The 288,358-nt window shown below is 37.3% G+C and overlaps 4 protein-coding genes and 4 non-coding genes across 9 annotated transcripts; 5 read left to right on the forward strand and 3 right to left on the reverse strand.

Annotated features, from left to right (window-relative positions):
* Nucleotides 1–2,662: 2,662 nt before the first annotated feature.
* On the reverse strand, nt 2,663–81,736 carry MRC1 (mannose receptor C-type 1). Its single transcript, XM_045857981.1, has 30 exons — nt 81,453–81,736; nt 69,846–70,247; nt 66,502–66,675; nt 62,312–62,476; nt 57,309–57,422; nt 54,452–54,598; nt 50,166–50,351; nt 46,950–47,107; nt 45,904–46,014; nt 39,163–39,278; nt 37,031–37,179; nt 34,344–34,543; nt 31,776–31,903; nt 31,082–31,169; nt 29,769–29,913; nt 28,399–28,440; nt 26,781–26,944; nt 25,696–25,763; nt 24,285–24,385; nt 23,468–23,610; nt 22,986–23,100; nt 19,926–20,092; nt 17,558–17,660; nt 14,563–14,795; nt 11,572–11,737; nt 10,610–10,759; nt 6,456–6,569; nt 5,767–5,931; nt 4,513–4,554; nt 2,663–3,616 (listed from the first exon to the last, which is right to left on the reverse strand). Exons 1-30 carry the CDS (start codon nt 81,511–81,513, stop codon nt 3,366–3,368), a joined length of 4,368 nt encoding a protein of 1,455 aa, XP_045713937.1. The 5' UTR covers nt 81,514–81,736; the 3' UTR covers nt 2,663–3,365.
* On the forward strand, nt 31,599–31,701 carry LOC123831397. Its single transcript, XR_006787918.1, has one exon. It is a non-coding gene; the product is annotated as a small nucleolar RNA U13 (small nucleolar RNA).
* An 11,359-nt stretch (nt 81,737–93,095) lies between the features above and the next one.
* TMEM236 (transmembrane protein 236) lies at nt 93,096–135,346 on the reverse strand. The gene is made up of 4 exons (XM_045858050.1): nt 135,014–135,346; nt 113,757–113,829; nt 110,518–110,659; nt 93,096–93,821 (listed from the first exon to the last, which is right to left on the reverse strand). The coding sequence occupies exons 1-4, from the start codon at nt 135,268–135,270 to the stop codon at nt 93,238–93,240; spliced, it is 1,056 nt and encodes a 351-aa protein (XP_045714006.1). The 5' UTR covers nt 135,271–135,346; the 3' UTR covers nt 93,096–93,237.
* Nucleotides 135,347–165,801: 30,455 nt separating this feature from the next.
* Nucleotides 165,802–224,063, reverse strand: STAM (signal transducing adaptor molecule). Of its 2 annotated transcripts, none has more exons than XM_045857889.1 (14): nt 223,834–224,063; nt 208,687–208,771; nt 193,874–193,949; nt 193,697–193,792; nt 191,230–191,376; nt 186,865–186,955; nt 184,645–184,837; nt 183,363–183,457; nt 179,958–180,046; nt 178,121–178,208; nt 177,614–177,668; nt 176,583–176,736; nt 174,524–174,699; nt 165,802–167,123 (listed from the first exon to the last, which is right to left on the reverse strand). In XM_045857889.1, exons 1-14 carry the CDS (start codon nt 223,871–223,873, stop codon nt 166,895–166,897), a joined length of 1,614 nt encoding a protein of 537 aa, XP_045713845.1. In that variant the 5' UTR covers nt 223,874–224,063; the 3' UTR covers nt 165,802–166,894. The 2 variants fall into 2 exon arrangements, with proteins under 2 accessions (XP_045713845.1, XP_045713843.1); XM_045857887.1 differs by having other exon boundaries at nt 191,227–191,376.
* Nucleotides 209,029–209,135, forward strand: LOC123831370. The gene has a single exon (XR_006787893.1). It is a non-coding gene; the product is annotated as a U6 spliceosomal RNA (small nuclear RNA).
* Nucleotides 224,064–229,482: 5,419 nt separating the features above from the next.
* On the forward strand, nt 229,483–229,608 carry LOC123831386. The gene has a single exon (XR_006787907.1). It is a non-coding gene; the product is annotated as a small nucleolar RNA SNORA28 (small nucleolar RNA).
* A 1,347-nt stretch (nt 229,609–230,955) lies between these two features.
* LOC123831392 lies at nt 230,956–231,090 on the forward strand. Its single transcript, XR_006787913.1, has one exon. It is a non-coding gene; the product is annotated as a small nucleolar RNA SNORA48 (small nucleolar RNA).
* Nucleotides 231,091–251,690: 20,600 nt separating this feature from the next.
* On the forward strand, nt 251,691–277,833 carry HACD1 (3-hydroxyacyl-CoA dehydratase 1). Its single transcript, XM_045857947.1, has 7 exons — nt 251,691–252,010; nt 264,695–264,812; nt 264,995–265,013; nt 265,090–265,178; nt 270,629–270,750; nt 274,812–274,990; nt 277,657–277,833. The coding sequence occupies exons 1-7, from the start codon at nt 251,754–251,756 to the stop codon at nt 277,737–277,739; spliced, it is 867 nt and encodes a 288-aa protein (XP_045713903.1). The 5' UTR covers nt 251,691–251,753; the 3' UTR covers nt 277,740–277,833.
* Nucleotides 277,834–288,358: the final 10,525 nt, after the last annotated feature.

Consider the following 288,358-nt stretch of genomic DNA (forward strand, 5'->3'; position numbering starts at 1 on the left):
AGATGAGCCAACTCTGACCCAGGGTGACTGACATTTTTATGAGATGGGAGTCTCCATGGGACATATAATTTTCTGTTATTGCTCACAGCACGGAGAAATGGTTCTTTTCACAAAGATCTAGCATTCTTCCCAGGATCATGTAATCTCTGACCTTTTCCCTCCTGGAGTAAATTTATATTCTAGGATTCTGTAAGAGAAGCAAATCCTCAACTCATACATACTTATTAACGGTGATTATAAAGGCAATATAAGAACAGTACGGCATTGGGAAAATGTCTTAGTCCATCACGCTGCTGGAACAAAATACCACAGACCTTACAAACAATAGAACTTTATTTGTCACAGCTCTGGAGTCCGGAAAGTCCAAATTAAGGAATCAGCAGACTCAATGCCCGCTGAGGCCCTGTTTCCTGGTTCACAGACAGCCATCTTCTCCCTGTGTCTTCACATGAAGGAAGGGCTGAGGGAGCTGCGTGGGGAGTTTTTCTTTTATAAGAACTCTCATCCCATTCATGAGGTTCCATTGCCATGACCTGGTCACCCCCCAAAGGGCCCACCTGCTAACCCCACCACACTAGGGGTTAGGTCTCAACATATACATTTTGGGGGGTCACAAGCACTCAGTTTATAGCAGAACATAAGGGTGATTAGGAAAAGAAGCACAGGAGTGGATTTCAGCATCTACAGTTCTTGGTTAATTAACAGACAGAATGGAAAATCCACAGCTTTTGTTAATCCCAATGCTATTTGGCTACATTGCCTTTACCCCATGGATTATGGAAGATTTCTAAGAGCTCGGGGAAATGTTTTCTCAATGCAAAATGATTCCAAAGTGAGTGCTCATCAGGGTCGACTCTCCTGGGCTGCTTGTTGAAATGCAGATTCCAGGACTCTGACCCAGCTCTACTTAATCAGAATCAGAAGCATTCACCCAAAAGACTCTGTATTTTAAATAAGCTCTCCATGTGGCTCTTATTCCCCATCACAGTTTGAGAATCTATGCCAAAACCCCAAATCAGGAGCATGCCCAGAGAGTCTTGAACTTTCTTGCCCTTAAACAAAACAAAACGAAAAAACTAAGTCAACAGAAAAGAGAGTCTGGTCGCTTTGGTATGGTCTTTAAATCTCCTCGAGAACTCTGTGTACATGAGCTGTAATCAGACCCATAAGGAGAAAGCCGTGATAGGGCTGGTTTACACTCAACCCGCAGAGCTGGTTGAATGAGATCAATAATCTTTGCCAAAACCGAATTGTGCAGACCTGCCATGAATAAATTTAATATTTTAAAGCCCCCATAGTACAGCCAGGATCTCCAGCCAATTCAGGGAGCCCTTCCAATGTCAGCATCAATTGATTTGAAGTAGTGAAGAGACTTTTAGGTTATATTATAACTCAGTTAATGAGAATGAAGAAAAATGAATCCTATGAACATACTAGAAAAAAAGATATAAAATTTTAGCTGATTTGACACAAAATACTAACCTCAAAAAATTGTACTAACAATACAAAAAATTGTTACTATTTCATTATAAAAATAAAGTCAACAAACTGATTAGTGAATACCACCAAATTAAATGGTATTTAAGATGACTCATTGCACATACAAAAAAATCCTCAGTATGAGTGCCCTGAAATATTAGTACTTGTATACAAATGAAATTCAAGAGAATGAAAATTCCATATGGAATTTCATTCCATATTTCACTATAGTCCTAAAATTTATACCATATTATGAATAACAAGTTGTATGGGTGAAAGGACCTTCTCTACACTATCAAAGATGTTTAAAAATTGTGATAAATCAGGCTAAAGACTGAATTATCCTATTCCCTTTATAAAAAATAATGACAAAACCATGGCCATATAAAGGAGTGTGACATGATTTTATATGTCAAGAATTATTCTGGATGTTTTTGTGAAGGTTTTTTTTTGGGGGGGGATGAGATTAACATTTAAATCAGTGGACTTTGAGTAAAGCTGATCACTGTTGAGAGTATGGGTGAGCACACCTAATCAGTTGAAGGCCTAAGTGCCAGACTTCTGCAAGCAGCCTTTGGACCCAAACTGCATCCCTTCTCGAGTCTTCAGCCTGCTCGCCCATCCTGTATATTTTGGACCTACCAAGCCTCCACAGTAGTATGAGCCAATTTTTTTAAAATAAATCAATTGATAGATGACACAGATGATAGACAGACAGATAGACAGACAGATGGATAGATAGAACAATGCTTTGGGAAAGGAGTCCAGGATGAGCTGGCAGTGTGGTACATGTGTAAGATGTGATGCCTCCAATGTACTTCATTCGCAATGTACATAAAACTTTAAGGCAAAATTGTTAAGCAAAACGAATTTGTTAAGTTCGTCTTAACAATATCTGAGTAAGATGTTCAGAGATCTACCTCCCAATAACATTGACTTTGTTGAATTCTGAGCTAGGTCAATGTTATCAGGGAAGATCTGGGAGAACTATGGCAGTCATTACGGTAAAATTCATTTTACACTTAGTGTTTTAGCAACCTATTTGTTTTAAAGATATGAAAAGTTTAATTTAAAGAATCCTTCTATTAACAAGATTATTTAAGAGTAAAGTTAAGGTAAAGTAAATGGATAAATAATTCTCACTTTAAAAAACATACACTTAGCAAAACCACCAAAATACAGATCTGTTAAAAATAGACCTTGTCTTTGATGTTTATTTCACATTATCTAAGTACATCCAGATATGCAAATTTACATTTTTATTTCACATCTTGGTATTCCTGATATACATATAACAGGACAAAGAATACCTTTACAATATTCAGCCTCAAAACCCTGCTTGGGGAAAACAAGATTCTCAGCGGCCTTATTCTTTCTGCTCATGTACAAATACAATTCTAAATAATTGGAGTGAAAATTAAAATTGCTAAAAAGACAAAATGACTAAATTTTTATGCCACCTGAGATTACCTGGACTTAATTTTTTAAAATGGCCCTCTAATTACTGAATTATTATTCAATAGGTAACATTTCTTTGGGAGCTCCTTAAACTATTTCAGGAAGCTTAGTTGGTTGCTTCTGGGACTCAGATAATCTGCATTCGGTTCACAATAGTGACACACCAATGGTGCTTAAGTGTTGACATTATCATCCTATGTATTCACCTAAGACATTTTTTAAAGTGGCAGTCAATATCATCTCTCTTTTGTGAAAATATCTTGCCAGGCTAGAAAATGAGCAATTATTTCCTCCATTAGGCAAAGAAAAGGCACAGACGAGTGCAACACAGTCCTAATTTTAAACAAAACAATCAGATTGAATGAAAGACCTTAACATTTCAGTTGCAATCTTATGAAATTCAAATATATCTAAATCACACTGCAGTACTAGATGACTGCATGTTCATTCTGTTCAATGTTACCCACAAGATCTTTTGTATCACTAATTCCTGCATTTGTTCTACTGTTAAAATAGAGGGTGTTTTCAAACGTGTTCTCTTGAGGTAAATGCACACGTCTCTTCTTATAAAACCAATATGCAGTGAGGCCAGCACCCATTACAATCAGGAGGACCACAATTACGACTACCCCTGCCACACTGGAAGGCTGTTTAGAAGGGCTCATCTTCCTCGGGTCAGCTAGAAATAAATAAAACCATTAGTAAAAAAGTGAAGGGAGGTAGATGGTAGAATGCTATGGAGAACAATATAACTTCCTTTTTTGAAAAACAAAAATGCATAAACATTCTTTCCAATGACATTTGTCAAACAGAAAGGCAGGCATGAAAACAGAATAGAGGATTATTTTAGATGTTATGATTATTATTCAGTAGCAAGACTATTTCATTTATCTATGTAGCTCCATGCTACATAGCTCCATGCTACATATTCAGTTGCAAGACTATTCAGTTGCAATGTTTTAAAATAGCCTGCTTCAAAATAATATAAGGCTGCTTACAAATATATTATATGAAAAGAAATAGGATAGTAATGATGATGCTGATGACAATAAAAAAGCAAGTGCAACTATTAGGAAAAAGAGAAAATAAGAGTAGTACAAATGTGGGCTCATGAATATGATTGGTTAATGAAGAGGAGTCCTGAGGTTAACAAGAAGGCTACAGCAAGCCATAAATCTCTCTGTTTTATAGCAGCCAACCAAATGAGTGAAATAGGATGTTACCTAATGCAAGTTATGTATAAAATTAAAAATGAAAACCACTGCTTAAAAAAGAAAAAAACCTCATGGATTACTGGGAGAAATTTCTCCTATGGGTTCTTATAAGGTGACTCTCTGTAGCAGAGTAATCAATGCCTTTAAAAGCATCAATGGTAAAACCACCAACCTGTCCCCAAAGCCTGATTTTCTAGAGTGACAGTCAAGGGAGGCTGATGACATAGTGACAAAGGCTGGTGCAGCGCAAGCAAGTCTAATGAGAGTACAGGGGATGTAGGGAGGGATTATTATGGTTTGTTTAGACAAACTATATTAATACATTATGAATAAGGAACTTGAAATTTCCAAATGGTCTTACCTTTTGTTGTCATTAATGTGTGGGTAGGTTCAGGATCAACAACTGTTTGTAAAATAAGAAAATTATTAAATATTTGTAAAACCCATATATAGATAGTATTATTTGGTTCACAGATATATTAAATCCTCCATGTTTGGATTATGGTGACATGACATGATACGATACAGATAAATCAGATCTGTCTATTCCATAGCAGCATCCTGCAGCTGTATGGTGAGTCTGAATATATTGGAAGATCTAAAAATTCTGAGAGGGGTAAAAGTGGGTACACTTGTAATACAAATAAATACTATAATAATTAATAAATAATAATACAGGAATAAACTGTGTTTTGTGTACTCACAACTGTAAGCCTACTTTTGCCCACCCCATACAGCCCTCAGATTTGTATTTGAACCACTGATACTCATTCTCAAAAACCTACCCAGTCTACCCATAAACAATGTATTCTGGGCTAGCAGTTTTGAAATGGGCCCATGGAAGCATTAAGTATTACAAACATTTGAATGAAAGTGAAATAAGATCCCAATACTGCACCAAAGGGTATGTGGTATCTTTAGAACAGACTTTTAAAAGCCTGAATAACTATACCATTCTAAGATAATAAAAATCTATGGGAGATGGAGTATTTATTTATCTAATTAATTTATTTATATATTATTTAATTAATAACTTCATATGTTGGGAAGGCTACTGTATGAAGTGGAATGGCATAAAAATATTATTAAAGGCCAGATAGTATCATATCATGGGCAAATAACATGGTTAATTTGCCCAATCCCTGTCATTCCATGGTCTGCCACTGAAATCTCAGAAGGAGGCTTAATTTGTCTTACAAGATTTATTCCTTAAACCTTATGTGATTTATTGTAATAATTCTGATTCCTTCCAAAACCCTGCTCCTTCCAGTTTGCCAAGGTGACTCTTTCACCTTTTCTTCTCATGCCATAAGTCTTTGCGGCCTGGCTCTCCAAAACTGCTTGCAATTTTGCAGACCCATATGCATGGATATCCCATTATAAGGGGATTGATAAATCAAAACCATTATGTCAGCTAAGCAGATGGGGAGTGTTTTATGCTCACTCAGAGCTGCAGACAGCAACTGATCACCATGGTAGGCTGTATTTTTCACTTACACAGGGGAGGGCTTGCAAGAAACCTGTAATCACATTATAATCCCATGCCTGACGTCTTAATATCAGAAAGTGATGGTGGCCTGTCAACATATGTATCAGAGAGCAAATTCCTACTTACTTTTTGGTCTTTTACAAATATATCCTTTGTAGGAAGAACAGTGAATATTAGTCCACAATCCAGAAGATGCAATTAAAGCTACACAATCATTTCGGTCACCAGAGGGGTCTCCTGTGTTCCAGTTGACATAGGAGACTGGATTGTTGTTCATCCATATCCACTTTCCTGGTGATCAGATAGAGCCAATAAAAATATAAGTTAAAAATTCCATCTTAAAATAAGTTCAACTTATCCATGTAAAACTTCTAAGCATATTATTTTATATTGCAATCAATATTTGTTTACAGTTAGACTTTTAATGGATGATATTATAATAGCTAATTATCACAGGAAAGGGTAGTGAGACTATGTTTCTTATACAGTTTTAGCTGAAAATTTATTCCTAATTAATACAAACTTGTATATTTATCTTGTTCTATGTATTTTTTCTGGTAAAAGACAGGAAATATTTTTAAAGCTTCTTAAACTAACAACTACAGAAAATATTATTTTAACTAGCAACTTTCAAGATAGAAAAACATATGTGTCATTGAAAATTTCAGTTCTTATCTCAAATGAAAATGTTTTTAATTTTAAAACTCTCTACAAATTAACCATTATTTAAGGCAAGAGTTTCTGAAACTGAAACCTTGTTTAACATACATTAGTTTGAAATATTTGTAACTAAATAATCATCCTGCAAAAATTACCTTCAACATTTCTGTACAACCCTATCCAAAAGTTGGTTTTGCCTTGAAGTGGCTCAACTCGGTATGATAGGAAACTTGATTCAGCAGCACTTTCAATGGAAACCAAAGAGGCATCTGCAAAATGTAGAAGAACAAATATGATGGGAATACACTTAAGTAGCTGAAAATATTTTTATAATGACAGTATTTATGCTAAGAGCAATATAAATCATTCGAACATATCCACTTAAGAGGGAGAATTTTAAGGGGTAGACATTTATCCTTTCAGAATTTTGTTTTCTATTCTGAAAATACATTTTAAAGCATCATCTGTGTACAAGCACTAAATGAGCTGCTGCAGAACATGCAAAGAGAAAGAGGACATAGAAGGTCTTAATAGGGTTATAATAATGTAGGTAGTTGTGAATCAAGAATGAAAGGATGTGTTAGAAAATAAAATAAGTACAACATGCTTTTGATTTTGTTTTAGGCGAAGCAACTGAAAGAGAGCATAGAGGAAATAGAACTTAAGATATCAAGAAACATAAGATTTCAAGCAGAAAGGATAGAAAATAATTTCAGAAAGAGGAAGAATAAGAGAAAAGACAAGAAAAAAAGGGAAGTATAGAGCTTCTTCAGGAACAGAGATGACTCACAGATGCATGGAGTCCTCTATATTGGTTTATGGTAATATGATATAGATAGACGGTAGATAGGCAGATAGATCTATTGGGAAGAATTAATAGTGTTAATAGATAATGCAGTTTGGCTGGACTAATACAGTCAATGGGTAAAAAAAGACTTGGGTTAGGCCTTACTACAAATGGCAGTAAATTGGTATTTAGAGGAAAGAACACTTAGTTTTTTCAGGCAACAGAACGATGCAGTGCACTGCAGGAGTATGAATTCAGCTGTTAAGTATAAGACTGTACAAAGTAGGGAGACAGCTACTGAGAGGCTGGTTCAATGACTATGACATTGACAACGCACATCAGATTAAGACTGATTAAATGTCAGCCTTAGATTTTAGAGTAAATAGCTATCGCTTTATAATGGTAACAATGAATATACTTTAAGCACTTTATGCCAGGCAGTTTGCTTTGGGCTTTATAAGCATGACCTTACTAAATTTTTACAACAGCTTTATCAAGTGGGTACTATTGGTACCTCATTTTGTACTTAAGTAAAATATAAAATACAGAAGATATTTTAAACTTGCTAAGATTTTAATGATAGTAGAGGGCAAAGTCATGACCATCAGTGATCAGACAAGAAGAAGAAATAAAAAACATCCAAAATGGAAGAAGGAAGTAAAACTGTCATTATTTGAAGAAGACATGATAGGGTACATAGAAAACCCTATAGAATCCACAAAAAAACTATTTGACCTAATAAGTGAATTCAGCAATGTAGTGGTTACAAAGTCACTATTCAGAAATCAATAGTATTCTTGTACATCAACAATAAATTATCAAAAAGAGAAGCTAAGAAAAACCCCATTTACCATAGCAACAAGAAAAATAAAGTATCTTGAAATAAATTTAACCAAGGATGTAAACGACCTATACTCAGAAAATATAGAACACTGAAGAAAGAAACTAAGGAAGATACAAATAAATGGACCATACATCATGTTCATGAGTTAGAAGAATTAACATCATTGAAATGTCCATACTACCCAAAGCAATCTATAGATTCAATGCAATTCATCTTAAAATACCAATGGCATATTTCACAGACCTAGAAAAAATATTTTAAAAAATAATATGGAACCAAAAAAGACCCCAAATTGCCTCAACAATCCTGAGAAAGAAGCACAAAGTAGGAGGGATCACAATACCTGATATCAAACTATACTACAAAGCTACTATAATCAAGACAGCTTGCTACTGGCATAAGAACAGACACATAGATCAATGGAACAGAATAGAAACAATCATCCAAATGAAAAGGTAACCAACTGTATAGGAGAACATATTTGCCAATCATAAATCAGACAATGGTTTGATCTCCAAAATATGTAAAGAACTCATGTGACTCAGCACCAGGAAGACAAACAATCCAATTTAAAAACCGGCAAAGGACCTGAATAGACACTTCTCCAAGGAGGACATACAGATGGCCCATAGACATATGAAAAAATGCTCAACATCACTACCCATTAGAGAGATGCAAGTTAAAACCACAGTGAGATATCACTTCACACCTCTCAGAATGGCCATCATTAATAAATCAACAAACAGCAAGTGCTGTCAAGGAAGAGGAGAAAGTAGAACCCTAGTGTGCTGTTGGTGGGAATGCAAACTGGTGCAGCCACTGTGGAAAACAGTAGGGAATTTCCTCAAAAAATTTAAAATGGAACTGCCTTATGACCCAGCAATTCCACTTCTGGGAATATACCCTAAGAATCCTGAAACACCAATTCAGAAGAACCTACCTATTCCTATGTTCATAGCAGTGCTAATTATAATACCATATGACCTCACTTATAACAGGAATCTAATTAACAAAATCAACTAACAAGAAAAATAAAACCAGGGACATGGAGACATGGAACAGACTGATAGCTGTAGGAAGGGAGGAGTGAAGGGAGAAATGGTGGAAGGGGAAGGGATTAGTCAAAGAATGTGTATGGACAATGGTGTGGGGATTGACTGTGGGAAAGGGCAGTGGGCTGGGTGGAGGGGGACAAAGGGGAAAAATTGGGACAATTGTAATAGAATAAACAATAAAAAAACAAATAACAAAATAAGAAGCCACAGGTATTTAAAAAAATGGACATTCTTCTTAAGCATACGTGAAACATTCTCAGATTGACCATGTGTTAGGCCACAAAAAAATCTCAGTAAATTTAAGATTGAAATCATATCAAGCATATTTTCTGCCCATGATGGTATAAAACTAGAAATAAATTGCAAGAAGAAAACAAAAATTCACACATATATGGAGATTAAACAAGATGCTACTGAACAATTAATGGGAGATAAATATATATATATAATCTCAGCCTTTAAACAGACAGAAAACCTTCCATTTCCACATTGATTAACGAGGAGGGCCTTATGCTAAGTGAAGTAAGCCAGACAGAGGTAGACAAATACTACATCATATCAGCTTTACATGTGGAACTTAAAAAAAATGGACTCACAGAAACTGAAAGTTGAATGGCGGTTGGCAGGGGCTAAGGAGTACAGGGGAAATAGGAAGAGCCTTGTAGAAGGGTACAAACTTTCAATTATAGGATGAATAAGGTCTGAGGATCTAACATATAACATGGTAGCTGCAGTTGATAACACTGTATTGTGTAACTGAAATTTGGTAAAAGAGAACTTTAGTGTTCTCACCAAAAGAAGAAAAAATGTAAATATGTGAGGTGATGGATGCATTAATAAACTTGATGGGGGAAGTCTTCTCATGATGTATGTGTAATAAATTACCATGTTAGGCACTTTACATGCCCTAAAGTTTTATATCAATTTTACCTCAGTAAAGCTGAAAAAATACAAACCTTAAAGTAGAAAGTAAAAACTCAAGGTTAACTTTTGAATGAACCTGCAGGATATGAGGCTACAGCTCTTGCACGCCACTGTTGGATGAAGAACCCTGATTTAGGGCATAATCAAAATTTAGTAAAACAAATAGTAAAATATTCAGTGAAATTTAACTAAGTGAATTTTTTAATGTACCCTAAAAATTAACTTTATTTGGCATTTTTATTTCAGGGGAAAATTATCCACTTATGTCATGTCTGAGTTTTCTTATGTTTTTCTTCACAAATAAAATAACCAGATATAAATTCTTGTCTATTTAAGGTAAAGCAAAGTTGTTCCTGAACACTTGTAAACCTGAGCTTATTGGTGACAAGATGTGAATACAATACTCTGAATAGCTGAGAATGAGAATCCTAACAATTTAGTGTATTAGGGCCAAAAGTAAGAAAGTATTGCACAGTAGATGACTATTTTCTAACAAATTTGTTAAGATTTTTGAGGCTACAATATTAGAAATTACATTTGGGAGACATGATGTTGACTATTTTGTTACAATATAAATTATTCAGGAAAATAAACAGGTATTTTTACATTCCTTCTGTTTTTAATGTGCCGTGTTATTAGTATCATGGCAACCTGGAATAGATGACTGTGGGGCTTTCTTACAGTAAATGTGGCACCTACCCATTCGGAGACATTCCAGAGAGGCTTGGCCCCAGTGCCTTGTGTATGAAGACTCAATATAGTAGCAGTGGCCATGGAAAGGAATCCACGCTGAGTGCTCTGACTCCGGGCATCTGCCAGGCAGCTGGGGAGGTTCAGTGGCAGGGACTTCTGTTAATTAAAAAAAAATTTAAAAATAAAGTAAAATATGAAGTTTCTACAGTGTGCAGAAAAATATAATAATAGCTGTGGAAAATTTCATCGCTTATCATTTTTTTAAGTTCTAATCATTTGTATCTATCATTTTCATTATTGGGCTTTCTATTTACTTCATCTTTTTTCATTTTAAATATAATTCAGTAGAATGTATTTAGAGTTCACTAAAGAATGGTGGCAATCAATTGCACTCATAATTAAGAATGTAGCCCAACAGGTACCCAGAAATACATTAAATACCAAAAACAAAGTGACCCAAAAATAATTTGCAAAGATAGTCCCCCTTCAAGACACTCTTTTTGGGGGGTGTGGGGGTGGACCTTAAACCCTATAACCCTTCTCAGCTATGGACGTCCAATTTTAAGACTGCATGCTAAGTAGGACACTATCACCATAATATCACCAACTGATGAATCTACATGCATTCTGATAAAATTATTTTGATATATTTATGCTATTGACATCAAAAGCAATAATAATTTCCTAGAGAATCCTACACAGATTCAAATAATCTCAATTATGAAAACTCAGAAATTTATAAAGAGCAAATATACTCATACAATGAAGAAAAATTTCTATCTCCATTATTTTGATTTATGTATATTTATTTATTACCAAGTCAATCTTTTGTTAGGTGAAGGAATATGTTTTATTTTATTCTTAAGCTCCCCAAGACATGTTATATAGTTTAACAATATTGACAGTGGTATGTATTAGCTTATTGAGAAAATTTCAAATGGCTAGATTGCTTTTGTATATTCAATTACCATCTGATCTTTTGCAGAGAAAATGAAAGCTTTCATTGCAATGTGCTGTCTTCCAGGTGCCGTCCAGATCCAGATAAACACAGGCTGATTTTAGTTTGGGCTCATCAGCAGCCCAATTAGTGTATCTCATCCTCCATCTATCAGTCCAAACATAGTCACCCCCCGTCTGCAAAAACAAAACACCATTAACATGGGTCGTGCTTCATTTAGAAAATGCCAGAAGAGCCAAGTGAAGATTTAAAAATATATTTAAGACCATGACTTCACAAAGAACCTTCAACATTTAGGAATTTTTAAAAACATCATGGGTTGTTTCTACCAACTCAACTTCAGTAAATACAGCCTTTCTTGAAAAGAAGACAACAATAAATACATCCTTGGAAGACAATTTGAAAAACTGACATAAAGCCCTATGTTGTCTCTATGAAACTCTTCTTATTTGTAAGCTTTCAGTGACAAACAAAGGTCTTACCTTCCAAATAAAATATTTATTACATCACCATTGAAATAATAATAAAATTTAAATAATTTTCATTGAACTCATGGACTCTGGACAGAAACCCATTGCTTCTAAGCTTATTGTTTGGCTGTTGAAACAGGCCAGTGGTCAATGACTTAGGTAAGGTACTGTGGGTAAGGAATAGAGGGGTGTAGGTCTTGCCTTCCACTTACAAGGCCTTTCAACCATAACTGACCATGATGACATTGTTTAAAAAGCTGATTGCTTTATTCAGTTTACACACTTGATGTCTCATTAAATTTAGTCAAACAAATTCACGGTCACAAAAAAATTAATTGATAACATCAAAAATATTACTTATTAAGCCCTGGCTGGTGTGGCTCAATGGATTGAGCACCAGTCTGCAAATCAAAAAGTCACTAATTCAGTTCCTGGTTAGGGCACATGCCTGGGTTGCAGTCCAGGTTTCATGCAAAAGGCAACTGATGGATGTTTCTCTCCTTCCTTTCCCCTCTTTTTAAAGATAAATTAAGTAAAATATTTGTTTAAAATATTACTTATCAATATATCTTTTCAACAGTCCAGAAGAGATTTTATAGGTAATGCCTAAGACCACATGATACATAAAATTAATTGAAATTTTTGAACAATCTAAACAATTGTCCCATTTTAACAGCATTATTTAATTTACCAAGTCAATTACCATAGATTTAGTGACAAGATCAAAAGTATGTTATTTAGAATTTTGTAGAATTTTGTATTCTACCATGTTTAATTAAATAGTGCTTATAAAATCATTAACTCCATAGATGTAAAGAAAATAATAGTACTCTATTAGTTATAAAGGTCTGTATAGTAGAAAGCCATTTAATCATTCTTAAAATAAATAAAAGCCTATTTTAAACTCAAAAGAATTGGGACCACATCTGAGAGAAAAAAATGAATGAATTATCAAGCAAATTAATTACTAAAAATTGAGTCAACACAGACATAAAATTGTCTTGCCTAAGTTTAATCACAGAAATCATGGAACTATTTATTTTTAAATATTCACTTCCCTACTTAGGAAATACTCATTGCATGAAGTGTAAATTTCAATCCCTGCCTCATGGCATTAGAAACTTTATAAAATCTGGCACCCATCTACTTGTGAGTTTTATCCCTTTCTATCCTTTTCTCTCTTTTTGGTATTCCTTCCTTATGTTTCACCATCCCAGGCAACATCTATAAAATTTGACCTTCCCTGAGAATCTCTCCTGTGGCAGAATTGATCCCTTTCTCTCCTCTTGTAGACCTTGCTGTCACTTCTCTTTGATACTTCTTGTATAGTCTTTTAATTATACTACTTGTTGACACCTCTGGTTCTTCTAGAAGTTTGCTAGTTCACTAGTTGATGAATAGATGTATGCATGGAGGGTAGGTGGATCACAGGGCATCAGAGAGACTCATTTGGGGAATGCTTCAGTAACTCCATTATCACTCAGTTCTGTGACTCATCTCTCCCTCCACCCCATTCTCTGCCAACATGGAGTATAGGGAATTGACTGCATGAAACTTCTTACACAGAGATGGAAGCTCTCAGAATTTCAGGACTGAAAACAACTTTGCAATGGCTTGCCACAAGAAATAAAAAGTATCCTCATCACCCAGGAACTATGCCCCTGGCCTGCTTCCCTAAATCCCATGGCACAGTTGTAATCATGACACTAGAAAGAAACAAGTTAATAAATAAAACTGTTTAGATGCAGAATTAATTTTAATGTTCAAAAGCAATATGAGAGTTGTGCACCAAAAGGTGAATGAATAAAGAAGTGCATAAACAGAATATTACTCAGTCATTAAAAAAAAGAATGAAGTCTCACCATTTGCAACAATATGGATGGATATAGGGGGTATTATGGTGAGTGAAATAAGTGAGTCAGAGAAAGGTAAATACCAAATGATATGTGATTTTACTCACTTATATGTGTAATCTTACAAACAATACAAACAAAGAAAAAAACAAAGAAACTGATAGGTAGAGACAAAACTGGCATCTGCCAGAGGGAAGAGAGTGCAGGAAAGGAAATTAAGAAGTAACGACTTCCAGTCATAAAATAAGCCACAGGAATAAAATGCACAGCATAGGGAAGAGAGTCAATATCACAACAACTTTGGACAGTGACAGATGGTTACTAGACTTATTATGATCACTCTGCAAGGTATATAAAGGTTGAATCATTATGTTGTACACCTGAAACTAACATAATATGGTATGTCAGCTCTAAGTAAAAACATTTTTAAAAAGCAATATGAGAGTTAACATAAGTTAGGTAAGTCTTTATTTGATTTCTGTCATATATCACTAGCTTGCTAGATCCTTGAAAGCACTGGATACTTGAAAGACTGGGTCTTGTTCATGTTGGTATCATCCTTATACCCCAGCACACTTTCCTACGTATAACAAGTGTTCAACAGGATGAATAGAGAGAGAATCATATTCAATCACAATTTATCAACCATGTCAAGTCAGACACATGTCTACATCTTACCAAGTTACTATTCAGGCCGATCCACACAGGTTCATTTAATGTTTGTATCTGCATCCATGCAAATGCATTACTATAGGGATCTAGGATGCTAGCCATAGAAGAAGTCTGATGCTTGCAATAGTCTTCTGCGTCATACCATTTTAAACTAAGTTTTACGAGTGAGTAGCTACTTTTACCATATCTAATAAAGCCATCTGTTGGAACTGTTGCTGGAGAATTAGGCAAGGAAGGATCTGGAATACAAAGATTATTTTCATTAGCATTTTCAATGAACATTACCTTAGGGTCATCAGTATATGACTACTATGTTTCACACATCATAAAAATAATCAGAATAGCACAAATCCAAACCATCAGTGTTAAAAATATTTTTATAAGCCACTTAACACTTAAAAATAAAGCTCTATTTTTAATCAGTATGCCTGATTGAATTAAACAATTTTCAAACTGTATTTAGAATATCAAGGTAGTTATATGATCAAGTTTCCAAACTTTTTAAAAAATAAGCTTGCAAATTCAATGAGATCTAGTATCTGAATGGAAAAAAAAAAGACACAGTTTAATCCCATAAATTAAAGAATATCTATCATCCTATCATTCCTAATCTTTATTTTTCTACCTTGATCAAACTTCAAGGTCAACAACAGTCTTCCTCTCCCTCCCCCCATCTGTTCACTCTATCCATGAATTTATATCTCGTTTTATCTATTTGGGCCCTCCTGTGTGTAACACACCTCAAGAGATGGGTTTAAGTTCTGGAGTAAAGCCGTACATGAGTTCCTAGTTCATTTACCCTGATCTCAGGGTGTGGGTGTTCTCTTATTTGTGATTGCCTGTGTCCTTCACGGGGGTTCTAGATATCCTTCCCTACCGATTTTGTCTTGGCTACCTCTCTGCCTGTCCCACTCTGCACCAGCCCAATCCACCATCCGCCTTGTTCCCTTGCTACACAAATGCCAAACTTTCTTATGATTATGCTGGGAAGGGAACCACTAGATTCCAGCAAGTGGGAGCAGCCTCCCCTTTTTTCTGCTGTTGCTGCCACCTTGTGTTGGAAAAGTATCATTAGACCATGAGATGCAGACCAGGGTCTTTAAAATGTTCAATTTCGCAGCTTGGGTTTGTCTAAAACATCTTTGGGAGTTTTTTTGATCACTAAAAGTGGCGAATGATGCTTGAGGTAGAGCTAAAAAAAAAAAAAGACTAGGAAACCTGGCTCATCTGACCAGTTTGCTTGTTTATGAAATAGTCATAGAAAAACTGATAAGGAAAAACTAAAATATTGAGAGTTTAGGTTGTGGGTAGTATTTTGTCTTCTTTACATTTTTTCTATATTTTTTAAATTTTCAACAAAGAAAAGATGTATTTTAAAATATTTTAAAATTTACATATGTTTTATATAATTTTATTCATATATTTGTATATGTTAATATAGATTTTGAAAAATGCAGAAAAATATAGTAATAAATGAAGGCATGAAAAATCACCCTTAATCCCACTATCCAAATTAGACCACTATTCTTATTTTGATGCATTTCATTGTCTTTTTTTGGTCTTATTTTCAAGAGGATTCATAGTGGGGTTTGGTTTTGGGTTTTTGTTGGGTTTTTGTTTTTTTTGCATAATTGACAGTATAAAATTTTACAGTGTTTCTTTTTTACTCTAACACTTTAACACCTTTCCTCAAACCTAAAGTCATTAAACATCTTCAAAATATTTTCATTGGTGGCAAATACTCTATCACTTACATTTATAATCATAAGAAAAAGATTTTAAATAAGCTTCTGAATCATCATTTACTCCTCAAAGGAGCCTCCCCACTTTGCCCAAAGAACAGAAGGGCAGAGGCATTTCTGGGCCTGAGACTCTGGTCCTCGGGCGCAGCACAGGGCAGCGATTTTCAACCTACGTGCCTCAAGAAGTTTTAAAACATGCGATGCCTGACTATTTAGTCAGGGGCACTGACCTCTTTTCCCTTAGCTATGTCAAACACAACAATAGCTATTGGGGGAGTGAATCAAAACTATATCTATTGTTTTGGTCAGGTTGGCAAAAAATATAATACACATATCATCTGGTGTGTCGCAGAATTTTAGTAATTAGTTCACATGTGCCTTGGGATGAAGAAGGTTGAACATTGCTCATGTGGAGAAGTGACAGAGCCTGCACTAGCTTTCAGATTAATAAAAGTTTGGAATGCCTGCAGTTCCTTTCATTCATCTGCAAGCATCTTAAGTGATTTCCAGTCATCGCTGGCATTAGTCATCAGCTGACATTAGTTCCCTGATTCCCCAGAAGGTAGAAAATTCTTTTAGCTCTGGAAGGAGAAGTACCTTTTAACTCAAACTGATCCTCCAAGAGCTGCACTCAGGATGACAGCAAACCCACCCCACCCTCCCACCTCACGTCTAGTTGATTTTCTTGGGTTCTGACAGTCATTGTGTGTAGCTAAACATTTTTATGGTAGTTTCAGCAAAAACTGAAATGTGTACAACCATAACCTCGACTCTCTGTAAAAATCCGCACATTCTGTTTTAGTTTCATGTCACTGTAGTTGGGATTCCTCAGCTGGAAAAAGGAAGTGAGTCACAGAGCTGTGTTTTGAAAGACATACAACAAAGAATGAGGTAGGTGTGACGTTTTATACCAATGGCTCTCAAACTATGCAAGCTCAACTGAGCTATTCTTACTCTGACATCTTTGTTAAAGTAAGACTTTCAACTTTAAGTTTAATCTGCACAAAATTTTCTGGTAATGGATGAGAAGGCACACTCATGAATAAATTAGAGAAAACTTCACCCATTTTGTCTGTCATATGGATACATGGATTAAAGTGAGAATCAAACCTGTTGGTGTTCCAGGGAATCATTTCTTAAAATAAGGCTATATTTTTAGAGCAGTTTAAGGTTTACAGAAAAAACTGAGGAGGTCATTTCCTTAAACACTACTGCCAAGCTTCGGCTCTCGCCGGCAGGTGAAGTTCGGTGGGACTTACCAGGGTGTGTCTGGCACACGTAGCCTCGCTTACTTTCACAGGTGTCATCCATCCATTTCCCGGCCTCCTTTGACTTATCTCCCATAATGACAACACAGTCGGCCTGTATATTTGGGGGTGGGAGGAATTAACAATTATTTAAGTCAATTCATTAATAAGCCAAATACATCGCCCCCCCTAACCTCCCCATTTTAAGATTGTCCTCATCCATTTACATGCAGTATACTCAATTCATCCTTACTTTCCACACACTGCACCAGCTTCCCATGTGGGTCCCTCACACTGAACTCTTGCTGTTTAACAGAAAACCAAACAGAGTTGGATACATTTTGGAGACAGATCTGAGAAACTTTGCCATCAGAAATTCTATCAATTCCCTGATCCACAGCTAACACTGCTACAGCTGCCTTTTCCACCTCCCTGCCCCCAACCTCATTATCCCTTGAGCCTCAGCTATTAGGAACCCCCAATCCTACACTTCAAAGGTTCTTTACCCATCCCCATCTCCCTCTCTAGTTATGTTTATCTTCCACTGACTGTCCTGGCTCGGAGTCTCTGCTGTAGTCCCCAAAACCTGTCCACAGTAAGAATGTTTCCACCACAAAATGCCTATGAAAAGTTCTCGTCCATTCTCTTTATCAAATTGTGTTTTATCTTTCCACTTTCCAAGTCCTGAGATTGTAACAACACTGTATATGTGTTTCAATTTCATATTTTTTGAAATATAAACTTTGTATTTTTACATACACTAAGAAGTCTAGGAATAAAATCAACAAAAAATGAGCAGTGTTTTTTTCTTGAAGGGTGAGATTACAAATTTTGCTTATTTCTGTTGTTTCTGCTTTTCTTTATATTCTAAAAACAAAGCACTTGTGCAATAATAATTTTTTGTGCTTTACCTCAAACTCACCTCTTATGCCTGAGATCTTTCTAAGAAAAACCTATCTCACTCCATTCTACTTTAACTTCTTCAGTAAGTTTTCATCTTTCATTGACATAAAGAGGGTCAAAGAATTTCCCCACTAAAAATCACTCATCACCAGAATGTATGTGCTCTGCATATAGCTACCAAATTAATTATTATAAAGATGTCAGACTCATAGATGGAGATCAGGATGACAGCTAGTGGCAGGGGCAGTGGGAGTGGGTAGGTTAGGGGGTGGAGGGATTGGGCAAAAAGGAAAAAGGACTCATGGACATAGACAACAGGGTAGGGATTGCAAGGAAAGGATTAAAAGAGGGGTAAAGGTAATGCAAATAAATAAATAAATAAATAAATAAATAAATATTAAATTTACCAAAACACGATGTCATTTTGATCAGATCCTGATCAGACCTTTTTGCACTGCCTCTCTGACAAGGTCCAAACTCTTTCATAGAGCATCTAAATTTCTCTGAATTCTGCTTTCTGCCTTTCATAGTCCACCCCTACTTCTTTCCTGTACAAAACCCCTGCTACATCCAAAGCTATTTATTCCTGACCAAACCTACCATATGCCTTTTTATGGAAGACTTTTTCACCTTGCTCACCTAACAAGGCCTTACCCATCCTCTTGCCAAGTTCCCCTGACCACTTTAAACTTCTTGAGAAAAAGGCCCCTTGTGATTCTCTCACACCCTCCTTCCCTCCACCCAGAGCAAGGCTCTGCAGGTATGTGCTGACTGATTAGATCACTGCACCCCACAGTAAGTTTTTTTCTTCCTAACTATTGTACTTTATAGCTAATGCTAATCATGCACTTTTATTTCTTTACTGTCTTCTTTCTTGCACAATACTGTGGTCTAGCTTAAGTGTGAGCTTCTTTAAGGTCAAAACAAAGTCTCACACTTTTCATAATGCTTAGTACAGTGTTTAACACTGATTAGCTGACTATTCAATGATGTGAGATTAAAAGTAGTAACATAAAGAAACAATTATCTGTCTCTTAGGTTACTGTACTAAAGCACTTAGTAAACATTCTACAAATGTTAGCTCAGTAATGACGAGGAGGAGGATGACAACATCTTTAGAAGTAGTATTACCTTCCAGATCTACACCCTAAACACTACACAGCCTCAAGGGTTTAGGGGCAGCTGATGCAAAGAAAGTTGCATTCCAGTGTACGTCCTGGCTACGGCACAGGCCCACGGTGGAGCTGGCTTTCCCTGTCCCTCACTGCAGCCACCACCCACCTCCAAGTGGAAGAGTTCTTGACTAAATTTGTACCCTTGCCTTCAGGGCTGGCTCAGTCTGAAATAGTTAAAATCTACAAGAATGAATCAGACCACGAAATACTCTGATTGATTTTTCATGGAAGATTAATTGCTAATAAGGTGACTTTAAGCAAACTGATAGTGTATAGAGAGGTGACATGAAAGTGAGATTTACATCTTCATAAGAAAGACTGCTCCTTCTTCCGCCAGGGTAACCTTTCCCCCAGTTGGTATAGTGAACTCCTTGCCCATCTGTCCAAAGGAACGTGTGCTCTGAATTGATATCGTTCAAGCCAATCCAGGCATGAAAAGTAGAGTCCTTCATGTGATAGGTGAGAAATGCTGGAAGAAATTATCACAAGGTAAATTTTAACTTTGGGGGAAAATACTGAAAATATTCAAAATACATTAACTTAAAATATCTAGCATGTGATTAGTGCCTTTATTATTATTTAAAAGCACTCACCATGAAAACACACACATTTAACCTTGCATTGTGTTGTTGACTGAGCTTTGGATTTTGAAAAGTTTCATACAATAAAAGTCCAGGTTTTATCTGGGCCTCTACACCTGGTGTGCCCTGCCCAAGGGCACTGAAGTACTGAGACAAGGGAGCCTCCAGGCCGCCCCTGCTCTGATCTAAGTTGTGGCTGCCTAAAATGCGTGGAGGACGTACAAGGTTCTAATTCACACACAGTCATCCTATGAGTTAGTGGGCATCCTGATTCTGTAAATAAAATAATCTGATTAGAAGTCCTGAGGGGCAGAGATGGCTTGCTCTTCATCCAGAAAAGTTTTTAAAATAAACACTATCCAACAAGATGCTTTAGGCTGCCAAATTATCTCAACCGTGGTTTGTCAAACCAAGAGAGCTGCCCATCTGGGACTCCTCCTGGCAGCCGACTCCTAGGGGTCAGCAGCTACCGAGTGTGCTCGGACCCAGGGGGCACCCTGAGGCTAAGGGCCCCACATCATTAGGAGAGACGATCTAGAAAAATTCAGAGGATATAGAACAAATGTGGCCTCTTATTTCCTTATCATTTCCATGGCAGTTGAGAGGGTGGAACATATCCAGAAGCAGGAAAATATCCAAAGGCTGAAAAGTGCACGTGCCCTTCCCCCTGTGTCAGCCCTTCCTCGCAGCTCCCACTGCAGCTGTCTTCAGCGCCCACGACAGCACCTGCTGGCACCTGTGGGCTCCTAGGCAGAGGAGCACCGATTCTACAGAACAATTTCTAAACATTTGTGCTTAAACACAACTCCTGAATGCAAATAGAAAACCAAATGACTATGCACTTAGGTTGCTAATGGAAAATGCAAAATACTAAGAAGCCTGTAGGGACACAATTCTCTGTTTATTCAAAAACAAACAATTTCATGGAAAAGCCACTGCTCCCTGCTTACTCTTTTTCAGAGTAGTAGATGTCTCAATCACCCTGCTCAATGATTTATTTCTCAATTAATTAAAGGTACAACAATTTTTTGTCTTCTTTTTCAGAAAGAGACAAGAGCATGGGTAGGTGTTTATTTTAGTTTTATATCCTAAAGAAAATCATAACTTTTGCCCTATCGCCAACTTGAAATTCAATGAGGGAAAGCTATACCTGCCAATATGTCAGCATGGATTTTTTCTGCCAAAAACCACAATAAGAATTCAACAACGTGTGCCTGTTTTGCCAGGAATAATGTTATTTTATGTGAAAATTGTTTCCTTCTGCACATCTCTATTACCCAGGCTCTAATTTTGTTATGCCAGGAATCAGCCCTTTGTGGTGAAGAGAGGGATCAATTATTGTGTTTCTGTGCTGGGTAGCAAAGCCCAAAATGTGGTAGGCTAGTTAGAGAAATGTGAATATTATATTCTTAAAATATTATTATTGTGTGCTATGGTTTGACCCCCTTCTCTCAGTGTCTGGCAAGTTGCTGAACCTGTCAAAGGCCCCTGGTGAAATCAGCTTGATAGATTTATCTTCCATGCATTCCAAGAGAGCGCAGAGCAGCACTGATGGAGTAAAATAAACATCTGGGACAGTGCCGTACAGGGGTCTAGTGTCTCTTTTTTCTTATATATTTTGAGACATACCATTTTTTCTAGTAAATGATGTCAAAGATTCTTGGAACCAAATAGGAACTTAGAAATTATCCAGACCACATCTCTTAGTAACAACTTTCGCGTCACTTCATATGTATGACAAACACTCACTGAGCATCTTCCTGAGTGTATGGGCCTCTACAGCGTCCATTTGAGTGTCTTCCAGTTTGAGTGTTTTCACAGCCCTTTGGAAAACTCACGAAGCAGCCCATCCAATCAATTCTAATTGCTAAAATGACCTCCTAAGTTTAAGCCTAAATCTGTTTCCCTATAACTGCCACTCATTGGTTCTGAGTCTTCCCTCTGGAACTAACCAGGTTGGTCCTTGAAAATCCACATCATCTCTTTCCCAGGCTGTGAAACCTGAAGGGCCTTTCCAACATTCCTTACTTGCCACTTGCTGCGGTTTCCAAACCCTTCCTCAGTTTAGTGACTTTCATCTGCATGGTGTAGAGCTGGTCAACATCCTCCTTAAAGTGACAGGTCACAGATTTAACCTAATGTCTGTTTCAGATGAGGTGGCCCAGAAAAGTCCATGCAAAAGCGGTCAGGCACCTTCTGCCTGATAGCAACCTAATGGATTCTACAATCTTCTATATGGCAACGGCAAGGTTTTCCCTGCAGTGCTCTTCTGCAGAGCTCTGGCTTGTGCCTACATTTTATCAAAATGCTTCTCTCAATTTGTTCAAAGTTTATATTGAAAATCAGTTCTACTGCACTATGAGTTATATGGTAACATGACTAGAAGAGCCATAAATGGGCAATCAGTAATTTCTCATTTTATTGCCAGAACAACTCTATTTCTTTGCCTCTGTGGGAAGAAAAATGGTTTGGTGGAAACAATGGGAGGCAAAGCGGGAAGACCCAGCCCTGGTGTTCACCCAGCGAGCTCCTTGACTCGAGGCTCTGTGAACACCACTTTCCCGTTCACAAGGGGGCGATGGTACCTGCTTCATGGCGTTGAGCCAACAATGAAAAGGGACTTTATACACAAAATGATGCCTGCAACTGAATAAAATAGTTCTCAGTATGTGCTTGATTTTCCCCTTTCTAAAAATATCATTTACTATCACACTATTCCATTATTTTATGAAGGAAATTACATGTTCCAGTGCATAATGGACCGTACAGTGTCCTGCATACCTTGTTCTCTTTCATTGCGTATGGAAACCAGACTTCCTCCAAGCCCTCTGCAATCATTTCTTGCCTCTTGCCATGCTTTTCTTTCTTCTTGAACAAATCCAAAGATTTTGAAACACTTGGATGAAAGAAAAAAACCCATAGTGAAAAGACTACTGAAAGACATCAAAATTATTTATGAAGATTATAGCTAAATATAAATCTCCTGAAAACCAAATAGAGATCTAAAAATTAAGTTAGTTTTATTACAAACTTTCTTGGCAAAGCTCTTTTCTCTTCTGGGACAAAGTGTACAACTATTGGATAGTATCTTCACATATACTCTTAATTTCCATAGAGAATTGGACATGGTAATCTTGACCTACTCTTGCCTAAAATTTTCTAAAATGATGAGGGAAGCGAAAGTTAACTTTAAGCTGGAAGATGTACATTGTCACTCTCCATATGAGGATTGATATCAAGACTGCAACTCATTTTTTCCGTACCTTGTTGTTATAGAAACTCCAGCCTTCCTTACATCCTCCTGGGGGCACTTGCGTGGCAGGAATAGCTGTGGCGTTGATGCTGCTGTTATGTCGCTGGCAGATGAAAGGATTTGGATAACCACAATTAATGTCATTCCAAAACCCTGGCAAAAAACCAAAATAGTGATATTAGATTTGCATGTTTATTATTAAAAACACTCTTTTTAAAAGTATATTTATATATTATAAGGGTTCTCAAAAATGATTTAGAGTACAATCAAATTATAATTTATACAAGTGACTCAAAAAATCAGTGCAATAAATTATCACTTACACTAATAATAGTTCAACTTTATAGAAAGCTTCCTATGAGTCATGTACATACTTGGTATTGTATATGTGTTATCTAAGTAGCCAGTTACAACAAACAATAATAATCTTATAATTAATTTATGTGTAGCAAGCATTTATTTAGTGTTATAGATGTATAATCTTGTTTAATTTTCTCAACATATAGGTTCTGTCATTATTCCCATATTGAAGATAAGATGGAAGAGAGAGATAAAGGAGATAAACATCCTGGATATTTTCCTCAAATCAGAACATTAAAAAATTCACAAAATGAAAAATGAGAAGGTTGTGTCATTTATTTGAGGAAATGTTAAGCATCTGTTCTTAAAAATTCAATAATTATGCTGCTACAGTTAGAATTGTCCTTAATTCTCTCTTCTTTTTCTCTCCTGATTTAAGTGCACAAGTTACTACTTTCAGCCTAGGGAGATAGCAAATGACACATCATACCACAAGCCAAATTCAAGAAGATCTGCATAGTGACTACCTGAATTTGAGTACATGACTACACAGTTCTCGTCGTCATTTGCAAAATTGGGTTCACCTGTGGCCCAAGCCACATAATTCACCTTGCTTCCATCCATCCAGCTGGAAAAGAAAATTCAGGCATTTAGCAACAATCCAGTCATTAGAATAACTGGTTATACAGTCTAGTGGTGGGAACGGGCAAGTCAACCAAGACGAAGGGACCACAGGATCCTAGGCTAACAGAAGAGAGGGTACTAGAAAGCAGTTCTAGAGAGAGGGTTCTAGACATGGTCTCGAGAGAGAAGTTTTAGAGAGACTAGCAGGAAAACCACAAAGGTGCTTCTGGCACACTGTGGTCCTCTGTAGCAACCTGACACTGTGGCTACTCTGTCTTCTTTACCCTCCCTGAAAGGAGCTGCCTTTAGTCTTGAAGTGGGAGAAGAAATGGAGATGCCAATTACTCCGGAAGTGGGCCTGAGCAAAAATCTTTCTGCAGTACTTCTTAGGAACCATTCTCACAAAATGCAACCAACCACAGAGAGGCTGAGAATATGGAGTTTCTCGTGAGGCCCATTCTCTACATTTCATGTTTATTCTGGTTTTTCTAATGTACACCAATAAATATTTTAATATTCATTATAGAAATTCAGAGACATTTAGCTAGAAAATGACCTAGAGATCATTGAAGAGATGTCTTAATTTAGAGATGATTAAAATGGGTGTTTGCCCAAAGGAGCATCAGACATTTCTGATCTTTAAAAATAATGAGTGTAAGGTTAAGTCTCATTTCACAAAGAAAAGAAGCAATGGTCACAGGGAACATATGCAGCTACAACATCTGTGCATGAGCCAGGAAGACACATCTGCTTTTCAAATGTAGGAGAATGTGCATATTAATGAGGAAGGAAAGAAACCCCAAATTTACTAATTTCTTCCTCCCACAGCTTTTCCTGGCCCCTGTTTCCCATGGGAAACAGTAGTCATTCCTCTGAAGGTAAAGCCTCTCATGTAGTTAAAACAGTTTTTCAACATTGTGATGTTAAAGCAGCGAGTGAAGCAACATAAAAGACCTTTTGGTTCCATGCACCTAGCAGTCCAAGTGGGAATCGTAACTTTAAAAAGAAATTCATTGTTCATGTGCATATAGTACATCTTAGTAGATGATTTACTAACAGGTGATGGCATTCCAAAAAAAAGATGGCTGAAGTTTTACAAGATTAAATCTGGTTTTGACTTACATGAGAATTAGAATACTGAAATATTTAACAGAATTACTTTAAATTCTTTTTGGTTTTCTTAAAATGCTTTTTAGTTGGAGAACTGTGGAGGACTTTTTAAAAATACATTCAGCAAAATAAAATCCTCAAAATAACTTACGTGTTTATCAGAACACTACCTTAAGTAAAGTTATTTTATTTTTATTTACTTACGCAAACTTTTTATCCAAGCTGATTGATAGACCAATAAAATATGCTGGCTGTGCCTCATTCTTGTTTACCTAAAACACAGACATTTACATATAGTTCAACCTATACTTACATAATAAGCAAATTCTTAAATAAAGCCTTCATACTAATAAGGTAACCTATTTGAGACTCTTTCTAAGAAGGGATTTATGTAGAAATTTCATAGTATATTTAACATTATGTTTTTCACAGAAGTAAAAAGGAAGATATGCATATTATAGAACAACCTGCATTTATAAAGCCAATATCTAAAGTCACTCTTTATAATATTGAATGCCTACAGTAATTAGGCTGTTGAAGGCCATCTTTAAAACAAACTCACCATTTGGAATTACGCCTCTAAGGAAAGACTTCTTCACCTACATACATATTTGTGCAACATTATGAAATATCCTGAGAATTTCAAACATCCTACTACCTTTGTAATCAAATAAATTTTTATTTCTTTACTACTGTTCAACTATTTTTCTGCTCTCTCTCTCTCTCTCACCTCTTTTCTGGCAAAAAACAAGGATGCCATGAAGATTTTTAAAGAGAAAAATTAGGCCAAGCACTCTTGGAGAACAACAAATTACACCTTCACTCTTAGCTGACAAGTTTGGTACAACCAACAAAGATTTTTATATGAATAATCAAGCTGTCCTATCTATTAACCAACAATTTGGTCAACTAACAGATTTTTTAATTAATAACCAATCTGTAGTATACACAAAGGCTTGGCATGAACAACTACTTAGGAATTACAATCTTTGAAAGTCAAATTAGTAAACTCAAGGCTGTGAAGTCTGGTTCCCCACAAAGCCCAGACCACAAACTGGCTCTGGCTTCTGTGATTCTGCACTGAATATTCAGGCAATCAGGTCACTCCCTTTTGTTATGGCCAACACCCACCCCTCGCCCCTCTGGGATTTACATCTTTACCCTTGACCTTTGAAGGTGCAAATTTAGCATATGAATAATATGAAATTGCACCACAGGGTACCAATTGTAGACATTATCTTTGCTTATCCCATGTCACTGGTCCAGTCTTAAATTAATCATTGTCTTACATATTTCCATAGAAACTTCTTTTCACTTTCACTTTGAATAGAAACAAGATCACCAAAATTCTTCTTGCAATATTCTCGTGCATTGTCCATGGTTTCCTTCTCTTTGCTAAAATAGTACTGGTAGTCTTTGTAAATGACCCACCCATCTTCAGTGACTGGTGGATCTGAAAAATTCATGAAAAACAGTGATAAATTTCACTTTGGTGAATTCAACAATCTGGAATGAATGCTCAAGAAAACTGAAAAGGACAGAGTAGCTGCATCAGAGGCATCTGCAGCTTTGAGAGGTCAGAATAAGTTGGATGCTTATGCAGATACAGACTGAATTACCTGAGGCCAAAATGCCACTTGCCATGAACTCTGTAAAAACTCACAAATTCTCTTTCCAAGTTCCATGTATCTCTATTGGGTAAAAGAACTTGCAGTGTTATTTCATCAATAGGATCACATAGCTGGAAGGATTTACATCCATGCAATGTGATGTTCCAAGTTTAAGGAGTGGAGGCTGTGAGAAAGCAGCCTTCATCTTAATATAACAAGAAACTTGTAACACATGGACTAAGGGGTTTCAGTATATCATGGAAAAGAACCAAAAGAATTCACAAGCCAGGAGGGCTCCTAAGGCTTCTTCCAAGCCATAGGACTCTATGGTTCTGTGTTGTCATAGGCTAAATAAGAGCCCCCAGAGATATCTAGATCCCAATTTCTGGAATCTGTGAATGCTATCTTATACAGAAGAGGGCACTTGGTCAATGGGATTAAATTAAGGATTTTAGCTCTGGCTGGTGTAGCTCAGTGGAATGAGCACGGGCTGGGAACCAAAGTGTCCCAGGTTCGATTCCCAGCCAGGGTACATTCCTGGGTTGCAGGCCATAACCCCCAGCAACCGCACACTGATGTTTCTCTCTCTCTCTCTATCTCCCTCCCTTCCCTGTCTAAAATAAATAAATAAATAAATAAAAATCTTTTTTAAAAAAAGGATCTTGATATGGACAGACTATCTTAGATGATGTGGGTGGGTCTTAAATGTAGTCACAAGCATCCTGATAGAGGGAGGCAGGAGAGATGTGACTACAGGAGAAGAAAGTGATGTGACAATGAAGCAAGATGCCCCATTTCTTGTTCTGAAACTGGAGAAAGGGCCATGAAACAACAAATGCAAGGAATGCAGCTTTAGAAGCTGGTAGAGGCAAGGAAATTGATTCTCCCTTTGAGCCTCTGGAGGGAGCATGGTCCTGCTGATGCCTTGATTTCAGCTCAGTGAGACTGAGTTTATGTTTTTGAGCTCCAGAACTGTAAGCGAATAAATGGCTGTTCCTTTAAGCCACCAAGTTTGTGGGAAATTGTTACAGCAGCCACTGGAAACTAATACACGAGCTGAAGAAAAAACATATGCTCTTTGATTTGAGTCATTAACCCTGAGATGTGCTGACAATTGTCTGTTGTTTGTGCTCAGGAGCCTCTGTCTGGAAAAATCCAAACTTCCGTGGGATTCTCAAAGCTTTTAAGAACTTCTGCTATCCACCCTCTTAGGGCACGTGTTTTCTTCATTGGAAGAGAAAAGAGGTAAAAAGGACTATGAATATAGAGATCAGAAAATTAAAAAAAATACACCTACTGTCTTCAGGAGCTGGTGTAGGCTCAGGTTTTGGTGTTTGTCCTGGAAAAAAAAAAATGTAAAGTATGCTGCACTTCTGCCATTACATTTTCTTCTATTTTCACCATTTTCATGGATCAATATAGCTAAAAACTTGATTGTTCTCTTTTTTTTCCCCCTCTCTCCCATTTACTCTCCAATTCTGCCATCAGGCTATGGAGGAGGAGAATGAAGAAAAACAGAAGTAGGAGTCAAGAGATAAACAAACTGGGTACAATGATAGTCACCAGAAATCCAAAACAGAGTTATCAGGCACAGTAAGCAGTGTCAACGGGGAGAAAAAGTCATGGGTTTTGGAGTCAGAATGCCCAGGTTCAAATCCCAGACCTGGGTTTAAAATGCTACCCTTAATTTGGTCCACTGCTCTAAGCAGGAGAAGTAAGGAATGTAATCAGACAGCAACACAGTGTCTCTAGCAGTGGAATGGAGACAGTGGCAAGGTTTTCCAACAGCAGAGGGCAATGTGGTTCCATTTATCTGTTTGCAAAGACAAGTTGATGTACATTTTTGGTTCAATGGTGGGTCTATTTGCTTGTTTTCATTTGTTTGTTTAATATAAGAATCTGGTCCTGGCCAGTGTGGCTCAGCTGATTGGGCATCGTCCTGTAAACCAAGAGGCTGTGGGTTCAATTCCCAGTCAGGGCACATGCTTAGGTTGTGGGTTTGGTCCTCAGTTGTGGCACATATAGGAGGCAACCAATAGATGTTTCTCTCCCACATCAATGTTTCTCTCCCTCCCTTTCTCTAAAATCAATAAACGTGTCCTTGGGTAAAGATAAAAACAAAAAAACAGAATTTGAATCCTCTGACCTCCATATCTGAATTAGATATGTGGACCATTCTGAGCCAAGATCATGACTGATGGCACTGCTACTTTTTGACCATCGGTAACATGGTATTTGTTCTGGGTGTTGAACACTTCCTTGAATATCAATACTTAGAATATTCAGACTTAGGGAACTTTTCACCTTTTGGGTGTCTGATGTAGGTCAAAAGGCGGCAATTCCAAAAAGAAATGGCATACTCATTGCTCCACTCACAGAGTAGAGCACTCACTCCTACCACTGCAGAAACTGAGCCAAAATCATAGTTCATGGGAACTATTTCGGAGTACGTGACTCTAGTCTAGGATTCCCGGGTGGCCTTTTGATCTTCTGTTCCTTCGGAACATTTGTGTTCAGCAACTTCATTCTCATCCTTTGAAATGACAGCTCCTGCTAGTTCCTTTATTTTTAATTTTGTTTGTTTGGTTCCACCAATAAAGGGAAGATATTGGGATGTCGTGAGTTAGTTCTTCAAGTTAAGATAAAGGGAAAAACGGGTCATCATACCTTTATGTATCTGGCAAATCCAGTTCTTAAGATGTTCACAGTTAATGTCATTCCAGGACATACTGGGGTCACCTTTCAACTCTCCACAGTATTCAGTATTTCCATAATTATTAGGCTCTCCATAAGCCCAATTTTCATAGGAAACCTATGTTAGAAACATTACATAGCAGCCATTTATATTAGGTCAGTGCCAATCTTTTACCCAAATAGGTAAAGAAAGATATATTTACAATTTTAAATCCATTTCTTTTTTTTTTTTTACCATAGCTTTGCTTTGAAAGCAAGACCAATAAACATGGGTCACAAAGAGTTTTAATACATGGGAACTTGAAGTTGAGTAGAGTATGCTATTGATTCTTACAAAATTTTCTTTATTCTCATTGAATAGAATGGCTCTAGGGTCACCAAAGGGGAGTTCATATTGTACACAGTAGGAAGAACTTGGCAAAGAGCTCCACTTATCAGGACTGGGAGTCCCTACATTTCTAACACATTCTTAAGAGAAAATATTTCAGTGGGACGTTGGAAACTTTATTAGATGGGTATCATTAAAGTTGCGTTAGTTTCTTTGCAAAAGAAACACACCTGTGACATGTTACTAACAAAGCTACCAGATTTTACCAAAATGAACAATGGAAGTAAATGAGGGCTGGGTTTAGGTTCCCCAGGAGTTTTCAGTGTAGAATCATAGTCTACAAAGTTTTGGATTAAGTGTTATGACGTATTTTCCAGGGATATAATATATAATATTCAAAAATCAATGGGTCATCAAATATACCATCTTATCCAAGGTCTTTGAAAAGTTGCTAGTGGGTTGTAAGAGGAGGTAGAATTGAAATCACACAAAATCACCTCCTATGAGGACTAATGAGCGAGTTAGCCAGTGCCTGAGCCTCTCACTTCTCCATTCTTGAGACTGGAGAAGTCTGACCAATGGTAGTTAATGAAATATCTAAAGTTGTTTCCAGATCTCCTGACCTAAAAATTGAGAACACTCAATTTTTAAGAAGTTTAACTATGTGCATGCCAATTACGTGTGACAGAATGCAGATATTATTTTATATAAATGAGTAGAGTGAGTTTTCTAATTTTTTTTATCTGGTCGAGATGGGCACACCTAGGGTGACCCAGAGAGCTACACTGGGGCAGGGACAAGATAATAACCCTAACATAACATTTATTTTTCATAGAAAAATGTCTCTAGCTATCATAATAACCAGTCTTACAAAAAATATGGATTAAGCCAAAGAATAACATTAAAATAAATACTACATGAAAAGGAAGAAAATGATACAGTAAATCAAATCACTCACAGGAGAACCATCACTCCAAGTAAAGCCCTCTGAAGGACTTCCGTATGTCAGCCCCAACCAAAAGAGCTCGTGGTAGGTTGCACTAGCCCTGCAACATATAAGACATAAAGAAAGCTTATGCGTGAAACAACTTTGGTGACCTATGAGGATCAATCAGACTTGAAAGTTATCTCCAAATCAAGAACTAGTTAGTACACAGGTAAAGAGATTCAATGATTAAATGTAAGCATTATTCAATAGATGTGCATTTTGTTACAACCCATAAATATACTTAAAACGAGCCACCGTTTGAGAATAAATAAGTTTAAAGCATCGAAAGATAGTCATTCAGTTACTCATTTAACAATATGTGTTGAGGGTCTTGTACTTTCCCATTCGTTGTAGCATTTATACTTGTAAAATTAAGGCACTTAGAAGTAAAACTGGATTTAAAAGGGCCCATGGATCTGGAGTATGATATATGAATTCAAAGCAACACCATGAGTCAACACTTTTGAAAATACACAAATTTTCTCTGATCCTTTTGTAGTTCATAAGTGTGATGATTGGGTGTTCATGCTCTTGTGTGACATGTGTCTACCACAAACCTTGTTACGACACCAGCACATTACCATGTGACATAAAAAAAAATTTTCTCAACATCATTAGCACCAAATAGGCCAAAAAAGGAATATTATCTAGAAAAGATACTCACGTTATTAACCGCCATATTGTTTGCTTTTCCTCTTTATTATTGATACTTGCTAGGTCTCCGCCCAGAGCTCTACAGAAATCTCGAGCTTCAAACCATGTTTTCTTCTCATGTATTCCTTTGGTAAACAGCTAAAAATGATGTGGTTTCAGAAGTTATTTCACACTGCATAGCTTATTGACTTGAGAAATAATTACTTACTTTTGATGAGATTTCCTTTTAATAAAAAGAAAGACATTACAATGGCCCAAAATAATGTTAATTCTCTTGGTTAAAAATCAATTTATGAGTGAATATTTGGGTAACAAAATTTAGGGAATAATTTTGTTGGGAACACTTTAAAAATAAAATTATTCAATAGCACAGGAGAAATTAGATTAAAATCTTTTAGGCATAGGGGTTAAGCACACAGTTCATTACAGAAGACAGGATTAATCTGGTTAAGTGTGAAATGTGGCACAGAAATGGAAAAAAAATTGAAGAAACTTCTGATACAGAGAAAGTAAACATGTATAGAGAGTATTTTAAGGAAAATAGCTTCTCTAAGGTTGTGCCACAGATTGGTTTGCTGTTGGGGTTAAACAAGAAATAATCTGGCAGCTTTTCAACACTTCATTGGTCACATCTTTCAAAACTGCTTCGTCTTTTTTCCTTATAGATGCATATTTTCACAACGATTGGAGTACATACTCTGACATTCACCTGTCAGAGTATCTAAAAAGATGGTCATAAGCGAAACTTGATTTAATAGATTAATAACTTAAGGAATATGTCTTATTATCCAGAGGACTGCAGTGAAATGGAATCCACTGACAGTCTGGGCAGCACTTGTCAGTATGCAAAGAATTTAGGAGTTCATTGTCTCCACACACTTTTATAATTTTCATTCATTGTTTTTCATGAGTCATGGCCCTATCATCCAAGGTCTGTGGAAAAGGAATATGCTTCCAACAGATTGTGGCTGCCCAGCTGTCATCACGCCGCCCAAGGTAACCTTCACCTTGACCCTAACTTGAGCTCTCCAGACAACGGTATCTTGAACAAGTTTCCACTTAAGTAGCCCAAAGACTCCTGTGACTACCTCAACTTGCTAGACTGTGATATAAGATTTTATTTTATTGAATCAATTTCCTATTAGCTGAATTTTATTAATAACTCCCATTTCTTAATCTATACAAGGATGGTTGATAGATTTCCAAACAAACCCTGCCCAAGCACCTCTAAAACCACAGATGTTTCAGTGAAGCACATCTGTGGATTTGTTGAACATATACCTGGATAACACCTCCTGGAACCTAGGTTCGCTCCCCAGCTCTGGAGAATTCTGCTGTTTCTCTCTAAATCCTGCAACAAATCTCCATAGCCTATCGCTCTGAGCAAACAACTATGTATAAAATAAACCTGGCCTTTGGGTGGCAGCTCAAAGTTTCCTGGCAGCAACAATACCCAATCTTCTTTGTGTTTGTCCTCAGTTAATTAATATACAAAATCTCTCCTCTTTTTGAGCCTGATACATGCCCTTGTATATAAATTTTGCTTTTAGTCCAGACTGGCTAATCTGGATTGGACAGTTCATCAGTCTTTATTGCTATTAATGGGAGTTGCCTACCCAACTAGCCATACCCTTCAAGTTAGAGAAGATTAAGCTATGTCATTCTGACACACATTGATAATTCAAGTTCTTCATCAACCCTGCCTGTGTTAGAAGGCATGCCATGGCCATATGTCATTCACAGGATTAAATAACAGAGGTCCTGAGAGAGGAACTTTAGAGACTAATATCATTAAGCAGTAGATAAGTACATTTCTGCATCTGGCTAAACCTAACCTTCTCTAGAAAAAATAGGATTACAAGACAAAGAGAAAGAAAGGCTCAAATAAATTCACTGGGGTGTTTGGTTGTATGGGTGAACTTGTTTGCATAAGGAGAAACTGTATGATCTAGCCTGGGTTTGTATAATATAATAGCAGAATATCAAATTGTCATTTAAAAGGCACTGAAGCCTCCTGTGCTCCTTCCTACCCAGCAATGGCTCCATCGTCCAGAGACATCATAACCAGGGGCTACATCAGGACAATGGAGCATTATCTGCAGGATACCCATGTGGCATTTTGCAGATTTATTTATCAATTCAGTTAACTAAAAGCTTGGTCTCTAAGAACAGGTCAAAAAAAAGATGCAATGGGAAAGAATGAGGGGTAGTAAAAAGTTTTCACTGAGATGAAAAGAAATAAAAGCTCAGACTAGGGCCAGAAAGTGTGGAGGAGGAGAGAGAGGCAGAGAAGGGGGTGATGAAGGCAAAGCATGAGAAGAAAGGCTGCTGTGAACTGTGTTTGTGCTGAAGGCAATTTTTGTTGGTCTGTGTGCAATTGGTCATTAGCCTTCATCCAAGGGGAGCTCTTTAAAAATGAGTCATGCCAGGTCCCCCTTCCAGATCAATAAAATCAGAATTCCTACAGGTAAAGCTTGGGCATGGTGAGTTTTGGCTTCATTTTGTTTTAATTTCTTAGCTGGTTCTTTAGGCTGGAACATATTCCAAGTTCTGTATTAGCTTTGCAATTGTGACTTACCTTGAAACACAAGCTCGATTTACTGGTGGTGCCCCAATCCTCTGGACATTTGGGTTCAGGTGTTGTTGTGGGCTCCGGAGGGCGTGTTACTCCCTCTGCCCAGTATTTGCACACAAATTTTGCCTTTTCTTCACATTTCAAAACATCCCACAAGCCCCCTGCAATTCCAGTTTTCATGGCAACACAACCTGGTTTTCTCCCTGTGTTAAACACATAAAGCAGAGTTCACTTAACAGGTGCTGCTGACAGCTAGCCACATGCACAGGAGACAGTTGAAAGCTGAGTGGCAAATCACGTGGTCAGACCTGCATGTGATGCAGAAATGCAAAGGAGAGAGCGTGTGACATTTGGCCATTTATTTGTGCTTTTTTCCATTGTTATTTACCTTTTATTTGTGTAGACCGTGTCCCCAACTGAATTGAAATCTCAAAGATCACGGTTTTGATAACATTTTATATTTCTAACATATGGCAGGATGAGCCCCTTACAGACATTTAATAATACAATAATTTTAGCATAATAAAATGTACTATATTGTAAAAATAGTAGCTTAATATTTCTTTTTTTTAATTATTTAAGATCCCTTTTTTCCTAGGTTTATGTAGGTTTCCCAGAATAGAAATTGTTCATTACAGACTTCAAGATGAGATACACCTGAAGTAGAAATTTAACTTAATTATTCAATCACTCTGAACTTGTTGCTTCATCTTAAAATACAAATATCACTACCTACCTTACAGATTTGTAATGAATTTTTTCATGGGTAAGAAAAGTACATAAAATAAAGTGAAGACTATATCAAACTTAATAGCTTATAATTCTGTTTCACAGTTTTGATTATTCCAGATAGTGATTACTTAAGACAGAGCTTTGAAAAACAGTACAATTCCTTCTGCTGAGATGAGGTCATCTTTTATTATTATTCTTTCTTTTACCCTTTGTAAGAGCATGGATGGACCTGGAGAATATTATGCTAAGTGAAATAAGCCAGTCAGAGAATGACAAATACCATGATTTCACTCACATGTGGAAAATCTAATGAACAAAATGAACTAACAAGCAAAATAAAGACAGGCTCATAAAGAGCAGGCTGACAGCTGTGGGCAGGGGAGGTTGGGGTGAAAGGATGGAGCAAAAGGGAAAAGGAGTCATGGACGCGGGTAGCAGCGTGGTGATTGCTGGGGCAAGGGGGGGCAAAAATACAATAAAAACATAAAGAACATTAAGTGTTTGGAGTAACTCTCAAAGTTCTGGGGAGGTACATCTTTTCCAAAATATTTTCATTAAGATACCTGATTCCCTATGGCTCCAGTTTCATCTATTTTTATTCCCTAAGGACATTCCTGGATTAATTTCCCCATATCCTACAGGTGAATGAACACCACCAGCAATTAAGTACTTTAAAATTAAGTACTTTGTCCTACAGTAATTGTTACCACTCCTACCAATATTTTTTTAAAGTGTGCACTCAGCTCTTAATATATTGGTCAGTTCTTTAAAAATCAACTGAAATCTTACTAGTTTTCAGAATATTCAATAATTAGAAAAGAATCAGACTATTCAAATTACTGATCGGTTTACCTTATTGTGAGCTGAGAATACGAATTAAAAGAACTTCTGAAGATTAGGATTTGTTAGGCTAAGTAGTATATTCATAAACTTTAGCTGTTATTCCTTCTTTAGTTCTTTGCCCTGGGGGTTGTCACACTGAATAAGGTCATATGTTGCAATATCAGTGTATAAAGAAGGCAAAGACTCTTTCAGATTCTATTTCAGAAACTACTTACTAGGGAAGCAAATCAACATTTAGAGGGAGGCAGGTGGTGGTACAAGCAGCACAGATTTGGGAATTACACAGATTAGTCTAAATTCATGGTCGGAAGCTTCCTGGTCACATAAATTTTCTGAGTCCACATCTTTAAAATGAAGACACTTAAAACTTACCTTGAACAGCTGACAGTGTTCAGAGGGGACAGGGGAGGGAATTTCAGGGGAATTTCAGGGGAAAACTGGAAGGGTTTACAGGAACAAGTATAAAGGACACATGGATAAAATCTAGGGGTGGGCCTGGATGGGAGCAAAAGATAGAAAATTGGACTTGAAAAATAGTTAAAATTAAATAAAAAAAGAATTTATTTGAGCTGCTGACAAATGAAAATGTCTTGACTCTAGTTTTAGTCACCAATCTAAATAAGGGAAATAAATGCCTTAAACTCTTTAAAAAAATCTTACCTTGAAAGTTTCTTACAAGTATAAAATACAATCCAACACATATAAAGGATTAAGCAGGGTGGCATATACAAGATGCAAAAATGAGTTCCACGTAACCCCTACCAACCCAAGCACACTAGTATCTCTGTTCATAGTTGCATTAAAATGGTATATATCCCTTTAGCAGAGTTTTAAGCTTTCAGAAATAAGCTAACCATTTGGGACATTTGTAACCATTCAGGATTTCATAAATATTTTTCAAATAGAGCAGTAGTCAATAATCTGGCAGATTTCCTCATTTGCTTAGACCATTGCAAACTAATTGAACATTTTTTAAAAAAAAGAAAAACAGAAGTCGAACAGAATATAAAAATACTGAAAGCATAATTAATTTACATGGTCATTTGGACAGGCACATAAGGAATGACAGGCTTTGCACACTGAATTCAAAGCTCAGGCCGAAGTTCTACATGTACCTGGCATTTCCACGTTCCAGTGAGTGAACTGGACCTGCTCCTCGATGGTCCACTGAAAGGTCCCTTTGTTTTGCACATCAGAAAGTCCTATCCAAAAATATTTTTCAGGCCTCAATCCAACAAAACTAGTTAGAAAGGCTTGCTCATATCTAAAAAGCAATAATAATAAATAATTTTGAAAAACATATTGAGCTAAGTTTTAGAAATATTTATATAAATATTTCTAATTATTAACATGAAATATATCTCATTTTTATGTTCATGCTATGATTTAGTTGGTAACTCAAACATATTTTGTTATATTTATGTTATTTATATTATGTAAACATTCACTAGGGAAATGTGATCTTCTGAAGGTAAGATATCACACAGCTGAGTAAACAAAATCTTTTAAATACACTCAAACCATTTCTCCCCATCCCTCATCAACCCCTCTGCCATTCTCAAAATGTAAGAGAATTCTGAAAATGAAGAAGAAAAAACTATAACATTTTAAAATGCATTGTTTAAAAATCAGTCCATTTTTCAAATATTTCAAATGCTTTGCACAATATTTGGTTAAGTAAATTGAAAGGTCATAGTATTATCAAGAATGATGCAAATGGAAAAATCTGTGTGGATTTTCCCTTCAATTGCCTTCTCATATCTATGCTCAGAAACAGAAAATTATTGAGAAATACAGAGGAGCCAGCATTCAATCTCTAGAAAGAATTAGGAGCAGAATCACAAATTCCAACATTTTCTTTCCCTTTGGATCTCATCTATGTATCTGGCATAATATCATAATAACACAATTTGGTTAGTAAAGGAACCAAAGTTTGTCTTAACTGACAAATACCAGGGAATGAGACAGCAATGTAAGCAAGAATCTCTCTTTGGAGCAAAAGCGAAGTGGTGCCCAAAGTTTCCAGGAACAAAGGAAGGTGGGTGACTCCAGAGAGAGCAGAGAGGGACATGCAGGGAAAGCTTCCATAATAGAACATGTGTTTGACCCTATACTGAATAATTCCATTCCCTAAACTGAACAAGCCAAAAAAAATTTTCAAAGTTCTACACTCAATTTCTCTTAAAAGTCTAAAAAACAAATTTAACCACAGAGTTAGTGAGCTCCTGAATATAAATATCATGGAAAACACAAAGAAAAATAAACCTAAACTATAAAATATAGGGGAACCTCCACTCCAGTAGACCAAGGGGTCAATAACAGTGCAGATCAGATGGGTCCCTACCTTACTTAGAGATGTGCAGCTCATCTGTGTCCTAAGATAAAAAGTACCTGTGTTCTGATTGTCAGATGTTAGTTAGCATAACATCAGGGCACCACCATGTATTAGACATTTAACTGTACGTGAAAGAAGGATGTGGGCTGAACTACAAGGTCTTTCGTAAACACTATGCCAAAGACAGCACACCCTTCATTTTTATCAAAGGGTTTCTAATATCAAGAGCATTCTCTACATTGTATTGAGTCTGCCTTGAAAGGCCAATGGGTATGACTTGTACTACAACTCAGTAATATTTTACTTTTTCACTGAAAATGATATGGACATTTTTAATTTTCTTTAAAGTTTCTCCTGGGATTATTCCAGAGCTTTGCAAAGAGTACGGGAAAATAAATAAACGCTAAAATCTTAATAATGAATGGGACTCCAGAGGTCAAAGTTACATAAAATTCCCTATTTCCATATGATTTTCTTGACTAATAAATCTAGTAAACCTGGCAAAGAAAAGAAAAAGAAAAGGAAGAATGGGAAAAATGAATAAAATATTCAGTAAACCTCTCTGCCCTCTTTTTTGGTAGAAAAAAGTGGTAAAAATAAAGTAGGATTTTTCAGCTGAAACTTTTTATTTTTCCTGCAGAAAATGGACATATCAGAAAAAGTTATGTCCATACTACAGTTTTAGTTAACAATTCTGAATATTGCATTTAGTACTCAAAGTAATAAAATATTTTATAATGTTTACAATTAAGAATTCAAATAAGAATATGACTGTTAATCTTCTGCTTTTACAAATCATGCCTCAAGATCCCATGTAATTTACTCAGAAATATAGAGCACATTGATACCTGGGCTTTTCTGAAAATGTTTCATTATTTGACATCTTAAAATAGAGTTAAGATTATTTCATACCTGTCTTCCACAGTTGTCAGGTAAGCCTTCTCATTCACACAGGTTTGGTTTGCTTCTGCAAATGTTGAAAGGGTGTGCCCAATCATATAGCAGTAGAAGCCATATCTTTTCCAGCCCTGTTAATGTTATCAAGCAGATTATCACACATATGTATTAGATAATATTATTTTAATAATTCCTGTCATGAAACATAAATTGATAGAGAAGAGAACTAACAGAACACAAATGTGAATAATCTGAAATGCAATGAAAATCATTTATATGAAGAAAGGAAATAGTAATGTTTTATTCCTCATAAGACAAATTATGATACAAAATGGGTGGGGGGCTGTCATTCTCTCTCCTCCAACAAAATGATTTGTGAAATGTTTAGCAAAGCAACCAAACATAATGGTGAAGACTTTGGCTTCAGAATAGGGAACCACCAGAAATAGGAGGCAGAATAGCAAGGCTTGTTGCCTACTGAAGCCAGTAGTAGATGCTGAGTATACAGCTAATCATCTGGTCATTGGAGAGTAGCTATAGACCTTCTGGCAACATGATTTGCATGGTCCCTCTCCTACACTTCAAACACAGAGAAATGCTGAATAAGAACATAACAACAAAAAATCCATACTAGAGTTTGAGAGGGAGAAGGGGATCTCTCCAGGCAACAGAAAGTAATAGAAAACTAAAAAACTTTGTCCATAGAATGGGGAAGGCCCTGGCTGGTGTAGCTCAGTGGATTGAGCGCTCAGTGGATTGAGCGCTCACTGGTGTGGCTTTGTGGATTGCATGCCATCCTGTGAACCCGAAGGTCACTAGTTTGATTCCCATCAGAGCGCAGGCCTGGGCTGTGGGCCAGGCCTCCAGTTGGGGGCGTGCGAAAGGTGACCAATCAATATTTCTTTCGCTCATTGATGTTTCCCTCTTTGTCTTTCTCCCTCCCTTCCCCTCTCTCAAAAAATAAGTAAATAAAATCTTTGAAACAAACAAACTAAAGGCTGAATTGGAAAACGCGCCAGCTGAGAGTTGTCTAGAGTGTAACAAACCTAGATTAAGGAACCAGAGTCCAGGGGCTGGGATTTAAATGTCCACACAGATTAGTACCTTAACTGTCAGCTTATCCGAGGCAGGAGATGGAACTGAAATTCTTGCATAAAAATAATCTCCATTAAAGGTAGCACCCCTGTGAAAGGAGAGCAAAAAACTTTGTCCATAGAATGGGGAAGGCCCTGGCTGGCGCAGCTCAGTGGATTGAGCGCGGGCTGCAAACCCAAGTGTCGCAGGTTCAATTCCCACTCAGGGCACATGCCTGGGTTGCAGGCCACAGCCCCCAGCAACCGCACATTAATGTTTCTCTCTCTCTTTCTCTCTCCTTTCCCTCTTTAAAAATAAATAAATAAAATCTAATAAATAAATATATAATTTTTAAAAAATTAATAAAAAAAAAGAATGGGGAAATAATAGAGATATTTGTCACCTGCCTGGGGTTCTGGGAGCAGGGAAAAATAAATCTGAAAATAAATACCAAGTCTGTGCCACAGATGGGTGCTAGCCCCAACTTTACACTCTTCATACTGTATGAGAGTCCACAGGGAGGTGGGCAAAACAAACTTGATCTACAATAAGAGAATTTCCTAAGCACTCAGAGAAGAAAGCGCAAAACTCACAACAGAAATACTTCCTCAATCCAGGTCACATGAGACTGTGGCATTTGAGAGTTGGGGTAGGGACTAACTCATAATCAAAAACTACAAATCCTGTGAGAAAATGTCTCATGTTAAGTGAGAGTTAAAATTTAACATAATAAAACATCTGGAAAAATATATAAATAAATATGCTTAGGATGACTTAAGTGACAAAAGAAGAAATAGAATCAATAATGAAGGATAAAAATGCTATGAACAAAGAATGAGAGGATTTGAAAGCACACAAAAATATAGAATTTCAAGAAAAGAAAAATATAAAGTTAAAAACTAAACTTCAAAATTGAAAACAGCCCCAGCGCACATGGCTGAGGTGGCTGGAGCATCATCCCATGATGCTCCAAAAAGGCTGCAGTCAGGGCAGCGCAGAGGCTGTATGTTGGACCCCAGTTAGGTCATGGGGAGGAGGCAACCGATTGATGTTTCTCTCTTATGTCAGGGTTTCTCTCTCTTTATCTCTCTTCCTTTCTCTCTAAAGTCATTAAAAATATTCACTGGTGAGGATTAAAAGAATTCAAAATAAACCAAATTTCATAAATTGAAACCGAACTAAAACAAAAATAGCCTTTCTTTTCAGATGGTTTTCAAACCGATTATTAAGAAAAAAATTAGATTAACAAAATCAAAATACATTTCAGGTGGACATATTCAAACTTCTTCCATACATTATACAATGCAACTAGAGTAGTATAGTTCACCATGGTCATTCTCCACATAAGAAAGAAGGAGCTCCTACCCTTTGTGACAGCATGGATGGAACTGGAGAGCATTATGCTAAGTGAAATAAGCCAGGTGGTGAGGAACAAGTACCATATGATCTCACCTTTAATTGGAGCATAGTCAACAAAAGAAAAAAGCAAACGAAATATAACCAGAGTCATTGAAAATAAGAACACTCTAACAATAGCCAGAGGGGAGGGAGAAGGGGAAAGAGGGGAGAAGGGTTTTCAGGAACTACTAGAAAGGACACATGGACAAAACCAAGGGGGAGGGTGGAAGCAAGGGAAGGAGGTGGGTTTGGAAGGGATGGGGGAGAGGGGTAGGGAGAAAATACAGACAAAAAAAGCATTAAAACAAAATATTTCTCAAAAACAAATAATGGCTAGATTAAATGTAGAAAATAGGGTTTTGGAATGGTTAGCAAATTGAATAAATGTAGCAGAGAAATTAAAATATGAAAAGAGGTTAGAAAACATGTTGATTGAAAAATAGAATGAGAACATCAATCTAAAGTATATTTCAGAAGCACCAAATAAAATGAACAATCGATAATTTTTAAGAATTAAGACAAATATAAGTCCTCAGAATGAAGGGGCATATTTAGTACCAAACTGAACCAATAAAATCAATCCAAATCTTGACACATTTACTAAGCCGGCAGAACGACAAAGACAATGAGATCTTAAAATAAGAAAATATAGTTAACCCACTTTTTGAAAAGGGAGGATTACTCTCTAACAGGAATTCCAATGGCAAAAATCAAAGTCAGGAGAAAATAAAATAATATATAAAGTACTATCAGACAATAACTGTCAATGTACAGTTCTAAAATGACCTATCTAAATTATTATGTGGGGCAAGGATAAATTCAAGACATTTTCAGACAAAGATAGCAGGTTTTCATCTCCCAGATCACAGTGAGAGAGCTCGAGAAAGGTTTACTTTGGCAAGAAGGAATGTAAAAGAAGGAGGAGCAAGTGAGCCGAAAGTCTGCTCTGGGCAAACAAATAAATGAATGTCTTAGTCAATCCAGGTCTAAGTGCCTGTACAAATGGCAGAAATAGCTAACTGGCTGTGGGAAGTTAAATAATGGAATATGAATGAGATCTGTAGTTTAATCATATTATATTCATGTCAGTTATCTGGTTAAGATAATGTACACTAGTTAGATAAGAAGTTATCATTCAAGAAAGCCGAGTGGGTGACAGAGAGAAATTCTATGTGCTTTTTTGGTCAATTTTGGGTGAGTCTAACATTTTTTCAAAATTAAACTTTTTAAAAATGTTTAAGTAGAATAACAATCTTCAGTTTGTTCAGGAAGCAGAGAAAGATATTGAATAACTTTAACTTCAAGTCAGGAATGCATGTTAAAAACATAAAGTTAACCATCTAAAAAAATAGAAGTTGAATGTATAATCTCCAAATGTGTAGAAGAGAAAAATGGGATAAAGATATTTAATAGAACCAATAGGGAACAGGAAAGGAGAAAAAGAAATAAAATAAGACGTAATGGTCAACAAAATAAAGTACAAAATAAGATTGTAGAAACTAATTCAAATATATGAGTCTGTAAAACAAATCTAAACTCATATGTTTGCCAGTTAAAAGCCAGAGCTCCTCAAATTAGATTAAGAATAAAAATGTAGACATATATTTATAAGAACCATTCTGAAAATACAATGATTAAGAGTAATAAGTTGGTGCCCTGGCAGGCATAGCTCAGTGGATTGAGCGCGGGCTGCAAACCAAAGCATCGCAGGTTCGATTCCCAGCCAGGGCACATGCCTGGGTTGCAGGCCACGGCCCCCAGCAACCACACATTGATGTTTCTCTCTCTCTTTCTCCTTCCCTTCCCTCTCTAAAAATAAATAAATAAAATCTTTTAAAAAAAGTAATAAGCTGGAAAAGAGCTTCTAGGGAAAATACCAAGCAAAAATAGATCTTCTGCAACAGTATTATTTAAAAATAATTTTATGAATAAAGTAATTACATAATTAAAGAACTGACTCATCAGGAACATATAACACAGATCAAAGTATATATAGTGAAAATTGACAGAACTATAAGAATATTTTGTCAAGCAGACAAAATATCAGGAACATAAAATATCTAGATAATATGATTGCTAAATTTTATCTAGTCATCATATATACACTTGTGAATTATCAAAGATCATTCTGTTCAAGCACATATGGAATATTTACAAAAACTAACTACGAGCTACACCATAAAGACAATCTCAACAAATAACAACAAAGAGCTTTATATGTTCACAAGGGAGGGAAATTAAAATCAATAGTACCTCTCAATTATTTAGAAACTAGTAAACAGACAAAACCCCCATCACTGTCAACATACACATGCACACACATGCACACACACACACTTCTAAATCATTCCTGAACCAAAGAAACCAAAAACATTTAGAACTGAATCATAATAAAACACTACATAACAAACTTCATGGCTGTTCCATAGAGTCAATTACACCTTTTATTTCTGTAAACATTTTAAAATGCATTCAGTTTAACATCATATCCATTCATTCCTCCATCTAAACGTCCTGGTGGTATATTTGATATTTCTGAATTTCAAACTTATCCTTGGGATTCCCAGTCAGCCTGGAAAAAGGGACTTCTGTATAAAGAGAATCACATTTGCAACTGTCAGCCACCCTGGAACTTTAGCATATCAGGACCACCTTATGTGAATTTCTTACCCAGCATTTCCCACACAGGTAAGCAATGAATTGAAAGCTGAATCCCAGATCAGTATGGCCATAGGCCTGTCACTTTGAATTCTCAAAAAGACCCCTGCCCCACCCAGTGTCCAGGCCCAAACTCCCACTCAAAAAAAGAAACTGTCTTATATTTCTTCGCTGGTGAGCGGATTTTTTTTCTAGTCTTCCCAGCTCTTTGAGAAAATCATTGCCTAGAACAGGTGTTTTCAAACTGGTCAAATTATTTAATAACTCTGAGCTTCAGTTGCCTCTTCTATATAATTAAGAATATAACATTTATCCTTTAAATCAATGAGAGCATAATAATTGCACTCGACAAACAGTTGCTTTCTATTAAAATATTTTCCTATTTTTCTATTACCATCCTAATGATTAAATCGAATTATATCAGATTACAGATATAACAATTAGTAGACTGTATATATAACTTTGATTGATTGCATAGAAGTAGTAAAATTTAAGGAGTGTTTCTTGTTTATAGAAAATTACAATAATATACAATACAGTCTCCTGTACATGCATATGATTAGGCAAAGAATGTCTAAGTGTAGTGGGAATAAAACCAGTAGTGAAAGTGCAGTGACCTGGTGACAGAAGACAGGAATCTAGTCTTGACCCTGTCAAGACTGAAACTTTCAGAATGCAAAAATTAAAAGTGGAATTTGCACCATCACTAAGATCGTTTATATCTCCAGCAGCCTGTGATTTTTCTGTATCTGCTCCATGTTTCTTTATGGTTTATTTGTGCAGTTCTAAATTATGTTTCACAGATTCTCAGCCTATTGGTATTTGCTATGATTTGATCACAATATGACACTTTTGGAAAGAAAATACATTTCTACTTTGTTTTTGTCCAGGAAAAGTGAGAAAGGAAAAAAAGCGGAAGATGGCCGACTCAGCAATTAAACAGGAAAATGATAACCATACACTCAGGATTTTGTAGTGTCTTTTCACTTTTAGAAATTGTTTTACAGAGATCATATACTTTAACCTCAAAGAAACGTAAGACCCACGGGGAAGTGTTACTAACTGTTGTGCAGGTGAGGTGGACGCAAGGTAGGAGTGCACAGCTGCATTCAGTTTAAAGGAGTCACTGCTGGCTATGACCAGCTAGACTTTAGATCCCCCACCTCTCATTGCAGGGATCTACTGGCAGGAACCCCCACCAGAAGGAGGCTCGTCAGAAACATTATAAATGGAAAAGTGACTAAGGATTGTTTTCTATCTGTGACATAAAGTGATCTACTGGAAATGTCCTTGACAACCCACAGGGTCATAGACCACCAATACCTCGATGACACCTTGTCCCATGACCTGCCTTCATTACCCTCTTCAGGCTCCACTCACTGTCTCATTTTATTCTCTGTTTTCTTTCCTCCAATTCCCATGACAATCTGAAAGGAGCTACTAACAACAAACAATCCACAATAATAGTGGAGAACACCTGAAGAGGTGCTGGGGTGAACAAGGATACAAAACTGTGAAAATGTTGGTTATCTGTGACAGTAATGAAGTACTTTCTCAGACAAAAATAAAACCAAGGGTATCATGTGATATCGCTGATCTGAAATCACTGTGTATGTCTGTACTCACTTGCTTGCAGCCTGCGTCTACTTCCACTATTCCTGGCCCTTGGGCTTGGGACTTCATTTTACAGATGTAGCCAAGAGGCCGCTCGCAGGTCTCATCTGCCCAGTACCCGTCCTGCAGAAAGCAAGGGGAAATACTTAATGCTTACCAGTTGTTGGACTTTGATGCTATTTTCTTATAATTGTGCCTCATAAAAGGAAAACAACGATTTGACGTTGTTAAGGGAAAATGACATCCATGCAAAGGAAAGGTAAATTGATGTTTTACAGGTAAACAGCAAATTGGACTCGCACTACAAAGATGTAAAGTGAGAGTGGAGCCCCTATGCTTTTACATCTTAGCTGTCTGACTCACTGTCTAGCAGCGGTGTCCAACTCATTTTCACTGAGGGCCACGTCAGCCTCACAGTTGCCTACAAAGGGCTGAATGTAATTTTAGGACCGTAGAAATGTAACTACTCCTTAACTAGGGGCAAGGAGCTCGGTGCTGCCACCAGGTAGAAACAAGGTTCTGGGCAGTATAAAACAAGGTGAGGGCTACATTCGGCCCTAAGGCCTTGTGTTTGCCACCTGTGTTTTAGAGGGATCTTTTCATAATTGATACCAGGTAACCAAAAAAACAAAAGCAAAAACACTACACATGAACATAGCTCTCCAAGCACAGATTCCAGGCTTTGGGACCCAGAGTAGATCTAACTAGGTCTACTAAGAGCAGCCAGCTGAGTAGAACCAATGCTCAGAATTGATTCATCGAGCTATGTGTATATACAGCACTATTTAGGACCCAGCACAGGAATAATATATGAGTATTAGGGATTGGTTAATTTCAACCATGACCTAAAAGTTTCTCTTGGTTTCTTTTCTGGGCCTCTTGAAAATATGACTTTGTTAAACAATTGAGAGAGATTCAAGAAATTGAATCTAAATTTTGGTTCAAGCTCGATCTGTGTCGATTAACCTAGACTAGAAACAATCTAAACAACCACATGTAACAAGTGGGAAAAATTCCCTGCAGCTTTTGCTAGATGTCAGTCATTCATGACCCCTCACCTTGCCTTTCATCACGACACAATCGTCCTGCCTGTTGTTTTCGTGGCTCGGTTCTCCGCGAAGCCATTTGGTAAATGTTACTGGGGTCTCATCATTCCATTCAAAGAGCATCTGAATCTTCTTGTCATTTAAGCCAATCCATAGCTCATCGTTTGGCTCTACACAAGAAGACACAGGAGTAACTCACAGAAAGTTTCCATTCCAAAGATCAGGAGGTTATCAAGAAAGGAAGGCCCTTTGCTCTCAATAGCAGTTCTAGTCTATTGACACTGCAACTATCATAAAGGACCATCCTCTTGAGTGTTAGCCTGGCCTACATGCTATAGCCTGAGATGTGAGCTACACTTTATATTGTCTATTTTACTTTAATTGTGTAATGTACTCTTTCCACTGTGAATACGACTATATTCTTTTGCTGTGCTACTGCAAATTATATCTCCTGAGATATGCAAAAATGAAATTGAGATGAGTCTATCATTACCCTCTATCTTATGAAGCTTTTGTTGTTGTTGTTGTTGTAAATAACTTACCATACCAACCTCACTCATCACATTGGAAATACAGCACTTACTTATATGTAAATCTGGTTGACTACTATTAAATATTATCTATGTAACAAAATAATAAATATAAAAAACGACTTTTATTTTACTGATTGTGTTGCCATCGAGTAAAAATGATCTAGCTACACAGTGAAAAGACGCATAAACCGAGAGGCTGGGCTGTGGCCCAACCTTTGGCACCTGTGTATTAGTCTATAAATATAAATGAATCTGGAATTATTTTCACCATTAAACACCGAAAGAACCCAAATAGCAAATAAAGGTTAAAACAAAAACAATCAGATCTATATACAAAGTGTGATTGTTTCATTTTAAAATTCTATAACTTTCATTATTGATTTTATCAGTAGTTATACTTCTGAAATTCTAAATATCCTAACTAAAATGGGACAATGTTGAAGGCCTGGGATTTTATGGCTAAAAACATACAACTCCAAATCGTAAAAAATGAAAGAATACACAGTTCAATATCTATTTAATTGTACTACTGTGAATTCCATCATGAATGCTTGATTTATGTTCTTTAAAATAGAATTACCTGCCAAGGGATTTTAAAGATGATTTTGTGTAGTAGAAAATGAGAAAAATGCCACGCTGCATAGGCATTTCCCTAACAGTTCAGCCTCTTCCTCCTCGAGTTGTCACTCAGCCTTGCTTTTGGAGAAGTCTCTGGCTGGCCCAGTGCCAGCCCCTGCAGATGTTTCCAGCACCCCAGAACGTGACTGACAGTCGCCAGGATGATCCCTTTTCCTGTCACTGAATTTAGCAGATCATAATCTTTTTGGGCAGCCAATACAGGCTTCAGGATGACCTCATGTACCCATCTCCTAGGGGTTTAGTTTCAAGACTGATGAAAACCTAACTCCCCAGTCCCACACTTACAGTAAAGTATTAAGAGTTTTCTATAAACATTTTTCACACTAAACTGTTCTTCTCCTCTAGCATTGGCAATTCCAAAACACAATCTTGATCCCTAAAAATGTATAAGCAGTAACTGTAAAGTTGTTAGGCTGATTTTTATAAATCGGTTACAGAAGCTGCCTTAATTGATGGAGTCATAATTTATGTGTACAGGTCCCCATTCATCTACTACCTTTCCATGGTTGACATAAAAGATATTTCGACTAGCTACAAAAGGTTTCCTAGGCTTTTGATTTAGAAACAATTCTTTTAATTTTTAACTATACTTTTATCAATATTACTTTCATTGTTTTAAAGAAATCTTTTTCAATAGTAAAGGAGAACAGGTTTCCTTGGTGAAAACTTACGAATTCAAATTGGACAAAAGCAAATGTTGTCACCTAACTTCCCAAAATAACTATAGCAATAAACATATAACATTCTCCTAATTTTATATCCTATTGAATAAAATACAGCAAAATTTGCACACTACTGCTGTAGCATCTTTACTTTATTTTTTGCAGAATAAAGAAGACATTTATCTTCCCTCCATATACCCCTGCACAATCTTAACTAAACTGTTTTCCACAGATTCATTTGCAAATTTTATTTCTTGTTATAAGTATCATAACTTATATGTCATGATATTACTCGGGTGCATCAGTTTTGATTACATTATTATCATCCAGGTAAATACAGAATAATGAAAAAATCATTTAGAGGCTGCACAGTCTATTATCACCACTACTAAGCTCAACGAGGAAAGCAGAGGGCAAAGGATTCCATTTGGCACAGGTGCCAGGAGTTAATAGTGTTTGGGGATCTTTTAACTCTTTCTCTGACACTATTCTATTGTTCTACTTGTCAATTGCTTTTCCTGTCCCCTCCCCCAACACCTGTCAATTGTCAGTCAGTGTCAGGAAGCAGCCCCCATCGTCACAACCTTCCGTTTCCTCTTGTTTTGTTTGCTGGAAATGAGCAGCTGCAGCTCTTCAAAAGTCTCATCAGTGGAAGCAGAAAATGATAACCATTTAATCAGCAAGTACCAAGGAGGGCTCATTGTCATCAGCTTCTTCCTCACCTTTCTCTTCATATCAGCATTCCCAACTCATTCTACCCACATTTCTTGCACAAACTTTTTTCAATTTTTGAAAATGTTACATCATTTAAGTTACTCTGTTTTCTATACACTTCTTAAATGACGTATCTAAAATGGACATATAAATTTCTTTAAAAAATTGAGGCCAACATCTAACTATACCAATAAAATATACCATTTCTTTCACCAATCAACATGCTAGAAGGATTAGTTAGCTTAATAAAAAATAAAAATCCCAAGTGTGAAATGCTTCATACTTCTTGTGAAATAAAATATAGCTTTAAAATAACACACACACACACACACACACACACACACACACACACAAATAACCACAAAATAAAATGAAATACTGATGACAAGTTTAAGGTAGCTGCTCTGAATAGACTATATATACAAAAGTAACATTTTAAAAAATATCCAGAATGCATTACATATTAAAAGAAAAATAAATTAGCTTAGTGATAAAGCTTCTTTAAAATATTATACCATTTTTACATTTTAGGAATGATATATATATTTATTAAATTTATTAAATTGATAATTGAATTATTAATTTGAATTTATTACACTTAATGTTGATGATTAAACTTTCTGGACATGAGCAGCAGGTGGGGCAGACTCCAGTCAAGCATGTTACTCATGCATTCTTACCATAACCCAGCTGGGAGATGATGAAGTCCAACTCCTCGATGGTGTGGATACTGGCGAGGTTACCGCCTTCCTTCCTACATGCAACCACGGCATCGGTTTGGATTTTCTTTTCCTCTCTGTGAATCTTGTAACAGTTACCTGCATATGGCCACCACTGATGTGGGCAGTTAGTAGGCACATCACTTTCTAGAAAAAAAAAGAGTTTGGAAATCATTTAAAAGGGAGGTTTTTTGGTTTTTAATTGTAACCGCATTTTCTACTGCTCTATATGAAAAAGAGTTCATCATTATGGGCAAATAAAAGTAAGATTATTTTTTACTTCCTAGCATTCGCAAAAGACTACATTGTGTTTGCTTTTAGACTAGAAAGTATGTGAATGCATCTTTCATTTTAAAATACAGCTAAATGAGAAATCTCTTCTTCAGAAAAACTGTACTTAAAACAGACAACATGAAGATACAGTAGACTGTCTGGTTTTATCTGTGTTTTGTCATCAGCAAACCTGTACTAAACATGTTATGTCAATGCTGGAGGCACAAAAGATTTGACATATAATGCATTGCTTAAAAGATTTTAATTTATCTCCCTTCTATGGTTGTCAGGGATCCAGTCATCCCTCAGAGGAGGGGCAAGACTACTGGGCAGGCATGAGAAAGAGGTGTTGCAACAGGGAATAGAATGGGGTTAGAGCAGAGAAGCTCTTGAAACCTCAGCAGAATGAGGGAGCCCCCTGAGCCTCCAAACCAACCCACTACCAGTGACTTACTGCCAAAAGCTGACATGACATGTGATGTCGTGTTATCACAGGGATGAGGTTCAGAAGTCTTTCAGGCAAAACCTGAAATTGCCACAAGTCGTATTGGGCAAGTCACAGCACATGAACCAAAGTATCCAGATATGCAAGTCATTTCTAATAACAGTAACACAAATACTAATACTAAACTACCTATTCTCACTATGCTCTAAACTAGGAAACATTTGAGATAACATGACTGTAAATTACTAATGCCACATATTGACCATTTAATCAAATTAGGAATAGTGGCCAATATTCTAATTATTGCTACTAATAGTTATCATCAAATTTCATAATCTTCATTATACATTACAACAATATAATGGTAATAAACTGGGGGAGGTAATGACCTCAGAAGGCAGAGACTCACTGTATTCATCCCCATATGCCTAGAACTGGAATAGGGCCTAGCGCATGGTATGAGTGTAGTGAATGTTGGTCAAGAAAGGAACTGAAGTTCTACAGTAATTTATAATTACCATTTTACCGATATTTCAAATAGCAATTTAGCATCATACTTTGCTTAGAGAGGGATTATGTTACCAAACGAATGCTGGCTTATACATTGAAATTTGATATTAAGTGTTTGTAAATGTGCTGCCTTAGTAAATGTTCTAAATAGGGCACCACTGATATGTGTTTAAGATATTAGTCTCATTTTCTCTTAAAGGTTCTGACGACCTGCAACACACTGTTTAATTAAGCCCAGGATTCTGCGCATAGTAGTCATTCCAGTAAATAGGTAGTTCTAATGACCAAACACTGCATTATTGTAATAAAAAATTACAATATTTTCATAATTCTCTCAACGCAATTTACGTTTGCATGCATCCAGTAGTTACCGAAGAATTGTTCATATAGCTCTGGAGCCCTCTGGTGGGATATTTGAGTTTTGCTTCTTGGGAGCTGAAAATAATGTCAGCAGATGCTCAGGACTTCTAAACCTAAGCAGGTGAACTTTTAAAATACTTGAAAACATGAAAAGAAGCCATGAAGGAGAGTGCCAGGGGGCAACACCAAGGACGCCATGTCCCTCTAGAGCAGACCTGCCAATCGGTATGCTATGTGACCACATACACAATTATAAATCCCTAGTGTTAAAAAAAAGTAAAAAGAAACAGGTAAATTTTAGTAATCTATTTTATTTAACCCAATTTATCTAAAATATTCATTTTAGCATGTGATTGATCAAAAAATAAATAATGAGGTATTTTACTTTTTTTTTGCATGCAAAGTCTTGGAAGTCTGGTATGTATTTTACACTTTCAGCAGAACTAGCCACATTCACGTGCTCGGTGGCCATGCAGTTAAGAGGCTATTAAACTGGACAGTGCAGCTCTAGGGACCCAGGAGTTACAGCCAAAGAGGGAAATGCTGCAAAGACCAACAGGGTCCAAGGTGGAATTTTTGCCCAAGGGGTGGTGTCACCAGTCATGTGTGCTGAGTAATTTGACCTCTGATATGCATTTCCAAGATCTGATTTATTTGACTTTATACATAAGATAGAATGACTAATCCAGGAAGAGTATATAGAAGTTCAAAAACCAAAGGGAATGGAAGGTTGGCAAGTGACATAAGATGAGGAATAGCAGAGAGATAAGAATAATTCAGTAAGTGTTTGGGAATATGAACAAATGTCCACAACGGGCATCAATATTCCCATTTCATAGATAAGGAACCTAAAACTGAGAGACTAAGTAACAAGACCAAGTGACAGAATTCTGCTCCCTGTGCCAGGAAAACTATAAAACAACCATTCTCCTCTTTCCCAAAGTGGCAATTCCAAGAATGACACTATTTCTCCCATGGGAACAATAGGGGAGATAAAATACAAGAATGATTGAGGTCTCCCTGAGGCAGGCCACAGGCGTAATGGTGACCCTGTAAAGCATGATCAAACCCAATAACCGGGACCCTCATCTGCATCCATTGGACAGCTTGGCCAGATCTCCACCCACTAAAGTTGCAAACACAGCTACACTTTAATCCAGCAACTTCACTTCTAGGAATTTTCACATGTACAAAACAACATGTGCATAAAGTTATTCACTTTAGGGTTGTTTGTAATAATAAAAATTGGAAGTAAACTAAAGGTCCATTAATAGGGGACTTTTCAAATAAATACATAATGCTCTCTCTCTGGGATGGCTATTGTGCAGTCATAAAAATTTACACAGAAATTATTTATGTGCTATACAGAATGGTGTCCAAAATTATTAAGTGAAAAAAGTCAAGAATACATATATGGTATGCTTCTATTGGTATGAAGCAGATAAAAATAATTGTAAATGTATTTGCTTATACATTCAGAGAATAAATAGGTAGGGATATACATCCAGAAACAGTTATTCAGGGAGGAGATCTGGGAGTGGGAAGAGGTTGAAACAAAATATTATTATCTATCATTTGTGCTTTTTGGCTTTCTAGCCATGTCAGTCATATTTTAAAATAAATGAAATTGCTTTTAAAATTCAGGGAGAAAAAGTTAAGGATGACACATTATCAGATCTCCTGAGCACAATATATAGACATGTGTGTGTGTGTGTGTGTGTGTGTGTGTGTGTGTGTGTATACATACGTACATACATACATAAATTTCTTTTTTTTTTAATTTTTTATTCATTTATTTTCAGAGAGAGGGGATAGCAGGGAGAAAGAGAGGGAGAGAAACACTGATGTGCAAGACAAACATCAATTGGTTCCCTCTCACAAGCCCCCAACCAGGCACCTTGCCTGCAACCCAAGCATTTGCCCTGACTGGGAATCAAAACTGCGACCTTTAGGTTTGCAGGATGACACCCAATGTACTGAGCCACACTAGTCAGGGCCATCAATTTCTTTAAAGTAGTAAGTGTGTCTCCAAAAATATCTGATAGTGAAAATAAATGTAGTTTGTTTGCTTTTTGCTGATTTGTAGAAAGAATGCAGTCTTGCCTAAGTAGATTGATTCTTCTGTAAAATTATAATAGAGAGCATAATTGAATTCTTTTCTTGGGTCTAGCCTACATATAAATTTCAGTTACTACTTTTGGGATGTTTTATTCCATTTCTGTGAAGACTTCAGTGTACAGCATTAGAGCCCAGACAGACCCTAAATAGAGAGGACATACAAACACTCTCTTTCAGATATGTATTTCTTAAGTTTGTCATATAAGTTTGTCAAATATGCAGGTTTTACATAGCCTTTGAACATTTTTGTCTTCATCTAGAATGTGAGAATAATAGTATGTACTTCATAGGGCTACTGTAGGGATAAAATTTTTACTGATGTCCTGTGAAAAGCTTTGCACATGTGTGAACACCACACCACACTCAAGAAATGGCAGTGACCAGGAGCAGTAACCAACAAAAAGAAATTTTGTAGAAATATCATTAAGCTTACTCCATAAATTATGCACCAAGCCTGTCATTTCATACAGTTATGACTGTGCTATAACTTTATCTTTAAATTATCATATCTTATACACTGCAGATCAAATAGATCACTTACCTGAAGGAATAACAAAGTTATTCAAAGTTGTGTTGCCCTTTTTACAAATGTAGCCTAGTCTCTGAGCACATTTCAGATTTTCCCACTTAGCATTCTTCCCAGGATTTAGTGACACACAGCTAGTCCCAGGTTCTGCTGATGGACTTCCTTTGGGGGAAAGAAAAAAATTAAGTGGAACTGTTATAGGTGTTACAAGCAGATAGCCCCCTCAGGCTCACATCTTCATCCTCTGGGTTTAATGGGTCCCCATTCTGTCTTTTGCTACACATTCAGAAGTAAATATTTACTGACTACAGAGCAAAAGCCACGTTGGGTAACTGCTTTATTGTTGTTGGATCATTCCAACACCTACAATTTTGATTATACAGGTCTACTTCTTTGAAATAACTTTTTTTCACAATATCAAATGATAAAGCTAGACCTTAAAATCTGAAAAATCACCACACTGGGTTGTTATGTATAGCAAAGAGGCACCTAACCAAACAGCATGTGATGTTTAACGTTGCCCTATTAAACGTTGTTGATACCTACCAAGAAAACCAAGTCAAGCTAACTGTGAGGGCCAGACCAGGGAGTTTTTGGAGATGGGAAAACGTTCTCCAATTAGAAAGAGACAGGAAAGAAAGACGATGGCAGGAGAACAGGGAAGGGACACTGGAAGCAGCAACGTGGGGAGGGAAGACTGATTAAGTGCACCTGGAACTACGGCTCAAGGTTTTCAACTCAGCCTACGAAAGATGTTTTTGAGAGCTAACCACTCACCCCGTTTTTTATGGGAAATATTAAAAAAACAGATAAAGTCACCTTTGCTAACATATTAGATATACGCTAGTTCCATGTCACACCTGAAGACAGGGGGAATGAGCCACATTGTGTTAATGACTGCTTCGTGACTTTTGATGTGCCTATAGCCTGCACCTGGACCTCACCCTCCCTTCCTGTAAGATGGGAGGCAAGTTACCTGCTCCAGAAAACCTTTGTCAAATGTTTTCGAAAGTTGCTTGAATAGCATACAAAGAAAAAATCTGTTAGTGCAAAGATGCGTATGTTTTTAAAATGTGTTGATATTGTGGCCAAACTCATGATGTAACTGAACTGACGGATAAGGTGTCAGTGTCAATACTAGAAAGAAACTTTCAAGAAACAATAAATTTAATCACTATTGGTTATTAATATATTAACTAATTAATGATGTTATACATTTATTTAACAATACCATATGACTGCCAACTTTAACATATCAACTAGTTGTTTTTCACTGGTTACCAGAGTCACACATATACTTGATTCACACTCCCACATCATTTGTGTCAAATATCCTCACTTCAAATGGGAATATATTTAAATAAATGTGTTACTTGTTAATAAGTACTCAATTGAGTGCTTGATTGAACATTTACACAATAGCAAGTGCTAATATATCTCAGGTTTCTAATTTTAGTTTGAAGACTCTCCTACTATTTTATAAGGTGATTCAAATTGTACTTACTTCTCAGGAATTGGATTTATTAAGGAAGGTCATTTCTTTTTCTTTCTTATTAATATCCCAATTTCATGTCTCACCTTCACTGAAGTTAACTTTCAAATTTTCTCACTGAGCTCTTAGAATGCAAGTGATTAAATATTACAATCATCACTCCCCAAAAGAGTAATAAATAAAGTGACCTGCCTTGCTTAATATTGTACAATAATTAAGCAACAAAAAAGAACAAACTCATCCCCTCATAAATGATTATTGTTGTCTAGGGATCTCATTGACCCCAACGGGTATTCTCCAGTTTAATGTGACTTAGTGAGTAGGCAGATAAACGAAATCCTCACCTGTAAAAAAGGACATCTTACACTCTTTCACAGCGATGTTTATGACCCATGTGCCAGAGAAAAACAGAGCTGATGCAGCGGTAAGACTCCAGTGGCAGTGCTGCAGCCACCACGCACTGAAGGTGATATTGCATAGTAAAATCTCATCAGTGTAAACCAAAAGATAGTCTCTAGAAACCCCCCTCATATTTTGGCATCTATTCTGAATATTATTTTACTGAGGTTTTTCTTTTTTTAACAGCATACATTACTAATGTAAAAAAATGGAGAGCTTGGTTATATAAACCAAATGCAAAAACCATTCAATGGCTTAAAAAACAAATCTCACCATAGGGGAAAACACCACATCGGTGTTTTCCATAACAGAGCTGGTACATGAGGATGTGACTTACAGGCTATTCCTTTCCCATGGACAGGGCAGACATCACTCATTTTCTTTGCACTCTTTCTTAACAAACCCAGATTGGTATGGGGGCGGGGGCGGGGGGTTCAGAGCCTTACTCAGTTGAGTGCCTCAAGTAGTTACTAACACTGGTTGGTAATGGTGAATAAGATGAAAATTTTTTGTCATCATTGGCCTTTTTGTTTTCTCTGAATAATTGCCAAATACGTGGAATAATTATTTAGTCTCCTTTTTTGTTCTGTTACCAGAATGTTATGACGATGTAGAGAATTCTGTCTTCCAGAAAATAACAAAGCTGTGGAAGGCTTGGTTATTCCCAATTGTTTTATACCTAGCAAATCAAGGATATTCTGAAAATCTATACTGTAACAGAGACCTGTATTGATTTGTGTGATAATCCTGCCTGACAAACCCTCATCCTGGGAAGCTGGCATAACCTTATGTTTTAATTTATTCAAATCTGGCTGGCGGATTTCAAATCAAGGTGAGAAATGGACTGTATTTGACAGTGCTCCGACTCTTCTCTTTGAGGTCCACATGTGAGATGATGAAGGTCCCCGTGGTATTGAGAAAAATTACGTTTAGAGGAACTCAGCCCCAGACAAGCTCTGCCCTACCTGGGAGCCAGTTTACCTGGGAGCCAGTTCAGGTATCGGAATGGACTGCCCTCGCTCCACTGCCACCCGCTGTTCACACTCAGACTGTTCAGTCCGATCCACAGTCCTGAAGTCAAGGTACTGGTTAATCCTGCACAGTGAAAGCAAAAACAGAAACAAAAGTCACACTCAGAAAAGAAAGTGAAATTAAATTCAGAATTAAGAGCTCTTTAAGGGAAACAGCTATCTTTTCACATTCCTCATCTGCTGTAGGTACTCCTAGGCTTGTTTTGAAGAATTACATTAATTATCACAATAGGACCTGACACATAGTACGTGCACAACAAATGTAAGCTACTGCCATTATTATTATTATTCTGTGTGGAAGTCAGGTTGGCAAAGATTGGGATTTAGAAAAAAATTCAGACTTTGTGTCAAATGTATTCCTTAAAGCAGAGCATCAGCCACAATTTTTCCTGTGAAGTGCTTTTATAATTTTATGAGATCAAGTTTTTTTACTATAATATTTTTCTATAACATCACTATAGAAAGCATTGATTGTGCATGCCTAACATTGTACTTCTTAATTTTTCTGCATGTATTATTTGAAATGGTTATATACCTACTTTTGAACTTCATTATAACAGAGGATGCATTAATGTCCAATATTACTCTGGTAATTTTTGTTCTCTGTTGAGGTGCAATTTGTTTTCCTACCAGCACCAAAGGAAAGGGGCAAAACAATCAGAGCAACAAGCCAAATTTCACTTCCTATATCTTATTTCAGTTCTGCACATATGTAGTTACAAATCTGATTCAGGAATTGAGAATTAAGTACAGCATGCCAGCAATTTTGAAGCTGGAAACAGAAGTAAGGATGAGAAATGGCAATGGGTGGTAGACAAATGGGCTGCTTGGGCAGAAGCAGCCAGCCCTGCAGATACTGTGAAAGCAGATGGCCGGTTCAGAGTGAATTCCCCAGAGCAAGGAGCTGTGGATTGTCTTTACTAAGGATTCCACTTAGTGCTTTGGGAACCCCCAGGTCCTTGCTTACTTTTTGTTTGTGAGACCAGGCAAAATGACTGAGAAGACAGCACTGAATTCCAATTCAGCTATTTTCTGAACATGCATTAGGCAAGTTTCTAATTTCTTATTCCTAGTCTGTTATCTCACCTATAAAGTGAGGACAATAATGTTATTTAGAAGATGCGTGTGAGCCAAGGTCTCATACATGGCAGCTGTTCAATAAATGACAGGTAATTTGATCTCAGAGTCATAAACCAGGCTTACACATTTTTTAAAAAATGATGTTTACTCCACAATCCTCATATAAAAGAAGCTTTACCTTAAAAGCATGAGTAAGTACTCGTGTATGCTTTTCTTTTTTTCATTTTAGTGTCATGTTTCCCAACATGGAGTAGACCATAATCCCCATTCACACCATGGTTTTCTAGATTTTTTTCCCTGATATATCCCAAGAAATCCCAAATATCATGAACATCTTTCCTCCAAAAAATCAAAATTCTGTTTTATTTTTTAAATTCCTCATTAGACTTTTTCCCCCCTAATACATGACACTGTTGACTTAGAGAAAAGCGGAAATATTAGAAATATGCTGACTAAAATTCTGGAGACTTTGATAAGATTTAAATAAGAATCTGAGGGAAACTCAGCCTCTGAGTCTCTTGGGGATTGTTTGCCCTCCCAAGAGACACAACAATAGCCCTCGGCGATTAGGGAAGCATTTCCTGCCTCCGGAACCTGATAGGGAGCAGGGAACCAGGAAATGAGGCTGGAGCTGGGCAGAGCTGCGGTCCTGCCCTAGTCCCTGCTTTCCTCTGTGTAACTGGGGAAGAGTTAAAAAGTAACCTGAGTTCTGTCCTGGGGATTCCAGAAAGCCAGAAAACAGTAAAACTCCTGAGTCAAGATAACACAACTCAAAAACAAATTCCCCTAAAAAAAAAAAGCCAATTGAAACGCTGTTATCTCTGACAGATTCTTCTCTCATGCGTGTGCACACAGTAATACCAGGACTGTCTTCAATCATCTTTTCTCTTCCTTTACTCATCTACATGAATTTAGTTTCTTCTCCTTCTCTGTTTTCTTCTCCTCCTTATTTTTATACATGGTTGTAAATATTAATCACTGTGACACTTTGTCCCAATATTAGACCCAAAAAACCCACCCAAAAGAGAGCAGAGAGCTATTGAGCAGACTGAGGCATAATCTCATCTCTGAGTTTATGAATACACACAGTGAGATCGGGTTGCTTTTCTATGGTCAGTCTCCTTAATAACCACTATACAAAAGTGGTGAGTTGCTGCCTATGCTGAAAGGAGACAACTAATTGCCCTGGCTGGTGTAGCTCAGTGGATTGAGTGCGGGCTGCAAACCAAAGTGCTACAGGTTCAATTCCCAGTCAGGGCACATGCCTGGGTTGCAGGCCATGACCCCCAGCAACCTCACATTGATGTTTCTCTCTCTATCTCTATCTCCCCCCTCTCTAAAAAGAAATTTTAAAAATAAAATCTTTTTAAAAAAATTTAAAAAAAAAGAACTTTCTCTTTAAAAAAAAAGAAAGGAGACAACTAATAAATGTTAAGCTTGGTGCTAAACTCTTGTAAGAACTATTTCATTACAGTGGAGCAGTTCACAATTCAGTCCTCAAAAATGGACTAGGAATAGAAATATACTTCTTACACAGTTACGTATTTCAAAGGTTGTGCTAAATAAATGTATGTCACATTTTTTCCCACCAAAAATACAATGCAATAAACAACATCAAGTTCAACTGAAAACTAATTTATGGGAGAAATGTGTTCCAGTAGATGAAAGTATCATCTGAAAAGAGTTGGACAAAGTGAAATCCTAGAAAATGAAGTAAGGCTGGGGACGTGCTTGTATTGGTTGACACATATTCTACTTTTTAAGAAATGGAGTCACTGAGGCAATTCTCAGGTGATCCCTACCAAGTTCCCCCAGCCTCACAGTGCTGGAGCCCAGGCGACCTACTCCGATCAGTGCTCTTTACTCTTGCACTCTACTGCAAGGGTCTTGTCAGATGGAATTTGTAGGCATCACTGATAAAGCACATACTAAAGCAGTGTTCTGCCAAGTTTGGTCCCCAATCACTTGCCCTAGAATCATCTGGGAGGTGGATCATATGCAAATTCCTGGGCCCCATGTCATACCTAATGATCTAGAATCTCTAAATTTGCACCTAGGCATCTTCATGGTAACAAAGTTCTCTGGTGATTAAAAAGCTACTTCACATTTGAGAACTACCACTCTTTCTGTCCTCTTGCCATAAGCTGACCACCTATCCAAACATGAGTCTGGACTGCTAAATAATTATTTTGATTATACTGCACCATCATTCGTCAGTCAGCAAAATTCCCTGAGACTCTCCCCGGTGGAAGATTGTATGTGACTCTCTTTGAGGGTGAGGATAAAAATATGCACAAGGAATTCCTCATTTTTATCCATTTGCCTGCGTAATCCATTCACCACATGGTCTTCAGTTTGTGCTCTTCATGGTGCTTACTATAATTTGTGTCTATGTGTTGGTTTGTTTTCTTGTTTGTATGTTTTCCCCCCTTGGACTTCAAGCTCCATGTGGACAGGACATGTCTTGCTTTGATCACTACTGTGTCACTGGGACCTAGCAAAATGCCTTACATATAGATGCTAGCAATCTTGTTGAATGGGTGAATAAAAATAACAAATTAATGTATTTACACCCTTGCAGGGGAAGTGGGACATATATATAAACAATTGTCACTAAAGCAGTAAACAAATAAGGGAAACGCAGATGGAAATGAAGGATAACTGCATTTCAATCGTATACAATTTGTGAAATTCTATGTACAAGAAGGGGCTTGGGAAAGATGTGGAGGCAAGAAAGTATGATACATGGGTGAGGAACTCAAAACTTTTATCAGTGGGCAGATGACAGTTATTGAATGGCAGGCAAAGGTGTTCTGTGAATTTTTTGATAGGAAAGGAGAAGTCACTAAGGGTTTTTCAAACATGGTAGTCACAGTATAAGAGACATATTAATCTAGTAGCAGTGTCTGGGTGAAATGGAGGGAAGGAGGGTGCTCCAGGGCAAGGAATTGGGGATGCTTTTGCTCCACACTCATTTTCTGATCCTAGTCTCTCTGTTCCCCAAGTGTGGATTGCAGAAGCTAAAACAAATACTCTCATTTCAAGCAAACATTAACTCTTTTAATCTTCACAATCCTCTAAGAACAGAAGCTTTAGAAACAAACACCATGCTGTAGAAAGAGTGTCAATAAGACCAGCAAACCATTAGAGTGTCTGCAAATTTTAGAGACAGGAAACAAAAAGAACTGAGTTTCAAAGTGGGTCTTTAAAAAAAAAACCTTATATGAGGACATTTATTTCATTACTTTTAGAAACAAAGGAAGGAAGAGAGAGAAACATCGATGTGAGAGAGAAACATCAATTGCTTGCATCCCATATGCACGCAGACTGGGGATGATACGCACAGGGACCATGCAACAAACCCGCCGTCACCGGGAATCCTTTCGGTCACCAGACAACACTCCAACCAAGTGAGCCACACTGGCCAGGGCCAGAGAAGCTCTTGACTTGTCTCTACTTGTGGTGGCAGCATCTTATTTTATCTTCATGAACTCTGTGATGCGAAGGGAAGATCTTTGGCTTCAGGTTAGACCTTCAGTATTTGACCAGCATGATACCCCTGTTTTATGCCCAAGAATTTCATCACTGATTAATTGTGGCATCTTCTACTCTGAGCTCAGATTAACACTCCGAATCCTTACCGGCAAGGGTCCTAGAGACTGTTACAACTGCTAGAACAAAGTTGGCTCTTGAGACCAGGACTATTTGCCATTCCAATGTCTTTCCAAGATGCAAATTTGTTATAACATCTGCTGAGGTACTGACTCCTATTGTGACGTCTATAGTCAATTGTGCTGTCCGCTTTTAAGCTAAGCTATACAGAAAACAAATAATCATGATCTTACTTACAACTCTTTCTTCTCATGTCATTACCTGTCAGGTATGTTTGCTCATGGATTTCTGTGATGCTCAAGAGTTCGGCACTCTGTTGCTGGCAGCTCTTCCTTGCCTGGTGCCAAGTTAAAGCAGATTTGGAATTTATCTGGTAGAAAATGCCAGTCAGTGGATCTTTTTTCCATAAGCTTTCACTGCCCTCAACTGTAAAAGAAGTCAAATGGAATTGGCTGTTATGTTTAGAAAAGACTTTCAGTGAACAATGTTTTTTAAATAATCCTAGAAGCATTATTGCCTCAACCCTTGTATTTCTTTTCCTTTTTTCTCCTTTTACTTATTTTTAAAGTGCCTATGAGATTTTCTTCACTCCTGAAATGAAAAGGCGAAGTTTTCAAGGGCTCACCCACATCCAATCCCTTCCATGTGCCTAAAGAAAGAAAGGGGGCATCATCTCCCTATTTTTCCATTGGCATGTTTGGGATCAGGTGAGTTGGGAAGTGAGGTAATCACAAGAACTAAGAATAAAGATACCTACCCAATTTCCTTAATCTAGAAAAAAGTAAAGGGAGAAGAAAGAATAAGTATATGTTTTCTCACAGCAAGCGAATGTTTTGCCTGCAAATTCTATTTGGTCATTTTAGACCACAGACACAGGCATTAGAGGGAAGGTCATGGACTCCACAGATTGACCGACCTGGACTTGCACTTGGCCCTGTCATTCACCAGTGGTTTGCACTAAATTAATCTGTTAATTTTTGGAGTCTCACTTTCTCATCTCTAGAATACACTCAATGTAGGTATCTCCTGGCAATAGTAGATGCTAATTGTTTGTTTTTCTTCCTTCAGAATAGAAATTAAATATTTTTGCTTATTTTTCTTATGTTATTTTATGATTCCCAATATATTCAATAGGCTCGATTCTACTCTATGAAAAGCCAATAATACAGGCAGATAAATTTTATTTATAGCACTTTACTTATGTCAAGAGAATCAACAAATGAAATATTATTGTGAGCTTCATGTCATGAGAATTTCTCTTTTGTCTTTTTAATAATATAAAATTCTACTTATAAGTCATATGAATAATAATCTTTTCATTTATTTGCAAGGAAGAGAGTAAGGATTATATAACAGCTTAAGTTTTCTGGGAAGTATTCAATTTGCTAAGAAATTAGATCATTTTCTAAAAGCATGCAGCCTATGCTGCTGGGACTTTTTTAAACCTGACAAGAAAGTGACCTTTGTCATGCATATACTACAGACTGTGATCTGAAACTTGTGGTCTCAGGGCACATCAAAGAGGAAGAAAAGTATATCAAAATTCCATTCAGACAACAGTGCAGAAATTTCTAAATTTCCAAGATGTTTTAAGTATAAAATCAATACATATACTTATATTAAAAAATAAATTTGAGCCCTGGCTGGCGTAGCTCAGTGGATTGAGTGTGGGCTGCGAACCAAAGCATCACAGGTTTGATTCCCAGTCAGGGCACATGCTTGGGTTGCAGGCCATGGCCCCCAGCAACCACATATTGATGTTTCTCTCTCTCTCTCTCTCTTTCTCCCTCCCTTCCCTCTCTAAAAAATAAATAAATAAAAATCTTTAAAATTTTTTTAAAAAATAAATTAGAATTAGTAATATTAAACTTAAGTTAGCATGGTCTGAGACTTTATTAGTTTAAATGTCCAAATAGATTCTTCTCTACAGGAGATCATTCAAATGAGACTATTTGAGGTTTGTTTGAAGATAGAAGGTTTAAAAAATATTTTTAGAAACATAGAGTTTTTGCATATAATATGTCAAAAATATGAGATATTAAAAAGAGGGGATTGTTTTTTATCCAGGAACAGAGGAAAGGAATATAAATGACCAAAAAACGACATGCAATGTGACTCTTCTCTTCATTTAGAGAAAGTGTACACTGCCTTTTAAATCAAGGTATTAAAACCGATTTGTCATTGATTGTCTAGGTGTCCTGACTATGTAGCTCCTCAGCTTGTTCAAATTCTCACAGTAAAACAGCACAACTGATCTTGAAAGCTAAAGTTGCAAGTTATGAAGAATTGAGAGAAAGGAGTCTTTTTCTTTTTTCATTCTTGTCATACTTGAATATAAGTGTCTAAACATAAGGAAAACATTACAATAAGCAATGCAAAGGACATATATCAGGTGTTACAAGGTCAATAGCTGGTACCTCATCCTCCTATATTGAATGTTTGTTTAAGGCTAATATGAAATAAAAATGTTCTTTTGAAAGGAACACAAAGCAAGGAGAATGAAATAGATTGTACAATTGCAAAGCCCTTTAAAAAAAGCATGATATGTATTATAAAATATTCTTTTGATTTAAAAAATGTTCTTTGGAAATAAAACATTTTTTAAAGTTTTCTGCATTACTTTCCTTTTACATTTAATAGGAAAAATACATAATTTGATTTGGAAGATATAAATTACAAGTAACAGGACTTAAAGATTATTCTATAACACAGTCAGGATATGCCTCCAACACATATCCACCCTAAGTGGTGAGGTTACTTTTTGTGATTAGTGACTGGCTATTTGTCCTCCATTTAATGATTGATTAACTCATACCTGCAGCCCACAACCCCTTTATCAATACCACTTAGGTGCAGGATGCTGTGAAATCCATACCCCTAAGAAACTCAATAATAACAAGACTTATAAAATACAATTCCTACTCAGTAAAAGAGAAAGACACTTCCCAATCACTGAAAAATAAGTATTGCTTTATCCTAAGGGAAAAAAATGGCTCAGTTTTGCCTTCTAGTACAGAGATCTGATATCTACAAACTTTTCATGGTAATCAAACCTTTAAGGTTGCTAACAAGAGAGGTGAATATATTTACCTCACCCAGGAATGAGAGAGCAGCATCACTATGAACGGGAAGCCTGTGTGTATTGTTTGGTCTTTGCCCAGAATAGAGACTAAACATAGAAGATAATTACAATACATGGAGCTGACAAATGAAATTCTGAGATGTTTATGGACTATAAATCAAAACAGATAAATAAGCATGATTCTTGAAATTCTGGCTTTCACTTGACAAACTAAAATAGTTTTATAAATTGGGCTGTTTACATGATGTGGATGTGGGTAGATGTATGGTCCCAAAAGTTGAGTTCTAAGTAATGTTGTTTTTAAGCTCAGATGGCCACCATCCCAGACCACATCTGGTGTACTTCCTCTGTACCTTCCCCTTTACAGGACAGCAATGGAGAGAATTCTGGGTAATACCAGAAACCAGGAGCTGCACTGATCCATAAAGTCTGAAGCAGCAAGAGGTCAGGAGATAAGACACTTATGGGGGAAGAACTGGAAAGGGGTATCTGGCAGCAGGAAGAGGATGTGGGGTGACAGGGAAAGTAGAATAATGAACTCTTGTTTTTCCTCTTTCAGCCCCATCAGTGCCTCCCAACACAATGCTCTCCTCCGCCGAATCCCAACCAAACCTGCTGCACTTTTTCTTTATAGATTCTTGAGCATATTGAGAATACCAAGAATTCTTATGCTCTGGCCCCTTCCCATCAATGTAATGCAATACCACTTAGCATTTCTGCAATACTACTTAAATTTTCATTTTAAAAAATGCTTCAAGCATAGAAATAACCCACTTCCATTTGACTCATTGTTGTGTTAAATTAAATACTCTTCTTAATTAAGTTTAAGAAGAATATCATTACTCTCATTATCACAGTGAGGAGCCCCTTTCATTATATTCATACAAAATTCGGAGGTTTTCATATCTCTCTGTCTCTTTCCATCAAACCACATGCTTGTGACATTGTTTAAGTTATTTTTTAATCTATAGTTTAATAAGGGTTCATCATTTGAAGGTTGGGGAATGGCATGCTTACCTCTAGTATTAAGCATATACTGAGTTATATACAGTATAATTTGTTTGCCCTAAAGTCTTAGAAAATAACTGACAGTAAAAGTAGAAGTTGAAGAAAAGAAGTTAGTGAAAATAAAGGAGTTATTTGATATAGTCCAGTGTCAAGAGATTTGTGTTCTAGTCTTCTGCTAGGATGAGTGACTTTCTCCATTATAAACTAGGGACAATGAATCTATAATGGTTTGTGGTGGGCCATGATGCAATAACAAATGTGACATAACTTTGGGAAAAAATGTTCTAGATAAATGCAAGATGTTATCACCACACTGCCATACTAAATGCACCAAACATTTCTTGATGGTAAAGGCACTTACATTTCAGTGGGCAGTACCCATACAGCTTATCCGTGTCATAATTTGCAGTGGTTCCACACCAAAGCCATCCATCCGATGACCCAACACTTGTGCAATCCGCATACCACTTGTTCTCAAACTTGAATGGAAATACACAGCTCGCTCCATTTGCATTGCCCAGTAGTGTGTACATGGCTAAAAGAAGCAGATTGACTTGCACTTAGAATGAAAGTGATGCTTCTGCACACAGATTCTTCAGTAAGAACCCTACCAAAAAGCTGGTCTTACTCTTCTGATCACACTTGACGTCCCCATGCAGGGGATTCCTTTTCATTTTTCTTCTCTCTCTACCCCAGTCTTTGCTAGGTATGTACTTAGGTCTGTACTTAGAAATAACTCTACCACCAACTTAATTTCTGCTGTCTCTTGGAAGAGATTTCCTCTTTCTTCCTGTAGGGCAAATGCAGTTAGCTCAACTGACACCAGCTTTTACTTCTGCATTCCCTTCAAAAGAGAGACAAGGCCATCCTTCCTCATGGTTGGAAGTATAAAATTATGAGCTCTCTAGATTGAACATTATCTTATAGCTGTGTAACCCAAAAACACAATAAATACTTACCTCCCCCCCACGGTTACTTCCTGCTAAGCCAGCCTCCACTTGAGTCCCTAGACAATGGCTGTGGGGAAGGGTAGGAATTTGAGCACAACTCTAATCCACATCATGGAGGGAAATCACTCAAAACCATTAGATATCATTAACAATCAATATTGTTCCCCTTAAAAACTGAATTCAAACAGATTGAAATAAGAAGCTCTGGGTTCATCTAGAAAGGGAAATTGAAAAAACATAAAATAATTGTTCATTATGGTTTGACTTAAGCCAAAAGGATTTGAGAAGCTCCAGTCTTCATGGGCAACCAAACTATTCACCTCATTCTCCAGTATGTTTAAAATTTCTGTCTTTGTAGGGATGTCCCCTCTGGCAGACAATGACACTTCTATAACATTTAGCCTCCTTCTACCAGTTGGTATTTGGTGGAATTGGTCCTGGGTAAGCATACTCTTTCCTTAATAAAGTTTTGCAGATTCTATGACTTTAGAAAGTTCTTAAAATTCATTTACATAATATAAACTATGCCAAACACATAGTACAGCACCTAACACATGTTAAGAGTAAAACAAATGTGAGGGTTTTGTGTTTTTTTTTACTTCCTTTCCGTTTCCTTTATTCATTGTACTTCCCCGGTACTTTTTAAAAACTAAGCTTATCTTAAAATACCTTAAAATTACTTTTTTGTCAATTAGCTGGTTTGATTCTAGCCCTTTTCCCATTAAGTTACAGGCCTAGTTTTTACAAATCACATATCGTATAAGGAATAAGCTGGTTTCAAAAATAATTATGCCACTCTTATGTACGGGTACCTGTTTCTTCAAATGAAGAAAACCTGAGAAGACAACCTCAGGGTTAGTTGTCCTGTTCACTAAATTAGCCAAAGAATTTTCAGTGCTGAGTTTATAGATGTCAGTCAGAGATGACCTTTTCAGGACTAACTCGACCTCACAAAGCACTGACTTGGCCCAGAGAACCAAGCTGCACTCCAGCCCCTCCACTGACAAATCATGGAACTGCAGTCAATGCACTGTTCCTCCTGTGGCCCAGACCTCCCTCTAGACAACCCTCAGATCCTTCTAAACCTACCACTCTGACTCTGTTATCCTAAAATAATCACTGGTCTCAGCCAGTTTTCTTTGGAGACTCAACATGTACTCACTTTGCATTGTTCTCAGGGTTCATAGATATTTCAATGAATGGATTCCAAGATCACTCTGAAGAGCTAGACATTCTACCAGGAAAATCTTAAGTACAGGGAAAGAGTTGGAGAGTATGCAAAGTGTGGCCAATGGACTGTCTACATCTAACCACCCCAGGCCCTTCCTCCAATGTGCAATTTAGAATCTGGGTGGGAAGGGGACCTTGGAATCTGCATTTTAACAAGTTCTCCAGATGATTCTGAAGCATATTGAAGTTTGAAAACCACTATCCTAAACCCTATGCATATTTTTATCAAAGCAAACAGAAGAATAGAAAGGGGAGAGCGCTACAGAACTTCAGTGTTGTATTTTAAAATAAAATAAGAAGTCTGATGTCTTAGCACCAATCTAACTAATCTAACTTGTGTTGCATCCCCCAGTTAGGACTATTGTCCCATCTGTGGAATTCAACTCTGTCAAGTTTAGTTCATCTTTATCCTACTCAGTAATTTTCCATCAAGTTTCTCCTGAAAGATTATACTACATAGGTCATCTTTCATGTAACTTCTAAACCTACATTGTGTTCAATAAATGCCTTAGGATAACTTCTTTCTGAACCATCCTTCTCATTCTTCTTCACTGTCTACTGTCCCTCCTCTTTATATAGAAGAAAAATGGAAAGGTGATATATCATCACCTTACAAAGATCTGAACTTCTTGACTTTACTTATTACATAGCTAGATTCACCTTCGCAGGTAATCTCTTCTCCCAAAAGACAAGCACTCCCTCTGATCTGGAGTCACTCTAGATAACGCTTCACAGTAACCAAGTGTCCACACCTGAAATGTGGTTTAATTCCATGTGACTCATGAAGCCTTTCTAAAGGGCTTCAAGTTCCTTCTTATTTTTGTTTTGTCTTTTTTTTTTCTGTGCAGCCACCAGAGAATGGAATTTGGCCAAGAGAAGCGAAGACTAAATACTCTGATTTTTATTTAACCTTCAAAAGCTTAAGGAAGCAACTATATGTAATATTATGTCCTGCCCCACTGGTGCTACCACTTTATAAAATAGCTGACTAAATATGACACATTAATTCCTCAACTTTTCAAATATACATAAGGTAACTAATCAGGAACATTCTGAAACCAAAATTATCAAGGAATGCCAAGGTTCCATTTGAAGCAATCTGACTTGGTAAAGAACATTGTCCATGGGTCATTTCTCTGGGATAAGTTAAACCAAAGGAAAAGAAACGTTGTTAAATTCATTTATCACTCAAGTACATAATGTCAAATGGGAGGCTTTTAATCAAAGACTACAGTGAAAATTAATTTCTAAAAATTGTAACCCATAGTTTAAAAAAATCTTAGCTAAAGTTTAAAAAAATGTCCTCCCATTAATTACAAGCAGCTAAAGTATCACTGAGGACATTTTACCAAATGTACTCACTGTCATGTTCTCATAGAATACAGAGTAGTTCAAAACACAAAAGTAATCAGTTAATATCTCTAGTAGGGACCAAACAAGAATATGCTTATTTTCTTGAATTAGTTTCCAACTAAGAAAATGAAAAAGAAATTGACATAAAAGTAAAAAAAATCATGCTTATTACCTTCATAACCTCTGGAACATAAATCATCAGTGGTCCCATAGATCCTCCATCTGCTCCACAAACCCGATCCTTTGTAAAGCATAATATTCTTTTCTTGTCTGTTGCCATAGTTAAAAAATAAATCTTCTCCCACAATCCCCAAAAGTGTGTCATTTTTGCATTCCCATTTCTGCAATTCACTCTTTGAGTCACAGTCATACAGAGTGACAGCAACCCAGTCTGTTTTTGATGGCACCCCCAAGCATAATTTAAAGGCAACACTCATGATCTGGGACTCAGACACCCATCGGAATCTCTGCGCTTCAGTGTCCGGGTTGCAAACTGCTGTTTGGACTGCGCTGGAGCTTATTGCTTCCACGCAGCGCTTGTGATCTTCATTATATATTAAAAAGTGTCTAGTGTCTGTCAAAAAAAAAAAAGAAGAAGAAATCAAGAAAGGATGTTTAGGCAGATACATATGACAAAGACAATATTTTGGGTCAAAAGTTCCCAACATTTCCATTTCCCCGAAGACTTATGATGGCAGGAAGAGGGATGAGGTTGGCTCTGCATGAGCCGGTGAAGCTGCCTGCGGGGAATCCCTGAGGCAGGAATAGCAGGCAGGCCTGAGTGGGGCACCGGGCTGCTGGCAATGGCAATGGTTCGCTGTAAGGAGCATTAGGAAGAGGCCTGTCTTAAGTGCACACTAATTGTAATGAAGTAAACATGAACCGTAGCTAACAGGAAAATAAATAATACCCATCAGAGAAAGGAAAATCTGGATATGAATACGGTAAATGATAAAATTAAATACATATATATTCTGGAATAAAATTTTCAAGCCTGACTCACTTCTACCCTCTTTGAGATGGATGAAACTTATACAAAATTATTCTCATTATAACATTAGGGATGTTTTTCATAACTTAAAAAATAATTCTATTTCAGGAAATTTTATTTTTATATTATGTCGAGCAAATCTCTGAACTATGCTTTCTGGGTATTCCAGGTCTGAGCAATAGAGACATTTTTTGCTTTATGGTCCAAGGTAACTTAGAGACCTACCATCTAAGAAAAGTTAGTATCTGTAAATGATTTTAACTTCCATTCATTGACACACTTAATCTTACCTTTGTACAGCAAAGAGATACAACAATGTATTTAAAAGTATAAAAATTTATGAAGTTTGAGGTACAGGTTAAATAAATGTTTTTTTTATATCATCTAAGGTAATATTTATATGGCTAACTTTCTAAGTAATTGTTTTTTTTTTTTTGTGCTTGTGATTTAGGGACAGTGATTTAAATAAATGTGAATAGATGATTTATGCTTATAACACATAGCTGCTGGCTGGCAAAACTCAACTTCCTCTTGCCAAAAAAGAAAAAAAAATGAAAGAAAAATAATCTGCTAAGCATATTTCTTTCCTTAAATCAGAATGGAATTGATGTTAAGGTTCTGCTTTTTTGTTGTTCATTTTTTTAAGAATAGACAAATTAAAGGCACTATTTTAATTTTGTAACATAAATATAAATTAAACACTTCTTGTGAAATTTTGCTAAACTCCTTCTACTTACCTGGTTCTTTCAAAATGAGCTGGTAGTACTGCAGATACTTAAAGGTCTGACTAAATGAACTCATCATTTTAAATCAAATCATCCCAGTGAAATACAACAAAGTGATAACAGTACCACTAGTAGAGTCCTTCACTGTTTACAAAGCACTTTAGCAGCCATATTCTATTCATCATTTTCAATACCCATCTGAGGTTAACACCACTTACACTCTGAGGTCTGTTCTTGGGCCATCAACTCAGACCTTATAATGGATCTTTGTCTAAAAAGATTGTTTTGTCCTGCCAAGCTCTTATATCTGCTCTTGTCCCACAAGAGCAGTCTCTTGTTAGAGACTGCCTGCCTCTGTATGTTTGGGTTCCTAGTTTGGTTCTCCTTCCTGGAATGGGTTCCTCTTTTCTGCTGTTCTGATTTTTGTAGCAAAATATAACCAGAGATATTGAAGTAAAGAACAAACTAACAGTAACCTGAGAGGATCGGGGAGGGCAATAATGGGGGGAAAGAAAGGTAAGGGTCATCAAGGAACATGTATAAAAGACCCTTGGACAAAGCCAAAGGGGGGAAGGATTTAGGGTAGGAGGTGGAGTGGGTGGGGCAGGGGAAAGTGGTGGCAGGAAAACAGAGACAAGTGTACTTGAACAGCACTAAAAATTTAAAAAAAATGAATTCAGAACATCTGCTTCTGTTGGCTTCCTTGGAATTGACATGTGCTGACCCAATATGCAATGCGGGACTGAGTGTCCTCCCATAGAACTGACCTGCTGCCCAGGCTTGATCTGGTTTGGTTGCTGCCCATGTCTAAGCACAGAGATTTTCAACCCTTTTCATCTCCTGGCGCACATAAACTAATCACTAAAATTCTGCAGCACCCCCCAAAATATATTTTTTTGCTGATCTGGCAAGAAAAATAGGTATAATCTTGATTTACAAAAAAAAAAATAGTAATTACCTACCCTTTTTGCTTCAAAGTCATGTTTTAAAAAATAGGTGCCTTTACTTGTATATAAGGATTTCTGGTACCAAGAATTAACCAATGATACAGCTCTATTGTATGACCTTTGTATTTATGGTCTGAGGTAGGGCATTCACATTGGATGGCTCTTGTTGTATTGGCTGTTGTCACTTTTTTATTTGAAAACCTAAGGAAAAGGAGGTCAGTGTGCCTGACTAAATAGTCAGATATTGCATGTTTTCAAAGTTCTTGCAGCATAGCAATTAAAAATCACTCTCCTAGCATGACAAAATTAAATTTAATCTTAAGCAATAATGTTAAATCTTAAATAATATGGTGTTTTGTTCACAATAAAACATAAGAAATCAGAAAATGAAAAGGTTTTAATACAATTACTATAACTTACTACACACAAATGTAAATCTAGACTCCTCTAATCTAAAAAGGTAATTAATTCTGAAAGTTTGTCATATATATACATACACACACACTCAACTATATTACCTTTACATTTAATTTGTGTTTGCTCTTCCACCTGTTGTTTTCCTATCTAGACTTGCCTTCCACTTTTCAGAGAATTTTGTCCAGTAACATCTCAGCATCAATAATAAACATATCTTCCACGTCATACTTCAGTCATTGCATTGTACTGTCGAGCACTCAACACTTATTAACTGCCCAGATTTAATCAACCAACAAATTGGAAACTAGCCAACTTGAAAAAAGGTGCTTGAAAGTTTTTGTGCATAAGTAGTGCTCTTCTTTCAGAAGTTTTTGTACATATTTGACTTTTATTTCACATGCTTAATTTCCACCTGTAGTTTGATTTTAATTTTACTCTAAATATGATGGTATTTCATGAACATTCAGTCTTCTCTTTCTTATTAATGGGACCATCATCCCCCCAGATCCATCCGCCAAAGACCTAGTATCTTTGTTTTTTCTTCAGTTTTTCTTTACTTCTTAGGACAAAAGCAGACTCTTTCCTGTACTCCAAAATATACTGTGTTAATTTTATGTGTCAACTTGGCTAGGTCATAGCACACAAATATTGAATCAAAATCCAGTCTGTATGTTGCCATGAAGTTTCTTTTTATAAAGATAAGATTAACATTTAAATCTGCAGACTTTGAGTGAAGTGCATTATTTTCTATACCATGGGTGGGCCTCATCCATTCGGTTAAAGGCCTTCAGAGAAAACAGACTGAGGTCTTTGATGAAGAGAAAATTCTGCTTCTAGACTGTCTTTGGACTTGGACTGAAATATTAACTATTTCCTGAGTTTCCAGTATGCTAGTCTACATTGGTAGATTTTGGACTTCCCAGCCTTCATGACTGCATGAGCCAATTTCTTAAAATAACTATCTCTTGAAAGATGATGGACAGATGATAGATAGATAGATAGATAGATAGATAGATAGATAGACACATACACACACATCCTATCAGTTCTATTTCTCTGGAGAAGCCTGACTACCAGTAACCATGTAACCTAATTCATTATTTTCCATCCATTTCCACTGGCACCACCCTAGACCAATCCACTGTGGTCTTGCCCTGGTCTCTCTCTCTCTTTGAAATGGCATAATCAAAGAAAGCAATGCACCCAGGAGAAAATAACCAGCCTCACATCACAGCTCACTAAAGAGGGCATGATCCAGCCGGGTCCCTCTACCGTAACCTCCTCCCCCTCTTGCTCTTTTTTACCACCTTCAGCCACAAGACCTCTCTCTTCCTCAAACACCTCAAACTCATTTCCACTTTAGAAGTTTCATATTTCAAGTTCCCTTTTCACAGAATGCTCATTAAAGTCCAAGCTCAAGTATTAATTCCTTAGCAAGCAGATTATCCTACTTTTACTTTTATTTTCCATATAATATTCATAACCATCTTAAAGTATATTCTTTAAAAAATTTTTAGTTATGTTTTGTCTGTATCTCCCTACTGGAATGTAAATTCCATGAGCAGAAAGATTAACTTTCTGGTTCAGTACTGCATTCTCTCCTTTTGGAGCATGATAGCCTCTCAACAGATAATAGTTGAATGAATGAAAGAATTCAGTCTGAAGCATCTTCCCTAGTAAGCCAAGTATATTATTTTCTTTAATAATATTATTAAAGAAATATATTAATGATAATGGTTCTACTTAATATTACTTCCCCCCCAAAAGTTTATTTGTACTAAAGAGCAATTTATAAATGTTTATTCTTATGAAAGGAATGCTTGGAAATGAAAAGCTTCAATTTCAACACAAACTTATCTATTCTTGCTTCCTTTATTTATCTTTAACCCTAGGAAGCAGTGCAAGTGTGATATTGCCTTTGTGAGACAATACAAGGAAATGTAAAATTATCCTCTTATGGTCCTACATTCATACAGTATTCTTCTCCCAACTAGTCGACACGTAGTGTTGCTTTTATCATGTTTCTGTGCAATGTTGCTGATTTAAAATATCATGCCTCTTCCTTTTAAGGTGATTTAAGGACTTGAACAAAAAGCAGCTTGTGGCATTTTTGCCACTATAAACCACACTAATGTTTTATACATATGTATGCATATTCTACTTTTTGGTTTATACTAATTGTTTCGCAATAGAAATATTGCAGAGAAGGTGAACAAACAAGTACAGCTGGGTAGTCACATTCATTTATCTGCAATCTCATTTTTGGGCTCAAATGTGTGTTTCCTTCTTTTTAATACACATCAGAAATCCCTTTACAGAATTGGAAAGATGTTCCTTTCATCTTAACTGCTATCTTAGTAGTCGCACACTTAATTTTCAACAAATGTATTCCAGGTACCACGCTGAAAACAAAACGAGAGGCAAGTCCCCTGCCACACTGAACTCACACTCTGCTGTGTTTCATTAATTAAAGAGCAGAAAATCAAAACTCAAAATACATCGAGGGAAGAAACATGTGTTTCAATCCAATATCTCAGTTAAAAATAACTGATGTCCAATAACATGGGTGTGAATTTTCTTTTAAATGAGTTTTAAATTATTCTATTACACTGAGCAAGTCACTAAATTTCCAAACTTACTACCAAAGAAAACTAGGTTATTAAAGATAACTATTTAGATATAGAACTATTATATGCTACATTCCTTTATACATTTTTAGACTTGACCCACTATCAATAAATAAAATTATGGACATGAAAAAAAGAAAAGAACTCCTGGAAGATAAAGGAGCTACAGAAGAGTAAAGTAAGTGGGTATTTTTTAGCAGATGCTGTCAGACTTCCACTTATTTCTTCTTGCCTTTTGCCATTTCAGTGCATGCCAGCCCTGCTCCCCAGTGGAAGCACCACACCACTGGGCCTGGGGGCATTTTCTGGCCATCAGAGCCCCCAGGCTCTGAATAGAATATTCCCGCACACTGTGGGGACCAGAAGAATCAGAGAACCAATGCCACCTAGGAGTAGAGTAGTCCTTCACCAGTGATCTAAGGGAATTGATGAAGAACACCCTAAGTAGGTCCTTGCATCCAGGGTGGATGACTGAGGCACATACTATAGCATTGCTACCCAGAGCACTCCAGCAGGGCTTAGCTCCCAGTGTTTATAGTAGTAACTGGCTCTATAACACAACCTGTATCAGTGCCTTCCCCTCTGGTCTCACTGCCCTCCTCTTCTTCCAGTGCTATCTGAGACCACCTCCCAGATAATCTACTTCATTCAAATCATTGTCAGAGGTCAGCATCTTAAGCAACACAGAGTAAGAAATCTGTCTATGAGCCTGTCCGTGAATATAAAACCTACACATGTGTCCCCAAAGAATTGAAATTGAGCCCTGGCTGGCGTAGCTCAGTGGATTGAGCGTGGGCTGCGAACCAAAGTGTCGCAGGTTCGATTCCCAGTCAGGGTACATGCCTGGGTTGCAGGCCATGACCCCCAGCAACCACAAATTAATGTTTCTCTCTCTTTCTCTCTCTCTCTCTCTCTTTCTCCCTCCCTTCCCTCTCTAAAAATAAATAAATAAAATCTTAAAAAAATAATTGAAATTAAGTGAAAAACAAATATTTATTGTGTACCAAATATATGCAAAAAAAAGAAAAAGAAGCTATGCCAAGTGCTGGGGGGAGGGGGAAGACAAGGATCACAGTGTTAGGTTTTGCAATACTGAACAAAAGATTATAGGAAAAAATGAGAATTACTTTATTTTTCACTTGGATCCTTTATTCATCAAATATTCAGAGAACCTACTATTTTAAGTCACTGCCTTTCGGCATTTAGGGAGGTACACATATGAATCAATATGGGTGTGACCTTAAGGAGAAAAACAGAAGCCAGGATGAAGAAACTCGGCCAACATCCTGCCTTCCTCCCTAAAGATATGAATATCTACACCCTTCCTGGGTCTGTTCACTCCCATCTCAGAGGATCTCCCTCAGACTGCTGATCCCTTCACCTGGGTCCTGGATTCCATCCCCTCCTGCCTCTGCACTCTCTGTCCTTTCCTTTCTCTCCTATGTCTGTAACTTCGCAATGCCAGCTTCTCCTCCAAGGTTAAGACAAACCAACAATGCCTATAGGTAATAAACTGATGCTACACCCCTCTTTCTTCTTCCATGCATAGCCATGCTAACTAATTAATTAGTCTTTATGGATCATGTCAATCTCATCATGACATAATCAGAGTTTCACTGCTCACTGGCTGTGTGACCTGAGTCGAGTATCTAAACAACTCTGTTCTTCCTTTTCCCCATCTGAAAAATAAAGGTGAAATAACAGGACCTGCTGGTTGAAGTGAGAATCAAATGAGATCATCCAAATAAAGCACTTAGAGCAGTTCTGACACAGAGAAATTGCTCAATATGTGTTCGTTATTATCACTAACTTGAGGAAATCAGTATTGAAGACAGTGTGAAATGGTTCAGGGCCAGTGTGATTAGAGAAAACAGAGAGCTCTTGCAGCAGCCCAGACAGAGGGACAAAAGGACAGACAATGGAAACCCAAAATTTCCATCCTCAGGACATAGGTGATGTAATGGGGAGAAGTATGTTGGAATCAAATTCTGGTTTCACCATTTACTAGCCATGTTGTCTCAGTTAAATTAATCATGCTAGCTTCAATTTCCTCATCTGTAAAATGGGGATCACATGCTTTCTGATATAGTTGCTGTGAACTTCTAAATAAGATCATTTATGTAAGGTGTCCAACATATTATTTGCAGATAGGAAACACTCAAATGTTAATGCCTTCTCTTCCCTTCTCCAAGTGAAAAGTCTAAGCAATTGATACAAATAAAGCGACTAAGGCCTTCTTTGATGTGCTGTAGTTTTGAAGCACATTTATGTCTTTCTTGATCAACACACTCCAGCTAGTAAATTATATCTACTTTTTAGCCTCAGAGCCAGAAGACCACAGTCAAGGATTAGCTTTGGTCTTTACTGGCTTGCTGACTTCTCAGCCTCAGGTTTCTCATGTAGTAAAAGGTGCATGGTAACACTCACCCATCCCACCTCAAGGGGTTGTTGTGAGGATCTGATTAAGGATCTAAAAGTGTTCTGTGACCTTTATTTGCTTTGTAAATTCCTTTTTTCTTTCCATGTCAGTTTCAGTTCTTTTTGAAAGGACCCTGTTTATTTCTTCCTACTCTCCTTTTTGTGCCACCTAATTTTCACTGTTCTCCTCTGGGGACCCACCTAACCATACACTTTTTTTCATCCAACAATGCTTGATAGTAGCCAAGGGGTAAGACGTCACTACCGCTCTGAAGATCCAAGTTGCCATGTTTTTTGTTTCACTCTCACTGGCTAGTGAAAGCAGCTCTTCCCAACTCTGCCCTCAGGGGCGTCACATTGGTTGTCTGGAATCAACCATGGTGGGATTGTTACACCATGGAAATCTGTAAATGCCACAAATTAATGCTTTTTTTCTTCTGAGAACCATTGTTATGTTTACCAACACATCTTGCTAGTGAGCCAAACTAACACATTTCAAGGTAAACTTCCCTGCTGTGGTCCAATCTCTGTGTCTAAGCAACTTTCACTGTGTGTCTTATTTAATTGTATCCCCCCTGAGATCTAAAATTGACACCGAATGCAGTTCTTCCTGCTAAAGGGATAGCAGGGCAAGAAGGAGGGTCCAAAGGGAGAGTGGCTCATCTGTTAAGCTGGGCCTCCTGGGTATGACAGGCATGCTCACGGGAGCAAGGTTCTGAATGGAAAAGGAATAAGGGAGACCTTTCTGTGGTTTTCTCAATGAATAAGGAGGCGGAGGAGAGGGTTCTGAAGATTCATTCATACATCCTAGCATCTATTGCTAACTGAGCAGGTATTCTGCTTTTATTCAGACATCACCACTTATCATGTGCCACTTAAGCTAAGAAAAAGTAAAGTAAGAATTATAGGTTCCCCCCAAAATTACTGAAAGAGGCTCCCTTAACAACATTTTTGTTTTTTATTCTCTAACTAAATAGATCTGCAGCACCTCCCTGTTTCTCGCATATTTGTGTCTATCAAGGGGAAGACATCCATCAGAATAAGGCATCCTGCTGTGTCAAGGAGGGGAAAAATTTTAAGCACACTGAGAAACACTTTTTTCCCTAAAGCATTAAGTCAGTTTAAGGAGAATGAGGGGCTGTATGTGTGCTGCCCAACATGGTAACCACAGCCCCATGGGTCCATAGCATGCTAGAGGTCAGTGTGACTTGCGATGTGCCATAAGTAGAGAATACACCCAGATTTTAAAAGTTTAATTTTTAATGTTGACTAAAATTATGTTGGCTGTATTGGACTAGATAAAATATATTCATAAAACCAATGTCACCTATTTCTTTTTACTTATTTTAATGTGGCCACTAATGTGGCCTAATAGGTTTCCATTGCCCAGAGCTGGATTAGAATCTAGGTCTTAGATGCAGCCCTTGAACAGATCATCCAGCTTGTGTCTGAGGACCTTTTGTGACAGGGACCTTTCTCCTAAGCAGACTACTTCACTGGAGACAGCACACCCTTAGGAGACTTTCACTGCTCCTACTTTTAAGCTGCAGGGCCACAAGGCACATATTAATCCGCCTCACAGAACAGACTTTCTGGATGGGCTTGGGGCCACTGTGCAGCCCCACGCTACAGTCTTCTGGCTCCAGGTGAAGCCGCTCCCCCTTCAGCACCACCAGCTGGTTGAGGTGTAAGTAGCTTTGCAGCCAGGACTAAGGTGCAATATCTACTCAGGCTCCAGAAATCTTACTTCAGCATTGTTTCTTGGGAAGCTTCTCCTTAAATACTTAATATACTACTTTATTGAATAATTACTTACTACTATGGAGGAAAAAAAAGGCACTGCTTTAGCTAACACTGATGAAGTCATTCCCATGGACCATAGTAAGTGCTAAACATTTACTCATTAAATCTCTGCAACAAGGGTTGAGGCAGGTAATATTAAGCTCCCCATGGTGTAGACAGGGAAACCAAAGCCCAAAGAAATAAGTGGCTTGCTTCCTGGCAAGGTGCAAACCATACTGACCTTGCTTGTGTTTTTATAATCACTACTACTCAATGCTTATTACAATTGAACGTTTTCTGTGACCAGATCCTCTCTCCCTGAAAAGCTTCCCGATTGTATGGGAGCTTCCATCTTACCGTGTCCTACCTCCGCCCCACACCGCCTGCCCCACCACCATGGCAGTGTGTGGAGAGTCACTGGCACAGTGCCAGTCGGTGTTTGCAGATTTGAGAGAAATGAAGAGGGATCGGGAACCAAATATTTGAAGTTAAAACCCTTTCTTATTTCATCTCAAAAGAGAACTGGGAGCCTTCCAATTTTTTTTTACCAAACAATCAAGAACTGATGCAATAACAATATAAAGTTAACATTAATTTCAGAAAAAGGGCACATCCAGGCAATGAGTTTAAACAGTTGTTCTTAATCCTTAAAGCCTGTGTTTTCTAAAACAACAGATATCTTCTAAATGTCTATTTATGTTTTATTATAACAATTTTAAATAAAACACTTTTATATCTATTTTTATCAGGTACATAATTCTTTTAAAATATTTTGTTTTGAATTGCAAGAATATGCATTCTTTAATAAAGATCTTTTATGATCAGAACAGGAGAGAAAGGAAAAAGAGAGAGAGAGCAAGCATTGGCAGTAAAACCTCTTGCAGCCACTCTCACTCTGAAGTCTAAGCAGGTTAAGTCTAGATTAGCAATTTCCACCTGATGTGCCACAAGAATTTTTAAAACATGCAGTACCTGACTATTTTAGTCAGGTGTCCTGACCTCTTTTCCCTTAGATTGTCAAATAAAGAAAATGACAAGAGACAACACAAAATAGCCATCAGTGTGAATGAATCAAAATTATACTTGTTTTTTTTATATTAACAAAAAACAGGTTTTTTGGTGTGCTACAATACTTCAGTAGTTGACGTGTGCCATGAGATGAAAAAGGCTGCAAACTGCTGGCCTCAAGAACAGAAAAGAAACGCGATGATGTTTTTGAGAAATTTCGAAAGCTCTGAGTATGTTCCTCATGAGAAGTTACCAGTCTCCGGAAAGAAAGAAACAAAAAAGAAGATAAAAACAGGAATATATCAGTTTGAACAACTTGGGCTGCAGATAAGAAAGAATCTCCTAACAATAAAAACAATGAATAATTAAAATGTTTCCCTTTTTACAAAAGGGGAAAAAAAGGACAAATTGTGAAAATCACATGGAATGACTCCGTGGATCCGTGATCCTGCCCTTAGACTACAACGAGGAGAAACACCAGAGCTGCCCCCTTTCAGCCATGAACACTCAGATGACACTTGCTGGGGGTTAGAGAGAGATACTGAGAAGTGAAAATGAGAATGCACACACCATGCAAGAGCTCCCCCGGAGAGTAAGACAGGGAAGGAACAATGAATGGAAGATGAGAGGAGTCAGAAGGGAGACAGAGGCACAGAGAGGCAGTGTCCCCACCCTGCCCAGCCTCCAGGCCTGGCATCCAGGCAGAGGCAGCAGGTTTCCTGCACAGATAGTGGCGCAGGGGAGTTTTGCTGTCCTCCTCACCGCAGGTATTGAAAGGAATCCACTGACAATGACCCAAAAAAGTAAGGTGTGCCATCAACCCCGAGCCCCAGTCAGAAAGCTTCCAACCCAGAGCCGACTTACCCAACAGCTGCACAGCAACCGGAGTGAGAGACAGGAAAGTCAGGAGCAGAGACAGCCTCATGGCCCAGAGTTTATCCTTCCCCTTCAGTGGTGAAGAGGAGAGGCTACAGAGGTACCCAAACAAGGAGGCCGCTGGATCAACCCTTCCCCTGCTCGACTCTCAGAGCAGCCCTGCTGAAAAGAACGGTGGAGGAAGCCCTCACTTTTAAAGGGCTTCTGAAATTAGGGAAAACCTCCAATAAGGAGATATCCTGTCACATGAGAGAGGCTGGAGAAAACAGGAATTCAAAGTTACAACTTTGCTGGGTAAGCTAACTTCTGAGAGGAGCAGACACAGTGGAAGGGGACAACGGGACTTGTGTGGGAGAGGGGTCACCACAAGAGGAGAGGGGAGAGGGCAAAGGGCGATGGTGAAAGAGGAGGAGCAGGGTGGCCCTGCTGGCAGGGCAGAAGTGAAACAGCTTTGGGTCTCACTGCTTGTGCAGATGGGGCTGTGTGGAGAGCCAGCTGGAGGCCATTACCTGGATCCGACAACTGAGGTTCCCTCTAGGAAGCAGCTGAATCCAGGGTCCCTCCAAGCAGACAACCCCGCTCTCCAGGGACAGAAATGGCAGGCGCTAAACAAGACGGTTTACGGCAAAAACATTTTCTTAATGGCTGGAATCCATCCCCCTCATTTTCCATAATCAGTGCTTTTTAGAGTATCTCTTTTTCTTTGAAAGCTTCAAAAGAAACTGCACATGGAGCTTTGTTCCTCTAGCTGGGAGAATAGTGAAAAAGAGGCCTAGACCTGAGGAAATTACAGCAATGCTGGGAGAAAGTTCCAGAAGTCTTTCTCTTGAAAGTTCTGGAGAAAGCCAGAGAAAACACCAACACAGGATTTGCAGTAAAGCTCTGCTACCCGGCCTCACCCACAGTGATCCTCTTCTAGCTTGAATGAGTCCTCCTGCTAGGGGAAAATCTGCTCTTTTGATCAAAAATAGATATATTCATCACATGGCAGTTGAAATTCTTTCATTAAAAAATGGCAACAAATCTATCATAAACACAATATTAATCCCGAGACATCTATTTTTCTATTTTTCAGAAGGAAAACATGACTTAAGAACATTTTGAATCGGCTATGGTGGCTAGATAGGCCACCCACAACAGAACGTGAGAAATGTTAGCAATTAGAAAGAAGTTGCTGGACATGTATTTTTTTAAATGTTAAGGACTAGTTTATCTTCAGGTGGAAAAGCTCCAAGATTCACTATTTTTACAATAGAGTTATAAACTTTTTTCCTAATAAGAAGTGTGTTATCACCGTCTTGCTGGTTTGTTTTGTTGTTGTTGTTGTTGTTGTTCTTAACACTCTAAATTTAAGATTGTTTTGACAAGATGACAAAAGATGGTGAAAATGTAGGGCACAGGACAAACTGTTTCTTTTCCATTAAACCTATGCTTAACTGACAGAAAGTTTGGTTACAAAACAGAACACATGAAACAAAAACGTTTCTAAAACATTGCTTCACTAATTTATCATGAAAAAAATGGATTTTGAACAAGCCATTTGTGGCTTCTAAAGGTAAATAAGTAACAATAATTCAAAAAGTATGGCCTAATTTGTATTTATATCAATTTCAGAAGCACATAAAATTTAATTGAATTTTCTCTACATTCCCATTCCGGGTTTCTTTGTATTACATGAATGTGTCATACGGCCAAGAAGAATCAATGGTAAAATCCATGGCTTTAAGCAAAAGAAAGCCAACTATTTCCCCAAAATTTTATGCCATGATCTGGACTTCACTGAAATAAAGGTTTATTGCCCTGGCTGGTGTAGCTCAGTGGATTGAGCACGGGCTGAGAACCACAGTGTCGCAGGTTCGATTCCCAGTCAGGGTACATGCTTGTGTTGCAGGCCATGACCCCCAGCAACCACACATTGATGTTTCTCTCTCTCTCTCTTTCCCTCCCTTCCCTCTCTAAAAATAAATAAAATCTTTAAAATAAATAAATAAATAAAATAAAGGTTTATTAGGCTAGAAGAGTGGTGGCCCATTCTTTCCCCCTAAACAGCTATTGAACTGACAGACGGCCTGAAGTAACTACTTTGGACTCTGGACTCCAGTAGAAAACTTGGAGCATCCAGTGGAGAGCCTGATGCAGAGGCTGGTAAATTCCGGTGATGTTCAATCTTTCCCTTGTGCTAGTGGCTACCATCTTCCCTTCCCCAACGTTGTAGCAAATAGCCGTGGGGGTGATAGAGTAAGTTTCTGAGGCAGCTTGCTGGACACAGAGTGGACAATAAAGACCTTGTCCTCCAACTATCAGAGTTGTGTGTTCTAGAAGACCTAAAACTATAAAACTTTTAGAAAAATCATCAGGAAAAAATTTTATGAGATTGGATTTGGTAATGAATTTTTTTGATATGACACCAAAATCACAGGCAACAAAGGAAAAAATAGATAAATTGGGCTTCATCAAAATTGCAATAAAAAACCCTGTGCATCAAAGGCCACTATCAAAAGAATGAAAAAACAACCCACAGAATGAGAGACAATATTTGTAAATCATATATCTGATGAGGAATTAATATCCATAATATATAAAGAAGTTCAACTTAGCAGCAGCAACAGCAAAACAATGCATTGCAACAAAACAACCCTTGCTCGTTGCTGATGGAAATGTAAAACAGTGTAGCTACTATGGAAAACAGTCTGTAACCTCCACAGAAATTTAAAACTAGAATTGCCATATGATCCAGCAATTCCCCTTGAAGGTATATGCCCCAAAGAAGTGAAAACAAAGACTCAAACAGATATTCATGTACCAATGTTCATAGCAGCATTTACCCATAGTAGCCAAAAGATAGAAGCAACCCAAGCATCTATCAGCCCGTGAATGGATAAACAATGTGTACATATGTATGTGAGTGTGTGTATGTATAATGTAATATTGTTTAGCCACAAAAAGGAATTCTGATGCCTGCTTCAAAATGTGCAATCTTAAAAACATAATAATGCTAAATGAAAGAATCCAGACACAAAAGAATAACCATTCTATGATTCCATTTATATGATGTATACAGAATAGGCAAATTCTTCGAGACCGCGAATAGAGGTTACTAGGAACTGGTGGGGGCGGGGGGAATGAACGTTATTGCTTAATAGGTACAGAATTTCTGTTTGGAATACTAAAAAGCTCTGAAAACAGATAGTGGTGATAGTTACACAACATTGTGAAATACTTAAACCCACTGAATTGTACATGTAAACATGTTTAAAATGGTAAGTTTTAGACTATGTTTATTTTGCTACAATAAAAATAAAATTCAACTTTTACCATCTTCTTTATACTCTTTTGCTATGTTTCAGTTCTGACTTTTTCTTAGTCATTAACGATGATGGTTGTGTCTATCTAGTATTTTCTTTAAGCTAAAGAAGTATCTATAAAATAAAGAAAACCTTCATTTTTTTAATTTGCAAGACAATTACTGAACTATTTCATTTCCTCCTAGACATTCTCTTTCGCAAATATCATTACCACACACCCATGCAATTCCATGTTAAGATGAACTTAGTGGATCCTTTGCACTGAAGTAATTCCAAGAAAATCATCTCAACAAATTCTATCATTGAAAACTGGTAAGCTGACGATGGATGCAGAATTGTTTTACTCAAACAAGCCTATTTTTTTATGTGTGAATTTGCACAAATGGCATCAAGATAATTTTGACTCAGACAGAAGAAAGAAGATACAATGAAGCAGCTGAGGAAACATTTAAAAACAGAAAAGATGGAACAAGCCTTTCATGTTCTTATTTCTCACATCTCCCAATCCTTGCCTTAATATACCAAAACACCTATAAGTGTTTGCAGTTTTAATAGAAAACAATTACCTCACAGTAGTCAAAGAACTTTGTGTTTGATTATTTATCTAGAATTTGGCTCTAATTGTAATTCTTTTCAGATAATATATCTAGATTTATTGTAACCTACTGTGCGGTATGCACATGTTTTGAAGAGCCTGTGAGTTTTGCAGTTTTGTGATCAATATTGATTTGTTTGGTGTGGCACACATCTTTATGATATATTTATTTAACTTTACAAAATAATTCAATTAGAATGTTATTTGATGCATTTAATAATTCAAAAAACTTTAAGAATAAAATTAAAAAATATATATTTTATGATCTGAAAACTTCATAGATAGAAATCAAGACACAGAAAAGTCAGGGTCTACAATAAGTATGTAATGTTACCTATAAATTTTAGCAACTTAGAGTATAAATTTTATATTTATCCTCTCAAATGTTCTTCAGAACATGTTCTCTAAGGTAGCTAAATCTTTTTTTAAAAAATACATTGTAGAGAAAAAAGACATTTCTTAAACATCCATTAACATTCCAATTTAATGCAAGAAAAATTGAGCTTTAGTAATGTTAAATGGCTGTGCCTCCCACACTTGGAGCCAGTGAGATGGGCATGGCAGCGGCTTGGAGGCAGTTCCTACATCACAAGGTCATGCTTGCCCAGACTAACATGGCAGCCAAGAAAGGCAGAAGAAACCAGAGCACTGGCAGGTGTAACCCTCTGTGGGAGGAGTCGGAAATGGGGTACAGAGAAGATCCACATCGGGATTTAAACCAAAGTATGGGGCTGCCTTTGCTCACTTAACCATGCATCTTGGAAGTGATCTTGGCCGTGTGGTTTGAAAGGATGCAGGACTCCCCACAGGCCCAGCATGAGGAAGTGCCATGTGGTTTTGGATTAACAGCGTGAGCCTAGCTGAGCAGGGATGACTGAAAGAAGCCAGAATACAGATGGTAATCTGCCCAGCTGAGCTACAGACTTCTACTTCTTTTCCTGAGAGACGATAGCCCTGGCCAACCTGGTTTGGCAAGGGGAGGCAGGACTATGTAATTATGGGTGTTTTTTTTACGTAAAGGGAGTGGGATTTAATGGCAGAATTCCACCATTTTTGAGTCAACAGTTGCTGTTCTTTTCGTAAGACTCTGGCATTGGGGCTCATGGTTTTTCGGTGGCAGGCAATAGAACCCAGAGAACTAGAACCTGGAATGGTTCTGTTTCTACTTTGTTTGTTAGTTTATTTTGTCCATTACATTCCATATATGAGTGAAATCATGTGGTACTTGTCTTTCTTGTGTCACAGGTGGGCACAGGTAACCAGGTTCCTGGTGATTGGGACAAAGAATTGAACCGAGCACCCAGAGTTTACAGCAGAGAACATGGGAGCAGGCCAACTCCAAGCAGAGATTGATCTCATGGGCTGGAGAGACTCTCTTCTTATAAGGCGGATCCTTCCTGGCTAGTTCTGGTGGGCTTTTACTGTGCATGTACAGGTAGTTGTATTACTTTAAAGCTACTGCACATGTGGTCTCCCATGATTTTCCTTGATTCGCCACCAAGGAAGAGGATCCCACAATGCTACTGAATTGACCCCCATTTCTCCTGGGGTCCCTCTGTACTAGGTTCACCTTTCCCTTTGCCAGAGAATTATAGCTCTCCATGTTAGGGATTGGTGATTTAAAGAAAGAAATTATTTATTCAAGTTATACATACTCCAGAGTAATGACTTAATGTCTTCATCAAAATCCTAAAATCCCTTAAAACACTCACAAACACACACAGTCCTTCCTTCCCTACTTTGCCCAGTCTGGGGTACCGTATCTCAGGAAAAGAAATAGAAGTACATGGTTCAGGCAGCCCCCGGTTCTTCCCAGTAATCTGTGCTCAGCTGGGAGGCCTTCCTCGGTTCCCAGCACCATCAGCTGTGTTGCTGGGATCTCCAGCTAAAGCCGCGTGGTGGTTCTCTGCTAAAGCCTCATGGTGATTCTTCTCATGGCTGTGGTGGGGGGTGGGGATGGGGGTCCCCACTCTGCCAAAAGTGCATGGTTCTCCTTACATGGCTGCAGGCTCGTGATCCTCTTTCCACTGCCACAGCCGCGTGGCTCCTTCCAATGGCTGCCGAGCCTGGGTTTAAATATCCTTCCAGCTTTACTGGGCTGCCATCATGAGTCTGCGCAGTGGTGGCCCCATGTCCTGGAGCCAATCATCTCCAAGCTCCCACAAAGGCACTGTAACTAAGGGGAGTTGCCTCCCAGTTACATCTTGCAGGGAAGTTCCTTCCATCTCCCTGACTCAGAGCTTGGCCACAGCTATTTAACATATCTATGCAACCAGTTAAAGGTTGTAGATGTGTTAAATGACCACACCAGAGGTTAGCTGCAAAGCTGTTGCTATGCAAAACAGCTCTCAATGGCCCTGCCCCATGTGTCCCTTCCCCCAATTCACACCTGTGGTGGAGGGTGAGGACATCCTATATATCTTTCTAACATTTCCTGGACACCTTGAGTTCTGGACCCCATTACAAATCCTTCTTTTGGGAGCCCTCTGGCTGCACCCTCTTACACTTGCCCTGGTTTATTTCACTTACCATAATGTTCTCCAGGTCCATTCATGGTATTTCAGAGGGTAAGATCTTGTTTTTTATCATGGAGTAGTTAGTATTCCATTGTGTAAACATACCACTGCTTTTTTATCTACTTATCTACTGGCTTATTTCCAAATCTTGGCTACTGTCAATAACCCTGCAATAAATATAGGGATGCATGTATTCTGTTCAATTAGTGTTTTGGGTTTCTTTGTATAAATTCCCAAAAGTGTAATTGCTGAGTCCTAAGGCAGTTTCATTTTTAATAATGTTTTAAATCCTCAATTGAGGACATGTTTATTGATCTGAGAGAGACACACAGAGAGAGAAACATTAATGTGCAAGACAAATATTGATTGATTCCCTCTCACATGGTCCTTGACCAGGGATTGAACCTGCAACCTTTTGTTGTATGGAATGATACTCCTGCCAACTCAGTCACCCCATCAGAATGAAAAGTAAGCTTTTCAAAAGGACTCAAAACTGATATGGGCCTTAGTATCAACAGACATTGGCAGCTATGAGAATTGCAATATAATTTTAATAATATAACTTTTAATCACACACTGTAGAACTATAAATGTTTCATTAGCATAATTTGCTGCAGTTTCTATTACATACTAAAGACTTTATTATAAACATGTGTATACTCTTAAATTAAATAAAATATTAAATTAGATACTAAATAATTTCCCTCTTACATGTGATCTTTTGTATATGTTTATTATTTGTATAAAATGTTACAACTTTCCAAAATAACACATCCGCATTCAAATATAAGATACAAAATTCAAGTAAATAATACTTTTCAGTATGAGCACTGTTCATATTACATATTCCAATAGAGGTAAATATAAACTTATGCAATATATTTTCATATTTAGGAATATTACAAATCAGCTACTTGGTTTTATATTCTTAATAAAAATATTTCATAATTTAAAAGAAATTATTTATATTAATATTTTTAGAGTTAGGTATTATACATTTTTTAATTGATAAATGAAGACTAAGATATACATTGTTAAACAAAATAACCACAGGCCTTCCTTTGAGGAATTTAAAAATTAATGGATGACTCAGAAAAGTAAACATACAATGAAAGCCTTAATAAAGTACTATAATAGGATTCTACAAGAACTCACAGGGAACACTCAAGTGCCTGATTAGTGAATACTCACATTACTTTAATCTGTACATTCAGTACATTCTCATTTCTGAACATAGTATTACTTGCTAAAAAATTAGTCTCAGATAAACTTTAGATTTTACATATTATTTTTTTACAAATTCATGGTTGAAATTATTATATTTGAGTGTAAGCAGGGACATGAAAGAATACAACAGGACTTATCTGTCCAGTTTTCCCAGACCATTTGTGAATAAACTGTCTTTAACCCATTGTATGTGCTTACTTCCTCTGTCAAATATTAATTGACTATAAAGATGTGGTTTATTTCTGGGCTCTCTAATCTGTTCCACATAGCAATGTACCTGTTTTTATGCCAGCACCAGGCTGTTTTGAGTACTGTGGCCCTGGTTTGATATTAAGTAATGGGATTCTTCCAGCTTTGTTCTTCTTTCTCAGGATTGCTCTGCTATGTGGGGCCTTTTGTGGTTCCATATAAATTTTTGAAATACTTATTCTAGTTCTGTGAAATATGTTGTCAGAATCTGGATAGGAATTTCATTGACTCTCTAGATTATTTTGGGTAGTATGTGTCAGGATGGGCGGGGTAGGACAAAATGGCAGCTGAACTACAACCTGGAAAAGACGGCTGACGTCAAACCAGGGCACGAGGAGAACCACCAATGACATGTTGCTGATCTGTTCAAGGAGGATCAATCCCCAGCTCCCACGAAGAGAGCCAACCAAAATGAAACCCCGCCATATTCCCTGCTCGGGCGTGACTTCTCCAGCCCCACTGTGCAGACCTGGAAACTTCACCTGGTACGCAAACCCCAGTAAAGCTCTATACTGCCTAACTTTGTGGCTGATTAGCATTTACTCCTCGGCAGAACCTAAGAAAACCTTTCAGTATGGATATTTTAATGCTGTTAATTCTTCCAGTCTGTGAACACAGTATGTGCTTCCACTTATTCGTTTCTTCTTCGAATGCTTTTTTCAGTGTCTCATAATTTTCCAAGTACAGATCTTTTACCTTCTTGGTTAGGTTTATTCCTAGGCATTTTATTCTTTTGGAAGCAATTGTAAATAAGACTGTTTTCTTAATTTCCCTTTCTGATAGTTCATTATTGGCATATAAAAATGCAACTGATTTCTGGATAGTAATTTTAGATTCTGCTACTTTGCTGAATTCATTTATCAGTTCTAATAGATTCCACCATTTATTTTGGTGAAGTCTTTGGGGTTCTCTATGTACAGAATTATGTCATCTGCAAATAAAGACAGTTTTACTTCTTTCCTTCCAATTTGGGTGCCTTTCATTTCTTCTTACCTGATCACTGTGGCTAGGACTTCCAGTACTGTGTTGAATAAGAGTGGTGAAAGCGGACATCCCTGTCTTGTTCCTGATCTTAAGGGGAATGCTTGTAGTTTTTGCCCATTGAATATCATGCTGGCACTGGGTTTGTCATATATGGCCTTTATATATATAATGCTCAGGTATATTCCCCCTATTCCCACTGTGCTGAAAGTTTTTATCATAAATGTGTGCAAAATTTTATCAAATGTCTGTATGCACAGAAAAATGAAATCAGTCCACACAAAAGAATAACTTTAAAATGGATCTAAGACTTAAATGTTAGACCCCAAATCATAAAACTCCTAGAAGAAAACACAGGCAGCAAAATCTTGGACATAGCTCATAGTAATATTTTATCAGATATATTTCCAGGCAAGAGAACCAAATGAAAAAAAATAAACCAATGAGACTATGTCAAATTAAAAAGGTTTTGCATAGCAAAGCACAATGTCAACAAAATAAAAAGACAGCTCACAAAATAGGAGAGCATATTCTCTGATACAGCTGATAAGGGGTTAATATCTAAAATTTATAAAGAACTTACAAAACTCAACACCAAAAAAAGAAACCAAAAAACCAACCCAATTAAAAATGGGCAAAGGACCAAAATAGACACTTCTCCAAAGAGGACATACAGATGGTCAACAGACAAATGAAAAAAATGCTCAATGTCACTAGTCATCAGAGAAATGCAAATTAAAATAGCAGTGAGATACCTCATAATTGTGAGAATGGCTATCATCAATAAATTCACAAACAACAACTGCAGGTGAGGATGTGGAGAGGGGGAACTCTAGTGAACTGTTGGTGGGAATGCAGACTGGTGCAGCCACTGTGGACACCAGTGGAATTTCCTCAAAAAATTAAAAAAGATCTAACTTTTGACCCAGTGATCCCACTTCTGGGAATATATCTAAAGAAACCCAAAATTGTAATTTAAAAAAACATAAGCACCCCCGTGTTCATTGCAGCATTATATACAATCAACAAAGCATGGAATCAGCCCAAGTGTCCATCAGTAAATGAGTGGATAAAGCAACTTTGGAATATCTACATGAAAGAATACTACTTGGCCATAAAAAGGAGGAAAGTTTTACCCTTTGCAACAGTATGGATGGACCTGGAGAACCTTGTGCTAAGTGAAATAAACCAGTCTGAGAAAGACAAATACCATATGATTTCACTCCTATGTGGATCTAATGAACGAACTGAACTAGCAAGCAAAATAGAGACAGACTCATAGAGAGCAGGATGAAAACTAAGGTGGGGAGGGTAGTTGGTGGAGGGATTGAGCAAAAAGGAGAAAGGAATCATGGACACAGACAGCACTAGGGTGACTGTGGGGGGAGACAAGAATATAAGGGGACTAAATGGTAATGGAAAAATACAATGAAATTTTTGAAAAATAAATTTTAAAAAAGAATACAATAGGAAAATTAAACAATGCACTTAGCTACTACTCTTTCTTTGATTTGGTACAATTAAAATACTTAGCATTTATTGAGTTACTATTGTTTGTCAGACTATGTGAAGAAACCATTCCCTCCCTCATTTAATGCTCTCAACCTATTAAAGTACTATTTAAGTGTATCAAAGTACTATTATTATCTCATCTTTTAGATGAGGAAACTAGGGCTTACAGCAGTCAAAGAACTTGCCCAAAGTGATAAATCCAGAAGCTAAGGGTTTTTCAGCTGCAAATAGACCTCTGACAGTGTGAGGGAAAACCTTAAAGCAGGAAACAGTGACTAGGAACTTTGGTAGAGAGCAGGGCGGCAGCCAAGTTCAGTTATCCAGTCTTAACCTGCTCATTCTCGAAGATCAGTGAAGAGACTGGCTCTGTGAAACATTACTTTGCATGCAGAAGTCTCTCACAATTCTTTTTTAGCATCTGAAAACTCATATAAAATGAAGAGCCCCTACTATGAATATTCAAGAGTGTTCCAACATAGTGAAGACAAACTACATAGTTATGTATCTCATTATTTACATCAAGATATCCACTATATAAAATCACGTTAGACACAAACTTGTGTATTTGCTGTTACATTTGTAATTTCAACTAATATTAAATAGGACTTGTATGTGATTATTTTTATGATGGTACCAAATTCCAGAAATACTCTTTTACCTTGATATCTATATCTTGAATTATGGCTTCCTATCATAAACTTTTATCTAGGTATTACTTATGTACCTTGACTTTATTAACCATAAGTAATCTTTAGGTTAGTACTTCAGTTCTAATGCAAGAGCTAAGCCTTAAATTGAGCCAAATATCTGTTAAACAGAATTCCTTTTTATGCTTAATTCAAGTAATACATAAAAGTCACTTATCACAGTGGAATGAAGAATATAATTCCTTGTTTGAAGGAGACCCTAAATCTACAATTTAGATTTTTGAAAAGTATAATCTAAAAATTATTGGATAAATCCGTGTACTTTCTAAAAATTAATTTTAACTCTTTAATTCTTGTAATGCTTTTAATTTAATATAATGTAATTAATTTACTATGATTTATAAAATCTCATTCTTGGACTTAGTGGAGAAACATGTTCTAATTTTTTAAGCCCTTATTGAAGAATGTTTTAGAAAATTGCAGTATGCATTATCAACTGAGATTAACTACTTGTATTTTCTACGGATCCAGGGGAGCCAATTTACAAGAATATAAATTTACTTATATTTAGCACCATTCATACACATAAAAAACTGATCTTAGAATTTTAAAAATAGTTTATTTTCTACAACCTATTTTTATTTCTTTATATATTGAAAAAACTTATGCCCCAGAAAATAATAAGAATACAAATGTGTACACATGCATAATAAAGAGATTTGACTATATTACATTTTCTTTTTAAAATGAAGAGAATTCAAAGGTAGAGAACACCCTTAATTTGGTTAAGTGATTGAAGTAAACATAAGAGAGAGTCACCAGTACATTTTTGCAAAGGCCCAATACAGGGGTGATAGTTCCCAAGTCAATGATTAAACTGAGTCTGACAAAAATAAAGGGTAAATCTTGGAGCAGGATGCCCAGGGAATTCAGAAGAGGGTTCTGAGGAGTGAGTATAATTCGCAGAAGTGAAATAAAACTAAATATATAAACTGGGTATAGCCAGGCTGACTTGTACACGGCGTGGTGACCGGCCACACGCATCATTTCTACGGTGTCCGACCACAGCAGAAAGCTCCACAGGAAAATCTCCGCTCGGACGTCCTGTTGGGACAGAGTTCTCAGGATTCCAGATTGGAATGAGGGCTCCTGGGGCCCAGCCTGCTCAGGAGCAGGCCTCTGTGTTGTGGCGACTGATGGCATTGACAGCACTGTCCTCTTGGCTGGCTGGGGATGCGCAGCGTTTTCTTCCCTTTGCCTCACTTGATCCGTCACAGTTTTTATTTGCTGCAAAGTGGAAGTATGGATGTGCCTTTCTTCATCACCTGAAATGAGTTTATCCATTTATTTACTTATTTTATTTTATTAAAAATTTTTAAACTTTATGTAAAGTGAAAGGGTTTTAAATTTTTTTTAATTTTACTTAAATTTAAACTTAAACAATAAAATTCTAAGTGTTCTCTTGTTCGAGGTCTGTTTTACACATGGAACTTCAAGATAATGGGTCGCATACTGAAAAAAAAATAGAGACGGAGAAGGCTCTTTGTGCCTTTGCACGTCCCTGGGTGTGGATCCTGAGTCCTTTTTACCTTTTCATAGTGATAGCCATTACTGGTTACTAAGCCAAGCGTTTTCACACATTATCTCATTACACTCTCAGAGAAATTAAGGGATAGAGATTATTATACTACTTTATAAATCTGGAAACAGGGCCCAACAAGGTAAAATAACACCCAGATTCAAATACACAGTTAGTAAGGGATGAGCAGAGCTGGAATTGACACCCACACCTGTCTGGCTGCTGTTGACAATCTCTTAACTTTATGGCTGCTCTTACCTATCTAGAGGCAATATGTCATGTGCTAATTATAAAACATACACACCTCATAAAGTCAAATGAATCTAGTTCAACAGTCAAATCAAAGTACAATGGTCCAGTCTTGTCATTTAATAAGAGGCCCACAGAAATTACCACAACCAGGTCTTCAGGCTTGGAGTCTGGTGCTGAGAAGGAATCCGTTTTACCACGAGGAAGTCTTAGTGATGGGTGACACTCTGAATCCGAGATTCTAAATCTATATTTTTAAGCTAATACAACCTGATATTGAATGTAAACTGTAATTAAAAGATAAAGTTAAAAAAAAAAGATATTGAACCTGCCCTTTCCCCATAGTCTTTGCACTTTGGTTAGGCTAAAGCGTCTGAAGGAGTAGGGCCTTTCCTCATCGACGACACACGATGTGTGAGTGCGTGCCTCTCTGTGGACACACGGATGTTGAGGTTGGGAGTTATGAAGAGATCCTCAAATCTCAAAACTTACTAACACTATTGGTAGTATGGTTTTTATACATGAAAAACTGTGGCACATTATTTTTCATACATTTATCCACTTCACCATTTTTGTTGCTAAGAAATTATCAGGCCTTGACAAATTTTACTCAGCAAATACGCTGAGCTTCCATGTTACTTGATGAGACAAGATTTAAAGGAATCATTGGATAAAATATATATAAAGGTTAAAGAAACAAAATCAATAAAACTTGGTTGAAATATATTAAGCGGAAGTAAAAACATTTTAAATTATTATGATTAATAAAATGCTTACTACCATTTTATAAGTATTGTTTAAAAGAAAAATAAATCTTGGTTTTCTTTTTAAACAATTAACTATTTGAAAATTCCAAGTGTGATTTGAATATGTTCATAAACTGAAAAAATGTAAATTCTTAATAAAATATTATTTATTGCTGGTATGAATCATTCATAAATAAAGGGTAGGATTCATGACCCTTAAAAACTTCTTTACCAACCTTTGATGTCACCATGGAATGAATAGTACTCAATTAAGAGAGAACATTATATACTAATTATTATTTTAGTGCTCATAAAATCACCTTTTTTTAAATGCAGATGCCCATTAGCACCAGCTCTTGTTTTACAAAGCAACACCAATATAAAAAATATTTCTCAGAGTATGCCACATCCTAGAGAACTCTCCTTCACCTCTCTTAGAAGAGGAAGCTGTTTTAATGAAAATCCAAATTCCTTTTTCAATAAGAAAAACACCATGTATAATTTGCACTTTTGAAGATGATTGCCAATTCAGCATTGTTTCAATGCCAGGAACTGGCAATCTAAGAAGTTATTAACACTATTAAACACTATTAATAGTGTTTAAACACTACATTATTAACACTTTTAAACACTCAGTAAGCATCTTAAACCTGTAGGTAGGAGCTGTTGGGCAGACAATGAATTCTCAGCTAGAGTTTATTTTTAAAGAAATGCTAAGGCCCCAGTCCATGTGTATTCATTGAGATCCTAACCCAGAGCATCCTATCCCTCCACAGCTCAACAGAGGCTAGTGTAAGTTTGGGGATACAGTGACTCTTTCCAAGTGAGAAGCACTAGAAGTCTTAGCTGGAAAGTTTTTCTGGCCTCTCAGAGGGCAAGGTCAAGTTGAACCCATCATCATTTGGTCTTCAGAATGGACAAGAAAATTTATCCCTGGACAATTTAAACTTTCATGTATTGAATACTATTCCCCTTGGTTCCATGATTAGTTTCCCTCTGAATTGTTTGTTTTTAATTTCGACTTATAGTTTGAACTCTTTTTGTTGTGGTTGTTAGCTGTTAGTGTTCTATTTAGGTAAAACAATGTTGGTTTGTGCAAAACTCATAAAGATGTGAGCATGAAAAAAGAGACATGCTCACTTCCTTGGAGGTTCATATTGCCCTTTAAAAACTAAAAATAGCAGCCATTCTCTGTAGTTCCCCACACTGGATGCCGTCTGGCAAAACAACTTTTTGCCTTCACTGTTCAAGCTAAATAATTAAGGAAATGTAATTTTGATGTAACAGATAAATATTTAAGTGGGTATCTCACAGCTATTTTAGTTTATTATTTCCCTATAATGATGCACTTCTATCTCTAACTTGTTTCCCAGAACTTTTAGATGGCTTACAGGGAACACATAAGTACAAGATAACAAATCAGTAGTGAGGAATTTTCTAGGGTGAGCATGTATTCCTCTTACAAAAAAGAAAAATAAAGGAATAAAAGTTATTTAAATAAAAGAGAGAACAAGCAAAGAACCACAAAGAAAGGCACTTAAGAACAGGACAGGATGAAAGCCGATACTAAAAAGGCAGTGTTTAGGCTCCCAGCTGCTTGGAGCAGACAGAGTGCAGAGCGCTACACCAGGCTGAGGCTGGGCATTGAGAATGATATAGAACATACATCCGAAAGACTCCCTGCCTGCATCACTCTGAGGCTTCTGTGACCTTGTGGGTAAACATGGAAGAATAAATTGTGGCAGGACTACAAAAGAAAGGAAAGTTCTGTGATGAGAGACTGTCACAGGGGCCTGAACTAGGGGCTCAGGAGGCTCATCTGAGAAGTGAGAGCTAAGCAGAGACATGAAGAATAAGTGGGAATGAATAAGATGGAGACTGGAAAAGGATGTTTTCAGGCAGCAGGAAGAACTTGTATAAACAACCTTCCCCTAAAGCAACTGAATGAGAGTTCAGAGAGGCGCTGGAGCAGCAGAGAGGGAAGACAAGAGGAGCTGATGTGTATTAAGTTCTTTCTCTATACCAGGCACTGTTCTAAGTCCCTTCTATGCATTCATTCACTTAATCCTTATAAAAAGTCTATGGTGTGATACTATTATTTTCCCATTTTAAAGATTAGTAAACTGAGGCATGGAGAGATTAACAATTGTTTTCAAGGTCATACAACTAGCAAGGAGTGAGACCAGAGTGTGGACCTCAAACCCTTAACCACCAGACCACATTTTCTATCATTGAGTCGATTAAGTAGAACCTTACGGGCTCTGATCAAGTTCAGGGCTTTATTCTAAGTAGCATGGAGAGCCGCTGGAGATGACAAGAATGGAAGTCAGAGAAACCAGCAAGGTCATGAGACACCAGCTGGGAGGCTCTTATGGGCTGTAGATGGAGCTGATGGGAGAGGAAGTTGTTGCTCAATTCATTTTAGAATTATTCAGAAAAATTCTGGCTAGTCTTGGCTGAGAGTCCTCAAAATCAGTTTGTTTGTTTGTTTTTTTCTGAGAGGTAAATGTTCCAAAGAAAGTTAATGATTTAGACATAACATTCTAGGGAAGGAAAATCTGGAAAAGTTGAAAATTAACAGTCTGATTAAAAAATTTTTTTAAACATTAAGCACACAAAAACCTTTTAGTCACAATACTCTTAGAGAATAAGATAAAATGTAATAAGACACCAGATCTGTAGGTGGGGGGAGGGTGGATGGAAAGCTAGGAAAGGGTGGAAGGATTTAGGAAAAAAAGAGAAAATACTCATGGACATAAATAACAGTGGGGATTGCTGGGGGTGGGGGAGGGGGGGTAGTAAGGGGGGAATAAATGGTAATGGAAGGAAATGACTTCGGTGGTGAACACATAGTACAGTGTACAGACAATGTGTTATGGAATTGTGCACCTGAAACCTGTATGATTTTATTAACCAGTGTCACCCCAATAAATTCAATAAGAAGAAAAAATAAAAACAAAAAATAAATTAAAAACTAAAAGACCCCAGGGTAAATGATAAACATTGTTATTTTGACACTATCCATTTGATTAAAACCACTGTGCTTTGTATAGTTTATTTCCTTTGAAGAACATAGCTGAGGTTGGTAAGACAAGCAACATCATTGCCAAGTAATAAAAATCAAACCCAGCACCTACCTTTCAGGGTAGTTATGATGGAGGAACCAGTCAACCTTTGTAAGGTATTTAAAAGCAGCCTGACTCATAGAAACAGCCATCTATTTGTTAAATAAACAATAGATAGCAATCACTAAACAATTTACTGTTTTAAATTAATTAGAATAGAGTGGAAAATATCAGAATGCAGTAAATAGTAAGAGTGATTACAGTGTGTTAAACTTGGCTTATAATTACATTATTACTCGGTATCACCTTTTCCAGGAGGTCAAAAAGTTTGAGAAATAGTGTCATACTAGAGTCTTACTGAGGTCATGAGTTTAATTCTCATATTTGATGGTCCACACCACAAAGAAAAATGCGACCCCACAGATGCTCCCTGTGCAGGTGGGGACAGCACACAGCAGCTGACGAGAGCCTACTGTGCACATCTTGTCCCAATTCCACGATCAGTGCTGAGTGACGTCGCCTTGATAACTTGAAATTGGTCGTGGTGAGAGTATGCACACCAGAAAAACTGACAAATTCTATAAATCAGGGCTATTGTCTGTCTAGAAAGACAGTTGTTTAAACATTGTTGCTTGTGTTCAAAACTAGAGGCAAGTTTTCACCAAGAAATTGTAAATAATAATGCTAATGAATTCAAGACATATATTCAACCCATCCTCAGCTCTAGAAAAGGGCCCACAGGCATATGTTGCCCACTGAGACACAGCAGTGGCATGGACCTGGAGATTCCTAGGCTAAGCAAAATAAGCCAGTCAGGGAATGATAAATACTATATGATCTCACTTACATGTGGAATCCAATGAACAAAATAAACTGATGGACAAAATAGAGGGGCGTGGACACATGGAACAGACTGACAGCTGTCGGCCAGGGTGGGGACGGGGGGTGGTGACAGGGGACTGGACGAAAGAAGGTGAAGGGATTAGCCTGAGTATATGTGTGTATAACCCATAGCCACAGACAACAGTGTGGGGATGGCCAGAGGGAAAGGGGGTGCGGTCTGGGAGGAAGGGGGCAAAGAGAGGGAAAACAGGGACATCTGTGATAGTGTCAATAATAAATATAAAGAGAAAAAAGGAAGAAAGGCATTATTTTGTTATCCAGTAAAAGCAAAAGCCCTAAGATTCAGTTTCAGTTCCCTGCCAGGCATTGCATAAACAAACAAATGTATCATTTCTGGTTTTAGGCCATGTAAAGTTGTAGACTCATCTAACACTGGACAAGAATGGCTAAAAACTGATAATATTATAGATTTTAAAATATTCCATTTTTGGACAGCATGGATGGGACTGGAGAGCATTATGCCAGGCAGCGAAAGGCAAATACCACATAATCTCACCTGTCAGTGGAACCTAATCAATAAAACAAACAAGCAAGCAAAATATAACCAGAGACATGGAAATAAAGAACGAACTGACAGTGACCAGAGAGGAGGCGGGAGGGGATAACAGGAACGAAGGGGAAGGGTTGTCAAGGAACATGTGTAAAGGACCCATGGACAAAGCCAAAGGTGGGTAGGATTGAGGGTAGGAGGTAGGGGTGGGTGGGGCAGGGGAAAGTGGTGGTGGAAAAATGGAGACAACAGTACTTGAACAATACAAAATATATATATTCCATTTTTGAAAATTGCCTGAGAAAATTTTCTAATCTAAATGTTTCAATATTTAGTTTTTCATGTGGGATGTGCTGGCCTTTCTCCTTAGTCAATATGTGTTTACACTAGAGAATGTGATTTGGTTTATAATATAAATTAAATATCATTAAAAATCATAGTTATGTATTCATATTAATATATTACAATGTTATATTTATCATAATTAATAATTATATTAAGTATGTCAGTAAAGATAATAATAGCTAATATGCTATATAATCTGTATTAATATATTGTATATAATATCATACTGAGTTTATTTAAATGACCCAGAATTTGTAAAGTAAAATGTTGTAAAGCATGTAGTTATTTTATTTCCAAATATAATTCTAGACTTTGAAATGGTTTGCAGCACCTCTGCTAGTTAAGTGCTTGGATACAGACCGAAGCTAGGAACCCCAGCAGCAACCCACGCTGGGCAACGATGACAGACACATGGGGCTGAGTTGATACGCTGCCCTTACAGCACTGCCCTTGGTTTTATACATATGTGTTAGTGTAATTTATTGATGTGCTATTCAGCCCACTAGACTGTGAGCTGTTTTCACTCTCCATGGTACCCCTGGCACCTACCAGAGTGCCTGGCATGGAACAGTCTCCCTAAAGACTTGCTGAATAAAAGAGGGGAACAGTTCCTGTCCTGGAGTCTATGGGCAAGAGGGAGCAATGGACATTTGGTGGGGGCTGGGCAGGGGGAGTCTGCATTAAGGCAAGTAAGCTAAAGCATAAAAACCAGTTGTGCAAATGTCTAACCATTATGCTATTTTAAAAAAGATCAATCTTCAACCTGGAAAAGCTGAACTCATGGAAAAAGAAAGCGAAATGGTGGTGACCAGGAACTGGGGGTTGGAGAAACAGGGGATGCTGATCAAAAGGTATAAACTCCTAATTATAAGCTGAATAAGTTTTGGGGATCTATGGTACAATATGGTGACTATAGTTAAGAATATTGTGTTATATACTTGGATCTTGCTAAGAAAGTAGGTCAGAAATGTTTTCAGTACAAAAAAAGAAAACAGAAGTGGTAATTATATGAGGTGATGGGCATTTTAACTAACCCTATTGTGGAAATCATTTCATAACATGGAAGCATACCATATCACATCTTAAACTTATACAATGTTATGTATCAATTATATTTCAATAAATCTGAAAAAACGACAGGCCAAGCAACACCACCTCATGCCCCTACCTTCAACCTGCAAATCAACAGGAGGAAGGACTTGGGAGGCCTGCACGGGGAAGGCCACCCAGACGGTCCTCTGGTCCCGGTCCCGGACAGGGCCCTAGAAGCAAGCCCCTTGGACTGATCTGGAGAACATTAAGAGCCCCTGGCAGGGCAGCCAGCGGACCTGTGTGGCTCGCCAGTGAGAGAAGACGTAACATGGCTTTGGCCCAGCAGAACACACCCACGTGATATGGCACGCACACGGCCCAGGAGCACCTGGGCTGACATGAACGGTAGGTGACACCAAGAGCAGCAGCCGCAGCCATGGGTCAAAAGTGCCAATGTGTGATTCTGAGCAGATAGCATTTGTGAGTTCATAGCAGGCAACTTTCGAAAATTCCATCACTCCCAGAAATAGGAGGACTCAGTATCCTAAAACAGCATGTGGTGCCAGAGTCTCAGCAAAATGATGTTCTTATACATAAGACCCTACTAATAATACATACAACATGTAAACAAACAAACAAACATAGACCAAAAATGTGTGTGCACTGCAAAGGCCATCAGCTCAACAACCTATTTCATGCTCTTAAATCCTAGACAAGAAAATCTAGATTGTGAAAATCAATCACCTATGCCTTTAATTTTAAACTGGGGCCATTATTAGCTTTTGTTGGCTAATAATGACACAAAGAATAAGGCTCCATATTATAAAGTATGCATGTTGTATTCATGTTTCCTTGTTTATATCAGTCTCCCTGAAATATTTATTTTGAAAATACCTTGCAACTCTCAAAAATCTGACTATATACTAAAATTATTCAAAAAGTTTTTCCATGTAGGAAAAATTGACAATTAAACACCAAATCGTTAATCATGTAAAGCTGCCCTAATCAATAAAAGCCCTGGCTCACAGTTTGATAATCCTGAATGTCTTTTGGGATCACTTCAGTGTAGTTTCTGTCCCAGTCTACACTGACCTAATTCTGGCAGTTCTACTTCATTGGAATGTGTAAAACAGAAATTCTATCATTCTCTTATCCCAGTCTAATAAAGGGCTATTTACTTCTCGAGAAGAGGGAAACAAATCCTAGGACTGACATAGATTCCTGAAACTTCTCTCTTCTAAATAATGAAGGAAGGGTATGAAAGGAAATACTCCCCCTCCTTGACATGGCCCCGAACACAGTGTTCCTCATACATGCTCTCTGACCACATTGCAAAACACAGCATGCAAACCCAGCTCACACTCTGGGCTCATATTGTATAATAAGCTTTTTCTGAAAAAGAAGTAAAGGGGAACTCAAAATGCTATCATTTTCTGCAAAGAAAATCAGCACCCCCCTTTTGTGTATGTGTATGTGTGTGTGTGTGCCTTTTACCTCCTGTGGAATCTCTCACATTCTATTTGGAGGTGTGATGAGTTCCATTTCAGGGAAATCTGGAAAGCTGGTTCCTTTAGGAATCAGGATGTGGTCTCTCAGCTTTTAATTCCCTATTTGTCTCAGTTGTCTCAGTTACTACTACTTCTTATAACCACAGTGGACATCAGAATTGCTTGTGAAACTTTAAAAAAATTACAGATGCCAGGACTTAAAATCTTGCATATCCTTGGGGCTAGAAATTGCACCTCTAGGCATTTAACATAAAATAGAATAATCTATGCTGAGGTCCAACAACAGTCCCCTGATGTGTTGTTGATCAGTAGGTAGAGTGCTGCCAATGTGCTTTGAAAAGATTCCTGTGGTGGTTCTGGTGGGTACTGAGGATAAGAGCCACCTGTGTATATTTAACAGGTGGTCAGTGATTCACTAGAAATAGTTTACATTCAATAAAAATCATCCTCGTCATTTGCTTAAGAAATTATGCTTTGGTAAATCAATAACAAGACAAAATAATGCAGAAACAGATCCTTTTCTTTCTTTCCATTACTGCTCTAAAAACTCCCAACTTGGATCAGTCCTGAAGCCAATGCCCAGATTTCTGAGTATCATTGAAAAAAGTCACATAATCTCGACTGCACCCAGGACAAGATCCTGGTGTCTACCTTTTGCTGTTCCCTAAGCATCACTTATCTGTGCAATTCGCTGTCCGTGACCTACTGTTTCCATTCCCCACAGCAATTTCTCCAAATCTTGCCCATCCTATCACAGATTCTCTTCCTTTCATTCTTCACCATTGTTTTCAGCAGATAACCGGTCTTCCTATTTCACAAAGAGATTGAGACACTATCAGGTGTAAATTTTCCCTGCTATCTTTCTACCTAGCCACTCCAACCACATTGCACAAGTGTGAATCACCTAGATGGGTTCAAAAATTACTAGCTCCTGGAAGCCACTGACTTCCAAAAATTACAATCAAAATAGTGTGGTACTGGCATAAAAACAGACATATAGATCAATAGAACAAAATAGAGGGAACAGAAACAAACTCATGTCTTTATGGTAAAAATTATTTGACAAAGGAGGCAAGAACGTACAATGGGTTAAAATCCTTTATTCAATAAATGATGTTGGGAAAATTGGACCAATGCCTGAAAAAAAAAAAAAGAAACTAGACCACCTTTTTTCACCATGTAGAAGAATAAACACAAATTGGATTAAAGACTTAAATTTTAGACTCAAAACCATAAAACTCCTAGAAGAAAACATAGGCAGCAAAATCTTAGACATCCTTCATAGCAATATTTTTTATATATATATCCTCAGGCGGGGATGGGGGGAGAAAAAAATATTTATATATATATATATCTCCTCAGGTGGGGGTGGGGGCAGAAAAAAATAAACAAATGGGACTATATCAAATGTAAAAGTTTTTGCACAGCAATGGAAACCATGAACAAACTGAAGACAACCCACTGAATGGGAGGGAATATTCATCAATGATACATCTGATAAGAACCTAATATCCAAAATTCATAGAGAACTTACACAACCCAACACACACACACACAAACAGTTCAATTGAAAAATGTACAAAAGACCTAAAGAGAGAGTTCTCCAGAGAGGACATACAGATAGCCAATAGACATATGAAAAGATGTTCAATGTCACTAGCCATCAGAGAGATGAAAATTAAAATCACAGGGAGATATCACCTCACACCTGTCAGAATAGCTATCATCAATAAATCAACAAACAAGAAGTGCTTGCAAGGATGTGGAGAAAAGTTCTGCACTATTGGTGGGAAGGCAGGCTGGTACAGCCACTATGGAAACAGTATGGAGTTTCATTAAAAATGTATCTGTTTTTTGATGCAGTGATTTCACTTCTGAGAATATATCAAGAAAACCAAAACACTAATTCAAAAGAACATAAGTACCCCTATGTTCATTGCAGCATTATTTGCCATAACCAAAGTTGGGAAGCATCCCAAACGTCCATCAGTAAATGAATTGATAAAAAACAGTGGTACATTTGTACAATGGAATACTACTCAGCCATAAAAAGAAGGAAAGTTTACCCTTTGCAACAGAATTAATGAACCTGGAGAGCATTATGTTAAGCAAAATAAGCCAGTCTCAGAGAAAGACAAGTACCATATGATTTCACTTATTAGTAGGAACCTAATGAACCAAATAAACTAAAAGAATCAGACTCACAGATTGAGAACATACTAACCAGCTATCAGAAGGGAGAGGCATTGAGGAGGCTGTGTGAAAAAGATGAAACGATTAAGCAAAAAAGAAAAATAAAAAAAAGAAAACACCTCATAGACACAGAGTATGTTGATTACCAGAGGGAAAAGGGGTGGGGGGAGGTAGAAGAGGGTAAAGGAGGTGTAAATGGTGATGGAAGGAGACTTGACTTGCTCTGGTTAACACACAGTACAATGTACAGATGATGTGTTGTATAATTGTATACCTGAAACCTATATACTTTTATTAACCAATGCCGCCCCAATAAATTCATAAAATAATTTTTAAAATATTTTTGAGAAAATAATTGGTAAATATTTACATCACCTTTAAGTAAAAAGAAAAAAAAAACTTGTCAAATATAACCCCAAAGACAGAGTCCCTAAAGAAAATATTGATAGACTGGATTATATCAAAATTAAACATTTCCTATATTAAAAACACCATAGCAAAATTAAAAGGCAAATACCTTTGAAAGACATGAAACATTTATGACAGACAAAGCTCGACATTCTTACTATTTCCATTATTCATGAATCTGTACTTCTAAAGAACACAGCATGAATATGTCAGGAGAAAAACAGATGGAAGACATAAATATATGACTTTTAAAAATATGTAATGGAAATAGCCAATACACCTACAAAAAATGTTCAACACAATTAGTAATTTAAGCAAATTATTTAAACAATAAGACATTATTTTTGCCTATGAGACTGGCAAAGATGAAAAGGAATAAATTATCTAATGTTACAAGTTTGAGAAGAAACAGGTGTTTTCTGACACTGCTGTTGACAGGGTAAACTAGGGCATTCTTTGGAGGAAGCTGCTGATTGGCTGACACATCAAAAAACCTTAAAACCTTGCATGTACTTGAAGTCAGAAATTGTACATCTAGGCAATTAGTCTGAAAAAAACAATCATTATGCTGTTAAGGTCCTATCATCTTGGCCCACATCTCTGGGTATTAAGGAGACTACACAGAAGGAACTGGACTAGGGCCACTGTGAGCAGATTTATTTGAAAACCTAATACTGCCAACATCATATCTGGCACCTCTTACTGATGTGATAGTGGAAACCAACTCCTCTGAAAAGCTCTGATGTTTTCTACTCAAATAGCCTGTTGATCTCACCTCTAGCAAGTTGTCCCTGACTCCACAGATATCTCTAAGATAGCCAGACTATCTTGTCACCCTGTTTGTACAATTACCCACAACCCTCTGCGTATTTGCCTGCGTGTGCAGCCAGCCCATAATAGTCCTTTTCTTCTGGAAAGTACTGCTGCCAAAGAATCAAGCATGTGCAGGTGCCCAGGGTCTTCTGAGGACACTCTGTAGTCATCATGCTGATACCATTCAGCTGTCATCCAGTGGCGTAACTGCTGTTAACATAACTCTCTGTCCCCAGCCTCTGCCCCGCTAGTCACCTCACAGAGTGGCTTGTGACTCCCATAAGCAGCACAGGGTCCCCCTAAACACAGACCACCTGCACTATTCGTATCCAACTATATCATTAGTTAATAAACCATGGCTCATTAATATATTGGAATATTATTCAACCAATAAAAATGACATGGCAGAAAAAGATGTAATAACAAGAATGATAGCCACATCTTGTTAAGGAAAAAAAGGAAGTTAAAAAATAAGTTTTCTTAAATAAAGAATGCTACCATTTATAAATTTCTACCATCATTTCTACCATCATGATGCTATCATTTATAAATCTCTAGTGCCGGGGCATCCAACCCATGACTCATGGGCTGCATGCAGCCCAGGATGGCTATGAATGCAACCCGACTCAAAATCATAACTTTACTTAAAACATTACAAGTTGTTTTTTGTGTGTGTGATCATGTGTTGCAGTGTATTTAATGTGTGGCCCACAACAACTCTTCTTCTTCCAGTGTGGCCCAGGGATGCCAAAGGTTGGACACCCCTGCCTAGTGTGTTAAGAGGATAGTTGATATCCATTTTCCTTTTTACTATGTCTATTTGACAACATTTTAAAAATTAATATGTGTTATTCTGAAAAAAAACCCAGAAAGTATTAGAAATAAGACTATTCAAAATAGAATATTAAAAAAGTTATCTGTTGTGTGTGTGTGTTGGGCCACGAACCTATGTGTGTGCACTCCACTAAGATGGGCCTGCTCCACTGGCAGAGCTGTTGTATTGCGTTTTGTGTTGTGTGTGTGTTGCCTTGTGTTGTAGGACACTGCGTATTGTATTGCACTGTCCTTCATGGTATCTCAGAACAGCAACAGTCACAAGACTTTGGATGGGGCACACTTTGTCTCTACGTGGTGCAGGGTCAGGAGTCCCAGGGAGCCAGTGGCTGGAAAGGCAGAGGACTGACCACCTAAGTTACAGTTCTGTTCCAGAAATGGATATAGCCTATGACTCTAAATGAAGTCCTAGGTGAACGGTTTTCAATCATGAGCAGAACCAGTTTTTCAAATGAAATCAACCTACAATATGAACTTCTAAACAAACGAAAATTGTGCTGTTCTGGTTCTAGCAGGAATCGAGGCATCCAGAAGTTTTCAGAGTAGCCCTTGAATCAGCTTTGTAGTTTTACAAACTGACCATTTGGGAAGAAACAGTGGTTGGTGTTAAGAAGGCAACTGCTCTTCCAGCAAGCTTTGTTTATTTGGGGTGTGAAATCCAACTGAAGTTATTTTTACTACCAAAACATGTACTCCTAAAACCTTTCATAAGATAAAGATTCCCTTCATCTGTGGCCCCAAAGTATTTTAATGATTACACGCTGTGATACCACTTACACCATGGTGCCTGAGCAGGGCTCATGCTATTCAAATGAGTCCTGCAGATAAGACTGAAAATTTGTCCACTGTCCACGGACTTCTTTATGTATCTGTTTGCATTCACTGGTTTACACAGGGGGTGAGGAAAGCAGGTAGGGGCAGGGAAAGAAATGTAAAGGTGACCTTGATTTGGGGTTCAGACAATATAGACAAGCCTGATGTAAGGAGAATCTGAGACCCCACGGGGAAGAAAAGAAGCCACACGGTCTAGTGATAGGAGGGCAATGGTGGTTTCCAGGGGATTCGAATGGCCATCACTTGACATCAAAAGACTTGCAGTAAGTCCTCACTTAATGTCATTGTTCTGTGACTTTAAGCAAAATGACATATAACCAAACCAATTTTATGTCATTGAACTAAATGTTATTCAAGGACTATGTACATCTGTGGCACTGTCTGCCTCAGAGATCTATGTACCCGAAAACCTTCCCATGTGAGGCTCGGGCTAGAAGCAACAAAGCCCTTAGAGGTTATGGCACAGTAATCACTTGATACTCAGGTATTTCAATTGGTTATGGAAATGAGCAGAAAGGATTCCTTGGTCCAGTGAAGATTGCTTTAAGCATAAGCATATGTCTTATGAAGAATAACTTTTATTTTAAAGTTTAGAAAAGGAAAAGCTCTATGATGGTCAAACTTTGGTAGCTTGAAACTGAATACAAGAGCGTCCAATCATTGTAAACTACCTTAGTCTCATCTAGCATAAGGTCAAAACTGCTCCAAGCCCAAGGGAAGCCAAATCCTTCCACACCTGTTTGTCACCCACCCTTCCCTGTCTCTTTGATTTTGAAGTACAAACAAAAATTGTACTTCAGAAACATACAGTGGAACTATATTTACAGCCTACTTGCTTATTAAGATTTATGTATTACAACATACACACTAATGAACTTATACATTAATTGAAGTTCCAGAAGATATATAAAAATTTCCCATGGATTCAAAATTCATGTAATTTATTGTATTAATATGCATGTTAAAATAAGCATTGAAGACTATTTGAATGCAAAGTGTGCATAAAAATTAGATGCACAAAGAATTAATATTTACAAAGGGATTTTGAGTGAATGCTAGTTTTTTAAAGTGTGATTTTTATTAAATGATAGAGGTATTAAAACAGAATTAAACCTCTTAAATCTGGACAGAGAAGAGAGCCAGAAGGAGGCTCTTCAACTAAGAAGAAGCAGTTACACAAGGTGTCTGTAGTCTTCTCCCTAAGACTGACTTCTTCTTTGGGTTATCTTATTTCACTTCTGTGCCATCACAACTTCTGATACAGGAAAAATTCCTCTTTAAAAATCCAATTCATCACTTAAAATATAAAATGTCAATAACTTTCTCCCAAAAATATAAACGTGCATTTTTACATAAGAACTTGCACTAAAAACTTGAACAGGAAAATTCACATTCCCACGGAAAATACAGGATCATTAAAAACAGTGCAATTTCAAAGTATATTTATGTCATTAAGGAGCCTAGAGAAGTAGCAAAGGGTTTGACAGTTTCCAAATTTCAGCTTAAAAAGTACATTTGACTTGAAAGGGCAGATGTGACTTGGGAGTACCATTTCCTCAACAGATGGCCTCTGACTGCCCTCTTATCTAACTTGTCATGTGTGTTGTGTTAAACATAACCATTTATCACCTCCCACCAAAGCACAAAGTACAAGATATGAAGCTAAGAGTCCCAGATTTCCTGGTGGCTTCCAACTCAGTTTTGCTTTTCAATTTGTGGAGCAAGAGTGACTTACTGGAAGGATGGTGGCTCATAGGCCACAAAATGATTCTCTGGTATTTTGCTTGCTGTCTATGATAGTCATGGCTATTACTCAGAAGCATTCTTTTTATTCAGTCAGTTTATCCCATCCAGCCCATCAGGAAGTGACTAGACAAAACCCACTCATATCAAATACAAAATCTTAGCCATACAATAACTATAGCATATAAATAGTGTGAATTAAACACAGATATTATCACATGAAATTAAATGAAAGTTGAGGGAATTTAGTTCTCACCAAACAAAATATTCAATTAACAAAATATTTTTTAAAAACAGGCCAAACCTTACTTAGTTTTGTCTCTTTAGAGGAAAGTGATATATCTTGTTTTTCTAGTGTGATGTTTAGCTTTTTAACAGCCCACCATTAAAAACAGTTCTCTAAGCCCTGGCCGGCGTAGCTCAGTGGATTGAGCACGGGCTGTGAACCAAAGTGTCGCAGGTTCGATTCCCAGTCAGGGTACATGTCTGGGTTGCAGGCCATGACCCCCAGCAACTGCACATTGGTGTTTCTCTCTCTCTATCTATCTATCTATCTCTCTATCTCTATCTCCCTCCCTTCCCTCTCTAAAAACAAACAAATAAATAAATAAATATCTTAAAAAAAAAACAAACAAACAGCTCTCTAGGACATAACTGCAATAGTCATATTAATTCCTGTATCAAAGGTATCTAAACTGAACTCTTTATATTTTCATCTAAACTTAAGGTTTGGTTTTAAGAGAGTTCCTAAAAGTACAAATCCATAATACGTTACTTAGATAATTTTCTTGTTAAATGTTAAATTTTTGGTACTAAATATTTGGTAACTTTATTCATTTATCAGTACTATCAAAGTGCAAATTAGAAATAAGAACAATTGTCGCCTTGGCTGGCGTAGCTCAGTGTATTGAGCATGGGCTGTGAACCAAAGTGTCGCAGGTTTGATTCTCAGCCAGGGTACATGCCTGGGTTGCAAGCCATAACCCCCAGCAACCGCACATTGATGTTTCTCTCTCTCTCTTTCTCTCTCTCTCTCTATCTCTCTCCCTTCCCTCTCTAAAAATAAATAAATAAAATCTTTAAAAAAAAATGAGAACAATTGTCTAGTGATCAAGGTAGGTTTAAAAGTAATTACATTTAGATATCTTAATTTATAATCTCATATCTTTAACATTAGCTTTAAGAAATTATCACTAAACATGTCAATAGATAACAGGGTGGCAGAAAAGTGAAATGTATGTCAAAGTTTTTAAAAAATTATATTTAAAAGATTACTTACTCTTTTGCCTTCCTCTAAGAGGATATGTCCTGAGTTTTTCAATAATGTCAACTATGATCAAGGAAGTCAGAACCAGAGAGACTGGCAGATCAGGCAAGGTGTTAGGTAAGACATCAGCAGAACCATTAATATTCTTTTGAACCTGTTTTGAGAAAACCACTTAGAAATATTAAATTTTTGTACTTTTGTTGTTTAAAATTCTTTTTATCATCTGAAAGCAGTGCTATACACATTTATTAATGGACTAAAAACTTGGTTTTCAGTTCCTCAACTATTCAACCACACAAGGTTTTGAACCATTTCTAAAGACATAATAAAGATTTATATCAATGGAAGAGTTGTCGGTTCAAGATAATATATGTGAAAATATAACAACAGGCTCTTGGTAGTGGTGGAATGGGCAATTCCTTCCAACCCTGCTGCTATGCAGAGCCTCTGAGAGTCCTAGCTCAAAGAGCTACAGGTCAGGTATTGGAGTTAAGGCTTTTCCAAGAACGGAGAGCCCAGATATACCCAGTTAGGCTTTGGGGTATTTTCTTTATCTGATTAAGGTATCTACCAAAGGGGAAAAGAAAAACCCTTTGGCAAGTGTATTAATGGTGCTATGTTGAGAGTTTTTCCTCTGAGATCAGGAACAAAACAAAGGTGCCACCATGACCATTTCTATTCAACATTGCATGAGGGGTTCTAGCTAGTGTGATAAGACACAATAAAGAAATAAACAATATAAGCATTGGCAAAAAAAGAAAAACAAAATATCATTATTTATTAACTATATAATTGCATATGAAGAAAATTCCCCTAAAATGGATGAATCATTCCACAAACCAATAACAAAGAGAAAATGAGATATTAAAAAATTATACCATTCAATGCAACTTCATTCAAAATTACAAGTGTTTGAGGAAAATGACAAGTTGATTATAAAATTTACACAGAAATACAAAGGACAAGACACTAGAAGAAAAAGAAAAAGATATGAAGATTTACTCTTCTGGATATAATGAGCTAGTATAATGCTACAAGAATCAAGCCAGCGTGGTGTTGGCACAAGAATAGAAAAGTAGGTAATGAAACAGAACAGAAAACTTAGAAATAGACCTTGTATATACACATCTGATTTATAACAAAAGTAGCACTGCAGAGAAATATGGGAAAACTGACTTCTTAACAAATGGTGCACAGTCCATTGGTTGTTATTTGGGAAAAAAAATAAATAAAACTTGTCTCCTTACTGCATTATATATACATAAGTTATCTCCAGAAAAATTATAAATCTAAAAGAGAATGGCAAAACAGCATAGAGCCAAAAATATAACATAGGAGAAGATCTTCAGGGCCTCAAGATTCAAATTCACAATATGACAAAATCCTCTCAAACTAGTTACCAAAAGCACTATCTGTGAAGGAACAAAACTGATAAACTGGAATATTTTAAAATTAAGAACATCTCTTTATCAAAATATAGCATTAAGAGTATTAAGTCATAGAATATGAAGACATTTGCAATATATGTAATCAATGAAGAGCTTGGAATCTGAATATATAAATAATTTTTCCAAATCAATTTTAAAAAGAGTAACACAATGGAAAAAATGGGCAAGAAAAAATGCTCAATCTCATTAATTATTGGAAAAATGAAACAACGCTACAATGAGATTCAAGAGTATAATGAGCAGAATGTTCAAATAAAAAGACTTGTAATACAAATGCTGGTAAGGATGTAGAGCAACAGAAATGCTCATTCTGTGCTAGTGGAAGTCTAAATTGCTATAATCTCTTTGGAAAACTGGCTTATCTGTTACAATTGAACATTTGAATATCTTATGACCCAATAATTCTACTCCTGCATATTTAACCAAATGAAATGCTTGCACTTGTGCACCCACAGACAAATGCAAGGATGTTCACAGCAGCATCATTTATAGTTGCCAAAACTGGAAGCAACTGAGCTGGCCATCAGTGGTAGAACTGATAAATGTATTGTGATATATTCATAAAATAACTCTACAAGAATGAAAATGAATGGACTATAGTTATACACAAGAACACGAATGGCCTATATTTTTTAATAAAAAAAGCCAGACACAGATAGATAGAGAGATAGATAGATAGATAGATAGATGATAGACAGATAGGTAGATTTGATTTCCCTTTATATAAGGTTTATAAACAGATGAACTAACCTGTGGTATTAAATGTGAAGGCAGAGCTACCTTTGGGGAGGAGATAGTCATTGCAAGGAACATGGGGTGGCCTTTAGCAGCTGGCAAAGCTTTATTTTTTACCTGAGTAGTGTTTGCACACGGGTTTGCTTTGTGGTATCCCATTCATATTGTACATTTTTGTTTTGTGCACTTTTCTGTTTGTGTGTTTCATTTCAGTGAAAAATAACCCTGGTGCTCACCTCTCTCACAACATTTATATTTAATCTAACTGTCTGTTTGTCTTCTCTACTATCACTAATTACTGCAGATCAGAGACTGTCAAATTTCCTGAGTAGTCTATTCCCAGTACCTCACTTAGTGCCTGGCATGTAATATGCACTTAATGATATCTGCTAAACTTATAAATGAAATATCACAAAGTAATTTAAGTTGTGCACTTTGAGAAAGTGAAAATTCTGTCTTTCACAGCACCTTACCAATAATTAAGACGAATAGGGCATTCTTCTTTGAACTTCTTAGATAATAAATTCTTATAGCCTGAAAGTTTTGCCTATATTCCTGTCCTGCAGATATTCATTTATTAGAGTCCTTTTGAAGTTGCATTTGGTCAAAACCTAAAGTTATTCTCAGATAAGTATCATGTGCAAGTTACTTGTCGATGGATATATTATCAAAGATCTTAGAGTGTGAGTGGTTTTTCATTGGAATATTCCTCCATTCCTTTAGAATTCAGGATGATCATGAGAAGCATCAGGTTAGAAGAAACCAATGTAAATCCTTGCTTTTAAAAATTATTTTGAAATAACATTCCTGCCTCTCACACACAAACACAGAAGTAATCTTTTTAAAAATCCATTGCTAGACATTCCTACATAATCTCAGAGGTAACAACGACCTTGGGGGGGAGGGGTGTACACATGTAATATATTATAATATACGTTACTATTTGGAACACACTATTTGGAAGAACACTGGATAAAATAAACTTTAAGAAATTTGTTGGGCACACCACTCTAACAAGAAATTCTAAAAACTCAAAATCTTTCAGCAACAGAAATAAAAATTCCATACCTCAGTCACTGCTATAGAAAAGCTGAAGCTGGGGAGTGTGGTGCATACCACACACATCATCATAACAGGTCGCCTAGCAAAGGAGAAAAAAAATAAAGAGCAATAATGTACAAGATCAACAGTTCCTGTTACTTTTTGCTAATTTTGCAGTTCCTGTTCCATTCATCTAGTTTTTCTAAGAAGCTACTGCTTCCCTATTTCCATTTCCCAAATGCTTGACTACGGCAAAGAGGAACACATGCAACAACCAGAATGCTTTTCTAGGACAAAGGGGGAGAGGTTTCCAAATAATTAATAAGTCATAGACAATAAAAACAACACGAGGCAAGATCCATGGTATGCAACATTTTCATATTCCATAAATTAGGTTCCGGCCTGAGAGTTCAGGCTCTGGTGACCAACTGGAAAAAAGAACAGCGACTTTTACAAGTTATATTATACCCAATGTTGTAAAATTCAGTTTTTTAAAAAGCATTTAGAGATAATATTTAAATACTAAAGGATGGCTTAAATTGAAAACATTTAGGTATTATTTACTTGAATGAAAAAATGTCATATGTACATAAAAATAACATAATTTTTCATCTGTTTTTGGGTGACCTCTTAAATCTTTCAAAATCAATTAAATACTTATGAGATAGAATATGTACTTAATAATCTATCTTTGAGAGAATATATATATATTCCTTTAGCATCATTAATTTTGGGGAAAACAAAATATATGCAAAGATTGTCTATAATAAAATAGTTACCTTCTCTTCCCTTAGTTAAATAGATATTGTAATAACTACATTTGTGGGATAGTGTGTATCTAAATACAAAAAGTGTTGGAGTCCTTCAGATGACTAAGAATTTCTCCTTGGTCCTGACAGGTATCCCTCTAATTTCATCCCCATCTCAGATGTTCTAAGTTTAGACATAATTTATGGGGTGGGATAGCCACTCTCTTATAACCAGACCTAGCACAACCTGCTAAAACTGTTAAGTATGATCAGATTTTGAATATATAGCTTTGCCCCCTCTGTGAGTCCACATCCAAGTTCCTAGAGCACTCAGCTCTCTAAGGCTGGCTAGAGCATTCATAGAGTCCTCTTCTTGGCTTGACCCCAGGAACTATTCCTGCATCTCCTCTTCATCTGTATTATCTCCCTTGATTAGCTCAGCCAAACCTGTTTCTTTAAATACCACCACTTGCCAAAGACTCCCAAACATACTAAATACATATACAAGTATATATACAAGTATATATATATACAAGTATACTGGGCTCAATCCTGAGCCCTGCACTTATACACTCAACTATTTGGAACCTCCACCTGGATTTCTAGTAGGCTGCTCGGGATTAACATGCCTGAAAAAGAACCCACACCCTTCCCTATACTTGTTCCGATCACCCTCAAATCCTGTCTGATTCACTGCCAAGATACATTTTGAATTTATCCTCTGCTATCATCTCTCATCTGCAGTATTTGCTAACTAGTTTCCTGTTACTACCTCTATTTTTACCTAGCAACATTTTCTCCATGGAGTCAACAGTCATATTTTCAGATTTAAAACATAACTCCCCTACACAAACATCTCCAAAGTTGGTGTATGGGAAGAACACAGAGTTATTGTTTATTGAGAACAGAGTTTCAGTTTGGCAAAATGAAAAATGTTCTGTGGATAGATGGTGGTGCACTTGGCACAATGATCGATTAGAATAAAATTGAAACCTATTACCCTAGCCTACATGCTCTACATGATGTCGTTCCCCTCATTTCCCCTACTCTCATCCTCACTTAGAATGACCCACATCTCTAACACCTACTTAACTCTGACCACATTGGTCTTCTGGTTATTTCATGATCCCACCAAGGTTGCCACACCTCCAAGTCATACCCTGTCTATTTCTTTTGCCAGTGGCTCTCTACTTCTGGACCTTCCATGGATTTTTGTTGTCATAAAAAATTTACATATATGAATATATATGACTACCAGAAATTCTGCTAATTATTTCTGTACTTTCTTATTGTTTATTGTACCTCTCTTTGCCCATATCCAGGGTAAGTTTCTTGGAAGCAGGGACCTTTTCTAATTGTTCACTACTTATTCTTCACCATCTACAACAATGTTTTTCAACTTGTTTGTGCAATAAAGTTTCTGGGACTCTGGTAAGTCCTATGGAGTCTTTTCAGAATAGAATTTTTAAATGCAGACAATAAAATAATACTTACAAAGCAAAGCAATTATATTGAAAAAGTAACCTAAAACCTTACTTTTTTGGATATATTAATATATGTGTCTATCTGTGAATAGAGTGTCTTCTTATGTCCTTTGAAGTAAAAACTGTAATCACTAGTGGAAAGTGTAATCACTCATAATTTCAGGGTAGTGAACATGATAAACCTTATCCTGAAGTATCTGAGACACTTATAGTGGATGCAAAATGGCAGCAGAGTAGTTCAAGTTACATTTCTCTCCTCCCAGGACCAAACTGGAATTACAACTAAAATATAGAGAAATCAATCTGAATAACCAACTGAAGACTAGCTGAAGAGAAGTATTACAACTAAGGATTCACAAAACCCACATCAACACTGGCAGGAAGGGCAGAAAGTAGCAAAAATTTGGTCCCATCCCTAAAGGTGGTGGCTGAGATTCCAAGGGATATCTCAGCATCAAATGTTCCCCGTCAGACAAATGAGGGTCTCAGCCCCACACTGGGCTCCACAGCCAAGAGCACCAGAGCCAGGAGGAGGCACCCACATAAAATCTGGCTGTGAAATCATTGAAAATTTCATCCAGCAGGGAGACTGGTGTTGCTAGATACACAGGTGTGCTGTTAAGGGGCCAATGTACAAAATCTCACTTGCAGCCACTCACACTAGGGCAGAATGGACTAGAGTCATGTGAGGATGGACTGAGGTTTGTGGTTCTAGGGAGAGAGTGAAAGAGACAGCTGCCAGAACCTTGTGCTGAGTCCCTCACCCATACCACAGATGCCATCTTTCTTGGGTGGAACACTTTTCTCCTTATGGCATCACCCTGGGCAAATGCAATAACCCCACCCTGCATACCTTGTGCCCTGCTAAGAAGTCAGCTGCCTGGCTGAGATGTAGAGATCCAGGCAGACTCAGGGGGTGTCAGTAACTAAGTTGTGTGGCTTCAGGGCCAGTGGCCATTACCCCCACTTTCCCATGAAACTAACTGCTGCCTCTCTCTCAGGGGAGATCCACTAGCCATACCCTCCTGACTCCTGGTGACCCTGCCTTGCTGAGCTCAGTCTGCTGGAAGAATCTGGGACAGACTGAGTTGTGTAGCTCTAGGACTGGGGCCATTTTTCCCTCACATGCCCAACCAATGCCAAGTCCTTCCTTCACATGGATACAGTCTTGGTCTGTTTGCACCAGATAAACCCTGGAGGCCTCACCCTGATGATTCTCTGAAACCTAGTCTCAACACAAAGGTCTGTGGGTTACTAGCAAGGGGAAGCTGGACTAGGTATACTCTGGAACTTTTGCTGAAAGCCCTCAGACCTAGTACTGGCAGGGAGTTTGAACCTGTATCAATCTGGTTCCTACCAAGAGACTCACTAAGAGCCTACCCTGTGCAATTCAAATACTACCAGAGGCTGTTTCAGTGATTGAGCCCAACAGGCAGCCAGTAAGTTGAGGCAGGCAGAGGTGGATCTCAGGACACCTTGGGCATTTTGCTGACCAACCCCTGAGTTCAGTGATGCTGGAAGCTAGCATTGGTGTGCAGCTTGGTTCTTTCACTACCTACCAAGGCCCAGCAGAAGCAGCCACAAACTGTGGATCTCTTCATAGCTCAAAACAAGTTGTGCAAGGCCTGTCACAGGCAGCATCTACAACTGATAAGCACCAGAGTACCCCCCAAGAGACCCCAGAACCAGCAAACCTAGTGGCCAGCTTCAGACAACATCAGAAAGATCCAATGAGCTTCAAAAGTGGCATATCCAAAGGGAGGTTTTCACAGGCACCACAGCCTGCTCGGAGGAATTCCACTTCATATGGTCAGCACCTGCACAGCAGCTCATACACTGTAGTCGGGATTGATACTCAGTCAGCCAGCCAGAGGGTCAACCTCATGCACAAATAGGCTGATAGCAAACAACACTCATTTACAACAGGAAGCTGACATAAATCACACAAGGAATATTCCTGGAGGATCCAGCGCAGGTGATCAAGGAGACTGTGGCACCCAGTGGCACCTGCCACATAAGGCCACCCTACCAAGGCTGAGAGATACAGCAAATCTACCTCCTATGTAGAAACAAACACAAAGAGACAGCAAAAATGGGGAGATGAAAAAAGAAGCCCCAAATTAAAGAATATGAAAAATTTCCCAAAGAGATAAATGAAATGGAGGCAAGCAATTCACCTGGTACAGAATTCAAAAATATGGTTCTAAGGATGCTCAAGAAATTTAGGGAGAATTTCAAGGAACTTAGAACTTTAACAGCATGAAGAAAGACATAGAGACCATAAAAAAAGAATCAGTCAGAAATAAAGAATACACTAGAAGGAATAAACAGTAAGTTGAGTAAAGCAGAGGATCAAATGAGAGATTTGGAAGACAAGGTAGCAGTGACCATTCATGACACTAGCAAAAACAAAAAAGAATTTTTAAAAATGAGCATGGTTTAAAAGACCTTGGGGACAACATGAAGCATAACAACATCTGCATCATAGGTATACTAAGAGGTGAAGAGAGAGCAAAGGATTGAAATCCTATTTTCAGAAATAATGGCTGTAAAAACTTCTCTAACCTGGTGAAGGAAAAAGACACACAAGTTTAGGAAGTTCAGAGAGTCTCCAAAAAGATGAACTCAAAGAGGCCCATACCAAGACATGTCATAATTAAAATGACAAAGTTGAAAGACAAAGAGAGAATCTTAAAAGCAGCAAGAAAAAAACAATTAGTTACTTACAAGGGAGCTCCCATAAAACTTTGACAGCTGACTTCTCAACAGAGACATTTTAAGTCAGAATGGATTAGCATGAAATATTCAGTGATGAAAAACAAGGACCTACAATCAAGACAACCTACCCAGTAAGGGTATAATTTAAAACTGAAGGAGAAATAAAGAGCTTCTAATACAAGAAAAAGCTAAAAGAGTTCATTACCACCAAACCAGTATTAAAGGAAAGGTTAAAGGGTTTTCTCTAAGAAGAATAATTTAAAAAAAAAAGAGGAACATATTTATAAAGAATAAAATGGCAATAAATATGCACCTGCTAATACCCTTTTTAAATGTAAGTGATTTAAATACTCCAATCAGAAGACATAGGGTAGCGGAATAAATAAGAAAACAAGACCCACCTACAAGGTCTGTCCAGAAGGTATCCAGCCATGCAATATGAAAAATAGAGACACTTATTATAAAAGATACAAGATACAAGAAACATTGTACATAGGACAATGATGCCTCAGTCCCCTTCAAAGTAGGCACCTTGGGACCTCACACAATTCTCCCAGTCACCATCAGCTTCCCTGTCATATTTTTCTTGAATCTCATCAACAGTCCAAAATTTCTTCCCTTTCAAAAGTGATTTTAGTTTTGAAAAAAGACAGAAGTTGCAGAGCACCAAATCTGGCCTATAGCAAGGTACTGAGTCACCTGAGTGATTTGATGTTTCACCAGAAAACTCTGCATGAGACGTGATGCATGAGTGAGTACATTGTCATGATGAAGCCGCCAATCACCAGTTTCCCATAGTTGTGGCTTCCTGAATCATCCTAATAGTTTCCACAGAAGAATGTTCAAGCTTAACGCAAAATGTGATGCAGATTCATTCCTTTCCTTGTCTCAGTCATTTTGAATGCTACAGATGTGCAGTACACATACTCATTCAATGGCGTCTACCACGCCCACTGACTAGTACAGTGAAGTCATCATTGCTCTCACATGCACATTCCAGTCCACTCTCCTTGGCTGCCAGGTTACATTGATGTCACACAAACCATTTTCATTATATTAACAATGGCTGGACATTTTCCAGAAAGACCTTGTATATGCTGTCTACAAGAGAGCCACCTAAGAACAAAATAGACACACAGACTAAAAGTAAAGGAATAGAAAGAGATATGTCACATGCTGTGGCCACATGGCTCAATTGGTTGGAGTGTCAATCCATGTATCAAAAGGTTGCTCTTTCAATTCCCAGGCATATGTCTAGGTAGGGGGTTCACTCCCTGGTTGGGACACATATGGGAGTCAACTAATTAATGTTTCTCACATCCATGTTTCCCTCTCTCTCTCTCCCTTTCTCTCACTCTAAAAATAAATGAAAACATGTCCTCAGGTAAGAATTAAAAAGAACACGCATTATGCAAAGAGGAATGAAAGAAAAAGCAGGGGTAGCAATACTAATATCTGACAAAATAGAGTTTAAAACAAAGGCTATAAAAAGAGAAAAAGAAGGACACTATATAATGATAAAGGGAGCAATCCAAGAAGAGAATATAACCCTTGTAAACATATATGCACACATCAATGAGCACTTAAATATGTAAAGCAAATCTTGATGGACACAAAGGAAGAGATTGACATTAATACAATCACAGTAGGAGACTTTAACAAACTCATGACATCAATGGATAGATCTTCAAGAAAGAAAATAAACAAAAAAAATAGTGACCTTAAATGATACACTAGATCAGAAGGATTTAATATCTGGATTTGTTATCTTCAGAGCATTTCACCCCCCAAACAGTGGAATATACATTCTTTTCAAGTGCACATGGAATATTTTCTAGGGTAGACCACATGTTAGGACAGGAGAAAAGTTTCAATAAATTTAAGAAGACTGAAATCACATCAAGCATCTTCTCTGAGAATAATAATATGAAATTAAAAGTCAATCACAAGAAAAAACTGAAAAACACACAAAGACATGGAGACTAAATAATACATTCCTAAACAATGAATGGGTTAAAAATTATATCAAGGAAGAACAAAAGTTACCTTGAAACAAATGAAAATGAGAACAAAACAACCTAAAATCTATGGTACACAACAAAAGTAGTCCTAAGAGAGAAACTCATAGCATTATGGCCTTCTTCAAGAAACAAGAAAAACCTCAAATATACAATCTAACATTATACTTAAAGGTACTAGATAAAGAAAACTAAAGCCAACAGTGAGTAAAAAAAAAAAAGGAAATAATAAAGATCAAAGTAGAAATAAGAGTCTTAAAAAATACGAAAGATTAATGAAACCAAGAGCTTGTTCTTTGAAAAAATAAACAAGAGTGACAAACCTTTAACCAGACTCATAAATAAAAAATAGAAAGAACCTAAGTAAACAAAATAAGAAATTAAAGAGGAGAAGTAACAATTGACACCAAAGAAATACAAAGGATTGTAAGGAAATATGAATAGCTATATGCCAACAAATCAGACAATCTGAACAACATTGATAAATTTCATGAAACATATAATCTTCACAACTAAATAAAAAAGAATCAGAAAATCTGAGTAGAGCAGTTATAACTAAGGAAATTGAAACAATAAAACATCTCCCAAAACAAACAAAAGCCCTGGACCAGATGGCTTCTCAGATGAACTTTACCAAACATTCAACAAAGAACTAACACCTATACTCAAACTATTCAAAAAAATTCAAGAGGAGAGAAGACTTCCAGGTTCACTTTACAAGGCCATAATTATCTTAATTCCAAAACCAGATAAAGACATTACAAAAATTATATGCCAATATCTCTGATGAACATAGATGCTAAAATTCTCAACAAAACATTTCCAAACCATGTCTACCAATATAGTAAAAAGATAATATGCGATGATTAAGTGGGATTTATTCCAGGGGTGCAAGGTTCATACAATATTCAAGAATCAATTAATTGATACACCATTAAACAAAATAAAAGGATAAAATTATATGATCATATCAATAGACACAGCAAAAGCATTTGATAAAATCCTAGCACCCATTTATGATAAAAATTCCACAAAGTAGACATAGAGGGAATATACCTCAATGTAATAAAGGCCAAATATGAAAAACACACAGTCAATATCATACTCAATAGACAAAAACTAAGTGTTTCTCCTAAGATCAGAAACAAAACAGTGATGTCTGCTCTCACCACTCTTATTCAACACAGTACTAGAATTACTAGTTACAGCAATCAGACAAGAAAAAGAAAGAAAAGGTATCCAAATTTCAGAGGAAGAAGTAAAACTGTCTTTATTTGCAGGTGACATGATACTGTATACAGAGAACCCTAAAGATTCTACCAAAAAAACTACTAGAAGTGATAAATTAGTTCAGTGAAGCAGCAGGATACAAAATACCCAGAAAACAGTTGCAATTTTATGTACACAATAATGAACTATCAGAAAGAGAAACTAAGAAAAAATCCCATTTACAATTGCATCAAAAAAATAAAATAAAATACCTAGGAATAAATTTAACCATGGAGGTAAAAAGACTTGTATTAGGAAAATTTTAAGACACTGAAGAAAGAAATTGAAGAAGATATAAATAAATGGAAGTGTATACCATGTTAATGGATAGAAAGAATTAACATAATTAAAATGTCCATACTACCCCAAGCAATCTATAGTTTCAACGCAATTCCTATCAAGACACCATTGGCATATTTCAGAAAATGAGAACAAATATTAAAAATAAAATAAATGGAACCACAAAAGACCCCAAGTAGCCACAGAAATCTTGAGAAAAAAGAACAAATTTGGAAAAATCTTGTTACCTGATATCAGACTATACCTCAAGGCCATAGCACTCAAAACAGTATGGTAATGACATAAAAACAGACATGTAGATCAATGGAACATAATAGCCCAGAAATAAACTCATGTCTTTATGGCCAATTAATATTTGACAAAGGAGGCAAGGATATACAAAGGGGTAAAGACAGTCTATTCAATTAATGGTATTGGGAAAATTGGACAGATATGTGCAAAAAATGAAACTAGACTCCCTTCTTACAAAGTACACAAGAATAAACTCAAAATGGATTAAATGTTTAAATGTTAGAGTCAACACCATAAAATTCCTAGAAGAAACCATAGACAGTAAAATCTCAGATATTTCTCCTAGCAGGAGATTTTCTGCTATAGCTCTACAGGCTAGGGAAACAAAGTAAAAATAAACAAATAGAAGTACATCAAACTGAAAAGAAAAGTCATTGAATGGGAGAATATATTCATCAATGAAACCTGATAAGGGGTTTGCATCCAAAATTTATAAAGAACTTATATAATTCAACACAACCCCCCTAAAAAATCCAATTAAAAAATGGGCCAAAGATAAACAGACACTTCTTCAAAGAGAATATACAGATGGCTAATAGAAGTATGAATGGATGTTTAATGTAACTAATCATCAGAGAAATGCTAATTAAAACCAGAAGGAGATATCACCTCATACCTATCAGAATGGCTATCATCAATAAATCAACAAAGAACAAGTGTTGAATGAGGATGTGTAGAAAAGAGAACCCTCATGTACTATTGGTGGGGATGCAGATTGGTGCAGCCATTCTGGAAAACAGTATGGAGTTTTCTCAAAAAATTAAAAATGGAACTGCCTTATGACCCAGCAATTCCACTTCTGGGAAAAAATCCAAAGAAACTTGAAACACTACACCTATGCTCATTACAGCCTTATTTACAATAGCCAAGCTATGGAAGCAGCCAAAGTGCCCATCAATAGAGTAGTGGATAAAAAAGCAGTGATTCATTTATGCAATCAAATACTACTCAGTCATAAAAAGAAGAAAATCTTACCATTTGTGACACCGTAGATGGATCTGGAGAGTATTATGTAAGTAAAATAAGCTATTCAAAGAAAGACAAATACCATATGATTTCACTTTATGTGAAATCTAATGAACAAAATAAACTCACAAACAAAATAGAAACAGACTGATAGATACAGAGAACAGACTGACAGCTGTATGAGGGGACAGGGGTTGGGGGGCTAGGTGAAAAGGTGAGTGATTAAATAAAACAAAACTCACAGGCACAGACAACAGTGATTACCAGAGGGCAAGGGGGATGGGGAGAAGTAGAATAGGGTAAAGTAGGGATAAATGGTGATAGAAGGAGATTTGACTTGGGGTGGTGAACACACAATAGAATATACAGATGATGTGTTATAGAATTGTACACTTGAAAAATTTATAATCTTATGAACTGATGCCTCCCCCAATATATTCAATTTTTAAAACCTAAAACAATTATATCGTAATATGAAATGATCTAAGGAATATGAATAGATCTATATAACAAAATTATAGGTCATGCTAATACCTCTGTAGTTTTACCTACATTCAAATGACAAGAAGTGCTAGCTTTCAATTTGAGATTAGTGAAAATAAAAATGTAACTTGTTTCATAGCCAAGTCCAAGAACATGATGATGCTAGAGAACATCTGGCACATAGTAGAAACTCAATAAATACTAACTGAACAAGTAGAATAATTAATAAACAAATATCAATCCAACTCTTTATTGTATTTAACTATAAATAATAACATATACTTGGAAATTTTGACTTACTGCTACTATGTTTATAATTTATTACACTTGATCTTAGCCAGAAGGCCAAGAAGTGATATGTTTATAATTTATTAATGAATGTTATGAATTGAATTACATCCCCTGAAAAAGACATGTTGGAAATCCCAACCCTTAGTACCTCAGATTGTAACCTTATTAGGAAACAGCATTTTTAAAGAGATAAGAAGTTAAAATGAAGTAATTAGGGTGGGCCCTAATTCAACATGACTGGTGTCCTTATAAAAAGGGGAAATTGGAGAAAGATATGCACAGAGAGAAGACTATTGAAGAAATACAGGAAGATGCCACATAACGATAAAAGCAGAGATCAATCAGAGTGATGCATCTAAAAGCCAAGGGATGTTAAAGAGGGCCAACAAAACAACAGAATCTAGGAGAAAGGTCTAAAACAGATTCTCCTTCACAGCCCTCAGATGGAACCAACTCTGCCCACACCTTGATCTCAGGCTTCCAGCCTCCAGAACTGGAGAACAATACATTTTTGTTGTTTAAGTCACCCAGTGACTTTGTTGGCAGATGCAGGAAACAAATGCAGTCTGCTTTAGGGAATCAGGGTACTTCTGTAACAAATACCTAAAATGTGGAAGTAGTTTTGGAACTAGGTAATGTATAGAGTCTGGAAGAGAAAAAATTAGATTGCCTAGAAGAGACTGTTAGTAGAGATTCTGGTGAGAGTTTGAAAGAAAAAAGAGAACTGTAGAGAAAACCTCTCTCCCCCTACGGAATACATATATTGTCAAGAACATGTGTTGCTGGAAATGTGAATGTTAAAGGTGCTTCTGGTGAGGTATCATATAGAAATGAAAACCATGTTATTGGTAACTGGGGGGAAAGCGATCCTTTTAATAAGTGGGCAGAGACTTTGGCTGAATTGTGTTCTGTGGGGTAGAAAGTAAACCTTGTAAGCAATGAATTCAGGTCTTTAGCTGAGAAGATTTCTAAGCAAAGCATTAAAGGTACTGTCTGCTTTCTCCTTACCGATTATAGTAAAACGCAAAAAGAAAGAGATAAATTGGAGAAGAAATTATTAAACAAAAAGGAGCCAGAACTTGACGATCTGGAAAATTCTCAGTCTATCCATATTGGAAAAAATGAGACAGCATGTTCTGGAGAGAACACTAAGGGTGTGGCTTGTGGGTCTAATTAATTACTTCAGCAGAAACACCCACAGGTTTCACAGAAGGGGGCCAGAGATGGGACAAAATGAAGGAAGGCTGTCAGACCTCTGGGATACAATAGGCAGAAAGTGTGCGGACGGAGCTACTCGGATGTAGATGTCTTATGTTTCAAGAAAAAGGAAGAATGATCTGTGGTGTTACAGAGCCCCTGGATGTGCCAGGACCACCACCAAAGGGGTCCAGATGTTCCCTCCTCAAATCTAAAAGTCAAGGTTGCAGCCCATGGCCAAGGGGCTGAAACCCCACCCTGATGAGTCCATAGGACAGAGCATCCAATTTCAGAGCAGCCTGAAAATTTAATGAAATTTGCCCTACTGGCATTCAGACTTGCTTGGGACCTGTGACTCCCTTCCTCCTTCCAGTTTCTCCCTTTTGGAACGGGAATGTCTATCCTATGGCAGTCCCACCTTGTATCTGAGAAGCAAGTAACTTGTTGCCTGGCTGCACGGCTTTATAGGTAGAAAGGAATTTTTGCCCCAGGAGGAATCATACCCCAAGTCTCACCCATAACTGATTAGGATGGTTTAGATAATGAGTTTTAGAACTCAGAGTTCATGATGTTTACATGGAATTTTGTACTTAGAGTTGATGCTGGAATGATTAAAGCATTTGAAGATGTTGAGATGGAGTGAATGCTATTTTGCACATGGGAAGAATGTGAATTTGCAGGGACAGGGAACAGGGTCACAAAAGGCAGGCTGTTATCAGTTGAATTGTCTCCAAAAAAAAACCCCATATTGAAGTCCCAACCCAAAGTACTTCAGAACATGACTGTATTTGGAAATAGGGTCATTCCAGAAGTAACAAGTTAAAAGGAGGCCATAACAGTAGGCCCTTATCCAACATGACTGGTGTCTTTATAAAAGGAAAGATTTGGAAATAGACATGCTGAAAAGAAGACTATGTGATGAGACACAGGAAGGGGGACATGTGAAGATGAAAGCAGAGGTCAAACAGGTGAGACATCTACAGGCCAAGGAGTGCCAGTGAGGGCCCGCAAAGCGGCAGAAGCTAGGAGACAGCCTGGAACTGATTCTCTGTCTCAGCCCTCAGCAGGAATCAACTTCAATGACACTTTGATCTCAGACTTCCAGCCTCCAGATGAGGGAGACAATAAGTCTCTGTTGTTTAAGCCACCAAGTTTGTGGTACTTCGTAAGAGCAATGTTAAGAAACAAATCCAATGAGTTATAGCATTTATGTTAGAAATATCACAGACACTTCTTTGAAGGTGTACTCCAGCTGAAACTAAAGTCAGACCATAACCACAGGACAGATTGGCTGAAGAGAAGGACCTGTGGGCTTGGTGTAACGTCCAAATGAAAGGCTGAGTTTGGGCGCTATCAGTAGAGCGCTGCACGCATCTGCAGTAAACAGTCAAGAAGATGGATTCTCCCATGATCAGGCCTGTGAAGAAAGATCTGAGCTCAGCCAAGGTGAGTTAAATATTCCTGTTTCTGCAGCAAGAATTCTTGCCCTGAGATTTCTCACACAAGAAGCATGGTGAGTGAAAAGGTCAGGTAACTTGGGAAACCACTCTCTGCTCAGAAACTCACAAAGGTTCTTTCTACCTAAGCTATTAAGACAAAGATTCCTCCTAGTCTTTCAAGGTTTCCAACATAAAACAATAGCACTCTGTCTCTACACTAACCTCAGGGGGCTCCTGCTCTATGCCAAGTTCTGTAGAAAAGCATCTTACAGACTTTACTCAGACCCCACAACTACTGTCTCTGTGGGGGCATCATCCTTATTTTACATATGAACAAAGTAATAATGAAGTCTTAATTAATTTGCGGAAGATCCCATAGCTAGGTGAAAGATGAGTTCTAACCCAGGTATTTCTGACTCCAAAACTCACATTCCTATGCACTCTGCAATCTGTCCAGGCAATTTCTCCCTACTCCTTCCTTTCTCAGCACATTGATCTTCTCCCACCTCTTAAAGAAGCCATGATTATTCCTATATCAGCTCATTACTCAAATTCATCATCCACTCTGAAATGTCTTCCTGCTCCTAGCTTGGCTCAAATCCAGGATTCCTTGTGAGAATTTCTCTTACTACTCAAAAGTACAATGCTTTCTTAATAAGCCACACACATCTATTGAATACCTGCTGAGCAAAGGGCATTGTGTGGTGGAGCTGTTGGAGTGAGATAGAGTGTAGGAAAAGTTAATTAAAAAGATCACCTTCCACCCTGGCTGGGTGGCTCAGTTGGTTGGAACATTGTCCCATACACCAAAAGGTTACAGGTTCGATCCTCGGGTGGGGCACATACCAGAGATAACCAATCAATGTTTCTCTCTCACCTCTCTCACATCAATCACTTCTCTCTCTCTCTCTCTCTCTCTCTCTCTCTCTCTCTCTCTCTCTCTCTCTCAAATAAATAAGCATATCCTTGGGCAAATATTTAAAAAAAAATAGAGCACCTTCCTCACTATTAGTACAAAGTTTTGATGACTCTCTTCTCTGGGCTCATCAAGGACTTGTGGCAGTCACATACTATTTAGTGATTTAGTGTATATTGTTTTATATTACTTTCCAATATCTTCATATGTAACTGTGTAGTCTCCACAGCAGACTCCAAGTTCCCTAAGGAAGGGGACAATACCTAATGTATATTCAAGTATTCCCCAACAGTAGCCTGGGAATGAAGCATCTTTGTAGGGTGGTAGTTTGGAAAATAGATAAAGTCAGAGAATGGACAGTCTTGAATGTCAGGTGGTCAGTGGCTGTTCAGTAAATGTTTATAAAAGAGAGACTGAGTGAATGAGAAATGGGAACTGGAAGGAAGTTCAGATAGGTAATTTCACAGCTATTCTAACAAACCCTGAGGTAAACTAATGGATCACTGTTAACCTGGAGGATTTCTAGTAAAACTGTGCCATTAAATACATTACTAGTAATTCTGGGAGATAAGGAAGATATATATGTTTATCTCATCTGTAGGGGACACAAAATTAAGTGGGACAGCAAGCATTTTGAATGATACTATCAGAATTCAGAAGATTGCAATTAATTAAAAATATGACTAGAATCAATATAATGATATTGAATAGAGATAAGAGTATATTATTGAATTCAGGTTTAATAAATAGTTCAAGTATTTGTCTATTGACCTATTCATGTAAACTTTGTGTGTCCAGTATTCTGTTTTAAGGATATGAAAACTCATAAGACACACTCTGGCTTTAAGACACTTACAGGCTATAGGAGTTGCTGAGAGATGAGATGAGGAAACTGTGCAGAGAAAGCAAGTTTTTCAAGGAATTTTAGTCAATCACACCCTCAGTTATGAAACAAGTGATACAGCTACCACTGAAGTCAATACATTGAATCAAGAGCTGAAGTCATTAGCTGCATCAATAGGACATCAGGAATTATGAGGTCACATCTACACACTAACAAGCCAGCCAGCATCCCAAGGAGACCTCCAAAAGGGAAAAGGTTCAGAAATTACAGGACAAGAATAACTGATGACACCTGGACTCTGGGGAAGAGAAGACTTAGCAGACTGTGATAAGATGTGGTTGAGCTGGCAGAATGATAGACTACTTCAAATATTTGAAAATCTTTAATATATATACAGTGAGCTCAGAGAAGTCATCCCTGGACACACAATTTTGGGAATCATCATCATGCAAGTGGTGGCTTCTATTATCAGAGCCAACAAGGGTGCTTGAAAATCAATGAAAAGAGATAATTAGGGGGCAGTGGGTAGTACTGCTGGCCATGGCCAAATTCACTGGCAAATAGAGGGCCGAGGGCCTGCAGCCTACAAAGAAGATGGGGAGGAAGTTGCATGGTGGTAGATTTTATTTCAACATAGAGAAATAAGACTATGCTCATAGAGACAAAATATGGTAAATTCCCTTGTAAAATCAGAGGTAGACTATCTGTATTGTGAGAAATTGAGTAGCAGAAAAACTAAGGTGTCATCCAGACTTAGGATTCTGTGATCTGTATATTGTCAACACCGAACTGTACAAGTAAAGGAAGAGTAGATTTTTCAGGGGTGGAATTGACATGCAGAAAACATTTTCCAAGAAGATTATTACTCTGTGAACAAAGACTGTGAGGGAACTGGGAGCAGAGAGAAGCAAAGGACAAGGACAACTGCTGATGAAGGTTGTCCAAGCCCCAGCATTAATTAATACAATGCTCTTCGTGCTTCCCTGAACAAATCTCCAGGACAATGATCTGACAATGAATTGGAACGTAAGGAAAGTTGGGGAACCATGCCTGTGTAAGGTGGCTCTGGAAATGAGGGCCTAACCGAGGTGAGGAAAACAGTCATGGAGAACCAAGAGCTGAAGCAAGAAAGATTAAAGAGGAAGAGTTCATGGGATCTGGTGATTTATTGTGTATGCTGGGGAAGAAATGCAAAAGTAAATATACTCTTGCTGATTTACTAGATATGGGAGGGAGGCAAGGAAGAGAAAGCCTTTAGTCAGGTATCATACAATTACTACTACTGAGTATTTAAAAGGATGACAGACCCACTGCAAGAAATGGTAGTGATCTGGGAAGAAGTAACTGCTAAGCACCACTGTTGATTTAGTTCATGATAATTGCTGATGGCGTTCTCAGAGGTGCTGAAGAGAGCGAGCTCTATTTCCTTGAGATTAGCCAGTCTGCCCAGGAGAGCCCAGATGTTACTGGTGCTGTGCACACTACCCATGTGTGCTGCTGTGGAACAGCGAGGTGCTCTGGAGACCGTGCTCTGGAGACCAGGCTCTGAAGATCAGGCTCTGGAGACAGACACCCTGGGGCCAGTAGTGGCTCCAGTACTCACTGGTTCTGTGGTCTTTTCATCTCTGTGCCCTAATTTCCTCATTTGGCAAATGGGCACTATAAGTGTTCTTACATAATAAGGTTATAGAATTAATTAAAGTAACACAGGCAATGTGTTTACAACTATGCTTGGTACATAGTAACTGCTCAATACATATTTGTTCTTATTTTACTATGACTACAACTACTATTACTATTACTGCCACTACCTGAAACAAATCAACAACAAAGTCTCATTGAATATGTTAAGGGCCTCAGCAAGGTTAAATGTAGTCTAAAATGTGGAGTCTTTCAAATTTGACACTGCTCAGGATTCATAACATGTCACTGTCTAAAGTAAATAAACAAGTAAGCAAGACTTGAGAGAATTCCTGAAATATGACCCTGGGTCCCAAGGCAGTGTGGGAATCCCAGTGAGCCTTCCAGCATTATCCTGACTCGAGGGACCCTCTCCTCAGAGGTCTGCTGCAGTTTCTGGCTAGCCTTACTCAATGGTTTCACACATTTACTGTTGTTATAGTAAAGGATTTCTTAGTTATCGAGATATACAATTCAGTCTGTATATAAGTAGCTTTTCTTCATTCCTTCATCTCCCTAGTCTGTTATAAACTATGACAGGTGTCCCTGAAAAGGAACAGTCATTCTACAAGAATGAGGAAATGTTAGACACGAATAAAGGAAAGAGCACTGGGTTAAAGTTCAGACTGTGCTGCGTATCTCCAGCTCTCTGACATTGTTTCCTCCCTCATAAAATTGGAATTACACCTACTTGGGCTACCTCGAAACACTAGCATGCAAGTAAAGTGAAAAAAATGATATATAAAAGCACTGTGGATATGAAGAATACCTCAGAACAGGGATCCCCAACTCCCCTCCCCACTCACCATTAGAAACTAAGGTACACAGCAGGAGGTGAACTTGAATGTAATCCACCGGAATGTAATGCACTTGAATCACCCTGAAACCATCCCTCCCACTGCCCTACCTCACACCCATTCATGGAGAAATTGTCTTCCACAAAACCAGTCCCTGGTGTCAAAAATGTTGGGGACTGCTGCCTTAGAAGATATTTATTATATCACTCTGTTGGCTCAATAACTCTCAAAGAAAAAAAAAGTGTAAGATTCTCCAAACTTGAAGAGTATTACTTAAATAGCATAGAATTTTCTTCCATTTAACCAATTTCATCATCACTTCTACCACTTCTCAGAGTCATTCTGAGGATTAAACAAGATCATGTTTTAAATGGAAACACTAAATTCAACCTGGGGTAATAGCATTAACATCCATTTAGCGCCAGGCACTATGCTTAGAACTTCATGGGCATAATCTTACTCAGTTTCTCAAAACAACATTCCAGTGAAGAAACTAGGTTGCCCTGTCTTGCTCATGAGAAAACTAAAATTCCAAGAATTTCAATAACTCACACAAGGCGTCACAGTCTTTGTCAAAGCTGGGACTTCAGCTCAGGGCTGCACCTCTCAGCTGTACTGCCAGGGCACACCCTTCACAAGCTACTGACTCATTCTTCTCCGAAACCAGCCTCGTAGGCTCTTGAGGCCAACATGGACCCACAGAGAGGTTCCCAAAGAGGCCCATCAACAATATAGCTGTGAATGCTAAGCTATCTGTGAATGAAATTTCACATAAACAACTATTTATTCTTCAAAAGTAATTCATACTTCTAATACCTACTTCCTACAGTAGCAATTACTTTTACATCACCTTCAGCTAGCAATTAAGATACATGGCATACTCTATATTACTACATATATTAAAATATCCAGATTTACACGTTGGGGAGCCATATATAATATCCAAATATACGTCTTTGGGGGAAATGCATCCTAATGACACAAAAGCGTTGAATTTTTCCTGAAACATGCTTGGCATTCAAAGTCAGAAAAAATAAGGAAGTTTCATGAGATAGAGAAAATAGCACAGAACAAACTGATCTGGACTCACAAATCTCAGCTCTACCACTTACGGAGCTTATCACCTGACTGAGTTAATCATTTCTTTGAGTTTCTATTTCTTTGTCTATAAAATGAGAACACTAGCACATAACTAACTCACTAGGTTGTCATAAAGTTCAAATGCAATAGTACAGAATGCATGAAACTCCTAGAATAGTGCTTAGTTGCTATTCTCTTCTGTGCCAGGAAGAGATAATAATATGATAGCACTCATGCCATGAGACCATGAGAAAATAGTTTCACAGTTTCACTGAAATTATAGATAACCTGTCATATATCTAAAACTATTTAGAACATTTATGGCCAGCCACATCCTTTCTACTTTTGGAGACAGCCCAATATACCTTAATACAAGAAGACTACCTGAACCAGATGTACAAAAGGAGACATGTGGCCTGGCTGGTGTAGCTCAGTGGATTGATTGAGTGTGGGCTTGTGAACCAAAGAGTTGCTGGTTCAATTTCCAGTCAGGGTACATGCCTGGGTTGCAGGCCAGGTCTCCAGTAGGGGGGTGCACAAGAAGCAACCACAAATTGATGTTTCTCTAAGGAAAAAAAAGGAAACATGTGCACTGGGGAGTAGAAATGAAACTTATTTTCCTCAAACTTACTCTTCTCCTTACTCTCAATTGTCCCAAGAGCATGGGTCATTCAAAGAGGCAGGTTAGGGTGGTGGTTAGGAGTACCAATTATGGAGTCAGAGGGTCCTAGGTCCAAAGTCTAGCCCTTTCTCTCACTAGTTAACTGACTGGGAAAGTTGCATAACTATCTAATCATCAGTTTCCTCTCTCAAGTAATTATAACAAACTTACGAAAATACCCACTTGCATGAGGTGGTATAGAATGAAATGAAATTAGTAAATCTCTTAGCACATAAGTGAACAGTAAATAAACAATTATAGCTTGATGATGATAATGACAATGATGATGATGATATATGACATGGAAAGATTTGCTGCCTGAATGATATTAAGAACCTAGAGTCCTAGGAATTTGAGTCTGTGTGTGTGTGTGTGTGTGTGTGTGAGAGAGAGAGAGAGAGAGAGAGAAAGAGAGAGAGAGAGAGAGAGAGAGAGAAGCTGCATCCTGGGCTGCCATGGCCAGTTTCCCATGGTTTAGTCCTGTGGTCATTTGAATCTCCCACCATTCCCTCAAAGCTCCCTGGCCCAGCCAAGAGACTTAGACAGCCAAAGTAACTCCCATGGAGTATAAGGAGTAGAGAGCCCAGCTCAGCTCCAAAACCAGTCTTTAGAAAATCTACAGCAGGGGTGTCAAACTCACTTTCATCAGCCTTGAGGTTGCCTTCAGAGGGCTGAAATAATTTTAGGACTACATAAATGCAATTACTCCTTAACTGTTAAGGAGGTGAAATTATACTGGGCCCTTTGAAGGCAACCATGAGGCTGACGTGGCCCCTGGTGAAAATGAGTTTGACACCCTGATCTACAGGCTTTGGGTCAAAGTGTGGAAGACCCCTAAACCCCACTGATAAAAGTAGTGCCAACCGAATGTATTATTTCCCAAAACCCCTCAGGAGCTCTGCCCACAGAGAACTGAAGCTCCCTCGGAAAGTGTGATTCTCGAGACGACATCAGTATCAGCATCTAAAGTGCACTTCATGAACTCCACACTTCAGCAGCCTCCCATCTGCAGCCTCCCAACAGTGTCTCTAGCTATATCCATATTTCTTTTTACATTTCTGCCCTTGGTTATGTTAAAATTTACAGCTCTTTGCTTTTCAAATGCATTCTATGCTGTTCGACTTTTAAATAAAAGATCAAAATGAAAGAACTTTTAAGTTATCAAAGAATACATAGAAATCCCAGATGAGTGAGAATCAGATCTGAAGACCCAAAAAGAAAAATATATTAGTATCTGAGGTTATTTGTTCTTAATATCTTTACATGGTTTGATATAATCATTATCTCATATGTCAGTTAAATCAATATTAAATCTTAATTTATTTAAAATATTTTATATTATTATTGAAGTACTTCCCCCCACAAGGGTAACAGAATTTATCAACATAGTAAATTATTATTTTTCTAAATCTAATTAAAGGACTCAGTTGCCTAAAAGATCAGTTGGTTAATGGCCAACAGATGCCCAAGACCTGCAAGACATGTAACAAAGCATTTAAAAATAGACATTATTCCCTGGCTGGCGTAGCTCAATGGATTGAGCGCGGGCTGGGAACCAAAGTGTCCCAGGTTCGATTCCCAGCCAGGGTACATGCCTGGGTTGCAGGCCATAACCCCCAGCAACCGCACATTCATGTTTCTCTCTCTCTCTCTCTCTCTATCTCTCTATCTCTCTCCCTTCCCTCTCTAAAAATAAATAAATAAAATCTTTTAAAAAAATAGACATTACTTAAGTTTTACACAAAAGGAAAATTCTATATAATCACCTGATTGTGATTTTTATATGTTAACTGTGACAATTTTATGCAGTAAAGTGTACAAAGGAATTAGGTCCAACATTTACTACTCAGGGTATCATGGACTTCTGCTAGCTCCTATTTCCTGAACACCTGCAACTGATTACTTTCAGTCACTAAAAAATGGCCCTAAAAATATGAAAGATATCATAATATCAATACATTTATAGAAACAGTGATTGTTATTTCTCCTTAATCTTACACAACACACATTTCCACTATATTAACACCCTTATACATAGTACATGAGAAAATATCTTTGAAAGCAACTGGGGGATTTTCTGCTAAAGAATTCTTTTACTCACCATCCTTTAATTTTTTTTGTAAGACGATGTTTCTTGTATAAGAGAACTTTTATGGGAACCCAAACCAATAGACTCACTGAAGCCACATAGGCAATTGAACAGGAGACGATCAGCCAATAGTGAGTTTTTTCTGCTCTATTCCTTGTCACTTGATAGGCAGTTGCAAACTGTTCCATAATCACAAGCGTGGGAATGGAGAAAGCAGCATACTCAAGAATCTCAAATACCAGCAGCTTGATTAGACTGCCCGAAGCCATCCTGAGGAAATGTGACTGCAGAGACCAGACGCTCCCCCTCCGATGACGGTCAGCAGCATATGGACACAGATACTGAACTAGAATCAAGTTCCTTGTACTCAGATCAGTAATGAATGATATTTTTATTCTTTTATTGACCCTCATATGGTTCAATGATCTTCTAACTTAACAACCGAGCTCTCTTAAAGAAGCAGAGCAGTTGTGGAAGTGATCACCTAATGTGTTTGCACATCCATTATTAGTGGTCAAATAAACTTCAGACCATGCTTTGAGGCATTGCTGGAAAGAGGACTTTTAGTGTAGGTTTTATTGCTAATTTGAGCACCAAAAAATGTTTATGTAAATTTAACACTTGGTAAGTAGAATCATTGCAAGAATATAATTTTAAAGTTACAGGAGAATCTAATCCCCTATTTTTATATCTAAGCAAATTCAGGCCAAGCAAAATATCCAAAATCTGAGTCTTCATCTTGGCTAGTGACCCCTCACTTTTCTTCAGTGGACTTGAGAAAGCAGTTTGCCAACATTCTTCCTGGCACTTGAGCTGTTTATTTGTTCTTACACATGAATTGCTGTGTAGCACAGATGAACATTTTTATTTTGTTGGTCAGGAAACTAACATGGTGATATTAGAAACCTGTTATCAGGATTAATACTAAATTGAGAGCAATCTACAGCAAGCCCCAAGGCATATCAAAGACTTAAATCACAATTGTTTCCACAAATATCCTTCCTCAACACCTGTGATGAGCACTTTGCCAGGTGTTGGGGCATGAGGATGAAGGAGTGATGATAGAAGGTTCCTGCCATGAAACTGCTCACAGTTCACAGGAGGAGAGAAACTATGAGCAACAAGAATAACTGAGGTCAGAATTATAATGTAAATGCTATGGTAACACAGAAGAAAACTTCCTCTTTGGTCTGTGGGAAAGGGGAGGGAACCATAAGAACCAGGATTATGGATAGCAGGTGTCGACACGTCAGTGACATTTCAGGCAGTAAAAAGAAGCAAGGAGGCTGGAATGGGTTACAGAGTCCAGTGTGCCAAGTGGCAACAGGGGAAGGTGACACTAGAAAAGTCAGCTGGGGCTGGAATGTAAAAGTCCATTTTACATGGACTGTGGTGGGGAGGAGAAGGGAGGGGGAGGGAGAGGAAGATATAGGGGGATGAACTGTGCTGAAAGGAGACTTGACTTTGGATGGTGAACACACAGTACAATATACAGATGATGTGTTATAGAATTGTACCCCTGAAACCTACATGATTTTATTAACCAATATCACCCCAATAAATTCAATAAAAATAAATAAATAAAAATAATTATTGATTAGTTAAGACTTACTAATTCCATTTAATTAATTTTTCCTGGCTGTTTTGTAGTTCCTTTGTTCCTCTCTTGTTATCTTCTTTATGAATAAATAATTTTCTGTAATGTAAAAGAATGTAAATGTCCCATGAAGGATTTGTGGGGTGTATGTGTGTGTGTGCAACTTTTTCTGAACAGAAGAGTCACTTGATCATCTGGAAAGGGGGGTGAGTGCAGGTGTGGAGGAAGGACGGGAGCAACATTAATCTGGAGGCAGGAAGTGAGCTGGGAGCAATAGAGGAGCCTGGGCAAGAGATGAGAGCCTGCCTACTGCAAATGGAGTGGGAGTGATGAGAGCTCTGCACCCACGTGCTTGCTGTGCAGATGGCTTCCCCTGTGCCTGCTGTCACACTGGGGCAAGCCGGTATTTCTGCAGGCTCTTCTCTCACAAGGCCCTTTGCTGGAGGGACTCTGCACTGTCTGGTTCTCCTGGTGGACCCAGGATTCTGGTGATGGCTCTGAGGGTAATTAACCAGCCAGTTACTCAAGCCATCTATCATAGTTTTTTCACTTGAAGTTTGAATTCACTGAAGTTTAGCAGAAGTCCTCTCAAATGAAAGAAGAGTCTTGGAAAAACAGTGACAAGAATATGGATGGATAGGACAGAAAGGCCTCTGAGCAGCGGTTCCATGGCCAAGTATTTCTAATATCATGTAATGACATCAATTCTCTATATCAGGGGTCCCCAACCCCTGGACCACAGACTGCTACTGGTCCATGGCCATTAGGAACCAGGCAGCACAGCAGGAGGTGAGCAGTGGGCGAGCTAGTGAAGCTTCATCTGTATTTACAGTTACTCCTCATCACTGCATTGCCACCTGAGCTCCGCCTCCTTTCAGTTCAGTTGCAGCATTAGGTTCTCATAGGAGCACAAACCATACTGTAAACTGCACACGTGAGGGATCTAGGTTGCATGATTTCTATGAGAATCTAATGCCTGATGATCTGAGGTGGAGCTGAGGCTGCGATGCTGGTGCTGGGGAGCTGCTGCAAATACAGATTATCCTTAGCAAAGAGGTTTGACTGCACAGAGACATAATAAATCAATTGTTTGCAGACTCATATCAAAACTCTATTAGAGGGTGGCAAGTGACAATTAAGCTGCATCTGGTGGCAGGCTCTAAGTTGGAGTCCATCTGATTCTACACTATGGTGAACTATATAATTATTTCACTATATATTACAATCTAATAATTATAGAACAAAATGTACAATAAATGTAATGTGTTTGAGTCATCCTGAAAGCATCCCCTCTCCCCCAGTCCGCGGAAAAATTGTCTTCCCCAAAACTGGTCCTTGGTGCCAAAAATGTTGGAGACCATTGCTATATACCATCCCTAACAAAAATTCCAATTTAAAAGATACTAGATACAAATTATATGTTAACCTCTGAACCCTTTGTCTTGAGTCATCAAATGCTATGTTGTGTTATAATTTCTTATACAAATTTTGTGTAGTAATTGAAATTGTGGCCTGATCATCTGAAGACAGTTGTTGATTAAAGGTATCCTGGCTCCAGAGAAAAGAAACCTCCCCTGGGTCTATAATTACATTTTAAATGCTTATGTTTTAAATTTCCATGCATGGGAATTTAAAACTGACACCCACTTTACATTTTTTACCTATCACATTCCTTTAGTTCCTAACATTACTCTACCTTTACCTTCAGAGACTGTATGCACCAAGGGTGTGCGCACTGCTGTGATGAGGTCTACAGCTCCCTGGCACATGGAGTGCTGTGAAACATAGCTGTGCTTTCTCTAAGCAGGAGGGAGGTTGTCAGTCTCACCCTCTGCCCATGGTGAGCCCAACGCCATGTAAAGGGAAGATTGTGTTAACCTTCTTCCTCAAGCCCTTGTTGTGTGCAGGTCATAGCAGACACACAGCCCATAGAGACTTCCGCTCTGGTTGGGGAGATGGCACAAATGCCCAGGTAAGGCCTGAGAACATTTATGGAGTGATCTGGGCAGATTAGGTGCTCTGTAAAGCCCTGTCCTGCCCACAGTCTTCCATCCCTTTCTCCCCTTCTCCAGGCGGGAAGCTGAAACCCCCGCCTAGCTAAAGCTAAGGGAACGCCCTTGGAACCGTGAGCCAGCAAGGAGACAAAAGCTTATCTCCCTGGCAGGAATGCTGCTTCTGCTGCTTTATTCATGACTGAACCCCCAAAAGCTTGGTCGGTTAGCCAAAGACGGGCAAGATTCCCCACGGGGGGAACGACCTAAGACAGGCACGATCACTTTGGGAGGCCCCCCCAAAAGAAGGACTTGAGGGGCTGCAGCAAAAGGGAGTGATGGACCCTCGCTCCTCGGCTTTGACATAGCCTGAGTTCTCAGCGTCTGGAAGAAAATCTCCTTATCTCTTGGTTGCCTTAGTTCCCTTGCTCCACCTAAGCCTGAAACAATGACAGGGTGGTGCAGCTCGGTACTGAGAAGTGCGGATTTCCCGGGGTGATCAGGCCTAAGAAAGAACATGTAAATTACTGTGAAAACTTCTTTGTTTAGAATGCTCTCAATTGAATGAGAAGGGTCTTAGGAGGAAGTTAGTTTGTTCCTCAGTCTTACAGCTCTTTGACCCCCAACTCAATAGACCGGCAGAGTTCTTTGTTTTTTATAGTTCCTTACTTCCCCTAATGAGTACTGTACTTTACCTGAATTATTATGCAGCATGAGCCCAATAAAAGCAGGTATGGACTGTAAATCAGCGCGCTCCCCACTAGGGGGGGTGGCCATTCTGTCCCTACTTCCCCACAGAAACTGGTCTGTCTCTGTGCATGTGTTGTTTTTTCTCGCGTGTTTATCGTCGAGCCATCCACAGCGTTCCGTGGTCACTGCTGGCCGGTGACCCACGCGCAACAACATCTGGATGAATAGGCTGTGGCCATGGAATGTCCAGGCATCTAAGTACGGCTTGGCAAAAGCTGGGCCAATCACTTTCTCACCCTTAGGAATTTGAACTCAGAAACATGGGGAGAATTTGATAAGTGGAATTAAAAGGAGGCCAGGATTTTAATCAAGTCAGGATTAGAGCAGCCCAAATTGTCCATCCTAGAGCCACTCCTAGCATGTCATTGACACTCAGTAACCACTTGCTGAATGAATGAATGAATAAATGAATGAATGAACAAATGAATGGAAGCCAAATGATGAGGAAATAGGAGCCAGTAAAGTAAGAAGCCAATCCAGACAGAAAGACAACTGGAACAAGCCCACTGGGGATGCCAGCACACTGAGAAAGACCAGTCCCTCAGCTGAACTTTCCAGTTCACGAGTATTCTTACAACATGGGGTCTTTGTTCTTTGCAACAAAAAGGGCTTGAGTTTAAAACAAAAGAATATGTTTATGAGCAAGAGCCAAGTATCATATAGAAATAATATGTAAATCTACTGAATGATTCAGAAGAGAGGACTGACAAAAAAGAAATCAAAGTAGAGTTGATCAGATAAGGCCTCTTGGAGGGGGTGAGTTTTGGCCTGTATTGATTTTTCTATTGACTAAAAGCAATATCTACATATTACTACAGCATCTTCTCTGTATCATACACTGATATATAGTCCTTTGAAATATAGTCCTAAGAATCTTCATGATGCAGTGAGTTGGGGAGAGGGTTGCAAGAGAGAAGCGAGTGGCCGATGTTATGTATAACAGTATGGATGACACAATCTCATCTTTGCTTTAAAATATAATTGTAGATTTAAATACAAATTAAAAATCCAGAAAGACACTCATCAAACTGTTAATAGTCCTGGCCCTGGGGAATGGGCAAGATGGAGTGGAGGCGTTTTCACTTTTATTCATTAGTACCTGTACAGCTGCAATATTTCACAAGCAAAAAATTAGACAATAATTTTAGATTAACATAAATCAATTATATTACAAAGCAATTGCAGCTGAATGAAAATTTAGTGCTCTAATTTTATCTTTCCTCCACTAATTCATTTTCTCTAACCTCTTAGTAGAAACAAAGTAAACAATTCCACTTCCACTTTCTCTCTTTAAGGGCAATACTAAGGAGCAGTGAAATAGCCACGAGGTGAGCAGAAGACGGGAAAACCCTTGAATGATAGTTTCCTGGCTGGGTCTTCGGGGTTGAATTTGATTGCCTTCTCCTAATCTCACAGGGAGAGTGTGAAAAACTAAAGCCTTCATCCTCTGGTCCTCAGTTGAAGCCCTTCGTGAATATTTTCCTTGCTCTTCTCCTTTCAGCAGAAGTGAGTTCCTTCCTTCATGTCCCTTGTTCTTGGGGACACGTTGGTGAAAATATTGCTGCGTGGAATATTTGAGATGTTCCTGCCTATGCTCTCCTCTAGGATTTCTATGGTATTGTGACTTACATATAAGTCCATCTTGAGTTTATTTTTGTGTATGGTGTAAGTTCGTGGTCAAGTTTCATTTTCTTTGCCTGTAGCTGTCCATATCTCCCAATGCCATTTGTTGAAGAGGCTATTTTTACTCCATTTTATGTTGCTTCCCCCTTTGTGAAATATTAATTGACTATAGGGACTTGGGTTTATTTCTGGGCTCTCTGTTCTGTTCCATTGACCCATGTGTCTATTCTTATGCCAGTACCAGACTGTTCTGATTACAGTGGCCTTGCAATACAGTTTAATATCAGATATTCTGATCCTTCCTACTTTGTTCTTTCTCAAGATTGCTGCAGCTATCCAGGGTCATTTAAGGTTCCATATACGTTTTTGAAAAGTTTGTTTAATATCTGTGAAATATGTCATTGGTATTTTAATAGGAATTGCATTAAATCTATAAATTGCTTTGGGTAGTATGGACATTTTGATGATGTTAATTCTTCCAACCCATGAACATGGTATATGCTTCCATTAATTTGTGTCTTCCTTAATTTCTTTCTTCAGTGTTGTGTAGTTTTTTGAATATAGGTCTTTTACCTCCTTGGTTAGTTTTATTCCTAGGTACTTTAGTTTTCTTGTTGCTATAGCAAATGGGATTTTTTTCCTTATTTCAGTTTCTGATATTTTGTTGTTGGTGTACAAAAACGTCTTTGATTTCTGAATATTGACTTTGTATCCTACCATTTTGCGAAGTTCACTTATTTGGTCAAGTAGTTTTTTGATGGAGTCAATAGGATTTTCTATGTACACTATCATGTCATCAAAATAAAAATCTTCTGCAAGGCTAAAGATACTAAAGATAACATTAGCAAAATGAAAAGGGAGCCAACCATATGAGAAAATATGCTTGCCAATGATATCTCAGACAAGGGTTTAATCTCAAAAATATATAAAGAACTTATAGGACTCCACACCAGGAATACAATCTAATTAAAAAATGGGTAAAGGACTTGAACAGACACTTTTCCAAGGAGGACATACAGAGGGTCCAGAGACATATGAAAGGATGCTCAGCATCACTAGCTATCAGAGAAATGCAAATTAAAGCCACAATGGATACCACTTCACACTGGTCATAATGGCCATCATAAACAAATCAGCAAACAACAAGTGCTGGTGAGATTTTGAAGAAAAGAGCACCCTAGTGCACTGTTGGTGGGAACACAGACTGGTGCAGCCACTATGGAAAACAGTATAGAGTTTCCTCAAAAAACTAAAAATGAAACCCAACAAATTGTTGCTTTTTGACCCAACAATTCCACTGCTGGGATTATACCCTAAAAATCCTGAAACATCATTTTGAAAGAACCTATGTATCCCAATGTTCATAGCAGCACAATTTACAATAGCCAAGTGCTGGAAGCAACCTAAGCACCCATCAGTAAATGAGTGGATCAAAAAACTATGGTACATTTACACAATGGAATTCTGCGCAGCAGAGAGAAAGAAGGAGCTCCTATCCTTTGGGACAGCATGGATAGAACTGGAGAGCATTATGCTAAGTGAAATAAGCCAGACAGTGAGGGGCCAATACCATATGATCTCACCTATAAGTGGAACTTAGTCAACAAAGTAACAAGCAAGCAAAATATAACCAGGATACTGAAATAAAGAACAAACTGACAGTAACTAGAGGGGATGGGGAAGGGAGGTAACAGGGTAAAGAAGGGGAAGGGTCATCAAGAAACATGTATAAAGGACCCATGGACAAAGCCAAAGGCAGGTAGGATTGAGGGTGGGAGGTGGGGGGAGGAGGGGGAGAGTGATGTTGAGGGGAAATGGAGACAATTGTAGTTAAACAACAATAATATATATATACATAAATAAATATAAATAAATTATGTAATTTTAAAAAATAGTAAATATGTAGCAAATATATAACTTTTTCTTTTTTTTAATTAACTGAAATGTGGATGGGCAATCCACACTGTATAAGTTAGCTGCTGCTGAATAATAAACCACACTAAAACTTAAAAAAAAAGTGCGTATTCCTTCACTTGTGTGAAAACACCTGTTGAATAGTCTGCATTCATTCAGACTTTGACTGCAGCACATCCCTACCTACGTTGTTTGCACCTGGGTCCCTACAAAACCAAAAGCTCTTCGAAGGCAGAGGACATCTGCTTTCATCTTGGTATTATCATGTCTCAGCACCATGCCTACCACATAATACGTGTCTGTGGAAGGCAGGAATGAACAGGTGAAGGGAAGAAGAAGTGGCGGGCAGCGGGGGGGATGTGCCAGGCTTCGATAATGGCGCACTCATCTTTTATTCTCGAGGAGTGCTGTCCCACATGCTGAGCTTTCGGAAGGAGAAATCCTGCACTACCTGTCCCAGAACAGTCTGTTCTCTCATGGTTTCACTTTTTTTGTGTGGCCCCAGTTACAGCCTCCATTCTCCTTTCTCCATAGCCATGGCTTCTTGGAGTCTCTAGAAAAGAGAGAAAAGGAAAAAGCCCCTGGGGACTGCAGTTTCTTAGTCTCATCACACATGTTAGGAAAGACTATGCCCCTCAGCAAGCACTCACAAAGACTTTATAGGTCCCAGTGATACAGGGTCTTTTCCAACCTTTTCCCACCCATGTGCTCTCAAAAAGGCACACTCAATGATGGATGAAACCATTAACAAAAGAGTCTGGTAAGGACTGTCTGGTATTGGCCTGGTCCAAGGCACAGCCTTGAATTATTTCAGAGTCCTTGGTCCTTCTAACATGTCATTTGTCTACATTTTCTGTAACAGACTGGGAGGCCAGGAAGTTTTCTTCACGAGGGATAAAGGAATTAGCCAGATTGGCAACGAGAAAGAATGCCATTACACCATTGTGCCAACAGTAAGCTACTGGGGGGAACTAACGCCAGACCCCAGACATGGAGAAAAAAGCAAAGGAAGATGAGAGAGGGTTTAAAGTCACCTAACCTTCAGCTGGGACCAGTTTATGCCAAACCTGATTGTTTCCCTTCTAAGTCCCCTGACGAGTCCGTCATGCAATGACACCACCAGTAACTGGAAGGACACAAACGGGGACAGTTCCAAACCACCCAAATTCTGTACTTGGATTCATCCAAGACTGATTCAAAAAACAGTGCCCCCTAGTCTGCTCTTTAACGCTGGGTTTAACGACTTCCTGGTAGGAAACAGATTTGGTTTTCTGAAGCTGGGTCAGTGGTGGAAAGACTGAGTCTTGTGGTTAGAACTCACTTCCACGTAGGAGTGTTGATGCAGTGGTTTTTATTTTAGTAAGCAGAAGATATCATGCTGTCCAGGGGAACACCTGTTGTCCACACTTCCAACTGTCATTTCCTTCCTGCGGGCAGGAAGTCAAAATTGAAAATCTCTTAAATTGTTAGTAAGACCATTTGTAACCTCAAGGTTTGTTCATTGTTTTCTGTGTAGTCTGTGAAACACAATGTACAAACTGCCAGGAATGTTCTGTCATATTTGTGGTTTATTTCCTGCAATCGTAGGGGGTCAATGTGCAAAGAGGCAGGAGCTGGTGGGGCGGACCTGCTCTTCGGATCCAGCTGGATCTCTGGAGAGCCTGGGGAGGAGGCGAAAGTGTGTCCCTGGGTCTCATTGACTGATTATTTATAACTTCCACAATACCTGTCAGATTCTCATAAGCAGGTGTCACCAAATAAATCACTTCATATAGGCCCCTTTTACCAATGTTATGCTGTCATAGTCCAGAATACATGAAATTTGTGTTATGGGAAAAATATATAATTCCATCTCTCTGGCTAGTAAATAAGCAAACTTGTAAGAGGAAAGATTTCACTTTTGAAATCCTTTTAATATCTAGTTTATATCTAGTGACCCTATCCTTCAAATTAACAACACATAGAGAATACCCATACTTTTTAAAAATAATAATGCTCCCTTATGATATGTTTTGTACTAGAATTGTCCAGATATCAAAATGAAAGGAAGAAGGAAAGAAAGAATTAAGATTTCCCATCCCACCATATCAGCCATCACATGCATTGTGTGTAGTGGTGTATGAGTATATCAGAGCTAAGAATTAGAAACAGAATTTTAAAGGGAGTATTTAAGATCTTGCTTCTCGGCATTGTCATAAAATTGGCTCAAATGAAATCTTATTAAAAAATAGAATATTAAGGAAAAGAGGAACTGACTTCATTCTTTACAAAAGTTCTCAGATTTTATTTTTCAAGAGACTATAGTAATCTGGGTTAATCTTTCAATATTCCAAAGTAACAAATTTAAGCAAGAAATAAAATCTATAAAAATGTACATAATAGTTCTAATTAATTAGTGTATATTCATTCCAAAGTTCACAAAAATTATTTAACTTAAATTCCCCAAAACTTCACTGTTAAGAACTTGATGTTTGCAGCTCTTCAATTTTTTCCTTTGTTTATGGTAAAATAACTTGAAATTAGTAGTATTGCCCATATCCTTACCAAGCATGCAAAAAATGACAGCTGTCCAGTTATTTGGTTAATGCAGATAAAATAGTTTCCAAATGGGTTACTTAAGTGCAATGCTCTCTATCTCCACTGGGTGGTGCAAATTTTGCTTTAATCACAATTTTTAAGCATATATTTTAAAAGATATTGCAGGTTTCGAATCTCCTAACCTAAATTACCTTTTTTAAAACTTACTCATATACTCTAAAGGTATATGAGTGATATATCTTCTTATAGTACATACATTGGCTCCAAAATTTAATAAGTCAACTTTTCTCTGTCAAAAGGCCTCCAGTGGCTTTCCTCTCCTATAGAGCAAAAGCCCAAGGTTTCGCCAGCATTTTCAAGACTCTACCCAGTCTCCCTGTCACTACCTCTCTCTCCAATTTTATTTCCTATTACTCTCACTCTCACTGTCCCTCTTAATATTCTTGAAACACACCTTTGCACACACCTCCTTTACCCCAGCCTTTGCCCTTGCTGTTGGGTTCCTCAGGTACCCCAAAAGCCAATGACCTCCCTTTCTTTAGAGCTTTATGTAATGACACTGTCTCAGTGAGACTGCTTATCCCAAGTTTCATCACACCCCCTCCTCATTTTCCTATCTTTCTCCCTGCTTTATTTTTCCTCTTATTATTTAATAATAACATAATGTTTATTTAATATATTTATTATATTGTTTGCTCCTCCAACTAGAACATAAGTTTCTTTAGTCCAGGAATTTTTACTAGTTTTAATTTCTGTTATATGCTCATACCAAGACTAGTGCTTGGCACATAGTAAAATCTCAATAAGTATTTGGGGACTGAATGAGTGCCAGAGTGAGTTCACAAATGGACAGAGTGGACTCCCTATCCTAGCTACCATGCTAACACCAGGGTAAGTAAGTGACTAAGACCTTCTCTCTGCCTTTACAGGCTTACAGTCTGGCTGAAGAGACATATTTCCATTATAATTCCAATAGAAGCGGAAGGAGAGATGTATGCCCAAGTCACTACGGGAGCAAAGAGGAGAGGAGCCTGGTCAACCTAGAGGTTCAGGTCAAGTGTCCTAAACAACAGAAGAAAGACACATTTGTTGTGCTCAAGACACCAGGCTAAGTAGACAAATGTAATAATATTCATATGCAAGAATGAAAAGGAAATTTAAAAATATCTTAAGGTAAATGAAAATAAAAACACAATATACCAAAGTATATGGTATACAGCAAATGCAGTACTAAGAGGAGATTTTATAGTGACAAAAAACTACATTTAAAAAGATCTCAAAGATACAACCCAACTTTACACCTCAAGTAACTAGAAAAAGAAAAAAAAAGCCCAAAGTTAGCAGAAAAAAAGGATATAATGAAGATTAGAGAAGAAATAGATGAAATAAAGAATAGAAAAACAGGCCCTCGCTGGTGTACCTCAGTGGATTGAGTGCGGGCCTGTGAGCCAAAGGGTCGCTGGCTCCCTTCCCACTCAGGGCACATGCCTGGGTTGCAGGCCAGGTCCTCAGTGGGAGGCATGTGAGAAGCAGCCACACATTGATGTTTCTCTCTCTTTCTCCTTCCCTTCCCCTCTCTCTAAAAATAATTTTAGGACTGTATAAATGTAACTACTCCTTAACAGTTAAGGAGTTGAAATTACATCTGACCCTTTGAAGGCAACTGTGAGGCTGATGTGGCCCCGGGTGAAAATGAGTTTGACACCCCTACCTTAGCTAGACTACTATCAAAAAAAAAAACTGAAAAGACCCAAATTACCGTATTTTTAGGACCATAAGACACACCTAGGTTTCAGAGGAGTAAAATAGGAAAGAAAATTTTGAAGCAAAAAATGTGGTAAAGTATTTAATAACCTATGACCCACTTCACTGCGCCCCTACCCCCCAGAGAGAGCCAAGTAAGCTACATTCAGACTATAAAATGAAACCCCATTTTCCTCACACATTGGGGGGGAAAGGTGTGTCTTATAGTAAAAAAATACAGTAATAAAATCAGAAATAAGAGAGGTGATTTTATAACTAATGCCATAAAAATAAAAAAAAAATCATAAGGGGCTATTAGGAGTAACTATATATCAACAAATTGGACAACTTAGAAAAAATAGATAAATTCCTAGGAACATAAAGCCTAATAAGACTAAATTAAGAAGAAAGAGAAAGACTGATTAGATCAATAGCAAATGAGACTGAGTCAATAATGAAGCACATGCCAACAAAAAAACCCCCAGGACCAGATAGCCTCATAGGTGAATTCTATCAAACATTTAAATATTAATACTCTTTCTTCTTAAACTCTTCCAAAAAAATACAAAAGGGAACACTTCCAAACTCATTTTATGAAGCCAACATCATGCTGATACCAACACCAGGCAAAATTACCACAAGAAAATAAAACTTCAGGCCAATATCTCTGATGAACATGGATGTAAAATCCTCAAAACATGAGCAAACTTAACTCAACAGCACACTGAAAGGACCGCACACCACAATCAAGTGGGATTTGTCTGTGGGACACAAGAGTGGTTCAGCATACACAAATCATTCAGTATGACACATCACATTAACAGGATGAAAAGCAAAAATCACACAATTATTTCAAAGAATGAAGAAAAAACCATTGGATGAAATTCAGCACCTTGTCACGATACTCCCCCTCCAAAAAAAAAAATAGAATGAACTTTTCTCAACTTAATGAAGGCCACGTATGAAAAGCCCATAGCTAACATTGTCTTCAATGTTGAAAAACCAAAACCTTTCCATTTAAAATCTGAAACAAAACAACACCTGTTAGGATGGCATATATATTTGTGTGTGTGTGTGTGTGTGTGTGTGTGTGTGTGTGTATGGCAAATATATATGCCATCCTAGTCAGGGTGGATATGGAGAAATTGGAATGCTTCTGGGTGTACATCCAAATGAACTGAAATTGGGATCTTGAACAGATCTCTGACTCCCATGTCATTGCAGCATTACTCACAATAGCCAAGATATGAAAATACCCCAAGTGTCCATAATAGATAAGTAGATATAGAAATTGTGAAAAATACAGAAAATATTAGAAAATATAAAATATAAAAAATATAGAAAAATATAGAAATATAGAAAAGTGGATATGAAACATTAATCAACCTCAAAAAATGAAATCCTACTACTTGAAACAACATGGCTTGACCTGGAGGACATGCCAAGTTGAAATAAGTCAGTCATGAAAGGACAAATGCTGCACATCCCTCTCCCACGAGGCATCTGGAACAGTCAGATGCACCGAGGCAGACGATGGTCATCGGCGGACAGAGGGAGGCAGGGGAGCTGCTGCTCAGTGGGTGCCAAGACCCAGTGACACCCAACGAGCAGGCTCCAGACAGCTGCTGTACTGCGTGGTGCCAACAGTTGACCGTATTGTGCTCTTAAAAATTTGTTAAGGCCTGGCTGGTGTGGCTCAGTGGATTGAGCACGGGCTGCGAACCAAAGCATCACATGTTCGATTCCCAGCCAGGGCACATGCCTGGGTTGCAGGCCACAGCCCCCAGCAACCGCACATTGATGTTTCTCTCTCTCTCTTTCTCCCTCCCTTCCCTCTCTAAAAATAAATAAATAAAATCTTTAAAAAAATTGTTAAGAGGCTATACCTCCTGTTAGAAATCCTTACTAAAAATGTGCGCGCACACACACACACACACACACAAGAAAACTTTTGGAAGTGATTATATTTATTTTCTTAACCATGGTGATGGTAAAAGGAGTGTGTACCTATGTCCAAAATCACAAAATTAAATACACTGTGCAATTTTTGTACACCAACTGTTACTTCAATAAGGCTGGAAAAATTTTTTGCTCCAAACATGGGAATGGCTAAAGACTATATCAAACTTTGCTGTTGCAAGCAACTGCTAGTCCCTACCTCTTCTCATGTACTTAAGTGTTACTAAATTCTACCTTGTGCTGTACTTTTAAATGTTCCTGTTTAATTTCCTCAGAGTTATGACCTCCTTAAAGGCAGTGACAGTATCTTCCTGTGTTGTGGGGGCCCCAACACCATCCCTAGTTTTGATGATTCCCTAGCAGGACCCCCAGGACCCCCAAGGCTCAGCATACAGTATTCATGGCTATGATTTATTACAGCAAAAGGACTCAACACAAAATCAGCAAAGAGAGAAGGCACAGGGTAAAGTCCAGGGGAAGCCAGGTACAAGCTTCCAAGAGTCTTCTCCCGGTTGAGTGACACAGGATGAGTTCAATTTCCCTAGCAACAAGCTGGGACAACATGTGTCACATGCTGCCAGTCAGGAAACCTCACTAGACTTCATGTCTGGGTTTTTTATTGGGGCTTATCTTGTGGGTACTCTGTCTGGCACGTACCCAAATTCCAGACTCCCAGAAGGAAAGTGGGTATTCAGCATAAACCACATCTTCTGTGCAAATAGTTTGGGCACAGTGAACCACTCTTAGAACTGCTGGGAAGGGTGGGAACCCTCCCCAAATCCAAGTTCCCTAATACCAGCCAAGGACCTACGTCACAGGCAAGACTCAAAAGACAGCATTCACGCCTGTTGTGTGTCTTCCTTCCTGCCCACCGAGTCACTGTTAGATCCACCAGCGCTCAAACATCTGCCCAGTTCCACGTTCCAATTATGCTGAAATAAGGCAACGGGGATTAAAGGAATAAGTGTCATAGTTGTAAAGAATTATGTTTACATCTTAAAACTGCCTGCATGTGTTTTTAAAAACTGTGTCTTGCCACCTCATGAGTTGGTATTTTTCCTGGATTACTTAAGCTTGGACAAGCCAGTTTCATGGAAACATCTAGCTAAACCATACTAAACACAGAAGTAAGCAAAACTTAATCACCCCCAGGGAAGTAATGGCTCAGATATGGCTTCTATTTTTAACATCTATTTGGGATCTAACCTGAAGTATTTAATCTATATGACCTTCTTCTGTAATGATAATACCTTAAATTGATATTAGTCAATATTAGACTGTTGATAAATTGACTCAGACTAGAAACAAACCTATTAGTCTCAATGATTAAAAACCTTTGAGTGACTTGACAGTGCAACTGCTGGTAGAATCAGGCCTGATGCTGAGGATGTTTCCGCAGAAGACTGAGCTCCCGTGCTACCAGAATGACTCTTACTGGGTAAGGCATGCCCCAAAATAGGCTCTAAACAGGAGGCTTGTCTTTGAAAATGAAAGAAAGTGAAACATACACCTGGACAGATCAACACAGTCTACTTTATCTTTTTCCTTTCTTTTTTCTTTTTTGGAAGATACTAATGACTGCATACTATGAAATTCTACCTAGAGCATTCTCTTAATAAACTATTTACTGTGTTAAGAACTCATATAGGCTTGAAGGAAACCATTCGGGTTCATTTTTCTGTGTGTCCAGGAATATGAATGGTAAAATCTGTTCACCTTCACAGCTCCTGAGTATGATGGGAAAAGGCTCAGTTAGCAGGGTGGACCAAGTTTATGAGAGGCCTTGAAAGCTAGGCTGGACGGTTTTATACCTATCAACAGGACAGCGGGTCGTAAGAAAGGATACCATGGGATCCGTGAAGAGCCCAAAAGTACATGTAAAACTGTGGGTAGGAACATGTTTCTGGGGAGAGGGACCATAGCTTTCTTCAGCTTTTCACAGGCAACTGTGACCCCAGAATGCTTGTAAAGCCCAGGGTCAAGAACTCCTGAAACAGGTCACAAGGAATTGCACAGTGTCATTGATTCCCAAACCAGTGTGACCTGTGGACCACCTGAGGTACTGGTACAGATTTCCTGTCTTACCCCAGAGCAACAGAATCAGAATCTCCAGACAAATGGCCTGGGGATCTGTATTTTACCAGTTAGCCCTGTGATGCAAGGCCAGGTTACACATATTTAAACTCCATGATTTTTATGGGCCTATTACTATTGGTAAAGGCCTGTGATACTCCCTGCTGAGGGTTGACAGGGAAATGATGCCTCCCAGGGTTCACCAACCCATTGCTCACTTTTGTCTCATAAGATGATGCTACCAGAAGATAAGGCTGTGAAGTTCTTTCATGCAGTTCTCTTCTCCGGGAAGTGGAATCACTGTTAAAACCTTGACACTCATCCATGATGCATTACTTATATCTCTAAAAGTAAATTAGAGCAAGAAGGCAAGTTACCCTCCCAACACGGCATTTTGTTGGGAACCGCCGTGCCTGGTATCAGAAGCTGTAACCCCTGCCAAGGCTAAGGCTGAGGGAATGCCCTTGGAACCGTAAGCCAGCAAGGAGACAAAAGCTTATCTCCCTGGCAGGAATGCTGCTTCTGCTGCTTCATTCATAACTGAACCCCAAAGCTTAGTCGGTTAGCCAAAGACGGGTAAGATTCCCCAAGGGGGGAATGACCTAAGACAGGCATGAACACGTGGGAGGCCCCCAAAAGGACTTTGGGGGCTACAGCAAAAGTGGGTGATGGACGCTCACTCCTCGGCTTTGACACAGCCTGAGTCCTCATCGTCTGGGAGAAAATCTCCTTATCTCTTGGTTGCCTTAGTTCCCTTGCTCCACCTAAGCCTGAAACAATGGCAGGGTGGTGCAGCTCTGTACTGAAAAGGGCGGATTCCCTGGGTCATCAGGCCTAAGAAAGAACATGTCAAATCCTGTGAAACCTTCTTTGTTTAGAATGCTCTCAGTTGAATGAGAAGGGTCCAAGTGTTACAGAACAGACAAGGGGGGGGGCCTGAGACAATATACTATTATTGAAAGAAGGCCCCGGGTCCGTTATGTCCGCCGCCAGAGGAAAGACGTCTCTCAATGCCAGAGATTCGTGAAAAGGAAAGGAAATGTTTATTTAATGCTATACAAACTTAAAGTAGCGACCTAATGTCTTCATCAAAATCCTAAAGTCCCTTAAAACACCCACAAACACACACAGTCCTTCCTTCCTTCCCCCTTTGCCCAGTCCAGAGTACCGTATCTCAGGAAAGGAAATAGAAGTCCATGGCTCAGGCAGTCCTCTGGTTCTTTCCATTAGTCCTCCATCTCGACTGGGAGACCTCCCTGGGTTCCCGGCACCCTCGGCTGAGTCACCGGGATCTCTGCTAAAACCAGGTGGTGGTTCCCCTTCTAAAGCTGTGGGGGTCCCCGCTCTGTACAGGCCTCGTGGTTCTCCCTCTCAGGGCTGCGGAGTCTCCACTCTGTCAAGGCCGTGTGGTTCTCTCTCCTAAAGCAGCACAGTTCTCCCTGGGATGCAGGAGTCTCCACTCCGTCAAAGCCGCGTGGTTCTCTCTCCTCAGGGCTGCGCATGGTTCACCTCCTCAGCGCTGTGCATGGCTCTCCTTCTCAGGGCTGCACATGGTTCTCCACTCTGTTAAAGACGCATAGTTCTCTCTCTAATGGCCGCCAAGTCTGGGTTTTAAATCCCCGCGGCCAATCTTCCTCTGCAGCCTCATTTCCGACTCCTCCCACACTCAGCTTCACTTGCCAGAATTCATATCCTTCTAGCTTTACTGGGCTGCCATCATGAGTCTGGGCAGGCGTGGCCCCATGTCCTGGAGCCAGTCTTCTCCGAGCTCCCACACAGGCGCTGTAGCTTGGGGGATCTGCCCCCAGCCACATCTTGGTGGGGAAGTTACTTCCATTCCCCTGGCTCAGAGATGATCACAGCTACTTAACATATCTAAGCGACCAGCCAAAGGCTATAGACATGTTAAATGACCACACCAGAGGGTAGCTGCAAGGCTGTTGCTATGCAAAACAGCTCTCAATGGCCCTGCTTCATTTGTCCCTTCCCCCAACCCACACCCTGGGTGGGGGGATGGAGACATCTTAAAATCTCCTGGACACCTTGAGTTCTGGACCCCATTTCAAATGTCCATTTGGGGTCCCCCCTCTTGGCTGCACCCTGTAACACAAGGAGGAAGTTAGTTTGTTCCTTAAAGTTTTACAGCTGTTTGACCCTGACTCAAAATAGGCCCTCAGACTTCCTTGTTATCTATTGTTTGATCCTTACTTCCTAGCAATGAGTAATGAGCTTTACCTGAATTCTTATGCAAATGAAACCAATAAAAAGCCTCTCTGGAGGGGGAACAGTGCCCTCTCCCCACCAGGGAGGGTGGCCATGGCGCCCTTCAGGAGAGAGGGTGGCCAAGGCGCTCCCCACGTGAGGAGTGGCCCTGCTGTTCCTATTGCCCCACAGGCCCTGGTTGTCTCTGTGTAAGTTTTTCTTGCGTTTCAACGAGCCTTCCACGGCGTTCCATGATCACTGCTGGCCGGTGACCCACGCATGTCAGAAACCCAACAACATGTCAGAAAATTATCAACAGCATGTTCTACAACATGCCTACCTCTCAGATTCTGTGGAAATACGTCAGTTGCTGCTCCTTTGACTGTTGGGCAAATCCAGAATATTCCATGTATTCAATAAACCAAAATTCTAAAAATGCCATGAAAAACAGCAAGTCATAAATTGACTACTTTATCTTTCCCAAATAACCTGCCTACATAATCTTCAGTTAAATGTCTGTTTTAGACTCTTCAGGATTTAATCTCAGCAGCACCACCTACTGATAATTTAAATTCAGTACTTAATGTAAATTCTTAGTAATGTTCATATTAAACAACTTGAAAGTACATAAAATATGCTGGATTTTCATAAAAAATGCATAATTGATAGAGGAAAATTTTGGTCTTTGTACATGTGGTGGTGTGTCAAATTGCATTAAATGATAAGGCATGCTTCAGTCCTGCTACAGAATGAATGAGATTAGTGTCCTTATAGAAGAGACCCCAGAGAATTGCCTCCCCCTTCATTCTGCCACGTAAGGTTATAACAAGAGGGCCTTCTATGAACCAGGAATTGTGTTCTGACCAGACACTACATCTGCTAGCACCTTGGAATTCCTAGCTTCCAGAACTGTGAGAAATAACTTTCTGTTGTTTATAGCCAGCCAGTCTATAGTACTCTGTTCAGCAGCCTGAATGGCTACGACATGTCCAGATATGGTTCTAGCATGCTGGCTATTTTCTATTTGCCCCACTACCCCTAGATGTATTCTCCATCATTTGGTATTCCAGTTGGCTTCATCCAATGAGAAGCTTAGCAGGTCAGAGGCCAGTAGGAGACACTGGGATATTTATCCCCGTGTCCTGCCTGCTGTGCCAGTCACAGCTCTGTCACTCTGTCCCTCCTTCATAATCTCCAGCTCCCACTGGGCTGCATGCCTGCTGCTGTGGAACTCCAAACAGCTGTCACTTTTGTCTAGGAGTCATGACAGTAGTGGGTGCTTCAACCCACCTTGTTTGTCCCCTTAGTGTTCAGTAACTAGCTCTTTCCCATAAGAACTCAGTTGAATCTCCTGAGTATAATTCTCCTTCCTGCCAGGGCCCTGACAGGTACATAGAACTCTCTGGAGAACCATCTTGCATACAGTAAGACTGATCATTCACTTAACACTTAAGTGAATACATTGAAAAAATATTGTTCTATGGACAATACAGATACAAAGATGAAAAAGATCCTATTATTATCCTTCAAGAAGCTCGTACTGTTACTGAACAAAAGTGGGGTTTGGCTGCCCGCTGCTGAACACAGGCACATTCTGAAGACAAAGGTTGGTGAGGAAGGAAAACGGTCTTTAGTAAAATGGTGCACAATTTGGGGGATCAGGAACCTCCCCAACTCCAGGACAATCTCCTCTGCAAGACACAGAAAAAGAAAACATCTGCTTCCCAAGAGTCTGGAACCCAAAACCATGCCCAGAAATCCCACTCTATCCTCTGTCCTTCGGAAACTGAGGCTACTGAGCAGACAGCTCTCTGTCTTCAAACTCCCTGGAGTTTGTGTGTGGTGGGCTGGTGCTGCCATCACCATGATGCTAGTTCATGTGCCCAGGGGTTTGGGGTCATTGCCAATCACTCTGGCTGACATGTGGGGCTTCATCGTGCCAGCTGTGGGGTCTGGTGTCCACCACCCGGCCTCGTGGCTACCAGGTCCCACCAGTCCCGCAAGAGCTCCAGCTCACACGTCTGTGAGGTGGATTCCAGAGAGAGGGGTGAGCCTCTGCCTTCCCTCCATTTAAATCTTCCAGCACAAACTTCCGTGCACTCTGGAAGGGTTCACCTCCCCCAGCCAATTCTTTCCTTTTCCCAGGCTAGACTGACAGTTCTTACTACAGAGCAGCATCTCCCCCTACTGCCATGTTGACCTTTACGGTACACATACCCACATTCTCTGGCCCCCCTTCAATCAGGGACTGGAAGTGGGTAGGAGGGTATTTCCCTTTGTCCATCCATCTCCAGCCTCACAAAAACTCTAGCCTGTGCAGGGCCTCTCCCTATGGCGTTTCTGCCCAGGGATAAGGAAATCTGTCATCACATACTGTGCTGGCACAGCGGCTGCACCCCAATGCCTCGGGCATTTCCTACAACCCCTCTCTCACTCTGGGGCCTGGCCAGGCACAGATATCAATACCAACACATAGAAAAGGGGATTTGGGCTGAGTAAAAATTTTAAGGAAAATGATTCAGTGTAACTATTTTAATTTCTATACTTTTATTAATCTTAGGTACCAATTAGGTAACCCTTTGGCCAAGTCTCCATAGTGCCCAGATTAAAATGCTAAGGTTTATTTAAAGTCTTCAGTTAAAAATCTGGAACCAATTATTTAACCTGAAAATATATGAGGACTGTCCAGAATAAGCCCATTTTTAATATCACAAGAATCATTTGCACAACATCGATGTAAACTGGCAGCCAAGGAGAGTGGACTGGAACACACATACATGAATGATGACTTCACTGTACTAGTCAGTAGGGGTGTTAAATGCCATTGAGTGAGCATGTGTACTGTGTGGTCATAGCATTCAAAATGATTGAGCAAATAGGAAAATGAATCTGCATCAAATTTTGCATTAAACTTGAACATTCCTCCACAAATCTATTCAGTTGATTCAGAAGGCTGCAGCTATGGCAACTGATGATTGGCAGCTTCATCATGACAATGTGTTTGCTCATGCATCACATCTTTTGCAGAGTTTTTTTTGGGTAACATCATATCACCCAGGTGACTCAGCACCTCTACAGCCCAGATTTGGTGCCCTATGACTTCTGGCTTTTCCCAAAACTAAAATCACCTTTGAAAGGGAAGAGATTTCAGATTGTCACTGAGATTTAGGAAAATACAATGGGGCAGTTGATGGTGATTGGAACTATGTGAGGTCCCAAGGTACCTATTTTGAAAGGAACTGAGGTGACATTGCGTTACATACAATGTTTCTTGTAACTCTCAATGAATGTCTCTATTTTAGGTATTATGTGGCTGTATACTTTCTAGACAGAACTCATATACTTTTACATTCTAATGAGTTATTCTCACATACAAATTACCTTGGAATCCTACACACACACACACACACACACACACACACACACAGTAAAAACTCCTCCCTTAGTGTAAAGGTTCTGCAGGGCAGGGATCTGCCTCTTTCTCATCCCCCCTACAGCTTTCAGAGTCCTCACAATAGAGTGTGAGTTAATTTTTCAATGACAGGCAGAGAGCAGTACAGCACAGTGGGTGAGAATGCAAACTTTACCTAGGTTTAAATGCAGCTATGCCACTTTCTAACTGGGTGACCTTGAGCAAATTTCTAAATTCTCTACCTCACTTTCCTCACCCATAACATCACCCGTTTGAGTGAGTTATTTGGAAAGCATGAAGTGGTGTTTGTCCCACAGTAAGAATAATGTGCTTATTAATATATAAAATTGATCTTTTTACACTGCTTGGAAGCTAAGAGTTGGAAATGACCTTAAGAGATATAATTCTTATTTTATAAGTGATATAACGGAAGACCAGAAGTTAATGCAATAAGCTAGTGTAGAAGGGTGTCACTGTCCCAGATAACCTCACTCCTAGGAACATCCACTCATTGCTACTGGATGCTTTAGAAAGAAATGGAGTGCTCTTATCCAACAAAACAAATAAAATATCTTCTTTCACATAGAGTACCCAATTCATTCTAGAAAAGTTTCAGTCAGGAATGGATTAATTTCTCTCCCACTAAAAACAGCGTCTTGACTTTATTACTCTCGTCCGACACAGCTGTCCATCTTACACAGATCCTGTGACTTTACCTCACTTGCAAGCTCACAAGTTAGCCCTGCACCACTCTGTGAATGCTGACAGAGACACAAGGCATGCGGGTCCAAGACTAAGAACTGCATTATTTATAGCATTAGCAGTAGCTAAAATATCAGCATTTTCTTGTGTCAGTTCCTGAGCACAGGAATGTAAGCAGAGTCACGTGACACCTGCACATGCAGTGAGCTGCAAAAAAAAAAAAAAAAAGAGAGAAACCCTGAGTTTAAAGAACCCCAATCTTTTACATTGGTGAGCCTGCTAGTAGTTTGCTCCAAAGGGAGACATGACCTCTATCTCCCAAGGCTGTTTTCAACACAAACATCCCTACAAAGATAGTCCAGAAAAAACAGTGCCCCTGCTTACTAGATGTGCATAAACAGGAAGACTATGGATAATTATCTCCAAACAATTTCCCCCTTTCATTTCTACGCTTAGTTTTTGGCAATTTTCACGAATATACCACTCCATTGATCACTCTAAGCTGTCTGACAGAGGCTGGTGTCATCCTGTCTCACATGCAGTATTTAATTAAAACGACAATCAACCAGAACCAGGAGGCAGGATGAGGTCAATTGCAACCAAGTCCCGCAGCCTGTGTCCAGTTACACAATCTTACAAAGCATCAGGCTTCACCTCCAAAAGTCGCTCTTCCTGAAGTGGACCTACACTGGGGGAAAAGTGTTCAACTAAGTGTTCTGTGAGCATGAAATTGAAACACGGGCAGTTAAGGAAGGTAACCTGAACCAAAGCCTTATGCGTTACCAGGGCACTTTATTTAAGGGGCTATGGTATTCCAAATACACTAAGCTTCACCCTCCCCAGAAATCCTTCTGCTAGACTTACATAGTTCCATACTGCCTCTCCTTTTCCCAGGCTATATGTTTCCCATTACCAAATAACAAATTAATGCACATTTAGTGGCTTAAGACAACATAGATTTATCTGTTTCCATGGGAGAAGCCAGGGTACAGCTTGGCTGGGCCCCTGAAGGCTGCTGCACAGATGGTGGCGAGAGCTGGGTTTCTCATCCACTCAGGAAGGATCTGCTTCTAAGCTGTCACTGAGCAAGATGGAGTCATACAAAACATATTCACAGGAGCAATATCCTATCACCTTTCCACAGTCCATTGCTTGTTAGCAAGTTATAATAAGTCCTGCCCACATTTACAGGGAGGAGATTAAACAAAGGCCTGAACTCAACAGGAAAAGGTCATGGGGAATTCACTTGAGTCTAACAGACACATCGCACCAGGCATATTCTTAAGAATTGTACAGTCCGGTCCTAGAAGGCTTAACTTGGTGCTGCCCAATAGGAATGGAATGTGAACCACATATGTAATGTTAGTTTTTCTAGTAGCTACATTAAAAAAATTAAACACACAATCATATTAATACTTTATGTCATGCAATGGTTACAGTGAAATATAGTCCTACCAAAATGATAGTTAATAGGAAAACTATTTTTACACTGCTTCAAGTTTTAAATTTAATTCAACTTAAATAAGATTTAAAATGCAGGTACTTAGCTGCATTAGTTCAAGTGCTCAACAGTCTGACTGGACAGTGCAGCCTTAGATCCACTCTCTTTAAAGCAGGAATCAAGGCCGCAAATATCCCAGGGCTGAGGCCAAAACGAGTGAAGTGGCAAGATGCTCTTTTTGACCAAACTTTTAGTCAGGCTCCTCTTAAACCCTGTTCTCGACTAGGCCTGTACTTGCCTGACCTAAGTAGTTTCAGCAAGACTCCACCCACACTCTTTGGTATCATACTACCTTGGCCTGAACTCAGCCGGAATCCCCTTACCCTTGCTGCCTCCTCTGTCACTTTCCATCTACAGACTCCCCTTCTCTGCTCCTCAGCTATAAATCCAGCTGTCTTCGCTGCATTCGGACTTGAGCCCAGATTTATGCTGAGGCCACTTGTTTACTCTATTGCAGTAGTTCCTGACACATTCACTAGTGTCTGGTTCTCTTTGACAATGGGATGATGAAAAGTTGTAAGTAAGGGCTCAGTGGCAAACCTGAATGCACGGCCAGTTGTGAGAATAATCCAGGCATCATATTGTTAGATCATTTTTTTCTCAGGAAGCCAAAAAACTGTCTTTCATGGGAAATCACCCAATCATATATAACATTTACTAAATTTTTTTTTTAATTCTGTGCAGGCAAAATGAAACATGTTGACTGTATCTGGCTGAACCATGCACTGTTTGAGCACCAAGTGTTCAACATGCACTTATTTTTCTACTGTGGCTCATTCATTTTCAGTTTAATCACAAGGGGTAATATTCCTTACTTCTGAAGTTTGGGGGAGCTACACTGCTGACCACACAGGGACAACCACCCACCCAGAAAGAAAAGGCTGCAAGAATCTCTTCCTCAGCCTTCCCTTTGCAATCCCACCTCATGCCTGCCTTCTGTTTCTAAAGGACAGTCTGCGAGGGAAGCGGAGAAGATCGCTGCTTTTTCATTAGGCTCTCTTCCCTCAACTCTTAAATGTCAAGAAAACAAGGGTATGTCTTTCTGATGAACTTTATTTCATTCTTTTGTACACTTGCCATTTTCCCCAAGTAAGAATGCAAAGAAAGGGCAAGAATGAGAACAAGTTTACCTTCGTGCTTCCTGGAGCTGAACTAAAATTGAACAGACTTAAAATTGCTGGACTCGTAAGCAAATGAAAATACTGTATTTACTTTGAAACCCACAGAAAGGGTACTGTAGGGAAAGATCGTTAGGTAGCGTGCTTGGGAGTGAGGAGAAAGGCCACCTCCCACTCCCCTCCACCGTACCTACCAAAGGCCATGCTCCAATAAGGTGGTTGCTACACTACCTTCTCAGGATGGGCACAAGGCTTTGGATTCCCTGGGTGAGTCTACAGGTTGTAGCCTCTGTGTGAAATAAAGGTAAACAAATGTAAAGATTATCATGTTGACTAAACATCAAACTAGCCTTGGGCCCCTGTTCAGTTCAGCCTGTGCTTCCACCTACAGCCAGGAAACATCGTGTATCAAATTTCAAGACCAGTGGATCCATTACTGTACTTTATTATTCATTTTTTAGTAAACTTATCTATTGATATTTGTAAATAACTTGCATTTATATTTTGATTTGTAAAGGTATTTAAGTACTTAAAAGCCTACCCTATTTAGGGCTTTGAAATGTAAAAACTTTGAAAGGAATTAGTAAGCCTTGAAAACCTGGGATACACCCAAAAGTCAACCAAATTGACAGACCTATAGTTAACAAAAATCAATGAAAATGCCATAATAGCTATGCCCATTTTACTCAAAATTATTATCCTTTTCCTCCTCTTTTTCCTTTTTTGCAGGGCCAGGGATGGGGCAGGATTGTAGGGCATGTAATTTGTCATAGACTGAATTTAAGCAAAATATGTAATTCTTTGAATGTGCTCATGTTTATTTGGGATACTTTCAGGTCTGATAAGAGGGAAGAAAGTTTTGTATACTAGCTGTCCTTCATTCTCATCAATTGCTTAAATATAAAATGTATTTTTCTAAAGTTAGAAATGATGAGTAGCCATTCATTCTCCATCTCCAAATAGTCAATTCTGATATAAGAATCGTTTGAAAAACACGAACATGTTGCAGGAGACTGAAATACTAGGAAACAGTATCAGCAAACACATGTTTCTGTTTGTTTTGTTTTTGTTTTTTGCATGATTTTGTCCAGGACAAACATTAGGTAAAATGTAGAAAACTACACCCAGCTGAACTGAGCTACACAGGAACACACAACACATATACCCCGCCCCGCCTCCCCCCCCCCCCAGCAGCAACCTTGGTGAGGTTCCCTGCCAGGCCTGAATTAAACTCACCCACATACAGTGTCACAACTTGACCTCCAATTTCAGCAGTCCTTCCTTCCACCTTCACAGTAACTCACAAGATACAACCTTTCCAACACCCACTTCCTTAGGCACACTTCAGGTCTTTTTTTCAAGGTAAAGTGCCATATTTATTGTAATACTCATTTGTTCATGAGCCATGTAACGTGTAAAACCGTGCATTTTATTAGGTTCCCATCTTTATTCTTAAGTGTGTTATTGCTGAAGTGTTGGTGTTGTGCCTCTAAACCCACTCTGGCCATAAGCCCTCGGGCTTTTTATTTCACAATTACACTCAGCGTGGTGACATTTACAACACGGGTGTGCATCACAACAGAATTCACTGTGTTCTACTACGAGCTCCAGTTCATCAATTTATAATTCAAGTCCAATATGCAAGAGTTATCTGCTAGAAACCACTGGCGACATTCGGGTTTATCTTATGTTGATTGTAAGTATCCTCTATAGAATTTTCATTTCTCACACAGTAGCTCTTGGAATAAATGTCAAGAAAAAATGAGTTATAAGCAGCATTTGATTAAAACTGTAAATTACTAAATTAAAAGAACATAAGGAAATACCACTTTCAAAAGATATTAAACACAGTAACTTAGATCAGGCTACTTTAATTTAGTAATACGTAGCTCTTAGTCAAAAATGGAAAATATCACTTCAGAGTTTTTAATCTCAAAATGTTTCCTTTTGAAAAAAACTGCTAAAATGTATTACCTAAACTCAGCTTCTTTAGCTATTAATCTATCCTCTTTGGCTTAATATTTTGAAAACAATTTTCCTGATGATTTTCCATTACGACATACAAGAGTATGTACTGGGTTGGCCAAAAAGTTTGTTTGTTTTTTTTATGTAAGATGGCTCTAGTAGCATTAGTTGTCTTCAACTTCATTTAAAACAATTTTGTCAGGTTGTGTTGTGACCACTGTCCTATCAAATGCATTTTTTAAAAACTTACCAAAATTGGTGAATTTCTGTATGGTCAATTTAATATTGAAGATGGAACAAAACACACATTTTATATTATTATTATAAAACATAGGCCTTATTTCAAGAAAGGTAGAAATGTAGCTAAAATGCAAAAAAAGGTTTATGCAGTGTATGGAGAAGGTGCTGTGACTCATCAAATGTGTCAATAGAAGTTTATGAAGAGATTTTTCACTGGACAATGCTCCACAGTTGGGTAGACCAGGTGAAGTTGATAGCAATCAAATCGAGACAGTAACTGAGAATAATCAACATTCTACCATGCAAGACATAGCAGACATACTCAAATATCCAAATCAATAAAGTTATTTGTGAAAATGAAGACTGTGTGTTTTACTTTATGGAAAAAAACCATACAGACTTTTTGGCCAACCCAATACCTACCCTGAGAAGAATGTGCTTATCCTTATAAAATACATAATGAAAATACTTAGTACTTTACAATGTCTAGAACTTGCCTATTCATACAATTAAGTATGTGTGTATACATAGATAAGTGTTAACTACATACATAAACATGTACCTATATATATATAAACATGCATAAAAAAGCAAATGTGACAGTATGTTCATGACCAGTGAATCTAGACAAAGAATATGTGGGTATTCGACATGTTATTCTTTCAAGCTTTCTGCCGGTCTGAAAATCTTCAACATAAAAAGTTGCTCGGGAAAGTACAACTTACACAGTATCAGATACTTACTTCAAGGGGCCAACTTAGTTAATATCCTACTCCCTTTCTCTGTTTAATTTTCACATCTAAAACAGTGGTCTCCAAATAGGGTATACACACATCTTAGGGCACTGGCTAAGGGAACCAGAGATATGGGAAAAAATACTTGATTTTTCCATTAATAATTTTTTCACTCACCCTCTTTTAAGACTTCTATTTTTTTGTATGTTTTAAAATGTACAATACATATTTACACAGAACTTGTACAGTTTGTAAAAACATATACACATACATATTTTGAGGCTATATACTCAAAAATATTTGTTACTGATGGAGGTATCACAAAACTTTTTTTTAAGTCTCTGACCACCAAAAAGATCATTAAAACCAGTACCTTTTACTTTTGTCCAGGGGCCGTTGACTCTTATTACTTTAACATGCAATCCTTATCAGAAATTCTGTGTCTATGAGAAGCAGCAAAAAGACAATGATGGCAGTGGAAAGTATTAGCATTAGCTCGAGTCCGAAGATAGATGCATCTAAGTTCAGCATGACCCTAAGTTATCACTAATAAAATGTTAAATACTTTTGAACAAGAAAACCTAAGATTTTAAACTCTGAGACTATATTGTCAAAACTAGGAAAACTTTAGAAAAAATTACTAAGTTTTATAATTTTAAAGGAAGATCATATGAAAAAAAGAATACTTAAAGCTCAGACAGCTTTGCTTAAAAACCTGGGGCACATGTCTCTACACACAGTACAGAAAAGAATCTAGGCACCTGGCAAGAGCACTGCATCAAAACACTCTTCTGAAACAAATGGTAACTAGACAAAGGTTTTTACAACCTATTTAGGTAGTTTTCCTCTATGTATTTTATTCTAAGGGGTATAAGCAGTTAATCAACAAAAATAAAAATATTAGAAAATAACACAGTAATGAAAAAATTAAACTACAGCATTAAATATTTTAAAAGTGATGTAACAGGAAACTATAATTAGTACAGTTGGTTAAGTAAACCAAGGAAATCTGTATGAGAAAAAGAAAACTGCTCTTTCTGTACTAAACAGATAAAAATATGGCCAAATTACATCAATGGACTTCATTTTAACAAGTAATTTATAGTTTTTATAGCTGCATAGTTTATCATAAAGGGTATTAATTTGTCTTATGTAAACTTGAAACTCTGGACTAAAAATATTTGCAAGCTGAATTATACATGTCATATATGAAAACTGTATAAAAAAAGACTACTAGTGGTCTATTAAGCATTTTAAGTACAAAAATTAAGAGGTATAGAAACAAAGCTCCAGAAATTTTTAGTATAAAGAGGTCCCTTCCTGAGGAGAGATCGGTAACAGTGAAGAGGGCCACAGTGTCAGAAAACACTGTCAAGTCAGAGTATGTGACACACTACATACCGCTTCCAGTAGGTTTAGGGCACTGCTATTACATCCTTGGTCACGGGGTGTGTTGGCTATTTATGTTAGGTAGTAACAGAACTTAGTTTTTTTATTTAGATGTAACTGGTTTATGGCTACACCTTTAAAACTTTATACACAAAATAAATTAAGAAGTAAAATTTGCTTCACAGAAATTCATATTATAGTTAGTTCATTTTATAAGCCATTCTTTAAAAAAAAAGATTGTTATAGAGATTTTTTTTTTTTTTTAAGTACAACACATGCAACACTGGGCTCAGACAAAATCACTGTGCTCCTAACTGGTCCTTCGCTATTTCTGTCCTCGCCATGTCATCTAACAGACAGAAAATCCAGTGGTTTCTTTTCATTGGAATTTTTCCACCTGGCATTTTTACAGCTAACAAATGAAAAGCACAAACTCATATAGTATCAGTATTAAGTATTCATCATTAATATCTTTATAAACACACTAATATAATAAGTTTAAAAATGTATATTTGTATATATATAATTAGTACAGTTGGTAAGTAAACCAATAGTAATAGTTAATAAGGGTAGCTTTTTTCATTTTTACCGTTCTTTGACTTTTGTGTAGTACAAAGCAAGTAAGAGAATATGTAATTGAAGCATATTAGCATAAAGAAAGCATGAAGATAAAATGGGGAAATGATACACTCACCAATGATCAACAGAAATTTATCAAAAAGACAGAGAGAAAAATACACTATAATGGGAAAAAAGTATCAGTGAAATCAGAATATTTAAATTGGAATAAAGATTACGATCTGTTTGACATGTTTATCGAAAGAACTACACATTAAAATTTTTCAAATGTAAATTTTGAATTCAAATTTAAAAATTTCCATTTGAGGGCAGCATATTCTAAAGTTGGAAAACACAACACCAGGGTAAAACACTTACGTTGAAGATGGTGCTTTAAATCTGAAACTATGATTCAGTCACCATTAAGATTCCTTGTAAAGATGGAACCATTTGTCAAAAGGGAAGGGAAAATGTTATCTGATTATAACAGTCTTAGAAAATGGAAATTAAATTTTCATTTATGGTGTGAAATCTGTTAAATCCATTTAATGTGATGCTCAACTTTTCAACTGATAGTATAGCACAACCAGGAAAATTATAAATATTTAAGAAGATTAAAATGTCAGTGGAAAACATTTCATGTGCGTTAAAAAAAAAAGGCATTCATTGAAAAATACTCCTGAATAGGAAGCCAACTTAATTCCATCAGAACTTGAAAATGAGAGAGAACAGCCCCATCCAGTTTGAAAGATAAGAATAAATGTACAAACTGTTAAGCAAAGCCAGGAATATTGATTACTTTGAAACATCTGCTTATATTGATTTTAATGAAGAATTAAAGGATACAAGGTGTTAAAGACATATTTAAAAGACTAATAGTAGAATAAGACAAATGAATCATTTTTTTAATATCCTAAGTAATTACAAGAGACTTTGAAAATGTAGTGTTATTCATGGTTTCTTTCCAGTTTAAAAATTTCTGTCCATTGCCTCTATCTTTGGTGTCACTGCCACCAATAGACACAGTATACAGTTTATAAATCTAATTACTATCTTCAAAAGGAAAAAGGTAAATCAACATTATTTCTTTAAAAATAAGATATAAAGAACATGATCCCACTCATTAATTTTGTCTCATGGTCCCACAATCCTCTGAAATATCATGCCAAAATGTGTAAGTTTAAAAGGGAACATCATTTGCTATAACTGCACCAAAATTTAGCTACTGTATGCTGGTGTGATGACAGCTAGTAGTATGCAGAGGCTACAGAAGGACATAATGTACATATGTTTATCTCACAACCAAAGGAAAGTTCAGTTTCATGTAAAAACAAAAACATTTGACAACATAATACCTTCACGTAATTATGTTACAGCTTTGTTCTCTTGCAGTTTAAAAGGATAGTGTAATTATCTTAAATTTACACAAAACATTATGAAACATGGTAGTTGTTCATGATTAAAATAAAATAGCAATGTAAATTAATTTAAGTGTTAAATATATTCACATGATCACCATTGTGATTCAAAATGGCCACTAATGAACTTATATACCAATATATGTACATAACATTTGCCACAACAACTGTTGTAAGTTTGACTTTTTGCAGACCAGGTAATTTTATGAGACAAATAATCTTTTATCGATTCTTTCATATTATGAAAGGAATTAAATGTTGTAAGTAGTTTTCATTCCTCTGGGGAGGGGGAAGGGAAAACCTCTTAAAAGTCAGTGCAAATTGAAGAGAGTTCTAATGTCTTGAATATTTGAACTTGTTGACCAAGACAGATTCCTATAAGCTGAGGATAAACAAACCTTAAGATATCAAAGAATTGCGTAACATTTTCAGTGGCATTTAGCAGATCAAAGAGGAATCCCAAATCCTATAGCAGAGCCTTCTGAGAATATGGTTGCTGTGGCTGAGGTGGCTGTTGACTGCCTCCTGGTTGAGGCAACGCTGAGGATGTTAAGTTATAGTTTGGCACATGGGACATATTAGTTCCTGCATTCTGGTATATAGTGACATCAGCAGCAGCAGCAGCAGCAGGAGGAGGACTGTACACTGAAGCCTGGCTGGGATATGTATTTCCTTGAACAGAACTGACCATTGTGCTGCGGAAGGGAAAAAACAGATCAATATTGACTTACATACCCATTTAATGATACACAGGAGAAGGTATTCATTAAACATTCATTCAATCCATTCAATAAATAAATATTTATTAAATACCCATAATAAGTCAAACATTGTTACTTTAGGCACTGGGATAGTAAAAAATCAGAAGGAAAAAAAGTCCCCACCGTCATGACACATTCTAGTAGGAGGAAAAAAAATACACAAATTTATAATATGTCATGTGGTAATAACTGGTATGAAGAAAAATAAAGCATAGTAGGAGGACCAAGAGCTCCTAAGAAAAGAGATTCTGCCTTATATACAGTGTGGTGGGAGAAGGCATTTCAGATAAGGAGAAAAATTTAGGCAGAGACCTGAAAAAAGTGAGAGAGGGAGTCATGTCCACTACACAGGAAAACCAGCTGATCAAGCAAAGAGAACGGCAAGCACAGAAACCTTCATGAAAAGAAAATGCCAGGCATGTTCAAGGACCAGAAAGGAGGCCATGATGGCCAAAGCAGAGTGAGCAAGGAGGGTAGCGTACACTAAAGGGGCCGATTAAAGGGGAAAGAAGCCTTAGAATATACAGTGCCGTACAGACCACAGCAAAGATTCTGGATCGTATTTGAGTGAGATGGAAAGACACTAGTTGATTTTTCTGGACAAAAAAATGATGTGCTTCACTGAGGTTTTAACAGGTTCACTGTGGGCAAAGGATAGAAGTGGGGATATCTGACTGGAGGCTGTTATAGCTGTCTAGGTAAGAGCTGACAGGTGGCTAGGGCCATGGTGGACTTGGTGAAGAAGGGAAGAAAGGGTAAGATTTTGAAGGCAGTACCTTCAAATCTGCTAGTGGTCAAGAATGCCTGAGGTTTTAGAATTACATTACTGGTACAAATAACTGATAGGAGTGGTCATTCGCTGAAAAAGACTACAGATGGCAGATAAGGATTACAGTAAGTTTGGGAAAGGATAATCAACACAGTTTTTGGACACGTCAAGTGAGATATCTAGGAAGTGTACAAGAAAAGATAATGAACAGATGGTCAGCTATTCAAGTCCGGAGACCAGGGGAGAATTAGGACTAGAAATATATATTTGGGAGTCATCAGCATATACTTGGTATTCAGAGTTGTGGAGCTGAATAAGATCCCCCAGGGAATGACTACAGAGAAAAAAGCAGCCCATATTATGAGCCCTACACCTGGAAGTCAGGAAAATAGAGAAGCACTAGGCAAAGGAGACTAAAAAGTGACAATAAAGTAGAAGAAAAACTAAGAGAAATGGTCATAGCCAAGAATTTCAAAAAGGAAGTGACCATTCGATCTGGCAATATGGAAATCACCAGTCCTTCACAAGAGCAACCCTGGTGGACTAGGGGAGATGAAAGTCTGATAACCTTGTTTTTCTTATTTCCCTGAAAATACAGAGGCAAGTAAAAGAGACTTTCCATCTACTCCCACCATGTTTTATCAACCATCTGTTCCTGCACCCATTCGCACACTGTGCCTTTCCTGGGCTACAATTCATCGGCTGCCAGTGCTCCCATGCAAGGCGCCCTCCACTGGTACACTGCTCCCACTTCACCAAAAAAATTCCTTCCAAGTTGTTTTTGTTCACTGTCTCTGCTTTCCTCCCCATTCCCAGCCTGATAGTTGAGTTTTTACCATGTATAGGACACTAATTTAGTTCTATCAAGAGAAGTACTAGCAGCTTGAACACTGAGATTTTCCCCACATTTCTATTAAAAATGTAAAACTACACAATGGGCTATTTTCAAAATATTGCCTATTTCTAAACTTTTATTCAATTGCTAGAATGTTTATAAATCAATCGCTGGTGAACTCAATGTTCTAGCACTCTGCACAAATTAAACAATTCATCATTATAACTGAAGTCCTACATTATACCAACTACTGCAGCCACTTAAGTTATGCTTAAAGGCATTACCATTCCACATGTGCTGCTTTACGAGATAAAAGTATTACAAGAAGTCATATTTCATGAAATTATTTTCATCAGTAAGGGCCACAATACTGCTATATCAAATTGGGGTTAAGTGCTAAACCTCTGGGAGCCAAAATGCCTGGTTTTGTATCTTAGTTAAGTGGAACCTTAGTCCGTCCTCCATACCTCAGTTTTCTCATCTATAACATGTGGTAACTGTGTACCTACTTCTTCACAGATTATTAGAATAAATGAGTTAATGTGTAAAGCTTATAGTACGGTGCTTAGCACTTACTGAATACCACAATATGTTAGCTATTACTGTAATTATTTGCACTTTGTACTATATTCCTTATCTCAATATATAATTCCACCATTCATTCACCCAGTTGCCCAAGGGTAAAACAAAGCAATTCACCCAATAATTTCTCTCTCATATCTGCTCTGCACTATGTCCCCACCTTGTCACCCACGTGATATTCTTTGCTAATCTCCTAAGCAACTCTTTTTCCATCTCTATCATTATATCTTGCAATTAGACACTCATAATTTCTTGTCTAATATAATCTCCCAGCTTCTAATCTAGAAACTATGAATTTGCTTACGTTAATGTCATTTAAAGTAAGGCCTTTTGGGGCTTTCCAAGAGAGGACCCCAGATCCTTAACATGATACCTAGGACCATTCATTATCTTTGTCAATAACTCCAAGTATATCTCTCATTTCTCCCACCACAGACTTTAACCCTTTGGTAACATGTTTTTTCATAGTTCCCCATAGGGACCACACCATTTCATACTGCCATGTATTTGCTCATGATAGAAAAATCTTTCTTACTTTTTTCTTCTAGGTTTAAGAATAACACAGCTTGAGCTTATTCTCTTAGGAAGTTGCCCTGAACCCCTAGGCTCCTAAAGTACCCTGCATGTACCTTATTTGTAATTTATATTATAATTACAATTTATTTGTATGGTTTCTTCTACTAGCCAGTAAGCACATGGAGGTAAGAAATTCTAAATCAATGGTCAATTAATATGACCATGGAGCCAAGAATACTCAATGGGAAATACACAGTCTCTTCCATAAATGGTGTTGGGAGAGCTGGATAACCATATGCAGAAGTATGAAACTGGATCCCTGTCTTATACCACTCAGAGAAAAAGGAACCTGAAATGAATTAAAGGCTTAAATCTAAGACCTGAAACCATAAAGCCCCTAAAGAAAACACAGGGAAAGGACTCCTTGACATTGATCTCAGCAGCAATTTCCTGGATGTGACAGCAAAAGCACAAGTAACAGCAGCAACAATTAGGACTGCATCAAACTAAAAAGCTCTGATGAGTAAAAGAGCAACAAAATTAAAATACAACCTATGGAATAGGAGAAAATATTTGCCAATCGTGTATCTAGTGAGAGATTAATATCCAAATATATAAAGGACTCACACAATTCAATAGTAAAGGAACTAATAACCACATTAAAAAGAGGCAGAGGGGCCCTGGCTGGCGTAGCTCAGTGGATTGAGCGCGGGCTGTGAACCAAAGTGTCACAGGTTCGATTCCCAGCCAGGGTACATGCCTGGGTTGCAGGCCATGACCCCCAGCAACCGCACATTGATGTTTCTCTCTCTCTGTCTCCCTCCCTTCCCTCTCTAAAAAGAAATAAATAAATTCTTTAAAAAAATAAAAAAATAAAAAAATAAAATAAAAAGAGGCAGAGGAACTGAATATACTATTTTCCAAAGAAGACAAATAGGCTATGGGACAAGAAAAATGCTCAATATCACTCACTAATCATAAGGGAAATGCAAATCAAAACCACAACGAGACATTACCTCACACCTGTCGGAATGGTTGTCAAAGACCAGTGGTAACAAGTATTTGTGTGTTGGCAAGAATATGGAAAAAAGGGAACCCTGAGCAGTGCTGGTGGGAATGTAAATTAGTGCAGCCACTTGGAAAACAGTGTGGAAGTTTCTCAAAAAATTAAATATTAAACTACCATATGATCCAGCAGTCTTGCTTCTGACTATATATCGCAAAGAACTGAAATCAGGATCTTATAAGGAGATTTTCATCCCTGTGTTCACTGCAGTATTACTCAAAACAACCAAAATATGGAAACAACTGAAGCATCCATCAACAGATGAATGGGAACAAATGACACAGTGTATTTCACACACACACAATGGAATATTATTTAACCATGAGAAAAAGGAACTTCTGCTACTTGTAACAACTTGGATGAGACTTGAGGGCATTACACTAGGTAAAATAAGTAAGACAGAAAAAGATTAATACTGTATGACCTCATTGGAATCTCAGTGGAATCTAAAAAAGTCAAACTAAGACAGAGTAGAGAGGTGCTTAGCAAGGGTTGGGGAAAGGGAGAAATGGGGAGCTATTAGACAATGGGTACAAACTTCCATTTGTAAGGCAAACAAGTTAAGAATCTAATGTATAGCATGGTGATTTTACCTAATAATACTGTTATCATGTACTTGAATATTGCTGAGTAAATGTCCTCACCATTAAAAAAAGGTAATTATGTGATGGGATGGAGTTGTTAGCTAATGCTATGGTGGTAATCATTTTGCAACATATAAATGTATTGAATCAAGTCTTATACCTTAAGCCTACATAATGTTGTATGTCAGTTATGTCTCAATAAAGCTGGAGTGGGGGGAAAACTCACACTTGTATGTCAAGTGTCTAGCATAAGTGTGGCATGCACTAAATGTTCAATAAACATCTGTTCAACAGAGTAACTTGAAATAATAGACAAATATGTACACGGCTTTGGTTGCCTGAGTACTATCAACACCACCATCACTACGGGTGGGCTGAGGAAACTGCATCCATATTACTTTTCCCAATTAATCAGTAAGATCATCCTAGGGTGACGGGGTCTGGAAAAGTGATAACCCTAGTACCAAAATTATATGTAAAAAAATAAGGAATTACCTTCTATATATGAACTAGGGCCACAAAAAATCTCCCCACCAAAAACAGAAAAAGAAATCCCCATTGACCTTGATTTGCAATTAGAAAGTTTGAATTAAACACAGTTGTTTAAATGGAAAATACACTAATTAATAAATAATAGTGTAAGAATAAACTGTCCCATGTACTTACAACTGTAAACCTACTCTTGCCCAACCTGTGTAAGTGTTCTTACATATTACGTTATACATTTATATATCTTTTTAAAAACTGCCTCAAAGCCTTTTGTGAAGCCTTTGTAAACAATTTAAAAGTATATCCTACTGGCCTAACACAGCACTTGAAATTCCCATCTTAAACATTTATTTATCAAATACTGAGTTCCTACCAGGTGTAAAACCCTGTGCTACACAGCATAGATATAAAGGTAAAAGAGACTCAATTCCAGCTCTCATGATACCTACAGCTTAGTGCAGATACAGGTAAGTCTAAAGGTGATTAAAAGACAGTACACAGTGTGTTGGGGTCCTGTGACAGTCAGAGCCAGAACAGGACTGGAGTGGTGGAAAAGTGTCCTAGTAAAAACAAAGCTATGAACAAATAAATAGGAAATTAGCCAAAGAGAGCTAAAGATTTCAAGGAAATGCTCTCTACCTACACAAGTAACTACTGAAGTGCACACATGTTTGAGAGATGGCATTAACAGCTACAGTGCATCAGTAGAGTCAGAGTAGGGAATACAGTGCAGGTGCCAGAGATTTCACATCCAGACTGCAAAAGCAGACAGAAAACCACCCACAACAGAGCAACCAAGTGTTACAGCTCTATGGCATGGCATGGTTAAATACCCAGCAAATGATTCTATCATTTACAAGGAAATTTCTCAAGGCCCTGAACTAAGAAAGATCTCAAATAATCTCCAGGAACAAGGTAGCTAGAGCAGAATGTGACATAGTAACAGAAGACTAGCTGGGAAAGAGGCAGCATTTCTGGATGATACTAAGTTATCTAAGAGGTTCCTACATAACTCATGCACACTGGATGATTTTTCAGCACCTACCTCTACGCATTTGGTTTTTAAGACAGCATGCTACTCTTCTAATAGCTGTTCCTTGTTTACTCCTTTTCTATATAAGGATATTCATTTTCACCAAATTTCAACTTAAGAAAAAGTCCTGGGACAAAAGAGCTACACTTAACATTTTTTTTTCCTGAGCTACTTAGTAGGGTGTACCCTGTTTTTTGTTGTCATAACAGGCCTCCTCATTACCCTCCTTCTTAAGGTCACTGCACAATACTAGATGTAACCACAAAATATTTGCAAATCTCTAAGCACCCCTAGAATGTGACTTTTTTTTTGAAGATTTTATTTATTTGTTTGTTTGTTTATTTATTTATTTATTTATTTATTTTTAGAGAGGGGGATGGGAGGGAGAAAGGGAAACATCAATGTGTGGTTGCCTCTCGCACACCCCCTACTGGGGACCTGGCCTGAAACCCAGGCATCTGCCCTGACTGGGAATTGAATTGGCGACCCTTTGGTTCACAGGCCGGCACTCAATCTACTGAGCAACACCAGCCAGGGCTAGAGTGTGACTCTTTTGAGGAGGAATAAAATAACAGTAAGGTCAGTATAGGACCATTCCAGGGCAACTCCAATATTGAAGAAAGGGTTTCTAGAAATTGCATCTGTGCCACCAAGAAACTCCTATTTGAGTCAGAATATTACAACTTCTAGAATTACACACTAAAGCCTATCTTTTGTTTTGAGGGAAAGACTTCAGCTAGGATTCACAATGAAGCAGAAAAGGCGTTTATTTTACATAATATAAAATCATTTAACTACGTCATAGGGGGCATTATACTATCTATGTAGTAATAAGGTTCCTTCTTACCTGCTGTTCAGATAGTAACACAATCAGCAAGAAAGAAGACAAAAGTCATTTCAGCACTTCAGTTAAGGCCTAACGGACTCACTATTACATTCAGATACTTGCTCTATGAACCACAGGGGCAACTAACTTCTTGAACTGTCTCTTTTCAAGCGATTTATCTTGCAGTGATATATACTAAATTCCAACACAGGGCAAAAAGGGAAACATTTGTCTTTCAGAGACAACCCAGAACCATAAATTCTGAAACAATGATAACAAAAACATTTTGATTTTTTATGAAATTTGTAGAAAATATAGTTATTAAAAGTTTCATTGAAGTCCTTGGCAAATACCATCATAGACTCAAATGAAAGCAAAAACAAATTATGACAGAATTAAAACCAGAATACAACAGTTCAATGAGTAAGACAGGACTAGCTTGCTGGCTAGTGCAGCAACACTGCAGGGGTTCCTGTAGAACCCACTCATGACCACAAACAGTGCTAACTGTCTGGCATTAGTGATAACATCTATTATGCAGTTTTCTTAGATTTTTCTTATGGTTACAAATGATCAGGGGCACTTAAGAATTTTAATAAGACTAACTTCAAATAACAGTCAATAATGAAATTACTTAGCATAAGAAGCCTGAGTCTGCTGACTAGGAAGCGCTGGGTTTGCAGACGGTGGAAGTGCTCCTTGGCTGAGAGAAGACAGCTGCTCTGGGGGAAGACTGTAGCTCTGGAGATGGCTCATCTGGGCATTCCCTGCAACCAGGTAAGCACCACTTTGAGGAGGACCTGGATATACCTAGAACAGTTCATGGTAACACACATTAGACGTTTCTAAGATTTTAATACGTATGCCAAACTCTTTGTAGAGGTATTCAGTTACAAAAAGAACAGCTGCATCCCTGAAATCTTTTTTATAGTTACTCCTGTTAACAGGCATTTAAAAAAATATTTTCTAGTGAAGTTGGTTTCTGATGATTTTATTCTTAGGTAAACACTGGCTAAATTCGTATCCATCTCTATTCAGAAGCAGTAAAGGAAGTTATCTTGAAACTTTATACTAATATTACTTTCTCTTTTCATATTGATATTTTTAGTACTTCTCTAAAAGGAATACCAAAAGATGTTTAAGAAGTGCCTTTGAATTCATCGTTTTATATCAATAGACTTCATTTATTTATAAATATAATTTAGATTTCTTAAATTACTGTTTATTGAACACAGAACAAACTTTCCAAAGCAGGGGTCAGTCAGCAAACTTTTTTGTAAAGGTCCAGAGAGTAAATATTTTAGGCTTTGTGGGCCATGTGGTCTCTGTCACAACTACTGAACTTGACCCATATAGAAAGCAGCCAGAAATGATTCATAAATGAAAGAGAATGGCTGTATTCCAGTAAAAGTTTATTTAAACAGATGGAAGGCTGGATTTGGCCCTTGGCTCATTGTCTGCCTACTCCTACATCTAAGAACTATATGTGTGCCCTGTCCAGGTGGCTTAGTTGGTTGGAGTGTCCTTCTGTACATCAAAAGGTTACAGGGTTTGATCCCCAGTCAGGACCTGTACAGGAGGCAATCAATCAATGTTTCTCTTTCTGTCTCCCTTCCTCTTTCTCTCTCAAATCAATAAACATATCCTTAAGTGAGGATTAAATAAAAATAAAAACTGCTTGTTTAAATCTAAAAAGACTTATGTTTTAAATACGCATAATGTTCTAGTTTTCTGTAGTATTCATTAGATCTTCTGTTTCACATGTTTGAAAACAGAACTCTGCTATCTATGCAGTAAGGCCCTTACCAGTTGTTATGATGGTAACAAGATCATCAAGAGACAAGACAACAATCATCTTAGCACTTCGGTTAAAGCCTAAGAAACTCACTATACATCAGAATCCAAAAGGTCTTCATTGTAAACACAGCTATTCCAGTCCTCATAAATGCATTATTTTTGTACTTTGCAAATTGAACATGAAGGGTTTTTGGCTCTTGGCTCAAACTGATCATCAAGGCCCCTGAATAAGTGTCATCTAGCCACATGTTACTCAGGCCTGACTGCTCATCTCCAGGGTTCTGGACTCTCGTTTCAGAGAAAATTAATCTATTCAATGTTTGTGCCACTGTACATGGATAAAATGGAGTGCCTGACTAATTACTCCCTATGCCCTGACCTTACTGACTTTGTGGGAAAGGAACTCTTCAAATAGTTGCTGGAGATGAAGAGAGGGAAAGGGCTCTGGATAGCATTACATGTGTTACATAAACAAAGAGGGTAAAATTAGATTAAAGTAGCTTCCTATAAAACTGAAAACAGTAGACACTCAAAAGAATTTATAATTAGAAATTTTACTGAGACAAAAACTACAGTTCTTAACCAGATTATTACATATAAAGTTTTAAAAATATACAGATGTTTGGGTCTCCCTCCTGAGGATTATGATTCAAACAGGTCTGGGATGGCACCAAGCATCTGTATTTTTTTCAAAAAACTTGATGAATGAGTCTGATGTGTACCCCTGCAGAAAAATAACTTTTCTGAAAAAGAACTATTGATATAATTATATATTATACATTGTATTTGTCAAGTAAAAAATTCTTTTAAAATTTATTTTTATTTTAAACATTAACTACAGAAAGTTTCTCATTTTGAGTATTTAAAATGATATACTTGAGTTTTTAAAGGCTTACCTGAGAAGCAGAAACACCAGATGATTGCATATAATACTGCTGATTCTGTAATTTTGCATACATGGAATACATTGGGTCTTCATTCATTAACTTGGTATATAGTGAAAGTGCCTCCATCACTTTAACGTTAAGCTCTGAGAGTTCTGAATGTTTTCTGAAATATTATACAATAATTTGAAACATATTGCTATTTAAATAATACAATGTTCTAAATAATAAGACATAACAAAATAGGTAAAATAGCTCCCTGACTGGTGTGGATCAGTAGACTGAGTGCCATCCTACAAACCAAAGGGTTGCCAGTTCAATTCCCAGTCAGGGCAAAAGCTTAGGTTGCAGACCAAGTCCCCAGTAGGAGGCATGTGAGAGGCAACCACACACTGATGTTTCTCTCCCTCCCTTTGTCCTTCCCTTCCCCTCTGTCTAAAAATAAATAGACAAAAAATCTTAAAAAAAAACCACACATTAAAAAATAGCAAAAAGTGGTATAAACAGACATTATTAAAAATTTAACCTGTGCCAGAAAACATCCTGTATTTTAGCTGCAAGGCAATCAAAATTAAGATTTAGGTACTAGGCTGGGAGAGCTTATTGTATATGACTTTACTTTGAAATGTCTAGGGTTCCCTAGATAATAACAGATGGGCCATTTGGGCTTTGGTAAAGATACTTATAGCAAACATGATTATAATAGTTAACCTTTATTTTTTAAAAAGACTAATACAGTGAAGGTCTAATAAATCCTCATTTAGAAAATAAAGGAAGAGATGAGTCTAATTCTAATTCCCACATCTAGTAGAAAACAAGTAAATGAGACCTGATTCCTTTGGCACATAAAAATAATAAGCATAAAAAAATCAAAATAAAGTAAATCAAATGAAATGGAATAGAAAAATGAAGAAGTAAAATAAAATAAATACACAAAAATATTAATAAAGTAAAATAAAATGGCGGCTCTGTCTCAGTATGCAATTTACAGAGAACTTCAGGGAAAAAGGTACACACTATAGAGAGGGCACATGCTCTTTTACCTATCAATATCTTCCAGCTTTTCATCAATGAGAGGTCCCATCTGGTGACACATTGCTTAGATAACAAGATTTGAAGAAATATAAGAAAACACAGGAAAAAATGCAAATATCTGATGAATATTCACATAGTCAAGAAATACAAGATATAACTTAGAGTAATAAAAATTGGATTAATAAATCATAGACCAGAGAAGCCAAAATTGATTTTCTTAATCTCAAAAATATTAAAATACCAATATTTATTTTACAACATTCTAAAATATTGAATAAAATATATGGATATTTTGAATAAAATATTTAATGTGGATACAAAAGTGTAAGCATGTGAATACTACCCCAGTTAAGTTTAAATGGCTTATAAATGTGAGACTGGGTCACAGAAGAGTGAGAAATGTTAGTATTTTTTATGTTATTCTCAATTTTATTGAAATATAAAGCATTCTATATATAACAGTAGATATACACTAATTATCCTTATTTGCAAGGTAAATGAAAAACAAGGTTTACCTTCAAGATGAAGTAACTCTGGAAGATCTGGCTGATCATCACTGGGATCTGTACTTTGCAACATTTGTAGCAATTGGTCCATTTTATCCTACAGGAATTAAATGGTTAGTATAAAAAGCAACAAATCGTTACGCAACAATAGGTTCTCACTTTGTAAATCAGAAAATGGAGACAGAACTTTTGTAATTCACAGATATGGAGACTCAAATTTTGGTTTTATGCACTTGGTATTTAAGTATATGTGAAGTTAGAACCTTGCAAGTTCTACCTACTTGTTTTTGGAACTGCTTATAGAAATTCTCTTAAATGAGAAGAAATAGAACTACATTTAAAGTTACAGCATGTGAGTTCTTCAATCTCTCATGTCATGGTAGTTAACTGCACTTTGTTTTGAAGTAGTTGTGGCCTTGACATGCTAACAGGTGTAACTTCTCTCTCAAGATGGCATTACTTATGACTAACAACTCCGTTATTTCTTCTCTCCCAGGGTGAATACAACAGCTATTTTACTGATGCATAGCTCAACTACAGTACAGCTGTTTTCTTTCTATGTGGGGCCATTGGGACTTAGTCTACATTTTCATTCCACCAATGTTTCAGTGTGTGGTTTCTCTATTTTCCTATGTGAGAAAGGCTGGGAGGCATCTCGAGGCAATGACTTAGATCTATTTCAGAATCTTGTGTTGTAATAACCGATGGGACTAATGAAACCATCATTATATAAATATCTCTATAAGTTATATAAATACACAGTATTTATATTTAGGTTTTTAAGTCAAAATACAAATCTCACACCAAAGGATACTACTGTAATAATTACAAAATTTCTCCATGATTTTTACGTGGTAATGCTATTAAACATATATACATTAGGTAAATAAAGTAAAAACTACCAATTCAAGCAAGGTAGTTACTTAACCCAAAACAAAAACTCTGTATTATAATAAAAGAACAGTTTGAGAGATGAATTACTAGAGCAAGAGTGACACAGTGTCTAAGAAAACTTCTGAAGTCAAAAGAATTTTATGTTTTGAAATGGGTACTACTTTCTAAGTAAAAGAATCACAATTTTCATTTAAGTAGTCTAAAAGAGAAGACACATGTCAGAAAAGTTTGCCTACAACAACAAAAAAAGTAGAGGTTTACAAAACGAAAGAACAACTAATATGTGAATAACTTTTATTGTTTACAGAATACTACACCATAGAGAAATTACCTACTATCAGAAAAATAAGGTATCTACACAAACTCCTAAACTGATCCTACATGCATTTCTTATGCTAATTAACTTTCCCTGAATCAACTGGATTCTGTGGCTCCTAGCAGTTTTCTACAATCTATTTCTCTAAAAAAGAACTCTTTTAGCATTCTGCTTCTGACTCCCCTAAAAGAAAGCTGAAAATCTATAAATCCCATCACAGACTTTAAATAATATCTCATTTTTCATCATAAGTTTAAAATGTTACCAAGAATATAATTTCCAGAGCTTTAAATATGGATAGTGTAAAATAAAAGTTATACATTCTTTGAAATACATCCCCCCAAAATCTCACAACAGTCCTTTGTAATAGCAAAAAACACCACACACAAAAAAACTGAAAACAACCTTAGTGTCAACAAGAGAATAATCAAATCATGATATATCCATTGTATAAAATATTAAGCAGAAATTTAAAATAACAAGGTACAACTGTATGTGTTGCCATGGTAAGAACAGGACTATTGTTTATATTCTTGTAACAAAATACATGCATTAATAATTTTTTAAAAGAAGACAAGAAAAACATTTCAACTTCAATACCAAGTACAAACTACTCTTATGGAAGAAATCACTTACTTCATCAATAAAGGCTTGTTCCGGTTCTGGCTCTATTGTTTCTACCTGAACATCATCACTAAATTGTACCGTCTTCTTTTCCGTTTTTACTGTAAAACATGCAATATTTACCTTTTCCTTATAACAAATTTAAAGTTCTATTTGAAAACACTTTAAGTTTCAAGAGAGGATATGAGTTTTTTAACTACTTCTCTTAAGCTGAGAGACTCAATTTAAAGAATAATTAGGTAGCTGATTTAGGCAATAATGACAGAACATTACTTCATGTCAAGATTTTTTAAATTTTCTTCTAAATATTTTACATTTTCCATAGAAGACACTTAACAAAAAATAAGACATATATTTCTGAAAAAAAAAAAAAAAAAAAAAAGATTAATCACCTATTATACAAGAGAGTTTAGTAAATTGCTGAACAAAAAGCAAAGTTTTACAATGGCATAAATGAATGATGTAACTTCAAATAAAACCTCTTTTTAAATTACCCATGTTTTCAAAGGAAAATCTCATTTGATAGACAGACCATGCTATTTCAATGCAATGAACTGGGGGAAGTTAGGTGTATGTTCTCCAGCATGCCACCATGACTTACTAAGAGAATGACATCCAAGACAAAGGAGGATTTGATGAGTGGCCTTGGCAGGGATCTGAATTTTCCATTATATCATCTTGTGTTTTTTTAAGTTACATTATGCTTTGCAATGAAAAAATGATTACTAATGGATCCAAAAACCACTGACCAGAAGCACGTATTTCCTTTGTTCAACAAAGCACACTTTAAAAATCTAGTCAATATAACATTAATTAGTACACATAAGGATATAATTAACATAGCAATTAACCTTCTCCAAAAGAATCCCCAGGCATAATACAGCTTAAACAAAATGAATTTCCTCTCTGAATTTTTCATCCTTGCATCAACACCGTCAGTCAGTATTCATAAAATTCTTAAGAATCAAGATAAAAGGGGGGCGGGCACAGGGTAGAATTAAGGAAGGGAAATAGTATCTATTAAATTATTAAATGTGCTTAATGGAATACATGTATTTCCTCCAACGAATCTATAATACAATATCATGAGATGTGCTCATTCCATAAATGAGGTTTAACAGTGGCTTAGAAAGAGTATCAATTCTTGCACAGGTGAAATCTAATGAACGGCAAAGCCTGGACTTGAATGCCAATCCATCTGGCTCTACTAGCCCACAGTACCAGAATCTGGCTTGTGATTTTACTCTGAGAACAAGAAGTCACATCACTTATATATTCTGTGTTGTGTGATTCCACATATAATGGAAATAGTGTAATTCATCCCTTCCAAGTAACCATAAAGCAAAATTCTACATACAAAAAGGAGTTTCAGCTCATTTCATTTCCCCATGGGGGAATAAAGAGACATCTGCTATACATACTGCTTTTTATATCCTGAGCTACTAACAAGTAACGAGTAGAAAGCTGGGAGAACACTGTACTGTCTGCTACCCATAAGAGACAGTCTACAAGGTAGACTTCATATCCTAACAGTTAACCATGCACAAATTTGCAGTGTTTTTTTTTCTCATAGGAACTAATACTATTGCTATGTGCACATGTGTATGTGCACATTATCTGTACATATATAAAATATTATATTTACTTATGTAAAAGATAAAGTGCTTTTGCAACATCTAACTGTATTTCCAAAACAAAAACAAGCTAAGAAGGCCAGGTGTTTCTACCTGACACATTAGTGAAGTAGATTTCTGTTTCTTCATAAAAAGTGATGCTACAAGGATTACTCTAGCACTCATTTTATCAAACTCAAGAACTAAAACAATTACCTAAGCTCTGATGCTCCTGTTTCTCTTCTAGGTGTTTCAGAGTGAAACACGTGAGGTGAAGTGTAATACTAATTTTAAAGCTGCAATGCTATATAAGAGAAAAAAGAAGAGATGGCTAGATGATCTATGTGAACTCTTGGATCTCATCCTGAACAGAAGTGCAGAACAGTTGATTTACGATAAGAAAACCCAAACCCCCCAAAACAAACAAAAATAAGCACCACCATCAACCCAGGCTAAAAATCAGCACAGTACACACTGCCATATTTAAAAAAGCTTCTACAACATGTTTCTTTGAGTTCTAATGACAAAGAACTCCATTAAACAGGAACGGGTATCAGAAATCTGTCTCTATAAAAATGTCAAAAAACAACCTGGCAGTAACTGTAAGAGGGCATTGTTTTATCAAAGATTCGTAATGCCTGGCTTGCTGTAAAAGCCTTCTCTTAAAAGAGAAGTGTTTTTGTTTCTAAAGAAAATTATGTCTTTATTGTTGACCTATCTATATCTCTTTATATATATTTACTTATAATTTATAACTATTTACATATATAGTTTGCATTCTGGATAAGATTCAGTACTTGTGTTATTGGAAATGAAAAGATGACTAACACAAAGATCTCTTTTTAAAATTCTTGTAAACTAAAAAAGACCTAAGCATTTTACAATCTATAACTTTGATTTCTTCTACCTGTCATTGTATAGACAGATGAGCTAAGCTAAGATATTCTGCCATTAACTGTAGCTTACCAACTTAATACAAAAATTCTTTGGAAATTCTAAACATTTCAATCACTTAGAGCAATCTTTCTAGACAAAAACATGTTTGTTTCCTTAAACAGAGGAAGGTTACTACTTAATCTCGATGACTCAAACATTATTATGACGATCCATTCAAGTACAGGATTATGGAGAAGTGCAGTCAACTGTCTACCAATGTTGGATAGGCTACCCCCAGTTACATCCCCTGCAACCACCATGCCTGTCAGTAACACACTTCTTCCTTAGCCCCGCTTTTCTACTTTATTTCTCCTAGTGGGAAAAGATTTGGAAACCAAACACAAAACTTTATGATTAGTTATGGCCACTTCTGAATATCTGACATTAGGGTTTACTATAGTCATTATTGTTGCCCAGAGGCCACAGCTTCCAAGTTTGAGGCTAGAACATCAGAGAAATGGTCTCACCCTTAAATAGGAAGAATTCTCTATGGGGTTACACTGAATTTGTCACACTTTTATCAACTGATGATAATGAAAATACCTAATACATAAATTCCATTAACACTTTTTAATGTGCATTTTTATAATAGCACTATGTACATACATATGTGTGTGCATAGATATATATGTTTTCTTTCCTAAGAAAAAGTTCATAGTCTCTCTAAAGATAATCTGGGTAGACAGATGCTTACAATATTTAGATGATTTCTGGTAAATAATCTACTGACCAGGAAGATGCATTTATAATGAACACCTTGAAGGCACTAACATTTGAAAGTCCCTGCTCCAGAAAGTCTAATTTACTCAATTTTCATTAAGAAGGGGATTATCGATTATCATCCACTGACAGACTAGAAAATACTTACTCATTTCTGGTTCAGCAGTGAGATCTGCAGTCACAAAATTAGAGGGAAATAACCCCATGCCTTGATGAGTTTCACCTTTCCACCAGTTAGGATCACTATGAGGAACAACAACAAAAAAGACTATTAATAAAGACTTTTATTTCTATAAATCTTCCCCTTTTATAACATTCAACTTACATTATTAGCCAGATTTAAATCCCACAACAATCCAGTGAAGAGTGAAATGAATGTACCATTATTATAAATAACAGATGAGGACTCAGAGAAAAAAAAAAGTTATTAAACACACAGCTCTTTAGCATTCAGAAGGCTGGTGAAGGCTTTGAGGATCTAGTATAAGTTCTGAACTCTCTCCCCTCAAAAAGATGTCCCTGCACTTAAGAACTGTCAACTTCAGGTGGTTCATGGGCTCTCCAATGCAAGAATCTTTGGTTAATAAGATATGTGGAAGGATCTTAATCAAAGTGTCCATTCTTAAATCAGTGCTCTACCTAGTTAATATCAGCCAATTTTTATCCATAAGAAAAAACATATGACAGATAACACTGTTTATAGCACGAAATGTTCACAAGGAACACACTTGAAGGTACATACTCATGTTCTTCACTATACCCCAGTGTGTGGTATAAGAAAAGCTAGCAAACTCTCAATAAATAATTTAAATGAATGAATCATCAAGGTTTTCTGCAATTTCCAGCAAAACAGCTCAAATGTAACTTCATTTTCTTCCACTCAAGAAATTATATTATAGAGTGGTATTACAGAAATAACCTTAAATCTATCTGAATTTCTTTTTAAAAGCCATCTGCAAAATTTAGTAATTTAGTACTTCATTATTAATAATGATTTTCACATAAACATAAAGCTGTAGTAAAAGACAGATGCATTGAATCCCCTCCCCTATGATAATATAAATGTATTAAACTCCATCTAAAATGAATTTGTTCCAAACAATACACTAAATGATAAATAAATTCACTATATTGTGTACCTTACAAATTTCATAAATACATATACATACTTGACATACTTCCTAAAAATCTTGACAAACTTTCTAAAAATAGTTCCAAAAAATTAGAACTATTTAAATATTATAGATAGAAAAAAATTAAACTACAAAATAAGAATGAAGCTAGTATGACATAAGCAAAGCAGCCAACTATCATACAAAGAAAAGAGATGGATCAACATTTTTTCATGGCATTTGGTGACGGTATCCAACAGGAATATAATTAAACGCAGAAGTAACATGTTATATATTTTCATATGAATGTTCCATCACCTGTCATCAAGAACTGTAATAATTTCCCCAGCTTTAAAAGTAAGTTCATTATCTTCAGCAGCTTCAAAGTCATATATAGCACGAACTTTTCGGCCTTCATGGTGGTGGTTAGCTAAGAGATTTGATGTGCTTGGATACAAAGTGGAAAGGGTGGTGGACTGCTGCCTTTGTTCCTTCAGGGACAACTCAATGGCTAGAAAACAATAGGTTTAAAAAGACCCAAAATGTTAATATAACCGATAATCCAGTAAGGTACAAAAGATATCTGAAGGTAAAAAAGTATTCTTCTCTCAATAGTGTAACTGGAAACTACAACATATCCTGACATAATATACTAAACAAAAATCATTTCATTTATTTTATTCATTCATTCACTACTGAAAGTTCAAAAAAAAAATAAACTAAAAAACTGAACAGCATGATGACAATTTTTACTGAATGAATACAATTTAAATAATTCTGGGTAATAAAAGCTCATAAACTCTTAAATCCATTTTAAAAATTTTATCTGCAGCTATATTTTCTTTTATCTTTTTAATGTATTCCTATTGCTTAAGTTCCCAAAAAGATAATCAAAATCACTTGGGAAGTAAAGAGTCTCAAGCCTCACTGCAAACTTACTAAGAGCCTCAAAGGTAGTGGCTGAGAGCTGGTATTTTATTGCTCCAAAGATAATTCTTACATAATCAGCGTAGGAATTGGAATTTAGAATAACTACAATAAAGTCTCAACTAACGAATTCCTGAAAATAGATTTCAAATGTACCTCCTCCATCTCTGCCACTCCTTCCCCGGTGCAAGCCATCACATCACCACGTGTCACTCAGGCTCTGCAGTGTAATCTTAAGGGACTGATTACTCTGCTTTTAAATCAACCCTTAACCCCTTCTTACTTCACCTCTGTTCTAGATCAATAAAAGACTTATTGAAAAAACAAAATCTTAAAACTATTATTATTATTATTTAAATTTTATTTATTTATTTTTAGAGAGGGAAGGGAGGGAGATAGAGAGAGAGAGAGAGAAACATCAATGTGCGGTTGCTGGGGGTTATAGCCTGCAACCCAGGCATGTACCCTGACTGGGAATCGAACTTGCGACACTTTGGTTCGCAGCCTGCACTCAATCCACTGAGCTACACCAGCCAGGGCTTTTAAAACTATTATTAAAAAATACAGAAAAATATCTTTTAGGATCTTGGGTAGAAAAAATATCTTAAGACATAAAAAAGCAAAAATAACACAAAAACAAAAATTTGACTACATCAAAATTTAAAACTTGTTTGATAAAACACACCATTATCAAAGTTAAAGTATAAGCCAAAAATCAAGGGTAGATATCTATTATAACAGGCAAAAGATCTGCATCCAAAATAAAGACAATATGTAAAAACATATCATTATGTTTTTTTAAAAGAGACTCAACAGAAAAAGAGACAGTCAAAACAGCTAATAAACATACAAAAGAACTGAACCTCACTAGGAATAAAGGAAATAAAATTTAAAATAATGGGACATCATTTCAAACCTATCAGATTCATAAAACTTAAACTCTGACAATCTCAAATGTTGTCAGTAGGTTAAGCATAATAATAGCTTTCATATACCGCTGATGGAAGAGTAAATAAAACTATTTAGCCAAGCTGAAGATGTGCCTTCTCCACAAGCCAATAATACTTCACTTTTAGTCACACAATATAGTCTCCTGCTCCCCGCCACACAAACATGTACAAGGAAATTCAATGCAGCATACCATTTTTGTTATAGAAAATAATAAAAACCAGAAAACACAATGTCTATCAGTAGGCAGCTAAATTATACTAAGTTTTTATTAGTATGCTAGAATATTATACAGCAGTTAAAACAAATAAACTTGGTTTATATGTCTTAATCATGAACAGACCCCAAATGCTGCACATGAAAGTAGGCTGTAGGTAGATGGTACCTAGAATATACTATTTATGAAAAAAAATTTTGTGGGACACAAAAGTATTTGGTACCGTTTAGGATATTTATGAGTAAATTGTGTAGTAAAAATATTGACCGAAATGACATACATGATAGCAGTCGCCTGGGGAGAAGAAAGAAGTGATACGGAGGAGAACAAAGTAGACTTCAGCTTTAGCTGTAAAGTCCTATTTCTTATATTTTAAAATATCTCAGGGAAAAAATATCAAGTAAGAGACCTATCTTCTTGCTACCATCAGGGACTTAAAGACATACCTTTTGCTAAGTCTTCCTCTTCTTTTTTGTTAGCCACAGTACCAGGATCCTTGGCTACCAGAGCTGGGCTGGCTTTTGCTTGTTCTGCAGCCTAACACAAAAAAAGAAACACCATATTTGAGGGTTGATCTCAAATATCCCTACCCCATCTTGTCTACAAAGGAGTAAGAACCTTATTGTCAATCCAAAACAAACTTCTGAAGAATAAAGACATCCAACTGGAGCAGCGTGAAAAGAGCAGGAGTTAGCACTGGAGAAAACTGACTCAGAGTGATTGCACATTTAGAGCCAACAGCCTAATAACAGTGTCACAGATTTGTGTAAAGATGTTAAAACTAAAAGCAGACAATACACAAACCAAAAAGAAAGACTAGAGACTTTAAAATTTCTAGAAAACTTCTAAAACAAGAAAAGGAGCTGACAGAGGGAGGTAGATGACTATTTAAAAAACACATAGTTTTTAAAAAATTTAAATATGTATTTAAGAGTTGTATTTTATTACTTGCTTTCAGGTCAAAAGTCAGGATGTTATCTTTAGGGACTGAGATTTATATATAATATAAATGTCCATAAAATTATACTATTTGGCAAACCAAAATACAGAAACTTAATTCTGGGAATATATTACTGTCCAGCTTAAACAGATTTTGTAAATAATGTAGTATACAAGTAAATAAATACATAAATTGATTCATGCTTATGAAATGATAATCTTTCTAAGCCTCACTGACCTCTTAAGTTTTTCCGTGGCAATCAAGGCAAATAAGATTCCAGCCAATCTTAGTTTTATTTTAACCATTCTATCAGTTACCAGAAACTGTGTGTGTGTATCATATAGATGCATCACACACACACACATATGTACGTATCACATACATGCAATATATACCTACATATGTACACACATATACATATATAACACACATATATACTGGTACTTTTTATACCTCTGACACACATTTGCCTGTACTTAAAATGTCCTCCCCTCTGACCCCTTTTACTCCACCCACATTTTTCCCTGTCCAGTTTCAACTCACCAGTAAACAGCTAACATATCACCTTCTCAGTGAAACATCCATAAGCCCCTTAATTAAGCATTCCCTCTGTATTCCTCCGGTAACATTTTCAAACAAGGTACTGTGATATGGGTAGTTAAGGTTCTGGAGTCAGCAAACATGAGAGTAAATGCCAAATCCACCACATTCTAATGTATAACCTTGGGTACATTGACCTCTTTGTCCCTCAAGGTCCTCACCTACAAAATGAGTACAACAGCAGCAGCTACAACACTATAGGATATTAGGAGGACTAAATTAACACATGCAGCTTTCAAAATCAGATAAGATGAAGGCCATTTGGGATTTAAAACAAAAAGTGTAACACTGTCTCCCAGGATTTATAATGTATGTAAGAATAGATGGCATACATAAGATGAATATAAGATACTGAAGTGGGGAGTAGGTAAACCCTATACTGTTGCAGGGTTTCTACATTTTACATTAAATAATACAATAAATGGAATGCTAATTTTTAAATAACTGTTGAATAAATCAAAGGCAAAATATGACAATAAAATACAGTTCTGTATTTTTCACTTCGCGTATTTTATAATGTCAAACAAATGCACAAGACATTTATTTTTAGAAAGCTGATTAGAAAAAAGATTTTTATAGTTCACTGAATTGAACTTGAAGCACTTTCAATTCTGATCCACCTCTTGTTGTAGTACTTTAATCATTATGTGACTCTGAAAACTGAAAAGTACTCTTGGTCAGGGACAACCTTTTTCATGATGTAAACATTTTTTTTTTCCACACTTTGATGCATTTCATAAAACAGACACTTTTGTGGTCTATAAAAAAACCTCTATTGGTCCAGATGGCAGTGCAGGACAAGGTGCATTAAAAGGCCTGCATCCCTAAATTGTACACTTTTTAAAGTTCCTTTCTATCATTAGGTTCTAAGTGTAGTAGTGATACTTGTCTTATTAACTAGCCAAATACAGTAACAGTATAGCATTATTTTACGTCAAAAATTACTGCTATAAAAAACACAGCAGCATAAAAGTTATTCAGTGACTAACATGACTTTTCTTAATATTTTTATATTTTTTCTGTACATGGATAAAAAATATACTTGAAAAATCTTTATATTTTCAAAGGCTTCTGTTAAGTATGTCAACAAAGGCCTAGTCTGACTAAATTTAAGGACAAACAACTAAGTGACTTCAAAATTTACAGGGACTTCTACAGTTGAACCTAGATGATACATTTTTTCATTAAACATGAAGTTCTCTACAGAGTTTTCAATGATACACTTTTCAGAAAATCACCATTTTCTATTATAGTAGAAACCATTTCTACTATAAAAAAATCACCATTCTACCTCATCATATTTTACTTTGTATGTATTCTATATATTTCTTGTGGCTAAAAGATAGCAACTATAACAGAATTAGCTTTTACATATTTTATGACATCTTGACAAAAACAAGAAAAGTAACTCTTCACTTCACTGTTACTGATCTATGTCCTAAATCTTTTGAACAGGACAGTAACCTAACTTCTACACCAATCAATAAATTAATGCTCTTGCCAGTGTTCACTCCACTTCTTGTCCTTAGAAGCCTAGTCCAGACAGACAAATATCTACTAACCTCTATATCAAACGGAAGGCAGGATCATGTAGTGGAAAGAACACTGGACTGAGAGTTGGGAAGCCTGTGTTCTACTTCCAGCTCTGTCAACTACTAGCTGTGGCCCTGGGCAAGTCACTTAATCATTCTGGGTCTCAGTTTCCTCATCTGCAAAATCAGGGGATTATGTTAGAGAGTCCCTAAAGTTGTTCTCACAACTACCTGAGATTCTGGGTTAACTGAACATTGCTACATATCAAACAGATAATTAATTCTTCTTCCTTCTCTTACAGAAATAAGTCCTTTGGGTGGACGGATATGCAGTTTTCACAGCACTGAAAGCTGTACTCTAGAACACTGCTTCTCAAACTTCAATGTGCATACAGAATCATCCAGGAATCTTCTTAAAGTGAAGATAATAAATCCAAGGGTCTGGAATGGCAACTGAGATGCTGTATTTCTAACAAGCTTCTAGATGGTGATGATGATGATGGTCAATGAACCACATTTTGAGTAACAAGCTCTAGAATAGGTTCTCTGTGTATAGAAACTGCAATTCCACTAAGCATCTATACTCTTTGGTTCTTTGTGGTGAATGTACTTTGATAAATGAACACTACTTTTTTGTCAAGAAACTTATTATAAGACTATTGGATTATTCTGCGTAAAATTATCCCTTAATTATACAAATTTTAGAAATTATTCTGAGTAGTAAAAGCCAGCTGTCAATTATAAGTAAATACTTCTAAACGATATTATTTATCGTTACAAAACTATTCATAAGTCTAATTTTTTCAAGTAAAAAGAAAAACAGCCTTCCTTCTTTGCTCTCCCAAGTATATTCCTGGTTCTTCACAGTTTAAGAGTACACAGATTAGAAGCACCTTGGGAAGAAAGTCTGCGTAAGTCTGGATGAAGGAAGCCCTCCAACTGAGTTTTCTGCTCATGGTTTTATACTACTCAATCCACACAGTGGGGAAATACAGTATAGTAAATTACCACATATTTTAATCCCCCTTGATTAGCTGTGTATCTTGAAGGATAGTTATCCATAACAGAAAAAGAACAAGACATACCTTTTCATTTTTCATGACACAAATTAGAGATTGGTCCATAACATATTTTTTTTTTGAGAAGGAAGCTTAAGCTTGCAGTTAATCATATTTATTAGGAGAAGGGAAAAAAGATGTTTTTATTAAGGGAAAAGATGCTACATGTGCTTCTCTTCCCACTAACTCCTTATATTTCCTTCCCGCTTTTAATATAGTTACTCAAAAATTTCATAGTCAAAAGAACCTCTATACTCATCCTTCAATTTTAAGGATATCCTGATTTTTGAACTGTCTTTCTTTGTATATAAAACGTCAGTATAAAGAGCATTTAACAAGACTGTACTACCCAGTATGATAAAGTAATTTTGTCTATATTATTAAAACTAAATTTTAAAATTTTATTACAAGATGTTAATTCATTTATAAAGAAGGAGAAACAGTGGGAAAGTAGAAGTTGGGAGATGTTAATATTACCCTATATTTTTCTGGCACCTCTAAATGCGAGATGATGATGATGATGAAGAAGAAGAAGAAGGAGAAGAAGAGGAAGAGGAAGAGGAAGAGGAAGAAGAAGAAAAAAATTCCAAAGCTACCTGGGTTTGGAGGGAAAAACAACTCAAATAAACATGGCTACTTTAGAAAAATAAACTGTAGCACACATACAACTTTACAAAATACCTGAGAACCAATAGCTGGAAATGTAACTCCTTGTTCTTTAAGGTTCTTAATCATTGCTGATATTAGGCTAAGCTGTGGATCGTTCTTAAATTCATCTGTCCATTCAACCATAAGGGCCTTTAATTTTTCACACACTTTAGGATGACCCTAAAAATAAAGAAAAAAATTAGTAAGGTTTATCTGGAAATCATCAATTCTTATGAAAATAAGCTGATAGAGAAATATCAGTAAGCCAAATCTGTTTGAATTTTAGGTCATTTATATGGTTCTGTTATTTAATTTTTGCATGAGTAATGTTTTCATTAAAGTTTTTCACACCAAGAAATAAATTAATAAAAAAAGTACTGATTTCCTGGCCAGTGATTTAATATAGATATCTTAAATATAAAAATTATGAAGTATTATAGATCTCTTTTAAAATCACAACTTATGTATAGACAATATATATAAGTAACTATAGTTGGTTATTAAAAATAAACTAATTTTATTTTCTCACTATGAACAAACAAGAGAAGATACCATTATAAATACCTCACATCAAATTCAAACAGATTAAATATGTAATAACTTATTTTGGTAGTCAGAAAGACAGAACTTTTGATAGTATTTTGCAACTAGACAAGCTTTGTACATCAGCAAGACAAAGAAAATTGTTTTGTTCTTTGTAGACCAATATTATAAAAATAAGTTGGGAACAATAAATGGTGCACTTCCCTTATTCCTAGTTCCTGACTTTTAATGTGCATTACCATGTGTTTTTCCCAAGTTGCTTAATTATTTAAGATCTGATTTGAGGTTCAGCACATGACATTATCCCTAGAAACTTTATTTCTTCAAAATAATAGCTCACCTAAAGTATAAATCCAGCATATTCTAAAATATTTGGATAAAAAATATTTGGACATAAAGAGAAGTCCTTTCTCCCGTACATAGCTGTTTTTCAAAATACTTGTTCATGTTACTAAGTACAAGTTTGATTACTATATCTTCAACTGAATTATAGAAAACATTATCATGTTTTCATAAACAGTGGTACATTGTGGTGAATATTTAGGATATTAAAAGAATGATTATTAACTAGTAGAAAATAGCTAAATATTTTGGGTTGGCCAAAAAGTTCGTCTAGTTTTTTCCGTAAAATAAAAGACACATTTTGCATTTTCACTGATAACTTTACTGATTTGGATATTTTGAGTACATTAGCTATCTTCCACATGATATAAGGTTAATTATTCTCAATTAATGTCTTGATTTGATCGCTATCAACCTCAACTGGTCTACCCAACTGTGGAGCATTGTCCAGCAAGAAATCTCTGGCACACAACTTCACAAACCACTTCTGACATATTCAATCAGTCATAGCACCTTCTCCATATACTACACAAACCTTTCTTTGTGTTTCAGATGTGTTTTTACCTTTCTTGAAATAATAAAGCATAATATGCCAAAAATGCTGTATATTTTCTTCCATCTTCAATATTGCAATGGCTTCACAAAAATTCACCAATTTTGATAAGTTTTTTAATGCATGCTGATATGACAGCTGTCACAATACAATCTAACAAAATTGTTTCGAATGAAGTTAAAGACAAGTGCTACTACAGCCATCTTGTGGAAAAAAACAAACATTTTGGCCAACACAATATAACTTAACTTTAAAGCAGAACAAGAAAGAAATTATGTAATCGTGTTTGAAAATAAGCACAGTATTTTAAATTCTTATGTTATTTCTATACTGTTTTCTATGAAAACCTAATATACTAAATTTTTTTAGAAAAGGCACTTTTCCCTTTTAACACTTTAAAATTTTTCTTGACACATAATGCATCCCTCCTCCTCAAAAAAAGCCAGAAATACCTACCTTTAGAATGCACTTTTCTTTTACTGGGAAAACTCACATATTACTTAGAATTTAAATGTTTTAAAGTCCTTAAATTGCACGATTTGAATTCTTTATTCTACATGTAGTTAGGTAGACAGTGTACTATTAAAATCCAGTGGTGGTCAGGTAGTGGCCTTATTCATATCAAGATGAAACTCAACAGTGCCATATATTGGCAGCATTTCTGAACACTTCTACATTAGGAAAATAATTTCTGTGACTACAAAAATTATTACAAAAACTGCCTAAAAATTGACTGGTATTATTTAATTAGAAATATACACATATTTACCTATTAGATGAAAGGAATGATAAAGAAAAGAAGTTGAACATACTCTAATTTGGCTTGAAAAAACCAATTTACTCATAGTGAGTAAAACCAAATTTACTCACTTGTAAATTTGTAGCCATCAGTAAAACATAACATTTACATATATATTAGATAGACATAGCCTAGAAAGAGTTATTTTTTTTTTAAAAAAGCACAGACTAGTCCTTTGTGATTTAAAATGTGAGGAACTGAACAATAAAATGTATGAAGAAAAAAGACTGTTTTAATTCATTTCTGAAAATAACATTCCTTACCTTGTTTAATACGTTGCTTACTTCACTAGCAAAATCTCTTGAACACACTTCTAAGTGAAAAATTTTGCCACAGTTTGATACACATGCCCCTAGAAGCTAAAAGTATAAATTCCAAAGTTAAAAGGGCTCAATTTCAGCAGGTAATTTTGTGGTAGAACCTAAAATCATATCACTCACAGTCAGAGCCTGCATAGCAACATGAGGATCTTTATGGTTCACCCTCCTCATAATAGACCGAAGACAATCTTTAGGTCTAAAAAATAAGAAATGTAACAACCAATTAGTAGTGCATCCAGCTTCCCCCACCCCTTAATAGGCAATAGACTACTATATAAAAGGAAGAATATGGTAAAGAAGTTTAATTTTCATTAACAACACAATTGAAAAACTACACTGACAAGTTCCTTTAAATTTTCAAACAAGATTAACAGACTCTCTTCTTTAGCAATCACAAATTAGGTACTTTAGGCTGATTCTGTGTGAAAAAAGTTTTGAAAATAAAATGGTAGACCAAACTTCCACTTCTAGTCATGGTGGAATAACTGGAACCAGACTTATATTCCTGCTATAAATAATTATAAAACTAGAAAACTGTAAGCCAAATTTACAGGGATTGGCAAAAGTATGTTTACAGATGTAATACAAATAAATAATACAATAATTAATAAATAAAAATACAAGAATGAACTGTGGTTTGCATACTCACAATTGTAAACCTACTTTTGCCCACCCCTGTATATTGAGGTAACTGTTTAGTGCACAATGATAATCTCTAGGAAGGAATACAAATTAGATAAACCAGATCTTTGCCTCAACTTCTACCTAGAGGCACTTCCAGATAGCAATACAGACTTTCTGCCTAAAGGCAGTTCTGGATCTCAGTGGCTAGAAGATCTCAAGAAGAGAACAATGATCTCTCTGAATTGAGCAGACAGAAATCAGAATTCAGAAGGCTGAGGGAACTAAAATTTGTAGCACAGAGTAGAAGGAACTATATGAAGAAAGAGGTCTATATACTGGGATTGGGAGTCCACTTAGGTCTGCTGTGGGAAAAAGCTCCACAAGGCTGGGCAAAAACTGAAAGCTATATTCTGAAGAGCCAAACACACAAAAGGACAAATGTTGCTTGACTCCACTTATACGAACAACCTAAAACAAGAGAATACATAGGAACAGAAAGTAGAATAGCAGTCACCAGTGGCTGGGAGGAGAGGGGAATGAAGAGCTCTTATTAATGCACACAGTTTCTGTTTGGAATGACGAAAAAGTTTTAGAAATGGGTAGCAGTGATGGTTGCACAACATGGTAAATGTACTGAATGCCACTAAATTGTACACTTAAAAATGGTTAAAACCATTGCAATTTTCACAATGCTTATATACTATAACACTAGTATTTAGATTTTGCCTTTTTCACAGTTGAACATATTTTACTAGCCAGAGTCTGTGACACCATGCTAATATATGCAGTTAGGAAAACTATGTTGACATAAAAAACCCAAAACTATTATTTTAAAGTACTGGTGAAAGCCACATATAAAGAGAATTATGTGAATACTACTATTAAAATCATTAAATTAATAATCCAATGATGGTTCAACTCAGTGAATGAACATTTTAGAAATTTATATTTGCTTTACCATCACATTTTTAAGTAAAATTTCTGGTATATTGGTTGTAAATCACTTTTTTATTTTTTACTGATTTTGGGGGGGGGGAGGAGAAAGATCGATTTGTTATTCCACTCATTTATGAATTTATCAGTTGATTCTTCTTTGTGCCCTGACCAGCGATCAAAACCACAAACCTAGAGTATTGGGATGACGGTCTATGTTACCCAGCCAGGATGTAAACCACTTTTTTTAAAGTAAGCATCTAAACTTGTGGTGACTTCTGGAAAGGATCCGGAAAAAGGGAATCTGAACTGGAACTTTCACTTTGTATTTCATTGATATTATTTGGACATTTTACCACAGCTGCTCCTTCCTCTTTTTTTTTTTTTCTTGCGAGAGAGGGAATGGGAGAAAGAGATAGAAATATTGACTTCTTCTTCCACTAATTTATGCACTCATTGATTGCTTCTTGTATGTGCTCTGGCAGATCAAACTGGCAACCTTAGCATATTGGGATGATACTCTAACCAACTAAACTACTTGGCCAGGGCTTACCACAAGAACTGTTAAAACCAAGGCAAAGATATCTCTGGCACCAAAACAAACTTGGCTACTGAGCCATAAAAAGTACAGAGCTGCAAAGTCAATCAGAATGATTGTAAGTGCTGATGAACACTTTATGTATTCCAACACAGCAGTATCTTCTTAAATATAAGCTAAAAAAAATCACTTCAGAACTGTGTATAAAACTGACAGCATTCAACAATAGAAGTGGCCCACAAAAATTTAGTATTAACTATTTCATTCTACTTTTTGCATTTTTAATTGTTTTTTAGTATTTCCACAAGATGATAAAACACATAGTATGACTAGTTATATTTTGAGAAATCCTACAATTTAATGAAAAATTATGATCAAAATAGTATATTTTAAAAGGTTTAAGAGTAATCGGGGGAGTGGTGGGAGGAAAAGGCAGACAACTGTAACTGAACAACAATAAAATAATTTTTAAAAAGTTTAATAATAATACATGAATTTAAAGAAGGTATACTATGGCTATTATCCTCTCAATGACAAAAGAACACTGAAAACATAGTGCCTGTGTAATTTTCATCCAAAGTAAATACCCTTCTGAGAACGAAACGGGGTGCAAGTGGGCACAGTACAGGAACAGAAGACATAAGCTGGAATTATCCAAGGCAAACTGGGTATATGGGCACTCCAGGAAAAACTATGTTCATCCGCAAAATTATCTTTTTATGCATAAACCTGGGGCATGCAGTTAATTCATGAGAGGGTGAGAAAAACAGGGGCAGTACTTTCATAGAGTTGTGGCTTCTAATGCTGTCTTCTCAAGGCACAGATGAAACAGAAAAGAGAATTTTCAGGAATCGAGAGGTAATGTCTAACCTCACCATGATTCTGGGCTAAACTCAGTGACCTGCTTGACCAATCAAATATAATAGAAATGATGTCTTGAGAAGGACGGTTCATAAGAAGTCATGTAGAGTATACCTAGGTAGAACATGTGCTATTAGGATGCTCCCTCTAGGAATCCAGCCACCTTTCTGTGAGAAACTCAAGACACATGCAATTGATAGCCCCACCTGGCTTGGCTGACAGCCACCATCAACTGGGAACCATTTTAAGCATCCATGCCGTCAGGCCTTCAGATGACTCCAGTCCCAGCCACTGTCTGACTGCAACTTCATGAGACCCCAAGTAAGAAGTCCCCAGATATTAACTAATTCACAGAACCGTAAAGATAATAAGTTACTCTTTTCAGCCTCTGAGTCTTAGCATGGTTTGTTATATAGCCGTAGATAACTAGAATAGCCTCTAACAAAGTATGCTGACAGATGTCAGCCTTAAACAGTAATAACTTGTATTATTTAGAATTATTTCTTTTCATCTATTTTTTAAAATAAAATTTCCTCAACTGTTTATCTCCCTATCTTGAGGGTTCCTCAAGACAGCGTCCAGGGACACTGCTCATCCTTGGCTCCCTGCTCACTAGCCATGACACATAAATTTTCAAAGGAAATTTGAGAGAATAAAAATAAGAATTATTTAGCAACTGCTGTTGCTCCTGGTGACTGATGGTGATACACTTTCATTCTGAATGTTACCCAGAATAGTGCCATCAGCAAGGTAGATGCTCAATAAAACACAGTTAAGTTAAATATAGAAAACACTACTTTTTACTGTTGTATAATTGGTATTTAGAATTCAATAATTTCCCTTATAAAGCTATTTACCTGAAAATGTACATACTTTCATAAAATTTATTTCTCAGAATTATAAAAAAACACAATAAGGGGAAAATGCACAGTAAGTAGTACTGGAAGGAGCAGAGAATGCGAGGAAACAGGCTGATAGTAATGAATACAAATGAAGTATTTTGTAAAATGCATGCTAAGATAAAATCTGCATGTGCTTTTGGGAGTCTACCAATGGTTTCTATCACTTACTTTTGTAAGGACAGTCAAATCCTCAACTCTCACAAAAACTTCTTAAAACCCCATTTTGGTATTTTAAAACTTTTTGTGAGAGGTATCTTGAGAGAGAGGTACCTCTCTTTCTTATCTTGAGATGAGAAAACAAGAAAATAGAGGTCAGGGGTAGGAACAAAAAAAAATGGGAAAGGAGAATTATCTCTTATCTCTCTCACTTTCCAACCCCAAAATAACTCTTTCAGGTGATAAATGACCACAGTACAAATCACACCATTGTTAAATGTAACTGAATAGAACCATTCCCTTGGGTTTGTTTGCAAAGTCAAGGTTATGAGGGAAAAATTGCAGTTCATCAATTTTTCTTGATTAGGGAGTTACCTGTTAGAGAACATACTCTGCCTTCTCTCAAATAAGCTCAATACAGGCAAGTTTTACTCAATTATTAAAGCAAAATATTACTTCTAGCACCAGATGAAGACATTAGTTTGCATATAGGGCCATGCTGTTTAAAACATGCATATTCTGTGTAAGAATCACACTCAGTACAGTGAGATATTCACAGTCTATAAGGGAAATGGGAATTTTAATTGTGAGACAGCACATATAAGCTCCTAAATGAACAGCAGGGACAAGTGTTTAGGAAAAATACATTTTGAGGGGCTGCAAAAGAATACTGTTAAATTCAGTAAGTTAAACATGCATATGATGCAACTCAAATCTATTGTCAGGACCAAGGAAAATTAAAAGTAATTTTTGCAGTCCTGCAATTCTCTTTTCAAAGAAAAATAAAATTTCAAATCTTTTTGAATAGCTGAGTAAATTTCCAAAATTATTGATAAATGTCTACCTGCTTATACCTATGTTGTTGTACAGTCAGGATAGATAAATAACTCAACATTAGTGTACAGTCACCAGTTAGTGAGACACCTGAAAAGATCTTTCCATTAAAACATATGAAGAAAGCCAAAAATATTTAATGATTTTGTCAGATAAAAAAGTCAAGGTTTTAAGACATCTTATGCTTTATACAACTTTTTTAAAGTTTCATTTCAAATTATCTCATCTCTACAACCCATTTGAAAAGTATTTTGTATCATAAGAATAATAGGTTAAGCTGTGATAAAAATGTTATTTTATATACTCTTATGAAAATTATTACCATTAAAAAGACAGTAAATTTTAATTCTAATTATTGCATCTATTACTAATCAATCAAGTACTTTAGACCTATCAACTTTTTTTGTAAGATTTTATTTTATTTATTTTTAGAGAAGGAGCCCTGGTTGTTGTGGCTCAGTGGATTGAGTGCTGACCTGAGAACCAAAGGGTTGCTAGTTCGATTCCCAGTCAGAGCACATGACCAGCTGGGAATGTGCAAGAGGCAACCAGCGGCAACTACACATAGAGAGGGGAAGGGAGAAAGAGGAAGAGAAACGTCAATGTGTGGTTGACTCTTGTGCACCGCCTAGTGGGGACCTGCCCTGCAACCCAGGCATGTGCCCTAACTGAGGAATCAAACCAATGACTCCTTGGTTCCCAGGCTGGCACTCAATCCACAGAGCCACATTGGCCAGGGTAGATCCATCAACTTTTCTAAACAAAGGTGCCACCTCTTCATTATCTCCCTCAAGGGAACTTAAAGAAGAATAAGAGGATTTTTCTTCAAGTATTACAAACATAAAAGAACAGTAAAATATATATTAATAGTGATAATAATACTAAGCTCAGTATTGTAAATAAATGTGCTTGAGTAGTTTTAATCACCTATGAAATAGAACTGAAAAAAATACAAAGATACTAGCAATATGTTTCTAAATAGGAGCACAGCTGGTTGTTCAGGGCAGAAAAATTATTCCTAGAGTAAGACTATCTGGTGTGTCACACCCCTGGTCCCCATCTAATCAATACCAGTGGTAACCTCTTGTCAGTGTGACAACCAAAACCATCCCTAGTAGAGCACCCCTAATAAAGCATCCCTTGCTCCAGGGCTGAGAGCCACTGCTAGACAAAAGCAGCACTGTAAAACAGTAGAACAAGATCTGTAGTTTGACAGACCTCTTTATAATAGGGAATTCTAATGCTTCTCTATCAGTATGTTATTACAATAGCAGAACGGTGTCAGGGACTTCGAGACATTCAACAATGTTAGTTCTAGAAAGCACAAACGTGTCTTATTCTTCTATAAAGTTACTTTTACCATTTTAGCTTTCCAAGTTATTTTAGAGTTATTTAAATTTCACATTTTCATCTGACATGCTAAAAAAATACAACTTACCATCCAAAAATATATATATGCCATATTGTGGAGGGAGGAAGGGTATATGCATATGCGTATGCATAGTTTTTATTGGTCTTATATGCTACTACATAGTACACACAAACACTGTATATGAGAACTCACACCTTTGCTGAATGAAGTAACTATACACACACATGTAACTGTAAGGAAACTCTAATACACAATGTGAAAGAAATGAGAACAGGGATGAGTAATAACTATATTTTCAATGGCATATTTGAAATGCATGGTTGATTTGTAATACACATTACATAAAAAACAGTCTGCGAAACACTGAGTACAAATCTGAAATTCTCAATTTCAAGTTTGTAAAGTCGCCATTTCTCATGTGACAGTTAATGGAACATGAATATAACAGACAATGTTATCTGGCTATTTAAAGAACCCAGTAATTCTATTTCTGGGAATACTGTATTTTGCCATGTATAATGCACTCACGTGTATAATGCACACCATATTTTTGGCCCAAACTCTCAGAAAAAAAAAGTTTCATTTTTAATTCAATCTTTATTTATATTTAGATATTTTTTGTATTATAATAAACTTTAGCATTTATTTTTGAATATATTACTGTACAAGAAATTTTATGTAACAAATAATTACGCAACACAAGAACAGATACAAGGTATAAAAAACTTTAAGTACCAGTAACAAATTTACGATATTTACACATCACAGAAGGCCAAGAACTCTTAGTCATTGTCAATTCAGAAGTATTATCTTCTTCAATTTCTACATTACTGGTGTATTCTAAGAGTCACTTTCCTCATCCCAGTAAATTTCATTGTCCTCAGTTCCATCCACAGCATTGCCGATGCTGCATTTCTTAAATGATTTCACAATCACTTCCTTCTCGACACCATTCCATGATCTTAGGATCCAATCACAAACCTGGGTGATGGACACTTTCTTAATCCTACCTGTAGGTGTTAATCATTACCAGCAGACTGCATCCATGACGTCCACTCCTTCATTAGTGCCTTAAAGGACTTATTTACTCACACATCAAGGGGCTACGGTTGGCTGGTTACCCAACAGGTATCACAACAAGTTGGGTTTCAAGTCCACTGCAATTGCTTTTGCAATTTGTGTAACATGGGCTTTGAAATGACCAAAAACAAGCGAAGCTGTTTTTTTAAGTAATCCTCCAGGCCTTCGTGACCAGACTTTGTTAAACCAAATTTTCATGCAATCTTCATTCATCCATCCTTTTTCATGCATGTGGACAATAACTCCACTTGGAATCTTTTCTTTAGGAAAAGAAACATTTTTCTTTTAAATATGATCATAGGCGGTAGCTTTGTCCCATTGCACAACAGGCTAGAACAGTGAAATGGGTTTTCTCATGACCACTAGTTCTAACAGGCAGTCTTTGCTCCTTTGACATCCACAGTTCTGTTGGCGGCACATCAAATGTGAGTAGGACCTCATCCATACTGGCAATTTAGGACAGCTCAAAATTGTAAGTCTTTCAAAGATTGATAACATAGGAATGAAATTCCAAAACTTGGTTCTAAGAGGCTGCTGGAAGTTTGGGGGCAAGTTTCATTCATGTTCTCATGCTCAAACCTTCTCTCTTCATTAAGTTAAAGCACCATTTAGGTGTCCCTGAAAAATCAGCAATGTTTTTTTCTCATATAATCCTTTTACCTTCTTGTATCATCTTGGTTGAAAAAGAGATCTCAGTTTGACGCTGCTCCAGAATCCAGGTCTCTACATCCTGCTCCACCTCTGGCCACTTTGGAGGTTTCCCTTGAATTGCCTTCTTCTGTCTTGGCATCTGAAGAAGCTTTTCTTCCTGTTTCTCCACAATCTGATGACAGTCTCTGTGGGAGGTGGTCCAAGGTGTCTCTCCACAGCTCTGTTGCTATGCTTTTTAGCATATTTAATAACTTTTAGCTTAATGCTTGCAATGTATGAAAACTGTTTTGACATTTTCCAAGGGATTTTCCAATAATTTCTCCCACCCAAAGAGAAATATTGCGAGTTTACCCTATGGTAACAAAGTAGGCATCACCTATCTTATCAAGTTAACAATCAGCATCATTATTTTATCAAGTGCATAACAATCGTCATCATTTGTTTTACTCTGTGAATAACAATTATGTCGCTCTTCATTCTTTGTTTCATTTTGTTAGGGTTAGGGTAGGGTTAGGGTTTTGGCCAACTTTTTATTGGCCAAAAGTGCTTTTGTTCCAAGTTTGTTGTATGTTCAACAAAACCAGTTATTGTATTCCAGGGTATTATTTTGCATAGAGATATTGTTATTGCTTTCTAAAGCTACACTTTTACTGCATAAGCATGAATAAAAGAATTAAAAACATTTATATAAATACAGAATTAGTACTACCCACCTATATTATGCACATTCTTATTTTTCCCTCAAAAATTTGGGCAAAAAAATGTTCATTATACACGGCAAGATACGGGTATATCTAAAAAAAATCTGAATTATTCGAAAGAATATATGCACCGCCATGTTCACTGAAGCATTATTTACAATTGCCAAGATATGGAAGCAGCTGAAGTGTCCATCAGTAGATGAATGGATAAGACAACTATGGCACATTTACACAATAGAATACTACTCAGACATACAAAAGAAAATTTCACCCTTTGCAACATTACGGATAGATCTGGAGAACATTATGCTAAGTGAAATAAGCTGGTCAGAGAAAGACAAATACCATATCATTTCACTCATATGTGGAATCTAATGAACTGAACTAACAAGCAAGAGAGAGACAGACTCATAGATGGAAAGCAGATGACAACTAGTGAGGGGGGTGTTGAGAGAGTGGAGAGATTGAGCAAAAAGGAAAAAGGACTCATGGACATGGACAACAGTGTGGTGACTGGGGGGAGGGGGGTGTAAGGGAACTAAATGGTAATGGAAAAATAATACAATAAATAGTAAAACATAAAATAAAATAAAATCACAAATTATTCTGGATGTCAATTACAGAACTTTAACTTTGTTGTGAATAAGCAATAATGTCACACTCACATTTTTTACATATTATATAAATGAATTAATCAAAAGACAAAGACAAAAAATATATTTTCTGATGTGAAAACATGTTAAAGAAAACTGCTACTATCATTCTGAAAGTTCTCAAACAAACAGACTTTTCAGTCTATCATATGACCTCACTGGCTAGGCATTTTTCAGTACTTACTCATACATTGGAACGGCACACTAAAAATCATATTCATATTATGAAGTCAGAAAAATATTTTCAGAATATTTCTCAAGTTTTAAGTCTAGCATATTCAAACATTTCAGGCAAAAGAAAAAAATACAAAACCTGAAAACCTATATAAAGCAAACAGGAATTATATCTACTAGGTTCCCTAAAATTGATGTAATTATTTGAAATTATTGAATAATTTTAATTAGTAACTATTAAATTTATGTTAAATATTTGACATGCCACTAATAAAAACTAATGCTAAACTAGAAAATTATTTCTAAATTTGTCAATTTTTATAACCAATGTACTATTTTAATAGGCATTAAAAGAAATACATTTCTAAGGCTGTAATATAGTGTATACAATATGTCTGTTGTCTATATTCATAACTGTGTAAGGAAACAATGAAAAGATATAAAGGAAACATAGGTGGTTACCTACAGAGGAAGGGGAAGGGAAACAGGGACAGGAGTTAGGTTTGTCAATATTCATCTTTTTAAACTGTTCTAATTTTGAGCCATGTGAATATATGTCTATTTTTAAAACAAAAAAGTACATTTTTGTTACATAAAAATATTATTATATTTTTAAATCAACAAAGACACACATACACACATGCAATTTAAAGAACAGAGCAGTCAGCTTTTTTAAAAAGAGGAAGAATTAAGGAAGGATTTTCAAATCACCACTGGGAGCCATGTTTCTGGGTCACAGTTCTGACTAAAGAAAATTTCACAATAATGACTTTTTTTCCTTTTAAAACTTGAGAATATTTTCCAAACTACCAGAACTCAAACAAGTGATAGTAACAAAAAAAGAAAAAAGAAATTATTTCCTTAAGGAAGAAAGATTTAATATAAGTTATTTTACTTATGTATTAAATAATATATTGCTGGTTACAAATCATCTTGACTTAAAATACTGAAAGAGAAATGTTTTTCCTAAAGTTCCCTTCACCACCCTAAATCAGCCTTCTTAAATAGATCTGCACATTTTACAAAATTACAGATTAACACTGAAATGGTAATACTTTAAAAAAAAAATCTAGACTACTGCCTAGTATAAAAATAACCTCACAAACTGCATTCTAATCCCTAACTTCTCTCTACATTAACCTACCCTGTCTAAATTTGTCTCATGAAAACACATGTCCCATTTTCCTCTCTCACACCAATAACATGTCTCAGTCTTCTCTAAAGCATACCAGGTATCTAGAACAGCTCACCGACAACCTCCAATATTGTTCAATATTCTTATGCTATCATCAGCAACCCATATCTAAACATATGTATCTAGGTTCCCAGATAACACAAACCAGAGAGATCTCCATTCAGTTTTCCATATATACTAACTATAAAAGGATTTAAAGATTAAAACAAATTGTAAGTGTTTTTCAAGGCACTGGGGGAGGGTAGAATGGAATGTTGTTTAACAGGTGGAGAGATTCAGTTGGGGATGATCGAAAGTTCTAGAGATGGCTCTTTCTGGGTGGCTCAGTTGGTTCGAGCATCCTCCCATGCACCAAAAGGTTGTAAGTTTGATTCCTGGTCAGGGCACATACCTAGGTTTCAGGTTCGATCCCCAGTCAGGGCGAGTACAGGAGGCAACCAATCCATGTTTCTCTCTTACATCTCTCTCCCTCCCTCTCTCTCTCTCTCTCTCTCTCTAATCAGTCAGTCAATCCATCAACCAACCAACAAACAAATAAATGACATATTAGGAACTCCTCTATATGTATTCCACAGTTTATTGCTCACCTAAAAAAAACTTTAATCATTTTCTATTATTAAGTTGACCTGATAATATATAACTCAATTCTGTAATACTATCCCTTAGGCACATAGGCACAATGCCTAGGACTCACAATTATTTTAGGGGCTCACAAAAATGTTTTAACTGTTTTAAAATAAAAAAAACAACTTTTTGGTAAAAGAAAATGTTTTAATGTATAATATGCTTGTCTTTACAACAATGCAATTATAAAATATATATATATATTTTTTATGGAGAAAGGAATTCAGGAAGTCAAAGGTACCAAATGTCCATGAGAATCATGTGGTCTGATCCTAATGTAAAACATTTTTGAAAAGAAATCATGCACAAGAATAAATATGGAATGTTTGACATTTAAAAAAAAACTTCAATAATATTAGAATGATATAAATTATTATTTAATCCTTTGAAACAATTCTTTATCAACAAATGCTACAAAGAAATAATTGAATTTATACAAATAAACAAATGCTTAGAAATTAATTTAATAAAAATTTAAAGGAACTAGGGAGCCATACTGACAAGAGAGGGGGAGAAAATAAGTGGAAGGAAAAAAAAACAAAGTGAAGAAAAGAGGAAGGGGAAATAATATTGATTAAAAAGACCAATAAAACCACCCCTCATTATTTAAATTGGCAAAGTTGAAAATACATCCTAAGTAAGTTTACAGATCTAGCAGAATGTTAATTAAAATCCCCAAAGGAAGATGAGTATATCTTAAATATATGTGGTCAACAAGGATGAACCTTGAGGCCACTGATACTACATGAAATCAATCAACAAAGACAAATATTGTTATTATCTCACTGATTATGTGGAATATAAAACAACTCATAGAAACAGAGAACAGCTTGGGGTGTGGGGGACAGAATGGGTGAATGTGGTCAAAAGGTACAAACTTCTAATTACAAGATAAATAAGTTCTGGGGATGTAATGTATGGCATGATGACTACAGTTACAATACTTTATTGTATACTTGAAAGTTACTAAGGGTAGAGATCTTAAAAGTTCTCATCACAAGAAAAACTAGGGGAAAATACAAATGTTTCCAGTATAATAATGTTAACATGAAGAAAAACAAATTCATCTCTTCATCATCATTACACATTATACAAAATTTCACATGAATTACAAATTTATCTTTAACTAGAAAAATATGGACTATTTCTAGTAATGAAAGGCAGTTTTGTCTTTTTATGTCAATTAACCAAATTATCAGAAAAGTCATCTGCAAAATGAAGAACACCAAAATAAAAATAAAAAAAAAAAGAGAGGAGGAACTTTGCAACTGAAATGTTAGATAAAAGTTTTATCTCTAAAATACACAGGGATGCAGCTAGATCTATACTCACTTCTCAACAAACTGTCACAAAATATGACTTTAATCAAAAAGCGGCAGAGGTTCACCCGTTCAGCCATGTGCCAGGTAGTACTCAAATCAAGCCCCTTATGAAGAAGATACTATTTTCATTCAAACTGAATAGCAAACTGGAGAGGTAAGTTACTCACCCAATGTAAGTAGTTAGGGGGTAACAGCTAGGATTTGAACCCAGGCAGTCTCACTCCAGAGTCTGTCCTCTCAACCACTAAGCTACTTGCATCTTTCCTCTATACAACAAAAATTCATGGACCTTTTACTCTACAAGTTCAAGTCTACTAAATAGACATCAATTACTATTATAAAAGATAGAACAAGTAAGAACAGTTTTGGTATAATGCTTTAAGGGTTCAGAGGACTATATGATTTTCAATAAAGGGGACAAGGAAAGGCTTTTTGGAAGAAATATCTATATTGGGACTGGAAGGATATGAGGCAGATAGGAAATGATAGAAGAAAATACTCTGTACTGAATGAATAGAATGACCAGCAACACTGAATTAGGTAGAAGAGCACTAACAACTCAAATGCTTGAGCTGAAAAGAATGAGAAATAAATGGAAAAGAAATGATTCTGAGGCCTAAGAAAGTTAGACAATTCAATACAGAAGGAAGGAGAGTAACATGGTCACAGTTTTTTGTATGGCAACTAGATATGAGATGAAGTGGAAAGAAATGACAGAAGGTCAATTCACAAATCCATGCATGGTACAGAATGTTTCAAGTAAAGGAGTTAGGGAGCAATAGAAATATAGAAAAAGGAATAGATAAGTAGTATACAGTAGCTACTCAAGTTTTGATTATATTAAGGAACTAACAAGATCAGAAGAACAAGACTTAGTATATTACAATACAAAGACAACAAAAGTGATGGCTAAGGCCACATTTGGAGGCCACATTTTTGGGAACCTAACAAAGGAGAACATTAGGAGCAAAAACCGCTAACGTGAAGGGTACAAAGGACCCGAAGACAAACTGCTCCAACCTGGTTTGGCCATGTTCAATAACTTAACTAAAGACATTTTGTAGCATCAACATTCTAAATGGTATTATGGAAGCAGATTGACAGAATTTGGTAACAAATGTAGCAGTGACTGAGGTTTTAAGTGTAAATGAAAGAATAATCTTTTCATTAACAGAAACAGGGGACAAAGGAGAGTAGGTTTAAAGATAAAAGAGACAGGAGTTCCACTTTAGAGATGGAGATTAAGGCTTACACAGTGTGGTTATCCAGAAATAATGCTATATCCAGAGGACTAATGCTTGGGTAAGAAAAGTTAGAGCTGAAAATACATATGTTACTTACATAAAGATACCTGGAAATTGTCAGATTTCAAAAGAAAAGGTATAAGAAAAGAAAAAAGTATTAGGGGAAAAATGGATCAAAAAAAGTTTAAGAAACTATCTGTATTTAGAAGGGAACAAAGAACAACCAAAGAAGGTATATCAGAGGTTAAGATCACCACCAGAAGAATCAAGTATAATGCAGCAGTGCTCCCTAACATTTGTTCACATGAAAGTACAAGAGTAAGACAACATGTGTGGGGCATGAAGGCATAAAGAAGGTTGCTAATAGCTGGGCATTATTAGCCCAGGAATTAAGGGAATCTTTAATCTATCAGCCAGTCGATTCACTGAACTGTTTAGAAAGCTCTGCATATGCCAAAAAGTTTAATATTCTACTTCCCCCAAGTGCCTCTTTCAGTAATCACAGATCAGCTGGGTAGAATGTTGCAGATGTGATAAAGAAAAACTCAGAAATGACAGCCACAGTTTGCAACTGAGAAATCCCTGATGACTTTATTAAGAGGAAAAGGCTAGATTTCAGGAGGAAAGAGATTAGTAACATTTTTATTAGTCATGCTACCCTAAGTGTTTATAAGAAGTAACCTAAATAGGATTCTTCAAATTTTTCTAGGAAAAACATTCTCTTTTTAAAATAAATTATAATTGGCCCTGGCTGGTATTGCTCATTTGGTTAGAGAATCATTCTGTAACCCAAAGGTTGTGTGTTCGATTCCCGATCAAGGTGCAAAAGATCCTCAGTCTGGGCCTGTAGGGAAGGCAACCAATCAATGTTGATCTCACACTGATGTTTCTCCCTCCCAACTCTCTCTCTAAAAGCAATGAAAAAGCTCTCAAGTGAGGATAAAATAAAATAAAACCTAAAAATAAATAAGTTAGAATTATAGTATGTTCTACCTTCTGACTCTTGTTTTATTCATATTAATAAAAAGGAAAAATGAATAAAAATCCTTTGAAACTCTGCAACACTTACCCAGTGCGAGACTGACCGACTTTATCACAAATATCCAAAATGAGGCCCCAATCTTCAGCAGTATTCATCTCACTGGTTGCTTTCTCTGTATATTATAAAAAGAAATTGCAGAACTATTACTTTTTAAAAATTAGTAAGAGGTAAATAATCAAATTCAAGTAATCAAATTGTAGTATAATCAAAACACAACAATAAATTACAATAACTGCCTGCAGTCTGATTAAAAATATGTTCAAGTCTACCCTTAAAAGGAAAGAAGGACCCCTTTATTACCTATCACAATTATTTCTCCCATTCACATTTCAGTTGCTTGTTACTTAGTATAAAAAATAAGTCATTGGTGTGCTCGCTTCAGCAGCACATATACTAAAATTGGAATGATACAGAGAAGATTAGCATGGCCCCTGTGCAAGAATGACACGCAAATTTGTGAAGCGTTCCATATTTTGTAGAAGGGAGAAAACTGTACTTGAACAATGACTAAAAAAATTTTTTAAAAAATAAGCCATTGGTTATTCTTTATTAAAAATATATATAGGTCTATCTCTTTCTGCACATAAAAAGACAAAAATAAGAAATATTTTCATTATTAAATAATTCTTAGCTTTACTTGCCAGTGAAGGAACATGACTAGGTATAGATCTCTATAAAATGTTTCAGGTAATTAAACGAATTATCTAGATTTGATTCTGGGTTCTGACAATGGGGAAATGAACAAAAGAAAAACAAGCTTTAACTAAATATGTTCTTAATTAAAAACTTGAGAAATTAAAGATATAAAGAGGGGGAAACATGAGAAGCAACAACAGCAACAATACCTCAGAATTTATATAACAATGTATATACATGGTGAACCACTCAAAAGACACAAGAAAGGTGAATTGTATATTGATAGCAAGAAAAAAAGCGTAAGAACCAGCCTTTTTTACACTTCTGAATTCTCAGAAAATTCAAGTATTGGGAAGTCTGCAATTGAGAGTGAAGAATACAGAAGACTTCAAGTTAGGTGGATTGGGTTAATGCTGTTTGAAATGTAGGTAGGTCCCCTCTTTGCTTTCCTTATTCAAGGGCTCTAGCAACCATCTCACCTCCACCTAAGAAAGTAAGTGAAGCCTTGTTTTCTGGAGGTTAAAGCAAAGTTTTTCTAGACAAGAAGACAACAGACTTCATTGAGACATAGGCATCAAAAATAATGAATTACTTCCGGTTTCCAATCCAGCATGTAAGGTGCTTAGAAATCATCATTCTATTCTAACAAGTGAAACATCAAAAAAGTGAAAAATTGACAACTTTCTTAGATCCCTTAGAAGTGAGGTCACAGGGCAAATCACTATCCCCAAAATTAGAGACACAGACAGGTGGATATATAGAATCACAGCTTAAAGCAGAAACCCAGAAGCAGAAACATCACCAGAAACCAGGGTGAAGACATGAAAACTTAAACTGTAATTAATGAATTGCCCTGGCTGGATAGCTAAGTTGGTTAGAGTGTCATCTTGCTACAACCCAAGATTGTGAGTTTAATCACCTGTCAGGAAACGTACCAGAATCAACCAAAGAATGCATGGATGAAGGAACAACAAATTGATGTCTGCCTGTCTCTCTGTCTCTCAAATCAATAAAAAAAAGTTTTAAAAAACCATTGGAAGCTATGTGTATACAAGTCTGAGAGTCAACATTCTAGAGGGGTCCAGTCATAAGGATGTCCCACACTTCTGTGAGTTTTATAGGAGAAAAGTTTTCTTGCTTTCCCAGCAGAGGGGTGAAGAACAGGAACCATTTTGGAAGACACAAGAGCATTTTTTTCTTAATAAGGCCCACCATTCTCAAAAGAAACTATTTACCAGCTCCCAACCAACTAGGGTTTTACCAGAGATTAACCCACCTAGGTAAGTGAAATACTCAACTCCAAACCACTCTGGCCACCATGTTCCAGCTAAGGGGTGCAGAAAAACCCTGTTCCAAAAGGCCACAGAAAATGTGTTTTTATAGTCAAGTCTGTCAACTATTTTATTTTTTATTTAATCTTTATTGTATTTTCCCATTACCATTTAGAACCCTATATCCCCCTCCCCCTAGTAATCACCATACTGTTTTCCATGCCCATGAGTTCTTTTTCCTTTTTGCTCAATCCCTCTACCCTCTCACTTCCCTCCCACTAGCTGTCAACCTGCTTTCCATCTATGAGTCTGTTCCCATTTTCCTTGTTAGTTCAGTTTGTGCATTAGATTCCACATATGAGTGAAATCATATGGTATTTGTTTTTCTCTGACTGGCTTGTTTCACTTAGGACAGTATTTTAAATGGGAGAAGGAACTCTGGGCACAGCTTAGGATTGCTCTGGCATGGCAAAGGGTCGCAGGGTTGTCTTCCTTTGGGTGTTCTAGAGGGGACAGGCTCTGAGGCAGAAGCCTGCCATTCTTCCAAAATTCTGCAGCTTTTATATATCATGTTGTTTTAGTTTGTAAGCTAATCTTCCATAAATAAGGTAATTAAAAACTAGCAGGGGGAATGATAGGGAAACTCCAGAGTTAAAGATTCTACCCTTACCTAATTGGCTAAAGATTTCAGCCTTAGTTGATAGGAGGAGTAAGTGATTAATGCTTGTGGAAAGCTGTTACTCCAAAATTGTGTAGCTTTTGAATAAAGACTCCTTTTCTTTTTTAACAAACCTCTCCTACAAATTTTGCCTAGAAGGTCGCAGTGGGCAGCAGGACCCCACTTGCTGTTCAGTAAGAGTAGACCCCCAGCCCCACCCTTAGAGAAGGAATAAGGAGGCCAGAGAATAGCCTCACATGACTCTCATTCAAGCCTTTGTACAACTACTCCCTTAGGCATTAAGTCCTCAGGACAGTGAGGTTCTGGCCCACATCAAATAATCTTAAGAACAAAGCCTTGGGTCTGCTGACCACAGAGACAGAGTTTTATTCCAACTAGAGATGGCATTTAGGACTCAGCTGTGTTTCAGCTCCAGGCCCAGAAAAGCAGCAAAACCAGACGTGCCAAGTTTGTTGAACTAGTTCCATTCTGCCACTAAAATCACCAACCAGGAAGCTCAACTGAGCTTCGGTTTCCAGAGTTTTTATTAAGAGTTTGCTTATTAAAGGCATGATTAACCATCTTCTGAAATTCTACCTGCAGTCCCCTCCCTGCTTCCCAGTGGGGCTGATATGTGACTCAAAAGCCCCAACTATCTAATCACAAGATTATTCCTTCTGGAGTGGCCAGCTCCCATGCTCAGTATACCTAAACTAAGGTATACTATCAGGAACCCACAGTGAATAAGAAAGATGCTCCTATCCCTCAGGAAATTCCAGGGATTTAGAGGCTCCCTCCCAGGAAACAAGGAGCAAAGACTATTCTTTATTATTTAGCACTCTCTTTTAATGGGAAATCTTATCTTTAGAAATATGTAAAGCAATTTCAAGTGGAACTATTTAACAGAGGAATCTCATAGCCTTACCCCTTTGACCCTCAACCCCTCTGAAGCCCAACAAGATTGAGTCACCCTGAACAATACCCTCCAGTCTAACATTTACTTCTTTGAAAAGAAAAGCAAGTTATTACTTTGATCTAGTAGTGCCTTTAAATAATTAATTTATCATCCTACTGACTGGTAGCCAAGCAGCCTTTTTTAAGAGCATAGTGCTTTTTTTTTTTAAAGAACACAGTTAAATCTTAAAACCTATCACCTTAAAGCATAATAGTTATGCTTATTAAAATTTAACATTAAAATGTTAATCGTTAACTGGAAATAGCAGGCTTATGTGGGATCAAATATAAATTGCCTATATAATAACTAAGTATGATCTTACAGTTTCTGAATTAAGTCGCACCCAGGAGTGTCTGGTACAGCCATGAGCGGATACTATGCTGAACACTCATGAACTACCTTGGTTATCTTCCTATGCATAAACAGGGTCAGTATCAGAAATGCAATCTATTCAGAACTCTAAAACTATTCACATCATTTATTAATGATGCCCCAAAATCAACAAACACAATTGTGGAATTGTCAAGTTATAAAACAAGTATTTTTAAAATAAGAATATAAACTATTGTTAGCAGCAGTTCAACATGGTTTTGTGAATAACCAATGAAATCAAAACTATTTACTTTCTAAGACAAAAACAGGGTTTGTAGAAAAAGGAAAAGTGAAAAAAATTTTAAAAAATTTGCTTCTAAAGAATTAAAAGCTTCTTAATGAACTAATTTCATCCTCATATTATCCTTATACAAATAGTGAACAAAAGAGATTGATAAATTTGCCTAGCAATACCCAGAAAATGACACACACACCCTCATTTAAATATCAGTAACCTCAATGGATTGGGGAACTTCTTCTGATAAGCAGCTTCTTTTTATCTTCTCAAAATGTATGACTGTCAAAGATTTAGAGAGGTGAGAAATGCTGACAGGATCATGGCCCACCACGTTTAGGCTACAGGAAAGACTGTCATTCAATCAACTTAGAGACACTCATCAAAAAATGGGCAATGGAGGGACTTCCAGGCAAGATGGAGGAGTAGGTAGATACACTTTACCTACTCAACACAACCAAAAGAGGGACAACAACAAATTTAAAATAAAAAAATAACTAGAACTGTCAGAAAATGGAACTGTATGGAAGTCCGACAACCAAGGAGTTAAATAAGAAACATTCATTCAGACAGGTAGGAGAGGCAGAGACCTGCAGCCAGGGGAATGAGGGCTCATGGCAAGGTGGGGGCTGGAGGACTGGGGACAGGCGAGGCAGCGGCTGCCAAAATGGGAGGTCCCACATTTGCCTGTGGATAAACTGGAAGGAACAACCGAAGAACCAGACAGATGGCACAACCCAGGGTTCCAGCTTGGGAAAATGAAGACTCAAAATCTCGGACTGAAAAAACATGTGGGGATTGAGGGAGCTGGAAACTCCCAGCCTCACAGGAGAGTTTGTTGGAGAGACTCACAGGGTCCTAGAACATACACAAACCCACCCACCCAGGAATCAGCATCAGAAGGGCCCAATTTGCTTGTGGGTAGCAGGGGACATGACTGAGGGACCACCAAGAGCTGAGCAAGTGGCATTTTTCCCTCATGGACCCCTCCCCCACATACAGAGCCACAAAGCAGTGACATAGGTTGCCCCACCCTGTCGAATACCTAAGGCTCTGCCCCTTACTATGTAAGAGGTGCGCCAAAAAAAAAAAGTTTTGGCCCAAATGAAAGAACAGATCAAAGCTCCAGAAAAACATACAACTAAGCAATGAAGAGGTAGCCAACCTATTAGATGGAGAGTTCAGAACACTGGTAATCGGGATCCTCACAGAAATGGTTAAGTATGGTCACAAAATGGAGGAAAAAGCGAAGGCTATGAAAAGTGAAATAAAGGAACCAACAGTGAAGGGAAGGAAACTGGGACTCAAATCAATGGTTTGGAGCAGAAGGAAGAAATAAACATTCAACCAGAACAGAATGAAGAAATAAGAATTCAAAAAAATGATAAGAGCCTTTCAGGACAACTTTAAACCTTCTGACATCCAAATCACAAAGGTGACAGAAGGAGATGAGGAAGAGCAAGAAATTGAAAACTTACTTGAAAACATAATGAAGGAGAACTTCCCTAATCTGGCAAATGAAATAGACTTCCAGGAAGTCCAAGAAGCTCAGAGAGTTCCAAAGAAGTTGGATCCAAGGAAGCACACACCAAGGCACATAACAATTACATTACCCAAGAGTAAAGATAAGGAGAGAATCCTAAAAGCAGCAAGAAAGAGGAATTCCCATAAGATTAACAGCCGATTTCTCAAAAGAAACCTTGCAGGCAAGAAGGGGCTGGAAAGAAGTATTTAAAGTCCTGAAAGGCAAGGGCCTACATCCAAGAAGCTATCATTTAGAATGGAAGGGCAGATAAAGTGCTTCCCAGATAAGGCCACGTTAAAGGAGTTCATCATCACCAAGCCCTTAATATACAAAATGATAAAGGGACTTATCTAAGAAAAAGAAAAATATCTAAACTATGGACAGTAAAATGACAACAAACTCACAACTATCAACAACTGAACCTAAAAAACACAAAAAACAAAAAGAACCTAAAAAAAAACCAACCCCCAAAACAAACTAAGCAAACAACTAGAATAGGAACAGATTCACAGAAACAGAGATCACATGAAGGGTTATCAGTGGGGAAGGAGCAGGGGGACAATGAGGGAAAAGGTACGGGGAATAAGAAGCATAAATTGTAGGTACAAAATAGTTGGGAAGGTCAAGAATAGTATGGGAAATGGAGAAGCCAAAGAACTTATATGTATGACCCATGGACATGAACTAAGGTGGGGGAATGATGGTGGGAGGGATGGGTACAGGGCAGAGGAGAGAAAAAAGTGGGGCAAATGTAATAGGATAATCAATAAAATATATTTTTTAAAAAATGGGTAATGGAGAAAGGTGGGAAGTGAACTCAAAGGGGTTCTATACTTGCCCAACTCCATACTTTGTCCACTTACTAAAAGCAATTGCTGCAGATGCAATTCATACCCAAAGCCCAAGGTAGCTTCCATCACACCATACTCCAGGAGAATAGTGGGACATTAACATTTATGAAGATTAATCTGGCTGTAGTTTATGATACTGAATAGACAAAGGAAAAACATGTCCAACTCTGTAGGATACAAACTGACCCAAAATAATGACTAGGAATGCAAATTTACTATTATAAAACAAAACTTGATGCTTTAGCAGGGGCAGGGAAATGACTCAAAATGCCCCTCAGGTTTCAAGTCAAAATAACTAGAACACTGTAAAATTACCAAATAATGAAGGAAGTTCCAAGCTGGAAAAGGTAAGGTCAGTTTTTTGATAGATTGATTTTTTTTTTTTAGGTTATAACAGAACACCAGACAGAAATACAAGAATGGAGATCTAGAAAAGTATCAATAATTCATCTTTGCTAAATACTTATTGAGTCTTTACTACGTACCAGGCACTGTCCCTACAGTGCTAGGGAGGATAGAAATAAAAAGTTCTTATCCTTATGGAGTTTATATTCTACACAGTCAATCAATCAATCAATCAATGCAGCATATCTCTGAATACTACAAAGAAAAATAAAAACAAGATAACAGTGACTGGGTAAAGATGAATTTTTTATTTTTACAGAAGCTGGTTAGGGAAAGTCTCTCTTAAAAACTGATTTGAACAGTCTTGAATGATGTCATGGGAAGACTTTCAAATGCCTAAGGGAAGAATATCACTGGCAAAGAAAACAGCATAATATAGATACATAGGCAGTGTGATCTTGGAGTCTTCAGATCCAAAAGGCTTAGAATGAGAGTGACTAGGGATCATGATCACATCAGAGACCCAAGAAGGGGCCAGACTGTGCAACACAATAAGACATTTGCATTTCTCTGTAAGTGGAATAGGAAGGTACTGGAGGGTGCTGAGCAGGTGACATTATCTGACATTTTTCAAAAATCACTGACCTTTGTAGATGAGAACTGACTATAGGCAGCAAGAGTGGTTGCAAAGAAGCCTAACAAAAGGTTTTTGCCATAGTCTTAGAGTTAATGATGACCAGAATAAGATAATAGTGATGAGGTGAGAAGTGATGACATTCTATATGTGTTTTTTAAGTATATTTTATTGATTGCGCTGTTACAGTTTTCCCAATTTTCTCCTTTAATTCTCCTTCACCCTGCATCCCCCAACCCTCCAACATCTCCCCGCTTAGTTCATCTCCATGGGTTGTACATGTAAGTTCTCTGTTTCCTATACCATTTTTGACCTCTCCCCATCCATTTTATGCCTACCAACTATGCTTCTTCTTCCCCCCATTATTCCTCCCTTCCACCTCCCCACTGAAAACCCTCCATGTGATGTCCATTTTTCCGATTCTGTTCCTGTTCTAATTGTTTCCTTACTATTTGTTTTTGGTGGGTTTTTTTAGGTTCAGTTGTTGATAGTTGTGTTTGTTGTCATTTTACTGTTCATAGTTTTGATATTTTTCTTTTTCTTAGATAAGTCCCTTTAACATTTCATATAATAAGGCCTTGGTGATGGTCTTTGAGAACTAGAAAGAACTATCAGCTGATAGCCTTATTGGCACTCCTTGGTAGGTAACTCTTTCCTTTCCACTTGCTGCTTTTAAGATTCTCTCTTATCTTTAGTCTTGAGTAACTTAATGATGATGTGCCTTGGTATGTTCCTCTTTGGGTCCAACTTCTTTGGGGCTCTCTGGGCTTCCTGGACATCTATTTCCTTCACCAGATTGGGGAAGTTTTCCTTCATTATTTGTTCAAATAAGTTTTCAATTTCTTGCTGTTGTTCTTCTCCTTCTGGCACCCCTATAATTCGGGTATTGGAAAGTTTCAGGTTGTCCCAGAGGTTTATAAGGCTTCATTTTTTCAAATTCTTGTTTCTTCATTCTGTTCCTGTTGGATGTTTATTTTTTTCCTTTTGTTCCAAATCATTGCTTTGAGTCCTGGTTTCCTTCCTGTCACTGTTGCTCCCTGAATATTTTGTTTTATTTCATTTTGGGTATCTTTCATTTCTTCTTTCACTTTTTGACCAAGCTCAATCAGTTCTGTGAGCATTTTGATTACCAGAGCTTTAAATTCTCCATCAGATAGGTTGGCTATCTCCCCATTGCTTAGCTGTCTTTCTGGAGTTTTGTTCTATTCTTTCATTTGGGCCATATTTCTTTGTCTCCTCGCACTTGTTAAGTTGTAAGGGGGCAGGGCTTTAGGTTTTCATGGGTAGGGCAACCCTCCTTGCTGCGCTGCAGCACTGCTTGTTGGGGAGGGGCCAGAGAGGGAACAGTGCAGCTTGCCTGCCTGTCTCTGGCCCACTTTCCAACAAACTCATGTGAGACTGGGAGTTTCTCCCACCACAGCAACCACTGTAGTCTACAGTCAACTCTGAGTCTCAGTTTCCCGTTCAGTCAGCCCCACCCACGCAGTCCACTGCCTCTCTGTCTTCTGTCTTACAGGTCTGGTGGGTTTGGTTGACTGTTTCTTTAATTCCTTGGTTGTGGGAGTTCCATGCAGTTTGATTTTCTGGTACTTCTGGTTGTTTGTTGATTTTAAATTGGTTGTTATCCTCCTTTTGGTTGTTCAAGAAAGCGAAGGGTTTCTACCTAAACCTCCATCTTGGCCAGAACTCCCATATTTTTAAGGTAGAGCCTAAAGATCTTCCTGATAGAATGGATGTGGAGAATGAAGGAAAAAGAAGAATCAGTGTTGATTCCTAGACAATAGAGATGAGTGACAGGAAATATCAATGGTGCCACCTGCTGAAATAGTAATGATGAAGGAATGAGCAGGTTTGGGGAAAGAAACAAAGAACCATTACTATCTCTATGTTCAATATTAAAGGTAAGAAAACTGAGGCACAGAGTATCTAAGCAACTAGACCAAGGTCATACTGCCAGTAAGTAGGAAACCTGGGTTATGAATTCAGGAAATGTAGCTCCAGAATCTGAATTCAGTAACAAATTCAGTAACCTGGAAGAAATGGGTAAGTTCCTAGAAATAGATAACCTTCCTAGACCAAATCATGAAGAATTAGAAAATCTAAACAGGCCAATCAACAGTGAGAAAACTATCAAAAACCTCCCAAAAATAAAAGTCCAGGACTAGATAGCTTCACTTGCAAATTTTAGCAAACATTTTTGATACTGACCCTTCTCTAACTTCCAAAATATTGAAGAAAGGGCAATACTTTCTAACACATTTTGTAAGGCCAACAAAACCCTGATACCAAAACCTGGCAAGGTTAACACAAAAAAAGAAAACTACAGAGCAGTCTCTTTGATGGCTACTGATGCAAAAATTCTAAACAAAACACTAGCAAACCAAATACAACAATATATTTTAAAAATTATACATCAGGATCAAGTGGGTTTCATTCCAGGAGCACAAGGAAGGTTCAACATACACAAATCGATCAGTGTAATGCACCACAAAAACAAAACAAAGAATAAAAATCATATAATTTTCTGCATCTATTTATAAATATATAAGTAGATGCAGAATATTTACATATTTATAAATGCAAATATATTTATATTTCTATATAAACAGGCAGAAAAAGCACTGGATAAGATATAACATCTAATTATGATTAAAATACTCAATAAAATGGGTATAGAAGCTTTGCAACATAATAAAGGCCATATATGACAAACCCTCAGCTAATATCATACTCAGGGGTAAAAAAACTGAAGCTTTTCCTCTAAAATCAGAAATGAAACAAAAATGTCCACTTTCACCACTCTTACTCAACATAGCTTTGGAAGTCCTAGCCAGAGCAATCAGACAAGAGAAAAAAATAAAATGTATCCAAACTGGGAATGAAGAAGTGTCATGTTTTTGCAGATGGCATAATTTTATATACAGAAAACTCTAAAGACTCCACCAAAAAAACTATTAGAAACAATAAACAAATACAGTAAAGTTGCAGGATACAAAATCTAGGTACAAAAATCCACTGCATTCCTAAATATTAACAAGTGAAATTTCAGAAAAAGAAATGAAAAAAAATTTTTTGCAATTGCAACAAAGAGTAAAATACCCAGGAACAAACTTAACAAAGGATGTGAAGGACCTATATAATGAAAACTATGAGATAATAAAACGGAAAGATATTCCACATTCATGGATTGGAAGAATCAACATAGTTAAAATGCTCACATTACCTACAGCAATATACAGATGTAATGTCATACCTACCAAACTCCTAATGTCATTTTTTAAAGAAATACAACAAAAAAAATTATCACATTGGTGTGGAACCACAAAAGACCCCGAATAGCCAAAGCAATCCTGAGGAAAACGAATGAAGCCAGAAGTACCACACTCCTTAACTTCAAATTATATGACAGAGCTATGATAATCAAAACAGCATAGTATTGCAGGAGAACAGACACACAGATCAATGGAACAAAATTGAGAGACCAGAAATAAACCCACATGTATATGAGCAAATAATTTTTCACAAGGGAGCCAACAGCAAAAGAATGAAACTATAGTTTGTCCACATGAATTAATTCAAAATAGACCAAAGACCTAAATATAACATCTGAAACAATAAATTATATAGAAGAAAACATAGTTACTAAACTCATGGACCTCGATCTTAGAAAAGAGTTTATGAACTTGATCCCAAAGGCAAGGGAAGTAAAGGCAAAAATAAATGAAAGAGACTATACCAAACTCAAAAGCTTCTACACAGCAAAAGAAACTAGCACCAACACAAAAAATGCAGCCAACCGAATGGGGGATGATATTTGCAAACAACAGCTATCAAACAAGGGTTCAATAACCAAAATATATTTTAAAAACTCATACAACTCAACACCAAAAAAGCTCAAATAATATAATTTAAAAATAAGCAGGGGACCTGAAGAGACACTTCTCCCAAAAATGTATACAAATGGGCAACAGATATATGAAAAGATGCTCAACTTAACTAGCTATTAGGGAAATGCAAATTAAAACTATAATGACATACCACCTTATACCTGTTAAAATGGCTATTATCAACAAGACAAGCAACAAGTGTTGTTGAAGATGTGGAGAAAAAGGAACTCTCATACACTGCTGGTGGGAATGTAAACTGGTACAGCCGCTATGGAAAACAGTATGAAGGCTCCTCAAAAAATTAAGAACAGAATTATCATACGACCCACAATCTCTCTTCTGAGTATCTACCTGAAAAACTTGAAAACATTTATTCACAAAGATATTTATATCTGTGTGTTCACTGCAGCACTATTCATAGTGACCAAGACGTGGAAACAACAAAAGAGTCCTTTACTAGATGATTGGATAAAGAAGATGTGGTACATATATAAAATGGACTACTATTCAGCCATAAGAAAAGATGAAATACTGGCATTTGCAACATGGGCCCACCTTGAGAATATTATGCTAAGCTAAATAAGTCAGTCAGAAAAAAGCTAAGAACCATATGATTTCATTTACATGTGTGGGATATAAAACTGAAATTCACAGACACAGACAACAACAGTATACAATTACCAGAGGAAAAGAGGGTGGGGATGGGAGGGTAGTAAAGGGTAAAGGGAGCCAAATATATGGTGACAGGAGATGATCTGACTTTGGGTGGTGGGCACACAATGCAATATACTGATCATGTACCATAGACAATTTATACTTGATACCTACATAATCCTATTAACCAAATATCACCCTAATAAATTTAATTTTTTAAAAAATGAATTATTAAAGCTAAGCTAAATTGTCTCCTAAGACTCTAAGGGAAAAAAATTTTGAATAAGTTCTAAGTCTAAGCTCCAGGCTCAGTCCAACAATTGGAAAGCACAAAAAGGAGAGGCCAAAAAAAACTAAAAAAGGGCTTAAGCAGAAAATTGAAAAAGTTCAGTGCCCTGGAAAACAAGTGAATAATGTACATCAAAGAGGAATGCTAACAGAGCAACAAAGAAATAGACTAGAAATTGACCACTGGATTTGGCAAGATGGACATCGCTAGGGATTTTAAAATAAAAGCTTCAGAGGATGAGTTGTTTTATAATTCAAGAGTTGAAATTTGGCAAGAAATGTGACATCCAAGACAAGATTCATTTATTCAATAAATGCTTACTGAAAGTTTATTAGTGTCAGACACACTACATCTGGGAATATCATACTGAACAAACCAAACCAAAAAACCCTGTCCTCGTGGAGCTCACAGTGTAGTCACATGTTTGGTCATTTCTTCAATGGAAAAACTACTGCCAGTATCTTGATTCTTTATTTGAAATGTTGTATTACATAAATCAGTTCATGAATTTCTGATTAACCATTTCAGCTTATGAATAAAGTGGAAGATAATTTTGAAAAAGTACAAATGTGTACTAATGTTAAATGGTAAATAATGGCAAATAATTGTATCAAGTGATTTAGGTGATTTAGTGGGAGCTCTTCAATATCACTGAAATACTCACTGATGGACAAAGAAGGAAGGAATAGTGATAATGTATTCTATGTACTATATTCTACATGGTCTCCTAGTAAAAAAATTTAACATGGTAGTCTACTGGACTTTTTCCAAGGATTATTTACTGGGAGTCTCTCACAGGTTTTCTTAGATAACCATTCATGATATTTTGATATATGGGTCTTGAAGAGAGAATTGATTCAAGTACCCAAACCTGACTAACTTTAAAAAGTAAGCTTTTTTGGAGCAAAACAATGTTCCTACACTCAAGACACTATCTAGCAGGCTCAAGTGACACATTCTCAATTCAACAAATATTTATTAAGCACCTGTTATGTAGCAACCAATAAAATAATTGAGGAACATAACACAGGATATAACTACCTTTAGTGCTACATAATTTGTTAATGACAAAACATGTTCCAGTTTTGAAAAGAGTGGAGATTATGGTGATCTAGAGCAATGGTTTTCAACTGAGAACTATTCTAAAGGCCTAGGGGACATTTAATAAGTTTTTGGAAACCTTTTAAATTATGACTGGGGGTGGGGGATGCCACTGGCATCTAGTAGGTGTATGTCAGGGATGCTGCTAAATACCTTCCATTGGACAGCTCAGACTACCCTCCCCCCCCCCCCCAACAAAGACATTTATTTGGTCCATACCATCAAGAGTGTTGCTACTGAGTAACTCTAGGCTACAGTAATCAGGAAATAATTCAGGCATAGTGAGTTGGATTCTGAGTTGGCCTTTAATCATGAGGATATGTAAAAAGGTAGAAGAAATAACAGGAGCAAACATATAAAGGCAAGAAGGAGCCTGCTTTGAACTGAATGTTGTAGGTACTGAGAAAGGGTTTGACATTAAGAAATTTATTTGAACTCAATGGAAATATGCATTGTAAAAGTCAGCAGAATACAAAAGTGACTGGGTAGTTGGAAGCCAGATTATATAAAAACTGGATCAAGGTACTGGGACCAAAGAAGCAGGTATTAAAAAATTGTTTTAGGCCCTGGCTGGTGTGGCTCAGTGGATTGAGTGCCGGCCTGCGAACCAAAGAGTCTACTGTTCGATTCCCAGTTGGGGCACATGCCTGGGATGCGGGCCAGTCCCAGGTGGGGGACGTGTGGGAGGCAACCACACACAGATGTTTCTCTCTTTCTCCCTCTCTTTCCTTCTGTCTAAAAATAAATAAAATCTTTTAAAAAAGCAATATCTGACAGCTACCATTCACAATTAAAATACACAAGCCAAAAATAATAATTATATACATATGCACAACTCTAAAGCTGTCCTTATATTTCTTTACTACAGTAATTGGTAAATTCTGCCTTAAGGAATTTGGACATGGTATTTGGTTTGCTTTTCATTCCACACCTGTGGGCCAAGGTAGTTCCTTAACTGCATTCAAATCAACCCTCAATTCTCTTTCCGGAAACTCAAAGTCCTGGTAGTTGTTACCCTTAAACCAGAAAAAGATAAAAATCTAACCTGTTGAATTAGTCTGATCAATACCTAGTACCAATGATTCAGAGAAAAAGAAAAAAGCATTTCAAATTCAAAACAAATCAGCATTTTCAGATTCAAGGTCCTCGTCCACGCTTCTTAAAGTACAGGGACCTACTCTAAGACAGGCAAGCCCAGTGGCTCAGGTCTTCTATTCCGTCTCAGCGGTTGCCAAGTATTCCATTTTCAGCTCTCCCGACGTTTTTAAGAGTCTACCCTTAAACAGAAGCTCTCTCCTCCCGTTAGGTACAAAGTACATTTTAAAATCCTGTAAGGAACCTAACCTAAAACATTCTCCTAGTTCCAGATGTTTAAAATCTGTCCAGGGAAACATTTTATCATAAGGCTTACAATCCTACCCCAGTCGAGATGCTAGTCAGCCCTCGGCTCCGCTTTTCCAGAAGCATTGTCCCAGCACCAGATGCTACACCAGCTGTTCCTCTGAAGCTCCCTACAGCAACCCTTGAGGCAGTTCCTCCCTAACCCACGGTTCCAGCTCAAAGCCCACTTCGCAGTCTGAGTCCCATTTCTTTCAAAGAGGATGCTCGAAGCCCGCAACCAACTCCGGACTCTTAAGGTTGGAGCCTCAATAAAAGGAAACAGCTTGTCCCAGGCCCGGCAGTCCAGAAGGTACGCAGAGAGACGGCGGAGCGGACTTGCAGTTCGGGGGCGGGTGCACAGGGAACGGCTGAAGCACTTACCAACATCCTGATCGAAAGGATTGGTGGCAAAGAGAGGCATCTCCACGGCGTCTTGAGGTGTCTGCAGGGACTCCCCGTCGACACCACAGGAGTCAGGGTGCGACGGAGGAAGGATGACTCCTCAGGCAAAAACGACAACAGATAAGTACTCGACAAGGTCCACGACAGGTTCTCGCCTCACCAAACCCCAGCAACCGCGGCAGCGGCGGCAGCCACAGCTAGGGAGCCGAGAAGGCCCCCTGCGTGGAGCCTATCGGGAATCTGTGCGACCTCAGCGCTGCCTGACCAGAATGTGCCAAAAACCTGCCCCACCAAAACAGGCCCAACCAAAAAGCCCCCTCCTCCATACTCCTTATTTGGTTAGTCACACAGGAGAGTAGCCGTAATGCCCGTGTTTTCTGCTTTTGCCTTGGCCGGCAGTCTCCGGAGGACGGGACCTGAAGGCGCGCCGAAGCCGACTACCAATCCCAACAGTGAATCAGACGACTAAGAGAAAGGGTCGCGTTTGTTGTTGAGTGGGACCCCTTTTTCCCCTCTTTCTGTTGGTTGCCATACATTTGTAGTCCCGGTGGAGGGGGATAGGACATCCTTCATTTGGAGTTATCTAGGTAAAAAAAGGCTATGAGTAATTTGCTGTCTAAGGTGACAAGAAACTTGCTTAGATGAAGTCATGTGAATTGAACCGATTGGCTCGAATCCCGGAGGAGGGGAGTGTCAGGGCGCGCGCTCCCTTGGAGCGAGCTGGAATGGAGAGTCCGAACGCCCGGCTTCAGAATCTGGAAAGCTTTGCTACTTGGGCGTTGGTTAGTAGTGACTAACTGTGCAGTCACTGAGCAGTTGTGTTGGTTGGAAAGTAAGTTTCACAACCCAAGAAATACCCACTAAAGTAAACAACAACAACAACAAAAAAACCCTGAAAAATGGAGCTAGAAATTGATTAGTGATTTCTAATCACTTAAAATGTTTATTTCGTAATTTTACTTATGTTTATTTAACAAACAAAAACTCTGTCACATAGAAATTTTATGGAGCATCTTGGATTTTGCGACCCACTTGGACCCATCTTGCATGTGAATAGAAGTTAGGTAAATTATGGCCAAAACCAGTACTTCCAAAAGTAGAATGCAAATAATTATTTCCAAAGTATCGACAACAGTATTAATAATATTAGTGGTGCCCTGGCTGGCGTAGCTCAGTGGATTGAGCACGGGCTGCGAACCAAAACATCGCCGGTTGGATTCCCAGTCAGGGCACATGCCTGGGTTCCACGCCAAGGCCCCCAGCAACCGCACATTGATGTTTTTCTCTCTCCCTCTCTCTCCCTCCCTTCCCCCTCTAAAAATAAATAAATAAAATATTTAAAAATAATAATAATATTAGTGGTATACAAAGTGTGCTTACAAAAGTCCATTAGGATTGAAGTTCCATTTCTAAAAGTAAAAATGCATTAAAATAGCATATGGATACATTTGTGTCACAAAGAATGTTAGGAATCAGGAATGTGGGGAATCATACAATCACACTGTTGAATTAAATGTAAATTACTATATTCTTCCTAAAATAAATATTTGGAAGTATGTAACAAAAGCTTTTAAAAATGTGAACACCTTTAGACCCAGGACGTGTACTTTTTTGGACTTTATCCTAAAGACATTCCTTAAGAACATGAAGAGAGGTAATTCACAGCAACATTGCTTAAATTATCAAAGCATTGTTAATCACTAAAATGTCCAACATTTAAGAGATTGAACAAATTACTTGATTTCATGGTGTCCCAGTTTCCTCTTCTGGGAGAAACAGAAGAAACAACAGTGTTGTGAAGATCAAATGTATTAATACAAGTGAAAACCTCAGGTGCCTATCATATAGTAAGCAATAAATAAGTATAAGCAATAGTTATAATAGTATTGGTCAAGTAAATTACAGTACACACAATGTAAAAACTCCATGGCTATTAAAGGTAATAATATATATTTATATTTACATAAAAAGATCTAAATACATAAATTTTTCAAAGGTGATAAGAAAAAAAATGCAGAATTACAAAATGACCCAGATTTTTAAAGTATGAGATGAAATACATGAGAATATGACATGATCCTCTCTCAGTAGTAAGATTGGAGAAAGGTTTTAGTTCTTTATGCACTTTATGTTTTCCAAATATTCTCTCTCTCTCTCTCTCTTTCTCTCTGCCATGTGAGCACACAGTGAGAAGCCAGCTATGCCTGCAAGCCAGGACGAGTGATCACCAGGACCTAACCATGCAGGCACCCTGATCTGGGATGCAGCCTCTATAACTATAAAAGAAAGAAATTTCTGTTATTTAAGCCACACAGTCTATTATCATATTTTATGGCAGCCAAACTGAGTGATCCACCTACCTATCTCCCAGCCATTCTCCAAACCACTGCTGGAATTATTTTTCTAGCACATAAATCTGATCATGTCATTCCTATGAAATTTTCACATGGTTCTTCAGTCAGTCAATCAGTCAGTCAATCAGTCATCAATACATATTTATAAATTGTTTAAGTGCACCAGGTACCACCACTCTAGGTGCTGGAAACATAACAGGGAATAAAAGCTCTATGCAAGATAAGCTTCTTTGGAGTATTGACTATGGGAAATACATCCATTAAATAAATAATTAAATTAACTGCATGCTTAAAAGTATGCAAATTAGTCTCCTGCCTTCAAGATTAAATTCTAATTCTTTAGTATTATATCCTTACTGAACTGGCCCCTGAGTACCTCATCTCCTCACAATCTTTCTCCATACTTGAGTTTTTCTGATGTCCCCATATTTTTAATTATATTTTATTGATTATGCTATTACAGTTTTCCCAATTTTCCCCCTTTATCCTCCCTCCACCCAGCACCCCTCAACCCTCCAGCATCCCCCTTTAGTTAATTTCCAAGGATTGTACATACAAGTTCTTTGAGTTCTGTTTCCTATGCCATTTTTGACCTCTCCCTGAATATATAATGCCCACCAACTGTGCTGCTTCTTCCCTCTACCTTCCCCACCCCATTCCTCCCCTCCTCTTCCCCACTGAAAACCCTCAATGTGATGTCCATTTCTCTAATTCTGTTCCTGTTCTAGTTGTTTGCTTAATTTTTGTTTCATTGTTTTTCTTTCTTTTATTATTTTAGATTCATTTGTTGATAGTTGTGAGTTTGTTGTCATTTTACAGTTCATAGTTTTGATCTTCCTTTTCTTAGATAAGTCCCTTTAATATTTCATATAATAAGGGCTTGGTGATGTGAACTCCTTTAACTTGACCTTATCTGGGAAGCACTTTATCTGCCCTTCCATTCTAAATGATAGCTTTGCTGGATAGAGTATTCTTGGATGTAGGCCCTTGCCTTTCAGGATTTCAAATACTTCTTTCCAGCCCCTTCTTGCCTGCAAGATTTCTTTTGAGAAATCAGCTGATAGCCTTATTGGCACTCCTTGGTAGGTAACTCTTCCCTTTCCACTTGCTGCTTTTAAGATTCTCTCTTTATTTTTAGTCTTGGGTAATGTAATTATGATGTGCCTTGGTGTGTTCCTCTTTGGGTCCAACTTCTTTGGGGCTCTCTGGGCTTCCTGGACTTCCTGGACATCTATTTCCTTCATCAGATTGGGGAAGTTTTCCTTCTTTATTTGTTCAAATAAGTTTTCAATTTCTTGCTGTTGTTCTTCTCCATCTGGCACCCCTATAATTCGGGTATTGGAAAGTTTCAGGTTGTCCCAGAGGTTTGTAAGTCTCTTCATTTTTTCAGATTCTTGTTTCTTCATTCTGTTCCTGTTGGATGTTTATTTTTTTTCCTTTTGTTCCAAATCGTTGCTTTGAGTCCTGGTTTCCTTCCTGTCACTGTTGCTCCCTGAATATTTTGTTTTATTTCATTTTGGGTATCTTTCATTTGTCTTTTCATTTTTCAACCAAGCTCAATCAGTTCTGTGAGCATTTTGGTTACCAGGGCTTTAAATTCTCCATCAGATAGGTTAGCTATCTCCTCATTGCTTAGCTCTCTTTCTGAGGTTTTGCTCTGTTGTTTTATTTGGGCCCTATTTCTTTTTGGGGGTGCCTGCTAAGTTGTAAGAGGTATTCACTCGGGCAGGGCAACCCTCCTTGCTGTGCTGTGTCACTTCCTGTGGGGAAGGCACAAGATAGGGAACAATGTGGCTCCCTGCTCAACTCTAGCACACTTTCCAGCGAACTCTCCTTTGAGACTGGAAGTGTCTCCCACTGTGCCAACCACTATAGTCCACAGCCAGCTCTGGCTCTCAGTTTCCCCTTAAGTCAGCCCCTCCTGTGCAGCCTGCCACCTCTCCACAGCCAGCACTGCCCCCACAGTCCTCCACCTCATTGTGATTTCTCTCTATCCACCACCTTACAGGTCTGGTTGTTCTGTTTGACTGTTTCTTTAATTCTGTGGTTGTAGGAGTTCCATGCAGTTTGATTTACTGGCACTTGTGGTTTTTCATTGATTTTAGATTGGTTGTTATCTGCCTTTTGGTTGTGTGAGGAAGCGAAGGGTTTCTAACTATACCTCCATCAGATTTTATGATGTCCCCATATTTTCAATGGCTTCAAGCAAGCATGTCTTTCTGCCTTTCCTGTTCTGATTCTATACCTTCTCTAAACCTACACTCACATTTCATTTTTCAAAAGCCTTCCCTGTCCCAGTGTCTGACCAGTAGTCATGTAATAAATATTTGTTAAATCTTGATTACTGGTCATCTCTATCACAGACTTAATGGCATTATATTTGTTCCAGGTGCCTTTTACCACATAAAATTCACTCTGAACTTGGTATTTTAGGGTAACAGTAATAATAATTTTGCTTATAGATCAGAAATGTGCTCAGAGCTCTCCAAGCACAGTTTGTCTCTCTTCCACAGTGTCAGCAGGAGTGGCTCAAAGACTGGGATGACTACACCTGGGGCTGCAGTCTTTTGAAAACTCACATACTTAACAGGTCTGGCAATTGATGCTGGCAGGTAGCTGGATCATTGGGGTCGTCAGCCAGAACAACCACATAAGACCTCCTATGGTCTACTTGGTTCCTCCCAGCATATTGGACTGAGCATTTCAAGAGACAGGAAAAGGAAACTACTATTTTCCTAAGATTTGAGCTAGGAAAAGGGCACAGCATCATTCAGTCATAGTGTCAAGGAGTCACAGTGTTTACACTCAGGGAAAAGAATGAAATCTCACCTCTTTGTAGAAGGAATAGTAAAGAATTTGAGAACCATACCTGAAAGCTACCACAATACTGTAACTTTTAGTCCATGACTCATTTATCTCTACATTTCTGGGCTTTCCAAAGTAGGTATTCCATAAATTTTTGTTAAATGTAGTAAATAAATATGACATGATTAAAATGGGATACTATCATTACCAGCCATATGTGAGTACAAGATCTGGATTTATCTTTTTACCATAACTAAATAGAACACTGGGCAAAATACAAAAGACAATATCAAACATGGGACAACAGACTGTGATCCCAAGGAGAAAAGAAAGATGCAATAAACCCTATGATTGCTGTATCATGTCTAGAGTCGATTTCTGGACTATGCCAAATGGATGGGAAACTCAAAAGGAACCAGAAGGTCCTATTGTATGAAAAGATAAAAAAAAAAGTCAGGGTTTGGGCTGCAAGCAACACTCTGTGGCAGATGATCAGAACTGTCTGACACTGTCTGAGCTTGCTATAGCAGCAAAATCTAAACTATTGAGGTGGTTTCTCCTCTATGAGACAAGATGTTATATAGACTTCATGTAAAAAAAATAATGAAATAAAAATCAGAGTTTGGGAAAGACAAAGGGCTAGAATTTGGAGGATAGAACACTAGGAAGGTGCTGCCATCCAGAGAAAGCACTCCAAAAATCTGCCCAGGAGTTCCTTTGAGACTATGGCTGAATGCTAACCTAGTCATGGATAGGGTAAAACTCTGCCAGTCTGAGTAAAGAACTTTGAGGGTAAGAGGTTTTACTAAGGAAGCAAAATCTGAAAAGTCCCAAGAATTCCTTCAAGTGTGGAAATCATTTGAGTTCTATAATCGAGTTCCTTCTTCCAGAGGGAAGATACCTAATAGAATATCCTGGGTATTTAGTATATACCCACAAAGAGTAATGTTTTAGCAGTGAGGAGTAGCCTGAGAGAAAAAGCCACTCTAGATCTTCTAAAAAAAGGCTTTAAAAAGTTACTCTTAAGATCAAGATACATAACACATAACTAACTTACATGAAAATCAGAACAAAGTATGAAATTTAAAAAGAACATTCTCCTGCTTAAAAAAAACACATGGCACTCAAAAGTGTAAAATTCTACAATGACTAGACTACAATAAAAAGTTATTGAACACATGAAGTGCCAAGAAAATGTGACCAATAACCAGATGGGAAATCGGTCCTTAGAAATAAACTCAGAAAGTGAAAGTGAAGAGATAATTGAACTAACACATAAGAATGTTTAAAGAGCTACTGGAACTATAATATGCTCAAGAAAAGTACAAACAAATGAACAGAAATAAAAAATAGGAAAAAAAGCAAATGAAAATTCTAGAGATGAAAATATAATATCTAAGATGAAACTTACACTAGATAGGATTAACAGATTAGACACTGCAAAAGATAAATGAACTTGAACATATAGCAACAGGATGTCTACAAACTGAAACACACCGAAGAAAAAAATTTTAAAAAATTAACAGGACATGTAGGAAAATATAAAACAGTGTAACATGTGGATGGAGTTTCACAGTCAGTGAAAAAATGGGGAAGTAAACATTTTTAAATGCCCAAACTTTCCCAAATTTAATGAAAACTATATTCCCACAGATCTGAGAACATAAATGAATCCTAACCAAAATTAACAACAACAACAACAACAATAAAAAAGACATCAAAGCACATCATGGTCAAATTGCTGAAAATCTCCGATAAAGACAAAGTCTTAAAAGGATTCAGAAAACAAAAAGACATTATAAAAATACAAATTTCAGTAGACTTCTAATCAAACTATGCAAAATAAAAAATAACAGCGGAACAGTACCTCTAAAGACCTGAACTGAAAAATTGTCCACCTAGAATTTTCTGTCAGCAAAATGAATTTTGAAAATGAAGGTGATGTCCCTGTTCTGGGAAGAGTTGCACCTGGTTTGGTGGTGCTTGTCTCGTATCAGCCAGGGACAAAGTAACTCCTGTTTATCCCGGCTTGGCTTTGGGTCTTTGCCCATGCCAGGTTCATGCCCTGGACACTTGGGGGGGAAAGGTAAAGGTGAAATCATGAATTACATATGAAAAATATCATTGCCAGCAGACCTATACAATAAGAAATGTTCAAACATACAAATGAACAAAAGTAACTTCTTCAGACAGGACTATGGTATCCATGATTTTAATCCTCACATAGTTGTGAAGAGCATCAAAATGATCTTTCATTTCTACTCTTTTTAAAATTTCTTTTTTTAAAAGATTTTATTTATTTATTTTTAGAGAGAGGGGAAGAGAGGAAGAAAGAGAGGGAGAGAAACATCAATACATCCATTGGTTGCCTCTCACACACCCCCTACTGGGGACCTGACTCACAACCCAGGCATGTGCCCTGACAGGGAATGGAACTGACGAACAGATCAGCACTCAGTCCACTGAGCCATACCAGCCAGGGCTAAACTTCTTTAAAAACAAAAATATTAACTGTATATGATGGGGCTGATAACATAGGAAGACGTAAAATACAGGAAAAACAATAACACAAAGGATGGGAGAAAGAAAATAAAAATGTATTGTTGGAAGAGTTCTTATGTGGAAGAGTTCTTACATGGAAGAGTTCTTATTTATAAAGTGATATAAATATTATTTGAAAGTAGACTAATAAGTTAAAAATGTATTCTGTAAGCCCTAGAGCAATAGTCTCCCTCAAAAAGAAAGTCAAACAAAAGTGATAAATAATGGTGGAAATAAATAGAATGTTTAAAAAAGAACTAATGCAACACATAGAAAACAAATAGTAAGGGATAGATTTAAATCCAAACATATTAATAACTACATTAAATACAAAAGGTCTAAACATTCCAATTAAAAGTAGAGATTGTCAAACTAGATTTTTTAAAAAGATGACCCAACTATATTATGTGTATAAGAAACTTGTTTAAAAAAAAGACAAAGATAGGTTAAAAGTAAATAGATGGAAAAAGATATACTTTGAGAACACCAATTTAAAGAAAGTGACTAGCTATATTACTATCAAACAAAATAAACAAAACAAAACAAACAAAAAAACCCCCAGAAAACTTTCCAGGGACAATGAGTGACATTTTGTAATGATAAAAGAGGCAATTTACCAAGAAAACATAATAATATGAAATGTGTAACAACCTAATGACAGAATTTAAAAAAAGGAAGCAAAACTTATAAAACTGAAAGGAGAAATCTACATATACAGTTTTGTTGGCTATTTTAACACTTCTCTCTCAGGTAAAGATAGTACAAATAGGAAATCAGTAATTATATAGAAAAATTATATAGAAGACTGAGAGAACACTATCAGCCATCTCGACCTGACATTTATGATAGGCCATCCAAACACTGCAAGGTAAACATTCTTATCAAGTGGACACAGGACACTGTAACAAAGATAGTAGGCTGGGCCTTAAAATGATTCTTAATAAAATGTAAAGGATAAAATCATAGATTTTGTTCCTTGACTAAAACAGAATTTAGAGAGGTAACAGAAATACACACACACACACACACACATATACATGGAAAATTCCATCTTATGTAAAGATTAAACAACACAATTCTAAATAACCTGTGTCATAACACTGGACATCAGCCCATGAAGGACAGTGATCATTTAAAGATGGGACAAAACTGAAGTGAGCCTCATGAGTGCCCTGGTTTACTGCCTGGATAGATTTTCCAGGCCATGGTATTGTGTGTCATCAGTCTCCTTGAGATGAGGAAACAGAGCTGGGAGTCCACAGGGACCAAGGCAGTTAGAGTTTTCAGGGCAGAGTACTAGAGACATGCTGGAACACAAAAGTATCCATCACCTGACACAAGACAATATACAATGTCTGATGTCCAATAAAACATACAAGGCTATCCACACACACAAAAAAAACCCACTTTAAATATGAAATTTCATTATGGTACATAAAGATTTGTCATGATAACAGTAATCAAAAGTGATCCAGAATAGCTATATTAATATCAAAATAGGCTTGAGATAAAAGAATATCACCAGGGTACAGAATGTTACTACACAATGAAAACAGGGTCACATAATCCAAAGCACATGACACATCTATGTGGTTTTGCACATAGGAACAGAACATCAAAGAACATGAAACAAAAACTGATGGAACTTTAAGGAAAAATCAATGATTCCATGTTTATAGTTGGAAATTTCAACTCTCCTCTCTCAATAGTGATGGAACAAGTAGAAAGAAAATCATTAAGGCTGTAGAAGACTTTAACAATACTATTAACCTTTAATTGAAATTGATAAATTACTACATCCAATAAAAATGAGCACATATTCTTTTGAAGTCACATGGTGTGTGTGTGTATGTGTGTGTGTGTGTGTATCAAGATAGAAAATATTCTAGGCCATTACACAAATCTCAATAAATTTAAAAGGATTCGAGTCATATAAAGTATGTCCTCTGACTACAACAGAATTAAACTAAAAATAAACGCAGAATGATATTTAAAAGGCCCCAAATACCTGGAAACCAAACACACACACACACACACACACACACACACACTTCTAAATAACCCATTGGTCAAAGGAGAAACAAAAATATAAATTAGAAAGTATTTTGAATGTCATGAAAATGAAAACACAACATATCAAAATGTGTGGGAAACAGTTAAATCAATTTTAGAGGGACTTTTTAAAATTTTATTTGTTTTTAGAGAGAGGAGAAGAGAAGGAGAAAAACATTGATGTGGGAGAGAAACATCAATCTGTTGCCTCTTGCACTTGTGTTGGCTGGGACCAAACCAGCAACTTAGGCATGTGCCCTGACCAGGAATGGAACCAGTGACCCTTCACTTTATGGAACAACACCCAACCAACTGAGCCATATAGATCGGATAGAGGGATATTTATAATATAATATAATATAGCGTATCATATATACTAGTAAAGAAGAAAGGGATCAAATCAATTACCTCAGCTTTTATTTTAAGAATCTAGAAAAATAGCAAATGAAACCCATAGTAAGCAGAAAATAGGATATAATAAACATCAGAGAGGAAAGTGATAAAAAATAAAACATAAACAAAACTAAAAGTTTTCTGAGGGAAGAAATTTTATAAAATTATATAGTCAGACTGATGAGGAAAAGATAGAAATTACCAATTTCAAGAATGAAAGAAGTTTTATCACTACAGGTGCTACAGATACTAAAAGGACAATAAGGGAATACTATACCTATTCCCTTTATACCTATAAGTTGGATAACTTAATGGAAATGGCAAATTCTTTAAAAGGCACAAAACCACTAAAGCTCATGAAAGAAATATTTAAGTTGAATAATTCTATTTCTATTAAACACATGTAATTTCTTTTAAAATACCTTCAACAAAATTAACTTCCAGGCTTCATGGATTTTCTTGAGATTACAAACAGGTATGATAACCCTGGGCAGGGGTGGGTGGGTGGGGTGTGTTGATGGGCTCTCTTCATTATTTTGACAGTGGTGATAGTTTCATGGACATATCTATATATGTCAATACTCATCAAATTGTACAATTTAAACACGTGCAGATTATTGTGTGTCAATTACACCTTAACAGAGCTGTTAAAATAACCATAACTTATATCCTTTGCAACAGTGTATAGATTTAATGAAAAATCTTTGATCATTACTGAAAAATATGAGTGAGCATAAAAATATTTGAAAACAACAGCCTCGGCCCTTTCCACAGCGACGAGACTGCTTTACCGCACCAGCCTTTCCTAATAGACAATTCTGGATCAGCTGATTCTTCTGATGAACTTGGTTTAACATCTTCTGTTGAGCAGGTTGGACAAATCTGCATGATGCCAGGATCTATAAATAGCCCTCCCACAACAAATGATAGTTTTACAATAAACATCACTTCCTTGATTTATTATAGCTTAACTCGTGACTTCCACTTTTGCCTTCTTTCCTATCTTAATGATCATATATCTTCTTTAACCTAACAACTGCCAAAGACAGGGTAAATGGATTAGTGACACTCACCAGCACGTCAGGGTTTAGGGTGATTCCGCTGACTCAATTTGCAGGTGGTGTAGCCTGAAGGATCTTTGGAAATGAAGACCTCACCAAGGAATCTGGTCCTCTGCAGCATTTACCAATCAAAGACTTTTCAGAGGCTCTCATGGATTTTAAAATAAGCCACAGATTTTCAAAACAAGTAGCTCCAGTTTTGAAGGTAATTCAAAGTTTCTGGACACAATTAAAAATGTGTGTGGTTACTGTAGGAAAAGTCACAAGAAAAAAAAGACATCTTCATTCTCAAGTTACCCGTACTGTATACAATGATCCCTCATCTATCATGGGACTTATGTTCCAGAGATCCCCGCTATAGGTGGAAATCTGCGAGGTAGTGGCGTTACATTTATTTTACCATTTATACATATTTTAAGGCCTTATAAACCCTTCCCACACTCCCATAAACCTTTCCCACACTCTTATAAACACTTTATATGCTCATAAACACTTTCTACACTCTTAAACCTACATAATTTTAACAACATATAAATTCTATATGGGTACTCACCAGTGAAGTATACAGTTGTCCCTCGCTGTGTCTCGGCGTACTCATTGTGGCTTCACTGTATTGTGGATTTTTTAAAAAATCCACGAAGGACAACTGTATGTGTCTATGTAGAAAATGCTCCCCAAAGAAGCATTTAAAATACTATTTTTTGTATTGTGATGAGTCTAACATAATTGATGTTTATGATAGCATATGTATATGTTTTGCTTCATTTTCATGATCAGTTTTGTAAGGTGTAAAATGGTTCTTCAGGAATGAAGTTCTTATTTATAACACATCTATAGATTTGAAATATTTTACTCACAAAGATTTGACTTTCAACTGGCAAACTAGAACCAAATTTGTATAGATTTATCTGTTTTAGAGGAGATTTTAGATAAACTCTAGGTGAGGATGTCACTGTACCTCTGTTTTCACATCAATGAGAAATTAAATTAATGCCATGCTTCCTTCCAAACCACAGTGCTCAATTTTGTAGATTAATGGCCCTGTATTTAGGGGTTTCTCAAACTTCATATTTCAGTTCTCATTACCTTTCTTTGTGTTTACTTTTTAAACAAATTTTATGTTATATATACTTTACTGCAGATTTAAAAAATATTTTTTATTTATTTTTAGAGAGAGGGGAAGGGAGGGAGAAAAACATTAATGTTTGGATGCTTCTCACAAGCCCCACACAGAGGAACCTGGCTAGCAACCCAGACATGTGCCCTGGCTGAAAATCAAACTAATGACCCTGTGGTTTGCAGGCGGACACTGAATCCACTGAGTCACACCAGCTGCGGCTTTGTGTTTACTTTCAATTGTACTTCCATTACTTACTTCTGCTGCATTTCACACTCTCCTCACAAATCCACCAGTTATCTTCTCTTTCACATTCATCCCAATTGTGATACTGACAAATAGAAAAACTGCTTAAAATTATTTTTTTCTCTTAATGGTATTACTTTGCACTAATATTATTGCTTTTACTAGTCAAGCGTTATTCCCTTGTGCTAAAAATATGCATTACATATCACTAACATCACTACCACTGGCACTAACACTATCACTAACACAAGTCATTAACACTAACTGATTTCAAGATTTATCATAACACTATGATAATCCATATAGGATGGTACTGGTATAAAGATAGATGAATAGATGAATGGAGCAGAGTAGATATTTCAGGACTACATCTATGCATATACGGACACTGATATTTGACAAAGGTACAAAAGTAACTCAGTAGAGAAGTGATGGGTTTTCAACAAATGATGTTGGAACACTTGGATAAGTGTGAGCAAAAAAAAAAGAACTTTGGTCTGCATATCATACCTTTTGTAATAGTTAAACATAAAAATTAACTCAAATGGGTAACAGGCCTAAATGTAGAACTTCAAATTATTAATCTTTCACCAAAAAAACACCTGGACAAAATATTTTGTGACCTTGGGTTAGGCAAACGTACTTAGATATGACATTAAAAATACAACCTGTCAAAGAAAACTGGTAACTAGAACTTCAGCAAAATTAAGACCTTCTACTTTTCGAAAGACACCATTAAAAGAATGAAAAGCCACCCACAAACTGAGAAAAAATATTTGCCAATCATATATCTGACACAGGACGTGTACCCTGATATATAAAGTACTCTCAAAACCTAATAACACAATTGTACACTAAGAAAACTGGTGAGAGATTTGAACAGTCTCTAAAGCAAAGAAAATATACAGTTGATAAGTAAACACATGAAAAGAAACTCAGCATCATTAGTCATTAGAAGAATGAAAATTAAAACCACAATAAGATAGTACAACATACTTACTAGAATATGTAAAGTTTCAAAGACTGACCATACCAAGTCTTGGCCCAGATGTGGAATGACTGAAACTCCCATATATAGCTGGTGAGAATGTAAAATGGGTACAATCACTTTGGAAAACACTTTGGCAGTTTCTTAAAAAACTCATACATATACCTACCTACCATGTGACCCAGCCATTTCACTCCTAAGTGTTTATCTAAGAAAAATGAAAGCATATCTTTATACAAAGACTTGTCAACAAATGTTCACAGATGTTTTATTTGTAATTGGAAAAAAACCTCAAATGTCTAAATATGAATGGATGAGCAAATTATGTGGTGAGTGGATAAACAAATTGTGGCATATCTATACAATGGGGTACTTACTGCTCAGCAATAAGAGTGAATTGTTGATATACACCATGGTGTGGATGAATCTCTAATTCTATACCAGCTCCATAATTTGTGAGACAGTGCAAAATGAACATATGGGTCCCCTTGCTCATAAATTATTAAGAATTTCAAAACAGTGACAAGACAGCATTAAACTAAGTGTCAGGCCCTTTTAGGCAGACGATCCTGTGAAACTGCACAGCTCCCATGCCATGCACAAAGCTGAACCTGCTCAAAATAATTACATTGAGTGAAATAAGCCATACATAAAAGAGTATATATTCTGTGACTTCATTTATATAAAATTATTGAAACTGCAAACTAATCTGTAGTGATGAAAAGCTGATCATTGATTGCCTGGAGACACTCAGAGGATGGGATGGGGTCGGAAAAAGGGATTAAAAAGTAGCACAGGTAAACTTTTGGGGATAATGGATATGTTCACAACTTTGTGGTGAATTTTTTAGAGATGATACATACGTCCTAACTTACAAACTTATGCACTTAAAATACATACATTTTACTGTATGTCAACTATACCTCAATAAAACTCTTAAAATCGCAAAGCTAATTGACCTTTGAGAAGGATTTTTAAAAACACAGTTCACTATCTCTGACATGAAATTCCTCCCCACAGACAAAACATACTCAAGTGTAAGTTAAGTAAAAACAGAAGACAATCTATACTTAACTGCTAAAATGAATACCATTTTATCAATACAAACTGTTTTAGTTGGGGGGAAAAGCAACCAGGATGAACTTGGGTGGTTAGGGAAAGCCATTTGAAAGATCTGGTATTGTATGCAGCCCTGAAGAGTGAGTGAGACTTACACACACAAGAAAGAAGGCAAAAATAGCAGTTTGGGTAGGGTGGTAAGAATGGAGAATTGGATTAGTTCATGGACAATGAACAGACCTCATTGATTGGATCATAGTATTTTAGTGACAAATACGTACTAAGAAATAATGTTCTATTGGCTCCCCTGGGCTTGAGTTATAGTAGAGAGCCCAGAATGTAAAGCTAAGTAATCAGTTTTTATCCTAAATGCGAGGGTTGGTACATATAGATTGATAAAAGATGTTTTCAGAAGTCAAACCCTCTTTGCCTTCAATTAGGTTAGCTACATCAATTTTCTTTTCTCTACCTCAAAATATCTCTCCAGTTCCTTTATTCCTATCCAAATAAAGTGTCTTTTTTCTTTGAAACCTAATTTCTCCACTCTATCTTTCTAATCTTTTACTCTTCCACAGTCAGAGGGATGTTGCTTTATAAAATAGACTATTTCACGTAGACAATCTCTCCCTATGACACCTTTGCTTCAGCAAATAAATAAAAACATATTTTTGACTCTGTTGTGTTTCAAGATAACTTTTTATTCATTTCCCTCTTTATACTAAAACTGAACGCCAACCTAGTTCTGGCCTTTATTCTCTCCTAAACTACTGAACTCATTTTCTGCCTTACTACCCCACCCCATCCATGCCAATCTATCAATGTACCATTGCCAAACCTTTGAAAAGAGGTTTCTTTAATGATTTTTTTTCCCACAAGTCTTCAGAAGTTTACCACTGCCTTTTAACACAGCTGCAAGGTAAAAGAAATGTGATCCCTGATGGTATCAGAGTCCTACTGAATGATTTCTGGACCTAGTGTGAAAAAAAAAAATCAACCCCTTATTTGTATGCCATTGTCTGATAAGTTTTCTTCTGATTTCAGAAGAGCACATTCCTAACTGATATAAATATTAATGAACACTGGTTTCATATCTCATACTCAAATTTTGTGAATTAAAAAGTTTTCATAAATAAATAAATAAATAAATAAATAAATAAATAAATAAATAAATAAAGTAGTTCTCAACTTATTTCTATTGTTTTTCTCCCAATACTTTTCAGATGAGGTCAAACTGCACAATGTTGTGTTCCTAAAACTATTTGTTTTCCTGTTCCCATATTCATGGCAAGCCCTTAGGCTGCAGTAACTTCTTGCAGTGTGTCTGTTGGAATCATACTCATCCTTCAAGTACTCGTATTCAAGTGATGTCCTGTATGTGGGAAGCCTTTCTGAGCCTCCAAACCAGTTACACTTTCTGATAGCTCTTTAATCCCACAATACTTTGCCATTCACTTTTACAATTTATTTTATTCTGCATTTGACAATAGAACATGGACTTTGGAGTAAGGCAGAACTTCAAAAGTACTTTTGAAGTTAGTTAGTACTATTAGTTTCTGACCTTGGGCAAGTTTCTTAATATCTCTAGACTTCAATTATCCATTTGTAAAATGTGAATATTAATACCTACATGTAAAGAGTGTTGTGTGGATTAAATCAGTTGAAGTACCTGGCATAGGAGAAGTGGTATGTTACTAACATATTTTGGAACATATTTATTTGTATGACTTTGTTATCCATTACAAAGTAGTATTAACTTCATGAGGACAACCACCATTTTTTATTCAGTTGGGTATCATCTCTACGAACACTGTACAAACTAATTTTTTACTTTTAAAGAGGTTTTACAAGTCTGTTAGCATGCCTGTTATTAAAATATTTAAAAGTTCTCTTCTTTCTTTTTTAAATATTTTATTGATTATGCTATTACAGTTGTCCCATTTTCCCCCTTCACTCCCCTCCCTCCTGCACACCCTCTCCCACCCACATTCCCCCCTGCTTTAGTTCATGTCCATGTGTCATAAGTTCTTTAGCTTCTACATTTCCCATACTATTCTTACCCTCCCCCTGTCTATTTTCTACCTACCATCTACGCTACTTATTCTCTGCACCTTTTACCCCCTCTCCTCCTCCCATTCCCCTGTTGCTAACCCTCCATGTGATCTCCATTTCTGTGATTCTGTTCCTGTTCTATTTGTTTTATGTGTGGTTGTTAATAACTGTGAGTTTGATGTCTTTTTTTACTGTTCATATTTTTTACCTTCTTTTTCTTAGATAAGTCCCTTTAACATTTCATATAATAAGCACTTGGTGATGATGAACTCCTTTAGTATGACCTTATCTGAGAAGAACTTTATCTGCCCTTCCATTCTAAATGAAAGCTTAGCTGGATAGAGCAATCTTGGATGTAGGTCCTTGCCTTTCATGACTTGGAATACTTCTTTCCAGCCCCTTCTTGTCCGCAAGGTCTCTTTTGAGAAATCAGCTGACATTCTGATGGGAACTCCTTTGTAGGTGACTGTTTCCTTATCTCTAGCTGCTTCTAGAATTCTCTCCTTCATTTTTACCTTGGGTAATGTAATTATGATGTGCCTTGGCATGTTCCTCCTTGGGTCCAACCTCTTTGGGACTCTCTGAGCTTCCTGGATTTCCTGGAAGTCTATTTCCTTTGCCAGATTGGGGAAGTTCTCCTTTATTATTTGTTCAAATAACTTTTCCACTTGTTGCTCTTCCTCTTCTCCTTCTGGTACCCTTGTAATTCAGATGTTGGAATGTTTAAAGATGTCCTGGAGGTTCCTAAGCCTCTCCTCATTTTTTTGAATTTTTGTTTCTTCATTCTTTTCTGTTTAATTATTTCTTTCTTCCTTCTGGTCCACTCCATTGATATGAAACCCAGTTTTCTTCCCATCATTATTGGTTCTGTGTATATTTTTCTTCATTTCACTTATCGTAGCCTTCATTTGTTCATCTAATTTATGACCAAAATCAACCAATTCTGTGAGCATCCTGATCACCAGTGCTTTGGACTGTGCATCTGATAGGTTGGCTATCTCTTGGTCACTTAAAAGTATTGGCTGTGAGGCTTTGATTTGTTCTGTCTGAGCCTTTTTTTTTTTTTTTTTGGTCTGGTCTTGTCTGTTAACGTATTGAGGGGCGGAGCTTTAGGTGTTCACTGAAGCGGGGCAACCCCAATGCTGGGTTGTGATGTTGTATGTGTGGGCAGGGTCAGAGAAGGAACAATGGTGCTTGCTCCACTCTTTCTAGGACTTCAGTCCCATCTGCCACTTCCCACAAGCAGATTGGACCCTTCTGGTGCTGGCTCTCAGGTGGATGATCTTGTGTACATTCTAGGACTCTGTGGATCTCCCCAAGGAACTCTCCTGTGAGGCTGGGAGATTCTCTCAGCACCTCAGCCTCCACAGGTGTTTTCAATCAGTGCTTTTAGGCTTTATTTCCCAGCACTGTGGCCCTGGGTTGCGTGGTCTGTGTCACTGCCTGTTTTCTCCTGGCGTACCTGTGCGTGAATGTATGACTACGGACAGCCAGCTGCCTTGTGGGCCTCAGTGGCTCTGCTCATTGCCTCCCACGCCCAGGGTCTGTCACCAGGTCCGTCAGCTGCCCCTGAGTGTCTGGGGTCCGCCAACTGCCACCTTCGCCCTGCGTGTCTGCATCTGCCAGCCACTGCTTTTTCCTGCCGGGACCCCTCAACCCCTTTCCGTAGGCTTCTGACTCCGCCCCTCTTACCGGTCTGGTTGAATGGTTGTCAGACTTCCATACAGTTCATTTCTCTCTGTTCTGGTTGTTTTTTTGTTTCTAAATTTTTGTTGTCCTTAGTTTTGGTTGTGCGAGGAGGCACAGTGTGTCTACCTACGCTTTCATCTTGGCCGGAAGTCACTAAAAGCTCTTTTCAAAATGTCACATTCAATTTTGTAAAAAACATTGTGAAAATAAGTTACATTTCACATCATCAAAGGTTTAAAGAAATCATTGAAAGAAACTATTAACTGTAACCTATAAGGTAATTCTGCCACAGTATTTGAATTTCATGCTAAAATCCAATAATATTGTAAATTTTATAATTTAAAATATTTATTATTCATGATACTTTAAAATCAACTTTAAGTAATAATTTATACACAAAGAAATGCATCTGTTTTATGTGTTTAGTACAATGAGTTTTGACAAATGTTTATGCATGTGTAACACCACAATCGATGAATATTACATTTACATTACTCCAAAAGGATTCCTGTGTCTGCTCCCAGTTTGTTCTACCCACACACACATCTCCAGCCTCAGGAATCAACTTTTCTGGGGTTCTTATTTTGTCATCATAAATTTTCCTTTTCTGAAGTTTTGTATAAATGTAATCATATGCTACGTAATCTTACCTGTCTGCCTTTTTTGCTCAGCTAAAGTATATGAGATTCATTCATGTTGCATGTATAGTAATGCTCTTTTTAATTGCTGAGTAATATTCCATGGCATGAGTATACTACAATTTGTTTATTCATTCACACCTTGATGGGTTATTTTCAGTTTGGAGTTATACTATGAATAAAGCTATTGTGAACATTTATGTTCATGTTTTTGTGTGGATCTTTTCCTTCTCTTGAATAAATACCTAGGAATGAAATTTCTCAGTCATATGGTAAGTGATGATGTTTTTAAGAAATAGCTAAATTGTTGTCCAAATTTGCATCTCTTTAGACATGTATTAAAATGCCAGTTACTCCACATGAATGCCAAAATTTATAAATATTAGATGTAGCCCTTGCTTATGTGGTTCAGTTGGTTAGGGCATCATCCTTTACACCAAAAGACTGGGGGTTTGATTCCTGGTCAGGGAACATACCTGGGTGGTAGGATCTATACTCTGTAGGGGTATGTATGGGAGGCAACTAACCAATAGTTCTCTCTCACATGTTTCATTCTCACTATCCCTTTCTCTCTGTATTTATTTTTTAAAGACTTTATTTATTTTTTAGATATATGGTAAGGGAGGGAGAAAGAGAGGAAGAGAAACATCAATGTGTGGATGCCTCTCACACACACCCTACTGGAGAACTGGCCTGCAACCCAGGCATGTTTCCTGACTGAGAATCAAACCTGAGACCCTTTGGTTCTCAGGCCAGTGCTTAATCCACTGAACAACACCAGCCAGGGCTCCCTTTTGCTCTTTAAAATCAATAAACAGGACCCAAGACGGTGGAGGAGTAAGTTCACTAACTTCCTCCTAGGACCAAACTGGAGTTACAACTAAATCATAGAGAAATCATCCTGAATAACCAACTGAACACTAGCTGGGGAGAAGCCTTATAACCATGGACAGATGGAACAAGCCACATTACCATAATGAGACTGGTAGGGAATACAGAGGAGGTGCAAGAGAGCATGCTGGGCACCCCCAGGCAGCGGCTGAAGTTCCAGAGGGATATTTCAGTGGCCTGAGGGTTCCCCCTGAGAAGTGTGGGGTCTAAACCTCAAGCTGGGCTCCCCAACCTACAGCACCAGAGCTGTGAAAGAAATTCAAATAATATATGGCTGTGAAAAGCCCCAAGGTTTCTGTCTGCCAGGGAGGAGAGGGGAGTGAGCAAGGGATTGAGAAACTTTTTGAAGAAATAATGACTGAAAACTTCCCTAACTGGGTGAAGGGAAAAGACACACAAGTCCAGGAAGCTCAGAGAGTCCCAAGATAGTTGTACCCAAAGAGGCCTACACCAATACACATTATAACCAAAATGGCAAGACTTAAAGACAAGTAGAGGATCCTAAAAGCTACAAGAGAAAAGCAGCAGGTATTTACATCCAAGGAAGCACCAATCAGATGTCATCTGATTTCTCAACAGAAATATTTCATGCCAGAAGAGAGTAACATGAAATATTCAAGGTGATGAAAAGCAAGGACCTATAACCAAAGCTACTTTACCCAAGAAGGCTATCATTTAAAATTGAAGGAGAAATAAGGTACTTCCCAGACAAGAAAAAGCTAAAGGAATTTGTTAACACCAAACCAATGCTGCAACAAATGTTAGGGGGCTTGCTAGAAGAAGGACAAAGAAGGAGGAGAAGGAGAAGAAGGAGGAGGAGGGTGATGGAGAGGAGGGGGAGAAGTAGGAGGAGGAGGAGTAAAAGGAGGAGAAAAGGAGGAGTAGGAGAAAGAAAAGAAGACAACAGAGGAAAATTGTCTAACAATAAAATGGCACTAAATATGTATTTGTCAATAATCACCTTAAATGTAAATGGCTTAAATTCTCCAACCAAAAGACACAGGGCAACTGAATGGATAAGAACACATGACCCATATATATGCTGCCTCCAATAGACCTACCTCAGATTGAAAGGTACACACAGACTAAAAGTAAAGGGATGGAAGATATTTCATGCAAATGGAAAGGAAAAAAGTTGGAGCAGCAATATTTATATCTGACAAAATAGACTTGAAAGTAAATACTATAGTAAGAGACAAAGAGGGATACTATATAATCACAAGGGAACCACCCAATAAGATGATATAACCCTAATAAATGCTTATGCACCCAACACAGGAACACCTAAATATGTAAAACAAATCTTGATGGACATAAAGAGAGAGATCCACAGAAATACAGTCAGTTTGGGATTTTAACATCCCTTTGACTTCAATGGCTGGATATTCCAGGCAGAAAGTCAACAAGGAGACAGGGCTTAAACGACTGACTAGTTCAAATGGATTTAACTGATATCTTCACAGCATCTCATGCCAAGGCAGCAGAATATACATACTTTTCAAGTGCACATGGTACAGTCTCTATGATAGACCACGTGTTAGGACACAAAACAAATCTCAACAAATTTAAGGAGACTGAAATCATATCAAGCACCTTCTCTGATCACAATGCTTTGAAACTACAAATCAATGACAAGAAAAAACACTGAAAAGCACAGAAAGACATAGACACTAGATAACATGTTATTAAATAATGAATAGGTCAGCAATGAAATCATGGAAGAAATCAAAAGATACCTGAAACAAATTAAAATGAGAACACAACAATCCAAAATCTGTGGGACACAGTGAAAGCAATCCTAAGAGGGAAATTCATAGCATTACAAGCCTGCCTCAAAACGAGAAAAAAACTTGAATAAAAATTCTAACTTTCCACTTAAAGGAACTTGAAAAAGAACAGCAAACAAAACCCCAAATGAGTAAGGAAGGAAATAATAAAGATCATAGCAGAAATAAGTGAAATACAGTTTTAAAAATGATACAAAAGATCAATGAATCCAAGAACTCATTCTTTGAAAAGACTGACAAACTTTTAACCAGACTCATCAAGTAAAAAAGAGAGAGGAGCCCCTGGCTGGCATAGCTCAGTGGATTGAGCACGGGCTGTGAACCAAAGTATCACAGGTTCAATTCCCAGTCAGAGTACATGCCTGGGTTGCAGGCCATGACCCCCAGCAACCGCACATTGATGTTTCTCTCTCTCTCTCTCTCTTTCTCCCTCCCTTCCCTCTCTAAAAATAAATAAATAAAATCTTAAAAAAAAGAAGAAAAGGATTTACTGTTAAAAAAAAAGAGAGAGGAGGCAAATAAATAAAATCAGAAATGAAAGAGGAGAAATAGCAACTGACACCAAAGAAATACAAAGGATTGTAAGAAAATATTATGGACAATTATATGCCAACAAACTAGAAAACCTGCATGAAATGGATAAATTCCTAGAAACATACAATCTTCCAAAGCTAAATCAGGAAGAATCAGAGAATCTGAAAAGATGGGTTACACCAAATGAAATTGAAGCATTAATCAAAGAACTCTCTGCAAACAAAAGCCTGGACTGGATGGCTTCACAGGTGAATTTTACCAAATATTCTGAGAAGAGCTAACACCTCTCCTCAAAGTATTTCCAAAAATTTAAGAGAAGGGAAGCCTCCCTAGTTCATCTTACAACACCAGCATTTTTCTAATTCTAAAACCAGATAAACACACTACAAAAAAAAAGAGAAAACTACAGGCCTGATGAACACAGATGCTCAAATCCACAAGAAAATGTAAGCAAACCAAATGCAGCAATGCATCAGAAAGATCATACACCATAATCAAGTGGCATTTATTACAGGAAAGCAAGGTTTGCACCATATTCACAAATCATAAATGTGATTCAAAACATAAACAAAATGAAGGATACAAACCACATGATCATAACAATAGATGCAGAAAAGGCATTTGATAAAAACCAGCACCCATTTATGATAAAAACTGTCAGCAAAGTGGGAAGATAGGGAGCATACCAAAATATAATAAAAGCCATATATGACAAACCCACTGTCAGCATTATATTCAATGGACAAAAACTATGACTGTGCCCCTTAAGATCAGGAACAAGACAGGGATGTCCACTTTCACCTCACGGGAAGTCCTAGCCACGGAAGTCAGACAAGAAGAAGAAATAAAAGGCATCCAAATTGGAAAGGAAGAAGTAAAACTGTCTTTACTTGCAGATGACATGATACTGTACACAGAGAATCCCAAAGATTCCACCAAGCAAGTACCACAACTGATAAATGAATTCAACAAAGTAGTAGGATACAAAATTAATATCCAGAAATCAGTTGCATTTTTATATGCCAATAATGAACTAACAGAAAGGGAAGTTAATAAAACAATCTGTAGGGGAAATGGAGTCAGTCAATGTCCCTCACTGGGCCCAACAAGCAGTACTCCCATAGCCTTGAGAACGGCCCGCATGGGCAGAAACATACTTTGTTATATAGTATCTTAGCACCCTGCTGGCTTTGTGTGCACTTAGTATATAAGGGGGTCAGGACTTCCCCATGGGGAGACACACAGCCCACACTTGGTTTGCTGCGTGCATGGATTGCCCCACCCTTAAATAAAGGCATGTCAGGCATTCCCACAGCTCCACGTATATTCTTCCTTCTGCCCAAATCCCGTGTGAACCTGTCGGGCCTTGAATGATTGCAGCATACAATCCCATTTACAATTGCTTCAAAAAGAATAAAGTATCCAGGAATAAATCTAAGCAAGGATCTAAAAGACCCATGCTCAGACAATTATAAGACACTGAAGAAAGAAACTGAAGGTACAAATATGTAGAAGCAAACACTGTGTTCATGGATAGAAAGAATTAACATCATTAAAATGTTCACACTACCCAAAGCAATCTATAGATTCAATGCAATTCTAACGAGATTCCAAAGACATATCTCACAAAACTAGAACAAATATTTCAAAATTTTATATAGAAACGCAAAAGGCCCCGCCATCCTAAGAAAGAAGAACAAAGTTGGAGAAATTACATTACCTATTATCAAACTATATTATAAGTCCACAGTAATCATAATAGCCTGGCACTGGCATAAAAACAGACACAAAGATCAATGGAACAGAATAGAGAGCTCAGAAATAAACCCACACTTTTATAGTCAATTAGTATTCGACAGAGGAAGCAAGCACATACAGTGGGCTAAAGATAGTTTTTCAATAATGGTGTTGGGAAAATTGGACAGATATGTGCAGAAAAATGAAACTAGAAGAATTACACCACACAGAATAAGAAGTTCAAAATGGATTAAAGACAAAAATGTTAGACCTAAAACCATAAAAATCCTAAAACAGAGGCAGCAAAGTCTCAGATATAGCTCATAGCAATATTTTATCTGATATATCTCCCCAGGCAAGGGAGACAAAAGAAAAAAAATAAACAAATTGGACTACATCAAACTAAAAAGATATTGCACAACAAAGGAAAACATCAACAAAATAAAAAGACAACCCACAAAATGGGAGAACATATTTGCAGATATATCTAGTAAGGGGTTAATATCCAAAATTTATAACAAACTTATAAAACTCAACACCAAAAAAAATAGCCCAATTAAAAAATGGGCAAAGGACCCGAATATACACTTCTCCAAAGAGGACATACAGATGGCCAATAGATATATGAAAAGATGCTCAATGTCACTAATCATCAGAGAAATGCAAATTAAAACCACAATGAGATACCATCTCACACCCGTCAGAATGGCTATCATCAATAAATCAACAAACAACAAGTGCAGGTGAGGATGTGGAGAAAGGGAAACTTTTTGCGCTGTTGGTGGGAATGCAAATTTGTGCAACCACCATGGAAAGCAGTGTGGAGGTACCTCAAAAAATTAAAAATGAATCTGCCTTTTGATACAGTGATCCCACTTCTGGGAATATATCTGAAGAAACCCAAAACACTAATTTGAAAGAACATAAGCGTCCCTATGTTTATTGTAGCATTATTTACCATTACCAACCTATGGAAGCAGCCCAAGTGTCCATCAGTTGATGAAGCAGCCCCAAATATGGGACATTTACATAATGGAACATTACTTGGCCAGAGAAAAAGAAGAAAGCTGTACCCTTTGCAACAGTACAGATGGACCTGGAGAACATTATGTTAAGTGAAGTAAGCCAGTTAGAGAAAGACAAATACCATATGATATCGGTCATATGTGGAATCTAAAGAACAAACTGAGCTAACAGGTAGAATAGAAACAGACTCATAGATAGAGAATAGGATAAAACCTGGGGGGGAAGAATGAGGGTGGAGGGATTGAGCAAAAAGGTAAAGGACTCATGAACATGGACAACAGTGTGGTGTCTGCAGAGGGGAACACGAGGGTGTAAGGGGACCAAATGGTAATGGAAAAATACAATAAAAATCATTTAAAGATCAATACACATATTTAAAATTAATAAAATTAAAAATATTTGATGTAGTGATGCCTCATTGTGCATTTAATTTGCATTTCTTCAATAACTAATACTACTGAGCATCTTTGCATGTTCTATTTTTATTTCTATATCTTCTTTGTGAAGTGTCTATTAAAATCTTTCACTCATTTAAAAAATTGGGTTGTATTACTGAGTTGTAAGGATTCTTTATATATATGGTATTCTGGATATGAGTTCCTTGTCAGATACATAGTGAATATTTTCTCTTTTTAAATGGTGTCTTTGGAATAACAGAAGTTCTACATTTTGATGAAGTTACATCTGTCTTTTCTGATTAATGCCTTTTTTTTTCATTGTATGTAAGAAATCTCTGCCTTCCTCAAGGTCACAAAAATTATATTTTTTTCTAGAATTTTATAGTTTTAGCTTTTAGGATAAAGTATATGATTCATATCAAATTAATACTTGCATGTGGTGTAAGTTAAGGATATCATACTTTTTTTTCTCCCCTGTGGATATCCAGTTGTTTCAGCAATATTTGTTGAAAACACTTTCCTTGACATCTATTGAAAGTCAATTGACATATGGGTCTGGACTGTATTCATTGACCTATATGTCTATCCTTATGGCTACCTACCACACTATTCTATAAACTGCTTTTATACTAAGGTTTGGAAATAGGTATGCAATGTGCTCCAACTTTGTTCCTCCTATGCATTTCCATATAAATTTGAGACATCTTGTCAAATTAAAAACTGTTCTGGGATTTGGGGATAACTGACAATTTTAACAATCCAGGGTCTTCTAATTCATGAACATTGGAGTAGCTATTTATTTAGGTCTTCAATTTCTCTTTGGCACTGATTTATAGGGCTCACCGTACAAGTCTTGTACATGTGTTCTTAAATTCACCTCTATGCATTTCATGTTTTAGGACGCTGATGTGCATTATATAGTTTTATTTTGAATTTCAATTTCCAGTTGTTCTTTTCCAGTATGTAGAAAATGATTGATTTTTGTTACATTGACCTTGTATACTGCAACAAGCTCCAGTAACTTTTTTGTAGATCCCTTAGGATTTTCTAATTACACAATGTTGTGAATTGCAAGTAGTTAGACTTCTTTCTTCTCAATTTAAATGCCTTTTAAAAATAGTTGTTCATAGTGTTCATCAAATGTGAACAATTTTGAGCCATTATTTCTTCCCCAGGCGTACCTTAAATTCCCTATCCCCCTTCCAGCTTTTCTCCCTTCCCCCCTTTCTCTATTGGAATGTCTTCCTCAAAATTATCTAAATTCTCTGGTGCAGGCTGCTAGTGCTGCCTGGGCTATGGGCCAAGAGCCTGAATTGAGACCACGTGGGCCAGGTTGTTTTCTCGCTTTGGTGCCCTCTCCAACCCTCTCCAACGCAAGAGAATGACCTCAGACCAGAGTCTCTGTAATTTTCACTTGGTTGTCCCCACTGGGGCCAGGCTTATGTTCCAGGAGTAAGGCCTAACAAGCTGATGGCTTCTGTTGGCCTGCGCAGAATTTCTTGAGCTGGAGTTCCAGAATCGCCAGGAGAGTGCTAACATGCTGATTTGGGGTGACTCAAGGTGTTTCACGCCTGTGAGTGGTTTACATGGATGCTTTCACTTAAGTCTCACAATAATCTCATGATGTTTTAAAATTCTTCCCATTGAGGAAACTCACGTTCACATAGTGAATAAGACTGGTGGAGCCAGAAATTTGCAGTTTGAATTTCAGTACTCTGACTCCAGAGTCTGCTTGCTGTCTTAATTGTGTTCTTTAAGGGGAAATAGGCAAGAGCTATTAGGAGAAAGCTTGCGTATTTGGAGGAAGATTCAAAACAAAACAAAACAAAAAGCAAAGAGATATCATGGAGAACAGTGGGATACTATCTTTCCCGTGGGGAAGAGTTCTGTTAGCCCTACATCTGTGGATTGCTTATATCTATTCAAACTTTTCTCCCTTGGCATCTTGCCACGTGCTCTTTCCTCCAGCTTCCCTCTAACACTCACCATTCTGCACTGCCTTGAAATTATGCCCCTAAAACACGTGGCTCCATGAAATTGACAAAGTGGGCCAATCCTGTTGTATTCCCACCATTCATGTCCCACAGGCCAATAAAAGTGAAACGGGGTGAAGTAGACTTCTTCCCCAAAATATCTTAATGTGTCTTTGGTGGGAAGATCCCAGGACTTGTCTCGGTATCCAGAAACAACTTTATGAAAAGCTGGGTGTGGCAGAGCCACTCTAAACCCAGGTGAGTTCTGTCTGTCCCAACAGAATGCATTAGTAAAGAGCCTGTTGCAAGGCACACGACGTTTGGCTCATTTTTTGGGATGAGGTTCCCTTAGCCAGAGAAGTAGACAGGTTTTACGTGGGAGTTTCCAAATCGTACCCAGGGACTCGGAGAACAGGAGCTCCCGCACTCCGGGACAGGCAGCCCCGTCTCCCCCTCGCGCGCGCTCCCGGGCCAGGGGCGGGGCGCGCGGGGCGGCGGTCGGGGGCGCCCGCTCCTCCCCGCGCGAGCTGGCGGCGCCGAGCCCCCTGTGCGCGGCGGCACATGGGGCGCCTGACTGAGGCGGCGGTAGCGGACAGCGGCGCTTCAGCTGCGAGCTCTGCAGGGTCCCCGCCCACTCCCCTTCCCCTCTCGGCCACCTACCCCAGCTGCACGGCCACCATGGCGTCCAGCGAGGAGGACGGCACCAACGGCGGCGCCTCGGAGACCGGCGAGGAGAGGGAGGCCCCTAGCAAGAGAAGGCGCCTAGGCTGGGCGGCTACCGCCTGGCTCACCTTCTACAACATTGCCATGACCGCGGGGTACGTGCGCCCTAAGAATCCTGGCTCTGCCTCAGGCCCTCCCCGCGTTGCTGTTCCCCGATACTGCGCGCCTGGAGCGCTGGCTAGGTGGCGGGGGGGCGCCCGGGTGGGGCCCGCGGAGGTGCTCGCGGGGCCGGGAAGCGCGGTGGTCTCGGCTCACAGGACGCGGGCAGAGGCCGTGGGGGAGGGGCACCGCCGCCGGCGAGTTGAATGGAGTGGAGCGGGGTGGGGATCCGGCCCTGTTCACCCGGCATTGCCTAATACGGTGCACGGCGTGGCGCGGTGGCCGCGGACCGCGGGCCGGAGGTTAAGTATAGACCCGGGCTGGAATGCGGGGCCGACTCGCGGGGGAGGCCGCTTCGGCCTCACAGTCCTGGGTGCCGCTGCTGCTCCTGCGGTTGAAGAAACGCCTGGCTCCAGCCATCGCGGAGCTGTCCGGCCAGTGTCCGAAACCTGGTTTCCCGGTCGCGGACCCCTAGCGTGCATTTCCTCGTGTGGCAGATCTCTTGGCAGAGTTTTCTTAACTGTTAATGTCACCACAACTTTTTAAGCAATAGTACTTCCTAGAGCTTCTTACTCGGGAAGATTTAAATTAAAAAAAAAAAAAACTTATTAGAGCGTGTCGCCCGTGTCCAGTATCCTTATGGTCCCTTGCTCCATTACTGATACCCTGTACTTTACTTCTGGCTTTAAGTTTGAGTTGCACAGAAGGTTACACAATGACTATCGCTCTTAAGAGCTGTCAAAGTGACTTCTGTGTAGGCTGCGTTTTAAAAGCTGTTAAGAACACGCTCTTCTGTTTCTGAATTGCATTGCCTTTAAAAGGTAATTATTGATATGGCCTGAGTTAACTAACCTATATAAATGTGGGGAAAGCTTAAGAAGCTTTTATAGAAAGCTTAGAAAAATGTGATTGGAGAAGATTTAATAAATGATTTGACACAGCACTGAGCTTGGTGTACAATCCTGAATACCAAACGCAGTTCATAAGAAATATAATATTTATTGAGGATTACTGTGTGTCAGGCACTGTGTAGGTACCGTCTCATTTTTAGCCCTCTGCTATCCTGTGAGGGGTACGTGATATAGTTGATAGATTGGGAAACTAACGCACAAAGAAGTTAAGTAGCTTGCTCCAGATCACACAACCAGCCATTGTCAGACTTGGTCTTCAGCCCAGACAGTCTGACTCCAGAGCCATGTTTCTTCTTCGCCTTTCTGCTTTACTTACTTTTATGATCTCGAAAGCAGAAAGCTCATGTGTTCAAACCATCTGGAGAACAATTGAGCACCCTCTATGTGCTGATACCTTTAGATACAGTGGAGGCTGAAAGAATTCTCTCTCCTCTGTGGTAGTCTTATCCAATCAAAAAACGTTTCAGAACACCCGCCATTTATTAACTGGTCTGCTGTACCTTCTCTCTTCAGTCCAGCCTTTCTTTAGAACCCTAAGTTACCCTCTAACATATAAACGTCAGTGCATAACTCTGGTTTAAAGCCTTCATTGACTCACTATTACCTTCACCATAATTGGGATTTAGGCAGTGTGTCATTGAAGGCCATTCTCAATACGCTTCCAGATGCCCGTTTCCAGTTTTATTGCATTTGCAATCCCCCTAACGCATTATGCCCTCAAAGCACCATGCGTTTTAATTTTCACGGCTCTCTTCATCTTTGCTCAGACTGTTGTCTCTTTGTATAATATTCTCCATGTACCTTCCATGACTTCTAACCAAGCTACCCTCTTTGAAGCTTTCTAGGTCTCTTACCTGACCTGGAGCAGAGTTAAATGCTGTCTCCTTAGTGTTCTCACACTTCATTCATCTCCTTCCTATCTGCCCCAGCAAATTACTGCTTGTCTGAAACTTGTCTGTCTCTGTAACTATAGTGAGAAGGTTTTTTGTCACTCTCATCTCTTTTTAAAGGCAAGGATAACTGGAATTGAATAATCTAGATAACTAATTCTGTGGAGGTTTTCTAGGGCCATTGAGATTTGAAGGAATAGGATTTGCACATGTAGAGGGTAGACATTTCAAGTGAGATAAATTCTGTAAATATGCATGAGGTGTAAAGGATACCGGCCAGCAAGATCCATCTCAGCTGCGGATGTTCATTGAAATATGCTAAAAACATACACAGAGACAACCAGGTCCTGTAAGGGAATGGGAACAGAAGGGCCACTCATCACGTGGGGAGTGCCTTGTTCCCCCTCCAGAGAGGCTTTTTATTGGTTTCCTTTGAAAAAGAATTTAGGTAAAAGCTCATTATTCATTGCTAGGAGGTAAGGATCAAACAATAGATAACAAGGAAGTCCAAGGGCCTATTTTGAGTCAAAGAGCTGTAAAACTTTAAAGAACAAACTTACTTCTTCCTTGGACCCTTATCATTCAACTGAGAGCATTCTAAACAAAGCAGGTTTCACAGGATTTTACATATTCTTTCATAGGCCTGATTACCTGGGGAACCCGCCCTTTTCAGCACAGAGCTGCACCACCCTGTCATTGTTTCAGGCTTAGGTGGAGCAAGGGAACTTATGCAACCAAGAGATAAGGAGATTTTTCCCCCAGACGCTGAGGACTCAGGCTTTATCAAAGCCGAGGAGTGAGGGTCCATCACCCCCTTTTGCTGTAGCCACCAAAGTCCTTTCTTGGGGGTCTCCCACATGATCATGCCTGTCTTAGATCATGCCTGTCTTAGGTCGTTCCCCCCTTAGGGAATCTTACCCGTCATTGGCTAACTGACCAAGCTTTGGGGTTCAGTTATGAATAAAGCAGCAGAAGCAGTGCTCCTGCCAGGGAGATAAGCTTTTTTCTCCTTGCTGGCTTATGGTCCAAGGCCACTCCCTCAGCCTTAGCCTTGGTGGGGGTTACAGCTTCTGATACCAGGCAGGGCGGTCCCCAACAAGATGTAAGAAAGCTTGGTATATTCTCTTGATTTAATTGGAAAGTTGACAAATAGTGGCAAATAAATTTGGAGAAGTTGTGCTGGAAATAGGACACCAAGGTGTACATTTTAATGGGGTGGATAGCAGAGAGTTAGCCGAGGGTCTTAGTTTAGAAAAAATTAAAATAATGTTTAAGAAATAAAAATTTTACATAAATATAAAAGAGAACTTGCCTAATTCTATAAGCTTAGCATGACCTTTAATTTTTCCTTTTTTTTTGTATGAGTATAATGTCCAGGTTTTTATTCAAATCTCCATTCTTAGGGGAGCCTTCCCTAACTATCTGATTCAAAGAGCAACCCCACCCAAATACTTCCTATTGTCCTTGCCTGCTTTGCTGCACCCCACTTATTGCCATATAACTATCCAATGTATTTTACTAATTTGTTGTGTTGCTTATTGTCAGTCGTCCCCTATTGGAGTGCAAGCTCAGTGAAGCACTCAGGAAATTTTATTGTGAATTAGTTCATATTAAAGAGCATTGTAGTTATAGTATCTGCTCTATTGTATATTCTGTTTCACTTACTATTCTGTCAAATATTTCTATATAATTTTCATAAATACACTCATGGTTAACATAAGAGAATATAGATTTAATATACAATAACAGATTAAGTCATGCACTAATGACATTTTACTTTTGTTTCTGTTGAATTAGTTGCTTAGGATGAATTCTCAGAACTAGCATTACACATTTAAAGGATTTTTATGGTACTTTTTTAAAAAATTGATTTTAACGGGGGAGAGGGAGGGAGGGAGGGAGAGAGAAAAAGAGAGAGAGAAATATCCATTTGTTGTTCCACTTATTTATGCATTCATTGGTTGCTTTTGTGTACGCCCTGATCAGGGATTAACCTGCAACCTTGGCATATTGGGACAACACTCTAGCCAACTGAACTACCTGGCCAGGGCTTTTTTTCCTCTCCCCCTATGTTTCAACAAAAAACCATTGAGACTGTTAAGTACATTGTCCTAAGTTAAGTAAGTGACATAAGGTAAATATTTTAGGCCCTATCCTTGAGGAAGTGTAACCTGGAGCATTTATAGATGGCTGTAAGAGACAAATGAAATAGAACATGTTATAGAACTAGAACACCTGTCTGCAGAGATGCCAGGTCAGACAGGTAGGGAGAACTAGAGAAAGCTCTGTGGGCAGACCATAGTATTTCAACTGGGCATTGAAGGATGAGTAGGATTTAATAGGCATGATAGGGAAACGGCATGAGTTAGGGCACAGAGGTGGACATTGCTGGACCTGCTGATGAGGCAACAACAAATGGGCTGAAGTGTAGGGAGGGAAATGGGGATGGGCGGGTGGCTTAGGCCACAGCAAATGCTTGAAATGCCTTGCTGAAATGTTTGGGTTTAATTTGTAAATAGTGCAGGAAGGTGTTGATGAAAAGTTATATTTCACTCCTTTTTTAGCTGAGTAACCTCAGATAAGTTACTTAACCTCCGTGACCCTGAGTTTTCTCATCTGTAAAATTGGAACAAAGTTTTGCTAGATTATTACAAGGAATAAACAGATTATGCATATAAAGTGTCCAGCAGGGTTCCTGACACACAATGAATGTTCAAAAATCATAATTCCTAGTCATAGTGGTTAATTTAAACATGCACTTCTTGCAGAAAGAGCAACTATTTAAGGTAGTTTCACAGTGTACACAGTGTGAGTTATCAGAGCACCACACCTAAGGTTCAAGCATACAGGGTGGGGCAAATGTAGGTTTACAGTTTCTCATATTGAAAATAATCCAGTTATTAATAAATAATGATACAAGAATAAACTCTGATACTGGCCAGCTAGCTCAGTTTGTTCAATCATCCCATTACACCAAGGTTGTGGGTTCAATCCCCTGTCAGGGCACATACAGGGCACATTGGTTAATGAATTGGTGGAACAACAAGGTGACATTTCTGTCTCTCTCCATTCCTCTCGTTTCCTCTCTCTGTCTCTCTCAAATAAATAAAAAAAGAATAAACTCTGTTTTGCATATTCACAACTATAAACCTACTTTTGCCCCACCCTGTATATGTTTCCCAAAATGTTAAGTATACGTATTTTATTCCTGAGGAGGGCAGATTCATGCATGCATCTGCCACAACTTGCTTATCCATTCATCTGTTGATGGACATTTGGGTTCTTTCTCATTTGGGGCTATGACAAATAAAGCTATGAACATTCATGTACAGGTTTTTATATGGACACACACTTTCATTTTTCTTGGGTAAGTGCCTACGAGTGAAGTGGCTGGGTCATATGGTAGTCACGGTAGTCACATTCTTGATTTCTTAAGAAACTGCCAAACTTTCCCAAAGTGGTTGTACCATTTTCCAATGCAACAGTTAGTGAATGAGAGTTCCAGTTGCTGCATAGCCTCATGTTCTAATAGGTATGTTACCTCATTGTGGTTTAGTTCTTTTTAATTTTTACTTCTTAGAATATTTCTGTTTTTAAGAGACTTTATTTTTAGAGGGAGGGAAAGAGAGGGAGAAAGAGACAAACATTGATGTGCAAGAGAAACATCAATTGGCTGCCTCTCTCAGGTTCCCAGGGACCTGGCCTGCATGTGCCCTGACCAGGAATGGAACAGGTGACCTTTCAGTTCACAAGCTGGTGCTCAATCCACTGACTACACTAGCCAGGGTCATTCTGACTTTAATTTACATTTCCTTAGGAATTAATAACACTGAGCATCTTTTCATGTGGTTACTTACCAATTGTTTATCTTTTTTGGTATAGTGTCTGTTCAAATCTTTTTGTCCTTATATTATGGGGTTGTTTCATTTTCTGTTAGTTTTGAGGGTACTTCATATAATCTGGATATAAGTCCTTTATCAGATTATGTGATCTGTCAATATTTTGTCCACATCGTGGCTTGGCTTTTCATTCTCCTCAGTGTCTCTCAAAGAGCAGATGGTCTTAATAAAGCCCAGATTATCTTTTTTTCTTTTATGAACCTTTTAGCATGAACTGTTGGCATGAGTGTGTTATAAATTAAAATATTCACTGGCTGCTAAATGAAAGTTTCAGTTTAGTCTAGGAAAGGAGATTTAAAGGTGTCGATGAACAATACATGAAACTACAGATGGTATGAATGTCAAAGACCATCGCGGTACAAGCCTCCAAATGGTTACTTTAAAGGAGGTACAGTATAAAGAAGAAATGATAAAATTAGAATATCATTTTTAATAACTGCTAAAATTATTATACTGGACAATAATTATCAATGATGGCTAATATCACAGACAAGAGGGACAGCCAGGAGTTACGTACGCTCTAGAGAAGTACACGGCACAGCCTATGAAGTACCTGGAATGTGAACCTATATGAGCAAGCCCCTAGATCATATAAGAATTATAAGAGGAGGAAGAACATAATATATTACATGTGGGTGTTCGATTAGCACAAACCTGATTGAGGGTAACTCTGCAGGACAAACCACTCAGCATCGTCAACAGGAAAATTGTAAGAGAAAAGCAAATGGAGGGAGTGAGGGGAAACCTAGAGATTAAAAGAGGCATAACAGACACAGCAACTAATTACAATGTATGATTTTTATTTCAATCATGATGTAAAAAAATTAAGAAACAATTGAGGGAATTTATATTCTGACCGTTTCATGATTTAAGAAGTTATTGTCAATTTTTAAAAGTGGGGCAGTGGTATTATGGTTGCGTTTATTAAAATAATGTTTTTAGAGATGCATAATTAAGCATGTATGAGTTATAGGATGTATGATTTGATTCAAAATAATGAGGGGAGGAGACAATGGAGAGAAGTGAATAGAGGTTTGAATGAAACAAGATTGCCCATAAGCTAACAGTTGAAGGCGGGCAATGGGCACATCTTACCTTCTTTGTATCTTTGTATGTGTTTGAAATTGTTGGTAATAAAAATTTAAAAGGCAGCGTTGAATTTTTTTAAAAAAGGAAATATAGATAACCAAGTTCTTCAGGGAGCAGGGGGTCTCCAAGGAGTCTCGGGAGAAAAAGAAGCATGAGAAGACAGCTAGATGAAAGCTCTCTATAGGGTTTTTCGGGTCATTATAGCTGTACTGGCATGAGAAGAAGGCCCTGTGTTTAGCAAGTGATGGCATATTATCTCCTGTTACCACACTGTTCTGTTCTGTTACCTCCACTTACTAATTTAGTTCCTTGAATAAGTACTGCCCTGCTTACCTCTAATTCCCTGGCATCTAGCACACTATCTGGCTTAGAAATAAATGTTGAACCTAAAGATGAATGAATAAACAAGTGAATTAAGCAAGTAAGCAAGGAAACTTCTGCAAATGGAACACATGTTTATATTTTCCCCAGGGAGTATTTAGTCAAAGACTGAGTGTGTCTGTTTGGGTGTACATTTGGTTAATTAATAGCTCTGGCATACTCTTAAACACATTGAACTTTTCAGAAAAGAATTTCTAAATGCAGAAGTTCTCATTGTTTTTGGAATTCTTTTAGGATGTAGGAAGTCTAAAGTTAGGTAAACGTCAGTCTCTTGGGAGAAACTTTGTGATTAGGGGTTAGGAAGTGAGCACTTACTAGTTCAGGTGAGTTCCTGGCCATATTTACTGAAAAACAGATGGCAGATTAGCATAGATGGTTGGGTGGCCCTTTCTAACTGCACAGTGTTAATATCTTTTATTTTAAACAGGTTAGTGTTTCCTATTATAATACTATACCAGTTGGTACAACACTGCCACCTATGGAGCAACAGTAAAGTTTGTTATAATGTTAACAATACATGGATTTTTATATCATGCTATGTAAAAATAAATAAAACTTATCCTTTAAATGAATTCTGTGATGAATTCTTTGGGAGGTTAATAATTACCTCTCAAATTGATCTATAAAAACCTGAGTTTGGGTTTGCCTTAAAAAGGCAAATGTATGGAAAATTTGAATTAAAACATCTTATTAAATTTTTTGTTTTCTTATTAGAAGTAGTATAGGGACTTGGAATTGGGGTATTGAAGTAATATGTTGACCTGGAAGGTACTGAAAACACTGTGCCGATCAGTGGCGTCAGGTTGGCCCAGCACGGAATTCAGTGTGGCCCCCATCTGGAGGCGACACTATCAGCTGAGTTCCCATGCAAAGGGAACAGCACTGGGGTTGGGGTGCTCTAGGGCTGCATTTCAGACTTGACCATAACTTATTCTAGATTTCGGATAAGCCACATACATGACGTCTCTGCATGGTGATTGTCTCATATAAAACAGAGGCCTTCAAACTTTTTTGATAGGACACTATTATCAGTTATAATATTTGAGCATAACTCTCCACATGACTTTTAAATTTACTTATAATTTACATACATGAATTACTGCAATTAGCAAATATCTCAAGGCACAGTATGCATAGTACTTAGGACCAGACTAGTATGGCATAGTGGTTCAAGAGCATGGACTCTGAGCTCAGTGATGGGTTTAGGTCCCAGCTGAGTGGTTATGTGACCCTTTCCACCTATTTCCACAGCAGTTAGATGGGGTGATAGTAGTCGCTTCCTCATAGGGTTGTGTGAGGGTGAAATAGTAATGTGTTAAATATGTATTTAGAATAGTGTCTAGAACATGGGAAGTGGTCTAAGTGTATATTGTTACTGTTGTTATCATTCATATTTCCACATTGCAAAGGTCTCTGTGATAGTTCCAGACATATATTTGACTTCTTGTCATATCTCATGAGACATTCCTGGTGTTTTCCCCCATTATGTGCTGAGGTGGAATAAAAGTTCCAAGAGTAAAAATGTCATTCTGCCATTTTCTTACTGTTCTATTGAGCTTGCATTTTCATCTTATTCAATCAGTAGTTTATTTGTAGGAGTCATAAAGCCATTTGTCCATTTGTGACTGTTCTTTAAAAAGTTAAAACTATATAATTTTTTCTTTTTAATTAAATTTATTGAGGTGATATTGGAAAATAAGTATACAGTTCTGTAACACATCATCTGTATATTGCGTTGTGTGTCCAGCACCCCGTGTCAAATTTTCTTCCATCACCATATATTTAACCTCCTTCCCCCTTTGCTACTCCTCACCCACCTTCCCTCTGGTAACCATTGTACTGTTGTCTGTGTCTATGCATTTTTGCTTGTTTTTCTTCTTTGTTCAGTTGTTGCTTTGTTTTATATCCCACATATGAGTGAAATCATCGTTTTGCTTAGCATGATGTTCTCAAGATCTATCCATGTTGTTGCAAATGGCGGTATATCATCTTTTCTTATGGCTGAGCAGTATCCCATTATATATATGGACCCCATCTTCTTTGTTCAGTCATCTATCAAAGGACACTTTGCTTCCGTTTCTTGGCCACTGTGAGTAACGCTACAGTAAGCACAGGGGTGCATATATCTTTGTGAATAAATGTTTTCAAGTTTTTTTTGGTAGATAGCCAGAGGAGGGATTGCTGGGTCATATGGTAACTATTCTAAATTATTTGAGGAGCCTCCATACTGTTTTCCATAGCGGCCCTACCAGTTTATATACCTACTAGCAGTGAATGAGGGTTTCCTTTTCTTCACATCCTCAACAACACTTGTTATTACTTGTAGTTTTCGTTTGTATTTCCCTAACAGCTAGTGAAGTTGAACATCTTTTCATATATCTGTTGGCCATTCTTATGTCTTCTTGGCAAAAGTATCTGTTCAGGGCCTCTGCCTCATTTTCAAATACCATCGCATCTTTGGTTGGTTGCCTCATTTTGGGGGGGTGGTGGTGGTGGTGGTTTGTTTTGCTGTGCAGAAGCTTTTTACTTTGATATAATTCCATTAATCTATTTTTGCCTCTACTTCCCTTGCCTTTCCGGTCAAGTTCATAAAATCTTCTCTAAGACCAAGGTCCATAAATTTTGTTCCTATGTTTTGTTTTATATAATTCATTGTTTCAGACTTTATATTAAGGTCTTTGATCCATTCTGAAATAATTTTTATACATGGGGACAAACTATAATCTAGTTTCATTCTTTTGCATGTGGCTTTCCAATTTTCCCAGCACCATTTATTGAAGAAATGTTCTCTTCTCCATTGCATGTTTTTGTCCCCTTTATCAAAAGTCACTTGCCCATATACGTGTGGGTTTACTTCTGGGCTCTTAATTCTATTCTGTTGGTCTGTGTGTCTGTTTTTCTGCCAAAACTGTCCCAGGTGGGCACAGGTAACCAGGTTCTTAGTGATGGGGACAAAGAATTGAACCAAACACCCAGAGTTCATAGAAGAGAACATGGGAGCAGGCCAACTCCAAGCAGAGATTGACCTCATGGGCTAGAGGGACTTTATTCTTATAGGGTGGATCCTTTATGGCTAGTTTTAGTGGGTTTTTACTGAGTATACACAAGTAGTTGCATTACTTTAAAGCTACTGAGCATGTGGTTTCCCATGATCCTCCCCGATTGGCCACCAGGGAAGAGGGTCCCACAATGCTACGGAATTAATCCCCGTTTCTCCTGGGGTCCCCCTATACTAGGTTCACCTTTCCCTAAGCCAGAGAATTATAGTTCTCCATGTAGAGATTGGTGAAAAAGAAAAGAGTTATTTATTCAAGTTATACAGACTAAAAGTAATGACTTAATGTCTTTGTCAAAATCCCAAAGTCCCTTGAAACACCCACAAACACACAGTCCTTCCTTCTCCCCTTTGCCCAGTCTGGGGTACCGTATCTCAGGAAAAAAATAGAAGTCCGTGGCTTAGGCAGCTCTTGGTTTTTCCTAGTAATTTGTGCTCAGCTGGCAGGCCTTCCTTAGTTCCCAGCACCATTGCCAGGATCTCCAGCTAAAGCCGCATGGCGATTCTTCTCATGGCTGGGGGTGGGGGGTGGTGATCCCCCTTTCTGGGAAAGCGACGGCGGCGGTGGCAGCAGCAGCGTGGAGAGGGCTAGTGCAGAACTCATTGTGTCCGGGCCCCAGGTCCAGGGAAGGTGGCTGCGAGGTTGGCCTGAGGTTCCGAGAGCCCGAGTGATGGAAGCGTGGGCGCAGGCCTAGCGTGCTGAGGCCTAGCGGTGGCTGCAGCGGCCGGGCAGTGACCTGGTGCTCCCGAGTCACTTACTGGTGGCCCCTTCTCGCGGCCGCGGCTGCAGAGCAGGCTGGGGCTCGGAGCCAGGCGGTAGAGGAGCCGCAGGGGGCTGGTTGCATCCAGGACGGTGTCTACGCAGCTGTGGGAGTCCCCACTCTGCTAAAGCCGCATGGTTCTCTCTCCTCAGTGGCTGCGGTCCTCCCTGCACTGCCACAGCTGTATGGTTCTCTCTCAATGGCTGCCACGTCTGGGTTTTAAATCCCCGCGGCCAATCTTCCTCTGCAGCCCCATTTCCGACTCCTTCCACACTCGGCCTCAAATGCCAGAACTCACATCCTTCCAGTTTTACTGGGCTGCCACCATGAGTCTGGGCAGGCGTGGCCCCATGTCATGGAGCCAGTCTTCTCTGAGCTCCCATGCAGGCACTGTAACTAGGGGGAGTTGCCTCCCAGTTACATCTTGGGGGGAAGTTCCTTCCATCCCCCTGGCTCAGAGCATGGCCACAGCTATTTTGCATATCTATGCAACCAGTTAAAGGTTATAGATATGTTAAATGACCACACCAGAGGGTGGCTGCAAGGCTGTTGCTATGCGAAACAGCTCTCAATGGCCCTGCTTCATTTGTCCCTTCCCCCAACCCACACCTGGTGGGTGGGGGTGAGGACATCTTAAAATCACCTGGACACCCTGAGTTTTGGACCCTATTCCAAATCCTTCTTTTGGGGACCCTTTGGCTGCACCCTCCTACAATACCACATAGCATAACTTGAAGTCAGGGAGTGTGATACCTTTGGCTGTGTTCTTTTTTCACAGGATTGCTTTGGCTGTTTGAGGTCTTTTGTGGTTCTAAATGAATCTGATTGTATTTTTGTTTTATTTTTAAAAGTAATTTTAGAATCCATAAATCCATTTAACTGGACACTTTGGAGACCACTGATTTAAAAGCCTGGGGTAGCTACTCATTTCCATGGTTATATCATTAAAGGTTTAAAAAAGCTACACAGATAGTGGAACTTTTAAAAATGTATTTGTGCTTTTGTAATTGTGACTGTAGGAGGTCGAGCAGCAGGGTGAGAAAGCTGGTCTCCCCAGATGCAGTTTGTATTTTGTGTTCTGTGAATTCATAGTACCGAATCTATATTCGATGTGCAAATACAAGTTAAAAAGGGAGGACATAGGTTTTTATTCTTTTTTAAAATAAACTCTTTGAAAGTGGGCCCATGCCTAACCTATGTGTATCCCTTCTGTGGCACAGCAATTATTCAATGAAAATTACAAAAATATGAATCGATTCTTATTGAAGATTTTACTTATAATTATGTATAGTTATATACTATGTACTTTTATAAAGTACCTATTTACATACACACAACTTTTTACCTTAAGAAATCACTATATAATTAGTAAATGCTTTATAAAGGCATCATTTTTTTTTTTTTTGGTAATAAACCTGACTTTTCCAGTCTGTCAACTTACCTGCTGAAACCAAAGATAGAATGGACATCGCTTGACATTGGCATGTAGTTGGTCTCGAATGTTCTGTTTATCCCCTTGAAGCGTCGACGTAAAATGTCTGTCATTTCTTCCTGAGGTTTTTAAAAATGGAATAATGAACTGAGAGCATAATAAAATATGCATGCTCTTAATATATAAATTATGACATTCTTTTTAGGAAGGTTAATGGTATTCATTTTGATCAAACTTTATAAAATACGTCTATTTTCTCTAGGTGGTTGGTTCTAGCTATTGCCATGGTACGTTTTTATATGGAAAAAGGAACACACAAAGGTTTATATAAAAGTATTCAGAAGACACTTAAATTTTTCCAGACATTTGCCTTGCTTGAGGTAAGTTTTTAATAATGCTATTTTTCTGTGATTATAATATTTATTCGAAAACATATTCGTTGAGCAAAAGCAATTTTACTGATTATATAACACCTACAGATTCATTTAAAACCAAAGTTATCGGGAATTTATTTTGTGTTGTATGCTACTGACTTGTGAATTTTGTTTTTATTTGCTTATAGGTAGTCCACTGTTTAATTGGTGAGTTTTTTATTTAAGTTTTATTTTTGGTATGAATTGTCTTGAAGACAGTGGTTGACTTGATTTTCTCATTCAGGAATTGTACCTACTTCTGTGATTGTGGCTGGGGTCCAAGTGAGTTCCAGAATCTTTATGGTGTGGCTCATTACTCACAGTATAAAACCAGTAAGTGGCATAAATGCGTCCTCTACTTGAGTCTGCAGGGAGAGCTTTTGTAGTAATAGGAATCTAAACTATTAGCACTGGAGCGTGTCAGGAAGTAGAACCAGCAGACAAAAAAGGGTTGGGTTTGGATTTAAGTGTGATTGTCCATTGGCTCAATGAATTAGCAGAACTTTGAAACACAAGCAAAACCAAATGTTGGCATTTTAAATTCATGGTATAGTGTCTTCTAGTGTTTTCCAATTTTAAAAATTAATATTCATATTCTCTATCAAATGGTTAATGGAAAATTTTATTTTCTACTGAAGTTATTAGTATTGTCTTTGTCTATATAATTGAAGTTGTCCGTGTAAGTTTATTTTTCCTCAATTAGCATTGAGTGTTGTAGCAACAGACATAAAATGGAAATGTAGCTCTGGAGAGCTAAACAAATGGCAAAGACTAAAAGTTGGAAGGGTTAAGGAACTTAGGGAAAAATAAGCACAATATTTGTTGAGGCGTGACAGGAGGCAGACCTGAATCTAGCTAATGGCTTAAACCCTTTTAGGCAAACAAACACATTCTTGCTATGTCAAGACATCAGGGCTTTTAAACCCATGACAGAAGCATTTCCCAGATGGGCCCTTCTGACCTTCTTGACAGCCTCTGGAGTCTCCTGTCTAGTTGAGGACAGATCTCTGGCCTCCTTTCCATTCCTCAGATGCCTTTCTCGTCTCTTCTGCTTGGGATGATACCTCCCTCCCACTGCCTGCAAGACTCACTGGCCTCCTGTCTTTGTGGGGACAGATCGCTGACCCTCTGCCCTTTTATTACTCTACAGTTCAGCTGTCTTGACTACTATCTTTCACTTGACTTGCTTAATCCATCTGGTCCCTAACCAAGGACTGCTACACAGATAGCAATCTGTGCATACCATGTGGGGAGACAGACTTTTAATTCAGATTGCCATGTAGTTTAAAAGCAGGAGTCCAACATTAACAGAATAAAATAAAGACTATTCTGAACAGTGAATGAGTATTATAGCTGGGCCAGGACCACAAAGAGTCTGAAGACTGAGGAAGAAGAAATAAAAGATAGGGTGGCTAACATTAACTGGAGAATATAATTTAAAAATGAGCTGTGATCTTATTTATATGTGGAATCTAATGAACAAAAATAAACTGACACACAACATAGAAACACAGGCATGGACACATGGAACAGACTGACAGCTGTCAGAGGAGAGGGGATGGGGGGACTGGATGAAAGAAGCTGAAGGGATTAGACAAAGAACGTGTATGCGTAGCCCTTAGGCACAGACAACAGTGTGGTGACGGCCGGAAGGAAGGGTGGTGCAGGGGCTGGGCAGAGGTAGGCAAAGTGGCAGGGTGGGGAATGGGGACATCTGCAATAGTGTCAACAATGAAAATAAAGTTAAAACATAAAAAGATAAAATAAAAACAATCTACAAGGTGACTAGCCCTCAAGTGAAAAAAGAGCCATCTGCTTGATTTTTTTATCCTCCAGAGGATCTCTGCCTTCATGTTATTACTTAATTTTATCCAACATTAGCTTCCACTGGCACCTTTTCACCACTCTTTAATTAATTCAACTGACATTTATTGAATGCATTCTATATACCTGGCCGTGTGTTAATTTGTGGATTTACAAAATGAATAAGGCAATCTGCTGACATGTGCCCTGGCTCTTGTAGACCCAGGAGGGGCAGCCATACAGACGTTGAGTCATTCAGCAAATACATTAGTATGCACCTGCTCTGAGCTTGGCCCCTTGCTGGGGATCTGGCTGTTAGTAATACAAATGTAGTTCCCACCTTGTAGAGCCTATAATTGGGAAAGATACTAAAGAAATTGTTGTACAAATAATTGTTTCATTATTTTAGTGTTAGTGCTTTGAAACAAGGGACCAGCAGGTACTACAGTGTACTTGGGGACTTAGCCTGAGCTAGGGAGTGAAGGAAGGCTCCCTGTATAAGCCAAGCATGGACAGGTATACAAGAGTCAGGCAGACCAATTTCAGTACACAATTGGAAAGTGTTGTAATACAGGTGTGAACAAAATACTGTGAGAACGAAGGTGAGCATAACTGCTCAGGGTGAGAGGAAGGGTTTGGAAAAGTTTTCCAAAGGATGTGATGTTTTTGCTGGAGATGAGAAAGGATTTTCTATGGAAGCAGCATTCAAATTAGAGGGAATAGCACAAATGTTCAGAACATATTTTGGAAATAATACAAAGGTTAGTGTCACCAGACAGAGGTATTGGGGATGCAGAGCAGGGGGTTGGGGTGGGGTGGGTCAAGTAACTGAAGGTGAAATTGGAGAGATTTTTAAGTTCAGATTATAAAGAACCTTGAACTTTCTGCTCAGGTGGTAGAGTTGTGTCCTTTCCTATTGTTAAGCAATGGGGCACCAATGAATATTTTTTAATTTTTATTTATTTTAATTTTTATATTTTATTGATTATGCTATTGCAGTTGTCCCAATTTCCCCCTTTGCTGCTCTCCACCCAGCATCCCCCAGTCCCTAAGGCAATCCCCACACCATTGTTCATGTCCACGGGTCAAGCATATAAGTTCTCTGGCAACTTTATTTCCAATAATTGCTCCTAATATCCCCATGCCTATTCTGTACCTACCGTTTGTACTTCTTAAGCCCTTCACCTCTTCCCCCATTCCTCCAGACCCCCATCCTCACTGGCCACCATCCCAATGTTTCCCATACCTATGATCCTGTTTCTGTTCTGCTTGTTTGCTTAGTTTGTTTTTTAGATTCAGTTGTTGATATTTATTTATTGCCAATTTAATGTTCATAGTTTTGGTCTTCTTCTTTTTCTTAAATAAGTGCCTTTAACATTTCATATAATAAAGGTTTGGTGATGATGAACTCCTTTAACTTTACCTTATCTGGGAAGTGTTTTATTTGCCCTTCTATTCTAAATGAGAGATTTGCTGGATAGAGTAATCTAGGTTACTTGTTTTTTATGACTTTGAATACTTCTTGCCAATCCCTTCCAGCCTGCAAAGTTTCATTTGAGAAATCAGCTGCTTTTAAGATTCCCTCTTCATGTTTAACCTTTGGCATTTTAATTATGATGTGTCTTGGTGTGGGCCTCTCTGCATCCATGTAGTTTGGGACTCTCTGGGCTTTCTGGTATTGAATGTCTGTTTCTTTCACTAAATTAGGGAAGTTTTCTTTTATTATTTTCTTCAAATAGGTTTCCAATTTCTTGCTCTTTCTCTTCTCTTTCTGGCACCCCTATGATGAGAACATTGGGATGCTTGAAGTTGTCCCAGAGGCTCCTTATACTATCCTCGATTTTTTTGGATTCTTTTTTCTTTTTGCTGTACTGATTGGATGGCCTTTTCTTCCTTATATTCCAAATCATTGATTTGATTCTCAGCTTCATCCACTTCATTGTTAATTTTATGTAAACTGTTCTTTATTTCAATTAGTATCTCCTTCATTTCTGACTTTTTATGCTGTTGAAGTGCTCACTTAGCTCCCTGAGCATCCATATAACCAGTGTTTTGAACTCTGCATCTGATAGATTGCTTACCTCCATTTTGTTTAGTTCTTTTTCTGGAGTTTTGATCTGTTCTTTCATTTGGGCCGTGTGTCTTTGTCTCCTCATGTTGGCAGCCTCCCTGTGTTTGTTTCTATGTATTAGATAGAGCTGTTTTGACTCCATGTCTTGGTAGTATGACCTAATGTACAGGTGTCCTGTAGGGTCCATTGGCACAGTCTCCCCTATCCCCTAAGCTGGGTACTCGAGGTGCACCCTTAGTGTGGGCTGAGTACACCCTCTTGTAGTTGAGTCTTGATTGCTGTCAGCAGGTCAATGGGAGAGATTTAACCAGGTCAGACAGCTGGTAGGACAGGCTGTGACCTCTGGCCCGCAACCACCTCCCTCTGTGGCATGTGGAGGTCATTGGGTGGTGGTGCACCGATGTGGTCTGTAACTGTCCACTGGGTGTGCAGGCTCTGGGGTTTCCCAGGAGGTGCAGGCCAAGGTCAGCCACCACCTTGTTCTGTATGGGCCCTTTGATATAAGCTATAAAGAGATCTGCAGATGGCTGCTGCTAGTACCAGGCCTCAGGCCACTCAATGAGAAGTATGGGGCTGGGCTCAGCTGTTGCTTATTTGAACAGATTTAGGAAGGTCTGAGCCTGCACGTAGCCCAGCCATTCCTATGGAAAAGCCACTGTTACCAGCTTGGATGGGTCTGTAAATTGGATGGGGTGGAGCCTTAGGTAACCATCAGGGTGGGGCTAAGTATGTGAGTTAGGCTGATGGAGAATCAGATATGGTGCTGCTGCACTGTGGCTCTGTGGGGGAGGGCTCAGAAAAGGAACAATGGCTGTTCTCTGTAGTTCTCTCTGGGAGGAAGCTGTCCCTCAGCTCTTGCCCTGATGCCAGACACTTTCCCGTATGGCACTGGTACCCTTCAAGGCACTGGCCCTGTGCTGGAGCCCAGAGGGAGTGAGTCTGAGTAAGTCCATGTGCGTGATCCTCCAAGAGGAGACGCCTGGGTTTCTTCCTGCTGACCCAACCCTTACTGGTTTTTATAGCCAGAAGTTATGGGGACTTCTCTTCCTGGCACTAGAACCCTGGGATGGATGGTCTGGTGTGGGCTGGGATCCCTTACTCCATAGATATCCCTCTGCTTTTTATCCACCACATGTGGGTTTGGGGCCAGCACCGTCTTTGCCCCTCCACCCCTCCTACCTATCTGGATGAATGTGATTTTTTGAATTCCTTAGTTGTAGGACTTTTGTACAGCTCTATTTTCTGATGATTCTTAATGATAGTTGTTCTGTTGTTTAGCTATAATTTTGATCTGGTTGTGCAAGGAGGCAAGCCACGTTTACCTACGCCTCCATCTTGACCCCCATTGAAGCTTTTACATCACAAGACTAGCTGCCTCCGGTTTTGTTTTTGTTTGCTTCTTTGTTTTGCTTTTAAGAGAACTTTTGTCCATGAAGTGAATAAATAGTGGAGATACTTTTTAGGAAGGTGTTACAATAATCTGTGTGAGAGATGAGAAGGCCCTGGATTAAATAGGTGGCAGCAGTGCCAAGGACAAGTGGGCAGATTCAATACTTAGTTCTATAGTAAAATGGCTCTGATTTGAGGACTGATAGAAAGTTGGAGGCTTAGCTGGTTCCGGTGCTCTTTTGAGGGGGTGATGCTGTCCTGGGATAGTTATTGGCTGCAGTGAAGGGTGAGAGAGAATCAGCAGAAACGTGACCATTCCTGTCCTAAGGACATATTTACGTTGTCTTTTTATAATGAATTATGTAGTGGTGACTGCATTACTTTTCTGTGTTATATCTGTTTAACCCTACCATTCCATTATATATAATGAAAGACACACAGTAAATAATTAAGATATAATATCTTCATGGAGAAAAAATTTCGAGCTTAAACGACACTGGATTTCTCTGTCATTCTGCAGATCCAGAATGAGGAGAGTGTGGTGCTTTTTCTGGCCGCGTGGACTGTGACAGAGATTACTCGCTATTCCTTCTACACATTCAGTCTTCTGAACCACTTGCCATACTTCATTAAATGGGCCAGGTGGCGATGCCTTGTAGTTTAGCTTCTCACAGTCCTATGCATGCGTATTTTGTTGCTGAGCTTACTCTAGAGAATTCAAGTTTGTGTTTCAGCCCTGTGATGCCAGATGCTGTTGTTTTGCATATTTAACAGTGTTATAAGTTGCATTCTAAAGGTTTAATTTAATGATGAGAGAGAAATCATATTAATATATATTTTCAGTGAAATCAACATAAGACAAATTATATTAGTTTCCTTAATCTCTAAATTGGTCATTCATTTTTCTATGAAAGCAACATACATATTTTTGCAATTATATTAAGTGTACTTTGTGCTAAAAATAGGGCATTTTGTCTGATTGATTTAAATTATTTTAATATTCAATCTAGTAGCCACAATTTTTAAATCTCTTATACATACAATGTCAAGTTTGTTTTAATTAGTGGAGACAGAAATTTTTAAAAATTCACACTTATTTGAAATTGTATTATTTGCAATGGGGACAAAATTTATATTTCAAAGGTTCTAAATATATCTATCCTAAAACAACAATTCTTAAAGCAAAAGATGTTTTGTTCTTTTCAAAGTTTGAATTCTTTGAGCAACTGATATTTTACAAAATTATTATAAAAACAAAACTGTTCTTTGGAGGACAAACCACAGACCAGCATAGATTTGTTCATTTTATTCCTTATATAGTACTTATAGTCGCAATAAAGCAATAACAATAACTTAATATGCTGTGCACCAACTGCATACCTGAGATGCAGGCATGAACAAAGAAAATCTCTGTTCTCTCAAGATGGAGAAGACAAAAAATAAAACCACTAACAGCCACGTGAAGTGCTGTGTGTCAAGAAGTTCAAGGAGATGCAGGGTGAGGGTGTCTATCTCACAGATATCTATCCCAGGTAGTAGGATAAAAGAGTTCCACGATATTTTCGTTTCTTTAGATTTTTTTTGTTAAACTACAGAAATAATATATTTTCCTTACAAAAAGCTCAAACAGTACAGAAGTTTGTAGAATAAACACAGAAAGTTTGTGCTTTTATCTGACCCACTTCTTTCCTGTTGGAGGGAAAATGTTTGGAGTTTAACCATTTGGACTTTTTCTTATTAACAAAAATGTGAACACGGTGTGAGTTTTTAAAAGCATAGATAGGATGACATTATATTTGCTTTTTGTTTCTATCTGGGAGCTTTTTTTTTTTTTTTTTTAAGTCACTACAGGTATATACAGATTTAGCTCATAGTGTGACTGACTGACTGACTGACCGACCCAGTTCTCTTATTGCTAGAATTTAAACCATTTTCAGTTTTCTGATATTATAAATATTGCCATATCCATATTTCTGTTCTTTTTAAAAACTCTGCTATTCCTATTAAGAAATTCCTAACTTGTTTGAAGGTAATCCATAACTAGTGTCTAATTTGTTTTTGACTCATATGAAAAGCCCACCATTTTTCTTCAGTGATTATTTCTTGTTTGTAACTCATGTATTGTGCATGTTCCAATGTAATAAGTGAGAATATGTGAATAAACCAGTAAACCTAAAAGAAGAAAAAGAAAACCTTTTACATTCTTTATACTCTCTCCCTGAGCAAGGATAATCACTGCTGTTACATAATTTTTTTAGACTCAACATATTTTCTAGTTCTTTTTTCAACATATTTGGCTTATCACTTTGTATGTAATAAAATGCTTGAAATTATGATTTGAGCTTAAACATATTGTCCATCTTAAGAAGGTTGCATTATCATTTATATGTGTGTGGTTGGCTTTATTCCTGATGCACCGAAAGCTTACTTTCAGATACCGGGCCTTTCATGAGGTCGGTGGTTTGGAAGGTGGCTGACCGCTAACCCTAGAAAGCTGTCAGTGTCGTTTTGCATGATCTGTCTTCTGGACATCTACACCTTTGAAAATACTAATTCATGATCATAGCCTTTTTTTTTATTTGCTGTATTTGTAACATTTGTGTGGAAGATAATTGTCTTTAATTCTGCCTTTTAGAATGCGTTTGCATGTCTTGAATTTCTGGAGTTCACAATGCTGCCACTCATTGCATGTTAAAATTTGCTCTTTAGAAATCCTTTGTCAATGACCTTAATGTTAAACAAGGTACTATAAAATTTTCAACTTTGAAATTCACATGTTAGCATAATACATCATGTCAGTTCATTATAATCATGAATAATTATATTTTATGTCAAAAATCATAAAGATCTCAATCACCTATATAAATTTGCCAACCCTCTTAAATAACCTAAAATTATATTTGTACTTATGTCCAGATGTTGAAGGTATTGTTCTCATATAAAGCTTTGCTTTAGAACTGCCTTTTTATTTATAACTAGTTGACCTACTGTGACAGTTTGAATGTAATTTAGTTCTATTTGTGTCACAAGTATCCCTAGAAAGTCCACCAAATGGATGATTGTATATTGTTTTGTTTTCATACTGATTTCCATTTGAGTTTCAAAAAGGCATTCCCTTCTAAAACTTTTAGATGACAATTAGGAATCTTCAAGGAACATTATATATTTTTTGAATGGTAGTTAAATCATGCTGCCATCAGAAGTTAAGAGAGTTGGTGACATGTAATCTTTTTAAAACGCAAATGAAGTCAAATAAATTATATAATTTATTCCCATTTCAGTAAAAATAATCACTCTTTAAGGCTTTAAACTAATTTATTCTAGGAGTGATCTTTTTTCTCTTAAAGAATAGTGCTACAAAAAATATCTGAGAGTCACATAAAGTTAAAAAAACTACTTAAATAAGTTTGAACGTTTTACTTGCAAAAGGAATGGATATTTAGCTACATGATTTTAAGTTGAGATAAGTAATTGATATTGCAAAAGATTGAGTTAATTGATACACAAATAACTACACAGTCTGGAAAGAAAGCAGCGATAGACTGAAGGAAAGGAAGAGTTACACAGGGCTGTAAAATGATCATTTTTCTTTCTTGACCAGTTAATCTATTTTGGCAAATAATTCTGTCCTTATCCACCATTTCTTATCTTTGTGTATCCTTGGCATGTAGAAATAAGGTGATTTTCAGGTTATCTCCAAGCTTCTATCATACTGACAAATTTGACTTCTCTTTACACATATTTCGTAATGTCAACAAAATGATCAAATAAAATATAGATCCTTTTTTTGTCCACCAAAATTTTAACCTTAATTTTCTGCTGTATGGTAACTGACTTGGAGAAGAATGATTTTCTTTAATGGAAAATGTCATTGCTTTGTGTCCTTGAGGCACCTGGAGTGGGGCCCCGGTACACACCTGAGACTGTCCTCTGACTGGCTTAGGTGATATGCAGCCTGCTCAGGTCGGAGAACTGGCCACAGTCTAAGTGAACTAATTGTGATTTTCAGATTTTTGAATAGAATTTTCACAGCCCTATTTTAAGCAAGCTAAACTATCATTTAATGGGGAAATTCAGGAAACAACTTGTCTTACTTGTTTTGTTGTGAAAGTAGTTTTAGACAATGTATTCTTCAGCAGTTATTAATACTTTTAGGTAGTATTATCAGTTTTCTGGAATGTTAATTCCATTTTAATTAGTAGCCACAAAGAGTTTTCTAAATTTCTCCCAAAGAAATACTTTGGTAATTTCAAGGTTTAGATGTAAAGTAGGATCATAACCAGTCTTTTAAAGAACAGCATTGAACAATAAATGTGTAGCTGCAGTGGGGAAAAAATCAGTCAGAGAAGTTACCTTTACAATACTTACATATGCTTTATAATACATACATACTGTGAAATACTTAAAAAACTGCATGTACATTAAAATGGTATATAGTTATTTTAGTACTTTAAAGTAAGTTGACTTCTTATTTTAGTACAATTTTCTCATTTAAAGTTGAAAGTTCTGTGAGAAAAAGGATGATAATTAAGTTAATAAGCAAATGATTAGAGTAGAAAAAATCTTTTTTGTGAGGTTATTGTAAATATGTATATGAAGGAGAATTTGTAAGTTCAAGCATACATAGTAGTAGCAAAAGAGCCATTATATACAATGCAATACTTAATCTAGAAAATAATTCTCTAAGGTTTTTCTTTTTGCAGATACAATTTTTTTATCATCTTATATCCTGTTGGAGTTGCTGGTGAACTTCTCACAATATATGCTGCCTTACCATATGTGAAGAAAACCGGAATGTTTTCAATAAGACTTCCTAATAAATACAATGTCTCTTTTGACTACTATTATTTTCTTCTTATAATCATGGCTTCATATATACCATGTAAGTATGTATTTATTAGTACTTTGATTTAGCATATGCTATGAAAGGTTTTGGAAAGATATAATTGCTAGCTTAATAGGCAAGGAGAAAGAACAGTTTGCAAATACATCAAAACCTCTATTCAATCCCACATATTTTCATTAATTTGGAATAAATGAAGAGCTAGTGAGTCAAAAAAGACTTTTTCTAGTTATGAGGTGAAAGGTAAGTAAATACACAAATGATTGCCTTCTCAATAAGCTTACTATGATACATTCTTAAAGAAAAGATAGAGCATGCAACGTTGAACTATTGGTAAGCATTTAGAATTACAGATCTTAATAGGAATATTTTATTCAGGAAAATTTCAGGTCATTTTCATCTATTCATTAAGCACATACTTGGAAGAATCATCTAGGAGTACTTTTTAGTCTTGTGTGCACTGGAAAATAATGAAGCTACTTTTCTTAAAATATATTGAATGATTCAGCCTCTTTACTAATTTTTCATCACCCTTCAGTAGATGCAATAAATTAGTGAGGCTTTACTCACTTCATATAAGTACTAACAGTGGTATATGTTTAGGTCAGATTTTGGTAGTCACTAACGGAATAATGTAAAACAAGGTGGTTAGTTACCCTCTCATTAAAATTAGAAACTAATGTCAATGGGGGAAAAGAAAAGGAAATAAGAAAAGTTGATGAAATCTAAAATCTACATTGCCACAATATAAAATATTTAATCTAAAGGGAATGAGCGTAAAACTTGGCCAGCACCTGGAGGCCCCCAATTTTTAAGCTTTTCAAGATAAAAATTGACTTGATGGTCAGGTAATGTTTTTAATCCCCTCCCCTTGTAGTATTTCAGCCTGACTCTCTTTACAGTTCCACCAGAGTCAGTTCAGAAGGGTAAGGGATGGGGCACCTGTAACATTTGTTTATACCCACCCACCTACCCCCTGGCTTCTCAACACCCAGTATTTGGCAACACCCCTTGAGCAGAGCCACACCTGGCTTCAGTGTCTGCCATACATAGCTGCAGGTTCAGGTGTTGGGTTCTCCTCTTCCTCATGACCACTGATACATCTGCACAAAAACCCAGGACCCAGGGGATTACGGTGTGAAACCAGCCAACTAGTGACTTTTGACTGCATGTTTTCAGGTGTTCTGGGAGACTTAGACTCTGTCCTCTGCCAGTAGCAGCTTCTCAGTTCATCAAGCTGACGTTTACCTGAGAGGCCCAGTTGCTAGAAGATCAGTCAGCTGGGGGGATGTTTTTGACTTGATTATTAATATTAGCAATAATAACTAATTTTGCTTTGCTTACTAAATTCTTTCCTAAGTGAAAGTACTTTTTGAATACTTATTTTAATACTGTTAATTCCCATTTATCATGAGGACTTTACAGATTAGAGAGGTTAAATAGATGGATTAAAAGTCACCCAGCTATTAAATAAGGCCAGAATTTGAACTCAAGCTGATACTTTTACTAAACTGTTCAGAAGGTTAGAGAAGCATTTGCAATCATAGGTCAGTTAGCTTTAAGTATGTATGACCTGAATATATTTAGTCTCCTAGGTATAATATGATCATTACATTTATCAAGGTGAATAGTAACTAAACTTGAAAAAGTAAAATCTGTTGTGCATTTTTTCTCCATTTTTTCTCCAAGTTCTATATAGATGCAAGATAAAAGAGATTAAGTAAAAACTATCTAGTCTTGCAAAAAATAAATAAAATAAAATAAGTAAAATAAAAATAGTTATCTGAAGTTGCCTAAGCAAGATAGTCAAGGCTTATTTGTCATTAAAGTCACTGATTTGGCTGTTCTATTTATCACTTCCAGAGATGCTTTTACATTTGTATTGTTGATAGTTGATGTGAATTTGTTCATCCACTAACATTTATACTGTAATTTAAAGCACTAATTCAAATAGACTCAGAATAATTCTCCAAAATTGGATAGGGCAGGTGACTGTGTGTCTAACTGGTCTGATACATGTACATCTGTGTGTTTGACAGACTGCCCTTACCCAACCAAGAGGGCCTTCTGCTCCAGCCTCTATTCTGACCCTCTTCTGGTCATTCTCCACACAGGCCCTGCGCCTTCTAGATCACACTCTGGGAACCAGGGACCGTGGGACATGCCACCCATGTGGCACTGAGTGTACATCTAGATACTGCTCAGGCTTCTTCCCCAATCTGCTCTCTTGAGGGTTAACTGTGTCAGCAATACACACAGCCCTGAAATCAAGGGGTGGCTAGGGCAGCTGTTTGGGAGGGGTGTGTGTTGTGTGGGCTTGCATCTCCACGCATACATTCACAAGACTCCCCATGGTCCAGGCCAGCTAATAGGCTGGAGAAAAGGGGACCAGGTGGGCAGCTTCCCTTATGCTGGAATTTTCTGGCACCGTACTCCAAATTGTTACAGGATTCTAAATTCAAAAATGGTCTCTCAGGTTATTAGGAAGGTATATTTATCAAGGTATTTAAATTTGCTAAAATCCCGCACAGCAGATGGTATTATGTGGACCTCCATTTGTATTCTTACCTGAGCTCTGTAAATATTACGGGGTAGCAGTGGTGTCTGATGCACTTGCTCTGAAACTTTGCTGCCTTTAAGATGTTTCAACTACAACTAATTTCCAACAATAGCTTATCTTTCTTTGTTTTCTTTTTCCAATTAAGTGTTTCCACAACTCTATTTTCACATGTTACGTCAAAGAAGAAAGGTGCTTCATGGAGAGGTGACTATAGAAAAGGATGATTGAACGACCTCTACAAACACGGTGCTTTTTCCACAACAACCAGGATCACTTGAGTCCAAGTTTTAATAACAAGAATAAACAACTTCATGAAATGTTACAGATTGTGTTATTTCTTCAAATACAACTTGAGACATGTGGTATTTGTCAGTATTTGTCTTCACATTGTGCCAGGTCCATTTTCTATAAGAACTATACAAATGTTTATCAACTTTTGGGTAGGTGATGATCATTAAGAAATGATTGGTATTTTATAGCACCTTAAAAAAACCTTTTGTTTTTTCTTTTTTAGTTTTATAATTTTTTGCTCCATATGCTCAAAGCTTTTTAAATCAATATTTAGAAATTAGTTTAGTGATTTAACATTATATGCCTGCTGTGATAATCTGTGATATTTATAAATGAAAGTAAATGCAGAATTATAATAACTTCTTAATAATGTATTAGTGTTTCATGAACCTAAGGTCTATTTTTTCAAGCTATAAGGGAGCATTTTGATTATTAACAATTTTTGGAAGTATGGATATAATTTGCTGTTGTGAGACTTTAGATGTAGATGTCACAGTTGGAAAATATACTTTGGAAATATGTCTAGGCCATTGAAATTACTTATACTACTAAGCAAATTTATCTTTATTTGAATTAGCCATTCAAGGATAACCTCTTCAAATCCAAGGGTTTTAAGGAATTAGAAACAACATAAGTATATACTTTGCCTCACTTGGTGAGGCAACCTGGTGACATTAGGTGTGTTTATAATGTTACACTCAGAACTCTGGCTGAGAAAGGTTGCTCTGTAGCATGGAATTACCTAGCGAAATCATGTTATGATAAATTTTTTTGTGCTGCTGAGATACAAGGAAGTTTTGGGCTATGGTCTGAAACCAGACTTCTTTTATGTGAATTTCACTGAAGAACAAAAGTCTTACAACAAAGCTCCTGTCTACATATTTAATAGAAAAATACACTGAAAGTATACTTTCATACTGTTTTAATTCTTAAGTAATCCCTTAAGAATTTTCCCCTTATATTAAGGTTTGCTTTTTACTGACCCAATTTAGAGAGAATACTAAATATGTGACTTAAAAAGAAAAGGAACTAGTACCTGCTCTAATATGTAGGTGTAATTGTGGCTTTATTTGCTCTACATTGTTTACATTTACATCAACATGTAACATTGCACTTCAAAATTTTGTCATCACCTCCTTTTCAAATGATTTCACATCATTTGTACTTCAGAATAGTTTTGCAAACTTTCATTTTACCTAAGTTGATTTTTAAAAGGTGCTACTTTTATTACATTTTAATGTTTCCTCTGCAGCTGAATGTTTTAATGAGCAGTATGCATTAGGTTACTAATTCTGAAAGTGCAGATGTATATTCTCTTCTTACATGGCTTGACCTGTTTTCATCTTGAATATGGAGGAAATTTTCAGGGAAATTTTATCTTTGCTAACATAGTATAAAATGTTCACATATTTATCTTGTTAGATACTGGCCTCAGAAATATATTTCAAATCCTTTTCCTGAAATTTGCATTAATTCAACTTGTACTTTCTTTAAGCAGCTCTACTAATACTCTCTCCCCTTGCCCTTAAGTTAGTTGTGTAATATCTTGAAGTAGGAATTGTGATTAACTTTAATGAAGCATGAAAATGCCCTCTGTACACTGGTGGTGGGGATGCAGACTGGTGCAGCCACTGTGGAAACAGTATGGGGTTGCCTTATGACCCAGTGATTCCACTTCTGGGAATATATCCAAAGAAACCAGAAATACTAATTCAAAAGAATTTATTCACCCCTGTGTTTATTGCCATGTTATTTGCGATAGCAGCCCAAGTGCCCATCAGTAAATGAGTGGATAAAAAAGCTGTGATATATTTACACAACAGAATACTAAAAAAGAAGGAAGTCTTACTTTTTGCAACATCATAGGTGGACCTGGAGAATATTATGCTAAGTGAAATAAGCCAGTTGAAGAAAGACAAATACCATATGATTTCACTTATAAGTGGAGTCTAATGAACAAAATAACAACAGAAAGAGACTCATAGATACAGAGAACAGACTGACAGCGGTCAGGAGGGAGGGGATTTGGGGAGCTGTGTGAAAAATGTAATGGCATTAAGCAAAAAAAATTCCTCAGACACAGACAACAGTATGGTGATTACCAGAGGGAAAGGTGGTGGGGAGGAAGAGGGTAAAGGGGGAGATAAATAGTGATTGATGAAAGGAGACTTGGGGTGGTGAAAACAATGTACAGATGATGTATTATAGATTTGTACACCTGAAACCTATATAATTTTATTAACCAATGTCACCCAATCAAGTCAATAAAAATAATTAAAAAAACTAAAAGTACAAACCCACTGAGATTGGAACAATGTCTCACACTAAGTCTGTATGCCCCACACTGCAATATGTGTAAAAGGTGTTCAATAAATTACAGAATGATGAAAAAAAGTGAAAATACATCGAATTATTCAGTGACTAATGAGGAGGATCCCCCAAAAAACAGAGTTACCTTTTGGAGGGTGGGCCCCTTGTCATACAGGCTTCCCCATACTAGGTAAGTGTTCTAGGAACCCATCTGTATCAGTGGACCAGCTGGTGTGAGGCTGTGTTCAGCTTTGGGGAATTTTTCTTTAAACTCTTAATGCATTTGCCCATTTCATGATGGGTGATCTGTGAGCACACCTGCCCACAGCACACTGAGTGTTCAGCAGTTTTTGACCAAAAACGGCATGACCTCTGTGTCCCACCCTCCCTATTCACCCTATCTTGCTTCAGATGACTTTTTTTTTGTTTCCCCAGATGAAAAAAAGTCCTTAAAGGGAAATGTTTTGGCAGAAGCACTAAAAGTCATCAAAATCAACGAGTTTAAGAGTTCAAACATTGTTTTGAGCAGTGCAAAAAATATCTTGATAGGTGTATCAGATAGAGAGTACTTTGAAGGTGACTGAAGTTTAAACATGTAAGAATAAATACACAATTTTTTATAAATAAATTCTGCATTTTGGGGTCGTCCGTACATTAAGATACTGAAAGAATGCATACATTTAGGTTTTGCTTATTTTCACTATCTTCCATTCAACTTATTTTTAAATCATTTTTTAAGGATCTTATTTATTTTTAGAGACAAGGGGAGTGGGGAGAAAGAGGAAGAGAAACATCAATGTAAGAGAAACTGATCGGTTGCCTTCTGCTTGCACCCCCACAGGGGTCTCAACCCGCAACCAAAGCATGTGTCCTGACCAGAGCAAATCCACCCCCTTTCACTTGTAGACAACCCCCAACCCACTGAGCCACAAGGGTCAGGGCCTACTGTGTGCCAATTACTGTTGCAGGGAAATGACTGTCTTGCTCCTATCACACTTCTCCCCAAACCTTTGACAATTACTAGGTTAAATTGGTTAGGAAATCCCATAGAAAAGTAATTATCTGGCTTTTACAAAATACAGTGCATTGGTAATCTGATGGTTGCAAAGTTCTTTGTTACTTATCTTGTATATGTATAAGTGTACCAGAGCACCACTAAATAGATAACATTCTGATTTCAAACTGCTTTCAAAGAAATGAAAATCAATTATTAATAGAAGACTGATAAATCATTAAGGCATCATTTAAATTATAAAAAGCAACATTTAAAATATTTTTCAAAAGCACAAAATGTAGATGTATTTTTTAACACATGTAGCTCTGAAATATACATATAACTGGTAAAAGTATGAGCAACACAGGTATGTAATTTCTACTTGAGCATTAAATGGAATTGAAAGTTCAGTTTGTTCATCTTTTTAGGCTAAATTTACATATCTTAAGTAGACATAACTAATTGTTCTAGATATGAAGCTTAAAAATATACAGGGTCCCACACAAATAATGCCCCCTTTTTATTACAAAGTCATAAGCATGTAATACTTCACTATAACAATATCACACTCAACCATACCACGTGACGTTTTAGGTGAAATGTTCAAATTAAAACTATATTACACCCATATTACTATACCAACCACACTCAAGCAGGTGTTACTTTTGGTAGACCCTGTATTCTAAAAAATTGAGATTTTTTTAGTGTTCTTGTTACAGCTTTCAACAATATTTTTATCACTTTTTTATTGGAAAGAATTCCAGACTTACAGGGAAGTTGCAAAAATGTATAAAGCCTTCATTTAAATTCCCCACTTGATAACATTCTTTTCTATTTGCTTCCTCTCCATATATATTTATAATATTTTGTGAATCATCGAGAGTTGAAAACATTAATCCCTAACTACTTATGTGTGTATTTCCTAAGAACAAGGAAATTCACAGACATAGCTACATTGCAGTGATCAAAATCAGGATATTAATGTTGATAGAATACCTTTATCTGAACCACAGACTTTATTCAAATCTCATTAGCCTGAGGTTCCGAACATGGCTATGTTCTGCATCCAGATCCAATCCAGGTTCAGGCATTATGTTTAGTCATCATCTCATTAGTCTGGCATGGTTCCTTGGTTTTTCTTCAGGTTTCGTGACTGACATTTTCAACAGGACAGGACAAGTGTTTTATAGAAAGTCCCTCAATTTGGGTTAGTTTGATGTTTCCTCATTATTAAATTTAATTCATTCCTGGGCAGAAATGTTGATTTGTTTCATGTACTGGTGATGCTAACTTCAATATTTTAGGGTTTGCTTTTTAATATTTTGGTTGCAGAGTAACACATAGGTATTTTGCTAACAGAACACCTTTGGTCTAAATCATTGGAGTTTAGCTTTGACATGAGGCATTGGGATTTTTTTTTTTACCCAAATATGCCTGTGCTTTGATACATGGAGATGAATGTCTTTTTATATGCTTAAAAAGTAGTAAAGTTTTTATACATGCCATTTTCAAGCATATTATTACTTCAGCTTTATATTGGCTTTTACACCCCTAAGCTGTAAAACTTTTGAGTAATTAATACACTTTGATGTTGCTTTAAAATTCCTAACTATAGCATTCTGTTCTACGTTATACACCTTTATGATGGTATTCCACTTTACTAAAATGATATATAATACAAGATTGAGATTGCTGTAAAAATACATTTTATTTTTTGATTTATGACACTGTCTTACCTGTATATTTAAAATGCAATTTGTACAATTTAAAAATTAAAAATTATTCTTAAATCCACTTTACACTCTGCATGGTGTTGCCTTGAGGGCAATGACTGTACGATGACAGTTTCAGACCACAGCTTCTGTGAGAACCGTTGGAGAACCCAGAGCTCCTCCCTGAGAGCGCTTGCACCAGTGGTTGTGGGACCGAGAATCTTCATTTTCGGCGAGGTGCTGGGCAGTCCTGATGCATGCAGCGAGGTTATTTGACCACCTGTTGGAGAAATATCAGGGTGGATGGTGTGACTTCTTAAAAACGCCATAGTTATTGTTCATCTGAAAAATCAGCATTCCTGCCTCATTCTAATCAGAATGAGCACCATAGTTTTAAGTTTATAAAGATAAAAATCCCTGATATTTACATAGTATGAAGTAGTAAGACATTTTGTATGTGTCTTTAAAACACAATTTTATAGCCATACAATTGATCTGTCTCTTCACTTAAGTAGAGCATAAGACAGATAATAGAAGTAAAATCCAGATTAATAGGCTTTTTGTTGTGCTGAATTTAATGGCGTAAAATAAATGGATAGGGTTATAGTTAGCAAGTATGTTAAAAGATTTTTCTTTAGTAGTAATTGTTGTTACTAGTCAATATTGTTAACTGAACAGAACCTCTAGTCTTTTTTTAAAATAAAACACAAATTTTAGGAATAAATTCAAGATTATGGAAGACATACATGATCCAGTTTTTGAGCAATCTGCATGACAGAAAGTAATTATAATTTGCCTCAATGATTTTTACTTGAATTGTAAATTGATGAAAACAGATTTGTGGCAAAATTGATAAATTCAGAAGCTATTTTATTGAGTTAAACTTTAACTGAGCTTTATTAAGACCTTCATAAAACAAATTAATTTTAAGAACTGAAGAAATGAAAGATTAATTTACATTAAGTGTACTCAAGAAGAAAAAAAAGAATTTAAAATAATTTTCAGATGAGAGAATGTACATTTTTAAGCATCATATATTAAATTATTTTCAAAGCTACAACTTAATTTGTATCTTGTATGTCTGTCCCCAAATACAGAGTTATTTTTTGTTTTAATTCCCAACATGTATGAGATAATTTATATACAAATCAAATTTGTAGCATTTAATGTATAAATATTTTTATGAAAATTATAATTTTGGAAAGTTCATAGTATTTTTTGCAGAGGAGTCAAGATCATCTGGAGTAAGCAGTGTTAACTACAGTGTGATAGGTAGCAAAAGGCAGGTATGGGTGCAACTAGAGAAGAAAGGCTTTTAAAGATATATTGTAAAAATGTTGGTTATTTTACAGGTTGTACATGTTCATAGTTTTGAAGCATTTTGAGCCCTGGAAAATTTCTAATTATTTTGCTTATGGAGTTAAGTGCTTTATGTAAGTGCATTCACATAGGTTTTGGAAAGTATTTTAAAAATACTTCCTGTGAATTAACCTTAGGTATGTATATACTTTGCAAACACTCATTGAATTTTCTTGCATTAATATATGTTTTTTTAAAGAGACTTTATTTATTTATTTTTAGAAGGGGAGGGAGGGAGAAAAAGAGAGAGAGAAACATCAATGTGTAGTTGCCTCTCGTGTGTCCCCTACCGGCAACCTGGTCTGCAACCCAGGCATGTGCCCTAGACTGGGAATCAAACTAGTGACTCTTTGGTTCACAGGTGGGCATTCAAGCTGAGCCACACCATCCAAGACTAACATATGGTTTTTGCTGGGTAAACAAACCCTAAGAGAAAATAAATTATTACCACATTTATTCAAAAGTTTTGTGGAAGTAAGGCTGAGCTGTTTAGTACCAATTTCAGCTTAGAGTGAATGAAATAGATTAAAGCTATAAATATTTCTTTAGCGGTAGAGAGTAGATAATCTGTTTATTGGCAAATACTAGCAAAATAAAAATGATAAACCATATCTTAGGATATTATTATTATTAGACTCTGATGACACATATAAAATTCTGCCTCATCAGTCACATTCAGTGGTTGGAATTGACATGTGTAATAGTTCTTTCAACGGTGACATGGACTGGGGCCTGGGAGTGAGACCTGTGCTGGATTTGGGAAAAGTGCTTAACTTTTTTCAGCTTCAGAGCCCCCATCTGTAACATGGGGCAAGAAGTTGTGTGAGTCACAAATGAGGTAACATCTGTAACAGTGCAGCACAGAGCTTGGCAAATATAAATGTTCAAAAAATGTTAGCTCTTCATGACACTTTTTGCTTTTAATGGTTTTTTTAACTTAATCTTTGTTGTATTTTTTTCCCATTACCATTTAGTCACCTTATATTCCCCTCCTCCCCCAGCAATCACCACACTGTTCATGCATATTTTTACTGGTTTTATAACAACTGTATTGCACCAGGTGCAGTTTCTAAAGTCATACCATTTATTTCTTAGATAGAATTTAATATCACATATAGAGAATTGTATTAGTATAATTTTCTATAGCTACATTTTCTTCTGCTTTGGTTTGAAAGATTGCTTATATTGAACAATTTTTCTTATCTTGACTTAGAAATAGAAGGCTAAGGTTTAATCTAGTAGTTGAACAGTGGAAAGGAGCTGCCAGTAAGTTGGTCTCCTTTAGGATATATGTAATATCCTGACGATCATGTGTCTTGACAGTGTTTCAAACAAGGTAGAAGTTGTGGCGAGAAGCTGTCCAGGCAGCCTGGCCCCTGGGCAGTGCTTGGGTGAAGGAAGAGGTGGTTTAGACCCCCTGACAGGAGTGTCAGGGATGGGAGGATATGACCACTATCACTACAACAGGAGATCCTTTTAGAGAATTCTATTGTGTCAGCATAATATTCATAATTTTTATGTGTGCTACTAATAGAAGAATATAAAAGATTTATAGGTTTTTCACATGAAGAATCCTTTAATCAGAATATGATGAAATAATTTTGTTCAGAAATGTCTCATTAATCTAGCATTATTAGCACTAAGATGATTTATGAAAAAAGTATGCTCATCTTAGGTCCTCATTTAAAAAATTAGATGTAAATCTCTGTTATCCTAAATGGTGTGCAAAATATAGATCATAAGTTATCTTTTATCATTTTTAATCTGAAAAACTAGATGGCCAGATTTAGCTAGAATTGACTAAGGTCATATATGGTCCAAATGCTATAGTTTCAGATGCGGCCAGATGCTATAGTTTCAGATGCGGCAAGTTCATTGGTTTTAGAAGGAACATTGCAACTTCTTTGGGCCACTCAGAAAGGTCAAATTCAAACAATATAGGATGACACAGGGTAAAAAATGTAAGTTTCTCTTCACTTATTCCCTTTGTTTCAATACTCCAGGCATTAATCACAGCATGGTATCTTCAGACCTTTATAAAACAAACATTCATTCATTCACTTCCCCTTTACACACACACACAGAGCTAAATAAATGGGAATAATTTGTACATACTTTATATGGTTTGACTTGCACTACGTCTTGGCGATTCATGCACATACACATATGCACATGTTATGTCTTGTATTTCTCCATTGATGGACATTTTTGTTTACAATCTATAATTATAACATGTCAAAATAAAGTGGTAATGATAATAGTATCAATAGATAATATTTATTGAAAGTTATGTACCAGGCCATGTGCTAATTTATCATTTAAGATTTATAACCAAATAAAATATACACTATTAAACATTTTACCAGCAAAGAATTCATTTTGGAGAGGTTAGTAGCAGGCCCAAGTATACCATACCATTGGACAGATGTGTGCATACATTAATAAGAGAGATTTTCAGGTATAACATGGTCAGGGGAAAGGGAACATCCATTTTACATTCTGGTAGTTGCTGCTAAGTTGTGTTTCAAAAAGATATATCAATTCAATCCTAACATCAAGGGTGAGAGCAGCTGTTTTCTTACACTGTTACACTAAATTGTGTAAATCTTAAAACTATTTTTTAATTTGTATTTATGAGATTGTTAATATTGGACTATTTTCTTATGCTTATTGTTTATTTGTATTTTTTTGTGAATTGCCTTTTCATATTATTTTCCCACTATTCTGTGGAATTGTTCATCTTTTTTATTGATTTGTAGCTGCATATAAGTTGCTTTCATGTATGTGCATACTTTGTCATATGTTTCCAACAAGTACTTATGTTTATGTTTGTTTGTGATGGCTTTTGTCCTATAGGAGATTTACATTTTTATGTAAAAATCTGCCAATCTTTTCCTTGATTTTACAGTTTATTTAAAAAGACTTAGTTACTTCATAATCTTCAGTACATTTTTTTACTTCTATATTTTTATGGGTTGTATTTTTTTTTATTTGAAATTTTGACAGTTATGGTGTAGGGTAGGAAACTATTTATTTTTAGCTGCATGAATTCCATACCATTCTAACAGCATTCACTGATGGCTGCCTTTCTCTCAGCGAAGTAAAATGCTGCCTATTTCACTTCGTGTGTGTCAGGGGAACTTTTCCTTTCAATTGTACCTGAATATACAATTGCTATTATGAGACAAAGGAAAAGATTCTTGGACTTGTCACATGTGTATGTGATTTGTGTGTTTCATTTCCCATTCTTTCCTCCACTCTTTGTATCCAAGTCTCTTTAAGTACAAACATGAATCTACTGTCTCTTGAAACTGAAATATTTGTTTGCTGAAGGTATGTTTCGTGTGACAGCCTATGGAGTGCTATCCTCTTGGAAAGCCTGGGACACTCACCTGGGGCCGAATGTACCCTGCCTGAGGCTGATGTTGTGGTTGGACCTGCCTGTGGTTATCATTATGACTGCAAGATGCACCTCAGCAACAAACTCAGGGAAGTTTGATAAAACCTGGTTCATTCCTCACAGGTCCTGGAGGACACCCAGGGAGGTCATGGGTAAAGAGAGAGAGCCCAGATCAGGGGTTCTGGCTTAAAACCCTAGGATTTTGAGGGTGCACTCTTTATTGGTGAATTTAAAACAAGAGTCAGAATTAAAACATGAGAAGGTCAAAGCCAGTGGTCAAAGGGTCAGTTATCCAGGTCACCCAGGACTTTATAAAGGGGAACTTCATGGGCGGGGTGGCCACACTGTGTAGCTGGTCCTGGGTGTTTATTTGAGAGGGTGTCTTTGAAATGGACGCTTTGGCAATCAAAAACTTAGTGTCATGCACTTCCATTAGAGTCAGAACTAATTGTCATGCACTTATGCTATAAGGTGAAATAGGAAAAATCCATTTATGATCTACATGTTGATTAGTTTTTCTTCTTATTAGGGCAGACTTCAACGAGGAATGGCATATTTGACCATTTCTTAATCTAAAATTTCTTAACTTTCAGTGGGCCGTGTAGAAATCCTTTAGGGCAGGGGTGTCAAACTCATTTTCACTGAGGGTCACATCAGCCTCTCAGTTATTTTTTTCTAAAGGGATATGGTTTTAAAGTTAAGTTCCTTAAATATAAAAATCCCCAATACATATTGTTAATGGGGGAAAGCCAAAGGGATGGAACAAAATATAGGATGTATA

Source organism: Phyllostomus hastatus, unplaced genomic scaffold (assembly GCF_019186645.2).
Source record: "Phyllostomus hastatus isolate PE091 unplaced genomic scaffold, TTU_PhHast_1.1 phas_scaffold_1674, whole genome shotgun sequence".
Lineage (NCBI taxonomy): Eukaryota > Metazoa > Chordata > Mammalia > Chiroptera > Phyllostomidae > Phyllostomus > Phyllostomus hastatus.

Bases quoted from the DNA above. Each gene is read 5' to 3' on its own strand.
- MRC1 (XM_045857981.1), bottom strand. From the start codon at position 81,513: ATGAGGCTGTCTCTGCTCCTGACTTTCCTGTCTCTCACTCCGGTTGCT. The intron at 54,599-57,308 runs GTAAACTGGCTC...TTTCCCCCAAAG, and splicing joins ATACCTGAACTGGCTCCCAG to GAAGTCCATCAGCAGAACCT. The intron at 4,555-5,766 runs GTAAGTAGGAAT...TTTTACAAACAG, and splicing joins TATTTGTAAAAGACCAAAAA to TTGTTGATCCTGAACCTACC.
- TMEM236 (XM_045858050.1), bottom strand. From the start codon at position 135,270: ATGGCTTCGGGCAGTCTAATCAAGCTGCTGGTATTTGAGATTCTTGAG. The intron at 113,830-135,013 runs GTGAGTAAAAGA...CTCCTTTGCTAG, and splicing joins ACAAAAAAAATTAAAGGATG to GCGACCTGTTATGATGATGT. The intron at 110,660-113,756 runs GTATGGAATTTT...TTCTCAAAACAG, and splicing joins TTTCTATAGCAGTGACTGAG to GTTCAAAAGAATATTAATGG.
- STAM (XM_045857887.1), bottom strand. From the start codon at position 223,873: ATGCCTCTCTTTGCCACCAATCCTTTCGATCAGGATGTTG. The intron at 208,772-223,833 runs GTAAGTGCTTCA...TATAATATACAG, and splicing joins TCCTTTCGATCAGGATGTTG to AGAAAGCAACCAGTGAGATG. The intron at 183,458-184,644 runs GTGATGGAACAT...TGTTCCTCATAG, and splicing joins ATTACAGTTCTTGATGACAG to TGATCCTAACTGGTGGAAAG.
- HACD1 (XM_045857947.1), top strand. From the start codon at position 251,754: ATGGGGCGCCTGACTGAGGCGGCGGTAGCGGACAGCGGCGCTTCAGCT. The intron at 265,179-270,628 runs GTAAGTGGCATA...GTCATTCTGCAG, and splicing joins TTACTCACAGTATAAAACCA to ATCCAGAATGAGGAGAGTGT. The intron at 274,991-277,656 runs GTAAGTATGTAT...TTTCCAATTAAG, and splicing joins CATGGCTTCATATATACCAT to TGTTTCCACAACTCTATTTT.